Source organism: Erpetoichthys calabaricus, chromosome 9, assembly GCF_900747795.2.
Source record: "Erpetoichthys calabaricus chromosome 9, fErpCal1.3, whole genome shotgun sequence".
In the NCBI taxonomy this organism is placed as follows: Eukaryota; Metazoa; Chordata; class Cladistia; order Polypteriformes; family Polypteridae; genus Erpetoichthys; species Erpetoichthys calabaricus.
This window is the reverse complement of record NC_041402.2, coordinates 6,060,799-6,349,156: the sequence shown is the minus strand read 5'-3', so window position 1 is coordinate 6,349,156 and position 288,358 is coordinate 6,060,799. Positions and strand designations below refer to the sequence as shown.

The 288,358-nt window shown below is 41.2% G+C and overlaps 2 protein-coding genes across 3 annotated transcripts; both read left to right on the top strand.

Annotated features, from left to right (window-relative positions):
* Window positions 1-73,536: 73,536 nt before the first annotated feature.
* On the top strand, window positions 73,537-92,837 carry LOC114657338 (transmembrane protein 250). Of its 2 annotated transcripts, none has more exons than XM_028809105.2 (3): window positions 73,537-73,933; window positions 85,703-85,764; window positions 92,123-92,837. In XM_028809105.2, the coding sequence occupies exon 3, from the start codon at window positions 92,282-92,284 to the stop codon at window positions 92,699-92,701; it is 420 nt and encodes a 139-aa protein (XP_028664938.1). In that variant the 5' UTR covers window positions 73,537-73,933; window positions 85,703-85,764; window positions 92,123-92,281; the 3' UTR covers window positions 92,702-92,837. The 2 variants fall into 2 exon arrangements, with proteins under 2 accessions (XP_028664938.1, XP_028664937.1); XM_028809104.2 differs by having other exon boundaries at window positions 73,537-73,944.
* A 26,211-nt stretch (window positions 92,838-119,048) lies between these two features.
* LOC114657337 (nucleus accumbens-associated protein 2-like) lies at window positions 119,049-272,374 on the top strand. Its single transcript, XM_028809101.2, has 6 exons — window positions 119,049-119,393; window positions 241,989-242,913; window positions 249,700-249,876; window positions 256,788-256,893; window positions 263,136-263,233; window positions 269,524-272,374. The coding sequence occupies exons 2-6, from the start codon at window positions 242,055-242,057 to the stop codon at window positions 270,036-270,038; spliced, it is 1,755 nt and encodes a 584-aa protein (XP_028664934.1). The 5' UTR covers window positions 119,049-119,393; window positions 241,989-242,054; the 3' UTR covers window positions 270,039-272,374.
* The last annotated feature ends 15,984 nt before the right edge of the window (window positions 272,375-288,358 follow it).

Genomic DNA, 288,358 nt, shown 5'->3' with positions numbered 1-288,358 from the left:
CGCATGCCAGGTGTTACGTGGGCGACCCCTTGGCCAGGTCCAGCCACTCGGGTCCCCAACAATGAGGATCTTACAAGCTGGATCACCCTCGGGGAAGTGCGCCACATGGCAGTAGTGCTGTAACTGACGCTCCCTCACAATGCAGGTCATGTGCCTCATTCGGGACTCCATGAGCAACACAAGGATTTTCCGGAGAGACACAGCAGTGAAGGAGTCCAGTCTTCATCTCAGGACACTGGATAGCATCCATGTCTCACAAACAAGGAGCACCAGGACTCTAAAGACTTGGACCTTCGTCCTTTTGCATAGACATCAGGAGTGCCACACATCCTTTTGCTTAGATATCAGGATCGCCACACACTCCTTTCCAGCGACCTCATGACCCCCCATGCTCTCCCAATCCATCTACTGACTTCATAGGAAGAGTCACCAGAGAGATGACCGTCACTGCTGAGGTCAGTAAATCTTAGACTGGCGTACAAAATACACCAGTGTGAGTAGGGAAGGGTTAAACCAAACAGCCAGTCAGCTTTAAGAGCTTCCTACTTGCCTACCGTAGGATTGAAAAATCACAAAAACGATTGCCAGCCACACCAGGTCAACTACCTGAAGCTATAAACACGTTCAGACCTGGCCTGAACTTGGACCAGAGACCATCTAAGAAATAAAAAGCTTAGGTTGCTACTGGAAGAGGTGTTGGTGAGACCATCAGGGGGCGCTTACCCAGTGGTCTGAATGTGGATCCTAATGCCCCAGTGCAGTAATGGGGACACCGTGCTGTGAAAATGTCATCGTTCTTTGAATGAGATGTAAAACTGGAGTCTCCGTGGTCACAAAAGACTCCTGGACATCTTTCGTAAAGAGCAGGGTGGGCTAAATTTCCCATCATGCTCTGGTTCATTCTGCCCTTCCAGTTATCTTCTGTCCATTACTGGTTAACTCGCTTTCTAATAACGAATAAGTGGTGAGCGCACTGGCACAAAATGACTGCCAGCTGGATGCTGCTCATTGGTGGTGGTTGAAGTGACTCCCCCCTAACTGTAAAGTGCTATATACAGTAAATGCAATGTCTTCTTTTTCTTCTGATGTTCTCTTTTCCTCTTACCTGCTAGCAGTGACAGGCAAAAATCTATCAAAGCCGTTTGGCACCTCGGCACCATCCCACCGTGGGCACTGAGTGTTTAGTTTACCACCTTCTCATGGTGACCTCCAGGCACTGAAACTTCTAGAGGCCTTCTTAGTCTTTTAAATTAAGCTGTAATCTCTTGCCCACATTCTGCCCATCCTGTTCTAGCTGGTCATAATTCTTGGCATACCAATGCTTGCACCCCCCCCCCCCCCCACCAACACCTCCCCCTTATTACTGTAACGAGTTAAGTGAGCAGAAGATGAGCTGATCACCAAAAGGCAGAAAGATGACACATTTCTTTAATATTTTAAGCAAAGTCAGGTCAGTTTGGGGAGCAGGCACTGGTACAGCGTGTTGCCACACCCGCCACATGATGAAACAGCTTGGGATCCTAGTTGGCAACCCCCCCCCCCAGGCAGACACGTGGTCTGGTCCCACACTCTGGAAATGACCATCTATCTGTCACAGCCAGGTGTTACATAAGTGCCCCCTTGGCCTGGTCCTGCCACTCAGCAATGAGCTGGATCACCCTCTGGGAATCGTGCCACATGGCTGTAATGCCATAACTGACGCTCCCTCACAATGCAGGTCATGTGCCTCATTTGGGACTCCATGATCAACACAAAGTCACACCAGCGGGACCCAATGATTCTCTGAAGTGACACAGGAGTCCAGTCTTCATCTCAGGTCACTGGATAACATCCATGTCTCACAAACAGGGAGCACCAGGACTCTAAAGACTTAGACCTTCGTCCTTTTGCAGATATTGGGAATGCCACACTCCCCTTTCCAGTGACCTTGTGACACCCCCATGCTCTCCCAATCCGTCTACTGACTTCATAGGAAAAGTCACCAGAGTCATGAATGTCACTGCCAAGGTAAATAAACCTCTCGATGACAAGGTCGACACTCTCTCCACAAACAGACACACTGATGTGCCCACGAAGTCACTAAAGGCCTGGCTCTTGGTTTTTATCAGGACCCTCGTTAGCCCAGACACTCAGACCCCTCACTGAGTCTTTTGAGCTCCCTGATCACAGCATCATCAGCAAAGTCAAGATCAATGAATCTCTCTTCGCCAACAGATGCCCCTCAGCCACTGGACCCCCCTGACCCTGCCCAACACTCAGTCTATACAAGCATTGAACAGAGTACGAGCAGAACAAACAATACATCCATCCATCCATTTTCCAACCTGCTGAATCCGAACACAGGGTCACGGGGGTCTGCTGGAGCCAATCCCAGCCAACACAGGGCACAAGGCAGGAACCAATCCCAGGCAGGGTGCCAACCCACCGCAGGACAATACAATACAATTTATTTTTGTATAGCCCAAAATCACACAAGAAGCACTGCAATGGGCTTTGACAGGCCCTGCCTCTTGACAGCCCCCCAGCCATGACTCTCTAAGAAGACAAGGAAAAACTCCCCAAAAAAAAACCTTGTAGGGAAAAGATGGAAGAAACCTCAGGCAAGACCGTTCAAAGAGAGACCCCTTTCCAGGTAGGTTGGGCGTGCAGTGGGTGTCAAAAGAAGGGGGTCAATACAATACAATACAATACACAGAGCAGAACAAATCCTCAATCTATACTAATAAAAGGCAAAGCCCTCACTGACTGACTGACTGACTCACTCATCACTAATTCTCCAACTTCCCGTGTAGGTAGAAGGCTGAAATTTGGCAGGCTCATTCCTTACAGCTTACTTACAAAAGTTAGGCAGGTTTCATTTCGAAATTCTACGCGTAATGGTCATAACTGGAACCTGTTTTTTGTCCATATACTCTAATGGAGGAGTCGGAATCACGTATCGCATCATCACGTATTACGCCTCCTACGTAATCACGTGAAGTGAAAACAAGGAAGATATTTACAGCACGAGTCAAACCCGGGAACGAAGGTAAATGACATTAATTGTTGAGTGTCTTTTAATACTGTGTAATTGTTGAGTGTCTTTTAATACTTTGTAAGCATACATATTAACAGATGTGCAATTAAACGTGTGCATTTACGGGGTGATTTCTCAGGCTTAAAGCTCGAAGTGATCACTCGAGTGAAGGCAGATCCTTAACAAACTGTTATTGGTATATTTTCCCTCAATTTTAAAAGGTTTTCTTTTCTTCTTAATAAAAATTTAAAAGAAGAACTTCGCCGGTGCGAACCACGGGGATTTGAGCGACTGACACATACAGACATATTCATGAGTGCAGGTACTTTGGAAAGAGAGCACCGTGTAAACCTAAAATTTAAATTAAGTTCATAGACCTACAAAAGGTTGCCATTGATTTGAGGCAAGATTGCTTTTCTCCTGTACAACTAAACGTTGCATTCTCAAGAGTGTGCTTGCACGGCTTGGTCACATTACAACCGGAGTGCTTAACTGACAACGTGATATACAAACAGAACAATCGTAAAAACAGGATTAAATAAAAAGGCTGCTTCCGTTGGCAAAGCAACGATAAAGGAAGACCTTATATGACGTTCGTTTATAAAACAGCGGAGAGGCTGTGTGAAGTCAGTTTCACAAAAAAACAGATCCTTAACAAATTGTTATTAGTATATTTTCACTCAATTTAAAAAGGTTTTCTTCTTAATAAAAATTTAAAAGCAGTACTTCGCCGCTGCAAAGCACGGGGATGTATATATATACTGTAGATAGACAGATAGAGATATATATGTATATATACAGATAGATAGATTGATATATATAGTAATCCCTCCTCCATCGCGGGGGTTGCGTTCCAGAGCCACCCGCGAAATAAGAAAATCCGCGAAGTAGAAACCATATGTTTATATGGTTATTTTTATATTGTCGTGCTTGGGTCACAGATTTGCGCAGAAACACAGGAGGTTGTAGAGAGACAGGAACGTTATTCAAACACTGCAAACAAACATTTGTCTCTTTTTCAAAAGTTTAAACTGTGCTCCATGACAAGACAGAGATGACAGTTCTGTCTCACAATTAAAAGAATGCAAACATATCTTCTTCTTCAAAGGAGTGCGCATCAGGAGCACAGACTGTCAGAAAGAGAGAGGAAAGCAAACAAATCAATAGGGCTGTTTGGCTTTTAAGTATGCGAAGCACCGTGGCACAAAGCTGTTGAAGGCGGCAGCTCACACCCCCTCCGTCAGGAGCAGGGAGAGAGAGAGAGAGAGAGAGAGACACAGAGAAAAACAAACAGTCAAAAATCAATATGTGCCCTTCGAGCTTTTAAGTATGCGAAGCACCGTGCAGCATGTCGCTTCAGGAAGCAGCTGCACAGAAGATAGCAACGTGAAGATAATCTTTCAGCATTTTTAGACGAGCGTCCGTATCGTCTAGGTGTGCGAACAGCCCCCCTGCTCACACCCCCTACGTCAGGATCAGAGAAAGTCAGCGCAAGAGAGAGAGAGAGAGAAGAGTAAGCTGGGTAGCTTCTCAGCCATCTGCCAATAGCGTCCCTTGTATGAAATCAACTGGGCAAACCAACTGAGGAAGCATGTACCAGAAATGAAAAGACCCATTGTCCTCAGAAATCCGCGAACCACCAAAAAATCCGCGATATATATTTAAATATGCTTACATATAAAATCCGCGATACAGTGAAGCCGCGAAAGGCGAAGCGCGATATAGTGAGGGATCACTGTATGTATATAGATAGATAGATAGATAGATAGATAGATAGATAGATAGATAGATAGATAGATAGATAGATAGATGTGTATGTATGTAGATATGTATATATGTGTATATATATGTAGATATGTAAATATGTATATGTATATATATGTGTCTGTATGTGTGTGTATATATATATATATATATATATATATATATATATATATATATATATATATATATATGTGTGTGTATGTATGTATGTGTGTATATGTATATATATGTTGATATATGTATATATATATGTGGATGTGTATATGTATATATATATGTGGATGTGTATATGTATATATATATATATATGTATATATGTAGATATGTGTATATGTAGATATGTATATATAAGTATATATGTTTATGTATATATATGTTTACATAACCTCTTTAACACACTACTTCTCCGCTGCGAAGCGCGGGTATTTTGCTAGTACAGCATAAAAATAAAAGTACGGAGCAGAATTTAACAGTAGATGATATCCCATAATATGATTTGGATTTGTTTAAAATCCTGGAGACCTCAGCCATCAAGCTGCCTCCCCCATTTGGCCATTCCACAGCTGAAACAGAGCTAATCCGATGACAGGACCCCTCTTTCCCACGATTCCTGCAATCCTCCATCAGGGATGACTTTACCCTAGGCAGGCCAAACAACTTGGCAGGTGGGCAGTGGGCACCAAGTGCCATGTTTGAGTACCGAGAAGAGAAACAGAACAGGTGAGGGTTAGTATCCAATTCTAACTATCATGTTACTTATGTTTTAGTGCTAATGACTAACAACAGAGATGCAGTCTGTACAGTTAATCAGCAGCTCTAGTCAGGGTGTGCTAAACTGAAGTAGTGAGTCTTCAGCCGGGATTTGAAAGCTGAGTCCGAAGGGGAATCTCTTATAGTAGCAGGCAGACCATTCCACAGTTTAGGGGCCCTGTAACTAAAAGCTCGACCTCCCACTGTTATTTTATTAATCCTTGGAATCATAAGCAGACCGGCATCTTGAGATCTTAATGTGTGCTCAGGTTTGTAAGTCATGATAAGTTCAGACAAGTAAGCCGGACCTCCGCCATTTAAGGCTTTATATGTTAAAAAAAGGATTTTGAAATCTGCCCTAAACTTAACCGGGAGCCAGTGTAAGGATGTAAGAACTGGTGTTCATATTTTCTTGTTCTTGTAATAATTCTTGCAGCCGCATTTTGGATTAACTGGAGGCTGTATAAAGAAGTTTGAACATCTTGTGAACACCGCATTGCAGTAGTCAATCCTACTAGAAGTAAATGCTGGAATTAATTTCTTAGAATCCTGTTCATTTAGAAAGCACCTTAATTTCCCAACATTTTTAAGATGCATGAAACTTGATTTGGATAACTTTGTAATATGCACTTTAAATGACATGCTAGAGTCAAAGAGAGGGCTGATTCAGTAAAATTAATGGGGATTCCAACTGAGTTAAATGATGATTTAATAAAATATTGTTGTGATCAGCGTCATTCCATCTAACAATTAACATCTCTGTTTTATCGGTGTTTAAACACAAGTAGTTCTCATCCATCCACTTCTTTAATTCACTAACACAACTAATTAAAGACAACATTGGAGAAACTTCATTTGATCTAAATGAAAGGTATAACTGGGTGTCATCTGCATACGAGTGAAAATTAACATTATGTTTCCTAATGAGAAATCCCAGTGGAATGGACCCCCTGACAGACCTCAGAATCAACTGGGAAAAACACAGAGGTTCTGGCTGCACTCTGCACAGCACTCCCAGTCCCAGTGTACAGGCCGGCCATGATAGCCAACAACCTCGAGGGGAATCCGCGAACCCTCAGGATGTCCCACAGGGCAGCTCGATCAACTGAGTCCAACGCTTTACTGACGATAGGAAGAGTCACCAGAGTCATGAATGTCACTGCCAAGGTTACATTTTTATTTCCGTCATTCAGAGGTACAAAATAATAAAAAACGAAAAGAGCCTGAAGCAAAAGTTTGCTCACTTCACTATTCACAGTGTCACGCATGCGCAATTAGGGGACAGTCAAAAGGCTCGATGGCGCGTAGAAAACCTAGAGAGGGGGAACTGGAACGGGGCACTAATGCTTCTCTCTCAGAAAAATGACAGAATTAAAAAGCATTCCTACCCAACATAACGCTCCAGTCCACCAATAAGAAGACTTCTCTTCTGACTCCAAGAAACTATCTCACTTCCGCTCCCCTTCTGATGTCCTCAGTTCTGTCCCTCTGCTACTGACGTCACCTCCGGCCATTACTACCTTCTATTATTTTCATTTCCTGTTTCGTTTCCATATAAGTCAAAGCGTTGATTTTTTGTTTTCTGTCAAATGTTTGAGTTGCTTGACGACCGTTTGACTATACTGGAACCTGAAACCAGTATGCTGGGGAGGCTCCCCAACACTTAACCTGTGTCTCTGTGCTTTTTCTTTATCACAACAGTAACAGACATTTTAAGGAGGGGGGGGAGGCCCAACTGCACGGTGCTTTTAGTAGTTTTCACGTACAGACAAGCAGCCCACGACGGACACGTCAATCGTGTTTGGGCGTATCGCTCTGTTGGGCAGGGTCTCAAAAGGGTTCAAAGCTCTCACACTGTAAAGACTCCACGTTTTTAATCTTTCCTCATCACTCATCTCCTGTAGCCCCTGAGTCAGCCTCGTCGCTTTTTTCTGGGCTTTTTCTAGCGCTGCTATATCAATATTAGAAAGTTAAAAGAGTCTGGACGAGAACAGGCCATTCAGGCTAACAAAGCTCACCAGTCCTGTCCAATCGTATCAAGTCGAGTTTTGCAAGTCCTTAAAGTCTTACTGTCTACCACACTACTCGGTCACTTATTCCAAGTGTCTATCGTTCTTTGTGTAAAGAAAAACTTCCTAATGTTTGTGCGAAATTTCCCCTTGACAAGTTTCCATCTGTGTCCCCGTGTTCTTGATGAACTCATTTTAAAATAACAGTCTCGATCCACTGGACTAATTCCCTTCATAATTTGAAACACTTTAATCATGTAACCTCTTAATTTTCTTTTGTTTTAACTGTAAAGGCTCAGCTCTTTTCATCTTTCCTCATCACTCATCCCCTGTAGCCCTGGAATCAGCCTAGTCGCTCTTCTCTGGACCTTCTCTTGTGCTGCTATGTCCTCTTTGTAGTCTGGAGACCAAAACTGCACACATTACTCCAGATGAGGCCTCACCAGTGCGTTATAAAGACTTGAGCAGAACCTCCTGTGACTTGTACTCCACACATCAACGTGCTATATAACCTGACAGTCTGTTAAAGGCTTCTGAACGCTGTCTGGCAGTTGATCATGTTGAGTCCACCACGACTCCTAAATCTTTCTCATATGGTGGACTCTGAATTTTCAGACCTCCCATTGTGTATTCAAACCTCACATTTTTACTTCCTACATGTAATATTTTACATTTACTTACATTATGCTGTTAAAACTTTCAACTTCTTTCATCTTTCCTCATCACTCATCCCCTGCAGCCCCCCATAAACACCTCTTCTCTGGACCTTTCCTAGTGCTGTTATGTCCTTTTTGTAGACCAAAACTGCACCCAGTACTCCAGATGAGGCCTCACCAGTGTGTTATAAAGACTTGAGCAGAACCTCCTGTGACTTGTACTTCACACATCAAGGCGCTATATAACCTGACATTCTGTTAGCTTTCTTAATGGCTTCTGAACACTGTCGGGAAGTCGACAGCTTAGAGTCCACTATGACTCCTAAATCCTTCTCATAAGGTGGACTCTCGATTTTCCGAGTGCCCATTGTGTATTCAAACCTCACATTTTTACTTCCTATGTGTAATTCTTTACATTTACTGACATTAAATTTCATCTGCCACAAATCTGCCCAAGCCTGTTTGCTATCCAAGTCCTTCTGTGATGATATGATGGATTCTAAATGATCTGCTAATCCACTTATCTTGCTATCATCTGCAAACTTAACCAGCTTGTTACTTATATTCCTTTCTAAATCATTTATAAATATTAAAAATAGCAGTGGCCCTAGCACTAACCCCTGTGGAACACCACTAATATTTTGTATAACAATAAAATGTGAAAAGGCGGCACGGTGGCGCAGTGGGTAGCGCTCGCTTCCTGGGTCCTCCCTGCGTGGAGTTTGCATGTTCTCCCCGTGTCTGCGTGGGTTTCCTCCCACAGTCCAAAGACATGCAGATTAGGTGCATTGGCAATCCTAAATTGTCCCTGGTGTGTGCTTGGTGTGTGTATGTACACACCCTTGCAGTGGGCTGGCACCCTGCCCAGGGTTTGTTTCCTGCCTTGCGCCATGTGTTGACTGGGATTGGCTCCAGCAGACCCTGTAGTTAGGATATAGTGGGTTGGATAATGGATGGATGGATGGATGGATGGATGTTGTCACACACTAGTGCTTGGGTGCCATTTTCAAGGCTCTAAAAAGGTAGACAGTACCACCCCAGACCAGGTGGGGACACCATCATTCATACTTTCTCCTTCCTCATCCACAGTCCAGAGACTGTGACTAGAGGACCCCTGATGTCACTTCTGCTCCATCCAGAACACACGTCTTCTTGTCTACCAACATAAACATGGTGTGCAATAACCTGTTGGTACAAGAGGGAGCACCAACTCTAATAATGCCATCTCTTTTCTCTGCCATATATCCAAGAATTCGCCCAAGGAGGGCACCTCAGCCACGCCCCCACTCAAGTAAGCCACGCTTCTTCTGGTCAGGATGATACAGATATCAGAAAGTGAAGCATAGTCTTTTAAACATTTACATTTACAAAGTTCCTTACCAAAAGATCACAATGTCCACTTCATCTAAGCCAGAACACTAAACTAATTTCACAGTTGGAAGACCAGCAAAAACCAAAAAGGCAAAACACTAAAGCTCAGAACTGACACAGAAAACCAACAAATCTTTGATTAGAATCCGTAATCTCGGACACTTTGACATTAAAGGGCCTTTTTCTGCTCATCAGTGTCGAAAAAGCCAAATCAAATCCACTTGGAATTCAACAATGTCCAACATTAAAATATGAAAACTGCCAAAGGGGTGAATACTTTCTCAATGATTTTTTTCTATCATTTTTTCGGCCAAAATATCAATAGATGTAATGGTCTAAATGGGGAAAAATTAAGTCAGTGCTACATCAAAGAAGCTGATATTAACCACCCATCATTAGCAGAAACGACTTCTTGTGGGTGTTTTGTATAACTGCCCACCTGTCTCTGACCTTGACTTGGTAAAATTTGGGGGTCGTCTCATTATTGCCCCTCTAGTGCACCAAAGCAGCTAACACTGATGAACAAGCCCCTCTGTGAATTTCCCCTTGGGATTAATAAAGTATCTATCTATCTATCTATCTATCTATCTATCTATCTATCTATCTATCTATCTATCTATCTATCTATCTATCTATCTATCTATCTATCTATCTATCTATCTATCTATCTATCTATCTATCTATCTATCTATCTATCTATCTATCTATCTATCTATCTATCTATCTTTCTATCTATCTATCATTTAGTGCCTTTCCTATCTATTATATATTGCGATATGTGGGGGACACGACAGGTACTGTGTGCTGTGGAGGGGGTGAACTGGTGTTCAACTGGGAATAACAAAAAGTAATGGTGGGCATCAACATCATGTAGTTATTATTGTGTGGAGTAGGAGGAGTGTAAAGGGGGAGTAAAGGTGGTCTTTGTGTCATAATGAATTATTAACTGTTAAAGTTCTTATTTATGTGCGGAGTTGGAGGAGTGTAAAGGAGAGTAGTTGGGGTCGGATGTATGGCTCTCTTGTATATTATGACGCTTGGTTTTTTATGTAAATTGAATGTGTATATTGTTTTGTTAATGTTTTTGTCACTGTTTAAAATAAAGGTCATTTTAAAAATTAAATTATCTATCTATCTATCTATCTATCTATCTATCTATCTATCTATCTATCTATCTATCTATCTATCTATCTATCTATCTATCTATCTATCTATCTATCTATCTCTGCTACGTAAGTAACCAGATCAATAGCCCAGAATTTTCATTGACTTGATGCTATACTCATCTGATATTATAATTATATTATTATACTCATCTGATCAGGATGCCTCCTGGACGCCTCCCTGGTGAGGTGTTCCAGGCACGTCTAACCGGGAGGAGGCCCCGGGGAAGACCCAGGACACGCTAGAGGGACTATGTCTCCCGGCTGGCCTGGGAACGCCTCGTAATTCCCCCGGAAGAGCTAGAAGAAGTGGCCGGGAAGAGAGAAGTCTGGGCATTTCTGCTCAAGCTGCTGCCCCCGCGACCCAACCTCGGATAAGCGGAAGAGGATGGATGGATGGATGGATGGATGGATGGATGGATGGATCGATGGATGATGCTATACTCAGATTAAAAATTGCTCCTTTCATTTTTTTGAACAGTTTATATTATTGAGAATATTCATAAAATAATAATGAAGCAAAGTATACGGTATGTGAATATTGGTAACCATACAACCTGATAAATGTTGATGTGTCATTTCAGGCAGCGCACAGTTACTCAGATGTCTCTGGTCAAGTCTTCATTCCTAGTCAGCTTTCTTCAGGATGGGCAGAATGGTGACTCTGAGGCTGGGGATCTGCACTGGTAATCGGAAGGTTGCTGGTTGAAATCCCAAAAACACCAGAAGTGATTCCACTCAGTTGGGCCTCTGAGTAACACGTTAACCTGCAATTGCTCCATCCTGGGTATGATGTTAATCTGCATCCATCCCTGCGTGTAGGTCCTCCAACCTGCAGGGAAAATTAAGGGGAAGGTGGCAGGACTGGCACTCCAGTCACCATAAAAAAACCTCACACTGTTCAGTGTGGTGCTGAGGTGTCACCTGTTGCATGGCTGCACTTGGGTCCTAATCTGGGATCATGAGGTGGTTTGTCATGTGGTGGGTACGGTAATGCGCTGTATCAGTGCGGACTCCTACACCGTCTCTCTCCTCTTTCTTCAGGACAGGCCACATGCCTGCATCAATATGGCTGCCTAGTTGTGCTCCCCATTGTGTTCTCTTCCTGGCCATGGTGTGTGTGAGAGAGAGAGAAGGACCAACTTTATACATTCCTATCTGAATCCATAGACCAATAGGGGGTCGTGATTCTGATTCAAAACCAATCCCAAACAGCCATACTTCCGACCAATGGGTGCACACACTGCCTTTTCACACCCGCCCCCCCAGTAGTGGATACCATTTGTTTAGCTGAAACTTGCCAGCTGGGTTATTTTATGGATGTCTCATAGAATGTCCTGCACAGAATCCCCCTTGCCAAATGGGTTTGAGGCCACCACCACCACCACCATCACTTCCAAACCCTGCAATAAATTTCACATCCTGAGTCAGTCCAGAAGACATGGCGGTTGGTTACTCAGACATGAAAGTACAGCAAGCCTAATGAAACCCTAAAATTACAATTGGTATGTGAAACCTGCAAAAAAGACATACAAAATATTTATCAACTTATAAACAAAACGTCACTCTACCACACCAGCTTGATGAAACAATCAAGCATCTACGAGATGGGGTCCATCCTCCCTGCTTAATGAAACGACTGAGTATCCTTAAGTTGAAATTACTAAGGGGGACAGATGCCCCCCTGCTTAATGAAACAACTCAGTGAGAATCTGCGAGTCGACATTACCAAGGGGGGCCTGTCCTCTCCCCAACTCAATGAAATGACCGAGTATCCATGAGTTGAAATTAGCAAGGGGGATCTAGACCACCTTGCTCAATGAAACAACTGAGTGAGTATCCATCCATCCATTATCCAACCCGCTATATCCTAACTACAGGTTCGCGGGGGTCTGCTGGAACCAATCCCAGCCAGCACAGGGCGCAAGGCAGGAACAAACCCCGGGCAGGGCGCCAGCCCACCGTAGGGCACACACACACCAAGGTTAGGATCGCCAAAGCACCTAACCTGCATGTCTTTGGACTGTGGGAGGAAACCCACGCAAACACGGTGAGAACATGCAAACTCCACGCAGGTCTCCTTACTGCGAGGCAGCAGCGCTACCACTGCGCCACCGTGCCGTACTGAGTGAGTATCTGCGAGTCGAAATTGCCAAGAAGGATGAGCTGAGTTGAGTTGAAATTACCAAGGGGGACTCATCCCTCGATGAAAAGTTCAAGGGTCCATGAATCAAAACAACAAAAGTGTAATCTGGGGGGCTGACCAAGCAAGTGAGACTCAAGCACCGAATTCAAGAGTGAGAAGCGTTGTGGTGCTTTAAATGACGCGCTGCCTTGTGACAAGTACGATCAACTCTCTGTTAAAGAGTTAAGTCACCCAGGGGTCTGGGTTGGTCTCAATCCGGCTTTGTTCCCTCTACCATTAAATTATAAACCGACTGAAAAAGATACGTTAAATTTATAAATTACGAATGCAATACAGGAAGAATGTGTACAGTAGGAGAGAAATGCGTTCAATGTGAGGTGCGTTGGAGGACAAATTGTGTTTAAGAGTCAATTCTGTTCATCCCGTTTCATTTGAAACGATCAATAATTTCTAAATATGACAATTTTACACTTGAGGACAATGACTACATACAAAGAAGAAGTGGGAGGAGTGGGGTGTTTACGGCACATTTGAGTGGACAAAGCCTTAGGGGGGCAGAGGTGGGCAACTAGATGTCAGCTGTGCCTTCTTTTGCTTATTCCGCACTTTAATTGGTCCCTCTCCCCTGTTATTATTTGTAAATTAAACATTTACAGTCATTTTGGACCCAAGGCACAGCCTCATGGGAGCCCCCTACTGCTCACATGGGTATTACCTCTTCTGAGGTTTCTGGTCCTCTTGTGACTGTTTAATTCGGTTAAGTGGGTGCAGACAGTGTGCAGATGGATGCTATCCTGATTCAGCCCCCCCCCCCGTGCCTGCCTGGCCCTTTTACTTCTTTTTGTGGGGGTCTGGGTGACCTTGACTGGGTGCTGGCCATACACCAGCAGCTACAAGAAGCGGGTAATTCAAGAGCTTGCAAATTGCTGCTGATTATCACGAGTCCCCAGGGGGATCCTGGATAACATCGTTACGTGGTCACCTCACATAGCGTTAATTAAACTTCTTTTAATTAAAACCCTTGAGGGTCTTATTAGTCTTCAGTAATTGATTTCATTTACTTTGCCGAGACTTGACTTTTAGTCTCTCGTTTGTTGCGAGCTCTTCTTGATTTACACCTGGAGCCCAGTTAGCTGCCGCTGGTGTCAAAGTGTGCGGCCTCGGAAAGTTCCGGGGTTGGCGCTGTTGTCTTAGAGTCACTGAATTTATGTCACGTCCCTGCAGAGCAAGCTTTCAATTCACACGAAAGGCCGTCCACTTTAATGGTTCCTTTACAGAATGGGCAAAAGGTACCTGATATCCCCCATACTTTACCATGTCCTGCACTTTTATTAATGAATCAACTCACCAACCGCCTATTTTTAAGTCTGATGTACGAGGGCAATCCCAAACGTAAGGTCTCCTATTTTTTTAAGAAATACAAACAACCGTTTATTTTCTATAACGTTTACATCATTTTAAAGGTTAAAGACTTACTTGTTTTTCTACATAATCGCCATTTCGGTCGATGCATTGTTGTAGACGCTGTGGTAGTTTTTGAATGCCCATGTCATACCAGCTCGCCGCCATGTCCTTCAGGAAGCGTGGAACCTCATCTTTCACCTCTTCGTCGGAGCAGAATCGCCTTCCGGACAAATGCTCTTTCAACTTAGGGAACAGGTGGTAGTCACTGGGTGCCAAGTCCGGACTATAGGGTGGGTGGGTGATGAAGTTCAAACCGCCGATCTTTACGCATGTTTTCCTCAACCTTCGCAACTGTCTCGTCGGAAATTGACGGTCTCCTGTGTGAACTTCGCACTTGGCGGTAGCGTTCAAGGGGAGTTCCATTTTCAAGGGCTGCCAAGCCAAGATTGAGCATCCCAGCAAAGCTGCACATGCTTGTTTGGGAGTGGAGGAAGCACCAGTCACAACAGTGTGGCCAACAGCCGTACGAACAGTTTCTCTACATCCCCACCGCTTTGGAGACCTTACTTTTGGGATTGCCCTCGTATATAGGCTGAACAGGACCAGAGAAAATACAGTCCCCTGTGGCGCTCCTGTGCTGCTGACCACAATGTCAGACCTGCAGTTCCCGAGATGCGCATACTGAGGTCTGACTGTAAGATAGTCCACGATCCATGCCACCAGGTATGAATCTACTCCCATCTCTGTCAGCTTGTCCCTGAGGAGCAGAGGTTGGATGGGTTTGAAGGCGCTAGAGAAGTCCAGAAACATAATTCTTACTGCACCACTGCCTCTGTCCAAGTGGGAGAGGGTTTCGGTGTAGCATGTAGATGATGGCATCCTCCACTCCCACCTTCTCCTGGTATGCGAACTACAGAGGGTCGAGGGCATGTTGGACCTGTGGCCTCAGGTAGTGAAGCAGCAGCCGCTCCATGGTCTTTATCACATGTGATGTCAGAGTGACAGGCCGAAAGTCGTTCAGCTCACCAGGACGTGATACCTTTGGGACTGGGGTGATGCAAGATGTTTTCCAAAGCCTCGGGACTCTCCCCTGTTCCAGGGTTAGGTTGAAGATGCGCTGTAGAGGACCCCCCAGCTCCAACGCACAGGCCTTCAGCAGTCGTGGCGATACTCCATCTGGACCCGCTGCTTTAATGGCACGAAGTCTCCTCAGCTCTCTGCTTACCTGGGCTGCTGTACTGTAATTGTGGGTGGGGGGAAACTCTCACCTATGCTGGTATCAGCAGAAGGATGTAGGTGGAGTTGGCTCCGGTGGAGTGCAGCCACACCCCTTTAGAGCTCCGCCCAGTTACAGGCTTGTCTGACTCAAATGATGACGACTGTCGAGTAAGTCAGCTCCACCTACTTGTAGCTCCAGAGTGGAGGCTCCTGGGTGTGTCCATTTCTTTTGCATCTCCATTTACCAGGCATTGAGGAGACGTTTCATGCCTGCTCTACATCCCGCTAACATTGCATTAATATTTCTCACTGCCCACTTTTATGGGATTTAGTGGGTTTTTTTTGTTTTTTTTTACACTGTTAACTGTATTTTTAAATGGCTAACTTTTATTGATTTTTAATCATTTTCATCAACACATATAACAAAGCCTTACCTTCATCTTGGGCCAGCTGTCACCTTGAAAAAGACACATTGTTCTCTAAAACAGCAAATATTAGTTGCATTCGGCAGGCGTTCGGCCGGGGTGACAGCAGAGAGGATTGGGTGGGCACTACAATGAATCAAATTAATTTTCACTTAATCAAGGTCGCAGCAGCGGCCCGGCTCTCCATGTCGGATCCTTCGGTGTCCTTAAGACGCATTTGTTATTGAGAACAGCTTTGTGACAGAAGTTCATTGGATGCAAAGTAATCATCGCCCCTCGGCAGTCCATTCGTCACGTGGTGGCACGTCGATGTCTCTAAATGCTCAATGGACTCACAATAAAGTCTCAACTTTCTTCTGTCCTTAATTTTTTAGCATTCTGCTTGACGTGGCTTTCACCAGTCCCTCCCATATTGAGTAGACTTTGTGGGGGCTCTCGTATTGAAAATTGTAGCATTACAGACTGCTATGAAAAAACGTAACATACTAATTTTTTCAATCAAAAAATTAATGATATTAGAAATAACATAGTATATCTCCCCAACACTAAGGATCCTCCTAAACCCCAGTATTCAGTAATAAACAAATTAAATTCTTTCACTAGGATTGATTTACCTGATTTACATAAAATAATTTCTCAAATGAAACCCTCCACCTGTGCCCTTGACCCAATACCAACAAATTTTTTCAAAGAAGTATCGGGTGTGGTAATTGATAATGTTCTTGACATAGTAAATTCGTCATTAGATACGGGGGTCTTCCCAGACTGTCTTAAGACTGCGGTAGTTAAACCCCTACTTACGAAAAATAATCTCGACCCCTCTGCTCTTGAAAATTTTAGACCCATCTCTAACCTGCCTTTCTTAAGTAAAATTCTAGAGAAGGCAGTCATTATGCAGTTAAATGAGCACCTCAATAAACCTGCTATTCTTGATAAATTTCAGTCAGGTTTTAGAACAAATCACAGCACAGAAACTGCACTCGTTAAAGTAGTAAATGACTTGCGGGTAAATGCAGACAGAGGCCATTTATCTGTTCTCATCCTCTTAGATCTGAGTGCCGCATTTGACACCATTGATCATAATATTCTTAAGAATCGCCTTAGTCAATGGGTGGGCCTCTCTGGCAGCGTCTTAAATTGGTTTGAATCCTACCTGGCAGGGAGAAAATTCTTTGTTAGTTGTGGTAATTACAACTCAAAGACACATGATATCCTATATGGTGTTCCACAAGGCTCTATCCTGGGTCCGTTGCTCTTCTCAATCTACATGCTTCCATTAGGTCAGATTATCTCAGGGCACAACGTGAGCTACCACAGCTATGCTGATGACACACAGCTGTATTTATCAATAGCACCTGATGACCCCAAATCTCTTGATTTGCTAACACAATGTCTAACCTGTATCTCAGAATGGATGAATAGTAACTTTCTCAAATTAAATAAAGAGAAAACCGAAATCTTAGTGATTGGCAATAATGATACAATGAGGCTATTAGAAATAAACTGGATGCATTAGGATTAAAAGTCAAAATGGAGGTAAAAAGCTTAGGGGTAACCGTTGATTGTAATCTGAGTTTTAAATCGCATATTAATCAGATCACTAGGACAGCATTTTTTCACTTAAGAAACATAGCAAAAGTTAGACCTCTTATATCATCAAAAGATGCTGAGAAATTAGTTTACGGGTACTGCTGCTGCCTTGCAGTTGGGAGACCTGGGGGCTGGGTTCGCTTCCTGGGTCCTCCCTGCCTGGAGTTTGCATGTTCTCCCCGTGTCTGCGTAGGTTTCCTCCGGGCGCTCCAGTTTCCTCCTACAGTCCAAAGACATGCAGGTTAGGTGGATTGGCAATTCTAAATTGGTCCTAGTGTGTGCTTGGTGTTTGTGTGTCCTACGGTGGGTTGGCACCCTGCCCGGGATTGGTTCCTGCCTTGAGCCCTGTGTTGGCCAGGATTGGCTCCAGCAGACCCTCGTGACCCTGTGTTCGGATTCAGCGGGTTGGAAAATGGATGGATGGATGGATATTAATCAGATTACTAGGACAGCATTTTTTCACTTAAGAAATATAATAAAAGTTAGACCTCTTATAACATTGCAAGGTGCTGAGAAATGAGTTCATGCTTTTGTTTTCAGTCGGCTAGATTACTGTAACGCACTCCTCTGAGGACTACCCAAAAAAGACATAAATCGTTTGCAACTAGTGCAGAATGCAGCTGCTAGAATCCTTACCAGGAAAAGAAAATCCGAGCACATCACACCAGTCTGAGTGTTACTACACTGGTTACCTGTGTCATTCAGGATTGACTTTAAAATTCTGCTTATGGTTTATAAAGCCTTAAATAATCTCGCCCCGGCTTATATATCGGAATGTCTGACACCTTATATTCCAAATCGTAACCTCAGATCCTCAACTGAATGTCTCCTTAGAATTCCAAGAGCAAAACTTAAAAGAAGTGGTGAGGCGGCTGACCTTCTGCTGTTATGCACCTAAAATCTGGAATAGCTTACCACTAGGAATTCACCAGGCTAATACAGTGGAGCACTTTAAAAAACTGCTGAAAACACATTACTTTAACATGGCCTTCTCATAACTTCACTGTAATTTAATCCAGATACTCTGTATATCCAATTCATTATAATAACTATTCATTCAAAATCTGTACTAACCCCTACTCTCTCTTCTGTTTCCTTTTCCGGTGTCCTTTTGGTGGTGGCGCAACACCATCTACCCAAAGCACCATGATGTTCCAACAATGATGGATGGATTAAAAGCCAGAAGTCTGTATGACCATCGGCATCAAGTGACTCCGTGAGAACCCTAACTACAAAGAGGACTATTTCATTTATGTTAGGTAGAATGCCCAGAGGGGACTGGGTGGTCTCGTGGCCTGGAACCCCTACAGATTTTATTTTTTTCTCCAGCCGTCTGGAGTTTTTTTTTGTTTTTTCTGTCCACCCTGGCCATCGGACCTTACTCCTTTCTATGTTAACTAATGTTGTCTTATTTTAATTTTGTATTTTGTCTTTTATTTTTATTTTCTTCATTATGTAAAGCACTTTGAGCTACTTTTTGTATGAAAATATGCTATAGAAATAAATGTTGTTGTTGTTGTAATGAGAGTTCATATAAAGTGAACAGACTGTCCCTGAATCGATGCAGGGTGGCCCTTCTGGGCAAGCGGGTAGTGGGGAAACAGGGACCGGGGGTACCACGGACATAAACATATCGTGGATGAGCAAAGACACAGAGGTGGGGAAGTCCAAAGTAAAGTTGGGGCGCCAGCAGGGTTGGCCCCTTTTAATCTGTCAGTCATCCAACAAGTGTAGAACTTAAAGAATTCGGCCTTGATGTCTTTGATGCATCCCAGGCCCGGCTGAGCGAATCTTGACTTTGGATCTCTGTTTTTGGGCAAACTTGGCTTACAAAATATTCACCTCCTTTATTTCATTTGAAATGGATAAATCTGCCATGTGGGCCCATCAATCTACACGCGTAGATACTCGCATTTAAGTTCTCCTGCGGATAAGTCGGGGCTTGATTTTACTATATAATTTCCGGTATTTTATAATGTCGGTCATATAAGTTGAATATGGAAAACTCACGCTATTCGTCCAAGAGATAATGATATGTTAATGCCCGCCTGAGAGGGTAACCACGGGGCACATGGCCTTTTGTAACCTACGTGACCACACGGTAATATCCGAACTATTCTGAAGTGACGTTTGCACTGTTTTGTGTTTTTTTGTATCTCACCCCCTCATACACCAGCAAAACCAAGGAGCTGGTGGTGGATTTTAGGAGGTCCAGACACCTCATGGACTCTGTAATCATCAGAGGTGACTGTGTGCAGAGGGTGCAGACCTAAAAATACCTGGGATTGCAGCTGGATGATAAATTGGACTGGACTACCAATACTGATGATCTGTGCAAGAAAGGACAGAGCTGACTATACTTCCTTAGAAGGCTGACGTCCTTCAACATCTGCAATAAGATGCTGCAGATATTCTATCGGACGGTTGTGGCGAGCGCCCTCTTCTACACGGTGGTGTGCTGGGGAGGCAGTATAAAGAAGAGGGACGCCTCACGCCTGGACAAACTGGTGAGGAAGGCAGGCTCTATTGTAGGCACGGAGCTGGACAGCTTGACATCCGTGGCAGAGTGACGGGCGCTGAGCAGACTCCTGTCAATCATGGAGAATCCACTGCATCCACTGAACAGGATCATCTCCAGACAGAGGAGCAGCTTCTATCTATCTATCTATCTATCTATCTATCTATCTATCTATCTATCTATCTATCTATCTATCTATCTATCTATCTATCTATCTATCTATCTATCTATCTATCTATCTATCTATCTATCTATCTATCTATAAGAGCATCCCTTATCTATGATGGAGCGTTCGATCAGAAGAAAATAGGAAGCTGGTTTTAAATTAAAAGTTGTTGAAGTGATGAAAGAAATTGGTAACTGCGCCTTGCAGCAAAATTCGATGCATCTGAGTGTATCCAGCAAGGGGCGCTAGCTCCCTTGTTGGATTAATTTCCTTTGTAATTGCAGCATGTTACATAACCCGAAACTATATAGATAATAATATGATATAATATTATTATATTATAATAATTATCTATACTAATAAAAGGCAAAGCCCTCACTGACTGACTGACTGACTGACTCATCACTAATTCTCCAACTTCCCTTGTAGGTGGAAGGCTGAAATTTGGCAGGCTCATTCCTTACAGCTTACTTACAAAAGTTAGGCAGGTTTCATTTCGAAATTCAAAGCGTAACGGTCATAACTGGAACCTCTTTTTTGTCCATATAATGTAATGGACTGCAGCTCGCTGGCCGTGGGAGGCGGACTTGCGTATCACATCATCACGCCACCCACGTAATCATGTGAACTGACTGTGAACAAAGTACGTACAAAATAAGGAAGAGCCCCAAAGAGTGCTGAAGAAAACATTCATTACACAATTGAGAAGGCAGCGAAACAATAAGAAGCGAGCGAGTGATGCATACAAGCATATTCATAAGTGCAGCTACTGTGGACACAAAGCACGGTGTAAACTGTAAGTTTAAATTAAGTTTATAGAAACGCTCCCGCTACCGTTTGCAATACCATATTTGCGACATATAAGTTTAATGAGAAGACACGATGTATAAACGAGACTTTGCATCACTTTGTAACCGAGTTAAAATTGCTGTAGCGAGAAACTTTTAAGTGCCGGGTCTTAGCTAACATTAAATTAAGCCGTGGACATCGCAACATCACACAAGAGAGCGGCTCACATGAACTGACTGAACTTTGAGGCAAGATTGCTTTTCTCCTGTACAACTATACGTTGCATTCTTAACAGTAAGCTTGCACAGCTTGGTCATATTACAACCGGAGTGCTGAACTGACAATGTGGTATATAAACAGAACTATAACAATCGTAAAAAAAGAAAAAAAAAAACAGCGGAGAACCCGTGGATTAAATAAAAAGGCGGCTTCCTTGGCGAAGCAAGGAAAAAGGAAGACCTTATATGGCGTTCGTTTATAAAACAGCGGAGAAGCTGTGTAAAGACTGCTTCACAAAAAAACAGCAGAGCGCCATATATGAGCAGGCAGTCAGCTAAAGAAGGGAATCAATCAATAACTATAATCTTAATAAACGAACAAAAAATAGCGGAGAATCCACGGACTACATAAAGGAAATGGGTACCTGAACAGAACAGTGAGTCTCAAATAGCTACACAATAACTATAACAATCGTTATAAATGAACAATAAAAGAATACAGAACCGCTAAGCTAGGAGAAAGGATGGCCTTATATGGCGCTCGTTTATAAAACAGCAGAGAGGCTGTGTAAAGGCAGCTTAACAAAAAAACAGATCCTTAACAAATTGTTATTGGTATATTTTCCCTCAATTTAAAAAGGTTTTCTTTTCTTCTTAATAAAAATTTAAAAGCAGTACTTCACCGCTGCGAAGCGCGGAAATTTGGATATATATATAGATATATATATATATATAGATATATATATATATATATATATATATATATGTGAATGTATGTATGTATATATGTATGTCTATATATATATATATATATATATGTAGATATGTATATATATGTGTATATATATATATATGTAGATATGTATATATATATGTGTAGATATGTATATATATATGTAGATATGTAAATATGTATATGTATATATATATATATATGTGTCTGTATGTGTATATATATATATATATATGTGTGTGTGTATGTATGTGTGTATATGTATGTGTATATATATGTTGATATGTGTATATATATATATATGTGGATGTGTATATATATATATATATATGTATGTATGTATATATATGTATATGTAGATATGTGTATATGTAGATATGTATATATATGTTTACATAACCTCTTTAACACACTACTCTGCTGCGAAGCACGGGTATTTTGCTAGTATATATATATATGTGTATATATGTGTATATGTAGATATGTGTATATGTAGATATGTATATATATGTATATATGTATATGTATATATATGTTTATGTGTGTCTGTGTATGTATATATATATATGTATGACAGCAAAACTCATAACAATGACAACACAATTACATTGACAATCATGTTATGTTATTTTTAAAATGTTTCCTTTTCTTTTTCATAACCTCTTTAACATTCTACTTCTCCGCTGCGAAGTGCAGGTATTTTGCTAGTCTATATATATAATTCACTAAGCCGCCAGCGAGTAAGGCACCCATGGCGCACGCAGGACGGAGCCACGCCCACCAACTCTAAGACCATTGGATATGACGACAACTCACAGAGCCACGCCCACCAACTCGGACGCAGCAACTCATCAAAACACGGCGTCATTCGCGTTTGTCTCTGCTACAGTCCACATGCACCTCTGAGTCACGTTGACTTTTCATTATTCTTTTCGGTTACGATGCACGACCGCGTCCACCATCGCAAACTGTTTTACACGCCATGGTCTTAGAGTTGGTGGGCGGGTCTCTGTGAGTTGCTCTTGTGAGCGGGTGCATGACCAGGCGGTGTGTATGCTTCGAGAACGAGGGTGGACGCGGCAGGACCATCTAAGAAGAGGCATGTTTATCGCGGATGTGAATCGCTGTATGCAGCGTGTAAAACATGGGCTATGCACGATAAATAAACTCGCCAATGGTAAGACGATGGGATACGCCGACAACTCACAGAGCTACGCCCACCAACTCTAAGACCATGGGACGAGAACGCCTGCACGCCTGCCTGCCCGCCTGACTGTTACCAGCATGTAAAACCATCGCAGCTTTAAACTCACACACTGCAACAACTCACCAAATAAGGACGCCCTGTCTCTTGAGGCATTCACACTGCCAGAAGACAACCATGGGATACGCAAAAAATAGCCATGTCAGTCAACTCACAAAGCCCATAGATAGATAGATAGATACTTTATTAATCCCAATGGGAAATTCACAAACTCCTGCAGCAGCATACTGAGAAAGAAACAATATTAAATTAAAGAGTGATAACAATGCAGGTATACAGACAGACAATAACTTTGAATAATGTAAATTATTGTAATTAATAATAAATAAATGTAAATAGAATAATACAATAATAATAACTGAACAAGAACTCTTCCGCATGTAAATTGTGCATGTACCAAAACTTATCTGTCTATTATAAAAGAAAATCTTGAGACAAGACTATTACCAAGAGATTTTTTCAAGTCTTGCCCTCCTCTCAACCATTTCTGGTTAACGGCCCACACCTGCAGTCCTCTCACCTCTCATTGGTGTGAATGCTTTTGTCAGACTGTTCCTGCGCTCTCAGCTCTTATAAATCTTTACATTTTCCTCACTTTAAGTTCCCAATAAAAGAAGACTTATTATGTCCAAATTTTATTGAAGAATTTCATTCCGAAGGGATATCAACAGAAGAAATGAGTACACAGGAAATCCTAGCACCGAGAAACGATGAAGTCAAAAGAATTAAGACAAAAATTGTTGATCGGTTACACGGCAAATTGATTAAATGTGTACCAACAGACTCTGCTGAAACAGTTGGTGGTGATGGTGCAGAAGATGAAAACATCAACTTACAATATCATGAAGAATATCTACAACCGTTAACACCGTCTGGTCTTCTACCTGCCGAATTACTGCAGAAAGAAGGATGTATTGTAATGTAATTGCATAATTTATGTCTGAATGTTGGGCTATGCAATAGAACAAGATTAGTTGCATTCAAAATTGGTCAAACAATTCTGACATGTAAAATTTTAACAGGTGACAAGAAAGGTAATGTAGTACATCTTAACATTAGATAGATAGATAGATAGATAGATAGATAGATAGATAGATAGATAGATAGATAGATAGATAGATAGATAGATAGATAGATAGATAGATAGATAGATAGATAGATAGATAGATAGATAGATAGATAGATAGAAGCTGCTCCTCTGTCTGGAGATGATCCTGTTCAGTGGATGCAGTGGATTCTCCATGATTGACAGGAGTCTGCTCAGCGCCCGTCACTCTGCCACGGATGTCAAGCTGTCCAGCTCCGTGCCTACAATAGAGCCTGCCTTCCTCACCAGTTTGTCCAGGCGTGAGGCGTCCTTCTTCTTTATACTGCCTCCCCAGCACACCACCGTGTAGAAGAGGGCGCTCGCCACAACCGTCCGATAGAACATCTGCAGCATCTTATTGCAGATGTTGAAGGACGTCAGCCTTCTAAGGAAGTATAGTCAGCTCTGTCCTTTCTTGCACAGATCATCAGTATTGGTAGTCCAGTCCAATTTATCATCCAGCTGCAATCCCAGGTATTTTTAGGTCTGCACCCTCTGCACACAGTCACCTCTGATGATTACAGAGTCCATGAGGTGTCTGGGCCTCCTAAAATCCACCACCAGCTCCTTGGTTTTGCTGATGTATGAGGGGGTGAGATACAAAAAAACACAAAACAGTGCAAACGTCACTTCAGAATAGTTCGGATATTACCGTGTGGTCACGTAGGTTACAAAAGGCCATGTGCCCCGTGGTTACCCTCTCAGGCGGGCGTTAACATATCGTTATCTCTTGGACGAATAGCGTGAGTTTTCCATATTCACATACTCCAGTAGCAGCATACTGATAAAATCAATATTAATTAAAGAGTGATAAAAACACAGTACAAGGTGGAGAGTATAACAGACAATATCTTTGTTTAATGTTAACGTTCCCCACCCCCCCCAGAGTGGAATTGAAGAGTCACATAGTGTGGCGGAGAAGCGATCTCCTCAGTCTGTCAGTGGAGCAGGACAGTGACAGCAGTCTGTCGCTGAAGCTGCTGCTCTGTCTGGAGATGATCCTGTTCAGTGGATGCAGTGGATTCTCCATGATTGACAGGAGTCTGCTCAGCGCCCGTCACTCTGCCACAGATGTCAAACTGTCCAGCTCTGTGCCTACAATAGAGCCTGCCTTCCTCACCAGTTTGTCCAGGCATGAGGCATCCTTCTTCTTTATGCTGCCTGCCCAGCACACCACCGGGTAGAAGAGGGCGCTCGCCACAACCGTCTGATAGAACATCTGCAGCATCTTATTGCAGATCTTGAAGGACGCCAGCCTTCTAATGAAGTATAGTCAGCTCTGTCCTTTCTTACACAGAGCATCAGTATTGGCAGTCCAGTCCAGTTTATCATCCAGCTGCACTCCCAGGTATTTATAGGTCTGCACCCTCTGCACACAGTCACCTCTGATGATCATGGGGTCCAGGAGGTGCCTGGGTCTCCTAAAATCCACCACCAGCTCATTTCCGGAGGGTGTCTCTGGACCACGTGTCTGCCAGGGGGGTTGACACTAAAGGAGATCTTGATATGCCATTTGTATTAAAACATTTACAGTTTCTCGTTAGAATAGCTTTTGCTGTGACAATTAACAAATCACAGGGACAAATGTTCAAAAAAGTCGATTACAGAGAAAGAAACAATATTACCTGGGTTCGCTTCCCGGGCCCTCCCTGTGTGGAGTTTGCATGTTCTCCCCGTGTCAGCGTGGGTTTCCTCTGGGTGCTCTGGTTTCCCCCCACAGTCCAAAGACATGCAGGTTAGGTGCATTGGCGATCCTAAATTGTCCCTAGTGTGTGCATGTGTGTGTGTGTGTGTGTGCGCGCCCTGCGGTGGGCTGGCGCCCTGCCCGGGGTTTGTTTCCTGCCTTGCGCCCTGTGTTGGCTGGGATTGGCTCCAGCAGACCTCCGTGACCCTGTAGTTAGGATATAATGGGTTGGATAATGGATGGATGGATGGAAATGATATTCACTCACGGGCAGTTATACGTTGTGTTGTTACGATGTAAGTCCTAACACAGAATCAAAATTCAAGGCGATAATGAAGAAACGTTAATTCCAAATATTGTTTTACTGACGTTTTACAGTAAAAGTGTAAGTTTAAAAAGTATTTGCGTGCTAATTTCAAAGCTATCAGAACAAAAACATATAACTCAATGAATACCTCTAACACAACATGAAACATAATTTTCTTTCAATCTATTACGTTTTACTATTTTTTACTCTGGTTAATTACTCACTGTAATGTAAACTAGTTAGTGCTATTATGCACATGTGACAATTCCCAAGAAAATGACAATCTGTTTAAATTGTACATCCCATTCCCCGTACGTGAGTGGCAGAGCTGAGAAATGCCTAGCACGTAGCGCCCACCTGGGGGTTGGCAAGGGAAGTGAGCAGGGGGCAGAGCCCCCAAGTATGGAACAATTAAATAACATAATAGAACCACTTTGGGGCGGCACGGTGGCACAGTGGGTAGCGCTGCTGCCCTCGCAGTTAGGAGACCTGGGTTTGCTTAACGGGTCCTCCCTACGTGCAGTTTGCATGTTCTCCCCGTGTCTGCGTGGGTTTCCTCCCACAGTCCAAAGACATGCAGGTTAGGTGCATTGGCAATTCTAAATTGGCCCTAGTGTGTGTGCTTGGTGTGTGTCCTGTGATGGGTTGGCACCCTGCCCGGGATTGGTTCCTGCCTTGTGCCCTGTGTTGGCTGGGATTGGCTCCAGCAGACCCCCGTGACTCTATGTTTGGATTCAGCTGGATGGATGGATGGATAGAACCACTTTGAATGTAAATAGCTTATTTAACAGACTGTACAAACTTTACACAGAAAAAGGAAGTACAACAAATAAATAATATTAGAAACACGTCACTGGTAAATGGAGGTGCTTAACATTGCAAATGAAAGTCTTTTTTAAGATTGGACACACCTTGACTTTCTTGCAGCAAAATGATTTCTAACCTCATCATATAATCTCCTGTATTCCTAGACACGTCTCTGTTTATGGTCATCATTGCAAAACCGTTGAGATGGTCTTGTGTGTCCACCCCATAATCTCCCCCAGGAGTGTATGGTATGCATTGGTTAAAAATCCCTGGTGCTGCAGTGGTGGCCACAGTGCCCCTGCTGCAGTGCCAGTTCTCCTATCTCCATGACCTCGTGCCCTCAGACTCACTCCCAATCTCATTTTAGTACCCAACCCCTGGACCCAAGGAGCATGCCAAGAGGGGTGGCGGGTAATGACTGGAGGAAGCTTGCCTGGCCTCTGTCACTCATTGGAGTCTGGACTGTATCCAGGTTGGAAGTCACTCATCTTGGGGACCAGGTGGTGATTCCCGATCTTCTGGTCATGGCAGCAGCTGACTGCTAAAGATGAGGCGGCTCAACTTCACTGGCACGCGTGAGGCACACAGGTAGTGGGGAGGCTACACGGTGCACATGATGCCAGGCGCGCTTCCTGCACTACTGTATGAAACAACGCACACAGATTGTGCTGGGCATAGTGCAGACAGTGCAGGCACTGCTGAGGTGCACAGCATAAACGTTTCTTTCCGCTCAGCTTAAATTTTTCTAAACAAAATAAAGATAGGAATCTCTACTGAGGACTGCAGTAATGTGTCTTGACCCCTAGAGGGCATCCTAGACCGGGGTCCAGTCATGGAGGGCTGCAGTGGCTGCAGGTTTTCATTCTCACCCTTTTCTTGCTCTTGAAGACTCAGACCTCTTAATTGTTTCTTTCTCCTTAATTAGCAGCCAAACAATAATGAGATAGGGGCGGCACGGTGGCGCAGTGGGTAGCGCTGCTGCCTCGCAGTTGGGAGACCTGGGGACCTGGGTTTGCTCCTCCCTACGTGGAGTTTGCATGTTCTCCCCGTGTCTGCGTGGGTTTCCTCCGGGTGCTCTGGTTTCCTCCCACAGTCCAAAGACATGCAGGTTAGGTGCATTGGCGATTCTAAATTGGCCCTAGCGTGTGCTTGGTGTGTGGGTGTGTTTGTGTGTGTCCTGCGGTGAGTTGGCACCCTGCCCTGGATTGGTTCCTGCCTTGTGCCCTGTGTTGGCTGGGATTGGCTCCAGCAGACTCCCGTGACCCTGTGTTCAGATTCAGCGGGTTGGAAAATGGATGGACAATAATGAGATACAAAATGAGCCAAAACAGGACCAGCAAACTGCGTCAATCATACAATACCTGAAAATAAAGAAAGGTGAAGGTCTCAGGAATGCTGATCTGCTTAGGTCCACAAAACATTCTACCAGTGCTCTTAGAAAAGAGAAAATCAAAAGTTTGAGAAATGTCTTCTATTCCACAATGAGAGCAGCAACCAGTTAAGTCAAGTTGTGGAGCATGCACTGGTACAGCGCATTGTCGCACCTACTACATGACGAAACAACTCGGGATCCCAGTTTGCAACCAACTCCCCAGGCAGACACGCGGTCCAGTCCCACCCTCCAGAAATGACCCTCTATCTGCCACAGTCAGGTGTTACGTGAGTGACCCCTTGGCCTGGTCCAGCCACTCGGGTCCCCAACAATGAGGATCTTACGAGCCGGATCACCCTCGCGGGAAACGTGCCACATGGCCGTAGTGCCATAACTGACGTTCCCTCACAATGCAGGTCATGTGCCTCATTCGGGACTCCGTCAGCAACATAAAGTCAAACCAATGGCACCCAAGGATTCTCCAAAGAGACACAGTAGCAAAGGAGTCCTGTCTTCGTCTCAGGTCACTGGATAGCGTCCATTTCTCGCAACCATATAGCAAGACATAGACATTATCTATCTATGAGAGCAGCAGCAAGTCATGGAATTAAAGAACGGATTTAATTAACGACAAGACTCGGCGCCTCATTAACAGCTGGTTGGAGGGAAATTGGGTGGAGTTTGGTGCCCTAACTTAGTTGCTCTTCTGTCGGCTCCTTCACTTTACATTTCATTTCTGTTTGGGTGCCATTTAAGGAAAGAAATGAAGCAGAGGAACGATGAAGAAATTCAGGGGGACAAATCTTAAAAAAAAAAACTCAGTTAAAATTAATTCTAAAGAAGTTAATGAGCAGCACTAATTAAGAAAAGGGTTAGAATGAAAACCTGCAGACCCGAGTTGGGGACCCTTGCTTGCACAGCCTATGCACATAAACGCTTGTCACGTCTCCCTGCTGGCAGGAGTAGCAAAATGTGTCACCAGGTCACTGCAGATGATTCGGGACACAGCTGTATATCTTATAATAATTCTTTGCATTTATATAGCGCTTTTCTCACTACTCAAAGTGCCCAGCAATTGCAGGTTAAGGGCCTTGCTCGAGGGCCCAACAGAGCAGAGTCCCTATTGGCATTTACGGGATTTGAACCGGCAACCATCCGATTGCCAGTGCAGATCCCTAGCCTCAGAGCCACCATTCCGCCTTCAACCAGCCGAGATGGCCGCATGTCACCTCCTCTTTTCAGATCACTACAGCAGGACACAATAAGTTCACAAATTAAACTTAAATTAAAATCACATATTAATCAGATTGGGCGGCACGGTGGCGCAGTGGGTACCGCTGCTGCCTTGCAGTTGGGAGACCTGGGGGCTGGGTTCGCTTCCCGGGTCCTCCCTGCGTGGAGTTTGCATGTTCTCCCTGTGTCTGCGTGGGTTTCCTCCGGGCGCTCCAGTTTCCTCCTACCGTCCAAAGACATGCAGGTTAGGTGGATTGGCAATTCTAAATTGGTCCTAGTGTGTGCTTGGTGTTTGTGTGTCCTACGGTGGGTTGGCACCCTGCTCCAGCAGACCCCCGTGACCCTGTGTTCGGGTTCAGCGGGTTGGAAGATGGATGGATGGATGGATATTAATCAGATTACTAGGACAGCATTTTTTCACTTAAGAAATATAATAAAAGTTAGACCTCTTATAACATTGCAAGGTGCTGAGAAATGAGTTCACGCTTTTGTTTTCAGTCGGCTAGATTACTGTAACGCACTCCTCTCAGGACCACCCAAAAAAAGACATCAATCAATTACAACGAGTGCAGAATGCAGCTGCTAGAATCTTAACTAGGAAAAGAAAATCCGACACATCACCCCAGTCCTAGCGTCCCTACACTGGTTACCCGTGTCATTTAGAATTGACTTTTAAAATACTGCTTATAGTTTACAAAGCCCTCAATAATCTTCTCCATCCTATATCTCAGAATGTCTTTCACTTTACACTCCAAATCAAAATAAGGGTCTGCTTATTATCCATCCATCCATTTTCCAACCCGCTATATTCCTAACTACAGGGTCACGGGGGTCTGCTGGAGCCAATCCCAGCCAATACAGGAACCAATCCTGGGCAGGGTGCCAACCCACCGCAGGACACACACACACAAACACACCCACACACCAGGGCCAATTTAGGATCGCCAATCCACCTAACCTGCATGTCTTTGGACTGTGGGAGGAAACTGGAGCTCCCAGAGGAAACCCACGCAGACACGGGGAGAACATGCAAACTCCACGCAGGGAGGACCCGGGAAGCGAACCCAGGTCCCCAGATCTCCCAACTGCGAGGCAGCAGCGCTACCCACTGAGCCACTGTGCCGCCCTCTGCTTATTATTCTGAGAGCTAAACTTAAAAGAAGTAGTGAGGCGGCCTGCTGCTGTTAGGCACCTAAAATCTGAAATAGCTGACCGATAGAAATTCGCCAGGCTGATACGGTGGAGCACATTACAAAACTGCTAAAAACTCATTATTTTAACATGGCTTCCTCATAGCTTCATCTTAGTTTAATCCTGATGCTCTGTATATGCATTTAATCATCATTATCATTCATGGTGACTCCAAAATCCGTACTAACCCCTACTTTCTCTTCTGTTCATTTTCTGGTTTTCTATGATTTTTGCCACCACCACCTAATCAAAGCACCATGATGTTCCTCCATTGATGGATTAAAGGCCAGAAGTCTACATGACCATCATCATCAAGTTCTTCCATGTGAACCCTGAATACCATTAGGACTGACTGTAAGATCATTGATGTTAGGTAGAATGCCTAGAGGGGGCTGGGCGGGTGGTCTCATGGCCTCAGAACCCCTGCAGATTTTATTTTCTTTCTCCAGCTGTCTGGAGTATTTTTTGTTTTTTCTGTCCTCCCTGGCCATCGGACCTTACTTTTATTCTATGTTAATTATCCATCCATTATCCAACCCGATATATTCTAACTACAGGGTCACGGGGGTCTGCTGGAGCCAATCCCAGCCAACACAAGGCGCAAGGCAGAAAACAAACCCCGGGCAGGGTGCCAGCCCACCACAGGGCACACACACACACACACACACACACACCACACACACACTACGGACAATTTAGAATCGCCAATGCACCTAACCTGCATGTCTTTGGACTGTGGGAGGAAACCCACGCAGACACGGGGAGAACATGCAAACTCCACATAGGGAGGACCTCTATGTTAATTAGTGTTCCCTAATTCTATTTTCTTATTTATTTTGTCTTTTTTTTCTCTTCCATCATCCTGTAAAGCACTTTGAGCTCCATCATTTGTATGAAAATGTGCGACAGAAATAAATGCCGCTGTAGTTAAGTGAGACAGGACTAAGTAGTGATGGGTGTGTCACATGGAGATGATATTGAGGGACTCAGCCACTGCATCACAGACGATACAAACTTCTGTGTTGACACTTAGGTTCCCTCAAAGATGGTGCATTGCTTTCCAAACAACAAGACCCCAATTAGTCAGAAGAAGAGAAGACACCCAACATCAACAAAACCAAGGAGTTGCTTATTGACTTTCACCACACCAAAGAGCCTTTATGTCCGGACACTATTCAGGGTGGTCCACTCCTACAAGTACTTTGGGGTCCACATTAATGACAGGTTGGACTGCTCTCAGAAGAATGGGCAGAGCAGACTCTTCTTCTTCAGTAGACTTTATTCCTTTAATGTGGGAAGTGCCATCCTTCACATCTTCTACAACTCTGTGATGGCCAGTGTGGTGTGCTGGGCTGGTAAGATCACGACAAGAGTGGCCCACCGAATCACCAAGCTAATTAAAAAGGCAGGCTCAGTTATGGGATACACTCTGAACCCCCTGGAGGAAAGAATGAAGAAAAAACTGAGTGCCATCATGAACAATGCTGCACACCCTCTCCATGACACATCAATACTGAGGTCCTTCAGCCCACAAATTATTGAACAGAAGTGTGTCAAGAAATGAAACTGGGGGTCCTTTATACCAATGGCCATATGCCTATGAAGCGCTTCACTGGAGCTGGGACTGTCAAGCACACATTAAGTTCAAATCCTTGATGCTTGCCCCATGTTGCAGTCACCCCTAGATATGGAGACGCCTGTGAGGTCCTCTGCTCTTCCTTGACCACTCAGGTCTGCTGTTGTATCAAATCTCCCTCCAGACTCTTATTGGCTGGTGGAATGAGCTGCCCACCTCCATTCAGAATGGTGTTGAAGAAGTGTTTGAAGACCCTCTTGTTATGTGAACGTCCGTCTAACTGATATTACCCGATAGGTTTTAATAACGTAGACGGTGACACTCGCTTGCATTTTTGCTTCAGCTCATGTGACCAATTTTGTAACCTTGTCCTGTGACACTTGTTCAGAAGCAGATAAACGTGAATGGGAATGATGACCAAACAAAAACACGTTTGCAAGAAGGTATGCAAATTTATTCAAATCAAAAACTGGAATCTCTCAATTACAAAAGTATTTGGACCCTTTGCTTTGCCACTCGAATGAGCGGTTGGTCACAGAGTCCCGAATGAGGCACATGACCTGCATTGCGAGGAAGCATCAGTTACGGCACTATGTCCATGTGCCGCGATTACCCGAGGGTGATCCGGATCTATGGACCCTCATTGTTGAACGACTGGACAAGGCTAAGGGGATGCCCTCTGTGAAATGAAGAGCCATCTATATATTGTCCCTGGCTGCAAATGGGTTTTGAAATGGCAGTCATGTCCCTGGCATAGAGTCCTGAACTAAACTGCTGTTAAGTAGGAAAGATGGGTGTTTTAATGGGTCCGGACCAGAAGTGACGCTGTCTTGGCACCGAAACATGAAGTGACATCATTCTTGGAGCAAGTACCAGAAGTGACGTCATCAATGTGGAATCAGACTTGATTTCCCGTGTTTGGTCTGCAGAGATAACAGAATTAGGTTTAGTGTACCCCGCCAGTCACTGGCCTGGTGTAGAATTACCTTCACACGGTCATTTCAGCTCCCATCTAGTTGCGCATGTGCAACACCACATAATACCCAGCTGTGGCAGATAGGTGGTCACTTCTGGAAGGTGGAACTGGACCACATGTCTGCCAGGGGGATTGTCAATCAGGATTCCATCCTGTTTCATCATGTGATGGGTTCTGCAACGTGCTGTACCAGTGCGTACTGTCTGACCTGAGCTGACGCAATTAGTTGGAACCGATGACGATGAAGTGGAGAGCACACGTGAAATTAAAACACACAGGCATGGACAAATCTTTTCGTAACCCCCCCAAACTCAAAAAGAGAACTTCCAATTGTCTCTGAAATCACCCGCCATCATTGTTTACTGTGCATTTAACACAAATCAGACGCTGCTTAAGAGTTTGGATTCAAAAGAATATTTCAAGTAAGAACTCAAATTTAAGTGGTATGTACAACAATGGGGCTAAATGATAGATAGATAGATAGATAGATAGATAGATAGATAGATAGATAGATAGATAGATAGATAGATAGATAGATAGATAGATAGATAGATAGATAGGAAAGGCACAATATAATAGATAGATAGATAGATAGATAGATAGATAGATAGATAGATAGATAGATAGATAGATAGATAGATAGATAGATATGAAAGGCACTATATAATAGATAGATAGATAGATAGATAGATAGATAGATAGATAGATAGATAGATAGATAGATAGATATGAAAGGCACTATATAATAGATAGATAGATAGATAGATAGATAGATAGATAGATAGATAGATAGATAGATAGATAGATAGATAGATATGAAAGGCACTATATAATAGATAGATAGATAGATAGATAGATAGATAGATAGATAGATAGATAGATAGATAGATAGGAAAGGCACAATATAATAGATAGATAGATAGATAGATAGATAGATAGATAGATAGATAGATAGATAGATAGATAGATAGATAGATAGATAGATAGATAGGATAGATATGAAAGGCACTATATAATAGATAGATAGATAGATAGATAGATAGATAGATAGATAGATAGATAGATAGATAGATAGGAAAGGCACAATATAATAGATAGATAGATAGATAGATAGATAGATAGATAGATAGATAGATAGATAGATAGATAGATAGATAGATAGATAGATAGGAAAGGCACTATATAATAGATAGATAGATAGATAGATAGATAGATAGATAGATAGATAGATAGATAGATAGATAGATAGATAGATAGATAGATAGATAGGAAAGGCACAATATAATAGATAGATAGATAGATAGATAGATAGATAGATAGATAGATAGATAGATAGATAGATAGATAGATAGATAGATAGATAGGAAAGGCACAATATAATAGATAGATAGATAGATAGATAGATAGATAGATAGATAGATAGATAGATAGATAGATAGATAGATAGATAGATAGATAGATATGAAAGGCACTATATGATAGATAGATAGATAGATAGATAGATAGATAGATAGATAGATAGATAGATAGATAGATAGATAGATAGATAGATAGATAGATAGATAGATATGAAAGGCACTATATAATAGATAGATAGATAGATAGATAGATAGATAGATAGATAGATAGATAGATAGATAGATAGATAGATAGATAGATAGATATGAAAGGCACTATATAATAGATAGATAGATAGATAGATAGATAGATAGATAGATAGATAGATAGATAGATAGATAGATAGATAGATAGATAGATAGATAGATAGATAGATAGATAGATAGATAGATAGAACCCCTCCCTGGGGGAGATACGTTCCTTCATCCTTATTAATGTTTATATTCCTCTCTCTGCTAATGCAGGCCCAGATCTAATTTTCATTTTTATACTTTATAGACCCCCTTTACTCATCCCTCCCTTTACATTTCAGTTGTTTTTGTTCCTTCTTTTCCAGGGTGGAGGAGTCACTTTGTCACACAGGTCTACCTTTACGGAGTGGCCAGTGAGCTCCATGGGCCTTGGTTTGATTTGTGACCTAATCCCAAGTGCTGTGAAGTTTGCATGGTGCGCCCCTGATCCTCTGTGTGTGATCCCTGGGGACTGGGGAAGGGAGTTGCGGGTTTCCAAGTTTTAATTACGCCTTATATCTTTTCTATAAGAAAGACTTTCCCTAAGTTTTATTTATAACGTTACAACTCAAAGGACATCCTGGCTGCACTGAGGCCCTAGTCCATTTCAGAGCCCCCTCGCTCACTCACTCACACTTCCACACTCACACACACATAAGGCCTGTTTAAGATTACTAATTAATCTCACTAAATTCTTTGGGAAAATAGGATGAGAACAAGGGCACCCTGGGAAAAACCCAAGCAAAGCAAAAAATCCACACAGACTATATGGTCCAGGGTTTGAACCCAAGACACAAGATCTACTGTATGAGGAAGTAGTTATAACCAGTATGCTGCCCAATTATATTTATTTCTAAAATAAAATTGCAAGTAGATGCTTTAAATAGGTTGGTCTTGGCATTTATTACAATGTGAGCTGCTGTCCGCCTGCAGATACCCGCCACACTTCATTTCACAACGTCATTTGTCACTCCACCTCATGAACTGACTTCCACGACACCCACCTTCAGTGTAGCCAAAAAAGCCCACCCTCTCCAACCCGAGACCCGTCTGTCCATCCAGCCGGCCCGCTTTCTCCATCCACCTCATGGCATTGAAGCCAACACCCCGACATTTCTAATCTGCCACCCAATCGCTCAGCTCAGAGTTTAATCTTAATTGCATTCCTGGAAACTGCATCTTCACCACCACAGAAATGGATTCCATCAGTTCTCAGGGGACGGCAGTTTTATTACCGAGTGTCTTCATCTCGGAATTTGTGGGGGTTGGCGGTTGGGGAGGAATTGCCGCTCCAACACTTAATATTCGTAACGTGATTTATAACCTGGGAGTGCTGCTGCAGGAGGAGCTGCAGGTGGCATTACATCCAGAACTGTCCTCACTTCAAGGTCCGGCGGGATGGCGTCATTGGGCGCGGGGGGGGCGGCAGAGTCATGGCTGGAAGGAACTGCATATGGAGTGATGGAGGTGAAGAAATAACATGGCAGAGTCAAACCATCATGATGTCTAATGTAAAAAAATACATGTAAACATACAGCTTTAGGTTGGGGTGGGGGGCACTAATTGTTGGGGTGGGGGCACTAAATGTGGGGGGAATTAATTAGGTTGGGGTGGGGGGGCACTAATTGTTGGGGTGGGGGCACTAATTGAGGGGGCACTAATTGTTGGAGTGGGGGGTACTAAATTTGGGGGGCATTAATTAGGTTGGGGTGGGGGGCACTAATTTTCATTTGTTATAGAAGTGGAATTCAAGGGTCAGCTAATGACTAATGTGGCATTTAAGATACTACTTACTTTACGTCACTTCATTTGTTGTGTTTCTTTATACTTTATGGACTCCCTTTACTCATCCCTCCCTTTGCATTTCATCTCTTTTCATCAACTGTGGTCTGATGGTACTCCACAGCATTAGACAGTTTACTTTTATAGGGCCCATGGTGATGATGGGACATGCAGTTTGTGCAGGGGCTGGCATTCCAACATGGATGGCACAAGGTTCCTTACCAGGTGGGGAGGCCAATTTAATGAAAAGACAGCTGCAGACCAATTGTACAGACTGCTTCCTCCCCTGACACAACAGATGGCTGTCCTTCTGGACTACGGTGCCTGCATGGGTTCCTGCAGGGCAGGATGGGAAGTGTAATCCAGTAGTACAGCCCTGCTTTGCTCCATGGGTGCCACCAGGGGGAGCTGCAGGGATAAATCATCCCCATCTTAAAGGGCCCAGAAGTACCACCTACTTGTGATAGTGTCACACCAGACGTGCTCCAGGGTCCGGCGTAAAAGAACCTGCCCAATCTCATCCAGGTGAGTCAGAGTCAGGTGGATGTGGACAAAGCTTACCTGGAGGAGTAAAAGGAGAAGAAGAAAGGAGACAAGACAGAGAAAAGAAGAGGAATTGTGCTTGTGTGATATTTGTGTATTTCTGTGAAGTTAAATCACTGTTTGAACTGACACTTGTGTTGGTGTTGGCGTGTTGGAGGGACTGGGAGTTCACTGGCACCCGTACAGGTCACAAGCTCTAGAGACCTTAGTGGTGTGAAGTTTCCTCTTGTTTCTATGTGCTTTCTCTTTTCAGTTTCCTCTCAGATTCTAAAGACTTACATTACAATGCAATTTATTTGTTGTATAGCCCAAAATCACACAAGGAGTGCTGCAATGGGCTTTAACAGGCCCTGCCTCTTGACAGCCCCCAGCCTTGACTCTCTAAGAAAACAAGGAAAAACTCCCAAAAAAACCCTTGTAGGGAAAAAATGGAAGAAACCTCGGGAAAGGCAGTTCAAAAAGAGACCCCTGTGCAGGTAGGTTGGGTGTGTAGTGGGTGTCAAAAAGAAATAGGGGGTCAATACAATACAATACACAGAAGAGAACAAATCCTCAATACAGTTTAAAAAATTTACAAGTATGGAGCAGAATTTCATAGTAGATGATATCCCATAATAAGATTTGGATTTGTTTAGAGTCCTGGATACCATGGCCATCAAGCTGCCTCCCCCTATTGGCCATTCCACAGCTGAGATATCACTGGGACAGCAAATCTGATGCAAGGACGCCTTTACCCCACGATTCCTGAGATCCTCCATCAGGGATGACTTTACCTCAGGCAGCAAAACCACTTGACAGTTGGGCCGTGGCACCAAGTGCCACATTTGAGTACCGAGAAGAGAATCAGAACAGGTGAGGGTGAGTAACAAATTATAACTATCATGTTACTTATGTTTTAGTGCTAATGACTGACAACAGAGATGCAGTCTGTATAGCTAATCAGCAGCTCTAGTCAGGGTGGGCTAAACTGAAGTAGTGAGTCTACAGCCAGGATTTAAAGGCTGAGACCGAAGGGGCATCTCTTCTAGTAGCAGGCAGACCAGTCCACAGTTTAGGGGGGTCCTGTAACTAAAAGCTCGACCTCCCACTGTTATTTTATTAATCCTTGGAATCATAAATACACCGGCATCTTGTGATCTTAATGCACACTCAGGTTTGTAAGTCATGATAAGTTCATATAAGTAAGCCGGACCTCCGCCATTTAATGCTTTATATGTTAAAAGTAGGATTTTGAAATCTGCTCTAAACTTAACAGGGAGCCAGTGTAAGGATTTAAGAACTGGAGTTATGTGTTCGTATTTTCTTGTTCTTGTAATAATTCTTGGATTAACTGGAGGCTATAAAAAGAACAGGTTGAACATCCAGTGAACACCGCATTGCAGTAGTCTGTTATTGTCTATTATACCTGCATTGTTATCTATCTATCTATCTATCTATCTATCTATCTATCTATCTATCTATCTATCTATCTATCTATCTATCTATCTATCTATCTATCTATCTATCTATCTATCTATCTATCTATCTATCTATCTATCTATCTATCTATTATATAGTGCCTGTCATATCTATCTATCTATCTATCTATCTATCTATCTATCTATCTATCTATCTATCTATCTATCTATCTATCTATCTATCTATCTATCTATTATATAGTGCCTGTCATATCTATCTATCTATCTATCTATCTATCTATCTATCTATCTATCTATCTATCTATCTATCTATCTATCTATCTATCTATCTATTATATAGTGCCTGTCATATCTATCTATCTATCTATCTATCTATCTATCTATCTATCTATCTATCTATCTATCTATCTATCTATCTATTATATAGTGCCTGTCATATCTATCTATCTATCTATCTATCTATCTATCTATCTATCTATCTATCTATCTATCTATCTATCTATCTATCTATCTATCTATTATATAGTGCCTGTCATATCTATCTATCTATCTATCTATCTATCTATCTATCTATCTATCTATCTATCTATCTATCTATCTATTATATAGTGCCTGTCATATCTATCTATCTATCTATCTATCTATCTATCTATCTATCTATCTATCTATCTATCTATAGCGCCTGTCATATCTATCTATCTATCTATCTATCTATCTATCTATCTATCTATCTATCTATCTATCTATCTATCTATCTATCTATCTATCTATTATATAGTGCCTGTCATATCTATCTATCTATCTATCTATCTATCTATCTATCTATCTATCTATCTATCTATCTATCTATCTATCTATCTATCTATCATATAGTGCCTGTCATATCTATCTATCTATCTATCTATCTATCTATCTATCTATCTATCTATCTATCTATCTATCTATCTATCTATCTATCTATCTATTATATAGTTCCTGTCATATCTATCTATCTATCTATCTATCTATCTATCTATCTATCTATCTATCTATCTATCTATCTATCTATCTATCTATCTATCTATCTATCTATCTATCTATTATATAGTGCCTGTCATATCTATCTATCTATCTATCTATCTATCTATCTATCTATCTATCTATCTATCTATCTATCTATCTATCTATCTATTATATAGTGCCTGTCATATCTATCTATCTATCTATCTATCTATCTATCTATCTATCTATCTATCTATCTATCTATCTATCTATCTATCTATCTATCTATCTATCTATCTATCTATTATATAGTGCCTGTCATATCTATCTATCTATCTATCTATCTATCTATCTATCTATCTATCTATTATATAGTGCCTGTCATATCTATCTATCTATCTATCTATCTATCTATCTATCTATCTATCTATCTATCTATCTATCTATCTATCTATCTATCTATCTATCTATCTATCTATTATATAGTGCCTGTCATATCTATCTATCTATCTATCTATCTATCTATCTATCTATCTATCTATCTATCTATCTATCTATCTATAGCGCCTGTCATATCTATCTATCTATCTATCTATCTATCTATCTATCTATCTATCTATCTATCTATCTATCTATCTATCTATCTATTATATAGTGCCTGTCATATCTATCTATCTATCTATCTATCTATCTATCTATCTATCTATCTATCTATCTATCTATCTATCTATCATATAGTGCCTGTCATATCTATCTATCTATCTATCTATCTATCTATCTATCTATCTATCTATCTATCTATCTATCTATCTATCTATCTATTATATAGTGCCTGTCATATCTATCTATCTATCTATCTATCTATCTATCTATCTATCTATCTATCTATCTATCTATCTATCTATCTATCTATCTATCTATCTATCATATAGCGCCTGTCATATCTATCTATCTATCTATCTATCTATCTATCTATCTATCTATCTATCTATCTATCTATCTATCTATCTATCTATCTATCTATTATATAGCACCTGTCATATCTATCTATCTATCTATCTATCTATCTATCTATCTATCTATCTATCTATCTATCTATCCATCCATCCATCCATTTTCCAACCCGCTGAATCCGAACACAGGGTCACGGGGGTCTGCCGGAGCCAATCCCAGCCAACACAGGGCACAAGGCAAGAAACAATCCTGGGCAGGGTGCCAACCCACCGCAGGACACACACAAACACACCCACACACCAAGCACACACTAGGGCCAATTTACAATCGCCAATCCACCTAACCTGCATGTCTTTGGACTGTGGGAGGAAACCCACGCAGACACGGGGAGAACATGCAAACTCCACGCAGGGAGGACCCGGGAAGCGAACCCAGGTCTCCCAACTGCGAGGCAGCAGCGCTACCCACTGCGCCACCGTGCTGCCCTCTATCTATCTATCTCTAGTCAATCCTACTAGAAATAAATGCATGAATTAATTTCTCAGAATCCCGTTTATTTAGAAAGCACCTTAATTTCCCAACATTTTTAAGATGAAAGAAACACGATTTGGACAACTTTGTAATGTAAGCTTTAAATGACATGCTAGACTGAAAGATAATGCCAAGACTGTAGGCTGATTCAGTAAAATTAATGGGGATTCCAACTGAGTTAAATGATGACAAAATATTGTTACGGTCACCGTTATTCCCTCCAAATAATTAACATCTCTGTTTTAGACTTAGGCTTGCATCCGGGATTCTAAATTGGCTCGGTACGGGTGAGTATGAGCGTGCAACGTGAGCGTGCCCTGCCATCCAGGGCTGGAACCTTCCCAGAGTCTGATGTTGCATATTCAAGTAAGAGATGAATGATGGACTTTGACACAACATGCAATGTTGCCACCTGAGTTTTATGATTAATAACAAGTTGAAATGTCCACTTGTGTGTACTTTTCATGTTCTCCTTATGTTCTTGTCATTTTTGTTTTTTGGGACTCCAGGTTTTCCCTAGAGAGCAAAAATGTGCAGCTAGATTAATGGTTTGTGATTGCGTTGGTTTCTTGTGACAGGCTGACATTCTGTCTAGGACTGAGTAGAAGAGATTGATAAGAAAATGGATGAAAGGATGGATGCATTTTGATAAGGCCATCTTACTGGCATGACCTGGAGTGCTTTACCCACACATCTAATTTAAAATGCTTCAATAAGCAGTACCCTTGCACCCTCTTGTGGCCAGTGCTTGCAAGTGTCAGGACTTTTTTTTTTGAGCTTGACGTTTTATTGAAGTAATGACCTGTAAGAGACCAGTGTCCTGTCCAGAGACAATTCTTGCCTTGTGGCTGAGAGTCTAAGACCCCACAGTCCTGATCAAGCATGTTCTAAAATAAATGGATTCCACCATCCAATATAATTCCTGTGCCATAGTTTGCAGGGGTTTTTTTAACATTAGAACAATCGATAGATAGATAGATAGATAGATAGATAGATAGATAGATAGATAGATAGATAGATAGATAGATAGATAGATAGATAGATAGATAGATAGATAGATAGATAGATAGATAGATAGATAGATGCTTTATTAATCCCAAGGGGAAATTCACACAATCGAGACGAGAACAGGCCATTCAGCCCATCAAGGCTCGCCAGTCCTGTCCACTTATTTCTTCCAAAAAACATCGTCGAGTTTTGAAAGTCCCTAAAGTCTTACTGTCTACCACACTACCTGGTCTCTTATTCCAAGTGTCTGTGGCTCTTTGTGTAAAGAAAAACTTCCTAAAGTTTGTGTGAAATTTCCCCTTAACAAATGTCCCCGTGTTCATGATGAACTCATTTTAAAGTCACTGTCTCGATCCACTGGACTAATTCCCTTCATAATTTTAAACTCCTCTTAATCTTCTTTTGCTTAAACTGTAAAGGCTCAGCTCATTTAATCTTTTCTCATATTTCATCCCCTGTAGCCCTGGAATCAGCCCAGTTGCTCTTCTCTGGACTTTTTCTTGTGCTGCTATGTCCTTTTTGAAGCCTGGAGACCAAAACTACACACAGTACTCCAGATGAGGCCTCACCAGTGTGTTATAAAGCTTGAGCAGAACCTCCTTGGACTTGTACTCCACACATCGTGCTACTTGTTTCAGCTCAAGCATTGTCGTCAGTCTTATTAGCGGGCATCTGAGCAAGGCTGCCCTTGCAGCTAGTATGGTACTGTAGGTGCCGATGGGTTTTGGGCATCCTACATGATTTACTTCCAGCTGGTTCAATCCTGTTTTATCGCCTTGGCCTCCATTAGGTTCGTTGATGTCATTTGAAGTCATCCTCAACTTCACATGCCCATGTTTTCTTAGCCGCATTTCGTTGTACCTTCCAGATTATTGGGTGGTTTCAGCATAGCACTCTATATCAGTTTTCGTCCATTCTGCACGCACATGGCCAAACCAGCGTAGTCTTCTGTTCCAAATTTTCTCAGCTATACTGAATTGTTGGAGGCAGCTGATCCTTAGCGTTTCATTTCATTGGCACTCTTTGAGTGAGATTCAGAGAATTGTTTTTGTTTGTTCATAGATCCGTTCACATTCCAAGCAACTCACTGTATCTTACATTTTCCTTTAAGAGGAGTTCCTGTTGCATTTGGCTCATGGCATCGACTTTTAGTTTGTTGTGTTCAGACTTGAATACTGTCACAAGAATGATGAAAAGACATTATAAAGGGTTGGGGCAGCAACCCGTATAATATATCCTGGCTGCAAAAAGGTATTGTTCCAGAGATTTTTACAAGACAGAGTCCAAAACAGAACTGATTATATGAGGCAAGATGGTGGCTTTAAAGGCCAGGGTAGGGAAGTGACGTCATCGGGGCCAGAAGGGGACGTGACATCATCAGAGGCGGGACCAGAAGTGACGTTGTCAGAGGTGAGCCCCGGCCAGGAAGTGACATCATCGGAGGCACCAGAACGGGAAGTGACTTCAGCGGAGGCACCAGAACGGGAAGTGACTTCAGCGGAGGCACCAGAACCCTGTGGGATTTCCTGAGAATGGTCTGCAAGGGATTGAGAGGGACAGTTAGTGCACCACCCGCCCCCTGGTCGGACGTGGAGTTGCGATTATTCAGGCCCTTTAGTTGACACCTACTCGCACGTGTGTGTGACACCAAGAAAAACTACAGAGACCAGGAAAACGAAGCAAAGTCAAAATCAAAGTGAGAGTCATTACTTGGAAGACAGACAGACCAAAAAAAACGAAAAATGTGAAACAAGCTCGTAATAGACAAGGACATGCAAAACATTTGAAAACCAGAGATTCCGAGATAAAAGAAGTGTGCGTGATTCTTTATTTTGGTAATTTATCCAAATCATGGATAACGAAAGATGCATTACACTGGAATATAATGTGCTGCGTTAGTAACATCATGTGTCAGGGTTTGGCTCCTGCATAAGCCTCAGGACCTTACTGAACCAGAATTGAATAAATGGGCATGGGAAGGTGAATGAAAGAAATAAAGAAATGGGAGTTAATGAATGCTTAACACCAGGTCAGGTCAGATTTGGGTGAATGCATTGGTACAGCGACACCCACCACACGACGAAAAAGCTCAGGATCCTGATTGGCAATCACCTTTACCAGGGCAGATATGTGGTCCAGTCCCACCCTCTGGAAATGACCCTCTATCTTCTGCAGCCAGGTGTTACATGGACACCCCCTTGGCCTGCTCCAGCCATTCAACAATGAGGACCCTGCAAGCGGGATCACCCTCGGGTAATCGCACCACATGGCTGTAGTGACTGACGCTCCCTCACAATGCAGGCCATGTGCCTCATTCAGAACTCCGTGAGCAACACAAAGTCAGACCAGCGGTACCCAAGGATTCTCCAAAGAGACACAGGAGTCCAGTCTTCATCTCAGGTCACTGGAAAGCATCCATGTCTCACAAACAGGAAGCACCAGGACTGTAAAGACTTGGACCTTTGTCCTTTTGCAGAGATATCGGGAACGCCACACATCCCTTTCCAGCCACCTCAACACCCATCAGAGAATTTATTTCTTAGAACAGCTTGTAGTAATTTTGTAGCAGCGCTACTTAAATTTGCCTACAACTTCCAGCAGCCCAGGTTGTGTCACGCTATTGGACAGTTGCAGAGGATGCAGGGGCTGCTGGGAAGAAGGTTAACTAAGCGGACTCTTTACAAAGGAGCCAAAAGACACGGAGAAGAATCGCAATCAGAACAGTCTGCATTTGTCTCTACTCTTAACCTATCATGGATTACAGTTTCTTTTGGATGTACCGCTTGTCATTATGGAATCATCTCAGTTGGCCTCATGTTCATCTGGATTAACACTTCCAATCACTTCAAATCTTCATGCTACAACGGGAACCTGGTAGGACAAAACTTTACATTTCCTTCAGAGGCCTGTTCACAGGGGTTTCACTCCATTCTCAGTTGTTATCTACTTTACTGGACTGTGTTGCACTTTGTTGTTCATGTTTATCGTTTGCCGTGTAGTGTATGCAAATAATTATCACCATTGGGGAATGGGGGGGGGGGGCATTTGCATACGCTTTTTTGTGTATTGTTATTTAGTTTCTCTCCATTATTTCATTAATATATGCCTGTTTTATCGATTGTTTGAGCAACTAATCAGTGTCTTTGTGTGCGATTGTTTGCGTGCCAGGTCAAGGCTGGCTGAGTCCCTGGGGTCGCTGTAATAAAATTAACAAATCACCATCACTTCAGACGATTGCTCTGTTTTACATGCATACTTTTGTGTTATAATTGGCTTTTTGGACAACTATTTGTTTTGATTTGGAAAAGTTAATTGTACACACCATCTTTATGTTCATTGTTTACACAATGCCATTGGTATTGATCATGTGACCATAGTTGACTCTACCGTGATGTCACAGGATGTATGGTGGCACTCATATTCTCTGTTTTCCCTCAGTGGATGAAAAGCCCCTTGGCTCTTGTGCTCGTTAGCTTCATACTCCGGTAGGCCCTGGCGTTAGCGTCATGTTCTGGTTTTAGCCACTCTTCAGAATGTTTTTTTGGATTTCCTTCGTTTCACCTTGACCTTCGCCAGCCTTGGGACCACAATTATCTCACTTTTTTATCATTTCCTACTCGTTCTTTGTTGTAATACAGTTACAGTCCCACATGTCCAGCCACAATACACGGGAGGTGTGGCAGGGAATACAAAACATCACAAACTACAGAGGCTGTGTTGCAACAACAGGAGATCTGAGTGCGCCGCTAGCAGAGAAGCTAAACTGCTTCTTTGCTCGCTTTGAGTCATCACCCTCACCGGGTTCCTGAATCACTCCACTCACTGTAAAGGGGCACAATGTCAGACGGGTGCTCCTGGCAGTGAACCCCAAGAAGGCTGCCAGCCCAGATGGAGTACCTGGTAGGGTGCTCAGAGTGCGTGCCCACCAGCTCACTCTTATCTTCACCAAAATCTTCAACCTCTCCCTAGCCCAGGCAGTCATTCCGTCCAGCCTAAAATCAGCCACAATCATACCAGTGCTGAAGAAGTTTCCCATCGCCAGCCTAAATGATTATTGCCCTGTGGCCCTCACTCTGGTAATCATGAATTGCTTGGAGAGACTGGTTCTCCAGCACATCAAGGACTATCTCCCCCAAGACTTCGATCCCTACCAATTCGCATATCACACGAACAGATCCACAGAAGATGCCATCGCCGTAGCTCTCCACTCTGTGCTGAGCCATCTAAAGCAGCAGCAGAGCTACGTCCGGATGCTCTTTGTGGATTACAGCTCAGCTTTCAATACGATCATTCCTGACATTCTCATCACCAAACTGGTCACTCTTGGCCTCCCCCCATCTCACATGTGTCTGGATAAAAGACTTTCTTACCAACTGGCTCCAGACTGTGAGACTCGGCCCTCACCACTCCTCCATTCGCACACTGAACACCGGTACCCCGCAAGGCTGTGTGCTGAGCCCCCTCCTGTACTGTCTCTACACCCACGACTGCAGTCTGGCCCACAACAACAACCTCATCGTCAAGTTTGCTGACGACACCACAGTGATCGGACTCATCTCAAAGGGAGAGAGGAGGTCCTGAAGTTGTCAGCCTGGTGTTCAAAGAACAATCTGGCTCTGAACACCAGGAAAACCAAGGAGATCATTGTCGACTTCAGGAGGCACAGCCCCCCTTTACATCAACGGCGAGTGTGTGGAGAGGGTCCATACCTTCCGGTTTCTCGGCGTCCTTATCTCCGCTGACATCTCCTGGACAGACAACATCACAGCAGTCATCAAGAAGGCTCAGCAGCAGTTACACTTCCTGAGGGCCCTCAAAAACCACAGCCTGAACTCCAACCTGCTCCAACCTTCTTGGACCTTCTCATCCATCGAGAGCCTGCTGATGTACTGTATCACAGTATGGTACGGCAGCTGCACCATGGCAGACAGGGAGAGGCTTCAGAGAGTAGTAAAGGCAGCACAGAAGATCATTGGCTACCTTCTCCACTCCGTGATGGACATTAACACCTCCCGCTGCCTCAGCAGAGCAAAAAACATCACCAAGGACAGCTGCCACCCTGGCACGGATCTGTTTGACCTGCTGCCCTCAGGGAGGCACTACACGTGCATCACAACAAGGACAAACAGACTCAAGAACAGTTTTTTCCCAAAAGCCATAACCATTCTAAACTCACACATGCACTGACTACACAGTCTAACCCCCCAATCCCTGGACTTCCTTCTATCCATCAACTGTGCAATATCCATCCATCCATCCATCCATTTTCCAACCTGCTGAATCCGAACACAGGGTCACGGGGGTCTGCTGGAGCCAATCCCAGCCAACACAGGGCACAAGGCAGGAACCAATCCCGGGCAGGGTGCCAACCCACCGCAGGACACACATAAGCACACCCACACACCAAGCACACACTAGGGCCAATTTAGAATTGCCAATCCACCTAACCTGCATGTCTTTGGACTGTGGGAGGAAACCGGAGCGCCCGGAGGAAACCCACGCAGACACGGGGAGAACATGCAAACTCCACGCAGGGAGGATCCGGGAAGCGAACCCAGGTCCCCAGGTCTCCCAACTGCGAGGTAGCAGTGCTACCCACTGCGCCGCCGTGCTGCCCCACTGTGCAATATCCAATATCTAAATGGTACTGATAATAACTGGGCAAGATCTGTATACTGTACAATATCATTACTCTCAGGGTCCGACACCCACTACTCACTGCACATGATCATCATTATTGTGCAATAGTTAAATTATGTGCAATAACCCAATAGTGCAATAGTTATTTATTCTTTCCAGTATTTAAATAATGTGCAATAACTCGATTTAGTTATTATTCTTTCCATTTGTATATAGCGTCGCAGAACTTTTTTTTGCAACTTTTTTGGAACTTTTTGTTGTGTTCTACATATATGTCTGCACTGGAGGAGCTGCTTTTAATCTCATTGTACATGTGTATAGTGACAATAAAAGGCATTCTATTCTATTCTATTCTATTCTATTCTATTCTATTCTATTCTACTGGTGTGAAAGAAATAGCTGGATACACAACAGAGATTTGGGGCAGCCACCCGTATAGTTTCCCTCGCTGCAAAAGGCTTAAATTTGCATACAATGTGTACAGGGTAGAGTCCAAAACAGAACTGCTCAAGTATGGAGGTTGGAGGGTTTTTAAGGCGGTCCAAGGGAAGTGATGTCATCGGGGCTGAATCAGATGTGACTTCCTTGGGGCCGGGACAGGAAGTGATGTCGTTGGACCATAATCGGACACAGGCAGAATTTCTCGTGTTAGATCTGCTGATAGAAAAGAGAGAGGTTTAGTGCCACCCGCTGCCCCCTGGCCTGGCGTCGCATTTTCTGGTCCCTTTGATTGACTCCCAAACACAAGTGTGTGACGCTGGTTAAATTCTTGGGCTATTCTATAACATCAAAGACTTCTTGAGGATAAATTTATATAATTTTTACCGAAAGCTACTGTATATTACCAGACGTGGATAGAAGAATTTGTACTGGAATGAGCAAGCATGTGTTTGAACCAAAAACAAGGTGAGTCTTGTCTTTTCAAAAAGTAGAAGAGGAGTCAGAAAAGATGTATACTATCACCGATTGTCCTGCGGTGGACTGGCACCCTCTGCCCAGGGTTTGTCCCTTCCTTGCTTCCTATGCTAGCTGGGGAAAGGCAGACCCCTGTGACCCTGTTCAGGACTTAGGGGTTTAGAAAATGACTGACTGACTATCACTGATACGTTTCAGTCTATACAGTGAATCCATGCTGACTGAGGCATTGGAATGGATAAAGGGTGGTCCCAGTCAGGAGGCCGATATATCAGAATGACCAGGGAAAGAGATGTGCAAAGGAGCGCTAGAGGCAAGCCCCCCTGGGTTGCTGTGGCTCCACAGATTCCAGCAGGGCTTCATGGGAGTTGGAGTTCGGGAGATCCCAGTTGGGTTCCGTGGGGGCCACCAGGGGGAGCTACAGAGCCCTACATTGGGCTTCCACCACACCTGGGAGTGATTCCAGATCTGGCTAATGAGCCATAAAAGGAGCCACTTCACTTCACTCAGGGAGCCAGAGTCGGGAGGAAGAGGGCCAAAGAAGGAGTGGAGGTGGAACGAGGAAGAGAAAGGAAGGAAGAAGGACTGTGTATTGTGTTTCGTGCTTGGAAACTGAGACAGGACAAAAGCGCTTCCCCACAGTAATAAAGTTATGTTGTGTGGCAAGACTTGTGTCTGGGGTTTGGGCGGCTGGAGCACCCTTTGGTGGCCACAAGGGATTTAATATAGGCGGACATAACATAAACCACCTGAGATTTGCAGATGAGACCACCCATTGGGTAGAAAACTTGAATAACCTACAAGAGATGATAGAAGGGATAGTACAAGAGGGACAGAAATATGGAATGGAACTCCTAACCTGAAGGAAAGCAAAGTCATGGTAAACACCAAAGGAGCAGAACACAGCTGTAACCTAATAATACATGGAATACATCAGGAACAGGCAGAGAGTTGCAAGTTTCTTGGAAGATGGTAGATCTGAAAGGAACATGAACACTAGAATTGGAATAGCCTAGGATGCCTTTTGGAGACAAAGAGGAAACATGAATTTGGACTTGACAAAGAGACTTGCAGTGTTCTAAGCTCAATGGAGAACAAAAGTTAGTCCTCCTCTGGCTAAATCTTATCAAATAGTGGGTAACTCCTTCATGACACTGAAGAACAGGCATGGACTCTACTAGCTTGTGGATGGTGGTGACATCAATCTTCATCTGCTCTTCTAGCTCCAAATCTGGCAGTTTGGCCAGATTGGAGACCAACGTTTCACTTGTTGCTCCAACGGGTCCCACTGGCATTCTACAGGATTGAAATCTGGGGATTTTTCAGACCAGTCGACAATGGTTTAGAATGTTTTTCATGCCAGTCACACACACTTCCTACCCTGTGCATGTGACAGTTGTCATCTTAGAAGACAGGAGTAGCCATTTTGCATTCATTCTCTGGATGAAGCACAAAAGTTGACACAGTTTGTTCCAACACAAGCAGGGGGTTTGTAAGTAATCAACAAAAGTTGGGACACCTTCAGGAACTGTTTGCTGTCAGAATGCATGACACATGGTGATGGCCCCCATCTGTGGGCACTTTAAAGTCTTTAAAGTGAAATTCTGGCAGTGGTTAGCAATTGACTGTGATGTACACCACTACTGGAAGACCTATTGGATGGTATGCTTTCATACCACCTGCAAAGCTGGCAGCTTCCTTAACACTATAATATAATTTGCAAATCAATCACATCTATTGTGTGATTCATTTTTCATGACGAGAACCCAACACCCATGGTAAACCATTACTCCTCATCATTCTATGAACCCCATAAAATACGAGACAGCTATCTGTAGGCTGGCATTCATACTGGGATGTACTCTGAAGAATGTGTCACCATTAAACAGGCGCCAATGACTTTTTCATCTGGTGAGCCTTATAGTCTCAAGAATAATTTATGGATGTTAAACATGGACCTACCACTTACTAAGATAACAGCATTCGAACAATGGTTCTACAGGGGTATGTTAAAAGTCAGCTGGCAGCAAAAGGTTATGAAAGTACTGAAGCGGGCATGCATTGATATCTACACTGCTCAAAAAAATGAATTGATCACTTCAACCACACATCGGATCTCGATGAACGAAATATTTAAGTGGAAAATCATTTCCTGATTTGCATGCTCTGACATGCATGGATGACTGCTGGAAAACTCCACGGTGGACCTCTACCACTCACTGAGCATGGAAAAAGTCTGCAGAGTCCACCTATCACATTTGTTGAATCGACGGCATTATCAAAGATGGAGGTCTAAGCCCCTAACGAGTGCTGCAGCAATTGACGCCCCTTGTGGAGAAGTATGAGCAACCGCTAGAGGTCGTCTTTGCTGATTGAAGAGTGGTTGAGAGAGCTTGTTTTTGGATTAGACTTCCAACCTAATGAGACAAGTGGAGGTGCCATTGAGGGGAGAGAGGCGGTGGGCTGATTGTTCATTTCATCAGCCGTTCTTTTTGTTTTTATTTTGGGATTGCCTTTCGGATCATTTACTTTTCCTTGGGAGGAAGAAAGTCATTTGTTTTTGCTTTCCTTTCATTACTGCATCTCGATGTCGTAAGTTAATGTTATTCCTTGTACGTTATGTACTGGGTGATGGTTTTTGAATATGGGGTGTCACACACGTGTGCTTAGGAGGCAGTCAACAAGTCCTAAGGTGAGCGAAGCATCGCGAGATGAAGGGTTTATGGTACTAACGCATCTGTCTCTTTTTTATCAGACCAAAAGAAGAAAAATAATCCAATGTACTTACCATACCAACTTCTGGATTCACAAGATGGCCACCCAACGTCACTTCCACTTCCGGCTCCCGAGGATGAAGCCACTTTCCAGTCTCACGATGATGACGCCACTTCTGTCACAACCACGATGACATCAATTCCAGTCTCCCATTGATGACGTCATTTCCGTCCACCCGTTATGACATCATCTCCTGATACATCACTTCTGTCAGCCATATTTTTCTATATACAGTAATCCCTCACTATATTGTGGCTTCACTCTATCGCGGATTTTATATGTACAGTGGAACCTCAGTTCATGACCATAATTCGTTCCAAAACTCTGGTCGTAACCCGATTTGGTCGTGAACATAAGCAATTTCCCCCATAGGATTGTATGTAAATACAATTAATCCGTTCCAGACCATACAAACTGTATGTAAATATATATATTTTTTTAATTTTTAAGCACAAATATAGTTAATTAAACCATAGAATGCACAGCATAATAGTAAACTAAATGTAAAAACATTGAATAACACTGAGAAAACCTTGAACAACAGAGAAAACTAACACTGCAATAATTTGTGCTATAGCGCTAGGAACCGCTCGCTAAAAACACTTTTTTTAATGAGTTTTAAGCACATGGAAAAAAATGAACATTTGAAAAAATCAGAAATTTATTAAACCACCAAGAAAAGTAACATTGCAACAATGCACACATCGAATTGATCACTGTAAACAGAAGTGAAACAAAATCAAGCCCAGTGCATTCTTTAACTGCCTTCCTACCTTATGCGTCCAACCCTCTCTCTCGCGTGCCTGTGTGTGTGTGTCTCTCTCTCGTGTGTGTGTGTCGCACTCTCTCGCTCTCTCTCTTGCTCGCTGCACAGGAAATGCACAGGGAGAGACTGAACATGTACAAACCGAAAGGGAAACTGTCTTGTTCGTATACCGAGTGTGTGGTTGTGAACAGATGCAAAAGTTTGGCGAACTTTTTGGTCGTAAACCGATTTGTACGTGTTCCGAGACGTTCGTGAACCGAGGTTCCACTGTATATCTAAATATATAACGCTGGTTTCTGCGGACAATGGGTCTTTTTACTTCTGGTACATGCTTCCTTAGTTGGTTTGCTCAGTTGATTTCATACAAGGGATGCTATTGCTGGATGGCTGAGAAGCTACCCAATCAGAGCACGCAGTTAAGTTCCTGTGTGCTGATTGGCTCAGCGACGGTACGCCGAATTCAATTCCGCTGCGTTAACCAGGAAGTCTCGTCTCGCTCATTCAGCATCAACGAGTTTCGCTGTATAAAGAGTTAACTTTTGTGCTCTTTTGTGTTTATCTTTGTGCATGGTCAAGCCCTTCATTATGGCTCCAAAACGATCTGCTCCTGCTACTGCTTCAGGGGCCGTGCCCAAGCGCAAATTGAAGATTGTAACGATTGCCAAAAAGGTAAAAGGTTTGGATATGTTGAAGGAAGGGAACAGCTACACCGCTGTAGGACGCCAAAACGGCATCAATGAGTCCACGATTCTTTTTATTTAAAAAAGGAGGAAAAGAATATAAGATCTACGGCCGCAGTGTCCTTTAACCAGGGAACAAAACGAGTTGTAAGTGGACGTAATAAGGTGGTAAGGTTTATAAGAGTGTGGGAAGGGTTTATAAAGCCTTAAAATATATATAAATAATAAAATAAATATAAGGTCGGATTGACTTTGAGGGATGACTGTATACTGTATACGCCAATTGTCATTTGCTTTTTTGGGCTTTTGATCGTTTTTTCAAATATTTCCTTGCGACGTCCGAAGATCATTATACGGGGACAATCCCCAACTCTTTTTGTTCTGTGGAGAATCTTTACTTTGCGACAGGGGAAACAATTTTGTGGGGTTTTACACTATTTTTCTTTTTATTATTTAGGACAAAGTTTAATTCTTATTTTGTTGTTACCATCTTTTGTTTATGCAAACCAGCAGTTACGTGTCATGTGACCACAAGCTGCTGCTTCAATGATGTGTGCAGAAGCTCCGCTATAAATACGGCCGCTCCATGACACGGCTTCCATCCATCAGTGGAGAAATTCTACCAGAAAACCTTCCAGAATAGGCAATGTATTTCTCAATTACGCCTGGCGCTGAATTTAGTTTCAGCTTTCGACTTCCCTCTCTTCCTGTCTTCAGTTTCGGTTCGCCCTCGTGTTTTGTTTACTGGTCATTACGATCTTTTCAGTTCCGACCTTTGCCTGTCCCTCATCATAAACCTCCCTTACAAGTCATTTACTTGACTGATTTACATCTCACAATAATTTCTTGCGGTGCTTTTTCAACACCATGGAGTGTAAACAGTCATTTGTTTATGCATTTATTGTATTTTTCTTTTTGGGAGTCATGGCTTATTGACAATGACTGAAAAGATTCCAATGGTCTTATTTATAAAGCTTGTGCATGCACAAGAAAGAGGCTCAAAAATGTGAGTATGCAATTTCCCACGTAAATGTTGGGATTTACAAAAGAAAACTTGACTGGGGTATGTGTTGTCACACCTGTGCGCATCGCAGTCAGCTAAAGGGCTCGAATGAGGGTAACTCCACGCCAGACCAGGGGAGGGCAGAGCGTATTAACCCTTTCTCTTTATCTCCTGCAGACCAATCAAGGCCCTGAGCACATCACTTCTGGTTCCAGCCCTGATGACCTCATTTCCTCTGCCTAACTAAAAAACCGCCATTTTGTCACCTATACAGGAGTTCCATCTTGAAGTCAGTTGAATCTCGTTTCTCTTTGCCCGAACAGCAGCAAACCACAATATACGGGGTGGCTACTCCAAACCTTTTTTGGCTCTCTCGTCCTTTTGTACTGACAGGGGGTATAATTACCGAAAATCTGACCCATCCATATGTGACGTTTTAGAGAAACTGGGAAATGGCGACACCCTTGATCAAGTAGGGAAATGCAGCCAAACCAGCTAAGTGATGACTCACATCCATATAATAATTCATATCACTGAGCCATGCTGCGGAGATTCACAATCCCTGCTTTTTTGGAACATCTGTTTGATTCAGAAGTGCTTCCATTGGGCTACGCCCTGGCACCAGAAGTACTCCTGGAATTAAAGTCGGGAAGAAGTAAGGTAACACTGACTGAAGGAGGCTGATTGGCGTCCTTTTATATTGGATTGTGAATCCCCTGACGGCACCTATGAGACCCAGCAGGGCTGACTCATGGCACAACTCCCATCATGCCCTGCAAGTGTCCACATGGTATATTGAGGTCCTGGGATGCTGCCGTCTAGCAGAATGAGAGATTAATTAATTCATTACATTTATATAGCACTTTTCTCAGTACTCAAAGCGCTATCCACACAGGGAGGAACCAGGAAGCGAACCCACAATCTTCCACAGTCTCCTTACTGCAAAGCAGCAGCACTAACACTGTGCCACCAAAATAAAAGCCTCTCCCCATTGCTCCTGTGTTTTGTCCTCCCATCCAAGATGGGTATGGGACCCAGATAACCCTGCCTGGCACTTACAGTGTGTTGATGTGACAAACATATGACATCTGAAAAGTGATGACTGTGATGCAGAGTCTCTTAATTTAGTTCCTTTTAAGAGGGCCAATGCTGCGTATTTGCATTGAAGAACTTTTTTAGTTTGTTGCCAGTTTATATCGGCTACCCGTTGTCACTTCTCTGTGAACTGGCTGACAGGTCAAGAATATCTCAGCCAAGCTTCACTCCATCATGACTGCTGTGCTGGAAGCCATTAGCGGACTGGTGAGGCACTACTTCCAGGTTTCGTATGTGGTACGAGTGCACATACATTATACATAATAGGTTTTGGCTAAAATGGCAATTTGCAGCCATGTCCAGTTCTCCTACCATAATTGGAGCAATTGATGGCACTCATATTGCAGTAAGGGAGTCAAGTGAGGATGAAGCTGCTTTTGTTAACTGTGAACAGTCATCCAAAATGTGACTGGCAACCATCATGTCCCAGTGGCCTGGGTCAACCCGTGATTCATTTATTTTGATGCAAAGTAGCTTTGTTGGACGTGATGGTGTTGTACAGGCGCATCTCAAAAAATTAGAATATCATTGAAAAGTTAATTTATTTCAGTATATCAATTCAAAAAGTGAAACTCATATATTATATAGATTCATTTCACACAGAGTGGTATATTTCCAGTGTTTATTTCTTTTCATTTTGCTGATTAAGGCTTACAGGTAATGAAAACTCAAAATTCAGTACCTCAGAAAATTAGAATAGTACATAAGACCAATAAAAATAAAAGATTTTTAACACAGAAATGTTGGCCTACTGAAAAGTCTGTCCATGTAGGCACTCAATAGTTGGTCGGGGCTCCTTGTGCATGAATTACTGGCATGGAGGCGATCAGCCTTTGGCACTGCTGAGATGTTATGGAAGCCCAGGATGCTTTGATCGCGGCCTTCAGCTCATCTGCATTGTTGGGTCTGGTGTCTCTCATCTTCCTCTTGATAGATTCTCAATGGGGTTTAGGTCAGGTGAGTTTGCTGGCCAATCAATCAAGCACAGTGATACCACGGCCATTAAACCAGGTATTGGTATTTTTGGCAGTGTGGGCAGGTGCCAAGTCCTGCTGGAAAATACAATACAATACAATACAATTTATTTTTTGTATAGCCCAAAATCACACAAGAAGTGCCGTAATGGGCTTTAACAGATCCTGCCTCTTGACAGCCTCCCAGCCTTGACTCTCTAAGAAGACAAAGAAAAACTCCCAAAAATACCCTTGTAGGGAAAAAAATGGAAGAAACCTCAGGAAAGGCCGTTCAAAAAGAGACCCCTTTCCAGGTAGGTTGGGTGTGCAGTGGGTGTCAAAAAAGGGGGGTCAATGCAATACAATACACGGAACAGAACAAATCCTCAATACTGTATAAAAATAAAAATTTACAAGTATGGACCAGAATTTAACAGTAGATGATATCCCATAATATGATTTGGATTTGTTTAGAGTCCAGGAGACATCATCCATCAAGCTGCCTCCCCTAGTTGGCCATTCCACGGCTGAAACAGCGCTGGGCCAGCCAATCCGATGAAAGGACCCCTCTACCCCACGATTCCTGCGATCCTCCATCAGGGATGACTTTACCTTAGGCAGGCAAAACAACTTGGCAGGTGGGCCGTGGCACCAAGTGCCACATTTGAGTACAGAGAAGAGAAACAGAATAGGTGAGGGTGAGTATCCAATTCTAACTATCATGTTACTTATGTTTTAGTGCTAATGACTAACAACAGAGATGCAGTCTGTACAGTTAATCAGCAGCTCTAGTCAGGGTGTGCTAAACTGAAGTAGTGAGTCTTCAGCCGGGATTTAAAAGCTGAGACCGAAGGGGCATCTCTTATAGTAGCAGGCAGACCACTCCACAGTTTATGGGCCCTGTAACTAAAAGCTCGACCTCCCACTGTTATTTTATTAATTCTTGGAAACATAAGCAGACCGGCATCTTGAGATCTTAATGTGCGCTCTGGTTTGTAAGTCATGATAAGTTCAGACAAGTAAGCCGGACCTCGACCATTTAAGGCTTTATATGTTAAAAGGAGGATTTTGAAATCTGCCCTAAACTTAACCGGGAGCCAGTGTAAGGATTTAAGAACTGGAGTTATGTGTTCGTATTTTCTTGTTCTTGTAATAATTCTTGCAGCAGCATTTTGGATTAACTGGAGGCTGTATGAAGAACAGTTTGAACATCCAGTGAGCACCACATTGCGGTAGTCAATCCTACTAGAGATAAATGCATGAATTATTTTCTCATAATCCTGTTTATTTAGAAAGCGCCTTAGTTTCCTAACATTTTTAAGATGGAAGATTGTTGTCCATTTTTTTTTGGACAACTTTGTAATATGCGCTTTAAATGAAAAATCAGCATCTCCGTAAAGCTTGCCAGCAGAGGGAAGCATGAAGTGCTCTAAAATGTCCTGGTAGATGGCTGCACTGACTTTGCGCTGACTTGATAAAACACAGTGGACCAACACCAGCAGATGACATGGCTCCCCAAATCATCACTGACTGTGGAAACTTCACACTGGACCCTCAAGCAACTTGGATTCTGTGCCTCTTTACTCTTCCTCCAGACTTTGGGACCTTGATTTCCAAAATTGACTTCAATCTGAAAAGGGGACTTTGGACCACTGAGCTGTTAACAGTCCAGTAAGTTACCTCCTTAGCCCAGGTAAGACGCTTCTGACGTGGTCTCTGGTTCAGGAGTGGCTTGAGAGAAGAAATGCTGTGACAGTTGTAGCCCACATCCCCGTTATGTCTGTGTGTGGTGGCTCTTGAAGCCCTGACTCCAGCCGCACTCCACTCCTTGTGAATCTCCTCCAAATTCTTCAATGGGCTCTGCTTCATACTTCTCTCAAGTCCGCACTTATCCCTGTTGCTTGTGCACCTTTTTCTGCCCCATTTTTTCCTTCCACTCATCTTTCCATTAATATGCTTGGATATATCACTCTGTGAACAGCCAGCTTCTTTAGCAATGACCTTTGGTGGCTTCTCCTCCTTATGGAGGGTCTCAATGGCTGTCTTCTGGACAACTGTCAAGTCAGCAGTCTGATTGTGTGGCCTAATGTACCAGACGGAGAGACGTTTGCAGGCGTTTTGGGTTAATTAGCTGAGTGGAGTGTCACACCAGGAGTCTACAATATGGAACTTTTTCACAATATTCTAATTTTCTGAGATACTAAATTTTGGGATTTCATTAACTATAAGCCATAATCAGCAAAATGTAAAGAAATAAACACATGAAATATATCACACTGTGTGTAATGAATCTACATGTATATGATATATGAGTTTCACTTTTTGAATTGAATTACTGAAATAAGTTGTATGTGGTGGCTGGCATGCTGGGAAGATAACTGGCTGACCCCAGTACCATTCGTTGTAACAGCAATCACGCCATTACATGTGCCAGATGACAGAGGCTACCCACTCAGGCACTGTCGCTTTAAACATTTTACAGACCCCCCAGAGCACAGAGGAGAGGTGCTATAATGCTGCACATGATCTTGCTCCCTCCATTACAGAATGCAGCATACTATTAAATGCATTGGGCGGGGACTTGACGCGTCAGGTGGGAGAGGCCACTCTGCCAGCCAATGAAGTTTTGCAACATTGTAATTGCATATGTATGAGGCTGATTAGCATACTCCATATATGGATGTTTCAGGGTGGCATTCACATATGATGACTGTGCTTTATAAACAGTAAAATGTGAACAAATGTGCCAATACCCAGCTTTATAAATCAATTTTATTTTTTGGCATAAGCATTTTCCTGTTTTTTTTTTTACATGCACATATTTTCATGCTTCAATCCATGCAAAGTTTTAATAAATGAGGCCCCAGGACACTGAATTTTGATATTTGCTTAATCTCTTACTGCAATGAAAGGACAGCTTAATTCCTGCCGGTGTCCCTCACTTACTACACGATGAACTACATCATGAACTACACGATGCCCATGGTTAAGTCCATGCATGGGCATCATAATGTTATGTTATGCTATGCTTGAGATAATAATAATAATAATAATAATAATAAGGCTGTACAACACTTGCACCTACTGAATATACACACAGACATAATAAAGTAACCAGTTATGTACACTGGGCTATTTGCAAGAATCTAGGGGTACAAATATTACAAACACCAGCCAGGAAAAGTCGTGAACATCAACGATATCACAATCATGTGGGATGTTCCAATAACAACAGATAGAACAATCCTAGTGAATCGTCCTGATCTTGTGCTGCATAATAAGAAAGAGAGAACCTGCCTGTTGATCGATATAGCTATTCCATACGACTTGAACATCATGTTAAAAGAAACCGAGAAGATCAGTAAATACAAGGATTTGGTAATCGAGATCAGCAGGCTGTGGAACTGTAAAACTAGAACTGGGTCAGTTATACTTGGAGCATTAGGTACGTTAAAGAAAGATCATGAGGAAAACTTGAAGATGCTCCCAGGCAATCCATCAGCTAGTGAAGTGCAAAAGATGGGCACTTATGGGCACATCCATAGAAAGGTGTTAGGGGTAAATCAGCTTGGCTTCTTGTTGTAGCCTGGATTCACCAGCTAAAACAGACATCATGCGAGAGGAAACAAACAATGAATAATAATAATAATAATAATAATAATACCTCACAGTTAGGAGACCCGGGTTCGCTTCCCGGGTCCTCCCTGTGTGGAGTCTGCATGTTCTCCCCGTGTCTGCGTGGGTTTCCTCCGGGTGCTCCGGTTTCCTCCCACAGTCCAAAGACGTGCAGGTTAGGTGGATTGGCAGTTCTAAATTTGCCCTAGTGTGTGCTTGGTGTGTAGGTGTGTTTGTGTGTGTCCTGCGGTGGGTTGGCACCCTGCCCAGGATGGGTTCCCTGCCTTGTGCCCTGTGTAGGCTGGGATTGGCTCCGGCAGACCCCCGTGACCCTGTGTTTGGATTCAGCGGGTTGGAAAATGGATGGATGGATAATAATAATAATAATAATGGGTGGCACGGTGGTGCAGTGGGTAGCGCTGCTGCCTCGCAGTAAGGAGACCTGGGTTTGCTTCCCGGGTCCTCCCTGCGTGGAGTTTGCATGTTCTCCCCGTGTCTGCGTGGGTTTCCTCCCGCAGTCCAAAGACATGCAGATCAAGTGCATTGGCGATTCTATATTGTCCCTACTGTGTGCTTGGTGTGTGTGTGCCCTGCTGTAGGCTGGCGCCCTGCCCGGGGTTTGTTCCTGCTTTGCGCCCTGTGTTGGCTGGGATTGGCTCCAGCAGACCCCCATGACCCAGTGTTCGGAATCAGCGGGTTGGAAAATGGATGGATGGATGGATAATAATAATAATAATAATGTTTCATTTAAATAGCACCATCCCCATGATCATCTCATCATGAGATCTTTCAGTCATGTGAAAAAGTAAGTACACCCCATGGAAACTATTGACTTTTTCACCATTTTTTGGAACATTAGATCATCATGCAAAGACGCCCCACACATAATAATAATTCTTTGCATTTATAGAGCGCTTTTCTCACTACTCAAAGCACTCAGCAATTGCAGGTTAAGGGCCTTGCTCAAGGGTAACCAACAGAGCAGAGTCCCTAATGGCATTCCGATTGCCAGTGCAGATCCCTAGCCTCAGAGCCACCACATAAAGGTGATATACAGTACTTGATTAAATGATAAATCAAATTGACATGGTGTATTAATTTTCATAATCTAAATGAACAAAAATGCTGAGTTGTCTTGTGGAACAAAATACACCTCTATTGTATATCAACGACCATTGCATAATAATAATAAGAAGAAGAATTTCAGTTTAAGCAGGAGACATGTTTCAGGAGACATGACTGAAATGTATAAAAATTATCATGGGAATTAGTCCAGTGATTATTTTAAGGTGAGTTCATCAAGAACACGGGGACACTTGTTAAGGGAAAATTTTGCACAAACATTAGGAAGTTTTTCTTTACACAGAGGACCATCGCCATCCCGAGCCATGAATAAAGAATGGGACTAAAAAATCTTCTGAGAGCAACACTTCTCTCAGCCTTCCAAGAACAGTTTGGTGACCAACATGATGGAGCACCAGGCTATAAGGAAAAAGTGAGAACTAATAGCCTCGGGGAACAAGACATTGAAATTTTGGGTCCATGGCCAGGAATCTTCCCAGGCCTTAATCCCATTAAGAAGGCGGGTGGACCAACAAAAACCCACCAATTCTGACAAACTCCAACCATTGATTATGCAAGAATGGGCAGCTGCCATCAGTCAGGTTTTGGCCCAGAAGTTGACTGCCAGCCTGCCAGGGCGAATTGCATAGGTCTCGAAAAAGAAAGAAAGGCCAACACTGCAAATATGGACTCTGTGCATAAACTTATTGTAATTGTCAATGAAAGTCTTTGAAACTCATGAAATGCTTGTAATTCTATTTCAGTATTCCATAGAAACATCTGACACAAAGATCTAAAAACACCGAAGCAGCAAACTCTGTGAAAACCAACACTTGTGTCCATCCTCCAAACTTTTGGCCACAGCTGTATGTCTTTATTTATAAGGCAGACACACCAACTATAATTTTAGTGTTTCGTTAGGCTTGCTGTACTTTCATGTCTGTCTTACCAACCCTGGAGTCTTTAGGACTGACTCAGGATGTAAATTTTATTGCAGGGTTTGGAAGCCGTTTTGGCCTTAAACCGGTTTGGCAAGAGGGATTCTGTGCAGGACATTCTATGAGACATCCCCCTGGGCAGGAAGGCCATAAAACTACCTAGCTGGCAGGCTTCGGCTAAAACAAATGGTATCCAATACTTGAGGACAGGTGTGAAAAGGTGGAGTGTGCCCCCATTGGCCTGAAGTATGGCTGTTTGGAATTGGTTTTGAATCAGAGGCCATTCTGTACCACAATGTCCTATTGGTCAAAGGATTTGAACAGGAATGCACACAGTTGGTTGCTTAACTCCTCCCACTCTCTCTCTCTCTCTCTCTCTCTCCCTCACAAACTCACCATGGCTATGAAGAGAACACAATAAGGAGCACATACTGAGACAGGAATGTGGACTGTCCTGAAGAAAGCTAACTGGAAATGATGACTTGACCAGAGACATTTGAGTAACTGTGTGCTGGCTAAAACGACACATCTAGCATTTCTCAGGTTGTATGGTCGCCAATAGTCACAAGTACTTTGCTTCATTATTTTTATTTTATGAGTCAGGTCAGGTCAGGTTGGGGAGCCTGCACTGGTACAGAACATTGCCATTCCCACCACACAACAAAACAGCTCAGGATCCCAGTTGGCAACCCCCCAGGTAGACACGCGGTTCATTCCAACCATTTGGAAATGACCATCTATCTGCCGCGGCCAGGTGTTACGTGGGCATCCCCTTGGCCTGGTCCAGCCACTTGGCTCCCCAACAATGAGGATCTTACGAGCTGGATCACCCTCGGGGAAACATGCCACATGCCCGTAGTGCCATAACTGACGCTCCCTCACAATGCAGGTCATGTGCCTCATTCGGGACTCCATGAGCAACACAAAGTCAAACCAGCGGTACCCAAGGATTCTCCGAAGAGACACAGTGATGAAGGAGTCCAGGCTTCTTCTCAGGTCACTGGATAGCATCCATGTCTCACAACCATATTTTATGAATATTATCAATAACACATTATTAGACTATGTAACTTAACTTCTGCTTGTCTCCTTATCTATCTTACTAAACCACAGTTAATATATGCACGGTGGACGCACCGAGGTGCATGCGCACTGCAGCCTTGGCACCCGTCCCAGAGTCCAGAGTCAAACGCAGCGGCGTCCCAAAACGTGGCGGCGCCCGTCCCAGAGTCAAACGCAGCAACTTCCCAAAATGCGGCGGCTTCCCAAAGTCAATAGGTGGCTCCCAAATAACACAACGTAATGCGCCATGGCGCCCGCCCCAGAGTCAAACGCAGCGGCTTCCCAAAACGCAACGGCTTCCCAGAGTCAGTAGGTGGCGCCCAAACAACACAACCTGTGAGCTACACTTGCTCTAATCCACTGTGCCAGTAATATAGATCACATAACGGTCACAGACTCTAACCCAGCGGCTTCCCAGACTCAGTGGCTGGCACACGAACACCACAACCTGTACACTAAACTTGCTGTGCTCCACTCTGCCAGCAGTCGGTGTCAGCAAAGGCAACGGAATCACATCTCCACAAAACGAAAGCGCTTTAGTACAGATATGCTTATGTAATTAAATGACATTTCCCCAGATGCACCCACCTTCCATGATATGTCATCCATCCAGATATCGGACAAAACAGAAACTGATTGCCATTCTTGGATTTCCGATTCGCTAGCGAATCGCAGGCTTACTTGTATTTTCTCTAATTGCCTGATGTTATGAATGTAGAAGGGGAGGTGGGGAGAAGCGTTAAAGTACAATACCTTAAAAACTGTGATAGGTCTATGGGATTTGAGGCATTCGGCTAAAGTCCGCACAGTAAGGAGTACAAAAGGGGAAAACAGAGTCAGATACGACTCTACCAAGACAAAACACACGTATTGATACTGTTGTCGAATAAATGATTGAATAGGCAAATTCTCCTTGTGTTTTTATTGTAGTAGATCCCCGTTATCTTTAGGCACAGTTTGCATGAAGATCTGCTCTTTGCCTATTCAAATATGTTTAAAAAGTCAGTAACTTCCATGGGGTGTACTCACGATTTCACATGATTGTTTGATCTGGCCGGCCAAAGCATTTCTGTTCAGACTCTCTGTATTCATAAAAGATCCTTGGGCATTCTTTGTAAAGAGAGTAGGGTGTATCCCGATTGGGTTAGGGTGTAGGGTGTATCCCTTTGTAGGTTATCCCTTTATTCCAGTAGGGTGTATCCTGATGTCCAGGCTAAATTGTCCACCATGGCCTAGTTATGCTAGGGCCCTAATAACCCCCTGTCTCTAACTGGCTGACTGCCTTTCACCCCTTCACCACCTAACAGCTCATGTGTGGTGAGCCTACTGGAGCCATAATGGCTGGTGGTTGAAGTGGCTCCCCACTCACTATGTAGAGTGCTTTAAGTAGTGAGAAAAGCGCTATCTTCTTCTTCTTTCAGCTGCTCCCGTGAGGGGTTGCCACAGCGGATCATCTTCTTCCATATCTTTCTATCCTCGTCATCTTGTTCTGTTACACCCGTCACCTGCATGTCCTCTCTCACCACATCCATAAACCTTCTCTTAGGCCTTCCTCTGTTCCTCTTCCCTGTCAGGTCTATCCTTAACATCCTTCTCCCAATATACTCAGCATCTCTCCTCTGCACATGTCCAAACCCACGCAATCTCGCCTTTCTGACTTTGTCTCCCAACCGTCCAACTTGAGCTGACCCTCTAATGTCCTCATTTCTAACCTTGTCCATCCTCGTCACACCCAATGCAAATCTTAACATCTTTAACTCTGCTACCTCCAGCTCTGTCTCCTGCTATCTGGTCAGTGCCACTGTCTCCAGCCAATATCACATAGCTGGTCTCACTACCGTCCTGTAGACCTTCCCTTTCCCTCTTGTTGATATCTGTCTGTCACAAATCACTCCTGGTCTCCCAACCATCCCACCTGAGTTGACCCTCTAATGTTCTCATTTCTAGTCCTGTCCATCCTTGTCACACCCAATGAAAATCTTAGCATCTTTAACTCTGCCACCTCCAGCTGTATGTCTCCTGTGCCACCGTCTCCGGCCCATAGAACATAGCTGGTCTCACTACCGTCCTGTAGACCTTCCCTTTCCCTCTTGCTGATATCCGTCTGTCACAAATCACTCCTGGTCTCCCAACAGTCCCACCTGAGCTGACCCTCTAATGTCCTCATTTCTAATCCTGTCCATCCTCGTCAAACCCAATGCAAATCTTAGCATCTTTAACTCTGCCACCTCCTGCTCTGTCTCCTGTGCCACCATCTCCAGCCCATAAAACATAGCTGGTCTCACTACCATCCTATAGACTTTCCCTGTCACTCTTGCTGATACCCGTCTGTCACAAATCACTCCTGACACTCTTCTCCACCCACTCCACCCTGCCTGCACTCTTTTCTTCGCCTCTCTTCCACAATCCCCATTACTCTGTACTGTTGATCCCAAGTATTTAAACTCATCCACCTTCGCCAACTCTACTCTCCTCATCCTCACCACTCCACTGACCTCCCTCTCATTCACACACATGTATTCTGTCTTGGTGGTCCTACTGACCTTCATTCCTCTCCTCTCATACCTCCACCTCTCCAGGGTCTCCTCAACCTGCTTCCTTCTATCACTACAGATCACAATTCTTCTTCTTCTTCTTCTTCTTCTTCTTCTTCTTCTTCTTATTAATTAACAAGACATTCAGAAGCAGGTTTTCCACATTGTCCATTGCCATGCCTTCTGCTAGTAATTTTACTAAGGCCGCCTGCTGCCTCTTGCAGTTCTAGTGCTTCTTCCTTTAGGCTGACCTCGCTGGCCTGTCACGCTAAGCCGATACTTCACGCTCTTCTCTCAGCTGTCTGCCTCGTCTTCATTTCGCTCTGCGCCGAAGGCCCTCCCAATTTGTCAAAAAGCAGAAAACAAATTATGGTGGTGTTGATTAAATTAGTAAAAGCAATCGGAATCTGAGAAGAGTTAATTGGGAGAATTTATTTAAGGGCTGTGACAGCTTTACGCATGTTTGATGAAGTGTTATAAGGTTTGTTTTCGGATTTTGCATAATTTACCTTTAAATTTCATGCAGAAGGAGCTGGCGCACATTAACTGCTGCTATAAACTCTTTTAAAACGCCAGTGTTTATGATTTATCTGTCAGTGCAATATCGTCTACGGCACCCCCAACCTACCGACAAATAAGCAAGATGTAATCTCCCGTCCGGCCTATAAATCTGCAAGGATGGTTAGCAATTTCAAGGAAGTCTGGGAGATGAAAGCAAAAATTTTTTTTTTTTTAATTTTCTTCTGGCCAGTTTAGGTTTAGTAAGATGGCACCCTCCTTTTGCACACAGAGACTGGCACATGACAATGCATTCACTTATGAGGAGTTCAGTAGAACGGCAGTAAGAATTGGGTCCGAAAGAATTGTTGGGACACCAGCTGGGTCATCCTGTTTAATTCAACAAATAAACTGAAACAAAAACAAGAGCAAGATGACGCCATATAACAGAAATACGGGTTATAGCCTTCTCCTGTTTCAGAAATGCTGCTGGGCTGAGCGGGTCTGGTCTTTCAGGAGCTCCATCTTCAGGTCTGATCAAAGTGAGACGCTATCCTTCTGGGGAAGCCTGGTTTTATAGAACTTGACCTGGAAGGGGTGGAGTCAGTTGTCCTTACTGGGCTGTGAAGATAGAAGCAGGTGATAAGTTTAGCGACAGCGCCCTCTCTTGTCCTGGAGTGGTATTACATACCTCTAAAGAGCCTGAGGGTGACCTTCTGATGTGTATGAATGACAGGTCAGGTCAGGCAGCATGCACTGGTACAGCACGTTGCTGCACCCACCACATGACAAAACAGCTCAGGATCCTGATCGGCAACCCCAAAGGTAGTGTGGCAGATGACCATGGATCTTGCCTCATTGGGACGCCTGGAAGAAGGATGGAGTGGGAGAGGGGCACTATCTTACCCTGGGCGCAAGAGAGCAGCTCCCATGGGCAGTATCGGGGCCACAATCGTGGAACACCGGAGCTCATGCCTTTTGGGCTCCGTGGCCACTGCCCAGAGGTGCAGAACGATTTAACAAGCCCGTTCGGGCTGTGATGCCGCCACACCTGGAAGTGCAGCCTAATTAGGCTAATTACCACCAAGGACCAAGGACTGCAATAGTGTGTAAATAGTTATTGTAAATAGTGTAATTAAACGTGTGTGTGTTCTGGACATTGGTGTCGTGTCCATCTGTAAGCTAGCTCTTACGGTAGCTATGCAGTTCAGTCTCACCCCCCCAGAAATGACCCTCCATGTGCCACACCCAAGTGTTACACGAGCGTCCCCTTGGCTTGGTCCAGCCACTTGGGTCCACAACAATAAGGATCCTGTGAGTGGGATCACCCTCGGGCAATCGCACCATATGGCTGTAGTGACTGGCGCTCCCTCAAAATGCAGATCATGTGCCTCATTCGGGACCCCCGTGTGCAACACAAAGTCAAACCAGCAGTACCCAAGGATGACACAAATGTCCAGTCTTCATCTCAGGTCACTAGATAGCGTTCATGTCTCACAAACAGGAAGCACCAGGACTCTAAATACTTGGACCTTCATCATTTTTCAGAGATATCAGGACCTCATGACCCCCCCATGCTCTCTCAATCAGTCTACTGACTTCATAGGAAGAAGTTGCAAAGGAAAAAACTGCTTTATAAGGCATTTAAGACTAATGACTGCAAAGTGAATTGTAGAGCGTATGAGAACATGAGGGCAACAATTAAGAAGGATATCAGGGAGGCTAAAAGACAGTTGGAGAGGAACATAGCAGATAAGGCGAAAGACGACTCTAAGAGATTCTTTCAGTATTTTAGTAGTAAAAGAACAGTCAAGGAGGAGGTCAAGTGCATCAGGAATAGTAAAGGGGAATTAAAAGATACAGACAGTGAAATAGCGGATGCCTTAAACTTACATTTTTCTGAGGTGTTTACAAGTGAGCAAGTGGACAACCTCAGAGCAGTAACAGGGACTACTAAGGAGGTACTGAGGGATTTGGAAATTGTAGAGAGAGAAGTACTGCTCAGATTAAATAACCTGAAATCGAACAAATCACCAGGACCAGATAATATTTATCCTTGTGTTCTTAAGGAGGCTAGTGAGTACAGATATAAACCCTTGGTGCATATTTTTAGGAAGTCACTGCGCACTAGAGAGATTCCGAAGGACTGGAAAATGGAAAATATCATCCCATTATATAAAAAGGGTGACAGGGCAGATCCAAGCAACTATAGGCCAGCAAGCTTAACATGCATCACAGGAAAATTAATGGAAGGAATTATTAAGGATAAGATTGAGCAACACTGGCAAGGACAGGAGTTATTCTAAGCAGTCAGCATGGGTTCAGAAGAGGGAGGTCGTGTTTTACTAACATGCTAGAATTCTATGAGGAGGCAAAAAAAGGATATGACCAAAGTGGAGCTTATGATATTATTTATCTGGACTTTCAGAAAGCATTTGATAAGGTGCCACATGAGAGGTTGGGCATCAAATTAAAAGAGGTGGAAGTTCAGGGTGATGTTTGTAGATGGGTGCAGAATTGGCTCAGACACAGGAAGCAGAGGGTGATGGTGTGAGGAACCTCATCAGAACTGGCTGATGTTAAGAGTGGTGACCAGCAGGGGTCAGTGCGAGGGCTGCTGCTATTTTTTATATATATAAATGATTTAGATAGGAATGTAAGTAACAAGCTGGTTAAGTTTGCAGATGATACCAAGATAGGTGGATTAGCAGATAATTTGGAATCCGTTATATCATTACAGAAGGACTTGGATAGCAAACAGGCTTGGGCAGATTTGTGGCTGGTGAAATTTAATGTCAGTAAATGTAAAGTATTACACATTGGAAGTAAAAATGTTAGGTTTGAATACACAATGGGCAGTCGGAAAATCGAGAGTACACCTTATGAGAAGGATTTAGGAGTCATAGTGGACTCTAAGCTATCGATGTCCCGACAGTATTCAGAAGCCATTAAGAAGGCTAACAGAATGTTAGGATATATAGCGCCTTGATGTGTGGAGTACAAGTCACAGGAGGTTATGCTCAACCTTTATAATGCACTGGTGAGGCCTCATCTTGAGTACTGTGTGCAGTTTTGGTCTCCAGGCTACAAAAAGGACATAGCAACACTAGAAAAGGTCCAGAGAAGAGCGACTAGGCTGATTACAGGGGTACAGGGGTTGAGTTATGAGGAAAAATTAAAAGAGCTGAGCCTTTACAGTTTAAGCAAAAGAAGATTAAGAGGTGACATGATTGAAGTGTTTAAAATTATGAAGGGAATTAGTCCAGTGGATCGAGACTGTTATTTTAAAATGAGTTCATCAAGAACACCGGGACACAGTTGGAAACTTGTGAAGGGGAAATTTCACACAAACATTAGTAAGTTTTTCTTTACACAAAGAACGATAGAAACTTGGAATAAGCTACCAAGTAGTGTGGTAAACAGTAAGACGTTAGGGTCTTTCAAAACTCGACTTGATGTTTTCTTGGAAGAAATAAGTGGATAGGACTGGCGAGCTTTGTTGGGCTGAATGGCCTGTTCTCATCTAGAGTGTTCTAATGTCACCAGAGTCACATGAATGTCACTGCTGAGGTAAGTAAACCTCTCGAGGAGGTCGACGCTCTCTCCGCAGACAGACACACTGCTGAATGCTGTGCCCAATCAATTTATAGATGTTTATTTAAAGATCTATCTATCTATCTATCTATCTATCTATCTATCTATCTATCTATCTATCTATCTATCTATCTATCTATCTATCTGTTATATAGTGCCTTATCTATCTATCTAGTGACACAGTGTATCCGGAAAGTATTCCCAGCGCATCACTTTTTCCACATTTTGTTATGTTACAGCCTTATTCCAAAATGGATTAAATTCATTTTTTTCCTCAGAATTCCACACACAACACCCCATAATGACAACGTGAAAAACGTTTACTTGAGGTTTTTGCAAATTTATTAAAAATAAAAAAACTGAGAAATCCCATGTCCATAAGTATTCACAGCCTTTGCTCAATACTTTGTCGATGCCCCTGTGGCAGCAATTCCAGCCTCAAGTCTTGTTGAATATGATGCCACAAGCTTGGCAAACCTATCCTTGGCCAGTTTGGCCCATTCCTCTTTGCAGCACCTCTCAAGCTCCATCAGGTTGGATGGGAAGCGTCGGTGCACAGCCATTTTAAGATCTCTCCAGAGATGTTCAATCGGATTCAAGTCTGGGCTCTGGCTGGGCCACTCAAGGACATTCACAGAGTTGTCCTGAAGCCACTCCTTTGATATCTTGGCTGTGTGCTTAGGGTCGTTGTCCTGCTGAAAGATGAACCATCGCCCCAGTCTGAGGTCAAGAGCGCTCTGGAGCAGGTTTTCATCCAGGATGTCTCTGTACATTGCTGCAGTCATCTTTCCCTTTATCCTGACTAGTCTCCCAGTCCCTGCCGCTGGTAAACATCTCCACAGCATGATGCTGCCAACATCATGCTTCACTGTAGGGATGGTATTGGCCTGGTGATGAGCAGTGCCTGGTTTCCTCCAAACATGACGCCTGGCATTCACACCAAAGAGTTCAATCTTTGTCTCATTAGACCAGAGGATTTTCTTTCTCATGGTCTGAGAGTCCTTCAGGTGCCTTTTGGCAAACTCCAGGCGGGCTGCCATGTGCCTTTTACTAAGGAGTGGCTTCCGTCTGGCCACTCTACTATACAGGCCTGATTGGTGGATTGCTGCAGAGATGGTTGTCCTTCTGGAAGGTTCTCCTCTCTCCTCAGAGGACCTCTGGAGCTCTGACAGAGTGACCATCAGGTTCTTGGTCACCTCCCTGACTAAGGCCCTTCTCCCCCGATCGCTCAGTTTAGATGGCCGGCCAGCTCTAGGAAGAGACCTGGTGGTTTCGAACTTCTTCCACTTATGGATGATGGAGGCCACTGTGCTCATTGGGACCTTCAAAGCAGCAGAAGTTTTTCTGTAACCTTCCCCAGATTTGTGCCTCGAGACAATCCTGTCTCGGTGGTCTACAGACAATTCCTTTGACTTCATGCTTGGTTTGTGCTCTGACATGAACTGTCAACTGTGGGACCTTCTATAGACAGGTGTGTGCCTTTCCAAATCATGTCCAGTCAACTGAATTTACCACAGGTGGACTCCAATGAAGCTGCAGAAACATCTCAAGGATGATCAGGGGAAACAGGAGGCACCTGAGCTCAATTTTGAGCTTCATGGCAAAGGCTGTGAATACTTATGTACATGGGATTTCTCAATTTTTTTATTTTTAATAAATTTGCAAAAATCTCAGCTTCCTTTTAATATCTGACATGCCTTATGGAAACAGTAGTATTTCAGCAGTGACATTAAGTTTATTGGACTAACAGAAAATATGTAATATGCATCATAACAAAATTAGACAGGTACATAAATGTGGGCACCCCAACAGAGATATGACATCAATACTTAGTTGAGCCTCCTTTTCAAATCTAACATCCTCTAGACGCTGTCCTCCTATAGCCTCTGATGAGTTTCTGGATTCTGGATGGAGGTATTGTTGACCATTCTTCATACAAAATCTCTCCAGTTCAGTTCAATTTGATGGACAGCCTGCTTCAAATCATCCCATAGATTTTCGATGATATTCAAGTCAGGGGACTGTGACGGCCATTCCAGAACATTGTACTTCTCCCTCTGCGTGAATGCCTTTGTAGATTTCCAACTGTGTTTTGGGTCATTGTCTCGTTGGAATATCCAACCCCTGCATAACTTCAACTTTGTGACTGATGGTCAAACATTATCCTGAAGAATTTGTTGATATTGGGTTGAATTCATCCGACCCTCAACTTTAACAAGGGCCCCAGTCCCTGAACTGGCCACACAGCCCCACAGCATGATGGAACCGCCACCAAATTTGACAGTAGGTAGCAGGTGTTTTTCTTGGAATGCGGTGTTCTTCTTCCACCATGCAAAGTACTTTTTGTTCTGACCAAATAACTCCATTTGTGTCTCATCAGTCCAAAGCACTTTGTTCCAAAATGAATCTGGCTGGTCTAAATGAGCATTGGCATACAACAAGTGACTTTGTTTGCAGAAAGGGCTTCTTTCTCATCACCCGGCCACACTGATGTTCTTTGTGCAAATTGAGCTAAATTGTAGAACGATGTACAGATACACCATCTGCAGTGAGATGTTCTTGCAGGTCTTTGGAGGTGATCTGTGGTTGTCTGTCACCATTCTCACAATCCTGCTCATATGCCGCTCCTGTATTTTTCTTGGCCTGCCAGACCCGCTGGGTTTAACAGCAACTGTGCCTGTGGCCTTCCATTTCCTGATTCCATTCCTTACAGTTGAAACTGACAGTTTAAACCTCTGAGATGGCTTTTTGTAGCCTTCCCCTAAACCAGGAGACTCAACAATCTTTGTTTTCAGATCTTTGGAGAGTTGCATTGATGATCCCATGCTGTCACTCTTCAGAGGAGAGTCAAAGGGAAGCACAACTTGTAATTGACCACCTTAAATCCCTTTATATGTCATGATTGGACACACCTGTCTATGAAGTTCAAGGCGTAACGAGCTCATCAACCAAGTCATCAGCATTGAGCAGTGACAGTCATTCAAATCAGCACAATGACAAGAGGACCCACATTTCTGCACAGCCAGTTTTTCACATTTGATTTAATTTCATACAACTAAATACTGCTGCACTAAAAATCTTTGTTCAGAAAACACCGCAGTACTCAGATGTTCCTAGGAAATGAAAGACGTACCACTGTTATCTTTATTGTTGAAAGGAGAGTCAATTATTATGCAGGCTGAGAGGAGTTGCCAAACTTTTTCATATGACTGTATAACAACAACATTTATTTCTATAGCACATTTTCATACAACCTGCGGTGGGTTGGCGCCCTGCCCAGGATTGTTTCCTGCCTTGTGCCCTGTGTTGGCTGGGATTGGCTCCAGCAGACCCCCGTGACCCTGTGTTCGGATTCAGCGGGTTGGAAAATGGATGGATGGATGGATTTTCATACAAATGATGGAGCTCAAAGTGTTTTACATGATGAACAAAGAGAAAAAAGACAAAATAAACAAGAAAATAGAATTAGGGAACACTAATTAACATAGAATAAAAGTAAGGTCCAATGGCCAGGGAGGTCACAAAAAAAAACTCCAGACATCTGGAGAAAAAAAATAAAATCTGCAGGGGTATATATCAACAGACAAAAAAAGTGAGGGGCTTAAGCCTCTGAAGTGCCTCCCTCCTGGCACCAGTGGTTCTGGGTTCAACTCCAAGCACCATCAATTTGTGAAGTGGGATCAATTCTGACGGTAAGAAAAATGTTATTACATAGGCTGGAATAAAGAGGCTGCCATGGGTTGGCACCCTGCCCGGGATTGGTTCCTGCCTTGTGCCCTGTGTTGGCTGGGATTGGCTCCAGCAGACCCCCGTGACCCTGTGTTCGGATTCAGCGGGTTGGAAAATGGATGGATGGATGGTTGGATGGTTGGAATAAAGAGGTGGAAAATGGTTCTAATTCTGCTCTATGTCTGGACAGAGGAGATGCAGGAATAAGACACGCCTGAGCTTTGTGAAAGGAGACAGAGCTGCGCAGGGTTCTGTAGGTCAGGACGAGTATTGGAATTGATTCCGGCTTTAAATGTCATAATGCCTACTTATAAGAATTAATAAACGAATGAGAAAATGATACGCTGGCTGCTGAACTTTAACCGGCGTCGCTATGACGACTCCTTGGCGGCCGCCGCCGACTTGTCTGTCTGATGTGCGACATGCCGCAAGTCGGGTTGCTCGGCGACGCTGTGGAAGAGCAGGAAGCGACCGAAAAAAAAAAAAAGTCTAAATGAGATTCATGCGAGCCGACACTTTACGCACGGACTGTGTCGTTTTGAATGGTTTCGAGTTTTCCCTACCGTAAGGATGCAAGATTGTTGACGTTTTTCTATTTTAATTTGTATGGTTTGTCTGTAGGCACCCGGAAAAAAGAACAGAGCAACAGACTAAATAGCGCTGAAGGAAAAAAAAACAACTCCCAAGAAAATAAAAATCGCATAAAAGCTTATAATCAACGGGGATTTCGAGTGACATGAGTTGTTTGGGCTCCTCGCTGTCCTCTTTTGCTGGGATGGTGTCCGATGTCTGCTAAGTACGTGTCTGGTAGGTGAAAATCTAAACGTAACCCTCCTGATTGTTTCCAGGGGGGGGGGGTTGTGAACCATTTGTATTGCTGAGATCAGCTGATCATTGTCATCTTTTTTATTATTGTTTTTTCTGATTGTGATAATCATCTTACAATTCTAATTTAGTTAAAAAAATGCACTAAAGTGCCGATCATAAATCTCTGCTCGGAGGGCAATACATGCGCATCCCAGCGGAGCGCCCCGCACTTTCCTCGCAGTCCTCCGGTGCCTCCGATGGCCTTTGCAGCTTCGCGGCGCCTCAATGGGGTTTTTCTTAGTTTTCTCCTCCGGGGATGACAACTGATCGTGGCCATCACGTGATGCCATAAACCCTTCACCTTGACTTGGCATACGGTGCATTTGACGATTTTGCCCTTTAACACCGTGCCAGCCCAAATGGGTGGCATAGTGGGTAGTGCTGTGGCCTGATGGATCAGGCATCTTCCTTTCGAATAAGGCGCCCGGATGTTGGCCGTGTGGCGGTTACACATTCTGCCCATGCGTGTGTGTACTCATAAAAATCCTGGTTCTGTACTGGGTTGTGTGGTTCTTCAAAGAACCATTGGGTGACCGAGCACCATTTCATTCTAGGAAGGGTTCCATGCATATGAAGTTGGTTCTTTGTGCTTTTCAGAACTTCCTAATATGTACAGAAAAAACTGAAATCTTGTAATGTTTGGTAGTTTACCAAGTGGGACACTAACAGAAGGAAACCTGGACTTTCCCTGTCTTATTATGTGGAGTGAGTATCCTTTTAAAATCAGGAACCCACTCAGGTATTTCATAAATACATGGAACCACAGGAATATTACAGGAGGCAGAGGGTGATGGTGTGAGGAACCTCATCAGAATTGGCCAGTGTTAAGAGTGGTGACCAGCAGGGGGCTGTGCTAGGGTCGCTGCAATTTTTAATATATGTAAATGATCCATCCATCCATCCATCCATCCTCTTCCGCTTATCTGAGGTTGGGTCGCAGGGGCCGCAGCTTGAGCAGAGATGCCCAGACTTCCCTCTCCCCGGCCACTTCTTCTAGCTTCTCTGGGGGAATCCTGAGGCGTTCCCAGGCCAGCCGAGAGACATAGTCACTCCAGCGTGTCCTGGGTCTTCCCTGGGGCCTCCTCCCGGTTGGACATGCCCAAAACACCTCACCAGGGAGGCGTCCAGGAGGCATCCTGATCAGATGCCCGAGCCACCTCATCTGACTCCTCTCGATGCGGAGGAGCAGCGGCTCTTCTCTGAGCTTCTCACCCTATCTTTAAGGGAGAGCCCAGACACCCTACGGAGGAAACTCATTTCAGCCGCTTGTATTCACGATCTCGTTCTTTCGGTCACTACCCATAGCTCATGACCATAGGTGAGGGTAGGAACATAGATCGACTGGTAAATTGAGAGCTTCGCCTTGCGGCTCAGCTCCTTTTTCACCACGACAGACCGATGCAGAGCCCGCATTACTGTGGATGCCGCACCGATCAGCCTATCGATCTCACGGTCCATTCTTCCCTCACTCGTGAACAAGATAGATAGATAGATAGATAGATACTTTATTAATCCCAATGGGAAATTCACACCCCCGAGATACTTGAACTCCTCCACTTGGGGCAGGATCTTGCTACCAACCCTGAGAGGGCACTCCACCCTTTTCCGGCTGAGGACCATGGTCTCGGATTTGGAGGTGCTGATTCCCATCCCAGCCGCTTCACACTCAGCTGTGAACCGATCCAGAGAGAGCTGAAGATCACGGCCTGATGAAGCAAACAGGACAACATCATCTGCAAAAAGCAGTGACCCAATCCTGAGCCCACCAAACCGGACCCCCTCAACACCCTGGCTGAGCCTCGAAATTCTGTCCATAAAAGTTCTGAACAGAATCGGTGACAAAGGGCAGCCCTGGCGGAGTCCAACTCTCACTGGAAACGGGTTCGACTTACTGCCGGCAATGCAGACCAAGCTCTGACACCGGTTGTACAGGGACCGAACAGCCCTTATCAGGGGGTCCGGTACCCCATACTCTCGGAGTACCCCCCACAGGATTCCCCGAGGGACACGGTCGAACACCTTCTCCAAGTCCACAAAACACATGTAGACTGGTTGGGCGAACTCCCATGCACCCTCCAGGATTCTGCTAAGCGTGTAGAGCTGGTCCACTGTTCTGTGACCAGGACGAAAACCACACTGTTCCTCCTGAATCCAAGGTTCGACTATCTGACGGACCCTCTTCTCCAGGATCCCCGAATAGACTTTTCCAGGGAGGCTGAGGAGTGTGATCCCTCTGTAGTTGGAACACACCCTCCGGTCCCCCTTCTTAAAGAGGGGGACCACCACCCCGGTCTGCCAATCCAGAGGCACTGTCCCTGATGTCCATGCGATGTTGCAGAGACGTGTCAACCAAGACAGCCCTACAACATCCAGAGCCTTGAGGAACTCCGGGCGTATCTCATCCACTCCCGGGGCCCTGCCACCAAGGAGTTTTTTGACCACCTCGGTGACCTCAGTCCCAGAGATGGGGGATGTAAATGATTTAGATAGGAATATAAAGAACAAGCTGGTTAAGTTTGCAGATGATACCAAGATAGGTGGAATAGCAGATAATTTGGAATCCGTTATATCATCACAGAAGGACTTGGATAGCAGACAGGCTTGGGGAGATGAAATTTAATGTCAGTAAATGTAAAGAGTTACACATAGGAAGTGAAAATGTTAGGTTTGAATACACAATGGGAGCTCGGAAAAATTGAGAGTACACCTTATGAGAAGGATTTAGGAGTCATAGTGGACTCTAAGCTGTTGAATTCCAGACAGTGTTCAGAAGTCATTAAGAAGGCTAACAGAACGTCAGGTTATATAGTGCCTTGATGTGTGGAGTACAAGTCACAGGAGGTTCTGCTCAACGTTTATAACTCACGGGTGAGGCCTCATCTGGAGTCCTGTGTGCAGTTTCGGTCATCAGGCTACAAAAAGGACATAGCAGCACAAGAGAAGGTCCAGAGAAGAGCGACTGGGCTGATTCAGGGCTACAGGGGTTGAGTTATGAGGAAAGATTAAAAGAGCTGAGCCTTTAATGGAGATGAAGAGGAGACCTAACTGAAGTGTTTAAAATGATGAAGGGAACTGGTCCAGTGGACCGTGACTGTTATTTTAAAATGAGTTCATCAAGAACACGGGGACACAGTTAGAAACTTGTGAAGGGGAAATTTTGCACAAACATTAGGAAGTTTTTCTTTACACAAAGAACGACAGACACTTGGAATAAGCAACCAAGTAGTGTGGTAGACCAGGGGTGTCGAACTCCGGGCCTGGAGGGCCTCAGGGGCTGCATGTTTTCATTCTAACCCTTTTTCTTTTCCCTTCATTTTAATAGCCCTGTTTTTCAGGATTCAGTCCTCTGAATTGATTCTTTTCTTCATTACATGACAAGCCAAACAGAAATGAGACGTGAAACAAGCCAACAGATGACCAGCTAAATTGGGGCTTCAAACTCCAACCAATTTCACTCCAATAAGTTTCTTAATTAGAAGTCGATTCTTGCTGTTATTTAAACCCATTATTTATTTTCATGGCTTGTTGATGCTTTCATTTTACCACAGCAGACATTTCCAAAACTGCTGATTTTCTGTTTTTTTCTAAAGAAAACCCTCAAAATGTTTTGGTGACCTGAGAGATCAACCTTACTGAGGCCTTCACCTTTCTTTATTTTCATATATTTGGTGATGGACACAGGTGAGCTAGTCATATAAATTCTTGTTTTGAGTCTCATTATTGTGTGGCTGCCTAATTAAGGAAAAATAAACAACTAGGGCACCTGAGTCAAATTAATTAAAACTGCCTTTAATCCATCAATGTAGAGACATCACGGTGCTTTGATCAGGTGGTGGTGGTGCAGATCGCCGTCACTGAAAACCGGAAAAAGAACAGAAGAGAAAGTAGAGGTTAGGAAGGATTACAGAGCCACCAGGAATAATAATAATTAATTGAATATACACAGTCCAAAGACATGCAGGTTAGATGGTTGGTGACTCTAAGGTCCAGGGATTGTTCCTGCCGTGCTCCTTGTGCTTGCTGGGTCAGGCTACAGTTCACCTGTGACCCTGTTTTGGATTAGCCGGGCTTGGAAAATTGTATTTTGAAAAGTGAGGTATTCCTGTCTACTAATAATATTAACTTCTGGATGGAAAAAAAAATATATAGATACTTTATTAATCCCAAGGGGAAATTCCCATACTCCAGCAGCAGCATACTGATACAAAAAACAATATTAAATTAAAGAGTGATAACAATGCAGGTATAACAGACAGTAACTTTGTATAATGTTAACGTTTACCCCCCCGGTGGAAATGAAGAGTCACATAGTGTGGTGGAGGAACGATCTCCTCAGTCTGTCAGTGGAGCAGGACGGTGACAGCAGTCTGTCGCTGAAGCTGCTCCTCTGTCTGGAGATGATCCTGTTCAGTGGATGCGGTGGATTCTCCATGATTGACAGGAGTCTGCTCAGTGCCCGTCGCTCTGCCACAGATGTCAAACTGTCCAGCTCCGTGCCTACAATAGAGCTTGCCTTCCTCACCAGTTTGTCCAGGTGTGAGGCTTCCCTCTTCTTTATGCTGCCTCCCCAGCACATCACCGCGTAGAAGAGGGCGCTCGCCACAACCGTCTGGTAGAACATCTGCAGCATCTTATTGCAGATGTTGAAGGACGCCAGCCTTCTAAGGAAGTCTAGTCGACTCTGTCCTCTCTTGCACAGAGCATCAGTATTGGCAGTCCAGTCCAGTTTATCATCCAGCTGCACTCCCAGGTATTTATAGGTCTGCACCCTTTGCACACAGTCACCTCTGATGATCACAGGATCCATGAAGGGCCTGGTCTTCCTAAAATCCACCACCAGCTCCTTGGTTTTGCTGGTGTTCAGTTGTAGGTGGTTTGAGTCGCACCATTTAACAAAGTCCTTGATTAGGTTCCTATACTCCTCCTCCTGTCCACTCCTGATGCAGCCCACGATAGAAGTGTTGTCAGAGAACTTTTGCACGTGGCAGGACTCCGAGTTCCGAAGTCCGATGTATATAGGCTGAACAGGACCGGAGAAAGTACAGTCCCCTGTGGCGCTCCTGTGTTGCTGACCACAATGTCAGACCTGCAGTTCCCGAGACACACATACTGAGGTCTGACTGTAAGATAGTCCACGATCCATGCCACCAGGTATGAATCTACTCCCATCTCTGTCAGCTTGTCCCTAAGGAGCAGAGACTGGATGGTGTTGAAGGCGTTAGAGAAGTCCAGAAACATAATTCTTGCTGCACCACTGCCTCTTTCCAAGTGGGAGAGGGATCAGTGTAGCATGTAGATGATGGCATCCTTCACTCTCACCTTCTCCTGGTATGCGAACTGCAGAGGGTTGAGGGCGTGATGGACCTGTGGCCTCAGGTGGTGAAGCAGCAGCTGCTCCATGGTCTTCATCACATATATATATATGTATGTGTGTGTGTGTGTGTTTACAAAACATACACACACATATTAACTAGTTGTCCCCTGTGGCTCCACCCGTGTAGTAATGAAACAGGACAAACTTAAAAAAAAAAAAAATGTAATCATTTGTATTGAGAAGAATTTATATTGATAGCTGTTGATAGCTTTGGTATCCAAGGGCCTCTTAATATCCAATATTTTTGGTTTTGCTGTCAGGGGTGAGAATGTAGCTGTGATCTCTTTGCCAAAAATGTCAAAAGTTGGCAAGGTATCTCTGGCCAAGTGGAACGTAGGTACACTCCATCGTTAAATGCTGGCACTGTATGTGATCTTGTTCAGCTCTGATGGAAAAGCGGCCCCCGCGTGGGGAGAAGAGCAAGTGGCCATGATATCTCTGGCAATCAGCAGCTACCCTGTAAACCACACGTACTGTAGCTCTGATCTCTCCCTCAAAAACGTCAAACGTTACTCCTTAACAATCTCTAGATGATAATGTCTGCTGAACAAACAGGTATCGCTAGCTAAGCAGAGGCAGAGGTGCGCTCCAACACGCAGCCCGCAGCCTCTCTCGGATTACTTAGCTTAATGAGAGCAGTCGCAACATCAACCGGAATGTTCAAGCAAATTACAGAGAATAAACCCAATCTAAATCCGTTAAGTTGTTCTCTCGTGAAAGCGGACAGACATACAGACAGACACACGGACAGACAGACATTGGATGTTATATATTTTAGAGATGTGTGTGTTCTGTACTCTTTGTATTATTTGGCAGGTTCTGTATCACATATCTATGATCTGCTTCTCGCAACTGAGAGAAGGTAGTGGATGTTTGCCAGCTGGCTGACCAACCACATTTGTTACCACCTAAAGGGCAGAGTGGTGGCTCTGAGGCTAAGAATCTGTGCTGGTACCTAGAAGGTTGCCGGTTTGAATCCCCATTCCTGCCAAAAGAGATCCTACTCTGCTGGGCCCTTGAGTAAAGCCCTTAACCTACAGTTGCTCCAGAGGGTGCTGTACAATGACTGATCCTGCGCTCTGACACCAAGGGGTATGCGAAAACTAACAAATTCCTAATACAGGAAATTGTGTGAGGTGAAATAAAGAACCAAATAATCAGACTGCAATTCAGAATTAAGAATGTAATACTGTACTCCGATCTTCACCCTGTCCTACAAGCGAACCAGCCACCGTGGCACAACGTCAGAGGCACTGGTGTCTGAGGTTTAATCCCTGTAAGGAGATGCAAAAGTGTGTACAACCTGACAAGCCCTAATAAGGGCGAAACGCATGTCTGGTACTCTTTCTATTATTTGGCAGGTACAGTATCATATATATTTATATACTGTATGTATGATATAAACACAGACCAGACATCATGAAAAGGTTTGGGGCAGCCACCTGTATAATATCCCTGGCTACAAAAGGCTTTTGAAAATAACAGAGTTATTCACAAGACTGAGTCCAATACAGAACTGATTCCTTGGTGGTAAGATGGTGGCTTTAAAGGCCCGTATAGGAAGTGACGTCATTGAAGGGGCCAGAACCGGAAGTGACATCTTCTTAACTGGAAGTGACATCATCTAAGGCCCCGAAACCGTAAGTGACATCGTCTGGACTGGAAGTGCAGTCATTGAAGGCGTAGACCTATATAGATGGACACTGCATTCACTGTGTTGCCCAGGCGACACGATACGTCAATGCATCCAGCATATTGCGAGTGGCAAAAGTGCCATTTAAACTAAAACAGGTAGACATGGAAACCGGGTTTTCTGATGAAAAAACAATAACCTTTAAAACAGTCTCGTTTACATACAGCAGATTTTGGCAAATCGTTTAAATGCAATTATTTATATCCATTTATACACTAATAATGGCAATTATTAAATACTAGACAAAGAGCCCATTTCGACAACATAAGATGAAACGGGCACGGGTGGAACAGTAAAATATATAATAAGTATAAGCACCACAAACCTGATATAGGTGTATTGAATGAATGCGTAATTAGGCCTCGAGTTGTAGTCAAAATCGCCTTTCAAGCCTCTAGGGCTTTAATCGAAGTCACCTTTCTCTTTGAATTTTTGCGGCCGAAAATCCGCCGCATGCCGCGATGTCGGTCTCGTAAGGTTTTTCGGGCAGCTGCGCAGAAGGCGACTGCGCATTTGGCTTCGGACATGCACAGAAGGTGACTGCGCATTCGGCTTCAGACGGACGTGAGTGAGTGAGGAGACATATGTATTAAGATTATTATTATTATTATTAAATAATTCCTCCCATATACAGTAAGTAACATTTCTCGGACTGCCTTCTTCCATCTCTGAAACATTTCTGGACTTCGTCCTGCTCTTACGCAACACAGTACTGAAGTATTGGTTAATGCCAGAGTCACCTCACGTATAGATTACTGCAATGCTATTCTATCTGGCATCCCACAAAAACATATCCGTTGCTTACAACTTCTTCAAAATTCTGTTCTAAATCCACTGAACATATCAGACGTATTCTCTCTGAACTTCAGTGGCACCCTGTTCACTACTGAATACAATACAGAATACTGCTCTTAACATTTAAAGCTCTCCACAGTCTTGCTCCCCACTACCTCACTGATCTCCTACAGACTAACACTCCCTCTCGCTCACTCAGATCCTGTAATTTGAGAGTATTCAGTCTGGCAATATGGTGCAGCCTTAGTTTGTGGAAGACAGATACAACTAAAGACATGAGTATAAAATGATGGTTGTCAGTTTCAAACTCTGTTTCCTCAATGTGCTCCTTGAGAAAAAACACATCATCTGAACCAATCTCAGCCCGAACAAACTTATTGATCAAAGATACACTGACAGCTTGTCCTAATGTCGACTGCCGGATAACACGCTCCGCTACTTTGACCACCTTGACTGGACCCTCAGAAGGAATCATCAAACCTCCTTTGTTTTTTAATGTGAGCGAGTGGTAGCTTTGATCATATGATGCCGTTACAGCATCTGTTACCAAACTAACATGGCGCACATCACAGGACAGCTTTCTCAGAATCCCGTCTCAGAGCTTACCTCCCACTGAGGTGGATTTCTTTGGGAAACCTTCAAAGTTTGAGAAATGTTAACAGCTAACAACAATCTACATAGTTAGTGACTAAATACAATTAGCCAAAATGTTGTTTGGAGGCTCACTTGAGCACATAAATGCATAGCTTTGCTAGCTTAGTGTGGCGTAGCTAAAGTTAAGATTATAAAACGGGATTTTCTAATGGCCAAGTGTAACCAAAACAATTGTTCAGCTTTACCTATGAAATGTAATCCCCCCGGGATCTGGTTTGGAGCGTACAGCGATTTGTACAATCCCAAGCAGCACATGCGTGAAGAATCTTTATCCATTACTTCACTCCACAGCAGTGCCACTTGCAATATGGCGGCGACTGGTCATGCGGCATCTAGTAATTCTATGTCTATCATCGAAGGGCCCGTAACAAGAACTGGGATCTTCAGAGGCGCCGGAACCTGGCAGGATTTCTCAGGAAAGGTCTGCAGGCAACTGAGAAAGACAGTCAGTGCACCCCTCCGCCCCCTGGTCGGATGTGGTATTACTGTTACTTAAACCCTTTAGCTGCCTCCTACTTGCACATGTGTGACAATATACATTATATATATATATTCATTGCATTAGTAGTCTGAGTCCCGACCTGATTGTATGGGTGGTTACCTACCAGGTAACTCATGTGGCTGGTCTGCTATTTGGCATACATCCGCCACGGGGCCCTCTTCAGTTGCGAGAAGCAGATAATAATAATAATAATAATTCTTTGCATTTATATAGCGCTTTTCTCACTACTCAAAGCGCTCAGCAATTGCAGGTTAAGGGCCTTGCTTAAGGGCCCAACAGAGCAGAGTCTCTATTGGCATTTACGGGATTCGAACCGGCAACCTTCCGATTGCCAGTGCAGATCCCTATCCTCAGAGCCACCACTCCACTATGGAATGTTGCATAGTTTACTGTCAAATAATGCAAAGAGTACGCAACACGTATTTCGTCCTTATTTGGGCTCATCAGGCGTACACACTCTACTGCTCCCCTTGTGGGGATCGAAACTCGGACATCAGCGTCAGAGAGGAAGTCCCTTTCCATGATCTGCTTCTCGCAACTGAAAGAGGGCCCTGTGGCGGATGTTTGCCGAATGGCAGACCAACCGCATGCGTTACCTGGTAGGTAACCACCCATACAATCAGGTCAGGACTTAGACAACAAATGCAATGAATGTAATTACTCCGATCTACAGGCTGTCAAATAAACGAACTACACGTCGTGGCGCAGCGTAAAGGGACTTCGTCTCTGACACTGATGTCTGAGGTTCGATCCCCGTAAGGGGAGCAGTAGAGTGAATACGCCTGATGAGGGCGAAACACGTGTCGCGTACGCTTTGCCTTATTTGACAGTAAAATATGCAATATATATATATTGTGGAATAGGGCGACCCGGACACAGGCAGGTAGACATGTCTAAGTCCATCACCACACGTTTATTATACATACTATTATATACAAAGTCAATAAGTGCACCAACACTACTCCCCACAGTCCCACAGTCCTGGCTCTCATTAGCCATCTCTCGTCTTCCCAAACTCTTCTCACACACAGGGCCCCCCCCCCCCCTTAGCCCAGACCCGTCGGGTCGGGCATTCTGCACCGAGAAAGGGGGGGTCCCTGTCACACACGTGTTTTTAGGAGACAGCTAAAGGGCTTAAATACAGGTAATTCCATGCCAGACCAGGGGGTGGTGGAGTGCACTAATTTTCCCTCTCGATCTTTTGCAGACCATTCTAGGGAAATCCCACCCGGCTCTGGGGCAGCCACTGACGTCACTTCTGGTTCCGGTATTGATGACATCACTTCCGCTACTGACCTTTAAAGCTGCCATCTTGCTTCATAGTAGTCAGTTCTGGTTTGGACTCTGTTGAATGAGCACAGCTCTGTCTTTCAATCAGTTTTGCAGCCGTAAATGATTAAATGGGTGGCTGCCCCAAACCTTCTCGATGTCTTGTAGTCGTTTTTGTGACTATATATATATATATATATATATATATTCACGGCATTCGTAGTCTGTGTCACAATCTGATTGTATGGGTGGTTACCTACCAGGTAACGCTTGTGGTTGGCCAGCAATCTGCTAACATCCGCCACGGTGCCCTCAGTTTGTGAGGAGCAGATCATAGAATGGTTGAAATAGTACACGACACATGTTTTGCCCTCATATATATATATATATATATATATATATATATATATATATATATATATATATATATATATATATATATATATATATGTGTGTGTGTGTGTGTGTAGACGCACATACATGTGCACACACACTACAGCTAATATATATAAAGAAGAGATTTCCATTTTTCATTTTTAAATTTGTAAACCTTTCTGAAAACAGAATTTCCCTTTTTCTTTATCAGTTATTGTGTGTAAGTTAATGGACAAATATGGCAGATGTTTCCCATTCAAATTAAATTTACAACACACTAAAGTGTGCAGAAAGTGAGGAGGCCTGAATATGTTCTGAATCCATCTATCCATACATTTATAATCCATTTTATTATAGAGCTGCTGATTAATTCCCATTAAAACGTGCGATTAATGTGTGAAACATTTCAAAGATTAAATTTTTTAGCACAACTCTTAAATACATTAATTTAATCTGGTTAATTTGAGTGGTCACCAGCGCTTGATCATATTCTGTGTTGTCTATTGGTAACCATGCACACCACTCCTACACACCAGTAGGGTTGCCACCCTTGCCTTATCACACAGGATCGTCCTGTATTGGAACATAAAAATGTACATTAATTCAATAAGAGACAAGTTATGTAAATCAATAAGCAATGAAGCAATGAGACCCCCCTGAGGTATCATAAACACCTGTGAGGCCAGTTGTCCCAAACATTATGGTTCCTCGAAAGGGGGGGGGGGCAAAATTTATGCAAATCCCTTTAAATGAAAGTCTGCAATTTGTACAGTAATCACAATGTCTGAATTGTTTGGTTTGAAATTTTAAACTGTGGAGCACAGGGGGAAATCAAGAAAAAAGTGTCTTTGTCCCAAACATCATGGAGGGCACTGTAACTGATTCTTCAGCTGGATTTTTTTTGTCTTGTCAAGTTTTCAATATTCTTAGGTTATGTGGCATTTTTAAGTTGCTTTTCTTTACCGTAAACCTTTGCTGTTTATTTTTTTTTTGTTGGTTATTATAATCTGAAGTCACACAATGTCTCTTATTTTAGGCAGATGCCATTGTTGGAACAAAAGAAAAGGAACACATTGCTTATACAAAGTACAAATGCAAGTAAGTATCATGAAGCAGTGCCTTTTATACAAACAGACCATCAAAATTATTAATTGTTCTTCATAAAAATTAATAATATGTGTGAGATTATATATCTTCTTTCTGGGGACTTTGGTGTCTTTTCACAGCCAACAACCCATTGTAAGCAATCCGTGGATGTGCTTGTGCTGGGGGCACATCAGCATGTCTTAGGTGGAGTGGTGGTTCTGAGGCTAAGCATTTGCGCTGGTATCAGGAAGGTTGCCAGTTCAAATCCCATTACTGTCGGCAGTGATCCTACACTGTTGGGCTCATGAGTAAGATCCTTAATCTTAAAATTACAGTGTATGATGACTGATCCTACACTAAAGGTGACACGAAAAGACAGTTTCTGCTCTGGGATTAATAAAGTGTGCCAAAAAAAAATGAGCCCGCTCACTCCAGCACCAGAACAAGTTTCTGCATTGCACCGTTCTCTATTTATCCTGAGAGGTTATTAAATGGATAGAAGACTGAATGGCTGCTTTAGCTTTTTTTTGTCAAGGCTACTTAACACTAGAATCCCTGAAGCCTATGAAAATATTTGTAATGCCCGGCAACCTTAAATTTTCTCGCACCTCGTCAGCAGCGTCTTTGTTTTGTAAATGTGTCAATCAGCACAAGCAGCAGGCAGCCTGCTATCATATTCCTTCCACCAAGGCAGCTGACGTCAGATGTAAAATTCTCAGAGCTGAAGTCTGTGTATCTGGGAGTGAGGTGTCTGGAATCGTATAGGGTAAATAATATATCGTATGTGTTCCTTCTCTACAGTGATCTGTGTAAATGTAGGATGACAGGAAATGCGAGGCAAGAAATGTTGAACACATAACTAAAACAGAAACCTTTTTCATGATATAGCAATAATTGATGAAATGTTGATGTGAAGTGTATAATGTGTGAAGACTGAAGTCCAAATATCAAATAAACTTTCACAAGATATAACAAAACAAGTGAGCTTTTATTCAAGAACTAGACATAAAGCCTGTTACAATAACGGGCGCTAGAACAGTAGTGCATAAACATTAGTAGGAACAGTCTATATTAAATGGCAAGGGACCGTCTATTTTCTGTTACAGTAATACTGGCTTGTATGTGGCTGTAATATGCATCACTGTATTGTGTGCCTTTAATTTTCTCTCGCAGTAATACTGGTTTGTATTTCCGTAAAATGGCTGAAATTTTTCTCTGACAGTAATACTGGCTTTGATGTCCGTAATATGCGTTTAATTTTCTGTCACAACAGTGGGCAATCAGCAGAGTCTCCCCAGCAACTGATGTAATGTGTGGCGTGCAACTGATAATCGTGCCTGTGGCGTCTCTCCAGCAAGTACTGTGCAGTTCCCCAGCAAGTATTTTAATCTGTGCTGGCGTGCAGCTGATTATTGTATGTGTGGCGTCTCCCCAGCAACGGATTTTATGTGCGCGAAAATAAATCTACTTTTAGAAGTCACCCTATTGTAATATCATGAAAATTCGTATATTTAGGAAAACCCTTTCAACGACTGGCACTTTACACTTTACTGGGCCAAGCTTCTTAATCGCAAATCTGACATCCTCAGAGTGAACACTTGCACAACAACAAGCACTAATCCCACCCCTTTGGGGAAGCTGGTCTCCGCGTCTCAGTACCCAATTGGATTTTTCGTGCCTTATGTTTTAGATCTTACCTCATTTTCCGAAATCCGATTGGATCAGCCGCGCGATATTTTATAGGTCCCGCCCTCTCTGTCTTGTGTGACGCTTCAGGCGGCCTTTGAAGCATCGCACCGTGCCCCGCGCATGTGCACTTCACCAGAAGACACGCACACACGGGCACATGGACGCACGCAGGGGTTTTATTAAAGAGGATATAACCAAAGATAAAAAATGTTTTCATTTTACATGTTACTGGCAATGTGTAGAAAGTGAAGCCGAACTCTAAATCGATATGAAGTAGACACATCTGCTTGGCTAGTGCAGTGGTAAGGACTCCTGCCTCCTAATCAAGAGGTTGCAGGTTCAATCCTGGGTCCTCCACACATTTACTGTTTTGAGCAGTAAGCTGCTGTTATTATTGCTGTCTTATATATAAACGTCTATGCATGGAAGTGTGTGTGTGTGTGTGTGTGTGTCTGTCTGTCCAGCCTGGAAGTGTGAGGTAGCCTGGAAGTGCAGGGCTACTGCCTGAAGCTCAAAGAAAGTGACTATGTCACCAAAGTGAAATCGCCGCTGCTAATACACAAGCGAGGTGAGCAGATCGGCAAAACGAGACCTCTGAGGAGAGAAAATCTCGCTTAGTCGCTGATAGACAACGGAGGAGAGCACGTCGGCAAAATGAAACTGCTAATACACATGCAATTGATTGATTGAAATGCCAGAATCCATGGTTTCGAGGAGCCTGTGCTTTTTACAGCATGGGCTTACGCAGCTAGTTACATTATAAAAGTGTACATTTGATTTGAGTCTGAAACAGCCGGTGTAAAGTTTTGCTTCCTATAAAAGATATCGCTGAAGGGATAAAAGCAGACACACAAACGCGGCTCAGTCATTTCTTCTTGGTGTCTTGTTGAACAAACACACACCACAGTGTCTATGGTGGATGTTACTTTTCCTCACACACAGACACTCACATCAACATGTCCTTAGGCTTCATTTTCATAGGCTTCAGGGATCCTAGTGTTAACTCAACTGAAGGTTTCCTATAGCCTATCATAGACATTCATTCTGAACCAGAAAAGGGCTTGTAATGTCTTTACTCAAAACGATGACAAGTGTGTTATCCCGTAGAGCAATAAGCTAATTACAAAACCCGCTCAAGGTACAATGGCTGTCCGACAGTCACTCTTTTTAAAATGGGTTCTGTCAATGAATAATTGTGCTTTATACAGTGTACAACACTGCAAAGAGGAAGTTGTTTTCATTGGTTCTTAAATTCAAAAATGTTTTTTTTTTTTTTTTGGAAAGACATACTTTTTCCCTTGATGGTTTAGCCAACCAAACTATGTGTGCTAAAGACAATAATTAAAATACAAAAGTGCCCATTGCTGTATTCACCACTGGTGCCATCTCACGTACTGTATACCACACAAAATCCTATAGACATCTCTCTCTCTATATATATATCTATATCTCTATATCTATTTCTAATATATATATATATATATATATATATATATATATATATATATATATATATACAGTACATAGCTATACGCAAACACACAGACCCTCACCACAACAGTACCCCATGAATGACACACACACGCTGATTAACCTTTAGCACTTTAAACCATACAAGTGCTTTAGGAATAACACAGCCTGTCACTCAGCACTTCAAGAGACTTACTTGTTATCGTCACGAACAACATACGATGTTTTAATGATATCTCAGACCTAAATATTACTTTTGGTCTACAAGAATACATTTAAACTTACAGACTCCGCACTCTTGACTATAGGCCATTTATCAGCCAAGAATACCTTCTTTTTGTACTGTTCCAACTATTGAGTGGCACCCTCACCCTCAGCCTTAATAAACCTTGCAGCACGGAGGTAATGGCAAATCTCCGGCTGCACCAGGTAGTCAAAGAAATCTAACTTATTACTTCAGTCACTCTATAGACATTAAGACAAAGCATAGAAAGTTAAAAGCAGCATGGTATTTATTACAAGAATAATAATAATAATACCGACGGACCCTCCTCTCCAGAACTCCCGAATAGACTTTTCCAGGGAGGCTGAGGAGTGTGATCCCTCTGTAGTTGGAACACACCCTCCGGTCCCCTTTCTTAAAGAGGGGGACCACCACCCCAGTCTGCCAATCCAGAGGCACTGTCCCTGATGTCCATGCAATGTTGCAGAGACGTGTCAACCAAGACAGCCCTACAACATCCAGAGCCTTGAAGAACTCCGGGCGTATCTCATCCACCCCCGGGGCCCTGCCACCAAGGAGTTTTTTGACCACCTCGGTGACCTCAGTCCCAGAGATGGGGGAGCCCACCTCCCCAGGCTCTGCTTCCTCATTGGAAGGCATGTTAGTGGGATTGAGGAGGTCTTCGAAGTACTCCCCCCACCGACCCACAACGTCCCGAGTCGAGGTCAGTATTTTTGTGGAAAAGTCTATTCGGGGGTTCCGGAGAGGAGGGTCCGTCGGATAGTTGAACCTCGGATTCAGGAGGAACAGTGTGGTTTTCGTCCTGGTCGCGGAACAGTGGACCAGCTCTACACCCTTAGCAGAATCCTGGAGGGTGCATGGGAGTTCGCCCAACCAGTCTACATGTGTTTTGTGGACTTGGAAAAGGCGTTCGACCGTGTCCCTCGGGGAATCCTGGGGGGGGTGCTCCGGGAGTATGGGGTACCGGACCCCCTGATAAGGGCTGTTCGGTCACTGTACAACCGGTGTTAGAGCTTGGTCCGCATTGCCGGCAGTAAGTCGAACCCGTTTCCAGTGAGAGCTGGACTCCGCCAGGGCTGCCCTTTGTCACCGATTCTGTTCAGAACTTTTATGGACAGAATTTCTAGGCTCAGCCAGGGTGTTGAGGGGGTCCAGTTTGGTGGACTCAGGATTGGGTCACTGCTTTTTGCAGATGATGTTGTCCTGTTTGCTTCATCAGGCCGTGATCTTCAGCTCTCTCTGAATCGATTCGCAGCTGAGTGTGAAGCGGCTGGGATGGGAATCAGCACCTCCAAATCCGAGACCATGGTCCTCAGCTGGAAAAGGGTGGAGTGCCCTCTCAGGGTTGGGAGCGAGATCCTGCCCCAAGTGGAGGAGTTCAAGTATCTCGGGGTCTTGTTCACGAGTGAGGGAATATCTCAAGCTGCTGCCCCAGCGACCCGACCTCGGATAAGCGGAAGAGGATAGATGGATGGATGGATGGATGGGTAATAATAATACCACTGGAACAAAGAATAATAGAAAATAGGTACTGATAGGAAAGTCTGAATATATACAATGATCCTTCGCTATATCACGCTTCGACTTTTGCGGCTTCACTCTATCGCGATTTTTTCTCCTACACGTTTATGTCACTACGCATGCGCTTTCTGAGAACTTTTATCTAAGTCCCACGATGGCTCCTAAACGTGTTGCTTTTTCTAAGCCATCTGACAATAAAACTAAGCACCGGAGAAAGATGCTTACCATCCAGGAGAAGGTGAAACTCTTGGATATGATCAAAGATGGCAATACCCTACAAAAGCCTCCTCACGCAAATGAAAAGACAGCGCCAGCAACTGCCTATCAAGATGTTCTTCAGCCGCGCACCCAGACACCCATTGCCTACTCCTAGTACTCCTTCAGCGGAAGAAGACAACGACGCACCTGCTGAAGATACTGCACCACCTGAAGACTCTCCTACTGAGCTCGTGCCTTCATAGGTTAGTGGTTGTGTGTAAGAACTGTGTGTGTGTGTAATTAAATGTACAGTACAATAATAATAATATGATATCTGTAACGTCTAATATGCCTTATTTTCTCTTATTTTGTCTAATATTTTGGGTAATACGAGTGTAATGGTGACTAAAGGGTGTTATTTCATGTCTAGAGGGCTCTAATAATGTTAAAAAACGTATTTAGAAGGTCGTATACTCTAACTGCGAAAATATTCGATTTATAAATAAAGAATCCTACTTTGCGAAAATTCATTTATTGCGGTAGAGTCTGGAACGGATTAACTGTGATAAACGAGGGTTCACTGTACAGTCTTTAGAAAAAGCTTATGAAAAAGTTACAGATGAGAAGGACGAATGTCCCAGGGAGGCATTTGATTCAGCAATCGATGTTCATGCTGCTTTTCTGATGACCAATGACGTCTTCGTCTGTTCCTCTTCTTCTTCTCCTTCTTTACTTTCTTCTCCTCTACTTTCCTCTTCTTCTTCTCCTCTGACATGAGGCATATTTATTATGAAATGTCATGCCGTGGTTTCACAACAAATGCACCTGATTGGTTGGCTATCAATATGATTGATGAATTAATTCACTGTCCGTAAAACCTTTAATGTTCTCTGAGGTGTTGGTAGATCTTCCTTTCCCAGGCTGTAAAATAATTAGGCATGGCTTAGTCTTCCTTTCCCAGGTTATAAAGCAAACGAGCTACCAGCATGTCTTCCTTTCTGTGTTGGAACAGCTGTTTTAAAAGTGAGGTGTAAGGGAAGAAAACCTGCTTTGATTTGTATTCATCTGTTGTCTTGTCTCTAACGAAATATAATGGAAAATTAAACCGAAATGTACAGATTACAGACGTCACACATGTGTCACAGTTCACACATTGCGGTAAATGAATAAAACATGATACTAACCGTATTGCAATGCTGTAGTACTTTATCAAACACATTTTACAGTCCTGTCAATCTTTTGCTTTAGGACTTGCCTTACCCACTAAGAGAATGCTGACTGAGATTGAAGACATCGTCAAGATTAGAACAGACCTCAGCTACCTGACATACAGCAGTGGATGATGCAGGAGTGCACCCTGACGGAAGAAGGGGTCTGTTCCAAGCCTGGGCTTTCTTGTTCCCGCCCATGCCTGTGATCCCCATTCCACGGCGGGTGCGCTCATTTCACGGCCCCCACACCACCTGCCTGCACTCAGCTTGCGGGCCCGTGCGCACCGCGCAGTTGGTACGCACCAAATACAACAACTTTGATCTTTACCTGAAGTCTCGTTGGATGTATGGCTTCATCCGCTTCCTGTTATACTTCAGCTGTAGCCTTTTCACTTCCCTCCTGTGGGTGGGACTCTCTGCCCTTTTCTGCTTGCAGTATGTGGGTATCCGGGTCTTCCTGCGTTTCCAGTACAAGCTCTCTGTCATCCTGCTGCTGCTAGGCCGGCGACGGCTTGACTTCAGCCTTCTGAATGAACTCTTCATTTATGGCATCCATGTAACCATGCTGCTTGTTGGAGGCCTGGGGTGGTGCTTCATGGTCTTTGTGGACATGTAGCTTACGGGTTTGAAAAGACACTAAAAACGATAAATGTTAACATTAATGGTGGACCATTCCATTTTATTTATTTGTGTGGAAAAGCTTTCCAATGCTGCATGTGTGGAGTTGCAATTAAAATTTTAAGTTGTTTTAATGATTGTGTTGTTTCTGTTTTCATTGCGCTCAATCCACATTTACCACATGGCGCAAAATTATTTACATTAGCATGTATGAACTAAGGTTTTGTTTTATTGATGAAAACGTATCAGAAGCCACTTTCCTTTAATTCTGTTGTTTTTTTTTCAGACTGAATATACAGTCATATGAAAAAGTTTGGGAACCCCTCTTAATATTTTGGATTTTTATTTCTCATTGGCTGAGTTTTCAAAGTAGCAACTTGCTTTTAATATCTGACATGCCTTATGGAAACAGTAGTATTTCAGCAGTGACATTACGTTTATTGGATTAACAGAAAATATGCAATATGCATCATAACAAAATTAGACAGATGCATAAATGTGGGCACCCCAACAGAGATATGACATCAATACTTAGTTAAGCAAATCTAACACCTCTAGACGCTGTCCTCCTATAGCCGTTGATGAGTGTCTGATTCTGGATGGAGGTATTGTTGACCATTCTTCATACAAAATCTCTCCAGTTCAGTTCAATTTGATGGACAGCCTGCTTCAAATCATCCCATAGATTTTCGCTGATATTCAAGTCAGAGGACTGTGACGGCCATTGCAGAACATTGTACTTCTCCCTCTGCATGAATGCCTTTGTAGATTTCCAACTGTGTTTTGGGTCATTGTGTTTGGAATATCCAACCCCTGCGTAACTTCAACTTTGTGACTGATGCTTGAACATTATCCTGAAGAATTTGTTGATATTGAGTTGAATTCATCAGACCCTCGACTTTAACAAGGGCCCCAGTCCCTGAACTAGCCACACAGCCCCACAGCATGATGGAACCTCCACTAAATATGACAGTAGGTAGCAGGTGTTTTTCTTGGAATGCGGTGTTCTTCTTCCACCATGCAAAGTGCTTTTTGTTCTTTCCAAATAACTCCATTTTGTGTCTCATCAGTCCAAAGCACTTTGTTCCAAAATGAATCTGGCTTGTCTAAATGAGCACTGGCATACAACAAGCAACTCTGTTTGTGGTGTGAGTGCAGAAAGGGCTTTTTTCTCATCACCCTGCCATACAGACGTTTGAATTGTAGAACGATGTACAGATACACCATCTGCAGCCAGATGTTCTTGCAGGTCTTTGGAGGTGATCTGTGGGTTGTCTGTCACCATTCTCACAATCCTGCTCATATGCCGCTCCTGTATTTTTCTTGGCATGCCAGACCTGCTGGGTTTAACAGCAACTGTGCCTGTGGCCTTCCATTTCCTGATTCCATTCCTTACAGTTACAGAAACTGACAGTTTAAACCTCTGAGATGGCTTTTTGTAGCCTTCCCCTAAACCAGGAGACTGAACAATCTTTGTTTTCAGATCTTTGGAGAGTTGCTTTGAGGATCCCATGCTGTCACTCTTCAGAGGAGAGTCAAAGGGAAGGAAGCACAACTTGTAATTGACCACCTTAAATCCCTTTATATCTCATGATTGGACACGCCTGTCTATGAAGTTCAAGGCTTCACGAGCTCATCACACCAAGTAATCAGCATTGAGCAGTGACAGGCATTCAAATCAGCACAATGACAAGGGGACCCACATTTGTGCACAGCCAGCTTTTCACATTTGATTTAATTTCATACAACTAAATACTGCGTCACTAAAAATCTTTGTTCAGAAAACACCACAGTACTCGGATGTTCCTAGGAAATGAAAGACATACGACTGTTATCTTTATTGTTGAAAGGAGAGTCAATTATTATGCACAAACTTTTTCATATGACTGTACAGGAAAGAAAAACGTTCTGCTTTGCTGAGTTTGTTAGTACCTGGGTCTTGTATTGTAACAATTCTAAAAAGAGACATGATGATTGGAAGAGCAAAACTCTGATGGATGTCAATGTGATTATCCTTTACCAGTAACAGCACACTGCAAGATAGCGTGCAGTGAATCCACTTGACTTGAGCATTCACAGTTTTCATTCTCTTTCTCTGTACGTGTACCATTTGTTTGCTCAGAGGTTGATGCACTTGTTCCTTCCCAAGCAGCTCTTCTTCTCTCCACCCTAGCGGCCCGCTTCTTCTCTTCTTCCGTCGGCATCTTTTTGCGTTAAAACTGATTCAGTCAGTTTTTGTGTTGCAATTGTTTAGTTCGTTTTCTTTCATTGTTCACTTAAGCTGACACTTAAGTCTTCAGTCTGCCTCAATAAGATATGAAGAGGTAGAGGAAGTGATTGTGAAGGTGGTAGGGAATGAGAACGGCGCCCATACGCATATGCCGCCGCATAAGCACCCTGCTGGCCGCTTGATTCTTTAATAAAATAAAAATAAAAAGAGGAATAACCTTGGAAGTCAATCATCACCCCCAAAACGGATAGTAGGCGTCACGTAGTATATGCATACCAAATTTCAGGTCAATACGTCAGACGGTTTGCGAGCGACAGGTGATTTAAAATCCTGGACAGGCAAACAAACAGCCACGGTAGCGTATGATATAAGAAGATTACAAGATGAGCCCAAAATGAAGTACCCCATTTCTCAAGGTCATTGCGCAAGGGAGTGGGGTTGGGGGGTCCTTTGATAGGCGATCCCTTCTAGTTTTTATTCGGCCACATGCCTTGGTCCGGTGCACACTGTGCTTTCATTGTCGAAGCTTTCTTCAAAAACAACGAATCCATCATCACTACGCAATGCTCCTTCCGAATGCACTTCAGCATTCCTCCTAACGGTGACGTCCCAAATCGGAAAACAATTCTAAATTTAGACATATACAGTGCATCCAGAAAGTATTCCCATCACTTTTTCCACATTTTGTTATGTTACAACCTTATTCCAAAATGGATTAAATTCATTTTTTTCCTCAGAATTCTACACACAACACCCCATAATGACAACGTGAAAAAAGTTTACTTGAGGTTTTTGCAAATTTATTAAAAATAAAAAAACTGAGAAATCCCATGTCCATAAGTATTCACAGCCTTTGCTCAATACTTTGTCGATGCCCCTTTGGCAGCAATTCCAGCCTCAAGTCTTGTTGAATATGATGCCACAAGCTTGGCACACCTATCCTTGGCCAGTTTGGCCCATTCCTCTTTGCAGCACCTCTCAAGCTCCATCAGGTTGGATGGGAAGCGTCAGTGCACAGCCATTTTAAGATCTCTCCAGAGATGTTCGATCGGATTTAAGTCTGGGCTCTGGCTGGGCCACTCAAGGACATTCACAGAGTTGTCCTGAAGCCACTCCTTTGATATCTTGGCTGTGTGCTTAGGGTCGTTGTCCTGCTGAAAGATGAACCGTCGCCCCAGTCTGAGGTCAAGAGCGCTCTGGAGCAGGTTTTCATCCAGGATTGTCTCTGTACATTGCTGCAGTCATCTTTCCCTTTATCTTGACTAGTCTCCCAGTCCCTGCTGCTGAAAAACATACCCACAGCATGATGCTGCCACCACCATGCTTCACTGTAGGGATGGTATTGGCCTGGTGATGAGCGGTGCCTGGTTTCCTCCAAACGTGACACCTGGCATTCACACCAAAGAGTTCAATCTTTGTCGCATCAGAACAGAGAATTTTCTTTCTCATGGTCTGAGAGTCCTTCAGGTGCCTTTTGGCAAACTCCAGGTGGGCTGCCATGTGCCTTTTACTAAGGAGTGGCTTTTATTTGGCCACTCTACCATACAGGCCTGATTGGTGGATTGCTGCAGAGATGGTTGTCCTTCTGGAAGGTTCTCCTCTCTCCACAGAGGACCTCTGGAGCTCTGACAGAGTGACCATTGGGTTCTTGGTCACCTCCCTGACTAAGGCCCTTCTCCCCCGATTGCTCAGTTTAGATGGCCGGCCAGCTCTAGGAAGAGTCCTGGTGGTTTCGAACTTCTTCCACTTACGGATGATGGAGGCCACTGTGCTCATTGGGACCTTCAAAGCAGCAGAAATTTTTCTGTAACCTTCTCCAGATTTGTGCCTCGAGACAATCCTGTCTCGGAGGTCTACAGACAATTCCTTTGACTTCATGCTTGGTTTGTGCTCTGACATGAACTGTCAACTGTGGGACCTTATATAGACAGGTGTGTGCCTTTCCAAATCATGTCCAGTCAACTGAATTTACCACAGGTGGACTCCAATGAAGCTGCAGAAACATCTCAAGGATGATCAGGGGAAACAGGATGCACCTGAGCTCAATTTTGAGCTTCATGGCAAAGGCTGTGAATACTTATGTACATGTGCTTTCTCAATTTTAATAAATTTGCAAAAACCTCAAGTAAACTTTTTTCACGTTGTCATTATGGGATGTTGTGTGTAGAATTCTGAGGAAAAAAAATGAATTTAATCCATTTTGGAATAAGGCTGTAACAGAACAAAATGTGGAAAACGTGATGCACTGTGAATACTTTCCGGATGCACTGTAGGTACACAGTATTGAACAGGAAATCTCCAGGCCATCCTCGGACTGTACAAATGCTTGAAAACATCCAAGCTGTAAGGGCGTCAACTTTACAGTCTCCTAGATGTTCAGCACGCTTCTGCCTTAGGCGTTTCCATCACATCTTTGAATTTGCGTGAGAACCTTAATTTCCATTCATACAAAATGATGGTAGTGCAGGAACTCACCAAGAGAGACTGGGAGAGCCGTAGAGAGTTGTGCGCCAACATTCTTCAAACCGTTCATTGAGATGCCATCGTCATGTGCAGTGACGAGGCACATTTCCATATGAATGGTTGTGTAAATAAGCAAAACATTCGCTACTGGGCTGAAACCAATGCTCATGAACTTCATCAGAGACCCCTGTACAGTAAGTGTGTTATAGTTTGATGCACTGTTGCAGAATTTGGCATTGTAGGCCCTTACTTTTTTGAGGAGGGGGTTAGCAGCGGTCACCGTCACTTCAGAACATTACATTGAAATGCTAGAGAATTTTTTGCGGCCCTAACTGGAAGAAATGGACGTGGTAAAGGCCTGGTGTCAACAGCTCATACGGCGCGGAGATCCATGCAAGTTTCCGGGGAAGCTGATCTCCCTACTCGGCGATGTCGAGTGGCCTTCACGTTCGCCTGATCTCACTCCGTGAGATTTCTCCTTGTCAGATGATCTCAATTCGACGGTATACACACTGACCTCAAAACCTTGAAGCCCTCAAGGACGCTATTCGCCTTGAAATGGCCAAAGGAGTCCTGCGAGCGTTCAGAAATCGTCTTGAAGAGTGTATCGCTAATGATGGCCACCACCTTGACGACATCATTTTTAAAACACAGTGAATGAAATCTTTTTTGGTATTTCCCTTTCTTGTGTCGTAATGAAATGTATTTTATCTTGTAGTGTTTTTGTAGAATAAATGTTTGAAATGTGCTACTTCTTTTTGGCTCACCCTGTATTTTAGGGGAAGTACACAATGACAAACACTTATATGGTAAATGCAGAACTGCAGTATGACGACACATTCTTGCACAAAATGTATTTTGAAATAATCTCTAATGTCTTGTAATTTGGAGCCTATTTGCAATTAGATGTTAGTAGAGGTATTCTGGTCAGGGTGGGCTGGCACCCTGCCCGGTGGTTTGTTTTCTGCCTTGCACCCTGTGTTGGCTGGGTTTGGCTCCAGCAGACCCCCCGTGACCCTGTAGTTAGGACATAGCGGGTTGGATAATGGATGGATGGATATTCTGGCCCGTATATTTATTCGAATTTTCATGTACTTGTGTACCATCCAGCAGTACATGGCATCATCACCATTGGAACAGATTTAATACAAATGCCTTATAAGTCTGGTCTAACAGCCAGAAATGCCATCATCACTTTATACCGGGGTGTGCAACTCAAGTCCTGGAGGGCCGCAGTGGCTGCAGGTTTTCATTCTAACCCTTTTCTTAATTTGTTACCAGATTTTGCTGCTTAACTTCTTTTGCCTTAATTTTAATTGACTTGCTATTTAAGACTCAGACACCTTAAATGGAGGGCGGCATGGTGGCGCAGTGGTAGCGCTGCTGGGTTCACACAGCGTAGAGTTTGCATGTTCTCCCCGTGTCTGTGTAGGTTTCCTCCCACAGTCCAAAGACATGAAGGTTAGGTGCATTGGCGATCCTAAATTGTCCCTACTGTGTGCTTGGTGTGTGTGTGCCCTGCGGTGGGATGGCACCCTGCCCGGGGTTTGTTCCTGCCTTGTGCCCTGTGTTGGCTGGGATTGGCTCCAGCAGACCCCCGTGACTCTGTGTTAGGATATAGTGGGTTGGACAATGACTGACTCACTGACCTTCCTGAAGATATATGTCTTGACTTTGTCATAGTGAGTTATAGAGTGTCTGCATGGGTTTCCTCTGGGTGCTCCGATTTCCGCCCACAGTTCAAAGACATGCAGGTTAGGTGCATTGGCGATCCTAAATTGTCCCTAATGTGTGTGTGTGTGGGTACAGTAGGGCAAAAAAGTATTTAGTCAGCCACCAATTGTGCAAGTTCTCCCACTTAAAAAGATGAGAGAGGCCTGTAATTTTCATCATAGGTATACCTCAACTATGAGAGACCAAATGAGAAAAATAATCCAGAAAATCACATTGTCTGATTTGTGAAGAATTTATTTGCAAATTATGGTGGAAAAAAAGTATTTGGTCAATAACAAAAGTTCATCTCAATACTTTGTTATATACCCTTTGCTGGCAATGACAGAGGTCACACGTTTTCTATAAGTCTTCACAAGGTTTTCACACACTGTTGCTGGTATTTTGACCCATTCCTCCATGCAGATCTCCTCTAGAGCAGTGATGTTTTGGGGCTGTCGCTGGGCAACACGGACTTTCAACTCCCTCCAAAGATTTTCTATGGGGTTGAGATCTGGAGACTGGCTATGCCACTCCAGGACCTTGAAATGCTTCTTACGAAGCCACTCCTTTGTTACCCGGGCGGTATGTTTGGGATCATTGTCATGCTGAAAGACCCAGCCATGTTTCATCTTCAATGCCCTTGCTGATGGAAGGAGGTTTTCACTCAAAATCTGACGATACATGGCCCCATTCATTCTTTCCTTTACACAGATCAGTCGTCCTGGTCCCTTTGCAGAAAAACAGCCCCAAAGCATAATGTGTCCACCCCCATGCTTTACAGTAGGTATGGTGTTCTTTGGATGCAACTCAGCATTCTTTCTATGTGACGCTTCAATTTTTATTTTTAATAAATTTACAAAAACCTCAAGTAAACTTTTTTCATGTTGTCATTATGGGGTGTTGTGTGTAGAATTCTGAGGAAAAAAATGAATTGAATCCATTTTGGAATAAGGCTGTAACATAAGATAATGTGGAAAAAGTGATGAAGTGCTGGGAATACTTTCTGGATGCACTGTATATATATATATATATATATATATATATATAGTCACAAACTCGATACAGAGTCATAGAAAGGTTTGGGGCAGCCACCTGTATAATTGGTTTCCTGGCTGCAAAAGTTGTTTAAATGAATACAGCACTGATGTGCACACAACCGAGTCCAAAACAGAACTGAGGGAATAGGGAAAAGGTGCAGGCTTTTAAAGGGGAAGACAGGAAGTGAGATCAAAGGGGTCGGGCTCATGAAGGTCTTCAGCCATTGGTTCGAGCCCGGGTGTGACATCACAGGGGTTGGAGCCGGCAAGGACTCCCTCCATAGGTTTGGTCCCAGAAGTGACGTCAAGAGAGCCAGGTGGAATCTCCCATGAATGGTCTACAGGAAAGGGAGAAAAGAGTCAGTGCATTCTGCCACATCCTGGTATGCCTTGGAACTGCCCTTACTGAAGCCCTTTAGCTGCCTCCCATGCGCATGTGTGTGAGAATATATATATATATATATATATATATATATATATATATATATATACGTGCGGTCAGCAGAGCCTCACCTGTCATCATCAAAATAAAAAAAACTAATAATGATAACATAAAATAAATGTGTCCACTGGTCTGTGTTATAAATTTGTTTTCTGTATGATTCCAGTAATTTTGATCATTTTTATAGTTACAATTGCTGAGTTTGCACATTTCTTGTTCAAATACAAGGGAGAAACACGAGGAGGTTCTCCTCACCTCGGACTGCGCTCTCCCTCAGACACACTGGGTTAATGCCTGTGATTGGCGCGTGCCTGTCGCTATCTCTCTGTATGTCACCAATATAAGGTTTGTAGACACATTTATTACACTCCTTGACTTTCCACAGTCTGGCTAATATCTTTAATGAATGTGCGTGACATATTTAGTCTTGCTGATCTGCAGTGAGAAGGCACAAGGTGAGGCAGACAGTACCATACCGCCCTGAAGGGGGCGCATGTGAGCCCAACAGGCCCCCGTTGCTGCTGTTCTTCTACGCCGAGGCACCAATAAGTTAGCGACATCAGAAAGTCAAGTGCACTGCAGCGGGCCGTTTTTATTTTTATTTTTTATTCCGACGGACTGCCAAAATGGAAGATTAAGAGTTTTAAAACTAAAGGAAAATAAGGAGGACTTTTACAAGAAAGTGACCGATATTTTCGTGGAGAAGGATAGGCGCATGGACTTCATTTACAAATAAAGGTAAGACCATATAAATTAAGGCCAAAATTGAAATCCTTTTTTTTGTACACCACTCTATACTTTCATTTGTATTGAATGAGTGTGAATTGAGGAATTGCAACAGCAAATTTCGAACACATGGAGGGTGAGGAGCAAATGCATTCTCTCTGCTCTCTCTCGCCGCTATAAATGTCACGTTCGTTCTTATCCAAATATACGCCTTACCTGTCTGTGTGTGTGTAAAGAATGCTGATGAGATATGAAACATGACCAGTAGTCAATGTGCATGCTGCCAACTGAACAGTGATTAAGCGACTCTTTTGGGTTCCTATATTTGTAAATCCTACTCGGAAGGAGTCAGTGCCTCACCAGCCATGAATCTCACCGCATGTCACTGATACTTGTAGTCTTATTACACCAAAAAGTGGTGAAATAAAATTTTCAACACAGCAGACTTATGAGTCCTTAGACTCATGTTAACCTATAAAGGAAAGGCAACCCCAGATCCCCATTTTGCTAATTAAGCTAAAGCAAATGTAATGGAAAAATCTGTGCACGTCTGTAGCGTGCGGCTGGGGCTCTTGCCCAGCTGGGATACCTCCACACTGGGAGGACCATGGGAGCAAACGTAGCCAGAGTGCTACCTCCCCCGGGACGCTCGATGGCAACACCCCTGGGTTGCAATGGTGCCACAGAGTCCCGCAGGGCTTCATGGGAGTTGGAGTGTGGTACAGCTCCGTTGGGATCCGCAGGCACCGCCAGGACTGCTGAGCCCTTATGGGCAGTTTTTCCGCCTCACCCAGAAGCGCTACTGGAAACGAGTAATCAAGCACTTGGAGCACTTCTGGGTGCATTATAAAAGGAGCTGGAGTCGGGAGGAGGAGCGACAAAGCTTGACCCGAGGAGTTAAGGAGTAGAAGAAAAAGAGTAAAGGAAAGGATTCATTGTTTGTGCTGTGCTTGCACCGGAACTTTGTTATACTTAATACCTTAACCTCAATGCCTTCCCCGTTCCCCACAAAGAAAAACGAAAAATAAAACCGTGAACTTGTGTCCCACGCGTGTCTGTGTCGGGTTCAGCTGGCGGTGTCAGCCTGGTGGGCCACAACATCATAAACAGGAAACATGTGGCGCAGTGGGTAGAGCTACTGCTTTGCAGTTAGGAGACCTGTGGTTCACTTCCCGGGTCCTCCCTGCGTGGAGTTTGCATGTGCTCCCCGTGTCTGCGTGGGTTTTCTCCCACAGTCCAAAGACATTTAGGTTAGGTGCATTGGCGATCCTAAATTGTGTGTGTGCCCTGCGGTGGGCTGGCGCCCTGCCCGGGGTTTGTTTCCTGCCTTGCGCCCTGTGTTGGCTGGGATTGGCTCCGGCAGACCCCCGTGACCCTGTAGTTAGGATATAGTGGGTTGGAAAATGGATGGATGGATTTTTGAAATGAAGATCCACCTCTATCCCCACATTCATTGGTCAAGAGTCCTCTCCTTAATTAAAAAAACTCCAGTTTCCTGTTTATGACGTCTGTTGGTTTTTCCAGAAACATTTAATTAACAATATTTTAGCAAACAATGCAAGTGTTTTGCGTGTTGTGCGCAAACGACTGGATAACTGACAAGTGTCTTATGTGACATGTATAGGGTGTCCCACTCGGGAGTACAACTTTAAAAATGCGAATTACTCTGCAACGCGTGCATGTATCATCATGCAACAAGGTTCAAAATATTCCTTATTTAATGAAGAATTGATTCTGTGTCATAAAGAGGCGGGCACTATAGTGGGCGCCGCTATGGGGCAACATGACGGGGCAATGTGCCATACCTCTCATGCCAGTATGGAAGAGATCCGATCGTTTTTTGGAGACAGGGTGATCTCAAAAGGTTTGTGGCCACCTCGATCTCCCGATTTAACTCCCCCAGATTTTTTTCTATGGGGATATTTAAAGGGCAAGGTTTATGCAAGCAAACCCAGGACCATCGAACAACTGAAAGCAAACATCAAGCGTGAAATTGTTTCCATCGACAGTGACTTGTTGCAGAGGACATTCTCAAATATGGAGTGTCGCGTTTCCTTGTGCGCGGACATTGGGGGAGGACATTTTCAGCACCTTTTGTAATGTGGACTTGTTTTCCACTAAATACAGGTACGTTCAGTTCTTACAGCTCACCTTTACGTTCACGCGTTCGCGATTAATTCGCATTTTTAAAGTTGTACTCCCGAGTGGGACACCCTGTATTAAAATGAGATTTTTTCTCCCCCATAGACAATTTTAATATTGCTTAGCTTGTATTATATCATAAACTTTTTTTTTTCTTCATTCATGAAAACATGAGTTTTAAAAATGTTTCTCTGTCATTATTACACATGGGGTAAGTGACATATAAAGAAAATATTATTTCTGGGTAGTGTAATCCTTTAATTTTCCATATTCTGTATACGGTGGTCAGAAATGTCTAAACACCAGAAAGTAAAATAAGTTACTAACCTCAAATCTGATTCAACCCATGATATAAACCTACCATTCCTCCCCGCTTCCTTCCTTTATGTCAGGCTAACTCTTGCTTCACCACTTCTAATTATAAACTTTGTGACACCATTCTGTTAGGTGGTGAGGACAGCAGTTTAATTGCACAATAAGATCAATGCTGCACTAAAGCTGACATTAGTCTCCAACTGCCAGAAATCAGACAAATAATGCAATGAAAAATATCCCACTTAATTATTGCCATATTACTCTAATTTATAGTAATTTATCATTTATAATGTAACTAGCGGCGGCACGGTGGCGCAGTGGGTAGTGCTGCTGCCTCGCAGTTAGCTAGTTCGCTTCCCGGTTCCTCCCCGGTTCCTCCTGGTTCCTCCCTGCGTGGAGTTTGCATGTTCTCCCCGTGTCTGCGTGGGTTTCCTCCCACAGTCCAAAGACATGCAGGTTAGGTGGACTGGCGATTCTACATTGTCCCTAGTGTGTGCTTGGTGTGTGTGCCCTGAGGTGGGCTGGCACCCTGCCCAGGGTTTGTCTCCTGCCTTGTGCCCTCTGTTGGCTGGAATTGGCTCCAGCAGACCCCCGTGACCCTGTAGTTAGGATATAGCGGGCTGAATGATGGATGGAATGTAACTAGCAAAATACCTGCACTTTGCAGCGGAGAAGTAATGTGTTAAAGAAGTTAATGTAACATGTTTGTCAATGTAATTGTCGTAGGCTTATTTTAATATTGACAGTGAATTTGATGATTGTAAAGAGTTTCATTTATGATCTTCTCGGTACTCAAATGTGCCACTTGGTGCCACGGCCCACCTGTCAAGTTGTTTTGCCTGCCTAAGGTAAAGTCATCCTTGATGGAGGATCGCAGGAATCATGGGAAAGAGGGGTCCTTTCATCGAATTGTCTGGTCCAGCGCCGTTTCAGCCATGGAATGGCCAAATGGGGGAGGCAGCTTGATGGATGAGGTCTGCAGGACTCTAAATGTACCCAAATCTTCTTATGTGATATCATCTACTGTTAAATTCTGCTCCGTACTTGTAATATTTTTATTTTCATACTGTATTGAGGATTTGTTCTTGTTGTGATGTGAGATTTTACATATAACTTGATGAATATTTTGTATTTGATTTTTAGGCAAAGCAATGTAATTTAGTGTTACTTTGGTGAGAGGCATTCGTGTTTGACCCCCCCACCCCCACCCCACCCTTTTACGACTCAGCCTCTTTGAATTTTACGACAGGATTTGGGGGAAGATGTGCCTTAAACCGGTTTGGTTAGTGTTTCTTTGCTTAATTCATTTCTACTCCCGCAAGAAAGACTTAAAGACATATGGTCTTGGGGGTGGCAGGTATTAAGATGTTCTATTTCCTCCATTGGTCTGAGGTATGGCTGCTTGGAATTGGCTTGTCTCAGAGGCCTTTAAGTACTATGACACCCTATTGGCTGTAGGGGTTGGACAGAAAATCTATATATTTACTTGTTTAACCTCACACTCTCTCTCTTACTAACCAACATCTGAAAGAAGCATCTCTCTTGCTAACCTGTGATGAAGACAACACAATGAAGCGCACAGCTCAGCAGCCATTTTGAACAGACATGTGGCTGTAAGCTGAGCACCAATGATGCCTTAACTAGAGACATTTAAGTAACTACAAGTCTGTGTGCCGCCTGAACTACATATCATCATTTAATGCAGACCTATAAATATCTGGGAGTGCAGCTGGATGATAAATTAGACTGGACTGCCAATACTGATGCTCTGTGCAAGAAAGGACAGAGCCGGCTATACTTCCTTAGAAGGCTGGCGTCCTTCAACATCTGCAATAAGATGCTGCAGATGTTCTATCAGACAGTTGTGGCAAGCGCCCTCTTCTACGCAGTGGTGTGCTGGGGAGGCAGCATTAAGAGGAAAGACGCCTCACGCCTGGACAAACTGGTGAGGAAGGCAGGCTCTATTGTAGGCACGGAGCTGGACAGTTTGACTTCTGTGGCAGAGCGAAGGGCGCTGAGCAGACTCCTGTCAATTATGGAGAATCCACTGCATCCACTAAACAGTATCATCTCCAGACAGAAGAGCAGCTTCAGCGACAGACTGCTGTCACCGTCCTGCTCCACTGACAGATTGAGGAGATCGTTCCTCCCCCAAACTATGCGACTCTTCAATTCCACCCGGGGGTGTAAACGCTAACATTTAACATTATACAAAGTTATTGCCGGTATTTTCACCTGCATTATTATCATTCTTTAATTTAATATTATTTATTGTATCAGTATGCTGCTGCTGGAGAATGTAAATTTCCCATTGGGATTAATAAAGTATCTATCTATCTATCTATCTATCTATCTATCTATCTATCTATCTATCTATCTATCTATCTATCTATCTATCTATCTATCTATCTATCTATCTATCTATCTATCTATCTATCTATCTATCTATCTATCTATCTAATCAGGTTGTATGGTTGCCAATATTCAAATATACTTTGCATTTTGTTATTATCTCTATATATAATCTTCATTTGGATCTTGATCTTTGTTTGCCCGCGAATGAATTAGAAGAAGAAGCACTAGATGGCAGTAGAGAGACAGCTAAAACATAGGCATTGCATTAAGAATCTCCTCCAGGCTCCTCCATACTACTGAAGACTGTAGTACTCCAGTCACACCTCAAAACACAGACATTCAAACTAAACAAATTTCTGTGCTTTAAATTAACTAATCTTTATATATAATCTTCATTTGGATCTTGATCTTTGTTTGTCCGCGAATTCCACGCATGCGTAGACCACCTTCCAGTTTAGTACGTTGTTGTTACTCACGGATGTCAACAATGTGCCGGAATAACCAAAGGGGTGGTGGACAGTGTTATGCTGGTTAGCTCCTGAGGCCTGGTTAGAGAATGAGATTGCCGAAGATAAAAGGTACGTAACATATGAATGAAAGAAAGACAGTGGGTAAAATGAATGACAACGTAACAGCACATTCCGGAAATTATTATTGTTACGTTGTAGCCGGCGAGTGCTGCGCGTCTCACAGTTGTACCGTGGCTTGCTCACATGTCAGTGAAGTGATCCCTATTTATGCTTTAAAGAGCCTGGATACCTATGTGTCCCCCTTTTATAACCATTGCTCCGTGTATATTGTCTTACTCTTTGGATTGCCACAAAGCAACCTGCGAGACTGGAGAAATGTTGAGAAGAGATCGTGAGAGGAAACAACAGCGTCGTGAAAACGAGATGGACTGTGAACACAGAGAAGCAGAAATGCTCCTACACCACCACATAATTACTATTCAGGAAGTGATTCCGAGTAGGCCGTTCCTATCGAATCAATGTCCAAGGGTTTTCTTTTGTAAATTTGATTCCCTTATAAAAAATCATAAAGCGGTGCGACGAAGGGCCCAGTTCAGGACTGGCAGCCGCGTTTAAACAGGGAGCCCTTCACAGACAACTTTAACACGTGCAACGTAGTTGGGCGCACATGGCTAGTATATATATATATATATATATATATATATATATATATATATATATATATGTATACATACAGTATATGCATATGTATATATATATATATATATATATATATATATATATATATATATATATATATATATATATATATATATTGTGGCAGACAGCCAGGTCCCATGCCCGGCAGGGATGCCCCTGCTGCATCTGTTCCGGGGGAGCAACCATGGGCAGCTCAATACCTCCTCCGGGACGCTTGGTGGCAGCCTCCCTGGCAGACGGTGATCCCCCAACCTGTCGCATGGCTCCATGAGAGATGGTGTCCTCCACAGCCTGGTTGGGGGCTCGGATGGCCGCTAGGGGGAGCTGCATGGACGAATCTGCAGCCCCACCCAGAAGTGCAATTAGGACCAGGTGGTCAAGCACCTGGAACGCTTCCGGGTGGGCTATAAAAAGGGCCAGCCACCACCACTCGAGAGCCAGAATCGGGAGAAAGAGGACGAGGTTGCCTGGGAGGAGTGGTGGTGCCAGAGAAAGGGTTGTTGGTGTGTTTATTAAGTGCTTTTTGGACTGTGTTGGGCCTGTGGGACACGGGGAAGGCGTACCCCATGGCTGAAGAGAAAATAAAAAGTCTGTTTATTTTACACGTGCCTCTGCGTCAGTCCATGCCAGGTCGGGCACTATATAGCACCTTTTACAATATATATATGTATATATATATGTATATGTATACTCTTTAATTTAATACTGTTTTTTTGTATCAGAATGCTGCTGCTGGAGTATGTGAATTTCCTCTTGGGATTAATAAAGTATCTATCTGTCTATGTAGAAGAACCTGAGGATTAACTACCCATCGCTGATTGAAAGTCTCCTCACAAATATTCTTGACCTTATTCTACTCTCTAATTTGCAGCAATGGGAAAATGTGTCTACTGTCAGCCCTCCTGAAATTCCTTTTTAATTAAAATGTACTTCAGCAGCGGCTCTCCTTCCTGCGTAGGCTGAGAAAAGCCCATCTTCCACCAGCTACTCTAAGAACATCCTACAGAGGAACCATAGAGAGCATCCAGAGCAACTGCATCACTGTCTGATTTGGAAATTGCACGGTCAGGTGATCGCAAAGCCCTACAACAGATAGTGAAGACAGCTGAGAAGATCATCGGTGTCTCTCTTCCCTCATATCATGGACATTTACACCACACGCTGCATCCGCAAAGCCACCAGCATTGTGAATGAACCAACACACCCTTCACATTCACTGTTTACACTCCTGCCATTGGGAAAAGGGTACCGAAACACCAGAATGTGTAACAGTTTGTTCCCCCACGCAGTCAGACCCCTGAACACTCATGGACCGGACTGATATCTGACATACAGTATGTGTCCTGTTCTGCAGTGTTGCACATGTTTGCACATTTGACTCACATGCATCTTGTTATATATTATATGTCGTGGATTCTTCATTGTCCTGTGTTCTATGTAGCACCATGGTCCTGGAGGAACGTTGTTTCATTTCATTGTATGCTGTACTACTGTAAATGGATGAAATGAGAATAAATACTCTTGAATCATAGGAAAAGCAAAAATCTGCCTGCACTATCAGCTTTAGCTTTAGTGTATCTGAATCATCCATCCATTTTCCAACCTGCTGAATCCAAACACAGGGTCACGGGGGTCTGCTGGAGCCAATCCCAGCCAACACAGGGCACAAGGCAGGAAACAATCCCGGGCAGGGTGTCAACCCACCGCAGGACACACACAAACACACCCACACACCAAGCACACACTAGGGCCAATGTAGAATCGCCAGTCCACCTAACCTGCATGTCTTTGGACTGTGGGAGGAAACTGGAGCACCCGGAGGAAACCCACGCAGACATGGGGAGAACATGCAAACTCCACGCAGGGAGGACCTGGGAAGCAAACCCAGGTCCCCAGGTCTCCCAACTGCGAGGCAGCAGCGCTACCCACTGCGCCTATTCCTATCTAAATCCATCCATCCATCCATTTTCCAACCCGCTGAATCCGAACACAGGGTCACGGGGGTCTGCTGGAGCCAATCCCAGCCAACACAGGGCACAAGGCAGGAACCAATCCCGGGCAGGGTGCCAACCCACCGCAGGACACACACCCACACACCAAGCACACACTAGGGCCAATTTAGAATCGCCAATCCACCTAACCTGCATGTCTTTGGACTGTGGGAGGAAACCCATGCAGACACGGGGAGAACATGCAAACTCCACGCAGGGAGGACCCGGGAAGCGAACCCAGGTCCCCAGGTCTCCCAACTGCAAGGCAGCAGCGCTACCCACTGCGCCACTGTGCCGCCCTATCTGAATCATACAGCTTATCTATCTATCTATCTATCTATCTATCTATCTATCTATCTATCTATCTATCTATCTATCTATCTATCTAAATATATAAACCACTAGCCGTCCCCCGTGGCTCCGCTCACATAGTAGTGAAACAGGACAGCGAGGAGGGTCCTGGCCCGGCTCCCCACTCCTGATGTCACGCTGCCCCCTCCCCTTGGTCTGCAGCCTCTGTCTCGGATTAACATGAATTTATCGCTCCTGCAAGCGAACTATGATTCTTAGCGCGACGAGAGAAGTCGCAAATTCAACCAAAATGTTCAAACCAATTCTCGCAAAAAAACCCGATCTAAATGCATTGTAAGAGATAGCCGGCAGCTCAACCCGGCTGGGACACCCCTGAGATTGAATGAGCGGGGAAGGCAGATTTTCAAGGATACTGCCTCTCCTGAAATGCTAGATGGCAGCTCCCCTGGAGTGTAAGGGCACCCCAGATTCCCGCAGGGCATCTTGGGACTTGGAGTTCAGTTTCTCAGCCCCCGTTGGGTACCGTGGGAGCTGTGAGAGGACCGGAGGAGCCATGCCTCACCCATAACTCAGAAATACTACCATCACAAACTACGACAGGAGCCCTGAAGTACTTCCAGGCTGATTAAAGAACTTTAATTCTCTGTCTGACCTGGAAGTGCTGGCAAGTCACATGGATGGAAGTGTAGAAGCACTTCCGGGTCAAGGACTATTTCATTGGTTCTCAATCTGTGGGGCGGGCCCCCCTAGCGGGGCGCAAAGTAACAAAAAGGGGGGCGCGAAGATGTGAAAAAAAGAAAACAAGAATCAAAAATATGAAAAATACATTTATTGAAACCAAAACAAATGAACTTAAACTACATTCTGATACTAGAAAAATAAATATAGAGTTAGATAAATGTCGATAAAAGTTAAGTAGGTATAATAAAATATGCATCTATGATATATCATTAATTAAAAAAGAACAAATTGGTATTAGTGGCTCCTTTCAAAAAGACGTTAGGGGCAGTGGTGTAGCTAGGGGGAGGTTCGCCGGGGGCGGCATTATTGGCCAAAAGGCTCAGAACACTTCACGTGTAAGCAGCAGGGTTCGGAAAAATATCACTTATGAATGAAAAAAGTCATTCTCTGATTTTCGTCCACAAATGCTTCAAAAATCATTTTCAGACGGTCCTTCTGTGACGGCATCAGACACAGCAGTTGAAATTTATGAGGCGATAACAAAAATAAACAGAAACATTACACCGATAATAATTTCTAGGAAGATAAACAACTAATTCACAATGCATAATTTCGTTTCGTTATCAATCCAAATGCGTTCTTGCTCATCCCCACCTATGACTTGTACACCACACCGGTTCTGGTTTTCGCAGTGTAATTATATTAAACTAATAATCAGAACACGGCTTATCAGTGTGTCTGTACTATATTCTTGTCTAGTTGATGCTTATAAATAATTATATGTGAAAAAAATATTGCTGTCTCTCTATATATAAATAAATCTGTGCAAAATGTATCTTAATTTTTCTCAATACATAATTTTAATTTTCTATTTAAATAAGTTAACATATTCAGATACGTTGGAGGGCGGTAAATTGAAGCCCCGCCCCGTCACGAGTGCCGCAAACTCGAGCTATGCCACTGGTTAGGGGGGCGCGATTAAAACTGTTATGAAAACTCGGGTCGCAAATACTTAAAGGTTGAGAAACGCTGGACTATTTAAAGGACTGTTGGAGACCCAGCAAGTGAAGCCAGAGTTGGGAGGTAGAAGACAGAGCTTGCTGGGAAGATTGATTTTTAGAATTATATATTATTGTGTTTATTTGTTTATTGTGGTGGAGGTGCTTTGTGGACTATGCATTTAAAGAGAAGAAATTAAAACAACGTCTTGGTGCTTTTAAAACATGTTGTCAGTGTCTGTGCATCAGATTAACCGCTGGTATAACACCATCTATGTTACACCGTTAAGTAGTTCTCTCGTTCGCTAGCTAAGCGGATGTAAGTTACGCCCCAAGGATGGAGCATGAGTGAGGATTGAAGGCCCGCTGCACGTCTCTCGGATTCGTGCAAATAAATCGGTACCGCATGCAAACTATAATACATAGCGTGATGAGAGAAGATGCAAAATCAACCAGAATGTTGAAGCAGATTATAGAAAAAAACCCGATCTAAATCCGTTAAGTAGTTCTGTCGTGAAAAGCGGATAGACACACAGACAGATGTTGGATTTTATATATATAGAGAGAGAGATGTAGAAATGCATTCACAGCGCATCACTTTTTCCACATTTTGTTATGTTACAGCCTTTTTGCAAAATGGATTAAATTCATTTTTTTCCTCAGAATTCTACACACAACACCCCATAATGACAACGTGAAAAAAGTTTACTTGAGGTTTTTGCAAATTTATTAAAAATTAAAAAACTGAGAAATCCCATGTACATAAAAGTATTCACAGCCTTTGCTCAATACTTTGTTGATGCACCTTTGGCAGCAATTACAGCCTCAAGTCTTTTTGAATATGATGCCACAAGCTTGGCACACCTATCCTTGGCCAGTGTCGCCCATTCCTCTTTGCAGCACCTCTCAAGCTCCATCAGGTTGGATGGGAAGCGTCGGTGCACAGTCATTTTAAGATCTCTCCGGAGATGTTCAATCGGATTCAAGTGTGGGCTCTGGCTGGGCCACTCAAGGACATTCACAGAGTTGTCCTGAAGCCACTCCTTTGATATCTTGGCTGTGTGCTTAGGGTCGTTGTCCTGCTGGAAGATGAACCGTCGCCCCAGTCTGAGGTTAAGAGCGCTCTGGAGCAGGTTTTCATCCAGGATGTCTCTGTACATTGCTGCAGTCATCTTTCCCTTTATCCTGACTAGTCTCCCAGTCCCTGCCGCTGAAAAACATCCCCACAGCATGATGCTGCCACCGCCATGCTTCACTGTAGGGATGGTATTGGCCTGGTGATGAGCGGTGCCTGGTTTCCTCCAAACGTGACGCCTGGCATTCACACCAAAGAGTTCAATCTTTGTCTCATCAGACCAGAGAATTTTCTCTCTCATGGTCTGAGAGTCCTTCAGGTGCCTTTTGGCAAACTCCAGGTGGGCTGCCATGTGCCTTTTACTAAGGAGTGGCTTCCGTCTGGCCACTCTACCATACAGGCCTGATTAGTGGATTGCTGCAGAGATGATTGTCCTACTGGAAGGTTCTCCTCTCTCCACAGAGGACCTCTGGAGCTCTGACAGAGTGACCATCGGGTTCTTGGTCACCTCCCTGACTAAGGCCCTTCTCCCCCGATCGCTCAGTTTAGATGGCCGGCCAGCTCTAGGAAGAGTCCTGGTGGTTTCGAACTTCTTCCACTTACGGATGATGGAGGCCACTGTGCTCATTGGGACCTTCAAAGCAGCAGAAACTTTTCTGTAACTTTCCCCAGATTTGTGCCTGGAGACAATCCTGTCTCGGAGGTCTACAGACAATTCCTTTGACTTCATGCTTGGTTTGTGCTCTGACATGAACTGTCAACTGTGGGACCTTATATAGACAGGTGTGTGCCTTTCCAAATCATGTCCAGTCAACTGAATTTACCACAGGTGGACTCCAATGAAGCTGCAGAAACATCTCAAGGATGATCAGGGGAAACAGGATGCACCTGAGCTCAGTTTCGAGCTTCATGGCAAAGGCTGTGAATACTTATGTACGTGTGCTTTCTCAATTTTTTTTATTTTTAATAAATTTGCAAAAACCTCAAGTAAACTTTTTTCACGTTGTCATTATGGGGTGTTGTGTGTAGAATTCTGAGGAAAAAAAATGAATTTAATCCAATTTGCAATAAGGCTGTAACATAACAAAATGTGGAAAAAGTGATGCGCTGTGAATACTTTCTGGATGCACTGTATACTATACGGCTTAGCCCTCTACTTGCTTCGCTTGCTCACCCCCTCCCACCCCAGGGTGTGTTACGTGCCAGCCACTTCCCGTCTCTGCCACTCACGTTGTTTTGGGTGAACGCATGCTAAGGAGTTTCGGTCGGATCAGCTGCTGGCTTGCTGCTGTTGAGCTGCGTGTTTTGCTCGTTGCTCTGCGCGTCGATCATTTAAAACCCTGTACAACTGCTGTCCTTTTGTCTCACTGCCTTGTCCCTCGGGATGTTAAAGTGTCTCCGAGAAAATCGTGTATCGTCTCCTTCCAAGCCTTCCAAGATTATTTTATTATTAGGAGCTTCCTGTCTTGCTATATGGTTGCGAGACATGGACGCTATCCTGCAATGAAGACTGGACTCCTTCAGTACTGTGTCTCTTTGGAAGATCCTTGGGTACCGCTGGTTTGACTTTGTGTTGCTCATGGAGTCCCGAATGAGGCACATGACCTGCATTTTGAGGGAGCGTCAGTTATGGTGCTACAGCCATTTGGCGAGGGTGATCCAGCTCACAGTATCCTCATTCATGGGGATCTGAGTGGCTGGACCAGGCCAAGGGCTCACCCACGTAACACCTGGCTTTTGCAGATAGAGAGTCATTTCCAGAGGGTGGGACTGGACCACGTGTTTCCCTGGGGGGGTTGGCAACCAGGATCCTGAGCTGTTTTGTCGTGTGGTGGGTGCGGCAACACGCTGTACCAGTGCATGTTCCCCGACTTGACTTGACTTGACATGGAAATGGGCTAGTCGTATAGCCCAAAGAGAAGATAGAAGATACTGTAGAGTGTCAGACATTTTACAGCGGATTTCCAACAAGAAAAAAACAAGAAGGCATCCAAATGGAAGATGGGCAGGTGAGATAAAAGTGACATTGGATGAGAAAAGATGCTGACTGTAATGTCTGCCATATTACAGGAGACGACTTCGGGGTGGAATAAAGTGCATGTGCAGCTGCTAAATAATTGTGTTTCCCTAATTCAAATTTCCACTAACTAAACCCATTGTGGTGAGCAATTATGCATTATTACCTGTCCCGGGGCACTTCTGTTATAAAGAGCAGGCGCGCTCACTAAATAAAGTTCCCCAAGGGCAACATTTTTGGAATGAGACATAGCCTGTGCAGAGATTGGTTCAATGGTGTAGATTTGCATACCAGCTCTGTATATTAGAACATAATCTCCATATGCATATTACACACAAACGTGCACATACACATTCTATGCTATGCGGTAGAGAGAGAGTACTATAAAGATACAGTGGCGTGCAAAAGTATTCAGTCCCCTTGAGTCTCAGCCTAATTTTCAGTATGACAAAAGATTCATTCAGTATTTTTAATGTGAGCTCTTATTGCTGTAACAATGCATTTCCAAAGTCACAATAAACCATTTTCTGTAGATATTTAAATGAAGGAGAAAAATGTAAAGCTAGTGTTTGCATGAGTATTTACATTTCTGTGCTTTAGAAGCTCCAGGTTTATGCAAATGACAAATGAATCACAAATGACGCAAAAGTCAAAGTCATTTGACAGTCCTAATTAAACGTAATGAGGTCCTACTTGTGAGTCCCTTACATCTCTCTGGATATAAAAATGCCCCCTTTGTAAGGCGATAATCTGCAAAAACGAAGACAAAGGAGGAACAAAGTCATTGAAATGCACAAGGGAAGAAATGGATACCAATAAAAATATCGAAGAGTTTGAATGTCTCATTGCACACTGCTGGATCCATCATCAGAAAGTGGAAGGTTCCTCACAGCACCTGGACTCTTACTAGAACAGGCCGTCCCTCCAAACTAAACATCAGAGCGAGACGTCGACAGGCGAGAGAGGTGACTAAAAATTCAACCCTCACTCTCCGAAGTCTGAAGTGCTCTTTGGCTGAAACAGGTGTGGAGGTTCAGGGGTTCACAATTTGAAGAACTCTCCATAAAACAGGCCTATGTGGGAAGGGAGCAAGAAATAAGCCATTTCTTAAGAAAGTCCACATAAAAGCACGTATGGCCAGGGCTGGATTAAGACAAAATTGGGCCTGATGCTGCAGCGCAAAAAAGGCCTGTTTTTTCTCGCCATTGGTACATTCGACACTCACCGTACATGAGGCATTCAGACCGACCAAGGAGCCTTAATTGCTTGCGACGCAACCAGCCAGCCTTTATTGAACATGAATAATAATAACAATGTAGTATCGTAACAACTTGAGATTAACATCAACATTCAATAGCAATTGTCTGAAAAGTGCACTTAATGCAGAAAACCTAACAATGAAATACACAAAATTTCTCAATTCTCTTACGAAACAGAGTAAGATAAAATGAATTTGCAGAGACATTGGGTCAAAGTGACTCAGTTCAGGCTCTTGAGGGTAAAAATTTGTCCATGATTTAAATTTCATAGTAGACCAGAATCCTGTCGAGGATTTTAAAAATTCTAAACATTCATGCCGGGCCTGCGGGCCGGCTTTTAGTTTTACCTTTACAGATAACCATTTAAATAGCCATTGATTTTTACTGTACAACTAACTTTCAAGGTGAAAAATTTACTACGTGGCACTTACCAAACAATAATAAAGTGGCAAGAATCCCCAAGATGGGGCGGCACAGTGGCGCAGTGGGTAGCGCTGCTGCCTCGCAGTTGGGAGACCTGGGGACCTGGGTTCACTTCCCGGGTCCTCCCTGCGTGGAGTCTGCATGTTCTCCCCGTGTCTGCGTGGGTTTCCTCCGGGCGCTCTGGTTTCCTCCCACAGTCCAAAGACATGCTGGTTAGGTGGATTGGCGATTCTAAATTGGCCCTAGTGTGTTCTTGGTGTGTGGGTGTGTTTGTGTGTGTCCTGCGGTGGGTTGGCACCCTGCCCGGGATTGGTTCCTGCCTTGTGCCCTGTGTTGGCTGGGATTGGCTCCAGCAGACCCCCGTGACCCTGTGTTCGGATTCAGCGGGTTGGAAAATGGATGGAATCCCCAAGATATTGCAAAAAACGCAGCTAAATTACTAAGTAAACTGTTTAACGTAAAATTGATAGCATTAACTTGAAATCTTCGGTTAACAATAAACACAACGATGTTATAGTTACGTCACAGTGCAAAGAACAATAGTAACTGTATAATAAGTAATGCCGTGTCTAGACGTCCGAAAGTCGGACTCCAAATTTCATTCTAAGAATTATTTTGAGGTTAATATAGCAAAGGAAAACTGCTCAGCTTCTGGAAAATTCTCGTCTGTTTTCATTTGGGCCTATTTCAGGAATGGGCCTAATGCTGCAGCATCAATAGCACCCACCCTAATTCGGCCATGTGTATGGCATTTGCTACAACACAGGAGAAAGACCCAGTTAAGATGTGGGAGAAGTTTTCAGAGTCAGATGAGACCAAAACAGAATTTTAGCCAAACTTCAAAGAGGTACTGTATGTGTGGCGTAAAACTAACACTGCCCATGCCCCAAGAAACACCATCCCTATGGAAAAATATGATGATGGCAGCACAGTGCTATGGGGATGCTTATCATGTGCTGGGACTGCTATCTCCTCCATGCTCTTGAGACTGTGCTGGGAGGCACAGCAAATCTTCTGTGCCATCCTGAATCGGCTGTAGGTACCACCTCATGCTACCAGTAGTGACAAGGACACTAGTAAAAGAATCAGCCAGGAAGGATAAGGAGAGAGCAATTTTCTGTGGCCCCCACCTGCAAAACCATTCCTGTTTTAGGGGTTTTTAGGGGTTACACTCCAAATCGTAACCTTAGATCTTCAAATGAGTGTCTGCTTAGAGTTCCAAAAGCTAAACTTAAAAGCAGTGGTGAGGCGGCCTTCTGGTGTTATGCACCTCAAATCTGTAATAGCTTACTGATAGGAATTCGGCAGGCTAATACAGTGGAGCACTTTAAAAAACTGCTGAAAACACATTACTGTAACATGGCTTTCTCATAGCTTCATCTTAGTTTATCTATCTATCTATCTATCTATCTATCTATCTATCTATCTATCTATCTATCTATCTATCTATCTATCTATTATATAGTGCCTTTCATATCTATCTATCTATCTATCTATCTATCTATCTATCTATCTATCTATCTATCTATCTATCTATCATATAGTTGCTTTCACTTCTATCTATCTATCTATCTATCTATCTATCTATCTATCTATCTATCTATCTATCTATCTATCTATCTATCTATTATATAGTGCCTTTCATATCTATCTATCTATCTATCTATCTATCTATCTATCTATCTATCTATCTATCTATCTATCTATTATATAGTGCCTTTCATATCTATCTATCTATCTATCTATCTATCTATCTATCTATCTATCTATCTATCTATCTATCTATCTATCTATCTATCTATCTATCTAAAATAAAAAAACAAACGCATTTGTTAGTGAATCTATTGCTAAAGATATAAATTCAAGCTCCACACAGTTGGATCTGGGAAGCAGCACTGCTATTAATTGTATTTATATTATTATTACTTATTTTTTGGCTGATGACTTTAGTCAAGGTGACCATATATAAATGTAATGAATTATTATTATTATAACATTTCAGATACAATTAATTACATTTCTCTGAATGGAATACAGCCAAATGAAAAGACTTGCTCATGGTCACACAATGTTGATACTCATTCAGGATCTATCTATCTATCTATCTATCTATCTATCTATCTATCTATCTATCTATCTATCTATCTATCTATCTATCTATCTATCTATCTATCTATCTATCTATCTATCTGTCTTTACTTTTTATAGTTCCTTACATATCTATGTAAAGAAAATTGTAAGTGCATTTATAGCTAAGGATATTAACTTAAACTCCACATAGTTGTATCTAAGAGCCAGCACTGTTATTATTATTATTATTATTCAGTTTTTGGCTGATGACTTTAGCCAATGTGATGTACAACATTTGAGATGCAATTTATTACATTTTTCCAAATGGACACTACCAGATGAAGTGACGTGCTCATATTCACATATATGTGTATAAAAAAATGTTTATCTATCTATCTATCTATCTATCTATCTATCTATCTATCTATCTATCTATCTATCTATCTATCTATCATAAAAAAATAAATATAGATTTGTTAGTGCATTTATAGGTAAGCCTGTATTAACTCATACTCCACTCGGTTGAATTCAGAAAGTGGCACTGCTATTACTATTATCGTTACTTATTGTTTGGCTGACGCCTTTATCCAAAGTGACTTACATCTGAGGTACTACCGCTTTCTTTTTTCAGTTAGAACACTGGCAGGTGAAGTGACCTGTTTATGGTCACATAGTGTCAATACCGGGAATTGAAACTATAACCGCATATCCACTACGCTACGCTAATAATAATAATAATAATAATAATAATAATAATAATTTATAACATTGAAGCAGAGCCTGAATTGCCGATCTGACGCTTGCCCGTGGCACGGCGCGACTGGTGGGTTCGCCCCACTTGGGCATTTCGCGCCCGTTTGGCGTGCGCCTCACTCCCTCGCCCCCTCTCTCTCTCTCTCACCCACCCACCCACGTCTGCTGCCTCGTGCCCGTTCCTCTCCCGCCCTTTTCCCCTCATCCTGACAATAGCCGGGTGCGGGCGTCTGTCCCTTTAAATGCCACGATGCTATGATGTCAAGGGGAAAGGAGGGGGGCACTGCAGTTCAAATGCAGTCCATGTGAGTTGCAATTACTTCCTGCAAAAAAAAAAAAAAAAAAAAAAAAAAAAAAACACCAGCCAGCCTGCAAGAGCGAGCGAGCGAGCGAGAGAGAGAGAGAGAGAGAGAGGGGCCTGGACTCCTAGGGACCACGTAAAGTTTGCGTTTGAAGAAAATACTGCAACGCAGACCAGTGGTGGCGTGTCGCCTGGATGGAAGAGTAGAGTTACCGCGGGTAAGCCGTTTTCTTCTTTTCCGCCTAACGTTGACGAGCAAAGCTTATTTTGATATTTTAGGAAATGGCTCGTTTTGTTATAGGGAGTGGACGGTTTCGTCCTGATGAGCGGTTTTGGCTTGTGTAATATGAGCAATAATAATACGTGAACGGGATGAGATTGTGATCGTGTAGTTTTTATGTGTTTGCCCCCGAAGCCATTGCATACATTTTATAGATACGTTAAAAAAGAGAAAGTTGGCAAATGTCAAGTTAGAAGAAGTAAAGACTGCGATCCTGGAAAACAAAACAGAAAGCCTATTTGTGCAGCAGCGCGCCGTTGGTGGTAGCTCTTTTGGAATGCCGTATTTGGACTAGTAAATGTGAACGGCGACCCCGGCGCTGTGTGATTTGGCGTCCCACAAGCTGCCAATTAGTGACGAGGGCAGCAGTGAATGTACCTGTTTGGAATACACCGCCTGGGCTTCATAAGAAGGGGCGTGACACGCTGTCTGGACTTTAGGGGGTCTGAGTCGCAAAGAGTAACCTCATTGGGACTGGGTACAACTTTCCAAAAATAATAATAATAATAAAAAAAAAAAGTAATCTTCAGATTTGTTGACGTAGCGTTTAAATCAGGGCACATCGTGATACCCTTGGGAAGTCTTATGTACATTTACTTGCAACGCATTCATCCATTTTTTTGATTGGCTTTTCAGTTGTGGATTTTAGGGAGTCGGATCATAAATATCTAAGCAGTAAGTAACCCTGGAATGCTCCAAGCTATTTCTGTTGTAGAGCTGATGGCAAAGTGGTGCAGTGCTTAGAGACGCTGCCTCTTGGTTTGAATCCTGTGATCTTCCCTGTAGAACTGCCCCAGTTCACGGGACACAGGACTGCATACATCACATAGGACGACCCAGTGCTACTGAACAATGGTTTGGGGAGAAATGCAGAAAGATGTGTCACTCAAGCTGATTGGCGATTCTAGTTTAACTTGATTTGGGATGAGTTTGCAGATGATGCCAAACTAGGTGGGATGAATGCTGGAATCATTACAGTGGTTAGTTTGTATCTTTGGCGATTTCTACGGTAGTTTTGTTCAACTTCATTACAGAGTAACCATGGAAGAATGGAAGCTTGAGTTTGTGGCAGATCATATTTAAGCTGCTGCCACATTATGCGAGTTGTAGTCATAGGGTACATCAGACTTGCAGACAGTCACAATTTCGGATTGTAAATTTATAGTAATAGGGTGTTGTACCATGTTAGCCATTATGAATGTTGCGACAAGTCGAGCAAAATGACCTCTTTTATTGGCTAACTAAAAAGATTACAATATGCACGCTTTCAAGGCAACTCCGGGCCCTTCTTCAGGCAAGATATAATTGTAAATTTAGAAACTGTGTACAGTTGTACACGCCCCCTTTTTCTGATAGCCAATAGCATGCTGCCAGGCAGAGCCAGCACTGTATGAAGGGTTAACAGGTATGGCGAGTTCAGCTACAGTCTTGGCCTTATTTAAAACACGAGACATCAGACGAGCTTGCATTCTGTTTGTGAGGTCCAAAACAACTATGTTCCTTATTGCTGCATTGTATGCATTGTGCTTCTGGATGAGTGCTTATTCGTTGTTAGCTCTATTGCACACATAGTCCGCTCCTGTGACTAAAGGCAAAATTGAACATATTTGATTTTATAGGAGCGAGTCGCAGAGTGGTTAAGAGTGAGTTGCAGGGTATGTCAGACTAAACGGAAGTGCGCCACTTGCTGCGTCCATTTTGCTACGATTATGTAATTGAAGTCTACTCCAGAAATCTCTGGAAATGTGGTCTGATGTGTCCTGGCCTTTTGTGTAAATAAATGTGAAGTAAAAATGTTGGATTTGAATACAGAATGGTGGGTTTGAAACTTGAATGTTTGCCTGATGAGAAGGACCTAGGAGTTGTACTGGATTTTTTTTTACAGTCCACATCCAGACAGTAGTGAGAAATCATTAAGAAGACTAATAGGATATTGGGCACAATGAAGTTTTTTACACAATGTGTAGAATACAAGTCAAGGGGTGTTCTGTTTATGTTACTGTTAATAATGTATTATCCATTCATTTTCTTTAATCTAATTATTCAGGGCAGGATGGCAGGGCAGCAGCCTCAGCAGGGCCGTGGAGTCGGTAGATAAATCCTTCGACTCCGACTCCTTAGTTTCCGGTACTTCTGACTCTGACTCCTCTGTATTTAATATCCTAATGTATTTTCCATGTTGATTGAAGGAAGGCAACATACACGTCATCATTTAACCACAGAACTACTGGCTAGGAAGCTGACTCTCTACCGTATTGGCCAGTTTGAACCCCTGAACACACATCAGGCCATAGCACACACCTCCGCCTACATCATTACACTTGTTTACACTCAGATGAACTTGTTAAACACATTATATCTGAAATAAAATGAAAACACTTTCTGTAATGTACCGCAATCCAGATTACAATATCTGAGCGTCAGGTTGTATAATAGCTCAGCTGAACTTCACACTTGTAGTAACACAACTATGCACTCGGCTTTATTCTTACATCAGAGAAGTACTTAATTAGGACTCTTGTTTGTGAAATGGAACATTTGAACTTGCTGTATTTTTTTTCATTACAATTTAAATTTATTAGGAGTCGGAGTAGGTACATTTTTTCTGACTCCTTCCCCGACTACAGGTACCCAAAATTCTCTGTGACTCCGACTCCACAGCCCAGGCAGCAGGAGCCTATTGTAATGCACTGCTGAGGCCTAACGTGGAGTACTGTGTGCAGTTTTGGTCATCAATTGTGAACTTCCCCTTGGGATTAATAAAGTATCTATCTATCTATCTATCTATCTATCTATCTATCTATCTATCTATCTATCTATCTATCTATCTATCTATCTATCTATCTATCTATCTATCTATCTATCTATCTATCTATCTATCTATCTATCATGTTGGAAAAAATGCATAGCAGCTCTAGAGAAAGTCCAGAAAAGAGTAACTCAACTGATTATGGGACTGCAACCTAATTAGGAAAGATTCAAGGAGTTGAGCCTGTTTTAGTTTAAGCAAGCACAGATGAAGATGTAACATCATTTAAGTGTTTAATATTATAAAATAATCTAAGGCAGTGGAACAAAACAAGAACACAAGGACACCAGTGGAAACTTCATAACAGTAACTTTCACATAAATGTCAGAAAGTTTTTTTCTTCATACAGAGAAACATAGACACACACACACATACTGAATAAATTATCAAGTAGTGTGGTAGAGAGTAGGCTTTAGGGTCCTTCGAAACACAGATTAGATAGATAGACACTTTATTAATCCGCAAGGGGAAATTCCCATACTCCAGCAGCAGCATACTGGTAAAAAACAATATTGAATTAAAGAGTGATAACAATGCAGGTATAACAGACAATAACTTTGTATAATGTTAACGTTTACCCCCCGGGTGGAATTGAAGAGTCGCATAGTGTGGCGGAGGAGCGATCTCCTCAGTCTGTCAGTGGAGCAGGACGGTGACAGCAGACTTTCGCTGAAGCTGCTCCTCTGTCTGGAGATGATCCTGTTCAGTGGATGCAGTGGATTCTCCATGATTGACAGGAGTCTGCTCAGTGCCCGTCGCTCTGCCACGGATGTAAAACTGTCCAGCTCTGTGCCTACAATAGAGCCTGCCTTCCTCCCCAGTTTGTCCAGGTGTGAGGCGTCCCTCTTCTTTATGCTGCCTCCCCAGCACACCACCACGTAGAAGAGGGCGCTCACCACAACCGTCTGATAGAACATCTGCAGCATCTTATTGCAGATGTTGAAGGACACCAGCCTTCTAAGGAAGTATAGTCGACTCTGTCCTCTCTTGCACAGAGCATCAGTATTGGCAGTCCAGTCCAGTTTATCATCCAGCTGAACTCCCAGGTATTTATAGGTCTGCACCCTCTGCACACAGTCACCTCTGATGATCATGGAGTCCAGGAGGGGCCTGGGTCACCTAAAATCCACCACCAGCTTCTTGGTTTTGCTGGTGTTCAGTTGTAGGTGGTTTGAGTCACACCATTTAACAAAGTCCTTGATTAGGTTTCTATACTCTTCCTGATGCAGCCCACGATAGCAGTGTCGTCAGCAAACTTTTGCACATGGCAGGACTCCGAGTTGTATTGGAAGTCCGATGTATGTTGGCTGAACAGGACCGGAGAAAGTACAGTCCCCCGCGGTGCTCCTGTGCTGCTGACCACAATGTCAGACCTGCAGTTAAACACATTATGTCAGACCTGCAGTTAAACGCATTATATCTGAAATAAAATGAAAACACTTTTTGTAATGTACTGTAATCCAGATTACAATATGTGAACGTCAGGTTGTATAATAGCTCATCTGAACTTCACACTTGTATTAACACAACTATGCCCTCTGGCTTGGTGAATAGGTGTAGCAAGCTTACTGGGCTGAATTTGACTAATGTTCATGTATGAATTGGATAGGGTAGGAAACATCCCTGGAAGGTACGTCCGAGTCCAATTCTACCAGGGCAGGCATTGGGCTTCCAGTGACCCTGAATTGGATAAAAGGAGGTGGTGTGGTGGTGCTGTTTTAATTTGCGTAAATTGTACAGCTAGTAAAATGTTTTTGTATATGTTGGTCATTTCATTTTCCCAATCAGATTGTCTAGTAGGATTTCCCCCTTCTCTGATAAACATCTGCTCTGACAGGCAAATACATTCTAGGAGACTTGTACTCACTCTTATTTAAAATTGGGCAATTTAGTTTTGGCAAAAAAAAACTATGAGAAAGTTGGAATCTCTGGATAAACCCTACAGAAAGGGGACTCCCGCCTGGAATTGAATTGGGGATCCAGTTACAACACTGTGCTGGCTACTGGTAAACCTCACTGCCCTTTACAAATAAAGAGATCCATTATATTATAATTTGTACTAACGGTGATCTGTGGCATTTTCCTTCCTGTGCTTTCAACTACCAAGTTGTGATGTCTAGAGCATTTATTACACGCAAATTGAGATTTTCATCAAAAAAGTCTGCTGACCCATATACGAGCTTGAAATTCAAAATGCAAACCATGCCACGGAGACTGAGCAATCTGTTTAGAAATGAAACAGAGAGAAATAATAAGTGAGATTTGAGCATAAAATCAAGTAACCACATTTCCCATTTTAAGAGTTATTTAGTTTTAAATCCTCAGTTCACCTACTAACATTAGGTGCAGTAAAACTAAAATCACTGTTAAGCGTATAATTAGTGTAGCATGTAGCAGTGCAAACCATTGACTATACGAAGAAGAAAAAAATGAAGGAAAAAGACGTCTCCTTCTGCTTAATTCCATGTTTAGAGCTATCCTGTCTGGAACCTCCTCACTAAGTGGTTAGTCTAGCGAGGTTCCTTTTTACCATTCTAGTTCCAAGTTCAAAGTTTATTGTCATGTGCACAGTAAGGAAACACGTTTCCCTGTACAATGAAATTCTTTCTTTGCTGTCCACACCAAATGACAAAACCAACGTATAAAGATAAACATAAATAATAAGTAACGGAGGCAGCATAAAGTATAAAAACAGAATAGAAATATAAAATGTAATGTGCAGGTAGTAGGTGTGTGATGGACAAGTCCAATACAGTTGTGTGAGGTAGATAGAATGAGATGAACCACAGTTATAAATTCCAGTCGGTTATTTAGGAGTCTAATGGCCTTGGGGTAAGAAAGAGTTCTTTAGCCTGGAAGTCTTGCATTTCATACGTCTATACCTCCTGCCTGAGGGTAGAAGTGTGAACTGTTTGTGTTGGGGGTGGGTGGGGTCCCTGAGAATCGAGGCAGTTCTCCTGCAGACTCTGCAGAGAGGGCAGTGGGGTCCTGGTGATCTTTTCTGCAGTCTGTACCACTCTCTGCAGGCGTTTGTGGTCCATAGCAGGAGTGTTGCCGTACCTCATGGTGATGCAGCTGGTCAAGATGCTCTCAACAATGCAGCTGTAAAAGTTGCCGAAGATCTTAGTCAACATAACAAACTTCCTCAGCCTCCTCAGAAAGTACAGCCGCTGTTGAGCCCTCTTGACCAGCTGGGTGGTGTTAAGTGTCCAAGTGAGGTCCTCACTGATGTAGACGTCCAGGTATTTAGTGCTGCTCACCCTCTCCACTTCAAGCCCTCGGATGAACACTGGCCGGTGAGGTCTCCTCTCCTTCCTCTTGTCCACTATCATCTCCTTTATCTTGTCTGTGTTGAGGGTGAGGTTGTGGTCCTCACACCATGACGCCAGACTGTCCACCTCCCTCCTGTAGGCTGCCTCATCCCCACCAGTGATGCGTCCAATCACTGCGGTGTTGTTTGCGAAATTTACAATGAGATGTTATCTTTGTTGGAGGTGACACAGTCGTGGGTGAACAGGGTGTAGAGGATGGGGCTGAGGACGCATCCCTGTGGGGTGCCTGTGTTTGTGATAATGGTGGCCGAAATCCTATTACCAATCCTAACAGACTGGGGCCTGCCAGTCAGAAAGTCTCACAGAGGGTGGGGTGCAGGCCAAGTGCAGACAGTTTACGGGTGAGTTTATGGGGGATAACCGTGTTAAAGGCGGAGCTGTAGTCAACAAAGAGCATCCTGATGTAGGAGTCTTTGTTCTGCAGATGGGAGAGGGAATAATGTAGTGCGGCCACGATGGCATCTGAGTTGGACCTGCTGGGCCGGTAGGCACAGTACAGGGTGTCAAGAATGTCCGATATGCTGTTCTGTATGTGGGCCAGCACCACACTCTCAAAACACTTCATGATGATTGGAGTGAGTGCTGCCATCCTGTAATCATTCAGGCAGGTGGGTGGGCTTTTTTTAGCAAGGGGGACGATGATCGTAGTCTTAAAGCAGGACAAAACGATGCTCTGACTGAGGGAAAGGTTGAATAGGGATTCTAGCTTGTCTCTTACTTAATTTGGATTAGATGAAAAATCTGTTAACCTCTCTGTTTGCCAATTGTTTAGGGACATTCTGTACAATTTGAAAATATAATACATTTTTTTTTCTTAATGTGTTTAAAGAAGTTAGTTACTCCCTCACAGCTCCAAGACACCGAAATTGAAACCTGACCTTGTTACTATCTATGTAGAGTTTGTGGTCTTCCAGTTTTCATACAGTGTGAACATGTGTATATTAGGTTAGCCCGTGACTTTATATTTGCTCTCATTAGTCAACATTTGTGTGCGCATGAGTGTACAAATAAAATCAACAAATATAGAATACCAGTAACGGCACACTGCACGATAATGTGCAGTGAATACACTTGACGTGATCATTCCTAGTTTTCATCCTCTTTCTCTGTACGTTTATCATTCGTTTGCTCAGAGGTTGATGCGCTTTCTGCTTCCTGAGCGGCTCTTCTTCTCTCCAGCCTGGCGGCCCGCTTCTTCTCTTCTTCCGTCACCATCTTTTCGCGTTAAAACTGATTAAAAGTCAGTGTTTGTGTACTTAGTACGTTTTTCTTAATTTTTCACTTAAGCTGGCACTTAAGTCTTCAATCTGCCTCAAGAATGATTTAAGATATGAAGAGGTAGTGGAAGTGACGGCGAAGGTGGTAGGAATGAGAACTGCGCCCGTACACATGTACTGCACAGCCGCACTGCTGCCCGCTGCCGTGAGTTGATTCTACAATAAAATTAAAATAAAAATAAAAAGAGGAATAACCTTGGAGGTCAATCATCACCCTGAAAGTGGATAGTAGACGTCACGTAGTATATGTGTACCAAATTTCAGGTCAAACAGTGATTTAAAATCCTGGACAGACAGACAAACCGCCATGGTAGCGTATTATATATAAAGATAATTGTGGGATTAGCAGGAAAATACACAATTAATAAGTTCTACAACAAACATGTTACATTTGTGTAAATTTTCAGTCTCCATTAAACATAACGCTCACGTCTTGGAGGTGTGGAAAGAAAACTGGATTGCCAGAATTCCAATCATGAATTGAATTAAATGGGTAAGAAAATTAATGTAAAGATAATTTTTTTGCCAGTCAATCAGACATTCATTATCCAACCCACTATATCCTAACAAAGGGTCGGGGGGGGGGGGGGGGGGGTCTGCTGGAGCCAATCCCAGCCAACACAAATCACCGGGCAGGGTGCCAACCCACCTTAGGGCACATGCACACACACTAGGAACAATATAAGATCGCCAATGCACCTAACCTGCATGTATTTGGACTGTGGGAGGAAACCCACACAGACACGGGGAGAACATGCAAACTCCATGCAGGGAGGAGCTGGGAAGCGAACCCAGGTCTCCTTACTGCGAGGCAGCAGCGCTACCACTGTGTCACCCTCATTTTTTTGTAAATCACTTTACAGAAAGGTAACTGTTAAATAACAATGGTGAGTGAGACATGATTATTATAATGAGAGACATTACAGTACATTCTCTAACCTCCGGCAACACCCAGCAAATCATAGCTGAGAGCAACACAAGTGGATGAAATGTTGTGTTGTGATGTGCATGACCAATCACAAATGGCTTCACCTGTTTTTCAAAATTACTATGCACAATGATCACTGTGTGCGTCTATGCTTTATCGTTCATGAATTCAGATTGTGAGTGCTGAAAATTTGCCTCTGCATGACATATAAACCAGCCTTCAACCATCAATCACTGTGTCAGGAGTTAGTCATTAGAAGGCCTTGCGCTGGCCAGCTGCTCCATTTGAAACAGTGTGGAGCCAAGAAGTTTCATTGATGACTGTAGAAGCTGTCCAACCAAGGCTGACCTTGAAATGATCAGTGCATACAAGATGGTGATTAGAAACATTTGCAATTTTCAGTTTTAAGTCCTCAAAATGTAATAACCATTATACAGTGGAACCTCGGTTTGCAAGTAACTTGGTTTACGAGTGTTTTGCAAGACGAGCTAAAATTTTTTTTAATAAATTTTGACTTGATAAACGAGCGAGTTCTTGCAATACGAATAGTATGTCTACGCTTTGTGTGCTGAGTGTCATGTGATCACAACTGAGGTGATGGTTCTTCTCTCTCTCTCTCTCTCTCTCTCGCTTGCGGGATTGTGGGCAATCGTCTCCTATTCTCCGTCTGAGTCGGCGTGCCTCACTCATATCGTCAACATCCATATGAGCGTATACTGTTTACTACAGCATTGTGACTGTGTGTGTGTGTGTGTGTGTGCGTACGCGCGCGCGTATGCTGTGACGTGCGAGTCCCTGTCTTGCACCCCAAAACACGAAGCTGAGTCTCAGTACTTTAGCAACACCAGCTTTATTCAGCGTGAAACAGGAACAGCACGGTTTTTTTATTGTAGTGGGATCTGCGACTCTCCTATACACAGACACAACAGTCAGGCAGAGTTGTGGCCAAGTAGTACTGTGCCTTGCGCATTTATAATGTTCCTTGTATAATAATAATAATAATTCATTACATTTATATAGTGCTTTTCTCACTACTCAAAGCGCTCTCCACACTTGGAGGACCTGGGAAGCGAACCCACAATCTTCCACAGTCTCCTTACTGCAAAGCAGCAGCACTACCACTGTGCCACCTGTGAGGATAACCCATTGACGGCAGGCACTTATAGCATGTCTGCGATCTTTTCGGATTCGCTTTTACGGCGAACTGCTACAGCGCTGGGAGACTGTGATTGCTTTGGGACGCTCTTCCGCGTCTCGTCCCGTTGGGTGGAATCCCACAAGAGTTTAGAAACTCACTCACACCAGCCATGATTCTTTTCAAAGGTAAAGTGCAGGTTAATTTGTTTTATGTATTTTTACTTTATATTTTGTATTAATCATTTTTATATGAATAGTTTTGGGTTGTGGAACGAATCATCTGCGTTTCCATTATTTCTTATGGGGAAATTCACTTTGATATACGAGTGCTTCGGACTGCGAGCACGTTTCCGGAACGAATTATGCTCGCAAATCGAGGTTCCACTGTATTTTAAATTTGTATAGCCCAGGGGTGGGCAATGTCGGTCCTGGAGAGCCGTGCAGTGGCTACAGGTTTTCATTTCAACCCAATTGCTTAATTATAAACCAATCCTTGCCAATCTCAGACCTTATTTAATTTTATGGCTTGTTAGTCTGCGCAATGTAAGGCTCTTATATCGTAGAATTTTTCCTTTCCAAGGGTATCATCCAAATGATTTGAAGCCCAAAACAGTTCATTTTCAGTCTGTCACATTTTTCTATTAAGTGTTTTATTAGCTCAAACAGTGCATGATGAACACACAGAGATGTAATTAGAAAAAAGGTAGCTGGAGAACCGTTGGCTGCTTTGTCTTTTACATCTTATTGTGAATAAGGAGCCATTAAAACACTGAATGCAGCTGATTAACATTGAAATAAGCAATTAAGGGTGGGGAACCTTAACAAGCGAGACCACTAAAATGAAGCATCAAAATGTCACTTAAGCAATAAGTGCTTCATCAGCAATAATTGACTTCTCATTAAGAAAGTGGACTGGAACAAAAACCTGCAGCCACTGCAGCTCTCCAGGACCGACATTGCCCACCCCTGGTATAGCCCATTTGTCACTATTGTGAAGCTCATCTAGTAAGTGACATGTCTCTCTTGACTCTAGTAGGACTGTGTTGTGTGTTTTCTTAGACTTCATATGTTTTATCATTCTTCTTCTGGAACCTGACTTTATGTGCGTTAATGTCTAAAGTAGTTAGAACATTTTGATTTAACCAAACACCATGCTAAATGTAGTTGGGTTGGAAGACTGTTGGATGAGTTTGTTATTCCTGTAGCGTCTATGTCAAAAAACTGCAATGCTTCAGTTAGTTTTTGGTGTAACGTAATCAATTGATGATAAAGAATAGTTCATATAGTGAATATCTTTCTTTAGATTTCTTGGAATAAAAGATACTGTACTTGGAATTTAACTAGAAATCACAGAGAAATAAATCAGGGGTTTTGTTGGAATTCTCCATCTGGCTTTGTTGACTGTTGTAATTTGGTCATAAATGGCACAAGAACACATTTGACAAAGGCATTGAGTTTTCTGAGGTGTTTTATAGAAACAATTAGAAAGTTGGATTAAAACAAAACGGATCTGAGCTGGCAGGGAGTGAAAAGCTGGAAATGACGTCTTTCTTTGGTGGACGGGGTGACGTCATCAATGGAAGCTGGAATTGAAGTCATTGACGTGGGACCGGAACTGATGAGATCGCTACGGGACTGAGGTGATGTCTTTGATAATGGAACCCAGAAGCAGAGAGATTGTGGAGAGTCGAAAGTACTGAGGTCACGTGTAGGGATGCACCGATACCGAAACAGGTATCTGGTATCGGCCTCGATACCACATTTTCTAAAGTACTCGTACTCGTTAAAAGTCCCCCGATACCGGGGACCGATACCACGGTCTGAGAAATGTCTATGTTTGAGCGGCGTGTAAGGGGTTAATCACAGGCGCCGAGTGCCCGCCCCCAGGCCCCGGCTGCAGCTCAGAGCGGGGAGAAGGCAAGGTGAGGCGAGACATGTCAGCCATGTGGAACTATTTCAAAGTGAATGAAGACGACAAAACAAAGGCGGACTGCAAATTGTGCTCAGCGAAATTGTCCAGAGGAGGCTCAAAAGGTAGCGCATTTAACACAAGTAATTTAATCAAGCACCTAAAATCCCAACACAACAACGAGTACAAAGAGTTTACCCACGCTTCTAAACCAACACAACCCACGCTGCAGCAAACTCTTGCAAGACGAGAGAAAATGTCCAGAGACAATCCACGTGCTGTGAAAATAACACAGGCAATTATCGAGTACATTGCATTGAGTGACCAGCCACTCTCGGAGGTAGAAAATGTGGGATTCCTGCGTCTCCTCCATGTTCTGGAGCCCAGATATGATATCCCAAGCCGCCGCTACATGGCTGACACGGAGCTGCCTAAACTACACGGCTCCGTGAAAAAACATATCCACAGCCTACTGCAAGCCTCCTCTGTGTTTAGTTTCACCACGGATATTTGGACAAGCAGTGTTAGCCCCGTGTCGCTAATTAGCCTAACCTCCCAGTGGATAGATGAGAGTTTCTTGTTTTTTTTGTTAAATTATATGACTAAAGCTGTTACCTGTAAATTTAAATCATGTTTTTATTAAGTACTCGGTATCGGCAAGTACTCGGTATCGGCGAGTACTGAAATGCAAGTACTCGTACTCGTACTCGTTTTCCAAAAAAGTGGTATCGGTGCATCCCTAGTCACGTGGATCCGAGGTACTTTACGGCTGTTCTTCCTTTTTTGGTTGAAGAAAGAGAAAAGACATTAAATGCTTCGTTCCACTCCCCTATCATCTGTAGTTTCGTGCTCGTTTGGGCCCTTTGGCTGTCCCCTAAGCGTGCATGTGTGACACTGTGTATGATTTGACCACCACAAGTAATAGTTTGGGCTAATATATCAGGTCAATAAACTGTATAATAATACTTTGCTGATCCATTATTGGCAGGCATTTCTTAAGAAAACTGTATGGCGCAAGGGTTATGAGTAGTGGCAGGTAGATCAAGGGCTTTGTATTAGGGTCATGATGGACTATTCCAGGAAAATATAACAGCACATGCTTAATGAGCTTCTTGTATTAACCTCCATTTTAACTAAAGTAGTATTAATGGTGCTTAAGCATTTTAAATGTAGAAGGTAATCAAAGTTTTACATGCCTACACCTTTAACATTCAGCTGCATCTCACCAAAATATGAGAGTGTGCTGCATGTGGGTTGTATTGAAATGTCATGCTTTGAAAACATTTCATATAAAATGTAGCAAAGGGGGGCTTGGGGACTCCCTAACCTTGAATAAAAATATAGGCTTAAATATTTAAACCCAAGGGAGGGATAAAAGCACAAGGCAGAATATAAGTAATCCAATAATCAAAAACTCCATTTGCATCTCTAGGCCTCATTTTGCAGATATAAAGGTTCCCATCTACTCAGTGGGATGACTGGTCAGTTGTCAACTGTCCAAAACAGTATGCTCTCAATCTTTCCTACTCTATCTCTCATCTCTGACTGTACTACCCCTCTGCCAGGATAATAGTTTATACCCCAGGCAGTGGGTTATTTCTGTGGCAGACTTTGTAATGACTTCTGGATTCAGGGATATCCCCAATAATTCCTTTGCTTTTTCCCTCCAGAGCAGTCCCCGGCTCATGGGGCATTTTTCTGCACACATCCTTTAGGACAGTGCTTCCCAAACCCCATCCTGGGGACCCACTGTGGCTGCAGGTTTTTGTTCCAACCAGCTTCTGTTTTTAATTGGACTCAAGGGCTAATTAAGTGAACAGTTATTTTCCAATTTCTTTGTTTTGGGTACAATATAGAAATTAGAAAACTAAGTTTAGTTAAAAAAAAAATATATATATGGCCAACCACAAGCGTTACCTGGTAGGTAACCACCCATACAATCAGATTGTGACACAGACTACGAATGCCGTGAATGTAATTACCCCGATCTACATGCTGTCAAATAAACGAACCACACGCTGTGGCGCAACGTTAGAGGCATCGCCTCTGACGCTGACGTCCGAGGTTCGATTCCCGAGAGGGAGTGCAGTGGAGTATGAACACCTGATGAGCCCAGAATGAGGGCGAAACACGTGTCGTGTACTCTTTGCATTTATTTGACAGTAAACTATTTCAACCATTCTATGATCTGCTCCTCACAAACTGAGGGCACCGTGGCGGATGTTAGCAGATTGCTGGCCAACCACAAGCGTTACCTGGTAGGTAACCACCCATACAATCAGATTGTGACACAGACTACGAATGCCGTGAATATATATATATACATATATATATATATATATATATATATATATATATATATATATACATACATACAGTGGACCCTTGACTTACGAGCTCAATTTGTTCACGAGGGCTGGTTGTAACTCAAGTTGATTGTAAGTCAAGACTATTTTTCCCATAAGAAATAATGGAAATACTCATAATGCGTTCCAAACCTCCCACAGTAACACTTACTTAACCTTTTCATAATAAAAAAGGGTTGTATAATGTACATAATTTACCAAAACACCAGTAATTTTTCTAATGTACTAACCAAAAAGTTATAAAAAGTGCCTAGCCTACCAGAGAGAGCAAGTTCATACTGTACTCACCATTTAATTTGACATCTTTGGGTTGCAGGAAGGGAGGAGGAGGAGAATGAAATGGAAGGTGGTTATTGTTTGGAAGGAGCCTCCTTATACAAATCTGTTCTTTGTAAAATTGTCGAGATGGTGGATTTCGACATGCTGTACATATTAGCGAGATTGGTCACACGAACACCACTCTCATATTTCCGCACAATTTCCTTCTTCGTTTCGATTGTGATCGCTTTCTTTACCTTCGTTACCTTCTCTTCCTTCCTTAGCAATTATCGAAATAATTATATAAATCACTGCACTGACCGAAATTATGTCTAAAAATACATGTATCTGGGCTCCGACTGACGCATATGAACGCTCTCGGCTGTTTGTTTACAATCACACAAGCGGATACACGTGACTGCATTCAGGTCGTAATGCAAGACGTTGGTCGTAATTCAAAACAAAAATTTTGGTCGTAAACCAAGTTGTTTGCATGTCAGGCCGGTCGTATATCAAGGGTCGACTGTATATGTACTAGTGCTGGGAGGTATACCGGTTAATACCAAAAACCGTTTTTTATTTTTGCTATGATATGGATTTTTCTTATACCGCAATACCGGTTTAAATAGTCTAAACAACATTTGGAACGTGGCGCAGCGGGAAACTGTTTAAGGGGATACTTTTTTCACTTACACAGCGCTAAACGCGCATGCAACAGAGTACAGGCGTCAGTGGAGGTACTGAGCGGTGAAAATTGACAGAGAAAATTCTGAAACTGAAGCTGTAGCAGACGATAAAGTTGAACATGATGACACAGAAGAACTTTTGCAGAAAAAATGAGCCACATCGGTTGTCTGGAGATTTTGGTTTTAAAAGGTCGGATGTGGACCAAACAACTATTTACTGCAACTGCTGTTGAGCTAAAGTTGTCACTGGAGGCGGTAACACGAGCAATTTGCTGCACCACCTTAGCCGCAAACATGCTTTGGAGTACCATGAATGTATGGAACTAAGATTGGCACCCTCCACGTCCTCAGGTAAAACTGAAAAAGCTGGAGGACACTCGAGTCAGACGTCACTTGTAGACTCATTTGCTAGAGGACTGCTTACGACAAAAAAAGCAAGCGGTGGATCAAGATAACCAACACCATTACAATCCATATAGCTAATGTGTCAGTGGACAGAGATTGTTAACATTAACACAAAGTGTTGTTGGTTTACAAAAAATATTAACTCTTTATTCCTTTTCTAAGACATGTTCAGTGCAGTACTACTTTTGACAAGCACCTCTGGATATTTTACTAAGTCTAAATGCCCGTTTGGATGGTTGAAAATATGTTGTCAAAATTATAGTTTTAAGTTGTTTGCAAAATTTGTTAAATAAAATGGTTCTGTATTTTGACTACAACTGTCATGCAATGTGATTCCTTCTCTTCATTAGTGCCACCCCCCTTGAAAACTATCACTTTATGGGGTGTAGCAGTAGGGGGCGCTAGTGCTCCCCTGAACCCTCAGATACCACTCCAAACACCAGGTAAAACTATAATTATTATTTATTTTATAATAATGTGCACACAGCACCCTCCACTCCACACTATACATACAATAATCAATTCTCTCTCTACACAATACTCTATCCTCCTCTCCCAGACACTTAGCCACCCTTCCTCCCAGCTCAGCTCAGCGTCTGGGCTCTCCCATAGTCCTTTTATACTCTCCGACCCGAAAGTGGCTCTAGCCCAGCAGTCCACGAGTCCTTATCACTTCTGGGTCAGATTAAAAGTCCTTTTCTTCAACCCGGAAACACGTCGTTCCTTCTGGTCATATGATCATGACGTGCTTCTGGGTTATAGGGCATGCATAAGTCCTTGAGCCTCCCTGCAGCGTCCTCTGGTGGGCCCCACCGCGTCCAGCAGGATTGGGTATAAAAACTCCATTGTCCATAATTCCCTGCTGGTCTTTGGGGCACTCCCATGCTACAGGGAGGGCTCCATCTAGCGGCCTGGGGGTGCTGGCCGGGATAAACAGCCGGCCATCTCCCACAGGGGCCATGCAAACCTGTATTAATACTTGTGTGCACATTAAAATATAATTCTCATGACAGTGAAATAGGTTATTCTTAGCCAGTCTACTGAAGTAATTGCAGTGGAAAATGTGGTTAACATCCACTAATGCATGGGGAAAAAAATACAGTTGAATACCGTGATACTGGTATAATTTTGAAAAATACCGTGATATAGAATTTGGGTCATACCGCCCAGCCTTAATATGTACCAAACAGTTATATGTGAATAATGTATTTTTTCTTTTTAATATTTTTTTCTTCTTGATTTTCATTCTGCTTTTCCAGGTGTTTAATCCATTATTTACTAATTAATGGGTCTGACACTAAAGTAGTTGCAGCCTTTGATTATTCAGTGTTGTTTGCCTGGGTGTCTGCTCTGCTCGTTTTTAATTATCATTAATTAGATACAATGACAGGAGCAAACTGCACAGAGAAAGGGCAAAATATAATGAAATCAATTAAAAAGAAGTTAAGCATTTAAATCTATAGCAAAAGCAAAAAATATTTCTAAATGTCTTATAAATGTAAAAATCATGCTGCTGTGCTTTTGTGAATGTAGAATAAGAGAGGAAAAAAATACCAGCTAATGAAATGAGATCAGTCTTATCAGGTGTTGTCACTGATTATGAATCTGGTTGGAACAAAAACCTGCTGCCAAAGTGGGTCTCCAGGACCGAGTTTGGGAAGCACTGCCTTAGGACAACCCTGTGCTGATATGTGATGGTTTGGGGAAATTCTTCCAGGCCCACATAATAACTTTCTGACCTTCCCTTGTAGCATCCTGGGGAAGCACTGCATTCTTGCAGGCAGCACTCTGGTGCTGGTGCCCATGTCTAATGTGCTCCACACTTTATCCATGCTGTTTTTTCTTCCACTTTTTGTAGGTTTTGTTTTTGCTCAACCAGGTTTGGCCAGGTTTCCTGTTTATAACTTTTTATATTTTTTCCTGCTTTGTATCACCTTGCCAACCTAAAGCCTGATCATAATGCATAGGAATGATAGTCACTGGAAAAATTGTATTCTTTCTGGACTTAATTATTGTTGCTTAATATAGGCCATTTGCAAAAAAATGAAAAACTTTATCAGAGCTCTTTTACAACACATTCAATTCATTTTTGTATTTCATGGAATATAGCATTGGTGTCACCTTTTAATAAGAGGAGTATTATCTTGGCAGTTAGTAGTGGCATTGAGGGCTACAGCAGAATATGGAAAAATGTAACAGAAAAGAGGAGGGTCAGGAACAGTTCATGATGATTGCCAGGCTTTTATTTATGTGCAGACGACTAATACACAACATGACATGAAAAGATAATTAGCTTCTCTAATCAGGGTATGCTAGACAAAAACGATGAGTAATTCAGTCTGGATTTAAATACTGGGATATCTCTTATACAGACATAGAGGGGTCGGCATGGTGGCGCAGTCGTAGCGCTGCTGCCTCACAGTTAGGAGACCCAGGTTCGCTTCCCGGGTCTTCCCAACTTCTTTTGCCATAATTTTAATTGACTTGCTAATTAAGACTCAGACCCCTTAAATGGAGGGTGGTGGTGACGCTGCTGCCTCGCAGTTAGGGTTCGCTTCACGGGTCCTCCCTGTGTGGAGTTTGCATGTTCTCTCTGTGCAATTAGATTTTAGTAGAGGTATTCTGGCCAGTATATTTATTCAAATTTTCATGTACTTGTGTACCATTCAGCAGTACATGGCATCATCACTATTGGCACAGATTTAATACAAATGTCTTATAAATCCGGTCTAACAGCCAGAAATGCCATCATCACTTTATACCGCAGTGTGCAACTCAAGTTCTGGAGGGCTGCAGTGGCTGCAGGTTTTCATTCTAACCCTTTTCTTAATTTGTTACCAGATTTTGCTGCTTAACTTCTTTTGCCATAATTTTAATTTACTTGCTATTTAAGACTCCGACCCCTTAAATGGAGGGTGGTGGTAATGCTGCTGCCTCACAGTTTGGGTTTGCTTCCCGGGTCCTCCCTGCGTAGAGTTTGCATGTTCTCCCTGTGTCTGCGTGGGTTTCCTCCCACAGTCCAAAGACATGCAGGTTAGGTGCATTGGCGGTCCTAAATTGTCCCTGGTGTGTCATGGGTGTGTGTGTGCCCTGCGGTGGGCTGGCACCATGCCCGGGGTTTATTCCTGCCTTTTGCCCTGTGCTGGCTGGGATTGGCTCCATCCTGTAGTTAGGATATAGCGGGTTGGATAATGGATGGATGGATGGATGGATACAGACATGTAGATTTGGGCCTTGTAGCTTAAGACTCGGCCTTCCACACTAGTTTTATTTATTTTTGAAATATTTACAAGACCAGTACCCTGAGATCTTAATGTACACTGCGATATTTATGCATTAATAACTTTTGTTAGGGAAAGAAGGGCCAAGCCAACAAATTACAGTATATATCTTTCAGTATTTCTTACTCTGATCTGAAGATCCTCCTGCTAAACAGTACATGGAAGGCCTCTGTCTTTAAACTGACATCTTCCCCTAACTTTGCACTTAATGCAGCCTTTAATTATGAGTGCATTACTGCAGTTAAGGTCAGCAGTCCTATTCGGTGACTAATTCTAGATGAGCCCATGGGCATAATTTATCGCAGACATCCGATTGCTATTGTACAATACCTTGAAGTCAACTCAACAAAGACTTTGGTTCATGGCAATTCTGAAATAATGAATTGATCTTCAAGTAAGAAGTTTCATTTCACAAAAGAGGCCTTAACCTTTGGACACGAGGATGGGGCGATTATAGAACATTACTGCTATAGTAGGCTATGAAAGTTGAAATCTCAAAAAATTTGATTTGTTAATTTAGTTTTATTTTTTATTAAGTAATTTTCCAAGCATGTACTGATCCAAACATAAATCTCACAACAGTAAATGTCATAAATTTGGGAAAGTGAATGAATTGTTGACAAACCTAATTTTACAAAAACACCTTTTTAAAGGGTTTTCTAAATGACATTGTAAATTAAAGTATCCTGAACAACAATATTTATTTCTATAGCACATTTCCGTACATACAATGTAGCTAAAAGTGCTTTACATGATGAAGAAAGGGAAAAAAGACAAAATTAAATAAGAGTTAAAATTAGGGAACATTAGGGGGGGTAAACGTTAACATTTAACATTATACAAAGTTATTGTCTGTTTTTTACCTGCATTATTATCAATCTTTAATATTGTTTATTGTATCAGTATGCTGCTGCTGGAGAATGTGAATTTCCCCTTGGGATTAATAAAGTATCTATCTATCTATCTATCTATCTATCTATCTATCTATCTATCTATCTATCTATCTATCTATCTATCTATCTATCTATCTATCTATCTATCTATCTATCTATCTATCTATCTATCTATCTATCTATCTATCTAATTAACATAGAATAAAAGTAAGGTCAGATGGCCAGGGAGGACAGAAAAAACAAAAAAAAATCTCCAGACGGCTGGAGAAAAAAATAAAATCTGCAGGGGTTCCGAGGCCACCACACCACCCAGCCCCGTCTAGGCATTCTACCTAACATAAATGACCTCAATCAGTTCTCATGGGATTCAGTGTTCTCATGGAAGAACTTGATGATGACGGTCATGTGGACTTCTGGCCTTTAATCCATCAATGGAGGGACATCACGGTGCTTTGATCAGGTGGTGGTGGTGGTGCAGATCGTCACCACAGAAAACTGGAAAAAGAACAGAAGAGAGAGTAGGGGTTAGTTAGTATGGATTTTGGAGCCACCGTGAATAATAATGATAACTAATTGAATATACAGAGCATCAGCATAAAACTAAGATGAAGGTACGAGAAAGTCATGTTAAAGTAATGAGTTTTCAGCAGTGTTTTAATGTGCTCCACCGTATTAGCCCATATTAGCCTGAATTCTCTTTAATATTTTCTATGTCAGACTGTAGTGGAGTTAAATTTTGCCAGTAGGGATTTAATTTATTGGCTTAACAAGATGCTTTAATCCAAAGTGACTTACAAAGGAAGTCAACATAATCAAGTAACATCAGTCTAGGGACTGTTTTGAACAAGTGTAGTAGAACAGGTTACAAAAGTTGAGCATAACTAGCATAACAAAAAAGTATCGGTTGACAATATTACAGATATACAGAACTAAAACATTCATTAATAATTTGACGGACATTCACAGATCAGTAGGGCTCTCAATTGCTTCTTAAGCACACTGAGGGAGTCAGAAGTTTGCATGGAGGTCATTCCATAGGAGCTACACATGAAGAGTCTAGATTGAAACTTGATACCACACAGAGGTGGCATCATCAGCCACTGTTCACTGGCAGACCTGAGTGAGCAAGAAAGAGCATAGAACCTCACTAGTGTCTCTGTATACACAGGTGCTGACCCACTGACTACTTTGTAGGCTTGCGTCAAGGTTTTGAACTTCATGTGTGCTGCTACAGTGACCTGAAGGGAACAATGACATGCGGCCATCTTGGCTGATTAAATGTAAGACAGGCTGCTGATTTTTGGACCATCTGCAGTGACCTGATTGCACGTGTGGATCCTCCTGTTAGTTAGTGAGGTGCAGTAATCCGGATGTGACCAGACCAATGCCTTGACCAGAGGTTGTGCTGCATACTCAGTCAGATAAGGCCTTATTTTGCGAATGTTATACAGAGTGAATCTGCGTGAATGAGAGACAGTCAAGTTTGGTCAGAGAAAGATAGACTTGTCATGGCAGAGAAGAAACACTCAGAGACCCTTGTGAAGTCAAGTTAGATAAAGCTCTTTATTCATAGAGCAATGGAACTGGTTCATGAACATCACAGTGCGCAGCCTTTGTATGTTCTTGTTTCAACCCCCATCCTTAAGTGTGTGGGTGTGTGTGTTTGTGTGTGTAGGCACATTACTCTAGCCAGTCCTTCCTTTTTCCAAAGTGGACAGTTCTTATCACCCACACCCAGACTGTTGGCTTCCTTCACATATTCACTTCATACACAGGACATGCCTAAGGCACTTCCTCTTACTGTTCAGATAGATAGATAGATAGATACTTTATTAATCCCAAGGGGAAATTCACATAGTCTCAATAGTCACAACTATTCTCATAGTTTCATATTATATGTATGCTTATATTTACAATGCATAGAGAAACATATATGTTCCTTTAAGATGGGTAATGCAATAGTTTGCTTGTTAGCTCATAAGATATCCCATATAATTCCCTACTTTGGGACCTGTTGGGACTTGTCAATCACACTACGTAATTAATACTAAAGTCATCAGTATGCCACTTCAGATGCAGCGGGCTTAATAATAATAATAATAATAATACATTTTATTTACATAGCGCCTTTCCCATGCTCAAGGCACTTACAGAATAAATAAAGAACGGCAGAATATACAGTATATAGCATTGTACAAACCAGATAAATAAACAAAGAAGATTAAGACAGTAAATTCTGAAAAAAAAACCAGACAACATAATTGATGGTCTAGCACACACATACTGGTTACATTAGCATCTTGACAGAGAAGTAAACTGAGAGAAAGGTAATAAAGTCAAGTAGAGCTAAAAGCCTTCCTGAACAGATGAGTTTTGAGTTGTTTTTTAAAAGAATTCATGGAGTCAGCTGACCTGATTAATTTTGGTAGGTCATTCCAGAGTCTGGGCGCTATACAGCTGAAGGCCCTGTCACCCATGGAGTGTAGATTAGTGAGGGGCACAACAAGATTACCAGAATCAGAGGACCTTAGTGGGCGGGCAGGCACATAGTGATGGAGAAGGTCACTGATGTAGTTTGGTGCGAGGTTATTTAAAGCTTTGTAGGTTATTAGTAGGATTTTATATTCGATTCTGTAGGACACAGGGAGCCAGTGAAGACGGAGCAGGATGGGTGTGATGTGCTCGCTGCTGCTGGTTCGAGTAAGGACTCTTAGGCTTAGTGTCTAGGAGCAACATTTCCATGGCAATGGTTCGTATTAGAATTGGATATGCACAACATAACAAGACTGCAACCAGAACCAAAGCTAATCCTTCAGGAGCAACAATTTTAAGCAACCAAGCTTTCCAATATGTAAACATGGAGGTCCACTGCCAGAAACCAGCACTGTGACTTGCATTTTCTTTTACCTCTCGGCATAAACTCATAAATGATCCTTCAGGGGCTGTATTATGTGGAATAAATGTACAGTATTGATCCCCAAACATCTGACAAACCCCATCTTTCTCAGCTATTAGGCAGTCTAGGGCTTGTTACTTTTGCCATGTCACGTGTCTGGTGGCATTCACTTGTCCACCTCGCTCTATTATTGCACTGTATCATTAATAAAGCATTGCTGATTATAATAAATATTGTTTATCCACTCTAAATTCTTATTAGGAGTTATATGTACAGTCTCACTTCTGGCCTTGAATTCCTTGGGAATTCCTCTAGGTCAGGGGTCCTCAATCACAGTCCTGGAGGGCCGTAATGGCTGCAGGCTTTTGCTCCAACCCAGTTGATTAATAAGAAGCACTTATTGCTCAAGTAACACTTCTACTTCACTTTAGTTGGCTCGCTCTGCAAGATTTTGAACCCTTATTGCTTATTTAGTCTTAAACAGCTGTATTCTTTGTTTTTAATTGCTCCTAATTAGCGATAACATGCAAATGTGAAAAGAGACCCACATTTCTCCGTTTAGCTTGTTACCATTTACACCTGTGTGTATTTATAGTGCACTATTGGGGTTAATTAAATACTTGGAAGGAATGTGAAGAGAAAAAAGTGAAGGACTGAGAATTACTCATCCATTTTAGCCCTCAAATCATTTGGATGATATCCTTAGAAAGGGGAAGAAAATCTAGGATATGAGAATTACCTGACATAGCAGAGTTAAAGCACTAACAAGCTGTGAAATTAAATTATTGGCAAGAGTTGCTTTCTAATTAAGGAACCGGGTTAGAACAAAAACCTACAGCCACTGCGGCCCTCCAGGACTGTGATTGAGGACCCCTGCTCTAGGTTGATCTGTTGCATCTCAAAGTCAAAGTGAACTTTATTGTCATCTCAACCATATACAAGTATACAGATAGACGAAATTGCAACGCTCAGGGTCCACAGTGTAACAACATGACGTGCAATAAATAAATTAAAAATAGAATTAAAATTTAAAAATGTAAAAATTAAAACACAAACAAGACAAGACATTGTGCAAAGATAGGACAAAGAAGTAGCAGCAATATTGATGTGTAAGATATGTAATATAATAGATAATACAGAAATTATCATTGTATGCTAATAGTTGTTTAAGACATGTGTAAACAATGACAGGTCAGAATGTTTCACAGCAGAAGGATAACAAGAGTGTCAAAATACTTAAAAGTTAGTATGAGATTTTCAGTTCTTCTCTACCTGCACACTCGTCTTCACAGGTCAGTGGCTCTCATGTATAAAAGTTCTGTTTTTAACGGTGGTTGAGGCCATGTGGAAGGTCCCAGGGAGCAGCCTGGTGTTAAGGAGTCTAACAGCTTGGGGGTAAAAACTCTCCTGCATCCTGGCAGATCTGGCTTTGATGCTGCAGTATCTTCTCTTGGATGGCAGAAGTGTGAAAAGTCCATATGAGGGGTGTAAGGGGTCCTGCACAATGCTGCAGGCCTTGCGGACACTGCTAAAGTAAAATATGTCCTGTAGTGAAGGGAGAGGGACCCCAATAATGTTCTCTGCTGTCTTCACTATCCTTTGCGATCGGATATGTTGCAGTTGCCATACCAGACCGTGATGCAGCTGGTCAGAACACTCTTCAATGGTGCCTCTGTAGAACATGATGAGGATGGAAGGGGGAAGACTTGCTCGCTTGAGCCGCTTCAGGAAGTGTAGTCTCTGCTGGGCTTTCTTGATTAGTGATGAGGTGTTATGTGTCCACGTAAGTTCCTCAGTTATGTGCACTCCGAGGAACTTGGTACTCCTAACAGTCTCCAAATCTAAACCGTTGATGCTGAGTGGGATGTGGGCAGGACGTGATTTTCTGAAGTCCACGATTATCTCTTTTGTCTTATCGACATTGAGAGATAAATTGTTCTCTTCACACCATGCAGACAGCAGTTCCACCTCATCTCTGTATGCTGTTTCATCATCCCTGCTTATTAGTCCCAGCACTGTCGTATCATCCGCAAACTTGATGATGTGGTTGGTGTTATCTAATGTAACATTGTGATTTGGCTCATATGCCCTTTTACCTCTATTAAGGTGACTGTACATCCTTAGCTGGCCCAGCAAGTATAAACTGCTGCCTGAGTTGTACCCTGGCACAAATACCATACTAGTCCAAATACCATTGTCAGAGCTAATCTTTTTATTGGAATTCCAAATCTGGGAATAATGTCTCTTGTCAAAAACTTAATCACAGTTCCTGCTCCTTGTTCTTTGGAGGGCAACTGCCTCCACCCATTTGCTAAAACGATAAATCACTACCAGAATATATCTCTTTCCCTGGATTGTTCTTATCATGTCTATGTTATCTATAAACAGGTGTATAAATAGATTCCCAGGCGCTGGAATGTGTCCTGTAGGTGTTACTGTTCCTTTTCTTGCATTATTTTGCACACACTTTTCACATTTACTCAAAGAATTATCCAGCATCCTTTATAAATATGATGACCAAAAACCTTGATTTTTAATGTTCTTTAATACCACCGCTCCTTTCACAATGGTCAGACTATGTGCTTCAGTAATGAGGAACACCAACAGCGATGTAGGAGCAACCAGCATGACCTCAGCAATCGCGCTTTTTCCCCTTTTGGAGCCAGACGTTCTGTTCATAAGGTCCTGCCTGTTGTTGAATTAGAAATAGCTCAGTAGCCGCAAGTAAGGCAAGTATTGGTGTTGTGATGGACGGCCGACAACTCATCCCAGCCAACACATCCAGGCTGCTAGATGGCATCTCCCCTGCAGCACAGAAGTGCCCAGGATTCCCGCAGGGCACCATGGGAGATGGAGTTCGGTTTCACAGCCCTGTTGGGGACCCTGCAGGAAGACAAGGGGATTTTTATTTCCCATATAGCCCGGAAGTACTCCCAAGTCAGGTGGACGGAAGAACTGAAGTACTTCTGGGCTGAAGAAAAATATAACTGTTTATCTGACCCGGAAGTGCTATGGAATCACGTGGACTGAAGGACAGGAGCACTTCCGGGTCAAGGACTATTTATAGGACTGTGGGAAACCCAGCAGGAGAGCCGGAGTTGGAGTGACAGAGCTGCTGGGTGGAGAGGAGGATTATTGTTGATTATTATTGTATTATTATTGTGTATTGTGGAGATGGAAGTGCTTTGTGCACATTATTGTAATAATTAAAAATATTACTGGGACTTTTACCTGGTGTTTGGATGTGTTGTCTGTAGGTTTTACGGGGCAACAGCAACCCCTAGTGTCACAGTGTATGGCAGCCAGAAGCTTTCTTAGCTGCTACATCAGCAGAATTGTTCCCTTTGATTATGTACTCATTTCATTTGTTATGTGTCTGACACTTAACAATGGCAAGTTTAGAAGGTAGGTAGATAGATGGATACTTTATTAATCCCAAGGGGAAATTCACATACTCCAGCAGCAGCATACTGATAAAAAACAATATTAAATTAAAGAGTGATAACAATGCAGGTATACAGACAGACAAAAACTTTGAATAATGTTAACGTTTACCCCACCTGGTGGAATTGTAGGGGTCGCATAGTGTGATGGAGGAGCGATCTCCTCAGTCTGTCAGTGGAGCAGGACGGTGACAGCAATCTGTCTCTGAAGCTGCTCCTCTGTCTGGAGATGATCCTGTTCAGTGGATGCAGTGGATTCTCCATGATTGACAGGAGTCTGCTCAGCGCCCGTCGCTCTGCCACGGATGTCAAACTGTCCAGCTCAGTGCCTACAATAGAGCCTGCCTTCCTCACCAGTTTGTCCAGTCGCGAGGCGTCCGTCTTCTTTATGCTGCCTCCCCAGCACACCACCGCGTAGAAGAGGGCACTCGCCACAACCGTCCTAATAGAACATCTAGGTAGCATCATTGTGTTCATTAATGTAGTAATTTGATTCAAGTGATTGGTGATCCATCAGTTTTCTTAAAGCCCGAGTTTCCATAATTTTCCAAGCAGATGACCGACACCATGAGCATAGGCGTCTGTAAAAATGTTGGCCTGTTGATCTTGAGCCGTCTTACAAGCAGTGGTAAGAGCTTTATTCTGTGCTAGCTGAGCTGAGCAAGGTTCGAGACAATGTTCGACAAAATGGTCCAGCGGATGTTGCTGTACTACAGCAATGCCTGCATGCATTCCTAAGTGATCCCGAAAGCAGGAGCTGTCCACAAAAAGAGAGCTGTACGGGTGAGGTAGTGGAGAGGACTCAAGATCAGGATGCAATTTAGAAAAGATAATATAATCTGCTATACATTCATGTGGGGTACCCTTAAAGCCAAAAGGCATAGTTTCAGCTGCATTCAGGGTAGCAGGGGTAGTATCAGGATATGGCATTAGCACAGAATACTATAAACACTTGGCCTACGTGAGGACAAACCTGCTCTGATCATATAGCTCAACTGTTTTGTGATGTGTATAATGAGCGACAGGCCACCCCATACTAATAGTGGATGGGTTTTCACATGAATCGAAAACAGCAGCTAACCCTTGCTTGTAGTGTTATCCATTTCTCTGATGCAGTCGGGGTGGGTATATGTGAATGCCCTTCACTTGTGCCACTTAAATCATTGTTTTCTCCCACATCCACATTTTCTCTAAACGCTGCAGTACCAGACACTATCAGGTATTGTCCTGCTGAATAAGGCATAGGATCCACTAGTGCAGCGTTTCTTAACTCGGGACGCAAATACTTAAAGGTCTTCATAACAGTTTTAATCGCGCCTCCCTAACGTTTTTTTGAAACCCTACTAAAATGTATTCCTATATTTTTTGCTGCCGATACACCGCTACAAGTTTAAGATTTCCCTATGAATAGCGAAATTACGCCACATATGGCAACATTCGCACCCCTTTTTTGTTACTTCTAGGGGGACGCGCCCCACAGTTTGAGAACCGCTGCACTAGTGCTTTCTTAAATTTATTCTCAGATTTAATCCGTTCTTGGGATACAAATTTCCACAACCTTTTTAATATTGTCAACTGGTGTTAACCCTTGTTTTTAAACATACTCAGTATTTCTTTTTTCCTTTTCACTCTTTGCTTGTCTAAATTTCCCCTTATCTTTTAGGTTTATAATTTTTAATGACAGTCTCCATTTCCTCAGACAGCTATACTTTGAATGTGCCTGCTTCTGGCCATTGCATGCCTAACCTTTTAGTTCTTTCAGTCCATTTATCAGAAATTATTTTTTGCTTAAGGGAAATCATGCCATTAAGTCGCTTTAAATCGCTCTTCCATCTTTTTATCATTCTTTTTATCCATTTCTGCTGTATGGGTCCAATTACACAGTATGTGCTGTGAGATACTGGTCTGAACACCATCAGACTAACACCAGCACTTTATCAAAACACACGTTTATTAACACAATAAAGTCCGCCCAACACACAGTGATCCCAGCACCAATCATCCTGCACATGGGCCTTTCTCTCACTGTCCGTTGGCCGCCTTTTCTCTCCTCATGGGAGCTTCATCCTGCTCCCACTCCCGACTCTAGCTCCCTGATTGGAGTGAGGTGGTCCCTTTTATTTCCACCCGGATGTGCTCCAGGTGCCTGATGATGCTATTCTGGCATGGTGTGGCGGAAGTGTTGCCCTTGCACCCGGAAGCACTCCGGGCGTCCCTGGAAGGTTCTTCCTCCATCTTCCCAGGTGTGGCGGAAGTGCATGTTTCCCGGGCTCCATGACGCTTGTGGTGCCCCCTGGCGGTGGCCACGGGCCCCTATAGGTTTGAGCCTCCTGGCTCGGTCCCCGTGGTCCCCTCCTTATCCAGGGCAGTTGCCCCCTCGTGGCCCGGGGGATGTACACACTGCCTCCCGGTCCTTCCAGGCATCCCAGCTGGGTCTGGCCCCCCAGCCTCCTGCGACAGTGCTTATATACTGGTGTACACTTATTCTATACCGCTGTTTTTTGGCAGCTGGGCTCATACACATTCAGCTAAGTTTTCTACACAGTTGGACTCCTATACATCCTGTTGTTTCAGAAGTTATAACCCTCTTTTTTAGTGTCAAATGCCGCATCCTCTCTACCAGGTCACACTTACGTGATTGTCCAGGACAGATCCGCAAATGTCCCCTTCTTGGAGATTTCCTAAGGCACAAACACACTCTTGTCACTCATTCAATTCATTCACTCCGCCTTTTCTTCTGAGTGCTATTGGGTGTCACCTTTTCTTGGATTCACTTCCTCGACACGGTGAAAAGCCCCAAAGCCTCCCTGACCCGACTGTTCAGATCCCTATTAATACAGTCCATCAACACAATATGGCAATATGGCGAAAACCGCTGTCTTTTAACTTATCTTTATCTTTAAACTTTTACTTTGTAACCCTCACCTTTTCACTGATACACTTCCTCTACACAGCGAAGCAGTTTGTCAGTCAGTTAGTTCCTTTTATTCATCCATCATATTAACCCTAATCTGACCATTGTGTCAGCACTTATCCCCCGAACCCCACAGACATTTAAAACTAATAGCAGAAAACTGCTTAAAGTTTTAGGTGGCCACCGTCTATGAGGCTCAATGAGAGTCCCTTCATTGCTCAGGGTTCAATCCAGTTCCACTACAGTCTTGTTCATGACACCAACAAGCTGTGTTGTGGCGGAGAAGAAACATCAGAGATCCTTGTAAAGTCAAGTAAGACACAGCTCTATATTCATACAGCAATGGAGCTTGCTCATGAAGCTGTCTGATAAACATCATGCTACGTAGTCTTTTTATGTCCTTGTTCCAACCTCCATTTTGTGTAGGTAGGCACAATATTTTAGCCAGTCCTTCCTTTCTCCGAAGTGGACAGTTCTTTTTGCACAAACTCAGACTAGTTCATACACAGGACATGCCTAAGGCTGTTTCTTATTATAATACAGTATTTATAATGCATAGAAAACCATAAACCATTTTTAGCAGTGCTATTTGAAAAGGTACTACATATCCCAGTATAATGCTGTTGGGCAGTTTTGGAGCACAGAGGGGCAGGCCAGCAGGCCCCTTATTAAAAAGAGACGGCGAGGGATTACGATCGTCCATCTGTCCTTTCATATGCTTTTCTCACACATTTGGATTGCCCGTTATTATATTGGATTACTGTTCCTGTCTCGATGTATGGTCTGTCTTGTTCTTGCTTGTTCGTGTGCGTTTGTATAGATTTAATATGTCTTCCTCACTCCCAATTGCCTCATCCCACACTGCCTCATGAAACCAGCAGGACAAACTTTACATTGCTTCTAGTGAACTGTTCACAGGATTTTTCACTCGCCCATCCATTGTCAACTGCCTCTGCTACATCGAACTGTGTTTTGGACATTGTCATTAGTGTTTATTATTTTTTTGTTAGGTGTGTATTATTTACTGAGCTGTGTTACAATTTATTATCGCCATCGTGAATTTGGGGAGGGTTGTCCCATTCATGTTTTTGTTATATTGCATGTTCTTTTTCCTTCATTTGATTAGTATATTTCCTTATTATTTTGTTGTTTCATTGGGTTACTAACTGCATTATTTATTGATTCACTGCGTTACTGTAAATGCATGTGTACACACCGGGTTAAGGCTGGTTGTGTTCATGAAATTCCCCCCATAAAATAAATAAATCACCGTCTTTCTGATGGTATGAATCTTAAGGGCACTGCGGCTGCTACACATTCATTTAAGATGGTTAATGCGATAGCTTGATTATTAGTTCATAAAATAACCTATATGCTCATCGTTCACCACCCCAAGATTGCATACTGACTTGGTAGGTGTTAGTGACAATGTGCCAAGCTGTACAGAGATGGAGAGTTTATCTGGACTTTCTGAAAGCATTTGATAAGGTGCCACATGAGAGGGTGGGCATCAAATTAAAAGAAGTGGGAGTTCAGGGTGATGTTTTTAGATGGGTGCAGAATTGGCTCAGACACAGGAAGTAGAGTGTGATGGTGTGAGGAACCTCATCAGAACTGGCCGATGTTAAGAGTGGTGACAAGCAGGGGGCAGTGCTAGGGCCGCTGCTATTTTTAATATATAGAAATGATTTAGATAGGAATATAAGTAACAAGCTGGTTAAGTTTGCAGATGATACCAAGATAGGTGGATTAGCAGATAATTTGGAATCTGTTATATCATTATAGAAGGTCTAGGATAGCATACAGGCTTGGGCAGATTTGTGGCAGATGAAATTTAATGTCAGTAAATGTAAAGTATTACACATAGGAAGTAAAAATGTGAGGTTTCAATACACAACGGGCGGTCTGAAAATCGAGAGTCCACCTTATGAGAAGGATTTAAGAGTCATAGTGGACTCTAAGCTCTCGACTTCCTGTCAGTGTTCAGAAGCCATTAAGAAGGCTAACAGAATGTCAGGTTATATAGCGCCTTGATGTGTGGAGTACAAGTCATAGGAGATTCTGCTCAAGTCTTTATAACACACTGGTGAGGCCTCCTCTGGAGTCTTGTGTGCAGTTTTGGTCTCCAGGCTACAAAAAGGACATAGCAACACTAGAAAAGGTCCAGAGAAGAGCGACTAGGCTGATTCCAGGGCTACAGGGGTTGAGTTAGGAGGAAAAATTAAAAGAGCCGAGCCTTTACAGTTTAAGCAAAAGAAGATTAAGAGGTGACATGATTGAAGTGTTTAAAATTATGAAGGGAATTAGTCCAGTGGATCGAGACTGTTATTTTAAAATGAGTTCATCAAGAACACGGAGACACAGTTGGAAACTTGTGAAGGGTAAATTTCGCACAAAGATTAGGATGTTTTTCTTTACACAAAGAACGATAGACACTTGGAATAAGCTACCAAGTAGTGTGGTAAACAGTAAGACGTTGGGGCCTTTCAAAACTCGACTTGATCTTTTTTTGGAAGAAATAAGTGGATAGGACTGGCCAGCTTTGTTGGGCTGAATGGCCTGTTCTCGTCTAGAGTGTTCTAATGTTCTAATTGTTGAGACAAGTGAGGGAGAGAGAGCCTGAAGGAGATGTGAGGGGATGGGATCAATTGAACATGTGGGGTGAATGGAGAGGTGGTTGGAGACATCAGTGGCAGACAGTGGACAGAATGTGTAGAATCTGGGTGATTCTTGGGATGAGGCATAATAACTGTCAGTTATGATGACAACTGACTTCTAATAGCAGCCACCCTTTCCTGGAAAAGGGTAGCAAAGTCATCTGCAGCCAGGGAGGATGGAAGAGGAGGAGGTGGAAGAGGGTTAAGAAGACAGGTATAAGTGGAGAACAGAGAGTGTGTGTCTAAAGTGCTGTTAATCCAGGTCTGATAGAAGCTTACCTTAGCATTGTTGGTGACAGAAGAGAAGAATGATACTTATCCAGGTCTGCCTGAGCCTTCGGCTTCTTCTATGCTTAAAAAAGCCAGGGGCAGTATGGTCTTTCATGTGCAGGCCTGGAAGAGAGAGAACAGAGATTGTCAAGACGTGGGGCGGCAAAATCCTATCCCAGCAGTCATTTGGCACAAGGCAGGAACAATCCATGGACACGATGCTAGCCCATCGTAGAGTCAACTCACATACTCAACATATACTAGGGCTAATCTAGCAATGCTAGTTCACCTAACCTGCATGTCTTTGGACTGTGGAATGAAACCCACGTGGGCATGGGGAGACCATGAAGACTCCACAAAAGGAGCATCCAGGACGTGAAGCTCAGTCTCCTTACTAAGAGGCAGCAATGCTGCTATGCCACCCAGCACTTATATGCTGCAAAAAAACTTCCATTAGTCACATGTTAGCAATGGTGCATCAATGCATACAAAAGCATGGCTGCCACTATAAAAAAAAAAACAACACTGAAAATGGTGGCACCCATGGAAAGCAAAATGGTGGTACAAAAATAAATAAAAATGATGGTAAAATAACAGTCAAAACTAGAATTAATCTGCAAAATGTAAGTGGGAATACATTCTACATGGTACAATACCTCAAATTCATGATAGTAAAGAACGTATGATTTAAATGGAAGTACCAGACATTTAAACAACAAAAGCCTTGTTTAATGCTCTCCCAAAATAGAAAAGCGAATGAGGAATGTTGGCCATTTGGGCAACATGTGCGCTTTTAGTTTAGCTTCTATGGCACTTTGCTGTTATCAGGGCTGTTATCGTTTGCATTTCACTATCTGGGTTGAGACATACTAATGTTTCATGTGATGACCCTGGGGCTACTTTTAAATTCAAATGAAAGTGAATGCCTTACATTTTGCATTTTCTTATTTATAGAATATTGATTATTTTATTATTACTGTAGTGGAGTGAATTCAGTGTATGTTCTTCCTTTCTTTTTAATGGACAATCTTCAAGTATACTGCAAAATATCTATACATTCTACCTTGTTGAAAGAGCAGGCTTCTCAATGATTAACTAACAGCCAATGTATTTTCCATCTCGGTAAAACACATTATTTAAAATGAAAAACATGGTATAATCGATTTAAAATAATCAAAAATATTAACCCGCAAAAATTGTCTGTTCATGTAGAAATTCAAAATGATATTCTGTATTATTGGCCAGAGGAACAGAAAGATTTTCTACTTTTATTAGTGTTGCACTCATTGAACCTTTAAGAATATTGAAAATATCTGTTTTTCTGACAGTTATCAAGTTTTCAATACATCCTATTACATTTAAAAAGTCTCTGGCATATGTAATGAAAACATTAATTGATGGTTTAAGGAATACTGTTTAAAAATGTACAAGGTGGACTATAATTCCATTAAAGTCTTATTGTTGTGGAATCTATATCTATACTAATTAATAAAAGGCAAAGCCCTGACTGACTGACTGACTCACTCATTCACTCACTCACTCACTCACTCACTCATCACTAATTCTCCAACTTCCCGTGTAGGTGGAAGGCTGAAATTTGGCAGGCTGATTCCTTACAGCTTACTTACAAAAGTTAGGCAGGTTTCATTTCGAAATTCAACGCGTAATGGTCATAACTGGAACCTCTTTTTTGACAATATACTGTAATGGACGGCAGCTCGATGGCCGTGGGAGGTGGAGTTGAGTGTCACGTCATCACGCCTCCCACGTAATCACGTGAAAAGACTGAACGCAGTAGGGAGAAATGAAGGAAGAGCCTCAAACAGCGAAGAACAAAAAATTCATTAAACAATTGAGAAGGAAGCGAAACAATAAGAAGCGAGCGAGTGAAGCATACAAGCATCTTCATAAGGAAAACAAAGCACGGTGTAAAACGTAAGTTTAAATTAAGTTTATAGAAACGCTCCCGCTGCGGATTGCAATAACATATTCGCGAGATAAAAGTTTAATGAGAAGACACGAGTTATAAACGAACCACACACCGTAGCGCAACGTTAGGGGCTTCACTTCTGGCGCTGACGTTCGAGATTCAATTCCCGAGAGGGGATGCAATGCGTGTGTACGCATGAAGAGCACAGAATTAGGGCGAAACACGTGTCGCGTACTCTTTGCATAATTTGAAAGTAAACAATTTCAACCATTCTATGATCTGCTTCTCGCAACTGAAAGATGGCACATGGCGGATGTTAGCCGACTTGCTGACCGCAACGTTAGGGGCTTCAACTCTGGCGCTGACGATAGAGATTCGATTCCCGAGAGGGGATGCAGTGAGTGTGTACGCCTGATGAGCCCAGAATTAGGGAGAAACACGTGTCGCATACTCTTTGCATTATTTGAAAGTAAACTATTAAAACCATTCTATGATCAGCTTCTGGGAACAGAAAGAGGGCACGTGGCGGACGTAAGGCGACTTGCTGACCAACCACAAGCGTAATCTGGCAGGTAACCACCCATACAATCAGATTGTGATTCAGAAAATGAATGCCATGAATGTAATTACCACGATCTACATACTGTCAAATAAACGAAACACACGTCGTAGCGCAACAGCTGTGTAAAGGGAGGTTCACAAAAAAACAGATCCTTAACAAGTTGTTATTGGTATAGTTTCGATCCGTTTAAAAAGGTTTTCTTTTCTTCTTAATAAAAAATTAAAAGCAGTACTTCGCCGCAACGAAGCGCGAGAATTTGGCTATATATATCTGCTTCTCGCAATTAAAAGAGGGCACGTGGCGGATGTTAGACGACTTGATGACCAAGCATAAGCGTTACCTGCCAGGTAACCACCCATACAATCAGATTGTGATTCAGACTAGGAATGCAATGAATGTAATTACCCCGATCTACATACAAGGCGAAAGTCTTGCAACATTCAAAGATGATGGTTTGGGATAAGTACACCATGGAACATAAAAGAGCTTATGAAGCCTTGAACCGAAAAAAGCAAGATCTCAGAGATCGTAAAAAAAAAAAATAGGAGGTAATGTTGTTTTACTCGCTGTAGATTTTAGTCAAACATTACCAGTTATTCCATGAGGGAGACCAGCAGATGAACTCAATGCGTGCTTAAAATCCATGCTTCTCCCACGGTCGGTTATATGTCGCGTGTTCTCGGGTAGGTACAACAAAAAATGTATACATTTAAGCATGTAATGGGCAAACAAAAAATGAGGCATACCCGAAGGCACTGCAGTAGTACTCAATGTAACTTTACTTCTTAAATGTTAATGTTTTACTGTTTAATAATTTATATGCTTCTTATATGTTGTTCAAATTCTTTTATCAAAATACCAGTAACGGCGCACTGCACGATAACATGCAGTGAATACACCATACGCATCCGCCCACGGCCGCCCTGGTGTGCGCAGATAGGAGTTGATTCTACAATAAAATAAAATAAAGATAAAAAGAGTAATACAATCATCACCCATAAAGCGGATAGTAGACGTGACGTACTATATGTGTGCCAGATTTCAAGTCAATAGGTGAAACGGTTTGCGAGCTACAGGTGATTTAAAATCATGGACAGACAAACGAATAGCCACGGTAGCAAATTATAGAAGAACATTTTACTGTTTAATAATTTATATTTATATGAAATGTGCTTCTTATATTTTACTTCATATTCTCATATGATAATGATGTTAATGTTGTTTATATTGATTTCTATGTTATTGTAAGTGCATGTATGTGTGTATATGTATGTATGTATGTATGTATATAATATGTGTGTATATATATATATACAGTGGAACCTCGAGATACGATCACCTCTGTATACGAGAAATTCAAAATACGAGGAAAGTATGAGTGAAAAATTCAGATCTAAATACGAGCATTGGCTCGCGTAACGAGCCACGAGCCAGGCTGTGGGTATAGCTCGCGGCTTAGCAAGGGGGCGTGGTAGCAGTTGCGAGCCGCGATCTGCGGTGTCTGCGTTTCTCACTTAAGTGCACAGGTGGGAAACTGCCCACATCCATGATTGTTCCTGTGGCTGATGGGCTGCAGCTGCCATGTCCTCCCCGCATATATAGAGAAGCGCGAGCCGGTTAAGGGGGAGAAAAAGTAAAAGAAAAGAGAGAGAGAGAGAGAGAGAAGGCAGGCAGGCAGACAGACAGGCAGGCAGGCGGGCGGGCGGGCGGGCGAGTGCAGGCTCGCGTGTAGCTGAACAGGCGAGCCAAACAGCTGAAGCAGGACGGTGTAGAGAAGGTCAGCTGCATTAAGAGTGTCTCGCCTGTTGCAGAGCCCGCAGGTGAGACGCTAACAGAGAAGAAGCACCGGCGATTGTCATCTGTTTTTTAAAGACGGCATCCTTTTGACGTTTTAACCTCGTGTTAAAGGATTGTTATTCTTGTGTATTTTAAACCTCCACTTCACAACTGTTTTAAGGATTATTTATTTAAAGATTTATTGAATGCTCTACTGCACTTTGGACACCTGTTTTGATTCTTTTAATAATCAGTTATATTATTTACCAGTGTTATTTATTAAAGGTAGACTACAGTATATATAATTTATCAATGTTATTTGTTAGGAAAATTGATTTTTATGTTAATATATTTGGGGTGCAGAACGGATTAACTGGATTTCCATTATTTTCAGTGGGGAAGTTTGTTCTAGATACGAGAAATTCGCTATACAAGCTCAGTTCTGGAACGAATTAAACTCGTATCTAGAGGTTCCACTGTATATATATATATGTGTATGTGTGTATATATATATATATATATAATATATGTTTATTTATATATATATATCTATATATAATATATGTGTATATATATATATATATGACAGCAACACTCATAACAATGACAACACAATTACATTGACAATCATGTTACGTTATTTTTAAAATGTTTCCTTTACTTTTTCATAACCTCTTTAACACACTACTTCTCTGCTGCGAAGCGTGGGTATTTTGCTAGTCTATACTAATAAAAGGCAAAGCCCTCACTGATTCACTCATCACTAATTCTCCAACTTCCCGTGTAGGTAGAAGGCTGAAATTTGGCAGGCTCATTCCTTACAGCTTACTTACAAAAGTTAAGCAGGTTTCATTTCGAAATTCTACGCGTAACAGTCAACAATGTCCGCCATGTTAAACTTTCTTATTTATGGCCCCATCTTCACGAAATTTGGTAGGCGGCTTCCCTGCGCTAACCGAAACCGATGTACGTACTTATTTCGGTGGTATGACGCCACTGTCGGCCGCCATATTGAACTTTTCAACGGTCTTTGTTACTTATGGGCCCATCTTCAAGAAATTTGGTACGCGGGTTCCCAATGCTAACTGAATCCTACTTACGTACATATATACGTCCATAGCCTGCAGCTCGGTCGCCATGTGAGGCGGCGTTGGGTCCCCCATTCCCACGCCTCCCACGTAGTTGGCTGCCTGCCTATATAAGGCCGTCCGTCGCTCTGGGCTCTTCATTCCCTTCCTTGCTTCGCCACGGTATTCACGTCTCCCTGCTGATAACTGCAGCCTTTTTATTTAATCCACGGCTTCTCCGCTGTTTTATTGTTCGTTTATTACGATTATAGTTATTGTGTAGGTATTTTAGACTTAGTTTACATTGTTCAGGTACCCATTTCCTTTATCGTTCCAACCGTACCGCCATTAACATGTCTATCGAGGTGATCACCATCGATCAAACAACTGTCACTTACCGAGTGGTTTCCATGCCCAGAGATGGCAACTGCCTTTTCCATTCTCTGTTACATATTGCACGGCCATATCAAGCTCACTCTTGATATCCGGAGGAACATTGTGTCTTATGTATTGAATGACTGGGACAGGTTCAAGGTGTGGACTGATGACGGTACAGGAGATAATTATACTACACAGGAGCACTAGAAGAGTGAAATGCTTAAGACCTTCACCTATGGTTCTGCATGTGAGTTGATGGCTGCCGCTGAATTGTTCGGTTGTCGCTTTCAAGTGTACCGAAATGGCCAAATATTTTACACCTTTGGACAACCGCCAATGCCTCTTAAACATCTTAGATTCACAGCTGACGATTTGAGTAATGGATACTTTGATGTTTATGAATGTTTAAACTCTCAAAAGCTGGATGCGAAGTTATCGATGAAACCCATTTCAATTCAAATGGCTCCAATTTCCAGTAAGGCTCTGCTTCGCAATGACAATTAATAAGTCTCAGGGACAGACCCTACAAAAGGTTGGCATTGATTTGAGGCAAGATTGCTTTTCACATGGCCAACTATACGTTGCATGCTCAAGAGTAAGCTCAGCGCACAGCTTGGTCATATTACAATCGGAGGGCCGAACTGACAACGTGGTATAAAAAAGAGATCCTTAACAAATAATTATTGGTATATTTTCCCTCAGTTTAAAAAGGTTTACTTTTCTTCTTAATAAAAATTTTAAAGCGGTACTTCGCCGCTGCGAAGTGCGGGCATTTTGCTAGTCTTAAATAATTTCAAGGAGTTAAATATTCCAAAGTAAAAGGTTTATTGGAGCAATAAGATTAGGAGGTAGCTAATACAGGGCTGAAATACCTACTGCTGCTATACAGGTAAACACCCTTTAGGGTGGCCCTGCACTTAACCAATGTGTCATCTCTCCAAGGTTTTTTTTTCCTCTTTAAATCTTTTTTTCTTCTCCTTTCATTTGTGCCCTTGCTCTGACTTGCTTCCTGACTCTTAAGCTCAGAAGAGTAAACCCTAGTGAGGTACTACTTCAGGATGAATCTCTAAATCCTTTTTTTTGTGTCAGAACTGCCTTTTGGAATTTTTAGGGTCATTGTAACAGCACTGAAGCTACCATTCCAATGTGCCCCGTGGTTCTGAGCTATACCTGTAATTAAAAGGGACAAGACGTGCCCAGGTAGCCTGTATACAAGCTCAGTTAAAACTGCACATCTTGGCTTTTAAATGAGCTCTTTACTAATTGAACTTTTATTCATTCTATATATATCGAGATGATCACGTCTCGACCCAAAATTTTTATATATATATATATATTGATATTTGAGTGATTACTTACCAGTTAACAGTTGTGGTTTCTTGTGAGAAGACATAGAGGTAGACATGATATACAGTACCTGCCCCAATTATGATGAAACACATGTTGTGTACTATTTGCATTATTTGGCATGTACTTATAAAATATACTAGCCATCCCCCACATAGTAGTTTAATAGGACAAACTTTAAAAAATCAGCAAACAAACAGGTATCGCTAGCCAAGCAGAGGCAAGGTGCACTCCAAAACATGACCAGAGGTAGACCAATTTGAACGAAGGCTGACGAGTGAGTGAGGAGGGCCTCTCCCAGCTCCGCACTCCTGACGTCACACTTCCCTCTCCCCTCGACCCGCAGCGTTTGTCTCAGATTTGCATGAATATATCACTCCTGCAAGAGAACTGTGTTTCTTAGCATGATGAGAGAAGTCGCAAAATCAACTAGAATGTTCAAGCAAATTATAGAAATAAAACCCGATCTAAATCCATTAAGCAGTTCTCTCATGAAAAGTAGATAGATACTTTATTAATCGCAAGGGGAAACTCACGTACTCCAGCAGCAGCATACTGATAAAGAAAATATTAAATTAAAGAGTGATAACAATGGAGGTATACAGACAGACAATAACTTTGAATAATGTTAACGTTTATCCAACCGGGCGGTATTGAAGAGTCGCATAGTGTGGAGGAGGAACGATCTCCTCAGTCTGTCAGTGGAGCAGGAAAGTGACAACAGTCTGTCACTGAAGCTGCTCCTCTGTCTGGAGATGACACTGTTTAGTGGATGCAGTGGATTCTCCATGATTGACAGGAACCTGCTCTGTGCCTGTCGCTCTGCCACAGATGTCAAACTGTCCAGCTCCGTGCCTACAATAGAGCCTGCCTTCCTCACCAGTTTGTCCAGGCGTGAGGCGTCAGTAGACAGATAGACAGACGTTGGATCTTATATATAATATATAATACCAGTAACGGCACACTGCATGATAACGTGCAGCTGAATACACTTGACTTGAGCATTCCTAGTTTTCCTCCTCTTTTTCTGTCTCTGTTTACCATTCATTTGCTCAGAGGTTGATGCGGTTGCTGCTTTCTGAGCAGCTCTTCTTTTCTCCACCCTAGCGACCCGCTTCTTCTTTCTTTCTTCGGCATCTTTTTGCATTAAAACTGATTAAGTCAGAGTTTGTGTTGCAATTACTTAGTATGTTTTCTTTAATTTATCACTTAAGCTGGCACTTAAATCACTCGTGAGGCAGATTGAAGACTTAAAATATGAAGAGGTAGGGGAAGTGATGGCGAAGGTGGTAGGGATGAGAACAGCGTCCGTACACATGCGCCACACAGCCTCCCTGCTGCGCGCTGCCGAGAGTTGATTCTACAATAAACCAAAATAAAAAGAGGAATAACCTTGGAGGTCAATCATCACCCCGAAAGTGGATAGTAGATGTCATGTAGTATATGTGTGCCAAATGTCAGGTCAATAGTTCAAACGGTTTGTGAGCTACAGGTGATTTAAAATTCTGGACAGACAAACGAACAGCCACGGTAGCATATTATATATAAAGATGTGTGTGTAATATATATATATATAATATATATATATATAAAAATATATTGTAGCAGATAAGGTCCTCAGGTACCACTCCAAACACGATGTAAAAGTACAATACTTCTTTATTTTGTACTCACGTGCACAAAGCACCCTCCACTCCACACTATTCATATAACAAATAAACTCTCAATAATACTCTCCTCCTCGCCCAGACACTTCGCCCTCCTACCTCCCAGCTCAGCTCAATGTACTGGGCTTCCCAGAGTCGTTTTATACACCCTGGCCTGGAGGTGTTCCTGTCCAACAGTCCACAGTTCCTTATTCCTTCCGGGTCAGGGTAAACAGTCCTTTTCTTCAGCCCGGGAGCACGTCGTTTCTTCCTGTCACGTGACCATGATGTACTCCCGGGTTATAGGGCACATAAGAGCCCACGAGCCCTCCTACAGCGACGCCTGGTGGCCCCCAAGGTATCCAGCAGGGCTGTGTGTAGAAACTACAAAGTCCATGAGGCCCTGCTGGAACTCGGGGCACGTTTATGCTGTCTGGAGAGCTCCTCCTGGCGGCCTGGGGGTGAGTGCCGGAGTAAAATGCCAGCAATCCACCACTATATATATATATATATATATATATATATATATATATATATATATATATATATATATATAATAGTTTATTGTCTTAATGTTGCATAAAATCAAGAAATAGACCAAACAATGGCAAATAAAAAAAAAAGGAAGTCAAGGAATCATTACGTGTACTAAATTTAATTAAAATTTTTGATCAATCAAAGTAGCCACTTTTTGCTGATATAACAAGCAGACTGTGGTAACCTTTTTTATTTAGAATTCAGATTCAGAATGACAATCACTCTGTGCAAGTCACCAACTCTGCCTCCATGTTTACACACTGAGGAACTATCCTTTCACCAACATGATGACGTACAAACACCCATGCATGATAAACCGAAGATTTAAAATTTTGATTCAGTTGTCCACAAGACTTTCTTCTAGTCTGCAGTAGTCCACAGCCGGTATTTCAAGGCCCTATTTTGCCCTTTAAAAAATGGCCTTCTTACTGTCACTCGCCCTGTTAAACATGCAGCACAAAGCCTCCTCTTCACAGTACAAACCGATACTTGGTTTTTTCGACCTGCAGTGTTAAGCTGTGCTTGAAGCTTGAACCCTCATAAGCCTGTCTTCTGATTAGCTTGTGACTTTGGCTCAGCCAGATCTCTTCCAAGTTTCCAGTTTCCAATTGCCTTTGGATTGTCTAGGACACCACTGTACTCCCTGACACTTTGATTGTTTTCTGCAATTTCTTGAAATGAAAGACCTATACGTTTGAGGGTAATATCGCTCATTTAATTTGTTTATTGCTGTTTTCTTAACATTATCACTGGAATATTGTCCAAGTAGTACTTCAGAGGCTGTAGTAATACCTTCTGTTCCATCTCTGCCTTAAGATAGACAGAGGGTCTTTAAGTAATCAACAGAAGTTGGGACACCTGTGAAAATTACTTTCATTGCTGCAGAAAACCTGTAGGTTGTAACCTATTAGTTGGTGTATTCTGAAATTTCCTTTTTTCAGTTTTTTGTTAACCTAAACTTTAAATTTAACCTCTGGCAGGTTGCTGCTTACCTTTTCACAATCTTACTATATAAAAGCGGTCGGGATTGTCCTTCCGTCCCGTGAGTGCAAAGCGTAGCGGTATTCCACTTATTACAGACTTACTACTTGTGTTTTGCGGTACGAAGCGACGCGATGTGAGCAGAGTTCTGGTGCTCCCATTGTTCCCCTGCTTTTGTGTGCGATGCGCTGGAAAAATAGACAAAATTATATCTCTGGAAATCCCTGAGTGCGTCCATGTGTCCGTGTGTGTGTGTGTCTTCTGGTGAAGTGCGCATGTGCGGGGCACGGTGCGATGCTTCAAAGGCCGCCTGATGCGTCACACAAGACAGAGATGGGCGGGACCTATAAAATATCGCGCGGCTGATCCAATCGGATTTCGGTAAATGAGGTAAGACCTAAAACATAACGCACGAAAAATCCAATCGGGTACTGAGACACGGAGACTGGCATCCCCAAAGAGGTGGGATTAGCGTTTGTTGTTCACTCTGAGGATGTCAGATTTGCGATTAACAAACTTGGCCCGGTAAAGTGTAAAGTGTTTTTCCTAAATATACGAATTTTCATGATATTACAATAGGATGACTTTTAAAAGTAGATTTATTTTCGCGCACATAAAATCCGTTGCTGGGGAGACGCCATACATACAATAATCAGCTGCACGCCAGCACAGATTAAAATACTTGCTGGAGAGATGTATTACTGTGAGAGAAAATTAAAGGCATACAGTACAGTGATGCATATTACAGCCACATACAAGCCAGTATTACTGTAACAGAAAATAGACGGTCCTTTGCCATTTAATATAGACTGTTCCTACCAATGTTTATGCACTACTATTCTAGCGCCCATTATTGTAACGGGCTTAATGTCTAGTTTTAGATTATTCATTGCATTTCAACTTGTTAAATTGGAAGAAAAACTGGAAAAAATGAGGTGTTCTAAAACTTTTGACCAGGACTGTTTATGAACATATTTATATAGTGTTTTTTTTTTTTAATTCAGATGGACCATCATTGTAACCTACTTCTGCTTACCCATGTACTTATGTCAATTGAAAAAAATGCACTATATTTCAAGGTGTACCATACCATAAATAACACACTGTACAGATATTTAACTATACTTCCATTTTTTCATGGCCCAGTAGCAACAGTTTTCTCTCACTGCCATATGTTTTTCTTCGGCATATTCCAAGTTCCACTGGTAAATATAACTGTAATTTTGCTAAACAGCAATTCATGGCAAGCTGTTTAGTGAAATGATGCTTCAGATTACAGGCTACTTTAAATGCATTTAAATAGATTTAATTCCATGCTGTAGTTCATTGTGCATACCCTTCTGAATTAAGAGTAATTAAACATTGGTAGCAGAAAATACAGGGTGAGCAGGGTGAACAAACAAAATACAGGGTGAGCCAAACTGTGGTACCACATTTCTCAAGGTCCTTGCGCGAGGTAGAGGCAGCCAAGTGGGTTGGGGTGGGGATCCTGTGATAGACAATCCCTTGTAGTTTCCAGTCGGCAAAATGCCTTGGTCTGGTGCGCACTATGCTTTCGGAGTCGAAGCTTTATTCAAAAACAACAAAACTATCCTCCTAATGGTGACGTCCCAAAACGGAAGGCAATTCTTCAGTGGGTGGCTAAATTTAGACAGACTGGTACAACATTGAACAGAAAATCTCCAGGCTGTCCTCGGACTGTACGAACGCCTGAAAATGTCTAAGCTGTAAGGGCATCGATTTTGCAGTCTCCTAGACGTTCAGCGCGCTTCTGCCTTAGGCATTTCCAACACATCTTTGAGGACATTCATTTTCATCCATACAAAATGATGGTAGTGTAGGAATTCACTGGGAGAGACTGGGAGAGCCGTAGAGAGTTGTGCGCCAACATTTTGCAAAACGTTCATAGAAATGCCATTTATCATGTGCAGCGACGAGGCACATTTCCATTTGAATGGTTGCGTAAATTAGCAAAACATTTTCTATTGGCCTGAAACCAACCCTCGTGAACTTCATCAGAGACCCCCGCACAGTGAGTGTGTTACAGTTTGGTGCACCGTTGCAGAATTTGGTATTGTAGGCCCTACTTTTTTGAGGAGGGGGGAGCAACGGTCACCGTTACTTCAGAACGTTACATTGAAATTCTAGAGAACTGGAAGAAATGGATGTGGTGGATGCCTGGTTTCAACAGGATGGAGCAACAGCTCATATGGTGTGGAGATCCATACAAGTTTTGCGGGAGATGTTTCCGGGGAGGCTGATCTCCCTGCGCAGTGATGCCGGGTGGCCTTCATGTTCGCCTGATTTCTGTACATGCGATTTGTTCTTGTGGGGCTCTCAAGTCGAAGCTATACACACACCAACCTCAAAATCTTGAAGCCCTCAAGGACGCTATTTACCTCAGAATTGCTGCTATTCCACTTGAAATGGCCGAATGAGTCATCCAAGTGTTCAAAAATTGTCTTGAAGATGATTTCTTAATGATGACCTCCACTTTGAAGACATCATTTTTAAAACAGAGCAAAAAAAATCTATTTTGTATACCCTTTCTTGTGTCATAATGAATTTATTTTATCTTGTAGAGTTTTTCTAGAATAAACATTTGAAATGTGGTATTTCTTTTTGGCTCACCCTGTATAAAGGATTGTTATGTATATTTTCTGTAGCTAAAACTTTCACCATGATGATATGCACTCAGGGCAGGTGATTTTTTTTTTTTTAAATCAAGAATTGAATTATGTGATTTTTTTGGAAGTTTGTATTAGGGATGCTTTTATCTGTAAGCGATAAAGGAATTCTATCAATCTTGCTTCCAGTTTATGGATCTAATAATTTAACAGATTAGCACATTTTTTTAATATAAAAGTGCAAGTTTCTTTTTGGTCATTGGATCATTAAGTTTATTTTAGCTTGTTTTTATACAGACACCCATTTCATCCCTTTGTTAACCAATGTTTAGCACAAGTAATTTAGAGAATAATAATTACTTATACAGTATATTCTATTTCTTGCATTGAATACAGCTCAGTTTGCTTTATACAAGAATACAATGCCAATTAAACTGAGAGAGTATTAAATTGATACTAGTAAGATTCTACTGAAATAATAATAACATTAAGTAATAATTGTTTGCATTTATTTTGTGCTTTTCTCACTACTCAAAGCACTGAGCAATTGCAGGATAAGGGTTAGGGTTAGGTTTAGGGTTAGGTACCCAATAGAGTACACATAGAGTACCCAATATGTTGTAAAATAAATATATAATAATTTTTACAAGTGATGATGTTATAGGGACATTGTTTTTTTTTTTTTAGCTGTAACTATGGTCAAATGACAGCAGAAAAAATGAAAACAATTCGTCTATAAACATTTACCCATGATATTTCTTTACTGTGTTCACGCAATTGTGTGCAAGTTAGGCAATTTTACCATCCACTCATTGCACTCAATACAGTGAAAAAACAGCTATGGGGATCATTAGCCAGGAGTGAATGTGAAGAGTGTCATCAGTCATGGTAGTGAGCAAAGGAGAATGGTTTTTGGCAAGATTTTAATGCAGGCTTTAATATTAGTTGATTTGGAAGATATTTAGAATTACCTCAGTCTTTAGTAATGCATGGAAAGCCTTAGAGTTACAGTCCTGTTGCTGTGTTGATTATTTTCTTTTATTTTACCGCATCTGTGTCTCCTGTAGTACTCCAGTTGGATTATTATTATTATTATTATATGTAATAGAAGTCTTTTGCTATGCTTTCTTGTAAAGCTCATGAGCAATGTCCAGAAAGTTCATGGCTCCCAACAAAATGATAGAGGAAATGAATGGTTTTCTGCGTTGGGCTGGGATTGGCTCCAGCAGACCCCCGTGACCCTGTAGTTAGGATATAGCAGTTTGGATAATGGATGGATGAATGGTTTTGCATGAGTTCATATGCTAAAGTGGTATAGTGGGGACATAAAATGGGTTTCTTGTAATGACACATCTGTTTTGTAGGCAACCCATAATTCAAATGGATGTGACGTTCATTTTAGTTACACAGATGTGCAGTAACATCTGAAAGAACAAAAAAAATGCAAAGAGCTTCATACAAGCAAAGGGACCATTAATATATTGTGAAATAATATATTAACACTAATGGCACCACTATTTATACACTTATATACATTTTTTGTGGACAATTTATGTGCCACATATGGTACATGATGGCGAACAGGTTGAGACATTCCTGTAAATCATCTTGCATATATGAAGTATGTTTTGTGAATAAATTGTTTCCGCCATTCAAATGTTAACATAATTTTGATTCGTCCTGTATTGACCTGCATGATGCAACTTCTTAAAAAGATTTTGGGGTGTATGTTTAATGTAATGGTATCCTTATGTAGTAAATGTAAAAAAGCAAATAAAATGTGAAGACTATAATTTAAAAACTGTTGAATATAATAAATCAAGGGACATTGCGCTTGTACATTACAATGACATCTGAAGTGCTTTGGCCATCACGCAACAAATAGGACAGAGCAGCTATGCATCTATAGAAGTTGTGCAGAATAAGTGGAATCTTGGACTAAATAGTTTGTAGTACTATAACAGGTTAATAGAATTAAGCATTTTTGTCCTAAAGATCATGTGTGGACCTAATCAGGGTCTTCAATGCCAATAATAAATGAATTAATCCAGCCGAATTCTTCCAGTTAAATTGTGAATTGTGTCCACTTTATGGAGACTAAGGACAACTGCATGTAAGACAGCCAGGAAGCACCTCTTATGAGAAAGGGTCATGGGACTACAGAATCAAATAGATAAACTAGAAATCTTGTCAAAATTTTAAGAATATCTGGATGAGATATTGGGACATTTCTCATCAGGATTGTGTCGTCTCCATTTGTTTTTCAAGTTTATTATTGCCTTGGTATCAATTATTATTTTCTAATTTCTTATGTATTGTTCTTTCCCATAACAGTAAGTGTGTTTTTCTCAAGGAAATTTTGCTTCGTATACCAAGCAAGGATAAAGTCTACTAAAAGGCTGACTTTGCAGCATTAGATATTGAAATGCTTTTTATTTGGTAAAAAGGTATTTTGTAACATGAATGAGCCTTTATATTGCTTTATGTAAGTAATAATTCTTAAGCATGCCCACAAAAAAGTTTTCTCTGTACAGTATTTGTAACATTAGAATGAATTTTAATAGTCTCTAACATTACTGTTTCTTTATGCTATTGATAACAGATGTTTTTGTTTAAAAGGTTCCATGTAGAAAACTGTCTATAAGGATTTCTCTAATCCACTATACTGATTTTCTGCTTATTATCATCACAACTTGGATAATTCCATGTGAACATTTGTATGCAAAGCAAAACCTGATGCAACACTTCTGTCTATCCCTACCTCCCAACATTTTTCACATGTCTTTGAATATTTAACACAAAATGCAAAATAAGGAGTTTCAGAAATGATGGAAGTGAAAGTTGGAAAAGGGTAAAATAAAGTCAAAAATAACTTATTCTACAAGTCTTTGCTTTGATTGTAATGATTGGTGATACGGTATCATGGTGCCAGAGAATGTTTTGCCACTGATGTATGCGTTTTTATTTTTTTCGTACATACTTTTGTTATTTGCAAAATGATTATTGCTTGTGATTTACAAGCCCTGTTAAACATCCGAGCTAGTACTCGGGATTCAAATTTTAGCCTATTAAATATGAAGGTTCCTGGTCTTCACTATATGAAATCAACACATCCAATCAGATTTAACTGGGTATAACAGGAAAGAAAGCTAGAAAATGTTTATGAAGAGGAGACTTCGATGATGAGAACAAAATAAAATGGCAAGCAAACTCCTCTGCCTGGCATTTTTTTCTAGCCAGTGACACCCTTTCTAGATAATAAACCAGATGACATTCTGGCAAGACCTGCTTCACAAAGAGACATTGGAAAATGCTCTGATTGTTTTATTTCTCAGAAACGTGACTCATCACTGAGATTCCAGAAACAGCAATACATCAGATTGGCTTTTTGTTTTTGCCTTTTTGTATTGATCACACTTGGCTGTCAGGTAAAAGTGGATGGAGGACATGGCATGTGGTTATGGTAAATAAAGAATGGTGTACAAATGTTAAAAATGTTTCTAAAAATCATCTATCTGATCTAGAGTATGTATTGATCAAGTCTCTCCTGTTTACCTTCCAAAGCAGTTCTCATGCAGATACTTTCACAGCCTTTGTTGATCATAGTAATTATAAAATGTGCATATACTTAGGGTGCCAAGGGAAAAGGGACATCAAAAAGGCCTTACATCTTGCCTGAAGAAGGGGCCTGAGTTGCCTTTAAAGCTTGCATATTGTAATCTTTTTAGTTAGCCGATAAAAGGTGTCATTTTGCTTGGCTTTTCTCTACATTCATAATGGCTAACACGGTACAACACCCTAGTACTACAAAAGTAGGAGAAAACTTTAAAGTTATAAGGAAGCAACAAGAAGCATTATTTGAATATCTTTTGAAGTATGGATGTTGACATATATACAGGTAGTCCCCAGGTTACGGACATCCGACCTACAATTTACAAACGAGGACGCAGCTGCGACGCATGCGCCTCAGTAACTGCTGCTCTGTCAACTTCGGCCTGGGGATGCTCCAAGCGGTGGCTGTAGGGGGACGATTTCGCTGCTTGCACAGTGTACTGTCCCTCGGGCGGCTCCCAGCGGCATGCTGTGACCCGTGGTCCATAGTCACCGGGGCCACAGATATCGCTTGTGTGCAGGACGATGGTTTGCTGCCCGCCCACTATGCTGCGGCAGCTACTGCTCATGACTGGACGCAGGCTGGATGGAGCGGAGGGAGGCGTTTCACTGCCCGCCCAGCACACACGGCTGGTAATGCTGCAAGCAGTGACCTGGTTGTGGCTGAACGGGGCTAGCATTGTAGTGTGCCTCGGATGGCTGCCTGTTGAATTGGGGCTGGGCGATTCACTACTCGCCTTTGGCTGCACCGTGTTCGTTCTACAGCATACTGTAGTGGAGGTGACTGTGAGGTGGGCTGGTGATGAACTGCCCCTCGCCGCCCCCATTCATTTTCAATTGCAAGCCTGCTTGTACTGTTACGCACACAGCAGGAAGTTGTCTCTTGTCAGTACATCAGACGTGTTGATGACTGGTGCCTTCCTGCTGTGATAGCGTGTACAGTGCTGCGCAGAAGAGCTCATCTTAACCTTTTGTCTTCACCCTTCAAGAATGTCTCTGAAACATAAATCTGATGCAAGTGCTGGTGATACAGTAAAGAAGAGAAAAACCATCACCATTGAAAATAAAGTAGAAATAATAAAAAGGTCAGAGAGAGGTGAAACTCCATCATTCATTGGCAGAGCACTTGGTTACAGTCGGTCAACAATAGCATTTATTAAAATAAAGGACCTGTTCCGACTTACATACAAATTCAACTTAAGTACAAACCTACAGTCCCTATCTCATACGTAACCTGGGGACTGCCTGTATATGATATAATATTTTCAATGTTAGGAAGCAATGGAATTGAACATGTTTTGTGTGGTACAAATTAAGATATTTCTTCATTAGTACCCTAAGTTCTTGTCTATAAGCCGCGGCTTATCTAAGGAAAAAAGTTGTGAAAATGAAAAAATAGAATATCGGCTTATACATAAATCCGGCTTATACAGTAGTCCCTCCTCCATTGCGGGGGTTGCGTTCCACCCGCGAAATAAGAAAATCCGCGAAGTAGAAACCATATGTTTATATGGTTATTTTTATATTGTCATGCTTGGGTCACAGATTTGCGCAGAAACACAGGAGGTTGTAGAGAGACAGGAACGTTATTCAAACACTGCAAACAAACATTTGTCTCTTTTTCAAAAGTTTAAACTGTGCTCCATGACAAGACAGAGATGACAGTTCAGTCTCACAATTAAAAGAATGCAAACATATCTTCCTCTTCAAAGGAGTGCGCGTCAGGAGCAGATAATGTCACAGAGATAGAGAAAAGCAAACAAATCAATAGGGCTGTTTGGCTCTTAAGTATGCGAAGCACCGCCGGTACAAAGCTGTAGCTGTAGCGGCAGCTCACACCCCCTCCGTCAGGAGCAGAGAGAGAGAGAGAGACAGAGAAAAACAAAGTCAAAAATCAATACGTGCCCTTTGAGCTTTTAAGTATGCGAAGCACCGTGCAGCATACTTAAAAGCTGCACACAGAAGGTAGCAACGCGAAGATAATCTTTCAGCATTTTTAGACGAGCGTCCGTATCGTCTAGGTGTGCGAACAGCCCCCCTGCTCACACCCCCCTACGTCAGCGCAAGAGAGAGAGAAAGAAAAGTAAGCCGGGTAGCTTCTCAGCCATCTGCCAATAGCGTCCCTTGTATGAAATCAACTATGCAAACCAACTGAGGAAGCATGTACCAGAAATTAAAAGACCCATTGTCCGCAGAAATCCGCGAACCAGCAAAAAATCCGCGATATATATTTAAATATGCTTACATATAAAATCACAATTTAAATGACCGCTACGCGCGCGTGTTGACTCGGCGACGCCCAGAGCAGAAAGAACGCGCTCCGGCCGCGCCATGCGGGGAGTGAGAGAGACGCCAATATCTCACACTCTCTCCCCCCTTAAAGAAATTAAATGGGTGCGAGTGAGACCACTGACCTCCCTCTCTTCTATTAGTTATAGGTTATAGTACGTTCGGCTTATCCATGAGTCCGGCTTATCTATGATAAGATTTTATTTTAAAAATTCGTATGATTTTTGGTCTCCGGCTTATACACGAGTCCGGCTTATATACAAGAACCTAGGGTATATCTTTTTTTAAAACGCTCTCCACCAACCTCACTTTCTGTATAAAGGAGATTTAGAAAACTGTGAAGTATGTTCTCGAGATCGCTTAATTTCAGTAGTGTGACAAGTGTGAAAACTTTCTTTAGTAGCCTGGATTATAGGGCTTGGTGTGATAGCTCCTGCGCTAGCAGTATTCAGTCAATGAAGATATACGTTTTATTTTGGTTTGCTTTTGAAGTTTTGAAAGGCAATATTAAAGTCTAGTTAGGCTTGCTTGTTTTTGTTCAATGGGAAACTTGAGGAAATAAGAATAATTTTTTTGTATACTTATTTTTTTTATTATCAATATTGTTTAATTGTTTACTGCATAGTCTATACAGTTCATGTGTTTTTCAAAATCCTGTTTTTTAAAGGTATTTGCAATACTTGTTTATTCCTTTTTCATTTCTTCTTATTTTATTATTTTGCACAGCACAAATATTTTGGGGTGGTGCAGTGGTAGTGCTGCTGCCTTGCAGTAAGGAGACCTGGGTTCGCTTCCCGGGTCCTCCCTGCGTGGAGTTTGCATGTTCTCCCCATGTGTGTGTGGGTTTTCTCCCACAGTCCAAAGACATGTAGGTTGGGTGCATTGGCATTTCTAAATTGTCCCTAGTGTGTGCTTGGTGTGTGTGTGTGTGTGTCCAGCGGTGGGCTGGCAGCCTGCCCGGGTTTGTTCCTGCCTTGCACCCTGTGCTGGCTGGGATTGGCTCCAGCAGACCCTTGTGACCCTGTGTTAGGATATAGCGGGTTGGAAAATGACTGACTGACAAATATTTTGGATTTACTTCAGTTGAATAAAAGGGTCCTTATGAAAAGAAATGTTGCAATATAACCACCCACTATTAACCTATATTGGGACAACAGAAGCACCTAAACAGGATTCAGTCTGAAATGTATATGCACATTCATAATACCGTGATATATGCATAACCATGATAAATTTTAATTATATTGTTACATGAATTTTTGGCCATACTTACACAGCACTGAGACAAGAACAAGCAAGAGGTACACAGATCTAGAAAGACAAGTCCAACATTGATGTGGTTGTGACATTGGTGTTAGTTTTTTTTTTTTTTAGTTTTGCTGCAACTCAAATTTACACTTTATACAGTGTCAAAATAGTCTTAAACATTAAGAATTGCTTATTATTTGCCTAGTTGTGTTGAACATATGCAAAAACTGCAGCTCAAACAATTGTTTTTTTTAAAAATGCACCACTTCACAAAATACCTGTCCTCCAGAAACTACATCTGTACTGGCCCTCTCAGAATCCTAAAAATTTCATGTTTGTTAAAGCATTTATAAAACTACTGGTAAGTTCATTGTGCTCTACTTTTACATATCCTGTTATTTTATCTACTTTCTATTAACAAAATTTTTTAAATCGTTGTACATTTTTAATCTTCTGTTTACTCAAGTGTCTGCTAAATATTGACGCATCACTCAATGATTTTTATAATGCCACATTTAATGCAGTCACTCATTCCATTTGTATACCATATTAAGATTCACAATGCAGGAAATCCAGCTATTTTGCGTAGTTGCACAGATTTTGTAAGTCTTCATACCAGTACAAATTAAATGAAACCACTGTGTTATACATTCAATTGTTATTTTTTTTTCCCCTATGAATAAGAATCTTCATACATTTAAATAATATTGGACTGGAGGAATTTGTTCTGACGGCCCTGCTTTCTGAATGGGATCCTAGAATACAGTTTATGCTTATCATGACCTTTGTTAAACATTTATTAGTTTTTCTTTGGGTAATTCTGGGTTCATATCCTATATTGCAGTTCAGTAATGCTTGCTTCTATCTTTTGTAGGTAGAGTTTAGGCTCTGAAGTGGATAAGTAGGTTAAGAAAGTGGAATTTTCTTTTTTAGGTCCATAATGTTCTCCATATTTGCTGCTGGTAATGTAAAATAAAAGTAGAACTTTGCAGGTGCAGTCTTTTTATATCATATCTATATCTTTATTGACCCCAGAGAAGGGGTCATTTGGATGTATGGTGCATGAATTGTTTTTGTTGGAAAGATTGAAAGGTTGGATTGTTTGGTCAATACATTTCTAAGTCCCATCTATTCTAAACGTGTGCATCCATAAGCTTCAAAAATTCAGCACAAATGATCAGAATTCTAACATACTGTTTTCATGTTATACAAGTGTGCATGGTACAGAATTAGCACCAGCATACATAACGGGGCTTTGCTTAGTAACCAAAGTGAGACAGCATATACAATATGTTATGTTTTTAGAAAATCTATTGATTTTTTGTAGGTTCAGAAAATGTATTCACTGCGTTTGCTTAATGAAATGGCAAAATTAGCTCAAAAGTTTTAAGAATAATTGAAAATAGAGTGCATTCATCTGCAGAATTAGTATATGGTTGTCTTTATGCTGCTTATTATTTAGGATGGGTTAATACTGGCTGTTTTAATAATTTTGGTCAGGGGAAGGGCCTAATTCAAAATACATTTGGGATGCCGCATAACTAAAGTATTAGTTATTACTACAGTGTTGGTTCTAGTCATGTGGAATGAAGCACCAGTTTTAAAAATACAAGCAATACTATATTATCTACTCTTGAAAAATATATATATTTTGTTTTTGCTGAAAAACTTTGGGACAGTTTCCGAAGGAGTCCTCTACCTTTTTTATTACTTCTTCCTGCAAACAACTATTGGTTTCTGGCATTGCATTAGCAGAGAGCTGGCCGGTGTTTCCCACTTCCAAAAAGGCTGTCTAGTGTTTTCTTTTTTGGGTACACTGCTCTACTACTCTGAAGGGCTTGTCTTGTTACGGTTTCAATTGGCTACATCAGTTTTTGTTTGACAGTACACCTAATGCATTAGTTCATAACCATCACACTGGTGTGGAAAACTTGCATATTCATAATGAATTAATTTGGAAAAAAATCAAGTGGAGGCTTCCTTTCCCTGTCTAACCCTCATTACACTGCTGTAGCTGTAAATTTCATTAACAGCGTCTTGTACACGTCTATGAACTTTTTCTTGCTATTTTCTTGTTTTCTCTTAGTACTACCGTTTGTCTTTTTAATATTTTTTATATATTTACATTCCAAGAAGTAACAAAGCAGTGTTTGTAACAAGCTGTTCATTTTTGTGATAAAAATACTTCTGATACACACATTAACATTGGGAGTACTGTTAACTGTATGATCAAAATGTTTCATCCCAAGTTAAAAATGGACAAGCCATATAAAATAAAATGTGTACGTTTTAAAAGAAGTTATAGAGCAATATGAGTTGAATGAGCAGCAAGTACAAATGACAGTTATTGCACAGATAATGTTTTATAAGTACAGATGCATATTCCATAAAGTGCAGATGCATGTTCCAGTCAGTATTCAGAGTGTGTGCAGGTACAGTTTGTGTGTGAGTAGTGCAATGTAGATGTTGCCTCTTAAAAGAGATGCTGAGTTTGTAATAGCACGTACGGTATACAATTATGTCTTTGGGGCTAGGATAAAACAACATTTTTGGCTACCTGAAGGAGTATTTGAATGGAAAATGTTCTATTCCTGGCACATCTACACTACTCCTTTCTGTAAAACACATTAGACAGATATTAAGATGAACAAAATTCTGTTTTATGTGCGATTAAGAGCTTAAAATGAACAAAACAGTCCTTTAAAAATATCTTGATCTGTTTCTAGAATTAGATCAACATCTGGGTACATGGGTGTTGTACTGCTTTATATTTAATGTCTTGTTCTAATTTCTATTTGAAGAATTCATACTTCTGTTTTTCAAAATGTACATTTATGTTCTACAGTTTTTCTTGATTACCCTCCTATTTCTATCTTTGTATTCTTATAGCCACAGGAGCTGGTCACTAATATTTGACTTTATTTACAACAAAGTACTTTTCTTTTGGAATGATGTTATTATTCAGAACTTAATTAAGATTCTTTGTTTCTTTTAATATTTATGAGAAAATCTGTAATATCTTTTTTTCATCACCTTCTTGATCCTTCACCTTTAAAAAAATCTTAAAAAAAATCCTTTTACAATATTCCAGTATCTTCATCAGTTCTATTTGCCTTTCAATCCTCATCTTTCATTTTTGTTTGCAATTTCCCATTCCTCTTTCATTTTCTTAAGTATGAACACTAGCCTCTGTCTTTTCAACTACCTCACACTACTTTTAAATTTGACTTTTTCTTCAGTCTCACTCAAAAGGCAGCACTTAATCTTATCAAATACATGTTTTGTTTAAATGATATGCTTGTTCTAACACTTGTTGCATTTGTGAAAAGCTAGGGCCAGAGATATCAAAAAGCTGAAGTCCCAGCTTAGACAAGGTTTGAGTCAAATGAACAACATATAAGATGTGTTTTCTTTTTGATTCAGCATGGTTATGGAGATCTGTACTCTATGGTTGCTGTGGTCCAATTGATGATCATTTCTTGTCTCTGTCTTTTTTTATGTTGGCGAAAAAGCAGAGTTAGCTGGGAGTGGAAATGATGCCAGTTGTCTTAGGGTGGGATTTTCTCTGGTTTAGTAACAGGAATGGATACTGTAAGGAGTGTTATTAACGGTTGCTCCGGTTTTCCTCTAAATCGGTCCTTATAAGACACTCGCTATGCCAGCATGATTAACACCATTCGTTTGTTTTCCATTATTGTTTACATTTTTCTCTTTTTCTTTTTAATTCTACTTGAACACCACTCTGTTAACATGCCCACTTTTTAAATACCCTCCTTAGAGTTCTCAGTTTCTTTATTTTCAATACATTTGTTTGACATTTATTGTGTTTATTGTCTGGGTCCACAGTAAAAATCTTTTGATCTAAAGAAAATATACAGGCTCTTATTGATGTTTTATTTTGGCAGGTAACATTTGTTCTTCTAACTCCATTAGCTCCCTGCCACATAAATCTGTCTTCATTTTTCGTTTTTTTTCCTGTAAGACTCTAATTTTCTTAATTTTTGCCCTTTTTCTTTGGTGGTCAAATTGTCTCTTATTAGAATTACTTCTTAGTTACCTGTAATGCCAAATTATAACCATTTTCCAAGTTTCATGTATTTACTGTATTTGTCAGTTTTACACACATTAATTCCAATCCAGTTTTAGAAGAGACTATCAAAATTTTTACCACATTCAATCTTTTGCATTCTAGCATCAGGACTCTCAACTGATTCACTTACTTCTTCCTTTTTATTCTCATTGTCCCCAAGCAACAACATATTTCTTAATGCCAATTGTTTTTCTACATTATATACTATATTGACGTGTATATTCCTGTGAAAAAAAAATGTTAACTTGGTGGCATTTAAATAAGATAGATTGATAGGACTTTAATCGTGTAGCTGTATGTCATGTTAAAGTGTTTGTTTAAAGAAAATGTTAAAAAAAAAGTCAAGGAAAAGTCAAAGTATTGAGAAGTATGAGAATAATATAGTACAGTTTATAATTTCGTGCATAAAAGGAATATCTACAATATTGGAAACTGTTGTGTAAAATACTCTGTAAATAAAGAAAAGTCTTGAGTCATCGTTATATATGAACTCCAAACTTGGACATCCTCTATTTACATCAGCTGGTGGAGACCCACGTGCTCTTGTTAATGCAAATGACAGACTTACGAAATCTAACAGAAGGTCTCCTTTAATCAGCTAGGTTCATTTAACATATAATGACTACAAAGCATTTCAAACATACCGATCAGCATACAGATAAATGGTATAATCTAGAAAAACACCATTACCCATAACCTCCTGTTGAGGCTCATAATATTTTAATCCAAATTAATTCAAAACTCTGTTCATTTATTCTAACATTATTTTTAAATTTGTGAGAACAATGTATTTTCAGTAATTGCTTTCAAGATTTAAATGGTACCATTTTCAAAGGTAACTACAGACAAAGAAATCCCTTTCACATATAATTTCTTAGGAACAATCATTAAGAGTCATGGGTGAATACCTTGTTAAAAATCATAAGACTTGTTATATGTAAACTGTTATTAGAGAACAAAATAATAAAGTGAATGTTATATATGATCTCATTTTCTAATTACAATATACTGGTACAAATGCCAGGATGTCCTAGTTAAATACCCAGGCAGTTTCAAGTACATTTTTCTTTTACAAAAAGTAAGAATGCAACCGGTTTCTAGACATACTTTGTTATATAAATAAACAGTAAAGAAAATATTGTTATGAGGGTGGCTAATGCAAAATGGCCGACTACCTCCGTCTGGATAGTGTTCCTGCACAAAAATACCTTTTATAGGACATTCACATGCTGATGGGTGAAATTGCTGCACTGTTTGCTGCACTGTGTATAGTAAAGTGGAATTAATGTGACCACAACATCAGAAGCTACTGTATATTACAAGATGGTGTACAAAGAGCTATGGTGATTTGGTGGAATCATAATGCCATAACCTACTAACATTATTTTGTTTTGAATGATCATATTTTGTAAAATTTTCCTCCAGAACAAAGGAGGAATATTAGAGTTTTTAATAAACTAAAGTCAACTAACATAGCTGTAGCAAGTGTGCCAACTTCTGCAATTTGTTAGCCCTTGGCAATGGCTGTATTAGCTATTCTCAAAACTCTGTCTTAAGTTTAGCAGTAATTCTTTTCCAGGCCTTGTTTTTTTATCTGGTTTCTAAATGCTTGTTTGTTGAATAGCACAGAGTTTGCATCTTCTAAAAACAACAACCTCTCAAGCTGCACCTTGTTCAAAAAAATTGCAAACATCCAGTATGCCTTTCCAGTGTGGAATGGTGGGGAAAAATGTGATGGAAGATTCTGCTGGTGGATGTTGTGTGCAATATTTAGTGTCAGTGGAAGGAAAACTTTTCTCTTGCTGTTTCATTGAAAAGCATTGCATTTTTGCTTTGCTGCCAACTGTCTACTGCTAACATTTGAACACAGCAGAAGGCCTACTTAAGAAGCCAGTGATGGTAATCGATTCAGATATGAGTAGGTAGGGCTGGATGATATGGAAAAAATCTGATAACAATATTTGTTTTCATATCAGTCAATATCGATATATATCATGCTGTAAATGAAATCACTATTTCTGTCAAGCTTAAAGGCTCCTTTTTACTCCTGAGTCAGATGCAAAGATATAAGGTTAATTTTAGTTTAAATATTATGTATTTTCTGTCAGAATTTGAACATGATAAATGAACTGCAGAACATTATACAACTGTATTTCAAATAAATAATGTAGGTATATATAATAAATGAAAATATAAAATGAAGCTGACCAGTCAAAAGCTTCTTAATTCTAAAATCTTAAATGTACAACTAAAATCTTAAAGCTTTCATGTTTTACAGGAAAACACAAAGTAAATTTTTGGTCAGTTCCAAACAAATAAAGTAGGTATTAATACAAAATAAAATCTCAAAAAACTACCTCTGTACTGTATTCTTTCTTTTGTATAGATTCAAACTGTTGTAAAGTTTTGGGAAACAAATCCACAAATAAATAGACAAAAACTTTCTGTATATATCCTCAGTACAAATTCAAGCAGCTTTCAAATATAAAGAAAATTGACAAACTCAATTGTGGTCATCTAATGCTGTAAGGCAAAAGAAAAAGAAAGGCACAAAAAATTAGTACAGCACTTGCTTGGGTCTGGGACTGTACAGTCTTGTATTGCGTGTGCACTCTTAAGGATGGCACTGCTTCAGATGGTACAAAAGATTAGCAGTATTGCCTGTCTTTCTGGGAACATGCTGTCAACGCAGTTGGCAGTGCACACTACTCTACTTCTTGTAGAACTTTAAATAATGAAAATATCTCCACACTACTGAATTCCTCTTACCCTTCTTTTCAGCAATATCCTCATCTTTTAAGCTTTGGGCTGTGTTTGTTGGGGTGTATTCCTTGGTAACGCTGATTTTCGAGTTTTTGTTAACATTTTCTGTCATCATTTTCTCTTTTATCTTGCTTCCATTCCTCTATGTGCTAATGTTTGGATTACAGCAGCCATAAACATCAGTACATGTGCTGTTGCTCCTGTGCTCACTGCTGCGTGTGCGTCAACCTCACCCGATGTGGCTGTACCTCTACTCTAGTCACATGATTGGTTCAGCATGGCGCTTTTCTCTTTGTCATTGGCTTCCTGTGTTGTCTGTCAAAACCTGGATATTTTGCCTTTTCTTGCAATAGAATATAAAATATATAAATATAAATAATAACAGCAACTTTAAAACAGTAGTATATTCATCAAGTAGTTTCCCAACCATAATTTAAGTAAACTAGTATTGGCATTCATAAATCAAAAAACACAATGCTTGATTTTTTTTTTTCTTTTAATTTTTTAATGAATTATAGACGTAGGGATTCCACAAATATAACAACAAATGACAGTAATTTTATACTCTTGAGGGAATTTTAGCATAGGGTTTATAAAGGATGATATCATTATGGTCTACCAGATTTATTTTATCATATGCACATTTGAAATTTATTCTGACATTTTCTCTCCAGTAACTGAAAAGCACTGCCTAAAATCAACAGCATCAACAACATTTTACTTATATAGCACGTTTTCATACAAATGATGGAGCTCAAAGTGCTTTACAAGATAAACAAAGAAAAGAAAAAATATAAAAATAAAATTAGGCAATACTAATTAACAAAGAATGAAGTAAGATCCAATGGCCAGGGGGGACAGAAAAAACAACAAAAAAAACTCTGGACAGCTGGATAAAAAAACAAAATCTGCAGGGGTACCGAGACCACAAGACCACCCTGCCCCCACTAGGCATTCTACCTAACATAAATTATCTAAATCAGTCCTCATGATTGTCAGGCTTCACATGGAAGAATTTGATGATGATGGTCATGTGGACCTCTGGCCTTCAATCCATCAATATAGGGACTTCAGGGTGTTTTGATCAGGTATTGGTTTCGCAGATCAGAGCGGATACTAAAAGTAAACATTCAAACATTGTTATATCTTGTGGCGAACGGCTGGAGGTGGTACCCAGTCGGGACGCCCATAAGGACCGAAGTAGGGATTATGCCTTGAAGGGGTGACTGCACTGTGGCTATGGGGACCACGGGAAAGGAGCATGGTCACCACCAGGGGGCGCCCAGATGCCTGAAGAGCCCTGGCCCTCAGCACTTCCGCCACACCCGGAAGTGCTGGGGGGACGAAGACCAGGGACACCCGGAGTGCTTCCAGGTGCACATCCGGCACTTCCGCCACACCAGGGAGTGCCGGCAGAAGCTTGTTGGGAGGCACCTGGAGCACGTCCGGGTGAGGATAAAGGGGGCCGCCTTCCTCCATTCGATGGCTGGAGTCGGTTGGAAGAGGACGTAGCTCAGAGGAGAGGAGTGGAGGTCAAGAAGACTAGAGGCATTTTGAGAGGCCAGGACTGAAGGGTGATTGGTGCAGGGGCACTGGGTTGTGTGTGATACTTTGTATGTAGAAGAATGAATAAAGGTGTGTTGGTTGTTGAACCTTCGGTGTCCTCCTGTCTGTGTCCGGGCCAGTCTCTACAATCTGTACTGTGTGTAATCCAATGTATTTACTTGTGAGTTTTTTATTTGTTTTTTTGCCCTGTGCCCTTATCTCTTTCTGATGACGATGAGTGGCATTAAACAAAACAGACTGTTTGGGCATACAATTGTCCAGGTTTGGGACTTTGAAAATCTGGTTACCCTGTGATTTATAATCAAGAGTGCCATATTCGGCTGGTATAATGGTCAGTCACATGTAATAAAGTTTGCCTTTCATTTCTGTTATTCCCTGATATTTACCATAACTGAATAGCTTTGCAAATCCTGTATAATGAAAATGACAATGACCAGACACGATGAAGCAAAGAAGGAATAAATTACATTTTTTTTAAATGTATTTTATTTAGGTTATGCTACCTGGCAATTTCAAACTCTCATTGTGTGTGAATATGGTATGTGTGTATGTGCATTTGTGAGTGAGGGGGCCCCTGTGGTGAACTGCAGTCCTGTTTTCAGCCTTTTAACCAATCCAGGCAAAATAGCCTTTTGTCCCCGCAACCCTGAAATGGATTGATAACGTTCAACAACTACCTATTGGACTCAGTCCATTGAGATCTACAGTGTCTGCACAGGCCTCAAATGCACCTAAATATTACATCACAAGTACATTGTCTAACTTATTGCATGTAGTTTTTACTCACGGTTTTTTCACATAGTATTACAGGTAGTTGTCGACTTACGACCTATGTGTCTTATGGCCATTTGAATTACGACTGCTAATGCATGTCACGGGCACACAACAGTTTTTGCCATCAGCTCCATATGCCGTGACTTATTCATCTCGATCTTAGTTTATTACCTGCAGTGGTTCTGACTTTGTTCAGTTACATTTGTCTTACAATTACAAGAAAAAAGGCAATTGATCTCAACACAAAAATGAAGGTGATCAAGCCTTATGAGGGAACGAAAGAAAGCAAATGTAACCACATGTGACTTTAACTTATCTTATTGTAGCCATTGTTTGCCACATGTGCTGTACTGCTGCACTTAGGCTTTGAATCCGGTTAACTTCCAAAGTGTCTGTGTTGTGACTCACAATGTGCTACAAAGGGGTGATGAAACCATACTGAACTACTTTATCTCATAATGTTTATTATTAGGCGGCACGGTGGCGCAGTGGGTAGCGCTGCTGCCTCGCAGTTGGGAGACCTGGGGACCCGGGTTCGCTTCCCTGGCCCTCCCTGCGTGGAGTTTGCATGTTCTCCCCGTGTCTGCGTGGGTTTCCTCCGGGCGCTCCGGTTTCCTCCCACAGTCCAAAGACATGCTGGTTAGGTGGATTGGCGATTCTAAATTGGCCCTAGTGTGTGCTTGCTGTGTGGGTGTGTTTGTGTGTGTCCTGCGGTGGGTTGGAACCCTGCCCGGGATTGGTTCCTGCCTTGTGCCCTGTGTTGGCTGGGATTGGCTCCGGCAGACCCCCGTGACCCTGTGTTCGGATTCAGCGGGTTGGAAAATGGATGGATGGATGGATGTTTATTATTAACAGGCCGAAATGTTAAAATAGAAAACATAGGAGTTCTCAAACTCTCCCGGCACAATTCACAGTTAACACAATGAACACAGACAGGCTTATGCTGATGACATAACATAACATAGACAAAGAAACGATTCGTGAAACTGTTAAAAGGTTTGGCACCCATGTGAGCAACACCAATAATGAAACAAAATAATAAAATAAAAAATAATTTACACAAAAAAAATAGGAAATCTACAAAATGTGCTAAGAATGATAATTTTTAAAAAGGAGATGAAACAAACAATATGACTTAAGGGAATTATTATACAGTACTATGCATCTGGTCAGGTTTGAATACATACAGTGGGTATAGAAAACAATCACCCCCCTTCGAAATATTCCCATTTTTTTGCTTTACAGCCTTAAATGAAAACAAACAAACCAATATTTTTTCCAGCTTTACTTGCTCAAGATATCACAGCTACAGTTCAGAAGAATTTTAAAAAATAAAAAACAAGAAATATTGAGATTAATAAAGGATCACCCCCCCAGTGTCAATGTCATTTTGTTGAACCACCTTTTACTTTAATGACAGCCTTGAGTCTGTTGATTCTTCTCTCCCAGCTTTGCACATCTAGATTGAATAATATTTGCCCCCACTCTTCTTTACAGTTTAACTGTTCAAGTTTAGTCAAATTGGATGGTGAGCGTTGGTGGTCTGCTATCTTCATATCTTTCCACAGATTTTCAATGGGATTTAGGTCTGGGCTCTGACTGGGCCACACCAGGACATTCACTTTTTTCTCCTTCAGCCACCGTGTGGTCAGTTTTGCTGTGTTCTTCGGGTCATTGTCGTGTTGAAAGGTGAACATTCTGCCCATCTTCAACTTTCTGGTGGAGGGTAGCAGGTTTTCCTCAAGACGGTATTTTGCCCCATCCATTTTTCCTTCTACCCTAACGAGAGCCCCAGGCCCTGCGGCAGAGAAACGCCTGCACAACAGGATGCTGCCACCTCCATGCTTTACTGTAGGTATGGTATGTTGTGGATGGTGAGCTGCATTGGTGTACCATTTGGTATTGAGGCCAATAGTTTGATTTTGGTCTCATCTCACCATAAGACCTTTTTCCACTTGGCATCACAATCTTCATGGTGCATTCTGGCAAAGCTCAAACAAGCCTTAATGTGGCCTTTCTTGAGAAGTGGCTTTTTCCTTGTGACCCTCCCGAACAAGCCACAATTGTGGAGCACTTGTGAAATTGACCCCCTTCTTTTGACACCCACTGCACGCCCAGCCTACCTGGAAAGGGGTCTCTCTTTGAACTGCCTTTTCCAAGGTTTCTTCCATTTTTTCCCTACAAGGTTTTTTTGGGAGTTTTTCCTTGTCTTCTTAGAGAGTCAAGGCTGGGGGGCTGTCAAGAGGCAGGGCCTGTTAAAGCCCATTGCGGCACTTCCTGTGTGATTTTGGGCTATACAAAAATAAATTGTATTGTATTGTATTGTATGTACACAATGACCACTCTTTGCCATCAAATCCCGTAACTCCTTCAAAGTGGCCGTTGGCCTCTTGGTAGCCTCTCTTACCAGTTTCCTCCTTCCTCTTCCATCCAATTTGTAGGATCCAGGGAGGGTCCTAGTAGTACCAAACACTTCTTTATGATGGACTTTACTGTGCTTCTTGGGATTGATAAAGCCTTTGAGATTTTTTTGTCTCCATCTCCTGCCTTATGTCTGTCCACAACTCTATCCCTGAGATCTTTTGAAAGTGGCTTGCCACCCATAGTCAGTTGTTTACTGCCAGTTACACTGCCAAGGAAGGGAATGAATGCTCCAGGAGCAGCTGTTTTTAGGCTTCACTAATCACACTCATTACAATTAATCACAAGTGGAAGGAAGCCAGTAACCATTGTCTGCAATGGAAATGGTGGGTACTTACACCTGATTGAGTTTAGGAGGGGGGGATCCTTTATTAATCTCAGGATTTCTTGTTTTTGATATTTTATAATTTTTCTGAACTGTAGCTGTGATATCTTTCACTTGGATGTTATAGATTTCATTGAGTAAGTAAAGTTGGAAAAAATATTGGTTTGTGTGTTTTCATTTAAGGCTGTAAAGCAAAAAAAAGGGGATATTTTGAAGGGGGGGGATTCTTTTCTATACCCTCTGTATACCGGTCTGTCTTGCGTCTAAGATTGACTTACGACCACTTTCAGTTCCAATGCACCGGACATAAGTCGACAACTACCTGTAGTGCATTCCAGATAATTTACAGTATGTACTTGTAGTCACACACAAGTACAACACTCTGTACTACTGAAACTGAAAAAAAAACGTTAGCACTGCTACATTATTAGAACTTGACTTAAAACCAAAGCATCAGTTCTTGTGACATCCTTGGATGTGAGTAGCGTAATCTAGAACATTGCACAATTTCTAGGAGAAAAATGTCAATTTAGAGTGATAGGAGAACCTAATCTCCTTATGACTTGGGACTAGAATTTAAAAGTCCCGGAAATGGTTGGATGGTAGAGATTGCATTAGTCCAACACAGGCAGTTTAAAGATTATTAAACATTAGATTGTCCCCACAGGTGGCGCAGTGATAGTGCTGCTGCTTTGCAGTAAGGAGACTGTGGAAGATTGTGGGTTCGCTTCCCGGTTCCTCCCTGTGCGGATAGCGCTCTGAGTACTGAGAAAAGCGCTATATAAATGTAATGAATTATTATTATTATTAGATTGAACTTCCAGCATTAATATATACTATTTCATTTCTTGAAAGAGCATTTATGTTTTAATCATTTTTAAATTTAAAAATCTTTATATCATATTCATGAAATGCTGAGGTATGAAACTATCAGTTACTCATGATCACAAACTTGAGTGCAGAGTTTTGTGCCTGTAAACATTTACGTTATTCTCATTTCTACCTTTTGAGGTAACTCTCTACAACCACTTTTGGGCTTTGTGAACTTGATAAGCAAAGTCATTGCTGTGTAAAACTATTCCTCCCTATAGGTGTAACAAGAAGATTAGTGAGTTCCTTGTTCTTTCTGCATTTTTATGAGATCAGCCAAACTTAGGCGGGTATGAAATTTCTCCTACAGAAATGTTTTTGTCAGAAGGTTTTTTTCCACTGCCCTGTTTTGAACAGCAGCAGCATTGTTCATGAACTGCAGTAAATCGCACTTTTCAATTTTTTTTTTTTTAAACTGCCTTTTTTTTTTATTTACTAAACATATTTCAAATGTATACGTTTAACTGGCTATTAGATTTATAATTACCCTCTTTAACATTTCCAAATGTGAGCTTCTTTGTTTGGTATGTGTACTGCCCTTAGGAACTTCTTGTTACCTTCAGGGGTAAGAACTGTGATGTGTTCTATGAAGGAACACAAACATTTCTCTGCTCCTGTATTTAAAATGTCCCTTACTTGTGTACATTTCATGATCTATTGACTCGATTTTAAAGGCATCTTGCTATTGTTACATTTAGCTCTGCAGACATTTTACTAAAGCGTTTTTCTAAAACTACTCTCATCCTTTTTGCTGCTGTCTTTAATGAATTTGCACATACAGAAGGGCAATAGTTCAAGATAGTTTTTTTTTTTTTTTTCTTTTGGTCCTCACTCACTGGGCCCCAATGCAAACAGCAGAGGTTTAAAAACAAAAAGGCGTTGAGATGGTTGTCAATTTGCCTAGCGCTAGTCAGACATGCTTTGCATAACAAATTGATCTGGATGTCAAATCTTCCCTTAAAGAATTTTCAGGAACAGACTTGATTGCTTTTTCAGTTTTCAAGTAAAAGTAGTACACCATTCTGAAGGAGTTACTAGTGCTATTGTAATTCTGGCATTACTGTTTTATGGTGGCGTCTATCACAAGTTGCTTGCACCTAATTTAAAAGCGGATATTACTTCAAGTTTGCGGTATGCTCATTTTTGTTTCTGATCAGTTTCTCTTTACATTTTTTTTCAATGCAGATATAACTGTGTAAGGTAAGAAGCCGTGCTAGATGGGATACCGGTTCCATCACGGGCACAAACAAATACAAGCAGACAACAGAGACATTTGGGGAAGGAATGTTGTTGGGGACCAAGTGCATTGAGGCAGCAACACTCAGAAGCTGGCCTTTTACCTTCTTTTGTCCTCTTTATTGTAAAGAGAAAGACATAATGATGTGTGTCTTGATTGTTGTTCTTGATTGTGTATTGCTACTTGAGCAAATTCTCTGTTTTCTACACTTATTAAGTAATATCCCAATCAGGAAAAAGTCATTAATCCCTGCTATGTTTCTAAATACCTTTTTTTGCCCATTTGTCTGTGGGGTTACAAATTGTTAGCCATAGCTGCAGTACACTCATTCTGACATACATTGATTGTTACTTTATTTAGATATGGATTCAAAGAACAGCTGAGGCTTGCAGTGCCTTAGCATACTGCAATTGGCTGACCCATGCTATATTCTAAGTGTCCTGAAGGTTGACTAATATGTTCCTGTCTGTGCTGAGTGAAGTTGGACATGTGACTAAGCACAATGCTTTCATTCCTGAGCTGTGCCTTGCCGTGATTTCTTAATTTCCTGTGTAAGTGCAAGGTACTTGAGGTTTTTTGGACATGCTGCCAAGAAACCTTTTTGCTCAGACAAGGGCTGCTTTTCAAATGGAGCTGATCAATGGCATTACTTTTGTGGTAGTATGTAGACGAGTCTGGGGAAAGGATGAGAATGTGGCTGGCTAGTAAAGTGGCTCTGTGCGTTACATTTCAACGTACTGGATCATAGTGGAAACCAAGGTGTGCATGCTGTTTTGTCTAGAAAACAAATTGATCATATTTGACTATTGCTATAATGTACCCATAACTTTGTAGTCTCTTATACTCTTCCATACTAGGGTGATTAACAGTGCCTTTAAAGTCAGAAGCACACACAGTATAAATGAGACAATACCCTGCAAGGGAAGGGAGGGAATAAAATTTGGTTCTGCACTTAAGAAAGTACATACTGTACTCTCAATGAGACATGCTTACTTAAAAAGCAGGCTCCCTTGAGATCCTAGGCTTGGATTAAGTTGAGTTAGAAAATGCATGGATTGGTAGTTTTAAAAGAGGCAGTTTAGTATTATAACCAAGGACATTCAGGTGTCATTTACGATGCTGATACTGATGCTCTGTGCAAGAGAGGAGAAGGCTGGCGTCCTTCAACATCTGCAATAAGATGCTGCAGATGTTCTATCAGACGGTTGTGGCGAGCGCCCTCTTCTACGTGATGGTGTGCTGGGGAGGCAGCATAAAGAAGAGGGGCAAACTGGTGAGGAAGGCAGGCTCTATTGTAGGCACGGAGCTGGACAGTTTGACATCCGTGGCAGAGTGACGGGCGCTGAGCAGGCTCCTGTCAATCATATAGAATCCACTGCATCCACTGAACAGGATCATCTCCAGACAGAGGAGCAGCTTCAGCGACAGACTGCTGTCACCGTCCTGCTCCACTGACAGACTGAGGAGATCGTTCCTCCCCCACATCATGCGACTCTTCAATTCCACCCGGGGGGGTAAACGTTAACATTATACAAAGTTATTGACTGTTATACCTGCCTCACACTCTCCACTTTGCACTTTTTAACTTGCACTGCATTTTTATCACTCTTTTAATTAATATTGTTTTTATCCGTATGCTGCTGCTGGAGTATGTGAATTTCCCCGTGGGGATTAATAAAGTCTATCTATCTATCTATCTATCTATCTATCTATCTATCTATCTATCTATCTATCTATCTATCTATCTATCTATCTATCTATCTATCTATCTATCTATCTATCTATCTATCTATCTATCTATCTATCTATCTATCTATTATATAGTGCCTTTCATGTCTATCTATCTATCTATCTATCTATCTATCTATCTATCTATCTATCTATCTATCTATCTATCTATCTATCTATCTGTCTGTCTGTCTGTCTGTCTGTCTGTCTGTCTGTCTGTCTGTCAGTCATTGAAAATGCATATGATGAAGTACCAGAAATATAGTAATGGCATTTTAAATTTGTTTTAATTTTTGAATAATTATTAAATAAAGCTGTTACCTTATGAATACCTTGTATGTTGTATAAAGTATACATGTTTTTTGATGACTAGGGATATGCATTTTTGAGGTGTGGGACCACAGGGAATTGCAGTGGTTAGTGGCACATTTTGTACTTTTTGGAGGATACAGCAAAACGGAAAGGACATTTTTTGTAGTCTAAAAAGTAGTAAGATCATATCTTCTTTTGCTAGAATTAATGTATTCTTTGTTAAGTGTTGCTACTTGGATAGAATGCTTATGTTCATCGTTGTCATAAAAGATATAAACATGCAAAAGATCTGGCCCCCCCCCAAGTAAGTTCAGTGGTTTGTATCAAATGTATTCCAATTTCAAATACAGGAAGTTTAGTAATGTAGAACCTGCATATATTTGTAACTCAAAAGGCGTGATGTTTTGTCACAACCAGATTTTTAAATGATGAGGTGGATTAGCTTTATTTTTTTACATGTTTCACATTGAACAGAGTTTTAAAATGTATGCATGTTTATTGTTCCGATTAAAAATTTGCTATCATATGTTTCAGTAGTGTCAAACCATTTACAACCTTTGTTTAGAGCAAATGCAGATATGTTCTAAATTAATATGTATTGAAGTTGTTTATTAAACAGAAGACATAAATGCCTAAACTTGGTACTATTTTATCTGTAAATGTACAATAAAAAGTTTTCCATACTGTGTAACTGTGCAACAGAGTAAGACATATGTTTGTGCCAGACTTTTGTTTAGTGGAAGCCAAGCATACGGTTTTCTGATATGAATTTGATTAAGTGGTGAAATCCAACACCATTGCTTCTGCTGACGTTCAGTTTAACAACACTTGCCAGATTCTGCCTGGTTGCACTCATTGTGGTAGCAAAACTGAATCATAATGTTTTCTCATGATAAAGAAGGGAAAGCAATGATTGCCACTGATTTTGTTTTTCTTCTTGAAGGAGCTTTATAAACCTGTGGTAATCTAATGACACTATAGTATGACATTTAGTAAGCTTGTCAGTAGCCAAAGCAAGGGGGTACAAGTACCAGCAAATTAAATTGCACTATGCATTGGTAACATGTAATTACATAGGCTACTGTTACTTTTTTCTTTCATTAGTTCAAAATCATGATCTAATGTGATGACATTATCTGGTAATTACCCCACAGTGATTAATTAATACAGCTTTTGTGTCTCTTTTAAACAGTTCTGTATTTAGCTTGTCCATCTCTCTTGCTCTCTCTTTTTCAGTGTGCGTCTTCTCTTGCCTTAAAGCTGAAAAAATGTTGGTTGCAAACAACCGTTTTTTTATTTTTTTTTTTACTTTAGAACCTGACCAGTGTTTCTGTACTGTTATTTCTTTTTCATGCTCCATAACTGCTATTAGCCATAAAGCGTAGCTACGTTTCTTCCAGCCTCCCCGAATCGAGCAGCTACTGAGTTGGCAAGGTAGGATCCTGCATGAGTCAAACGCATAACAAAGCAAATTTCACAGTTCAATAAAGTTGATTTTAAAAGAGCTTACTGAAAATTTAAAAAAGAACAAATCACAAAAATTCAGAAAAAGCTATTACACAGTGTAAAAGCAAAAAAGGGAAATTATTTTTTCTGTTTCGTTGTAATCTTGGCTTTCTAATATTAAACTTCAGTTACTTTCTATACTTAAAAGTTGTGTTACTTTGTGTGGTGAACGTACATAGGCTTCACTTCAGTACTTTCAGTAAGTGCAGTACGGTTTGAAACGGTTTGCCTTCCATAACTTACCAGCTGTAAGTCAGATCTTAGACAGAACTAGTTTCTAGTTCAGAATGACCAGAAATAATTAGAATATTCCATTTACAAGTTAGCTTCTAGTGGTTTTAATAAAAACTTAACATTAACTGTGAACTAATATATAGGCAAACATTTTAACACGACTAGAGTGAAGTATTTTCCTATTTAACATAACCTACTGTAACTAACTAACAAATGGTTCTTCCACTGCCTCTTGTATCTTTTTGCCATACCCTCTTTTTCACCTACTGTATTTATATTTGCCATACTCATTGCTTGTTTTGTTTTTTTAATGTTACCGTTTTCATTTTTTGTTAACTTCTTTTACTTTGTCATCCTCATTTATTAATGTGGTTGTTTCTGTAGATGTAAGCTAATAATATATTTCTTGGTTCTGCTTTTATGTTTCTTACCATGTGCGCATACATTTTTTTTAGATTCTTTAGTTTTTTTTATCAAAACTTCAATATACATTTGATTTTGTTTTTTTGTGTTAATTGACTAATTATATTGGTCCTGTATGAGTGAGCGAAAGTGTCTAGGCTTATGTGCAAGTGTGTCCTGCCAGAATTCCAAACAAGCCTTGGTGTCACTGGATTCAGTTTTCCCATGACTTAAGTTTTTTATTATTTAGAAATGGATGGATGGATGTTTTTTATATTTACTTTCAGCAGTCAGAAGTACTTGGACTCTGTTCTTACTGCACTTACTGCTTCAGTGTGTAAACATGTTCTTCTCCTCTGTGACTTTTCTCTGTTTGGAGGTTTATAGGCCTTTAACTTTAATAGCATTGCATTCTTCCATTTTATATTGCTCAGTTGAAGTGGGCCAAGTGCAGAAACTTGATCGCCCTGACAAGAAAAAGGTTTTAGGGCACTACTCTGACCTTCAAAGAAAACAGGCCTCATGCAGCAATAGAGCTGCAAACACCTTCAGGTGTGTTAGGTTTCAGTCAATACAGCATATAACTCAGCATTTCATAGAAGGTCATTCATAAAATGGAGGACACTTTTGGTGTTTGGCAAGTTTTCAGGCAGGCAGCAAAAATTTGGTAATGATAGTGACCTCTGACTGAAGTCTTCATCTTCACTTTTGGGCACTGTATTAAAAAATTGCGAAAAGTGGATGCACATTTTATTCTTTTTATATTAAAAGTTTTTGCAGTCTATATTAAACTGAAGAAGCACATAATATTTGTTGTATATATCAAATATAATTTTATTTGGTTTAGAGTTTTGTCCATACCATACCATACCATTTTTATTTGTTAAGCGCTTAAAAACACAGCATTACAACTGACCGAAGCGCTGTACAGTTAAAACAAGCAAGACTAAAAGCAAAATATAAAAAAAAAAAAAAACCAAACATTAAGAGAGAATTAAAACAGAGACACTAAAAACAGGTCAGGGGACCCAATAAAACAGAAATAGCAAAAAGCAAGTGGAAATAAGACAGGTTAAGGATTAAAAGCCAATGTGAAGAAGTGTGTTTTTAGGTGTGATTTGAATGTGGCGACTGAAGCGGCTTGCCTAACCACTAAAGGTAAGGAGTTCCAGAGCCTAGGTGCACAGACGGAAAAAGCCCTTTCACCACGAACTTTAAAACGTCCAGAAACTCATAATCTAGATGCATTTGATACACTATTTTCCCCAATCTCCACCAGTGTCCCATAGTTTGTGTTTTGCTTCTCAGATTAAAAAACGTGGAAGGTTTACTTCTCTATGGAATTTAAAATAATATCCCCCATTATCTTCTCTGAAAATGTAATTGATTCAGTTTTAGTGCCAGAGATTCCCCTTTGGTCATAAATATGTCTGGCTTGTATAATTTTGCAGTTTTACATACTGTATATATACAGTATAAAAAATGTTCATTTTATTTGATTATAAAAGCCTTTTCAAGAATTGACCACCCATTCATGGTATGGTCCTCTCTTATTAAATGAAATCAAATTTTATTTGTTACATACAAAGTGCAATATGTGTACTTTTTCCTTTCCGTGTCACATCGCAATCTTATTATTACCTATTTAAGGTCAACTATTTTTAGTTCATCCTTGTGTTACCTTTCTTGATTAGAGTTTATTCTGCAGAAACATAAATTATTGTATCTAGCCTGAAATATAATTTCATTGCTACCAGTAAATAGATGATGTATCCTTCATATTTTCTGTCTATGCTAGCACCAAAGAAAAATGAAAGTTGTCTTTAAGTATCATTCTAAGTGCAACAAATTGTGAAATTTTTAAATTAATAGTTTTAAATCCTATCCTTAGATTTTCTTAATTGAACTCTTTATTTAATGAAGTGGTGTATTTGTGCAAAAATATAAAAATATAATATAGTTATAGCTCTCAAAATCCTTGCATTTTATTCTGGACAAAAATACAAATTTCTGATCAAGATCAATTTGGACAGAGTCTTTATTTGCCTTTTGTACAGATGTACACAGGAAACCTTTCTTGATCTGTCCAGTCAGGTACATGAAACAGTACAGGCCATCCATGTGTGATACTACAAAAAAAAAGTACAAAAGGAGTACAAATACAGAACAGATGATTTACATTACTAGGGAGGAACATTTTAACATGCTGATGTGAAATAAAAATACATAATGGTCTAATGTAAACCATACAGTTTTATGTTAAATTTAACTTGGCAAATACAGTTTATATATTATTATTACTGTTTTAATTTTCTTGCTTTTTAGTAATTATGGTGTGTGTTCAGACCATAGTGTGAGTGTATGAGATTTATTTTTTTATTTATCTATCTATGTATGTATGCATTATGTATGTATTTATTTATTTATTCAAAGAGCTTCTGTAAAAAGACACATTTTTCCCTGGGGACAGTTTGTTCAATCTTTTCATCTAGATTTACATCTATCTTGCTCTAGATAACCTCATTAGTAATTCATTCAATTCTAGTTCATAGATTATATCTATTTGCTCCCCTGCAATTGCTTTACAATGTATGTTTCTTAATTCATCATATCATTATTGTCCTTTAATTTAATGGTGTATTTACGTGCATTATGGTTTTGTTGTCCACTTTGCCCCTTTTTGAGTTGTCCATTCCTCTGTCCTTTCAAGTTGTATCATGTTTAATCTCAATTGTGTTCCATATGTGCTTCTTCTATTAGGCTATCATTTACTCCCTTTAAATAAAACAAAACATTGTTCCGGCTTGGAAATATGGTGACAGTGTTGTTGATTATTTAGAGGTGGAAGCCTCCACAACTTCTACCTTTTGGCTGTTGGTTTAACAGACACTATAGTCTGTGCAATTTTGGAAAAGGAAAATTTAAACGGGTCAAACATCATTAAAGAATTCCAGAATTCCATTTTTGATCAGTCTCTTTATTATCATGAAGTCATGAGGGGCATTTGTTGGTGAAGAAAGATTCATGGATCTTGACTTTGCTGATGATGCTGTCATCTTCATGGAGTCAATGGAGGCTCTGATCGGGACACTCGAGAGACTGAGTGAGGAGTCTGAGTGTCTGGGCTTGCGAGTGTCCTGGATAAAAACCAAGAGCCAGGACTTTAATGACCTCTTGGGCACGGCCATCAGCAGTGTGTCTGTCTGCAGAGAGAGTGTTGACCTTGTTGAGAGGTTTACTTACCTTGGCAGTGGCATTCATGTCTCTGGTGACTCTTCCTATGAAGTCAGTGGACAGATCTGGAGAGCATGGGGGGTCATGAGGTCGCTGGAGAGGGGTGTGTGGCGCTCCCGATATCTGTGCAAAAAGGACGAAGGTCCAAGTCTTTAGAGTCCTGGTGCTTCCTGTCTTGCTATATGGTTGTGAGACATGGACGCTATCCAGTGACCTGAGACGAAGACTGAGCTCCTTTGGTACTGTGTCTCTCTGGAAAATCCTTGGGTACCGTTAGTTTGACTTTGTGTTGAATGAGTGGTTGCTCATGGAGTCCTGAATGAGGCGCATTACCTACATTGTGAGGGAGCATCAGTTACGGCACTACGGCCATGTGGCGCATTTCCCAGAGGGTGATCCGGCTCATAAGATCCTCATTGTTGGGGACCCGAGTGGTTGGACCAGGCCAAGTGGTCGCCCATGTAACACCTGGCTACAACAGATAGAGGGTCGTTTCCGGAGGGTGGGACTGGACCGCATGTTTGCCTGGGGGGTTGCAAACCAGGATCCAAGTTGTTTCGTCATGTAGTGGGTGCGGCAACGCTCTACCAGTGCATGCTCCCCAACTTGACTTGACATGAGCACTAAGCTTAGCTGAGGCTAGAGAGACCTGCAGTTCTTTAGATGTTCCTCTGGGATCCTGGGTGACCTCTTGAATGAGTCATTGCTATACCCTTGGTATAATTTTGGCAAGACGTACAACTATTCTAACCGTTCTCCAATTGAAGATGATGACTGTCACTCTGGTACAGTGGAGTCCCAGAGCCTTACTAATACATTAGTTACAATGTTTTTCCTGAACTCTTCTGAAATTTCTTTTGCTCATGGCAAATTCTTCTTTTGGAAGTTTTGTGATGGTTATTTCATTGTCACGGTAAAGTTCAATATGTGGTGAGATGTATATTCAGCAGGTCTGACTATGTTCAGGCCACTGAGTCTAATTATCAATTCACGTTGGTCAGTTGTTTGAGTGAGTAACTAAGGAGGCAATTGCCTTTTCACACAAGCAGTACAGTTGTAGGAAAACTTTTTATTACTTAAATATATTCTAAAAATTTTGAAATGATGCTATGAGTTATAGCATTAAGTCTAAATATTTGAAGCAATCCATTGTTATAAATACTATATGCAAACATTAAGAATATCAGGAAGAGGGCAAACACTTTAATACATTTTCACAGCAGGTAGGAAAGAAAGACACTGTCACTATACTGCTGCTTGAAGTCCAGTCTTCTACTTCCACGTGTGGTGCAGGTGTATTATTGTATATTGACCTGTGAAATGGAGTCTTCATAAACTGTGCATCTAGTATAATTTGGACACTTCTTTTGTGAAGTATCTTACAATAACGTTTGCCCTGTAATATTAAATAAATAGCCACCAAGTCCGTGAGATTTCAAGTGTTGTGTATACAATACAAACTGCTTTAAAAATGTCAAATTTGGCTTGCAGAGGGTTGAACATGTTCAACCTGACAAAGTAGCACTTTGCTATGGTTCTGCCATAGTGTTAAGAGTCTGATGTCTTCTCACTTCTGTGGTAGTAATCCTCTAATGGAGGTGTACTTCTTATTGTATACGTTGATGAAAGTGTGCTCATGTTGGGCTGGGAATAACAGGTGGCAGATATGTGATGAAATTGTGACAGATATGTGGTATTATGAATTGTGTAGGACAGTAAAGAGGAAACATTTTATGGACAGATATAGAAAGGGAGAAGTGTGGTTAGTAAAGATTGAGGGCTGGGCACATTACTTTGAATTCAATTGTGGTTACTTTATACAAACTTAGTTAATGGTATGCATGACTTTTACAGTTTCTGGACCTTAGAAAACATTTGTTATTGCTATTTCATAGTTACTCTGAGTAACAGACTGTTGTGTAAGTTTAGGTGTATAATGGGCAGTTTTGAGGTTTTGGAGTGAGAGATTTTGGAAGCAGAACAAACAACAAAAAAGGTATGTGGGTCTATAACTTAATTTATACTTAACACAAGCTTGGCTGGTAGATCCATTGTCATATACAGTATACTTCACACTCTAGTACAGTAGGTGGCATAAATGTACCTTTATTGTGGGATTTGAGGCTGCACAATAAGACAGAAAAAACATGGCTCAAACATTTCTTCTTTCTTTCATTTTGTATATGTTCAGCAAGTTTTTCTTGCTGTTAAGCTTTGCTTCTTTCAGTGTTTTAATGTTTTTCCTTATGCTGTTGTTTAATGGTAGTATCTTTTATGTACTTTTTTTAATTTAAAGATACTTTTATTTGGAATCTTAGCAAGGTTGCTTTCTATAACTGCTTTTGCTAAACATATCTGACATGATCAAAATTTCAACTTTGAGTTTTCAGTTAATTTGCGTGTTTTAGGTATCTATAATTTTATACCACTTTTGGAGTGATGTCTGTCGTTGGGTTGCCTGAGGCTTTGAATGCTATCTGTCTATCATGCAGAGTTAAACTTGCATGTTATTGTTAACATTGTAAAATGCTACAAGACTATTTGATTTTGAGCACATGGTTTGCATTTTTGTACACATTTGTGTCCCAACAGCAGCAAAAATTGAGGAGAAGAAGAACAATATGCATTGAAAATTAAAATTCAGTTACATTCCATGTTATATGTCATTGTCCAGTAATATTTACAGCAAACAAATTAATGCAGAGAAAGTAGAATGTCGGGCAAGTCAGATTTTTTTCTGATTAGTCTAATCTAATCAGTGTTACCCAAACCTTTTCCTATTGACCCTGTACAGGTGTTTGACTATAGTTTATAATTGGACTCCTAGCAGAATTAAAATAAATGCGTGAAGAAACACTTCTGGGGCTCCTTTATACCAACAGCAATACCCCTGCATAATTCTGCACTCTGACTGTGACAGCTGAGTTAGAGGTTTTCTTTCTTTTTAATTTTTGTTTTCTTTTTAGTCATTCTGTTGTGTGTTCAGACCATCGTGTGTGGGTAGCAATCTATCTGTCTGTCTATTAGATAGATAGATAGATACTTATCTATCTATCTATCTATCTATCTATCTATCTATCTATCTATCTATCTATCTATCTATCTATCTATCTATCTATCTATCTATCTATCTATCTATCTATCTATCGAGCTTCTGTAAAACACCAAATTTCTACCTTGTGACAAAGCTCTATCTATATACAGTATTTATAATACCTTAAAATGGGATCAAAACTAAGTGTGGTAGATTTTAATTATAATGTAGCAAACATTAAATTTGAAGATTTTCATTCTCATTTTCCAGCTGTTTTGCTCATTTAATCCACTGTTTACTAATAGGCACATTAGTGGTTCTGACAACAAAATAGTTGTAGCCTTTCAGTATTTAGTGTTGTTTCCTCGGGTGTCTTTTCTGCTTATTGTCAATTGGTATTATTAGGATGCAGTTATATAGAAAATATTCAAGTTACTTTAACAGGAAAACAACAAAACATTGTTAAGGATTAAAAAATACAAAATTTCTAAATGTGTTATAAATGTAAAAATCACACTGCTGTGCTTTTCTGAATGCATTATAAGAGAAGAGGGAAAATAAGGACAGCTACTTAAATGAGAGTAATTAGAGGTACAGTGATTCACTGCTTGTGAAACTGATTAGAACAAAAGCCTGCAGCCACAGGGAGTCTCCAGGACTTAATCTGTGAAACACTCTTCTAGATGAGTTGTTTCTCCTGTAACAGTAATTTTATTAGTGCATTTCACTGATTTGTGAAAGGGTGTGTTTTTTTTTCTTTTCTTGTTCAGAGGAACTTCCCTGTTCCTAAAAAGTTTAAGTACTACATGTTCTATGTTAGATATTTAAAAATGCTCATTACATTTTTTTGACTATTTTTTTAGTGTAAAATTTCCCCCTATCTGCGATGTTTAATTTTAGGTAAGTTCTCAAATTTTTATTGAGATTAATTCAGCAGTAGTCATTACTTAACTGTTCACAAATATTAAATGACTAATATTCCCCAAGAAGGAAGTATTGTTATCGTTTTATTGTATACTTTTTATTCATCTAATTAACTGTGAAAATTAATTATATAATTGATTTTTAATAAACGTTATTTTGGCAGGCCAAGGTGGTCTTATTTGCTTTCATTAAGGTCCAGACAATACTTGTTAATTACTGCTGAGATTACAGAGAGTGGGTTGGGCATGACTCACAGGTCAGTTTAGCAGCAGTCTGTCATATTTATATTCATAATAAGGAAACTGCAGTTGGCTTATTTAAAATTAACAGACAAGACATTGATTAATATTTAGTAATTCAATAATAGGCAAAAATGATAATCCTGAAATGCTCTTCTGCAGGATTGTTCTTAATGCCGATTTATTAAGCAGATAAGACATGCATTTTCTTCTGTATTAAAGCACTTCATTTTTTGATGAGACATGTACTTAAGTTAAGAGCTAAATTATAATCTATCTTTATTCCTGAAAAATCGTGCATTTGTGTGTGTGTGTGTATGTGTGTGTGTGTGAGTTTGTTTGCCTGTGAAGTACTGAGTGTTTTATGTTCTTGATAATGAGGGTAATCTCATCCAATTTTCATTTTTAAAAATTTGCTTTTAACACTCAGCTGTGTTTTATGAAAATGTGTGTGTATATATGTGTCCTCACAGGTGGCGCAGTGGTAGTGCTGCTGCTTTGCAGTAAGGAGACTGTGGAAGATTGTGGGTTTGCTTCCCGGTTCCTCCCTGTGTGGATAGCGCTTTGAGTACTGAGAAAAGCACTATATAAATGTAATGAATTATTATTATTATTATATGTGTATATAATGAATTCATAACTGCTTTATTTTCAAGGAAGAGTAGAATTCTAATGTTATGGGCAGTACATTTGTGTATCTTGTTGTATGATTACCTGTAGATCTGTTTTTGCAGTTTTTGTTGGTGGTGCTAGTTAACAGTTGCAATGTAGTTTAATTATTCAAGCATTTATATATTTCAGGTTGCATTCATATTTTCTTAAGTGTAGGTAGTGGAAACCAGTTGGATATTGGATTTTAAGTCTCTCACTTCTCTTTTCATGTATAATGGTTCTTGCAACACCTTTTTTCCTTTTGTCATGGTGAAATTTCTGGTAAATGACTTGGTCTCCATTTGGCCAGACGCCCAGTTAGATCACGTGACGATGACTGCAGCCAGTTTCTTGCCTGTTCATGTAAACTTAGATAGAAATAACTTTAAAGTCTTTGTTTTTTAACATTCAATTCTAATAATGACTAATGACTCTTCATGCTAGGAATTTGGGTACACTTATAATACATGTTAGCCTGGCACAGTACTTATTTTTGCCATACAGCAGATGTGGATTCCTGCACATTATTTATGTTAAATTGTATTATCCAAAGAACTGTTACCATACTATTTTTGAATCTATAGGTTCACCTGTGAACACGGTTGTATGTATTCTATAGCAGACAGCTGGGTTCTTCATTAAGAGCTCTTGATTTGTGTCTAGGACTTGATTATTTTGTGTCCGTGACCTGCATTCTAAAAGAAACTTTCTGGCACTGAAGGGAAAGATTTTGTGAATGTGCCTTGGCCAATCAATAGTCTGGGGAGACATCCAGGTAAGAATTTAATTGTATTGTTTACATGATATTAAGTTTAAACTGGAAAAAACTGGAAAGAACAGTGATGAGAATGATTATGTGGATGTGTAGGGTGTCACAGTTATAGAAAGATAAAAGTGGATTTGAGAGAAATACTTTGTGAATAGGTGATAGGCATTGTGCTAAGGAAAAAGAGACTAAGGTGGCTTGGGCATATGGAGCAAAATGCAGATGATGACTGGGTGTAAAGCTGATGCACCAAGGTGGTGGTGAAGGGGGTAAAGCCCAGGGGGAGGCTGAAGAAGACATTTTTGAAAGTAATTGTAAGAGCCATTTTCCTAGTTCTATAAGATTCATGAATATTTATTAGATGACAATGCATAAACTATGGGAGGTTCCTATAACCCCCATAAGTAGAATTGTATTAGTATATTTTTGCCATTTCTAACAGCTTGGAGTAAATATTCTTCAGTTAGTTAGTTACAGCCTTGCCATGAGTAAGGTGCGGAAGGCATAAGGTTTTTAACCGTGCCTACGGGCCTTTTGAGTGTGTGAAACAACTTAAACAAGCACTGTATCATATGCTTAATGCGTAACGATTAAGAAATTAAGAACCTTTAAGTAGAGAAAAAGAAGTAAAGAACCTTTAAGTACAGGAATAACTAAAGTTTCTCAAGAAAAGCTAAGTTTAGAGAAGATACATTTTTCACCCTTTTTTGCCTTTTATTCTACGTGTGTAACTATTTTTTTTTATATTCTTATGTGGATTATTTGCTTTTAACTTTCACTAAATATTTTAAAATGAACTTTTGGACTGAGAGATTTCTTTCGGCACGCGTCTTTTCCGTGCTTAACCACATCTTACATTTTCGGCAGCTACAGTAATGTTGGATGATATAAACGGCATGGGTCTAATCCAAAAGAATAATTAGGACTACAGTCACTGAAGAAAACAGATTTAGAGAGCAACTCGCTCACCTGGGCAAATTTGAAAAATGACTGTTAAAATAGTCTTTCTCAAAAACTCTTAATCCAGTTCATCCAAATATTAAAAATAGAGTTTACTTAAATTCTCAAGCCAGGGCAATAAGGATGTAAATAAAATCAGTTTTAAAACTTTAGCTGATTTTTGAAGATGAAAACCGTTTAGAATTAAAAAAAAAAAACCAAAAAAAAAAAAACCAAACCTTTCTCTATGTAAACGTCCAAGAGCCTGTGACAGCTTTTCATATTATTTCAGTACTTACATTTTTATAGAGTATAGTAATCCCTCGCTATATCACGCTTCAACTTTTGCGGCTTCACTGTATCGCGGATTTTATATGTAAGCATATCTAAATATATAACGCAGATTTTTCGCTGCTATGCCGGATTCTGCGGACAATGGGTCTTTTTACTTCTGGTACATGCTTCCTCAGTTGGTTTGCCCAGTTGATTCCATACAAGGGACGCTATTGGCGGAGGGCTGAGAAGCTACCCAATCAGAGCAAGCAGTTAAGTTCCTGTGTGCTGATTGGCTCAGTGATGGTGCGGCGAATTTGATTCCGCTGCGTTAACCAGGAAGTCTTGTCTCGCTCATTCAGTATCAACTTGTTTCGCTGTATAAAGAGTTAACTTTTGTGCTCTTTTGTGTTTATCTTTGTACATAGTCAAGCCCTTCATTATGGCTCCAAAACGATCTGCTCCTGCTACTGCTTCAGGGGCCGTGCCCAAGCGCCAACGGAAGATGCTAACGATTGCCGAAAAGGTAAAAGGTTTGGATATGTTGAAGGAAGGGAACAGCTACACCACTGTAGGACGCCATTATGGCATCAATGAGTCCATGATTCTTTTTATTTAAAAAGGAGGAAAAGAATATAAGATCTACGGCCGCAGTGTCCTTTAACCTGGGAACAAAACGAGTTGTAAGTGGACGTAATAAGGCGGTAGGTTTTTAAGGTGTGGGAAGGGTTTATAAAGCCTTAAAATATATATAAATAATAAAATAAATATAAGGTCGCTACTTCGCGGATTTTCACCTATCGCGGGGGGCTCTGGAACGTAACCCCCGTGATAGTTGAGGGATGATTGTAATTAGAATCCACTCTTTCATATTCTAGTAACTTGATACGATCACCATCGAAAACTTTGTATTCTTTTCCATCTTGTGATGTCACAGCTATTTGAAATACGTTTTATTGTTGCACACAGAGTTTGTGAAGTTCTCTCAGAAGAAGCAAATTCTTTTTGCTGAAGGAGTATTTTCAGTTCATTCCCAAATTATAACTTAGTTTGAAATATGAGTGTATGTTACTTTCCTCTTAAAATGAAACTTAAGAACAGTACTAATGAGAGGGAAATTACCTTACTAAATATAATGGGTTTTGTACAGCAGGTGACTTAGCAATTTAAGAAAAGCATTTTAAGCAAGTATTTTTTTTACATGTTTAGGTTAGGTTTAGAGCAGCGGTTCTCAACCTGTGGGTTGCGACCCCATCAGGGGTCGAATGACGGTTTGCCAGGGGTCACCTAAGACCATTGGAAATATGGGTTTTGTATATTCTAATGTATAAAACTTGTTATTGTACAGATTTTTTCCATTGGTAGTTACTAGTTTTTACTATAATTGTCATTTGAGGATAGATGTTGCAGACAATTGAATCAGAATAATTTCAAACGTTTTAATTGTCGTAACTTTATTATTTTTAACTGTTTACATTACTGTACATCGCGGGGATTTACGCACTTCGTGACGTAATTGAAATCAAATCCGTTTCTAATTAGTAAAGCATAAACAAACGTTTTATAGTCCGTGTTAATTAAGCTATTGTCATATAATATTTTCATTAGCGAACCAACCCATGACAATGGATCGTGTAGAGAAGAACGTTAAGAAAAGAAAATATAGTGACGATTTTTTACAATATGGTTTTACTGCAATAGTTACAGCAGGAATTGAGAAACCGCAATGTGTTATTTGTAATGAAGTTCTATCAACCAAATCTATGAAGCCGAACAAACTGAAATGTCATTTTGATAGCAAGCATCCGAGTTTTGCCGGCATGGATACCCAGTATTTTAGAAGCAAAGCTGATGGAGTCAAGAAAGACAGACTTGACACTGGCGGCAGGTACCACCAACAAAACGTAGCAGTCGTTGAAGCTTCATATTTGGTACATAATACAGTTCAATACACAATGAAGAAAAATAAATAAACGTAAGTCATAAAGACAAAATTTCATTTATTTGTAATTAGAAATAAATATTTCACAATATATAATTACATATTGTTTTTGTTTTTAATCACTATGCTTTAATTATGTTCAATTTGTAACAATGAAAATATATCCTGCATATCAGATATTAACATTACAATTCATAACAGTAGCAAAATTATAGTTATGAAGTAGCAACGAAAATAATTTTACAGTTGGGGTCGCCACAGCATGGGAAATTGTATTAAAGGGTCGCGGCACTAGAAAGGTTGAGAACCGCTGGTTTACAGTTTCATACGTTGACATTCACCGTCTTTTGTGTAATTACCTTTTTATGAGACTGTGTGTTTGGGATCCTGTATTAAATACTGTATGTAAATGGCACATATTGGGACTGTGTAATCTTTCTACCTGTGAATTAGCATTGGAGTGATAAATATTTGTAAATGTATCCTTTCCTTACATTGTACTTCTGGGCATGAGCACACGTATGAGACTAAGAACTGGTGTATTCTACATTATGTAAATAGATCGATCTTAGTTTAATAAAGTTCTCTCCAGGACATTCAAAATCTTTTTTACGTTATCCCCCTTTTCATTAACTGAAATGAGGGAAAAGGGCTAAAAAAAACAAACAAAAATGACTAAAATTGGCCTCTCATTACAAGCCGCTTTATAGTCACCTTCCTATTTCCATCATGGAGATACAGAGAGTAAGTATGAACAGCGAGAATTCAAGAATGGGAAAAAGAGAAAAGCATACAAATTTCAAATACATGCTGCACATCTAAAACCACACTTCCAGTTATTTACATATCAACCATATACTTAAGCATAAAATACAGAACAACTAGCAAATCCTTTCTGCTTTCAGATATTCCTAATGCATGGTGCACTCTATGTGACCTTCAGTGCTCAGCAGAAAATGGATAAATAAGCTGAAAATTACATCTGCCAATATTGAGCTAATGAAATTTGACATGAAGTTCAAAACTCCATGTAAACATCTGCAAGTTTCTGATTCTGTATGTGAAACGTTTTTCCTCTTTCTTGGATTTTAACATCCCTATTCCAGATACCCCAAGCCTTAAAGCAGGGATATTCAATTATAATTTCATTTGGGCCAGATTTTCAAACCAAGAAATGTTGCTGGGCCAGACATTTTCAGCAGCTGGTAAGAAGCAGGAAATGACAAATTTTCAATCATCACAAATGAATGTATTTAAAAACAAGTCATGTTTATTCATTGTTTCCCTTTTACATTTGGTCACATCTGACACAGGCACATCAAAAATGTATAAAAAAAACAAACAACAAAAAAAGCGATAACTGAACAGAATCTGAGGTAGCAGCAATACTTTTTTTCCATTTTTGAAATAATAAAAAAACCAAAACATTTTGCTCACATCTGACCCAGGCACATCTCAAAGTGCATGAAATCAAAAAAGTACACCGTATTAGCAATAACATTTGTTTCTCTTTTGAAATATGAGATCTTCCTCCAATTTATGACATGACAGACAAGGGATTTTTTTTCCCCATAGAACTCATATGACAGAAGTTAAATTTGAGTTCCACAACAAATCCTTTCCTGTTGAAGTTGCTTCCCTGACCCCCCCCCCCCCCCCCAAACCCGAGAAAAACTGCCTGAATAAATATTTAAGTGCAATGCACCACGTATGGCGTGAAGGTGGATTGGTACATTTATTTTAATGATTTGTCTTTAAAATGTCTGTACAGAGTTCTTGGATGTTAAGTAGTGAATTATTAATTACTAGCCCACACCCGCCGTAGCATACGGCAGTGTAAGAGTAGGAACGGAAAACGGTGTGAAAGGAATTCAGAAATCAAGTAGACATATAAACTTCTTGAAAGACGCAGTGTGCATGTAGAATTTCCGGCCAAGTAGTAATTACATGTGAAAGTGATAAATAAATCGGGCTTTCCGAATTTATGTACTATGGCCATGGCATCCTGATAGTTTTTTTGCATGTATCTTGGACTTCCTGGAAATGTGGACGGTAATATGATCATTTTGCCTACACGTACGTTATTTTCAGCGTTTGCTTGCAGTGTGTCTGTATTCAAACATTGTATTGTTCCACGCGCAGATCTTGTTGATGTAATCTGAGATAGTTGAGACGCGCGCCCTCTGTTTTAACATACGCATCTACGAATTACTGTTGGAATAGTTTGCCGCTGGAGTGCAAAATACTAAATGTATTCCTCATTGCTAATCTGTATGCGTAAAATTGGCATTGAGTAAGCCTTATTCGCTTGCCAGTTCTTTTATCGGGAACATGTTGTAAATTCTTTGTGCCAGCCAATGTCTCCGTAAGGGAATAAAAGTGGGTAAACCATAGGATCGCAATTCATATTGAGTGCAGAAATCTGTTTACAGGTGTTGCATATGGGATAGATGCAAATGTCCCTTTCGGCAGGCGTTTCGCCATCTTCTCTGATGAAAATCGCTGCAGTGTCGGGGCATTGTATCAGTAGCTTGCACTGTGTCAAAAACATACAACTGTCCATATCCTGGAGAGGCAGAAGTGTTAGCGTATAGTGGAGAGATTTGATGATAAATTTGCCCGTGTATTTTAAAACAGTATGGTCCGTGGCCAGGAGATTGAGTTATCTGTGCACCCATGGAAGCAAACGCTAGAGAAGAGTTGTATTCTCAAATGTGTTCACGATAATTTTTAGCTTCTGATGTTTGCTGCGTAAGAAGCTGTTGTAAAGACACAGATGGCTCCCGCAAAGGTGGTAAAGCTGCTTTACCTTTGTGGCAGCACCTCGAGTACTTGTTAGATGTATTACGCTCAGCAGGCCAGTATAGTGCATGACATGGAAGACGACAAATAGGAATCGAGAAATGCCATGTTGGCTGTGTGTGGGCGGGACCGGTTTTGAAGTGGAAGCAGGACGAACCAGAAGAGAAATATATATAACAGATAATTCATCCATCCATTTTCCAACCCTGGGTCTGCTGGAGCCAATCCCAGCCAACACAGGGCACAAGGCAGGAACTAATCCTGGGCAGGGTGCCAACCCACCGCAGGACACACACAAACATCGCCAATCCACCTAACCTGCATGTCTGTGGGAGGAAACCGGAGCGCCCGGAGGAAACCCACGCAGACACGGGGAGAACATGCAAACTCCATCCAGGGAGGACCCGGGAAGTGAACCTGGGTCCCCAGGTCTCCCAACTGCGAGGCAGCAGCGCTACCCACTGCGCCACTGTGCCGTCCTAACAGATAATTATTACACATATTCTTTTTACTAAATCTTATTTTCCATGTTTCTTTGCTGATGAATAAGGCGGAAGAAAATTGAAGAATTTATTGGTAACAGAACATATAGTGTCCACGCCAAAACGACTGAAGTAACAACTAACAAAGTGGCATTTTTGATACCATTTTAACAAAGTTTACTATCCAGCATCAATCACAGAGCACCCCAGTAAAACGACAGTAATGCACCTTCAACCCTAAAACGCAGACTTCATCACATTGCTGTTTGTGACAAAACAGTGGGCAGGCGACTGCTCGTACATGTTTACTGACGGACAGGCTGGCATTTTGCATGGAGTATGCGTTAAATCAAAAGAGAAACGGCGTGCAAAGATGTGCAAACACAAGGAGATTGGTGACAATCGCATCTTAGTGTGCCGTGCCAAATCAGAAGGGCACAGATGTTTTCATAACACGTGACCTATATGATGGGCAGATGAATTTCAAATGTTTTGCATGCCTACCTTTTGTTTTGATGACCGGTTGCGTCATATTCAGCTCTTCATTCATTATTCCGGCACAAGTGTAGCCAGCCTCTCGTTGAAATTCATGGCCGTCCCCTCAGCAGCGCCGTGTACATAGAAATACAGTATTTTCCTGTGCGAGTCCTCAAGTCTGATGTCATTTTTGCCACCACTCCCTTGCACCCAGCACAGGGTATAAACCAGCCTTTCTACGGCTCAGGGATATACAAGGGGGGAGCCCATATCTTCACATACGTTAACGCCACATCCGCTTAACAATAAAACAAAAAATGGCCTTTTGCATCTGTTACAATATAATTTGTTTAAAGTTTCAATGATTTCATTCACACCTGGCAAACTAAGTAGAAATGATAATCACCAAAGCCTATTTTTGGTTGCATTTAAGACCATTTTATTTGCAGTTTGAAGCCCTGGGGCGACTATGGGGTGGGCCACTCAGAGGTTGCTTCTGGGCCGCATGTGGCCAGCGAGCCGCCATTTGAAATGGCCTGCCTTAAAGGATAAGTTTGGTATTTTTTTAAGTCAAGGTTGTTTCTTCACAATTGTGATATATATCAATTTGTCACATGAAATTCTGTACTGAAGTAAAGCAATTTTTATAAGTTTCTAAAAATACCTAGTTTGGTCTTGCACTTTAAAATGAAGGTGAAGGGTACAACGTTTCGGCATGAAAACAAAAGGCTTAAAGCTTACCAAATGTCCAATTTAAAGCAACCAAATTTTTAATTTACTACGAAGTGTGCCTTCTGCATTTTTTTTTTGGTATTTCGTATACAGTTTGGTATACTTTATTAATCCCCAAAGGGAACCTTTGGAGTGTCAGGGTGCATGGTCAGCCATTGTACAGCCCCCTGGAGCAATTTTAAGATTAAGGGCCTTGCTCAAGGGCCCAATAGAGTAGGATCCTTCTGGCAGTAACGAGATTTGAACTGCAACCTTCTTACCAGTTACCAGTGTAGATCCTTAGCCTCAGAGCCACCAACTCCGCCTTTTGAAGCGTACTTGTGACAAAATGAAACTGAAGTGATACATTTGATCACAGATTAATTTGCACGGTTTTCGTGAAGTAAGAATATGTTTCTTGTTTGCTTGTCTGTTAGCTGTGGCTACTGTAGGTGGAGGTTTGGCATTTACCCTGGGCATAGCCCTAATAATGGTATACAGAAGCTTATTCCTGACTTCCAAACAAAAATGTATTGCATTATTTCTTTATATTGTCTGCTGCACTTGTGTGTTTCAGTAATGACAGCTATTGAAGGAGAGGCAGAGCACATACATAATGGAACAGACATGGGAATATATTTAGTTTTAATCAGGTTAAAGTTCTGTAAGTTTAGCACAGATGGAGTCTGGGTATTGATATTCTAAAATGCTAAACAGCACTTGGAGACAATTTTTTGAGGTATAATAATAATAATTCTTTGCATTTATATAGCGCTTTTCTCACTACTCAAAGCGCTCAGCAATTGCAGGTTAAGGGCCTTGCTCAAGGGCCCAACAGAGCAGAGTCCCTATTGGCATTTGCGGGATTCGAACTGGCAACCTTCCGATTGCCAGTGCAGATCCCTAGCCTCAGAGCCACCACTCCGCCCGATATAATAATTCTTTACATTTATATAGCGCTTTTCTCACTACTCAAAGCGCTGTCCACACAGGGAGGACCCAGGAAGCGAACCCACAATCTCCTTACTGCAAAGCAGCAGCACCACCACTGTGCCACCTGTGAGGACAACAGTGCAGTATTGCGTTGGTCCGGGTCAACTACTTGAAGGCAGCTATGCTAACCACTATACCACCAACGCCCAGAATAGTGGTATAACCTGGAGGAAACCACATCCCAGGGACAGAAAGGTTGTAGTGAAGGAAGACAGGTAGTGAGGTGAAGTGCACAGTGGTCAAATTTTTAAAATGGCTGAATCTCGCAAAATTGTTTTGGTTTTTGCTTTTTTTTTTTCCTAAACAAATATGGATATGTCATTTAGCAATATGTGTGATATCTCAAGATTTGGGTCAATGCTATTGGCTGGAAAAATGAACATATTCTGTAGGTTTTAATGTGGATTGGCTGTTCTGGTAACAGTATTGCTTCAAAGCAATTATAGAGACATAATAACCAAAAAAATTGCAATAAATAATAAATCTATGCCAAGCTTTTAATTTCAGTGATTATGATGTTTGTTTTTGCTCTCTCTCTCTCTCTCTCTCTGCCTTAGCTGAGATGCTCTCTATGATCAGGTTTTATCAGTGTATGCAGAAGTTTGGAGGATCGAACATTACAGTGGACTGCAGTGGTTGTGGGGCTTCTCAAGAGCGAGCGCATAGTAATGCTATTTATAACTTTAAGGTACTGCGGTGGGCTGGCACCCTGCCCGGGGTTTGTTTCCTGCCTTGCGCCCTGTGTTGGCTGGGATTGGCACTAGCAGACCCCCGTGACCCTGTAGTTAGGATATAGTGGGTTGGATAATGGATAGATGGATGGATTGATAACTTTAAGGTAATACTGTTTTGGTGCAATAAACCAAACAATGTTTAACTACGAGCCCCCTTCCCACCCACTAGAAATTTCTGTAAAAAAGGAATGTTCTAAGTGGGGCAGAGCCCAGAAATAATTTCTTAAAAACTGATGTAGCCTAATAATGAAAACAAAGCTTGATAATGTATAATAAAAAGTCTAAACAAGCAATAAAGCATAGTAGTAAGCAGAAAATAAAATATTGTATATGAAAGAATAACATTTCATATACAGGTTACAGTATGTATATGAGTGAAAAATCTATTAAATACACAGACCATGTTGATGTATTGAATACTGATTGAAGCTTATGGCTGCCTATATAATAACCTTTTTAAAATTGCTTATTTTCAATTCAGACATGTGGGGTACCAGGCCCTGTCCTCAGCAGCAGTTATTGCAAGGTAGCTGTGCATGCCATGGGTCCACTTGCAGACAGGGCCAATTTGGTGTTGCCAGTTAACCTACCCTGCATATATTTGGTGATGTGGGAGGAAAATCGAAGTATGCGCTTACAAACTGAGACAGACACAAGGAGAGCATGCATAATCCACATGGATACCAACTGAGAATGGGATTTGAACCCATGATGCTGGATACATGAGTGGACAGTACTTGATGCTGCCTCACTGTGCTGCCCAAACCTGAGCAGGAAGTAGACTTAATTCTAGAATGTCATTGTTTTTTCCACCTCTTTGTCATCATTTTAAGTTTTTAAAGGTTTTTATTGTATGTTGAATTTCGGGTTGAATTTTTTGGAGTGTACTCTATAAGAGCAACACCTGTACAGAAGTGTGAATATAGAATTAAGGTTTAGTGAGAAAGAAAGGTAATGTTGGGGAGCACACACTGGTACAGCACGTTGCTGCACCCACCACATGACAGAATAGCTTGGGATCCTGTTGGGCAACCCCCCAGGCAGACGCACGCTCCAGTCCCACCCTCCGGAAATTACCATCTATGTGCCGCAGCCGGGTGTTACGTGGATGTCCCCTTGGCCTGGTCCAGTCATTCGGGTCCTCAACGGTGAGTATCCTGAGGTCCGGATCACCCTCAGGTAATCGTGGCTCATGGCCATAGTGCTGTAACTGACGCTTCCACACAATGCAGGTCTTGTGCCACAGTCGGGACTCCATGAGCAACCGTTCATTCGACACAAAGTCGAACCAGTTGTACTTAAGGCTCCTCCGAAGAGAGACAGGTACCAAAGGAGTCTAGTCTTCATCTCGGGTCACTGGATAGTGTCCAGGTCTCACAACCATATAGCAAGACAGGAAGCACTTGGACTCTAAAGACTTGGACCTTCGTGCTTTTGCATAGATATCGGGAGTGTCACACGACCCTTTCCAGCGAAGGAAGAAACTTTAATAGATGAAGAAAAATAGTGTACTAAGAGTCCTGGAATAAGTTTTTAAAAGAGGGCTTGGTGGGTTGCAGCAATTTATATCCAACTAGTCATTTAGCCCGTTACAATAACGGGCGCTAGAACATTAGTGCATAAACATTAGTAGGAACAGTCTATATTAAATGGCAAGGGACTTTGACCTCATTCTTTTTGTTGGTCGTATTTTTCTTTCTTTCAGCCTTTCTTTTGTTGATGTTTACTTGCTGAGCTGACCGTTCTTCGTGGGCTGCCGCTGTGTATTGTGTGTCTTTAATTTTCTGTGACAGTAATACTGTCTTGTACGGCTCTATTCAATAAGGGCGCGTAGATAATTTAGTTCAAATGGCTCTGGAATATGTGAAGAGCAACAGGTGCAGATCTTTATTTAAGCGCGCCTTTATTCGCTGCGCCCAATTGAGGTCGTCCTTTTGAGGCTTGCCTTTTTGTGCGCACCCTTATTGAAGGATGCCTGTGCGCGCCCTTATTGAAGGATACCGTCTTGTACGTCCGCTGGCATGTACGTCCGTAATATACGTCCGTACGTCCATAATATACGTCCGTACGTCCATAATATACCTTTAATTTTCTCTGGCGGTAATACAGGCGTGCGCGTCGGTAATATGCCTTTAATCTCCTCTGACAGTAATACTGGCTTGTATGTGGCTGTAATATGCGTCACTGTATTGTGTACCTTTAATTTCCTCTCGCAGTAATACTGGTTTGTATTTCCGTAAAACGCCTCTAACTTTCTCTGACAGTAATATCGCGCATCGCACCGTGCCCCGCGCATGCGCACTTCACCAGAAGACACACACACACACGGACACCTGGACGCACATAGGGATTTTATATATATATATATATAGATGGAGTTAGTGTTGAGCTGCATCAGCGTGTATCCAGAAAAGCTTAAAAAGATTATTTCCAGACTGAATAAAAGAAAAGAAAGTTACAGACACAATATTTCAGTTGTATAGCCTTCACCGGGTGTGATGTGTTTGTGTCTCTTGACATTTTCTTCTTGAATGGGATTAGACTTTGTTTTTTACTTCCTTTTGCAGGTGCATGCTAGCGCAGTCCTTCACTAACTCCATTTTGTACAATATGTTCCTTCTTTGGTTGATCTCCTTCTAAATAAAGGCTGAACTATAGGATTACAAATCATAATACAAGAATTTTCTCACAAACTGATTCTTAAGACTAATGCTGGTATAAAATGTTCCAGTTAATTTCTGCCCACATTCCTTAGTGGGGCAATGTGGCAGTTAGTAGTGCACTGCCGTAAACCTATATTGCCTGTGGAAAGACAATGCTACAGTTAAACAGTATCCATCCATCCATCAATCCATCCATATTCCTTTTTCAGTTTTTAATGTACTGTTAAAATAGATTTTTAGGCACATCCATACAAAAATAAATATAATTAACAGATTAAAAAAATACATTTGTATGTATTGCGCACTTCCCACTGATCTGCCTCAGAGCACTATATGCATCTATTACATTTTAATATTAAGCACAAACCCCATTAAGTATATAAATAATATATACAGTACACATAGCATGCATTTAGACTTTAATGTGCTCTAAATTTCATGAAGCCTGTGAGCTGGAGGTAATCTAAGTAAATGGTAATTACAGTATAAGACCAAATTGGCAGAAGAGTAGAGGAAAGCACAATTCCAGTATATATGCATTCTGGAAGGCAGACAGCCCACTTTCCAAGTGAGAACTGGAAATTCTTGGTACTCACCTTGTTGGTTTCTCTGTAATCAGCAGTATTTTATAGTGAAAGGTATTATGCATGATTTTGGAGCATTCTTCTTATGGCCTTTTAACATTAATGTCCTTATACACGTGATCTTTATCATATTGGAAAGTGATACTATCATGCACAAAGAAAAGAAAGAGACTAGGAAAGGCTTAGAAACAGATTTTTATAAAGATTAAAACAATTCTAACTGAAAAGAAATTATATAATTAGAATATTCACACCACCAACACAAAGGATTCTATACTGACACTGTTCTGGTCAAGGTTTCATGGACAAAAAATAAAAGTAGCTAGTTTATTATTTAGATAAAAGCAAGTAAAATGCTAGATAGATAGTTCTTTATTTGTTCTAAGGAGAAATTTTAGCTTTTGCAGAAGCTCATAAAATATAGAAATGCAGGGTGAGCCAAAAAGCAGTACCACATTTCAGATGTTTATTCTACAAAAACACTACCATCCATCCTAACTATAGGGTCACGGGGGTCTGCTGGAGCCAATCCCAGCCAACACAGGGCGCAAGGCAGGAAACAAACCCCGGGCAGGGTGCCAGCCCACCGCAGAGCACGTACACACACACACACACACACACACACACCAAGCACACACTAGGGACAATTTATAATTGCCAATGCACCTAACCTGCATGTCTTTGGACTGTGGGAGGAAACCCACGCAGACACTGGGAGAACATGCAAACTCCACAACAGGGAGGACCCGGGAAGTGAACCCAGGTCTCCTAACTGCGAGGCAGCAGCGCTACCCACTGTGTCACCATGCTGCCCCCTACAAAAACACTACAAGATAAAATAAATTTCATTATGACACAAGTAAGGAATATACAAAATAGATTTTTTTCACTGTGTTTTAAAGATGATGTCTTCAAGGTGGTGGCCATCATTAGCGATACAATTTCTGAATGCTCGCACGACTCATTCGGCCATTTCAAGAGGAATAGTGGCAATTTCGTGGCGAATAGTGTCCTTGAGGACTTTAAGGTTTTGAAGTCGGTGTGTATACCTTCGACTTGAGATAGCCCCACAAGAAGAAATCGCATGGAGTGAAATCAGGCGAATGTAAAGGCTACCTGACATCGCTGCGTAGGGAGATCAGCTTCCCTGGAAACATCTCTCACAAAATGTGCATGGATCTCTGCACTGTGTGAGCTGTTGCTCCATCATGTTGAAACCAGACATCCACCGCATTCATTTCTTTCAGTTGGGGCCACAAAAAGTTCTCTAGCATTTCAGTGTAATGTTCTAAAGTGACGGCGATCATTGCTCCCCCCTCCTCAAAAAAGTAAGGGCCTACAATGCCAAATTCTGCAACGACACACCAAACTGTAACCTGCTGACTGTGTAGGGTTCTCTCATAAAGTTCACGAGGGATGGTTTCAGCCCAATAGTGAAAGTTTTGCTTATTTACATAATCATTCAAATGAAAATGTGCCACATCTCTGCACATAATGATGGCATTTCGATGAACGGTTTGCAGAATATTCACGCACAACTCTCTACAGCTCTCCCAGTGAGTTCCAGTACTACCATCATTTTGTTTGGATGGAAATTAAGGTCCTCTTGCAAAATCCTCCTGAAAGATGTGTTGGAAATGCCTAAGGCAGAAGTGCGGCGAACATCTACGAGACTGCAAAATTGATGCCCTTACAGCTTGGATGTTTTCAGGTGTTCGTACAGTCCGAGGACAGCCTGGAGGTTTTCTGTTCAATGTTGTACCCATCTATCTAAATTTAGTCACCCACTGAACAATTGTTTTCCAATTTGGGGCGTCACCGTTAGGAGGAATGCTGAAGTGCGTTTGGAAGGCACGTTGCATAGTGATGATAGATTCGTTGATTCTGAAGAACACTTCGACAGTGGAAGCACAGTGTGCACCGGACCAAGGCATGTGGCCGACTGAAAACTACAAGGGATCGCCTATCAATGGACCCCCAACCCCACTGCCTCGTGCAATGACCTTAAGAAATGGGGTACTTAATTTTGGCTTACCTTGCAGTATAACAAACAGAATAAATAAACTATATTTAAACTTTGTAACAATCTATTGTGATAGATGGCCAGGAACCCTGCCCATGCCGGGACACCTGGAGGAAGGACGCACTGGGATTAAAGGACGCCAGCCTACTAAGGAAGTATAGTCAGCTCTCTTACACAGAGTATCTATCTATCTATCTATCTATCTATCTATCTATCTATCTATCTATCTATCTATCTATCTATCTATCTATCTATCTATCTATCTATCTATCTATCTATCTATCTATCTATCTATCTATCTATCTATCTATCTATCTATCTATCTATCTATCTATCTATCTATCTATCTATCTAAGAAAACAAACTTTAACCCCAGATTTCATTTTGCAAAACTAACGTTCAATTCCATTTTGTAACACACTCTCAAAGGGCCCCTAACCACCAATATGTCTGCTACCCTCTCTGGCAGTGACTGAAGAACAAGTGTGGTACACAGTCAGTTCTGTCTTCAGTTTTCATTTATTCATTGGCTAGCTTTGTCACTAACATACTATTTTCTTTTAATCACCCATCTATCCACTCCTTTTCCTAACCCAATTATTCAGGGCAGAGTCGTGAGGGAGCTGGAGCATATCACAGCAGGCATCGGGCACAAGGCAGGAATAACATCTGGAAGAGGCACACACAACCACACACACACCAGGGCCAATTTAGCTATGGTAATTCGCCAAACCTCCATGTGTTTAGCATGTGGGAGAAAACCACAGAACCCAGAGGAAACCCACACAGCCACCAAGGACAACATGCAAACTGCATGCTGGGAGCACCTGGTGTTCTTACTGTGAGACTACAGTTGTGGCACTGCACTGCCGTGCCTCTCTCTCTTTTAGTCATCTTTGCCTCAAATATGTTGTTATCAAGTTTGAACTTGTGTAAGAAATATATTTGAACAGGTAAAATTAACCATTTGGAAGTCTTTCTTCCAGTCATAATAAAAAATGAACAATGCTCCAAACTTGCAATATCTGTATTAGTTTTCTGTGCCTCTTACTACCCCCTTCTTGTGTTTTCTCTTGTGCTCTTTGTTCTAGTTTTACATTGTGCTGATTCATAAACAAGCAGGCTTGCCTGTACGTCCTTAAAAGGATGTGAGTTGGGAGCTAAAGACTGGGTAGCCGGTGTAGCTTTCACAAATTGTCTTTTTATGGAATAGCTGAATGAATTTAAAGCTACTGTTGATCAGTTCTTCCATGAGTATTTGTACTGTTTTCATCCATGCTGCTCATAAAACAGTGTACCTCTGAGTGAGAGGCACTTAGTGGGCTGAAGCTTCAAGTGGTTAAAAGTCATTTATCTTTCACAGCCTTCCTCCAGATAGTCTCCCTGAGCATGACTTGTTCATTTGAACATTTTCTCCCCTAGCCTTAGCTAATGTTGAGTTTGAAACTGAGTTCCAGCCAAGTCTGATGAATGACCATACTTATGGTAATCTCTGGTGCATTTGTAGTTGATTTAAGGTACTTTTTTCACTTTTTTGATTCCATCTTGCCTGAAGAAGGGGCCTGAGTTGCCTTGAAAGCTTGCATATTGTAATCTTTTTAGTTAGCCAATAAAAGAGGTCATTTTGCTTGGCTTTTCTCTACTTTTTTCAGATAATAGAAGGCATTTCTTTTCATTTACTGAACATTGTGGTTCTGATGAATATTTTTCTTTTAACAGTAATGAAAATTAAAGTAATTATGACAATATAGTGACAGCTTTCTACTGTTTTAGACAAAGGATTTGATGATATTTACATAGTGAACGTTTAAAAAATATAATCATAACCAAAAATTGTGAATTTCACAAAAAGAAGGAGAGTATATTTATTTTTAGAGGTAAAGTAATGCTATGGCCACAGTGGCTGCCTCACAGAACCATCGTCTTCTGTTTGTTTCCCTTGACTATGGACTTTAGATGTTCTCCCTTCCTCTTGTGAAAAACATACCCCCGGACACAGACAGACAGACACCAGAATGTCCAAAACACTCCTTTATTTTCCTTTGAGCACCACAATGCCTTCCTCCAACACTTTCTTCTTTCTCTCTTTCTCTTGCTCTTCTTCTTTTCCTTTGACCTCCACTCCCCTCCTCACATGCTTCATCTCCTTCCTCCCAACTGTGGCTCAGTTTCTGGAGGGAGGCGCGGTCCCTTTTATACTGACCCGGATGAGCTCCAGGTGCTCCCCCTGACGACACTTCCTGGTGTGGCGAAAGTGTCAAGAGAGCCCCTGGAAGCACTCTGGGTGCCCCTGGGAATTCCTCCGGCAACACTTCCTGGTGTGGCGGAAGTGCTGCCATCCAGGACTTCACAACTGTCTGGGCACCCCCTGGCGGTGGCTACGTCCTCCGGTAGGGATAAGCGTCCCAGCTCCAGTCCAGTGGCCCATAAGCAGACCCGGGCGGCTGCCTCCTCGTGGCTCAGGGAGGGTATTATCCATCACGGGGACCATCCAGGCGTCCCGGCTGGGTAGGGTCCCCATCCATCTGGGACACTCTGTATCCATTTTTCTGTAGGCATTCCAGTTTTTCTCCCACGTTTCAAAGATTTGTGTATTTGGTTAATTGGTAACTAAATTGGCAAAGTTTTTTTTTTTTTGTTCTTTATTTCGCTTATACATTTTCTTGTATTAGGAATTTGTTAGTTTTCGCATACCCCTTGGGGTCAGAGCGCAGGGTCAGCCATTGTACAGCGCCCCTGGAGCAATTACAGGTTAAGGGTCTTGCTCAAGGGCCCAGCAGAGTAGGATCTCTTTTGGCAGTGACGGGGATTCGAACCGGCAACCTTCTGGATACCAGCACAGATCCTTACCCTCAGAGTTTGTGCATGTTTGTGCCCGGGTGAGTGAGTGTGTGTGTGTGTGTGTGTGTGTGTGAACCCAGCAGTAGACTGGCACCCTGTCTAGGGCTGATTCCTGGAAAGGCTTTCCTGTGGCCCTGAATGGGATTAGTTGGGTTATGTACCGTACTATGCCATACCATACACTTCCTGGTGGTTTGCAGGTTTTCATACCAGTCAAATCCTTCTCTTTATTTTTCAGTTAAACAGGCTACTACAGAATTTTTTATTTCTTCTTTTATCAATCTAAAAATTCCCAACAGGTTTATCTTTTTTTTTTTTTCTCCCAGAGCTGCACAGTTAATAACAATTAAGCAAGTTTGCTCAGTTTGCATGTCAAGAATCTGTTGTCTTATTTCTTTTGAAATACATTAGTTAGTTATGCATGATAATGAACGTGTAAGGTGAAATAATAGTAAAACAGCTGCTGCTTTTTGTCATTTGTTTCCAGTTTTATCTACTGTGAGAACCTGGGTCCGAACACCACCAGACAAACACCGCTTCTTTATAAAAAGCACACGTTTATTCATTACACACAGTCCCACACAGCACATAGTGCTCCCAGCACTAATCACCCTGCACACGGGCCTTTCTCTCCCTGTCCGTGGGCCGCCATTCCTCTTTTCACGGGAGCTTCGTCCTGCTACCACTCCCGACTCTAGCTCCCTGATTGTAGGGAGGTGGCCCCTTTTTATTTCCACCCGGATGTGCTTCAGGTGCCTGATGATGGTCTTCTGGCAGCACTTCCTGGTGTGGCGGACGTGCTGCCCTTGTACCCAGAAGCACTCCAAGCCTCGCTGGAAGGATCTTCCTCCACCTGGCAGTGGCCACGGGCCCCAGTGGGCTTGAGCCTCCTTGCACCTTTCCCGAGGTCCCCTCCACATCCAGGGCAGTTGCCCCCTTGTAGCCCGGGGGACGTATAAGCCACCTCCCAGTGCTTCCAGGCGTCCCGGCTGGGTCTGTCTGTCCCCCAGCCCCCTGTGACACTGCATTAACTCTTCATCTGTTTATCAGCATTGTTTGTAGATGTCCTGAATTGCAGATCCTCCATCAATTACTTTTCTGAACCTCTTTTTTCTGCTATTGGGTCAAAGTGTAGGAAAACAAGTTGTCATGCATCACATTTGCACACCACACCAGGCTAATTCAGAGTTACCAATTTACACACACATGCACATCTATGTTATGTTTGAGGAAATTGGAGGACCCATGAAAAACCTCAGTAAACTCCTAAAGATTATAAACACTCAACACTGGCATTGACTGCACTGGCTAACTTAAATTCTCAAATTTAGATCAGATTAGATAAACTGTATTAATCCCAGGGGGAAATTCAGATGAATACAGCAGCAGAAACATAAAAAAGGATCCAGACTTGCAGGATAAATAATACAGCCAATCAATCCATTAATGTGATAGATCGATAAATAAATAAATATATATTGTGCATATATTTCAAAATTAATTTAAAGAGTACATCGGGAGGAAGCATTGAATTGCCTGATAACAGTGGGTATATAAGACCCCCCAGAGGTAGAGTAAGCCTTTGGCTAAAAGTGCTACAAGAGAGCACCTCCTGGGGCTGATGGAGGCTTACCCCCAAATCAATTTCCACCTATTAAAACAAATATATATATACACTTCTTGGCAGTTTCAAAGTACATGGGCATTTTGTTTCATATTTGTCTTTTTGAGGTACATTTTATAGCAAACTAAATAGTTGTGTTTTGTTTGATTAAATTTTGCTGGTTTGTGAGAAAAGATTTATAGACTACAGAGATGTCCCAAAAATGCTGTTTCCTGTTACTACATTGGCAAAAAAATTTCTAATGAGTTAAGCAGAGATTTTCATGCTCTTACATAATTTAATATACAGAAATTATCGATTTAAAAAGATTCACATTACTGCATTATCTTTTAATTATTGAGCAGTATAGTCTCTATGAGCAACAGCAGGTCAAATTGGGGTGAAATATTTGTAATAGAATTACTGGAAATCCAATGTAGTACTTGGGCTTCCACCACACAATACAAGTAAATTTTTTGACTTTTATAAATACTTGGGTGGGGGGGGGGGGTGTCACATTGGCGCAGTGAGTAGCGCTGCTGCCTCACAGTAAGGAGACCTGGGTTCGCTTTCAGGGTCCTCCCTGCGTGGAGTTTGCATGTTCTCCCCGTGTCTACGTAAGTTTCCTCCCACAGTCCAAAGACATGCAGGTTAGGTGTATTGGCGATCCTAAATTGTCCCTAGTGTGTGTTTGTTGTGTGCCCTGCGGTGGGCTGGCACCCTGCCCGGGATTTGTTCCTGCCTTGCGCCCTGTGTTGGCTGGGATTGGCTCCAGCAGACCCCCATGACCCTGTAGTTAGGATATAGCGGGTTGGACAATGACTGACTGACTGACTGACTATAAATACACGTCTTATCAATTTGCTTACATCTATATAAGGATATTCTGCGTATCTGATTAGATATTTTACTTCACACTTTTATTTTTATTTAATTTGTTGATGCTTTTATTAAACTTGATTTACAAATCATAGTGTTCTTATTTTTACTGTGTTAATATCGGCATGTCCATCCATCCATCCTCTCTTCCGCTTATCCGAGATCGGGTCATGGGGGCAGCAGCTTGAGCAGAGATGCCCAGACTTCCCTCTCTTCGGCCACTTCTACAAGCTCTTTCAGGGGAATTCTGAGGCGTTCCCAGGCTAGCTAAGAGACATAGTCCCTCCAGCGTGTCCTGGGTCTTCCCTGGGGCCACCTCCTGGTTAAATGTGTCCGGAACACCTCATCAGGGAGGCATCCACAAGGCATCCTGAACAGACGCCCGAGCCACCTCATCTGACTCCTTTCGATGCGGAGGAGCAGTGGCTCTACTCTGAGTCCCTCCTGGATGACTGAGCTTCTCACCCTATCTTTAAGGGAGAGCCCAGAGACCCTGCGGAGGAAACTCATTTCAGCCGCTTGTATTCGCAATCTCGGTCTTTCAGTCACTACCCATAGCTCATGACCATAGGTGAGGTTAGGAACGTAGATTGACTGGTTAATTGAGAGCTTTGCCTTACGGCTCAGCTCCTTTTTCACCACAACAGACCAATGCAGAGCCCGCATCACTGTAGACGCCACACCAATCTGCCTGTTGATCTCACGCTCCATTCTTCCCTCACTCGTGAACAATACCCCGAGATACTTGAACTCTTCCACTTGGGGCAGGATCTCGCTCCCAACCCTGAGAGGGCACTCCACCCTTTTCCAGCTGAGGACCATGGTCTCAGATTTGGAGGTGCTGATTTCCATCCCATTCGCTTCACACTCGGCTGCGAACCGATCCAGAGAGAGCTGAAGATCACGGCCTGATGAAGCAAACAGTACAACATCATCTGCAAAAAGCAGTGACCCAATCCTGAGCTCACCAAACCGGACCCCTTCAACACCCTGGCTGCGCCTAGAAATTCTGTCCATAAAAGTTATGAACAGAATCGGTGACAAAGGGCAGCCCTGGCGGAGTCCAACTCTCACTGGAAACGGGTTCGACTTATTGTCGGCAATGCGGACCAAGCTCTGACACCGGTTGCACAGGGAACGAACAGCCTTTATCAGGGGGTCCGGTACCCCATACTCCCGGAGCATCCCCCACAGGATTCCCCGAGTGACATGGTCGAACACCTTTTCCAAGTCCTGTCAAGGGTGTAGAGCTGGTCCACTGTTCCACGACCAGGACGAAAACCACACTATTTCTCCTGAATCCGAGGTTCGACTATCTGATGGACCCTCCTCTCTAGACCCCCCAAATAGACTTTTCCAGGGAGGCTGAGGAGTGTGATCCCTCTGTAGTTGGAACACACCCTCTGGTCCCCCTTCTTAAAGAGGGGGACCACCAACCCGATCTGCCAATCCAGAGGCACTGTCCCTGATGTCTATGCGATGTTGCAGAGGCGTGTCAACCAAGACAGTCCTACAACATCCAGAACCTTGAGGAACTCCGGGTGTATCTCATCCACCCCCGGGTTTGCCACCAAGGGGTTGTTTGACCACCTCGGTGACCTCAGTCCCAGAGTTGGGAGAGCCCACCTCCGAGTCCCCAGGCTCTTTTTCCTCATTGGAAGACATGTTAGTGGGATTGAGGAGGTCTTTGAAGTACTCCCCCCACCGACCCACAACATCCGAAGTCGAGGTCAGCAGCGCACCATCCCCACCATTTACAGTGTTGACACTGCACTGCTTCCCCCTCCTGAGATGCCGGATGGTGGACCAGAATCTCCTCGAAGCCGTCTGGAAGTCGTTCTCCATGGTCTCCCCAAACTCCTGCCACGCCCAAGTTTTTGCCTCAGCAACCACCGAAGCCGCATTCCGCTTGGCCTCCCGGTACCTGTTAGCCACCTCTGGAGTCCCACAGGACAAAAGGGTCCTGTAGGACTCCTTCTTCAGCTTGACAGCATCCCTCACCGGCAGTGTCCACCAATGGGTATGGGGAATGCCGCCACAACTGGCAGCGACCACTTTTCGACCACTGCTCCGGTCAGCCGCCTCAACAATAGAGGCACGGAACATGGCCCATTCAGACTCAATGTCCCCCACCTCCCTCGGGACGTGGTCAAACTTCTGCCGGAGGTGAGAGTTGAAGCTACTTCTGACAAGGGTTCCCAGATGTTCCTAGCAGACCCTCACAATACGTTTGGGCCTACCAGGCCTGACCGGCATCCTCCCCCACTATCGAAGCCAACTCACCACCAGGTGGTGATCAGTTGACAGCTCTGCCCCTCTCTTTGCCTGAGTATCCAGGACATGTGGCTGCAAGTGCGATGACCTGACCACGAAGTCGGTGCCAGGTGCACATATGGACACCCCTATGCCTGAACATGGTGTTTGTTATGGACAATCCGTGACGAGCACAGAAGTCCAATAACAAAACACCACTCGAGCTCAGATCGGGGGTGCCATTCCTCCCAATCACGCCGTTGCAGGTCTTACTGTCATTGCCCACGTGAGCATTGAAGTCTCCCAGCAGAACAAGGGAGTCCCCAGCAGGTGCTCCATTTAGCGCCCCCATCCGGGCACTTCGAAAAGGGTGGGTACTCCAGACTGCTGTTCGGCGCATACGTGCAAAGAACAGTTAGGACCCGTCCCCCCACCCGAAGGCGGAGGGAGGCTACCTTCTTGTCTAGTGGGGTGAACCCCAATGAACAGGCTCCAAGTCGGGGGGCAGTAAGTATGCCTTCACCCGCTCGGCGCCTGTCACCGGGGCCAACTCCAGAGTGGTAGAGAGTCCAGCCCCTCTCAAGGAGACTGGTTCCAGAGTCCACGCTGTGCTTCGAGGTGAGCCCGACTATATTTAGCCGGAACCTCTCAACCTCGCACAGTAGTTCAGGCTCCTTCCCCTTCAGAGAGGTGACATTCCACGTCCCAAGAGCCAGCTTCTGTAGCCGAGGATCGGACTGCCAAGGTCCCTGCCTTCGGCCACCACCCAACTCACACTGCACCCGACCTCCTTGGCCCCTCCTACAGGTGGTGAACCCATGGGAATGGGGACCCACGTTGCCTCTTCGGGCTGTGCCCGGCCGAGCCCCATTGGTTCAGGCCCAGCCACCGGGCCTGGCTCCAGAGGGGGGCCCCGGTGACCCACGTCCGGGCGAGGGTAAACGCCATCCAATGTTTGTATGCATCATAGGATGTTTTCTGAACCACTCTTGGTCACATCCGTCGCCTAGGACCAGTTTGCCTTGGGTGACCCTACCAGGGGCATAAAGCCCCCAACAACAGAATTCCTAGGATCATTGGGACACGCATATACCTCCACCACGATAAGGTGGCGGCTCGAGGAGGGGAATATCGGCATGTGATGTGACTTATTCAAAATCACAGAGTGAGTCAGAGGTGGAAAAGAACCTGACTGTGCTTTACTGTCTGCAGCCTTAGCCATTAAATCACACTGAATACAAAAACAGAAGCTTCTTAAACTGTTTTTGTTGAGACTTGAAGTGAAGCTCGTTATGAAGCAATGGGAAGTAATCTTCATATGTATTTATTTATGATTTGATTGTCTATTTTTTTCACATTTGTTTTACAGTAATCAATCAATTATGATTATGAGATTGTGTATTGTGGTGCTCCCTATATAAAGTCTACTTGATTCCAATAATGCAAAGTATTCTAGTGTGTTAGGTTTACTGGTGGGACTGATAGGATTACTTTGTTTGAAAGTTGTTTTGCTTTATAAGCAGCCAAGTTGTTTTGACACACTAAGTGAAGAAATACAGAAACTGATGTCCTGGCAGTCACCCATATGCAAAGTTATGGGGGTCTCTCTAAGTGAAGAGAGATTGTCTTCAGCTGAACGAATGGTTACAGTAGACAGAGTAGCTGATAACTTTCTCCTCATATATATGGTGCCTTTTTTCCCCTTCCTGTCTTTTTGTTTAATACATTCTCTTTCACTGTGACCTTAAATAATACTTCACTCTTCTGTCCAGTTTCAGCCTTTTGGCTTATGTCACAGCGGTCCTTTGTTTCAATTGTCTCTCCAACCTCCTCAAAAGGCTGCATTCATCCTGCTCTCAGATATCTAATTGGTATGCACCTATCAGTCTCGGTTAATGCATTTATTTAAATAAAGTAACATTTAGGTACTGTAAAAATACATCTGTTACTCATTTAATCTTATGTAACAAGACCTTAATAAAAGCTTCTTTTGGTCTTCATAACACTTAAAAAAAAACATCATTAAATAGGTTATTCATCTTTGTACAGTGGGGCATATTGAAATGATGGTCAGTTTTCTTGTAAATACTGTCATATGAAAAAGTTTGTGAACTCCTCTCAGCCTGCATAATAATTGACTCTCCTTTCATCAATAAAGATAACAGTGGTACGTCTTTCATTTCCTAGGAACATCTGAGTACTACGGTGTTTTCTGAACAAAGATTTTTAGTGAAGCAGTATTTAGTTGTATGAAATTAAATCAAATGTGAAAAACTGGCTGTGCACAAATGTGGGTCCCCTTGTCATTGTGCTAATTTGAATGCCTGTCACTGCTCAATGGTGATTACTTGGTTGGATGAGCTCGTTAAGTCTTGAACTTCATAGACCGGTGTGTCCAATCATGAGATATAAAGGTATTTAAGGTGGTCAATTGCAAGTTGTGCTTCCTTCCCTTTGACTCTCCTCTGAAGAGTGACAGCATGGGATCCTCAAAGCAACTCTCCAAAGATCTGAAAACAAAGATTGTTGAGTCTCCTGGTTTAGGGGAAGGCTACAAAAAGCCATCTCAGAGGTTTAAACTGTCAGTTTCAACTGTAAGGAATGTAATTAGGAAATGGAAGGCCACAGGCACAGTTGCTGTTAAACCCAGCAGGTCTGGCAGGCCAAGAAAAATACAGGAACGGCATATGAGCAGGATTGTGAGAATGGTGACAGACAACCCACAGATCACTTCCAAAGACCTGCAAGAACATTTTACTGCAGATGGTGTATCTGTACATCGTTCTACAATTCAGCATAATTTGCGCAAAGAACATCTGTATGGCAGAGTGATGAGAAAGAAACCCTTTCTGCACTCACGCCACAAACAGAGTCGCTTGTTGTATGCCAATGCTCATTTAGACAAGCCAGATTAATTTTGGAACAAAGTGCTTTGGACTGATGAGACAAAAATGGAGTTATTTGGTCAGAACAAAAGCGCTTTGCATGGTGGAAGAAGAACACCACATTCCAAAAAAAACCACCTGCTACCTACTGTCAAATTTGGTGGAGGTTCCATCATGCTGTGGGGCTGTGTGGCTAGTTCAGGGACTGGGGCCCTTGTTAAAGTTGAGGATCAGATGAATTCAACTCAATATCAACAAATTCTTCAGGATAATGTTCAAGCATCAGTCACAAAGTTGAAGTTACGCAGGGGTTGGATATTCCAACAAGACAATGACCCAAAACACAGTTGAAAATCTACAAAGGCATTCATGCAGAGGGAGAAGTACAATGTTCTGCAATGGCCGTCAGTCCCCTGACTTGAATATCATCGAAAATCTATGGGATGATTTGAAGCAGGCTGTCCATCAAATTGAACTGAACTGGAGAGATTTTGTATGAAGAATGGTCAACAATACCTCCATCCAGAATCAGACACTCATCAAAGGCTATAGGAGGACAGCGTCTAGAGGCTGTTAGATTTGCAAAAGGATGCTCAACTAAGTATTGATGTCATATCTCTGTTGGGGTGCCCCACATTTATACACCTGTCTAATTTTGTTATGATGCATATTACATATTTTCTGTTAATCCAATAAACTTAATGTCACTGCTGAAATACTACTGTTTCCATAAGGCATGTCAGATATTAAAAGGAAGTTGCTACTTTGAAAACTCAGCCAATGATAAACAAAAATCCAAAGAATTAAGAGGGGATCCCAAACTTTTTCATATGACTGTGTGAAGGATTCATAAACATGTAATGTTAAGAGAAATGTGTCTCAGTTAAGACATCTCAGACCACTCCAAAGTGACATTTTGTTAGTAGGCCACACTGCAGAGATAAATAAACACTTTATTGATGCTTTGTAAATGTTATGATGACCCAAAGAAGATGTGTGTTAAGGCCTTGTTACATAATAGTAAATAAGTAATAAGTGACCTAAAGTGTTATCAAATGAATAAGTAAATAAAAGAAAGTGTGGTTGTATTGGAAAATGTACAGTTGCCGTCTCTGCCGTGAAACTGCAAGTAAAGAGTTTAATTGTAGGGTGATTGATGAATAGTGAAGCAGTAAGGTGAAAAGTATTTGGAGTTGCAATTTAAAATTGTACTCAAAACAAAATGGAAAATAAGTTTTTTATTTTTAATTTTTAATTTAATAAACCAAGTAATATTGAAGGGTTATGCTTAAGAGTATCTATTCTATTAGTGTTACTATTTGTATAGTATCCACATTTTGATTTGTACCAAATTTTTATTTGTATCAGCACTACAAATTCTGATAATCTCTTAACAAAGACTTTGACATCAGAGTTAACATTTTAATATGTCATTATTTGTTGCAATTTCAGATATGTTATTTGCCAATTATTTTCCTGCTGTAAAAGGACATGCTTTTATAAATGATTATAACAGTGTTGTCTAATCCTAAAGTAGGAGATAATTCTTTTTATGTCTGCAGACAATGTGGGCTTGCATGCTTTGTGAAATTTACCCTTACAATTTAGTTCTTCTGTACAGTTTGAAAGAACAGCTTTACTCATCAGATGCTAGAACCACCACCATACCGACATAGCAATCGACCCCAGACATGCTGTTCTCTCCAGTGTACTTGTGGAGCCCTCATACAGTGCTAATGGAGTGTCCTTTAGCAACTTGGATGGCTCCTAAACCATTACTTGTAGTTCATCATTGCTTTCCCTTAGCTCAGTCTTGTACTACCCAGCTCATGTCTGGTTGCACCTCCTGTAGGGCCTCTACCCAAAATTCCATTCCTACTTTGCACTTAAAAACATGAGACTTCACTAAGAGTCTTTTCAAATTTCATATAAAAGGAATTGCCTGTATTACCATTAATTTCAAAGCTTTATATATGTGATTTAAGTTTTTGCAAACAGAGTAATTATGTAGTCATTTTAATACTTTTTTTGAAAATGCATGGTGCAAAAATAAAGGCTGTTGAGACATGTCTGACTTTATCGTTGTTAATTTACTTTTGTTTAGTTTTATACTATTGATTGTATACTATGATGCAAAATGTGTTTACAGTTTGAAAGACTCTGGTATTGTCGTCTTCTATCGGCTACTCTCATTAGGGGTTGCCACAGCGGATCATCTTCTTCCATATCTTTCTGTCCTCTGCATCTTGTTCTGTTACACCAATCACCTGCATGTCCTCTCTCACCACATCCATAAATCTCCTCTTAGGCCTTCTTCTCCCACTCCCCAAGGGTAGCTCTATCCTTAGCATCCTTCTTCCAAAATACTCAGCATCTCTTATCTGCACATGTCAAAACCAACACAATCTCGCCTCTCTGACTTTGTCTCCCAACCTGAGTTACCCCTCTAATGTACTCATTTCTAATCCTATCCATCCTTGTCACACCCAGTGCAAATTTTAGCATCTTTATCTGTGCTACCTCCAGCTCTGTCTCCTGCTTTCTGGTCAGTCCCACTGTGTACAACCCATATAACATAGCTGGTCTCACTATCGTCTTGTAGACCTTCCCTTTCACTCTTGCTGATACCCGTCTGTCACAAATCACTCCTGACACTCTTCTCCACCCATTCCACCCTGCCTGCACTCTCTTCCACAATCCCCATTACTCTGTATTGATGATCTCAAGTATTTAAACTCATCCACCTTCACCAACTCTACTCCCTCATCCTCACCATTCCACTGACCTCCCTGTCATTCACACACATGTATTCTGTGTTGTTCCTACTGACCTTAATTCCTCTCCTCTCTAGAGCATATCTCCACCTCTCCAGGGTCTCCTCAACCTGCTCCCTACTCTCCCTACAGATCACAATGTCATCAGCAAACATCACAGTCCACGGGGACTCCTGTCTAATCTCGGCTGTCAACCTGTCCATCACCATTGCAAATAAGAAAAGGCTCAGAGCTGATCCCTGATGTAATCCCACCTCCATCACTCCTACCTCACCACTGTCACACTTCCTTCGTACATATCCTGTACTACTCTTACATACTTCTCTGCCACTCACAACTTCCTCATACAATACCACAGCTCCTCTCTTGTCACCCCATCATATGCTTTCTCCAGGTCCACAAAAACACAATTCAACTCCTTCTGGCCTTTTCTAAACTTCTCCATCAACACCCTCAGAGCAAACATCACATCTGTGGTGCTCTTTCCTGGCATGAAACCACACTGCTGCTCACTAATCATCACCTCACTTCTTAACTGAGCTTCCTCTACTCTTTCCCTTAACTTCATGTTGTGGCTCATCAATTTTATTCCCCTGTAGTTACTGCAGTCCTGAACATCCCCTTTATTCTTAAATATCAGCACCAGTACACTTCTCCACTCCTCAGGCATCCTGTCACTTTCCAAGATTCCATTAAACAATCAGGTTAAAAACCCCACTGCCATCTCTCCTAAACACCTCCATGCTTCCACAGTTATGTCATCTGGACCAACGGCCTTTCCATTCTTCATCCTCTTCATTGCTGTCCTAACTTCCTCCTTGCTAATCTGTTGCACTTCCTGATTCACTATCTCCACATCATCCAACCTCTTCTCTCTCTCTCATTCTCTTCATTCATCAGCCTCTTAGAGTATGAAAGACTCTGGTATACTCGGCTAAAACATTGCATATTAAAATTTGTCAAGGATGAAAGGGAGATACAGCACACTTTGATCTGAAATCACAGAAGGTCTTTTTAATGTGCTACAACACTTTCGCCTAAGACTATGAACTGCAGAGAATATCTCAGACTATGCAAACTAGCCATTACAACAGCTGAGTATCATCATACTGCCCAAGACTTCTGCATGCCTCAAAAAGCCCACCATAGTACCACTGTCGAGGAAGATCAAATCGCACGTCTAACTTACCAATTATTAGCTAATAAAATATTGAGATTAATGATACTATGCTACATTGGAATGACCTCCGGTCCAGAGTGATTTTTTACTTTTTTGCCATTTCCGGTGAGATAGGCTGTGACCTTGTGATGGTGATTTTGAAATAAACAGGTTTGAGAATGTATTATGGCAGTTGGGCAGGTAGAAACCTATTTGTTACCTTTGCTAATGTCCCCCGGGCCTCTTGAGTGCAATTGGGGTTAGATTTGCAAGTGTACTGGGGAGGACATACAACCTGGCAGGCCCCAGTCATTCCCTGTGGTATGAGAAATCTTCATGGAAATGTAATGCTTCAAAGCAGGGCTCCTCAAGGGCACTTTGAGTGCTAGCTGGGTAACCCAGAAACATTTGTGAAGGCTTACCCAGAAGGATTTTCTGATCTTGGATTAAAAGGCTCCTGCAGTCAGTAAACAGGGGGGTATTAGAGTTGGGAGGAAGTCATTGTTAAATGGTTGGGCAAGTAAAGGAGACTAGAGGCGAACTAGTGATTAAGGGGTAATTTGAAGGGCCAGAAGGCCTAGGTTATTGTTATTTTGAAGACCCTATGTGTTTATGGGATAACTGTTTTGACCGTTCACCTGCTTTAGTAATAAAACCCTTCTTTTGTTACTTTTGTTCTTTTTGGTCATCATTTGGGGATGAAGTAGAAGCACCACCTGCCATCCACAGGATGTATCATGACCTTATTTCTGTAGACCTGCTCTAGTTTGTCTTCTAGATATCTGTAATTAAATATGCTCCTTATTAAGAGAATTATTAAGCTTGAGAGACTGAGTGAGGAGTCCGAGTGTCTGGGCTTGCGAGTGTCCTGGATAAAAACCAAGATCCAGGCCTTTATGGTCCTCTTGGGCACAGCCATCAGCATTGTGTCTGTTTGCGGAGAGAGTGTTGATGTTGTTGAGAGGTTTACTTACCTCGGCAGTGACATTCATGTCTCTGGTGACTCTTCCTGTGAAGTCAGTAGACGGATTGGGAGAGCATGGGGGGTCATGAGGTCGCTGGCGCTCCCGATATCTATGCATAAGGACGAAGGTCATAGTCTTTAGAGTCCTGGTGCTTCCTGTCTTACTATATGGTTGTGAGACATGGACGCTATCCAGTGACCTGAGATGAAGACTGGACTCCTTCATGTGTGTCTCTCCGGAAAATCCTTGGGTACCATTGGTTTGACTTTGTGTCAAATGAGCGGTTGCTCATGGAGTCCTGAATGAGGCACATTGCCTGCATTGTGAAGGAGCGTCAGATACGGCACTACGGCCATGTGGCGCGTTTCCCCAAGGGTGATCCGGCTTATAAGATCCTCATTGTTGGGGACCTGAGTGGCTGGACCAGGCCAAGGGGTCGCTGGAGGGTAGGACTGGACTGTGTGTCTGCCTGGGGGGTTGCCAACCGGGATCCCGAGCTGTTTTGACGTGTTCTTTATCAGTATGCTGCTGCTGGAGTATGTGAATTTCCCCTTGGGATTAAGAAAGTGTGTGTGTGTGTCTGTGTGTCTGTCTGTCTGTCTGTCTATCTGTCTGTCTGTCTGTCTGTCTGTCTGTCTGGTGTGGCAACGCACTGTACCAGTGCATGCTCCCCAACTTCACTTGACTTACTGTATTAAGACAGCTATGTTTCAAAATGTATTACTATTCTTTGAGCACAGGTATTCCCAATAAGAAGACCTTGAAATTTGAAACAAAATGTAGTATTATGTACTGGACAGACAGTAGCTGATAAAGAGAGAACAAAGCTGCATTCATGTTGATATTTTTCATACTGGAGCTTATACTGGCAGCCACTTTTCATTCATGGATGTACAAATATAGTAACCACATTCTCAATTTTTCTGTTGAAACAATAGGAACTGAAGTGAGAAACAGTAATGAAAACATTACTTGCAGGAATGAGATGGCAGATCTGAAATGATGGTGGTTTTGCAAGAATAAATTGAATGTTGCCATGACAAAGCTCATTATGACCAGTGTTGCTGAAGCATAAGGAAGATCTTCTGGCTTGTTCAGCTCTCCAACCATTTTACTTTAACCAGTGCATCACTGAGAATGAGATACAAAATGAAACAGAGCAGTCTAACTTTCTCACGTTCCAAAAGAAATAACAAACAAGTAAGAAGATACTTGGGGAATTTTAAGCTCCAAATTATGTGGAGTGTTTTGTCAAGTGGTATCGTCACACAGCACTGACTAGCTACTCAAGAGTGTTATCACATTTGTATAAATAGGATCTAAATTACCTTCACTTGTGGAGATCTTCCATGCAATAATAAACTTGTTTTTGTCTTATCTGCAGCCTTTCAGATTATACCACAGCAAGAAAGCATAAGCCAGATGTTTCAGAAATGACATTTACTCTTTAGTTATATGTGTTTTGCATAGCTATATACCCCCAGTTGTCTTTCTTCTAACGACTATTATTTTGAATTTTTGCATTGTGTACTACACATTAAGTACTGCAGGGCAATGTGCATCTTTTATATTTTTGGTACTTGTACCAAGAGAACAATCAAAGGTGATAATTCCAATACATAAAACATAAATTTTAATAAGGACAATCCACAACTAAAATATGGAACAAAATGTGAACCAGCGTTTACACCAAATTTATATGATGACAATCAAAGACTAAATAAATTGTCAAAACATTTCAAAATGATTTACTATAATTGTTTTTATGTTTATGCAACACAATTATCCTCTAGGCAATGTTCAAACACAGTCGAAGGTAGTCCCAAAGTAAACAGCTGTATTGCTGCAGCAAATGAATACAAATTAGGAGTGTAATTTACTGGTGAGATTACGTTTGTGCTATTCTCTTACCTAAACGGCACATCTTTATCTAAAATGTTAAGCAAAGTGAACCTCAGTAGATGTGACCTAATAAAGTTTATCTATCTATCTATCTATCTATCTATCTATCTATCTATCTATCTATCTATCTATCTATCTATCTATCTATCTATCTATCTATCTATCTATCTATCTATCTATCTATCTATCTATCTATCTATCTGTCACCTTTAATGTCCGTCTATCTATCTATCTATCTATCTATCTATCTATCTATCTATCTATCTATCTATCTATCTATCTATCTATCTATCTATCTATCTATCTATCTATCTATCTATCTATCTATCTATCTATCTATCTATCTATCTATCTATCTATCTATCTATCTAATAGACCTACTTTACATCCTTAGAATTGAAAGGTAATATAAATACTGAAGCATGTATTTGTATCCAGCAAGGGGTGCTGTTGATTCAGAATGTGTTTCTTTTTAGGTATAGTCAGCAAGAAAAATTGCAAAGCAGAAAAAAACAATAAAGGAAGGGTTGCATGTAGGTTGAAGTCTTTTATTGTTGATCTCTTAAATCTTCCAGTAAGAGCAGCTGATAGTAGCACGTTTTAAAAATGGATGATTTTAGCTAGGTTGCTTGGGTCTGTTTTCTTTGCTTGATTTTAAAAAGAGGAGTGGAGTGGAGTGAGATACAATGAAGATGTCTTTGTAAATTGATTTTCATTTCTTGACTTTTCCTTTAGTAGTCTTGTATCATTTTGGGTTTTTATATCTTTAAATTCCTGTATCCTAGATTGAACTAGGGTTGTCGCATGTAATCAAGTTAACTACATAACCCAATTAAGAAATCTTAGTTTAAAATTTATCACCTGGAATAATTTGCAAAATATAAGAAGCAAGCAAACAATAGATGAGGGTCTCGACAGAAAGCATCAGAAAGTGTCAGTTGTTTGAAAGCATATCACATAAAAGAAAATACAGTTATCTGCTGACACCGTAACACTAAATTAGCGTAGCAGCATCTGATAGATGGCAACTCGGTTTTAGCTACAACAACATTTGTTTTGTGTAGCACAATTTCATACAAAGAATGTAGTTCAAAATGCTTTACAAGATGACAAAGAAAAAATAACAAGAAAAGAAAAACATATAAAAAGAATAATTAAAACATTACAGTGGTCTACAAAAAAATTTTTTTGTTTGCTTCTGGGAACTTAAGAGCATCTCTCTATTAAGTTTTTTACACTGATTTCATATATGAAATCGGAATTAAGCTAGCACATCAGGTTTTTGAAATACACATCATTGATGTTTTGACACTTTTGAATATCAATATAATATATGAACACGATATCTAGCGTTTGGACTCTGTCCCACCAAAATTGTTTTGATGTGTTTATTCTGAAAACAAACCAGAAGACAATACCAGAGACACGTTAAAGCATATTTATGTTAATTTACCTCAATATAAAAGTGAGGTCAGCGTGCCCAAAAATGTTGGAGGCCCTCGCTTTTTAGCTTGTACTGCAAATCAGTCTGTCCTGCAAGAACCAACAGTAGTCACCCATCATGCTCAGAGTGAATTTTTCCCCGATATCAGTTTTCCATCACCTTTATATCTTGATGAAATCTTTCCCCATGCTCATCTCTGACATCGCTTAGATTTGGTGGAAAAAAGTCGAGATGAGAATGTAAAAAATGACGTCTTCAGTGACATTCTGGCTCCCGTAAGCTAATATACTTTCAGCATATTCTCCACAAGCTCAGTATAATTCTTTGCTCTGTGACTGTCAAGAAAATTTTGGACAACCTGCACGAATGAGGGTGCTGATTCAGTGGGCTTCAGTTTCCTTTCGGACTCCTCGTCAAGCATCAGTTCACGGATTTCAGGGCCAACAGAAACACTTTCCTTAATTTTGGCTTCACTTTTCTCGAGACCAAACTTATTTCTTAAATGCTGAAATGCATCGCCTTTACTGTCCAGTCACCCCAGTTGTCCAAGACCTGAAACATCATAACTAAAAAATGGAACGTGCTGCTGGACGAAAATGGTTTTCAGATTTGGAGTGGTCAAGTGAAATTTGTTAAAGTACAGGTGAAAGAATCCCAATAGCAAAATGCTTGTTGACCAGTGATATATACCAAAAGATTATTTGATAAGAATAAGTTAGTACATAGATAACTAACATAGATAAACAAGTAGCAGAAAAAAATAGTCCTTATTTCATTTTTACAGTAAGTCTCTAAAAGTAAGGCCTGTGATATAGTCAGATGGCTGTGGAGGACAGAAAAAGCAAAACAGGTGCTCTGTGGCTAACTGTGGAGTATTGGCTTTGTCAGCTTACATACACTGTGGATCTGATAGGTCTCGATGTTTCCTACTGTCTGTGTTTCATTCCCCTTGTTTAAATATTGTGACAAATGTATTTTTACACTGCAAGCTCCAAATTGGATTTGGTTATTAATGCTAGAACGAACCTTATGAACATTCTCAACAGAACTCTGAAATTTCTTTTGGCACGTAAACACAGCTTAATTACTTCCCTAACTTACAAATATCTGGTTGTAACTCTGTAACTCCAAAAAAACAGATCTGTCTAATTGGGTTTCTGACAGAACTACACAAGTGGGCAAGGGGAATTATTTTTTTAACGTTTTGTCACTAAAAAAAAAAAAACTATAAACTGTGTACATTTTTTTCCAACTTCAGTAATAAACAAAAGTGCAGCATATCTGCTTATCATTGCTGTATAATCAGTACTTTGAAAATACAAATGAATTGAATCGAATTCCTTTATTATCATTGTGCACAGTACAAAAGATTCAATGTGCAACTCCTCCACAGAAAAAGGAGGAGAAAAATGACAAAAATAGCACAATAAAACAATAAAAATATACAAGATGATGAAAACATAGGTACAATGTACGTATACATAGTGCAAAGTGCTCTACCGGGAGCATTTAATGGACTGATTGAGTGTGTTTATAGCTGTTAGGATGAAACTGTCACTGAGCTAGGGCTGGGCGGTATGACCCAAATTCTATATCACGGTATTTTTCAAAATTATACCAGCATCACGGTATTCAACTGTATTTTTTTCCCCATGCATGAGTGGATGTTAACCACATTTTCCACTGCAATTACTGTAGTAGACTGGCTAAGAATAACCTATTCCACTGTCATGAGAATTGTACATTGTACAAAAAATGTGCACACAAGTATTAATCCAGGTTTGCATGGCCCCATAAAGTGATAGTTTTCAAGGGGGTGGCACTAATGAAGAGAAGGAATCACATTGCAGGACAGTTGCAGTCAAAATTTATTGAACAAATTTTGCAAACAACTTAAACTATAATTTTGACAACAAATTTTTAACAATCCAAAGAGGCATTTAGACTTAGTAAAATATTCAGAGGTGCTTGTCAAAAGTTGTATTGCACGGAACATTTCTTAGAAAAAGAATAAAGAGTAAATATTTTTTGTAAACCAACTACACTTTCTGTTAACGTTATCAATCTCTGTCCACTGACACGTTAGCTATATGGATTGTAATGGTGTTGATTATCTCGATCCACTGCTTGCTTTTTTTTGTCGGAGGCAGTACCTCTAGCAAACGTGTCTACAAGTGACATCTGACTCGAGTGTCCTCTCGTCTTTTTCAGTTTTACCTGAGGACGTGGAGGGTGCCAATCTTAGTTCTATACATTCATGGTACTCCAAAGCATGTTTGCGGTTAAAGTGGTGCAGCAAATTGCTCGTGTTTGCAGTAAATAGTTGTTTGGTCCACATCTGACCTTTTAAAACCAAAATCTCCAGACAACAGATGTGGCTCTTTTTTTCAGCAAACATTCTTCTGTGACGATCACTTTATCGTCTGCTACAGCTTCAGTTTCAGAATGTTCTCTGTCAATTTTCACCGCTCAATACCTCCACTAATGCTTGTACTCTGTTGCATGCGTGTTTAACGGTGTAGCAGTGAAAAAGGTCTCCCCTTAAACAGTTTCCCGCTGCGCCATGTTCCGAACGTTGTTTAGGTGGTTTAAACCGGTATTGCGGTATAAGAAAAATTCATATCATAACAAAAATAAAAAAACGGTTTTCGGTATGAACCGATATACCTCCCAGCACTACCCTGAGCCTCAAGGTCCATGCAGGAAAAGCTTTGTAGTGTTTACCAGATAGAAGTTGAAATAGACTATAGCATAGGTGAGTGGAATCCAAACAGATGCTGGTGAATTTCCTGAAGCAGCATGTGCCTCCAGGGATGGAAGCTGCACCCCAACAGTCCTGTGCACTCTCGACACAACCCGCTGACCGTCATCTTCAAGTTCTTCCATGAGAACCCTGAATACAATGAGGACTGATTGATGTCATTTATGTCAGGTAGAATGCCTAGAGGGGGCTGGGCGGTCTCATGCAGTGGCGTAGTTGGGGGGGGGGGGGGCAAGGGGGGGACATCTGTCCCCGGGCGCAGCATCGAGGGGGCACCGAATTGATGTTCCCCATTGCATTTTGGCAAACAGGAGGGGGTGCGAAATCTTCAGTTGTCCCCGGGCGCTGAAAACCCTAGCTATGCCTCTGGTCTCATGGCCTGGACCCCCTGCAGATTTTATTTTTTCTCCAGCCGTCTGTTTTTTTTTTGTTTTTTCTGTCCTCCTTGGCTATCGGACCTTACTTTTATTCTATGTTAATTAGTGTTGTCTTATTTTAATTCTTACTTTGTCAATTTTTTCCTCTTTTCTTCATCATGTAAAGCACTTTGAGCTACATTATTTGTATGAAAATGTGCTATATAAATAAAAGTTGTTGTTGTTGTTGCAGCAGAGATACCACACACAAATACAATGGGTCAAAATACTTGCAGTCTTATCAGGTCAGCAGCACATGTCAATGGGGGGCCAGCTTTTTTCAACATTCTTAAGATAAACAACCATTGCTATGCATTCTTCAGCCATGCCGTGGTGTTAGCTGTTCATGAAAGGTCCCTGGTGATATATATCCACCAGAACTTAAAGCTTGATACACATATCCTGTTTCGATGGATATCTTGTTCACTGAGCACCATTTCACCAGATTTTTCACCTCCACTCTGTATGCCGATTAGTCATTATTGAAAATGATCCTAATCACTGCTGTGTCATCTGCGAATTTTGTGATGGTATTGGTGGAATATGTAGGTACACAATTGTGAGTGAAGAGGGAGTAGAGGATGGGGCTCAGTATACAGCCTTGTGGTGTGCCCATATTCAGGGTTATGGTGAAGGGGAAATGGGGGGCCCAGCCATATCACCTGATGATGCTCCGACAGAAAGCTGAAAATCCAGTTACATAGTGGTATGCTGAGGCCCAACTGGTAAAGTGTATGGATGAGATGTGAGGGGACAACAGTATTGAAAGCAGAGCTATATTCTACAAATAGCATCCTCACATATGTGCTCTGTCCCTCTAGATGAGTCAGGGTTGTGTGCAGAGCTAGAGAAATGGCATCCTTTGTAGATCTTTTTGCACTGTCCATCTACTGACAGTTTAGACCAAGGGTCCTCAATCACAGTCCTGGAGGGCCGCAGTGGCTGCATGTTTTTGCTCCAGCCGAACTGCTTAATAAGAAGCACTTATTGCTCAAGTAACACTTCTGTTTCACTTTAGTTGTCTTGCTCGTTAAGATTTTGAACTCTTATTGCTTATTTTAGTCTTAAACAGCTGTATTCTTGGTTTTTAATTGCTCCTAATTAGCAATAACATGCAAATGACAAAGAGACCAGCATTTCTCCATTTAGCTTGTTACCATTTACACCTGTGTGTAATCATGCACTATTGGGTTAAATTAAATACTTGGAAGGAAATTGAAGAAGAAAAAGTGAAGGAATAAGAATTACTCATCCATTTTAGCCTTCAAATCATTTGGATGATATCCTTAGAAAGGGAAAGAAAATCCAGGATATAAGAATTACCTGACATAACAGAGTTACAGCACTAACAAGCCATGAAATTAAATTATTGGCAAGATTTGCTTTCTAATTAAGCAACCAGGTTAAGCACTGCGGCCCTCCAGGACTGTGATTGAGGACCCCTGGTTTAGACTATCGGCAACAAAGAAGATTCCTTATTTGTATTTGGACTCTTTCAAAAGCTGATAGGTTGAGGTTGGATTTGAGAGATTTGATTGGAAAATGACACCCATCACTTTGCATTGAAGAGAGTCTGTGAACTGCTAAAGCTGGCCTGCTCCAAATCACAATGGAAGAACCCTTTCAAGTAATCACAACATCAAAAAAGTCATTTTACCCAACACTTTTTTTTTTTTTTGTGGATAAAAGTTTGTCTGTTATCCAGTAGAAACTCCAGCTCTCCTTCCTGCCTGTGTGGCAGCCATTTTGGCAAGCCAAAAAGAAGCCCATAGAACAGCATGGGAATATGCCATTTTAAGTAGAAAATCTTGTACATCAAGTTTAATAGTACATAAGTGAATGATTTTATGCAGTGTACTCAATGGCAACATCAGGTCAACGCAGCGGAGCGGAGAGGGTACAATTATCATTTGAAGAGCTTAAAATGATGCAGATATTTATATACATTTTAGAGAGACTTTGAATAGCTTAAAATATCAATGCTTCTTAGTTTCTTCTTCCATTAAAAAATTCTGGGTACAATTTACCTAGTTTATTTAGTTGTGACAATTTTAATGTGTAGCTCTGTACAATTAGTTGATTACCAGTACAGTCAGTAGTGGCAGCTCTAGGCCCAGACTGTCAGGCATGTGTTGTTTTTCTTCTTGATAACAGTTTCTTAATAACACTCTCTTTTGCCTATGTTCTTCATGGGTTTACTAGAAGCGCCTAGCATGCTTCAGTCTGTTAGAATTTTAGGCATCTGTTCAGCAATAACATATTAGGCCACCAGCTGCTACAACATCTACAAAGTTACTTTAAACACAGTAATACATCCACACATTGATTGCTGCAGCACCCACAAAATGATTATGTTACTGTGATTTGTGAATAGGATCGCAACACTTTTAACTCTGACCATACCAACGGAAAAGGCAATGCTCCCTGAGAAAAGCAAAAGGGCTTGCTGTTCATGATGGAAACCAGATAGTATTTCTTTGCATAAATTAGTGTGGGAGTCCTGAAGTATGAGCCATGTGTTTGTGTTGTTTTTTGTACTGATTTATTTCTTGTCATTTTCAAAGTCTTCTTATGTTTTTTGCTCACATATAGTGTGACACAACTAAAGTGTTAAATGCTGACATTTTTTTATTTCAAAACTGTAATTCAAGTCAATTCTAATTTAAATTTAAATCAATTCATCATTCATCCATCCACACTCTTCAAATTCACTCCTGGCTTGCAATAATGTTTCCCATAGTTGTTATTTAACTGTATTGAGTGTAATGAGTGGATGATAAAATTGCCTAACTGTCACACAATTGCGTGAACACAATAAAGAAACATCATGGGTAAATGTTTATAGATGATTTGTGTTAATTTTTTCTGCTGTCATTTGGCCATAGTTACAGCTAAAAAAAAAAAACTAAAGTCCCTATAACATCTTCACTTGTAAAATAAATATATAATAATCTTTAAAACATATTGGGTACTCTATGTGTACTCTATTGGGTACCTAACCCTAACCCTTAACCTGCAATTGCTGAGCGCTTTGAGTAGTGAGAAAAGCGCAATATAAATGCAAACAATTATTACTTAATGTTTTTATTATTTCAGTAGAATCTTACTAGTATCAATTTAATATTTAATTCTCTCTCAGCCATTGTATTCTTGTGCAAAGCAAACTGAGCTGTATTCAATGCAAGAAATAGAATATATAAGTAATTATCATCCATCCATTATCCAACCCGCTATATCCTAACTACAGGGTCACGGGGGGTCTGCTGGAGCCAATCCCAGCCAACACAGGGCGCAAGGCAGGAAACCAACCCCGGGTAGGGCGCCAGCCCACCGCAGTTAATTCATCATTGCAAACTTAAAATACTGTACCATATCTTTTTATCAACGCAGGAGCAGAAAATTCAGCCTTGAATGATAAAAGAACATTTGTGTTGAAAATAGTACTACAGTAAAGTTACAAAAGAGTATATTGAGGGTTTAATGAAGAAGTATTATTAAAACAGTACAAGAAGTGAACTTATTGGATAAAATTAACAATTTTTAGTTAGTTTATTCAAAAGTCATTGTAAAAAAAATATATATTTTTTTTACTTGAAAATATCTAAATATCAAGGGCCAAATGTACCCTGTATGTTTTGTGCTCTTTGTCTGATGAGGTGGAAAGTTGCACTTTTTAATTAGATTATATTAGTTACACAATTTTAGTCCAATGGGGAAATTCAAATGCATACAGCAGCAGAATGCTAGAAAACAAGGATACAATCTCACAGGACAAATAATACAATTAATCAATCAATGAAAATAAACTTAACGACTACATCAGAAACATTGAATTGCCTGAAAGCAGTGGGCACGCTGTGGTGGAATGATCCTGTGGCTTAAAGTGGTCCAAGAGGGCAGCTCCTGGAGGGGATTTCTCATGATGGCAACCAAGTTCGCCATCTTCCTATTTTCTCCAACAACTTCAGTATATCCAGGGTTTGTCCTGTGATAGTGCAGACTTTCCTGATAATTTTGTTCAGGCATTGTGATTTGCATTTTTTGAAATTGCATTTGTGACTATAATTACCTTTTGGCAGAATATTTCTGGGTATTGCAGTTTCTTCCAGTATTGTAGTAATGTACATGTTAGCTTGATCTGCAAAAGCCCTAGTATGAGCAGTTGTGAAATTTTGTAAGTGTGTGTGCTGTGTGGCTTACTGTCTTCCAAACCTTTCTTTCTTTCTTTCTTTCTTTCTTTCTTTCTTTCTTTCTTTCTTTCTTTCTTTCTTTCTTTCTTTCTTTCTTTCTTTCTTTCTTTCTTTCTTTCTTTCTTTCTTTCCGTGCTCACTGCCACCTTTCAACAGGTTACACAGGTTGGGAGCATGAGCTGACAACCTTAAACTATAAATGCAGGTTCAGGAAATATATGGTTGGATGTTAACTTTGTTAAAAAATCAAATACCGGTAAGTAATTTGATATTTTTGAAACATTTATATTCAGAAAGTTTAACTTTAATTAATCCATCATTTAATTTTATCGTACCCATTTAATCCGTTAACAATGAATCCGTTCTTTCAAGAACCTCTTGTGAACAGTATGCCAGGCTATCTAAGGGCATACATGCTCACAGTGCCAAAATTTCCAACCCATTTAAATATATCAAAAGGGTAAAAAATTAACACAGTAGGATGTGGTAATACATTTCACTACATTATCCTGCCTTTTTCATTAGTAAATTAATAGTTAGACTTAAATGGGATCTCGGATTACTTTCAAATGTTTATAGTTAAGTAAGCACAATCCTCAGGGAGGAAGAAGGAAAGACATAAAGAGAAATAAAAGACAAATTAGAGCTGGGTTACAGAGTTTTTTCCCCTCAATGAATATATCTAAAGAGTAATGAGTACATCTTACATTGTGTTAATCAATGTAAAGTTCACTGGTTTATGAATACATATTTATAAAATACATAAAGACAAGGGGGTGTGAGTCCATGTATTTCTAATACAGTAAATGAAACAAAAATAATACAGAACCTGTATTTTCATTTGCATCCTAAAGCGAACAACAAGTTCTAAAATGACCATTAAAGTATGTAAATATACACATAAGGGCACGTGCATAGGCACTAGATGTTTTAAAAAAGAGGGTACAGTTCTTTAAAAATGAGAACTAAGACCTGATTACTCAGCTGTTTAGTGGCCATCCTTGAACTGTTTCTACCTAGAGCAAAAAAAATGTCAGTTTTTTCAAACATAAATTCATGAGAATGAGAGAACGTAGGCTATCCAGACAGCAGTGTGTTCACATACAGTAGTGCAACAAATTACTACTGCAAGGACATATTCAGACTTCTGGTAAAATTGGGATTGGGATAGAAATGGGAAATAAAAAAAGAGGAATAATTCTGATCATCATGTATTAATTTCCAATTGTTATGCTTATTCAATCATAAAATTAACTTGTTCATTACTTTTAGCGTAAACCTTGTAGATCATAATGGGATGTCCAGCTTGCAGTTGTATGCAAAGACAGGGACGTGTACTACAGGGGACTGGACAAGGGAGTAGCCATTTACAACAACAACAACAGCATTTATTTCTATAGAACGTTTTCATACTAATGAAAGAAAAAATACAAAAATAAAATTAGGCAATACTAATTAACAAAGAATAAAGTAAGGTCCGATGGCCAGGGAGGACAAAAAAAAAAAAAAAGAAAAAACTCAAGAGGGCTGTAGAAAAAAAAAACAAAATCTGCAGGGGTTCTAAGGCCACGAGACCACCCAGCCTCCACTAGGTATTCTACCTAACATAAATGATCTAAATTAGTCCTTGTGGTTTTCAGGCTTCACGTGGAAGAATTACATGATGATGATCAATAGGACCTTCAAGCCATAAATCCATTTAGACAGAGGGCAACCCATTCCAGATGAATAATCATGATGTAATAATTGCACTTACTGCAAGTGGGTGACCTGGATGATGTAGAAGTCTGGGCGAACTAGGATGATTGTCAGTGAAATGCTAGGCTGTAGCTACAGCATAAGCTTAGGAAAGATGAATTTGTGCCTTACGTGAAAGAAAACAGCCAGCCCAGAGGTTGCAATAGGTGTTAATCCTCTATAAATTGAAAACTGGGCTGAGTTGTCTAGGTTTACCCAGAGAACAATATGTTCTACTGGCCTGGAACCCAAATGCAAGTGCTGAAATTTCCTAGAAATAACTCTAGATTTAAGCTTCCAATGAGCCCATTAACCTTGATTCAAGATGTGATTTGAGGAGGCAGAATTGTGAGGCACAGATAGTCAGGCCCTCACCATTTAGCCAAAGGCACATTACAGCCTTGAATAGGAGGGTTTGTTATACAATTTGTGATTTTTCATGTAATTTTCTCTGAGACCTTGCTTATTTAATGTATGCACCACTATGAATGTTTGGAATCCCTACACTATGTTGCCCATTCCATTTTGAGCTCACCAGCTGCCATCAACAGAGTTAGCAATTCTACGAGGGATGCTCAAAAAAGTTTCCTCACTTTTTTTTTTTTTTATTCTGTTAAGAATTTCAAAAACAAATTACCGTATATACTCAAGTATAAGCCGACCCGAATATAAGCCGAGGTACCTAATTTTACCTACAAAAACTGGAAAAACTTATTGACTCGAGTATAAGCCTAGGGTGGGAAATGCAGCAGCTACTAGTAAGATTCAATAATCAAAATAAATACCAATAAAATTACAGTACATTAATTGAGTCATCTCTCTCTCGCGCGTGTGTGTCTCCCTCTCTTGTGTGCGTGTGTGTGTGTGTATGTGTGCGTGTGCGTGTGTGTGTGTGTGTGTGTGTCTCTCTCTCGCTGCACATGTGCGGAAGTCATCGACGCGCACAAACCGTAAGGGAAACTGGCTTGTTCGTATACTGGGGGGGGCAGCAGGACCTGACTCAAATATAAGCCGAGGGTGACGTTTTTCAGCACAATTTGGGTGCTGAAAAACTCAGCTTATATTCAAGTATATACGGTACATCACTTTTCTACAATTGCGATGCAATTTTCCCAGCGTCGTACCAACTTTTTAATGCCCAATTACTACTCCTCCCACCTTTGCCGTTTCCAAAGAAAATACGAAAGTGCGGAAACTTTTTGAACGTCCCTCGTATTTGCTTCAGTATTGACAGCATTCCGTAGCACATTTTTTTAAATTGATACCATTGAAGGGCAATAACTCAGGGCATTTCCTACAAATACTGGCCTTACTGACCCCTCTGTATCCAAGGTTGCCACTATCCATGGTCTCTGATGGAGTTGTAGCTGGTCAATATAGCAATGGCACCAAGTATCATAGGCAGGACATCAAGAATATATATCATTATGGTCTTTGTATGTAAAATTTAATTTCATTTTAAATATGAGATACATTTTTTATTCAAGGTACATTTATACTGTATAGAGCATGTTTCTCATTGAACAAAATTTGTAATCCTTTTTTTTTACTTTTATACTTCCAGATGTCTTCTCAGTTGGATATCTAAGAACACCCTGAGGACCTACGGAATCTCTTATCATCCCACATCATGTCACAGCTACTTCATATGGAGATCCCAAATTTTGGGAGCAGGGTACTGGGCTGTCTCAACGAGCAGCGACTGCTTGGCCAATACTGTGATGTGTCCATCTTGGTAAATGGTCAGGCCTTCAAAGCTCATCGAGCTGTTCTGGCAGCCAGTAGCTTATACTTCCGTGATCTTTTCAATGGTAGCTCCAAAAGCCTTTTTGAATTGCCATCCACTGTCCCACCTGCTTGCTTCCAACAAATCCTAACTTTCTGTTACACAGGCAAGCTGACAATGGCTGCTAGTGAGCAGTTAATCATTATGTACACAGCAGGGTACCTTCAGATACAGCACATTGTAGAGCGTGGCATGGACCTCATGTTCAAAGCTAATTCTCCTCATTGTGACTCCCAGACTGCTACTATGGAAGATCCAGGATCTGAGCCACAGAGTCCATGCAATAACAACCATGGTTCTGGCCAAGCCACCCCATTGCCCACTTCTGGTTGGTCTTGCACATTGCCACTACCACTGCGTGGCCGTATTAAACAAGAAGGGATAGAAGGCCCTTTGTCTCTTCAAGGGCTTTTCCAAAAGAGAGGCCAACCAGAACAGGTAGTTCTAAGTGGCAAACTTCAACGTACCGCCTCTCTGTACTATACAAGCAGCAGCGCTGGTCTGGCAGCAGCTCTTTCTGGAGTCCAAACATATCCTGCTACTACAGGAGAACGCTCTAGCCCTGGAGCCTCAAGTTTGCCTACTACCGATAGCCCCACTTCCTATCAGAATGATGAAGAAGAGTTTGATGATGATGTTTATGACAGTATCCCTGAAGAGACCTATGGACAGATGTTTGGCAGAGTGCATCCTGGGTATTCTGGTATGTTTTTACAGTACTATTTGAATTCAAATCATAAAATGTTAACATGTTCTTGTCCGTTTTAGTCACTTGTTTAGATTGGATTACCTCTTATGAAACACCACTTTGTCTAATGTTAGGTATGTTAAAGTCATATACAGTGGAACCTCGGTTTGCGAGCATAATTTGTTCCGGAAACGTGCTCGCAGTCCAAAGCACTCGTATATCAAAGTGAATTTCCCCATAAAACATAATGGAGACTCAGATGATTCATTCCTCAACCCAAAACTATTCATATAAAAATGATTAATACAAAATATAAAGTAAAAATACATAAAACAAATTAACCTGCACTTTACCTCTGAAAAGAATCATGGCAGGTGTGAGTGAGGTTCTAAACTCTTGTGGGAATCCACCCAATGGGATGACATGCAGAAGAACGTCCCAAAGCAATCACAGTCTCCCAGCACTGTAGCAGTTTGCCGTAAAAGCGAATCCGAAAAGATCACGGACATGCTATAAGCGCCTGCCATCGATGGGTTATACAAGGAACAAGGAGCATTATAAATGCACAGGGCACAGTACTACTTGGCCATGATTCTGCCCGACTGCTGTGTCTGTATATAGGAGAGTGGCAGATCCCACTACAATAAATAACCGCACTGTTGCTGTTTCAAGCTGAATAAAGCTGGTGTTGCTAAAGTACTGAGACTCAGCCTCGTGTTTTGGGGCGCATGACAGGGACTCGCATGTCACAGCACACACACACACACACACACACACACACAATGCTGTAGTAAACAGTATACACTCGTACGGATGTTGACTGTATGAGTGAGGAACGCCGACTCAGACGGAGAATAGGAGATGATTGCCCACAATCCCGCAGCGAGAGAGAAGAACCGTCAGCTCAGTTGTGATCACATGACACTCAGCAGACAAAGCGTATACATACTACTCGTATTGCAAGACCTCGCTCGTTTATCAAGTCAAAATTTATTACAAATTTTAGCTCGTCTTGCAAACACTCGTAAACCAAGTTACTCGCAAACCGAGGTTCCACTGTAATTGTAACAAAAACCTTGACAATTTTTAAAAAGTATTGTCAAGCTTGGGTCACAAAGTTGCACAGGAGAGCACCGAAGGTTTTCCAAGGAGTAGAAACTTTATTGCTGTTCAGGCAGATACAAACACAAGTCTCTTTCAGAGGCGATCGGGCCTTGTAAGGAACAGCTGTCAAACTTGATGCATCGGCCCCAATTCCTGCTCAAAAGAACACAAAATCTTCATAAAGGGGGTACAGCGGCCCGGAAGCAGTGGTTGGAACAGAGAGAGTCTGGGGGAAGTGAGACAGGAGAGTGAGAAAATAGGATGGCCATGGCTCAGTCTTTTAAATGTTTGAAGCACCGCGTGAGGAGCACGTTGTGTGGCAAGCCAGCATGCCAGCAGCTGATCGTGCAAAGAGGAGCTGAGGAGTGTGTTTGTTTCCTAATTGAAAAACTGTATAAGAGGGGGTATCCCCCTGCAGCAGCTGTTACAGTATCTAATTGGCTCACTGGGACAGTGTACATAGCAGCTAAAAAAACAAGTGTGATCCATGAATGGTCTCCTCTTGTTTGTGAAACTCAAGTTCTTATAGCTCACAGTAACAAATACCACTGGCCATCTTAAAATATTGGCATATGACAGTATGTGTATTACTCATGGTCCTAATTTAACTTGTTCTAACAGTTAGTTTCAAAATTATACCCTGATGAACTATGAGAAGAGAATATGAATCGAAACAGCATACAGACAGAATGTCTTCAAAAAAAAAAGAGAAATAAACCATTAATCACACTCTGAAACTTATCTGTCAGGAGTTCAAGTAAATGAATGTCATGATGGGGAAAAAGAATCCATTTGGTTTGCAGTCAGCAAAATCTTTTGTGACACAAAGTGTTCTATATTTAGCATTACAGAAAAATGAACTCCTTGTAAAATGTACAGAAATCGCAGAAAAAATTCTCAAGAATGGAATAAGCAAGGGACACAAAAGTCTTAAAGGATAAATATTACTCATGTGAGCATCAAGATGCACCACATGACCCAGAATACCACGCTAAATCTTCTTAAATGCTTGTTATTAGTTACATCTTATTGCAGGGTGACCAGCTTCCTGAAACATCTGTGCCCATGAACTTGGTACAGAAAGAAGATTTTCAAGTTTTATATTTTAAACACAAAGGCTCCCTAAATAAAAAAAGAAAACTGGTGCGGCAATGGTGTTTATTGATTAGGTGATTGTAGTATGTTTGGGTATTCCCTCAGTAAAGATCTGTAAGAAATCACTAAACTGGCTAAAACAGATTACATGTCTTGGTAATCTCTAAATCATTTTTATAATTTGCAAAAATTACTATTTTTGTAGACACTGAATGCTACAGATGAGCTTGTTATGCTCTGAAGCTAGTGTCTCCATTCCACAAATTAATTTTTATTCATTTTATTGCCAACAGATGTTGCAGAGAAAACGCTACGTGTAATTTTTAGGAAAGCACTGGATTTTTATAATAGCGTTGTCTCATCGCTAATATCATTGGTCAATATTTATCTTGAACAGAAGAGATGGTTAAAAATATCTTGATGGAAAATCCTAACCAAATACCCTACAGAATGAATATCAAGCTTCAAAAATAAAAAGTAAAAAAATATTTTCTTTTCAACTTATTCAGCAATAATAATCAATGTTTCTAATAAACAGTCTATAATAATTAGCAAAATGAATTGTAGTTGTCTCACAGACATTTTTCCTGGCCAAGTCTTAACTGTTTTCATCTTGCTAACATTCTTGAAAATACTATTTGTGACTTTTTTCATTTTAAATCTAAGGAAGATAGATGATCAGACATGATGCTTACTTTTTTAGATTTCCAAAAAGGTTTATTTTTAACAGACATATGGCTTCTCAGAAATGCAGTATATGATCATAAACATGTATTTATAGAAAACAATATCTGTCTCTCGTTGTCTTTGTGTATATGAAACAAATCGTTTGACAGCAGTTCATATGTTGATAGATTTATAACAAACTGTTTTAAGTAGATTTTTAATTATCGTTTCTGGAAGAAGCTTATTATGCTCATTATGTATTTGCATTGATTATTTCTTTTAAACAATGCAAAAATCCATGCTTGCTTTTGAGGTAAATTCTACAGAAATTGTGCACAATATGTCTGCATATTGCATACAGAACATATAAAATTTTTCCTGGGAGTGCTTGACAATCTGACAGGACTACTGAAACTAAATAAGCATTGCTTGTGTATTTGTTTTCTTTCATTTGACCTATTCATAAGTTCTTAGGTTTATTCTCTTTTCCTGAAGCAGTACATCTTCTGTCCAGCGACTGTACTTTGACTTAGTCAGATTAGTCAAGCTTGACCTTCTGTTATAACTTAAAGCATATCTGCTTATTTTCTCACAGTGTTCTTGAAATCATTGGCATATCTATATTACTTTGTTAATTATATGAGTATCTATCCTTAGACATTCCAGTTAATTTTTTGGAAGTACTAAGGGGCTTTGCCCCCTGCCTGCTTTGCTCGCCATCCCCCGTGCTTGCGTTATGCGCTAGCCTGTTTGCAGTTCTGCCGCTTGCATATGGGGATGCGGATGTTCAGTTTACTAACTATTTTACATTACAGCGAGTAATTAACCATATTAAAAAATAGCCAAACGTAATAATTTGAAACTATGTTTCATGTGGTGTTAGAGTTATTTGTTGCGTAATACGATTTTGTTCTGTTTGGCTTTGAAATTAACACACAAAAACTTTTTAAACTTACACTTTTACTGTAAAACTTAAGTAAAAACAAGTTTTTGAGTTACATTTTCGTCAATATTGCATTGAATTGTGATTCTGTGTTTGGACTTTCATTGTGACAATGCAACGTATAACTGCCCATGATTGAATTTCGTTTCTTTCACTCTATTAAATAAAACAACTTTTTCAAATGTTTGGCTCCGAGATTTGTAAATTGTCTTTGCAAAAGCTATTCTATAACAGGAAACTGTTAACGTTTTAATACGAATGGCATATCAAGATCTCATTTGGTGTCTAATGTTATCCCCTGAAGATGTACTACATTACCTTGGATACATCCATCTTTCTACAGTAATTCGTGCGCATGAAGACCGGACGGTGTTAACGGTTGTAGATATTCTTTGGGATATTGTAAGTTGATGTTTTCATCTTCCACTCGATCACCACCAACTGTTTCAGCATAGCCTATCGATACACTTTTAACCAATTTGCAGTGAAACCGATCGACATGTTTGCCGTTAATTCATTTGATTTCGTTTCTCAGTGCTAGGATTACCCTAGTACTCATTTTTCCTGTTGATAACCCTTCGTGATGAAATTCTTCAATAACATTTGGACATAATATGTCTTCTTTAATTGGGAACTTAAAATGAGGAAAATGTTAAAACTTATAAGAACTGCGTCTGTCAAAACAATTCACATGAATGAGAGGTGAGAGGACCGAATGTGTGGTTTTTTTATGGTTGAGAGGATGGCGGGACTTGGAAAAATATTTTTTTATATAATAGAGAGACATTGACATAATTTTCTGTCATTATCTAAACTTTTAAATTGTATGGACTATTTTTTCACCTTTTCCGGTGAATTAAAAACACTAATTGATACTACTTTAAAAAACCTCATCATTGTGCACTGTAAAAAAAAAATGTTAAATTTACGGTAAAATACTGGCAGCTGAGGTCACCAGAATTTTACCATAAAAAAGAAGGTGACAATATTTTTTGGTCTACGGTACACTTTAAAAAACAATGTTAAATTTACGGTAAAATACTGGCAGCTGGGGTCGCCAGAATTTTACTGTAATAAATAAGGTGACAATATTTTTAGGTCTACAGTATAATTTTGTAGTAAAAACTATTTGTTCTTTGTAACAAATTCCAACAGAAGGGAATGTTTAACCATAACCAGAAATTCATGTTGTGTAATAAATATGGCAATCAATAAACAATATGTATTGTCAGGGTCAAGCCCCAGTACACAGTTTGCATCAGTAAAGTAACACTAATCAATAGCAAGCATGTACCATTTAATTATACACATTGAAAACAATTCAATGTTAAAGAAAGTTATGGCACGTTGTCTGATGGGGAAGTAAAGTTTGCTTTTGTGGTGTATGGTGTCCTACTTATTGAATACAACCCACCATAAATCAGCTTCCATAACCTCAAAAAACCTTCAGCACGCAGGGAAAAAATAAGTCTGCTAACTAAGTTTAAGTTTTTTCCCTACTATTCAAAGGTATGCGGATCACCAGGAACAATATGGTAAAAGGGGGCGTGTCCTTGTGCAAATATTGTAACTGGTTTTACTGAAACAGCGATTTACCATTTTACATTTTACATTTGTTTACCTTCGCTATTTTACAGTTTTACACTGTAAAATTAACAGATTTTTTCAGTGTAACTGTAATACAACTGTGAATTCCCCCTTGGGATTAATAAAGTATCTATCTATCTATCTATCTATCTAAACGGTATTTAGCATATTTTGAAGGTAGAAAAATATCGATTTTAAAGAACTTGGCTGTAAAAAATAATGAAATATATTGTTTAAGAGATACAGGTAATTTTCAGTAGAACATAAGGTAACTTTCCTTTTTTTCAGAAAAGGTCTTTTACTTTCACCATTTACAGTATTTTTACCGTTAAATTTACTGACATTTTTTACAGTGTGGATGGCAAGGAAAAAGGGATATCAGACGCAGGATATTTCAGTCTGCAATGGGCACTAAAGTCTCGAATGTCTGGTTAGAGCATTTTATTTAATATATTGTGACTTTCCAAGCAACCCCTAAATATAAGCTATTATAACTACCATACATTTTGGTGATATGTTATTGAACAGAAAGGGGATATTTTAGGCTTTACATCATAACATTATTTTATAATGTCATTTCACCGTCTCCAGTAGTCATGTGGCTTCAGAAGCACTTCCTTGCCCTGTTTAGCAAACAGCCCGTGTGTTAATGTGAGCTGCTTTTGCCAAAAAAGAAGCTATTGTTTGCTGCATGACTTTTATTTATTTCATTTAACTGGACAGCATGAATTGCAGCTGTTGTATTTGTCCTGCAGCCTCATTAGAATTACTGGTCAATGGCATAGATTTGCTTCAGGATTTGGAGAGATTCTGTATGCAGCATCTCTAAAAACTTCTTCCTTTAATAACTATTAATACATACATCTATTTAGAGCATACAGTACGTACTAGATTACCAAAAAGTCCCTTTTCTCACGTGTCAGAGTTTGTCCCTCTTCAGTCTTGGTATTAAAGTTTGAAAAGTGCTTACTTCTATAGGGGTGAAAGAGAACTGAAAAATAAACTTTCTGTACCTTTTTGGTATTGAGTAAGCAAAAGACAAAACCAGGGAGTCAAAACAATGGTCATTTGGAGCAGTCTGGGGAAGAAGGACTGTTTCCTTTTTGTAACTAACTTGTGAAAAAGTTTGTTTTTATTTTAAGAACACCACAAAGTGATCATTTTTTGTTTATTTGGGTTGAGAAGTACTCAGGCTGGGGGTGATCTTCTTTTAGTTTCCCATACTTCTTGCTCTTGTCTTTTTTGTTTTTTTTATCATGGATTTTAGTGTACACTTTCAGGTAGAGTCCCAAAAAATATAGTGATCATCTTAATAATGATTCAGGTAATTTGATCATGGTTTTGAATGAATCGTAATAATATCTTAATAGAAATTATATTCTGTCTGTCTTTTCATTGTTTTTTAGTCCAAGATAAATCTGATGTCTCAGCCATGCCCATTTCCTTGGAAAACCGTTCATGTGTACTCATTCGTAGAGACCTAGTGGCCTTGCCAGCAAGTCTCATCAGCCAAATTGGCTATAGGTGTCATCCCAAACTCTATTCTGAAGGAGATCCGGGTGAGAAGCTAGAGCTAGTAGCAGGTAATACTGTTCATATTTTGTTGTCTTCTTAAAGTAATCACATCTAATTGTAATCTTGACTTTACCTTGTATTTTTAATTTGTTTTAGTTTATGAACACAATACTGTGCTATATTTCATTGCCTGCTATGTCAGTGTTTATATTACCCTATGATCATGAGCATGTATTAGTTACCATTGTATAAAGTTAAAGGTAAAGTTTAACTTATCTGAATTATTGGCATATGCATATCACCATTTCTGATACTTACAGGCAGTGTTAAGTTTTTGTATGAAACACACTCTAAGCAAAAATTAATATAAGCAATAAAATTACACATAGGGACTTGCAATGGATTTTAAAATGGAAATTAGCTGAATTGACTATTCTTCTTCTTTCAGTTTCTCCCGTTAGGGGTCACCACAGCGGATCATCTTCTTCCATATCTTTCTGTCCTCTGCATCTTGTTCTGTTGCCCCCATCACCTGCATGTCCTCTCTCACTGCATCCATAAACCTTCTCTTAGACCTTCCTCTTTTCCTATTGCCTGGCAGCTCTATCCTTAACAGTCTTCTCCCTATATACCCAGCATTTCTCCTTTCCACATGTCCAAACCAACGCAATCTCTGGCTTTGTCTTCCTACCGTCCAACCTGAGCTGACCCTCTAATGTACTGATGTCTAATCCTGTCCATCCTCGTCACACCCAATGCAAATCTTAGCATCTTTAACTCTGCCACCTGCTTTCTGGTCAGCACCACCGTCTCCACCCTATATAACATAGCTGGTCTCACTACAGTCCTGTAGACCCTCCCTTTTACTCTTGCTGATACCCGTCGGTCACAAATCACTCCTGACACTCTTCTCCACTCTTCTTCACCATTCCACTCTTTTCCACTTCTCTTCTACAAGAGAATTCTACAATCCCCATTACTCTGTACTGTTGATTCTAAGTATTTAAACTCATCCACCTCAGCCCTACATCCACACCATACCACTGACTTCCCTCTCATTTACACACATGTATTCTGTTTTGTTCCTACTGACCTTCATTCCTTTCCTCTCTAGAGCATACTGTATCTCCACCTCTCCAGGGTCTCTTCAACCTGCTCCCTACTCTCTCTGTACAGATCAATATGTCAATCAGCAAACATCACAGTCCACAGGGACTCCTGTCTAATCTCATCTGTCAACCTGTCCATCATCATTGAAAATAAGAAAGGGCTCAGAGCCGATTACTGATGTAATCCAACCTCCATATTGAATGCATCCGTCACTCCTCCTGCAGACCTCACCACTGTCACACTTCCCTCGTACATATCCTGTACAACTCTTACGTACTTCTCTGCCACTCCCAACTTCCTCATACAATACCACAACTCCTCTCGATGCACCCTGTGATATTCTTTCTCCAGGTCCACAAAGACGCAATGCAACTCCTTCTGGCCTTCTCTATACTTCTCCATCAACACCCTCAGAGCAAACATCGCATCTGTGGTGCTCTTTCCTGGCATGAAACCATCCTGCTGCTCACTAATCATCACCCCCCTTCTTAACATAGCTTCTACTACTCTTTCCCATAACTTCATGCTGTGGCTCATCAATTTTATCCCCCTGTAGTTACTACAGTTCTGCACACCCCCCTTATTCTTAAATATCTGCACCAATACACTTCTTCTCCACTCCTCAGGCATCCTCTCACTTTCCAGGATTCCATTAAACAATCTGGTTAAAAACTCCACTGCCATGTCTCCTAAACACCTCCATGCTTCCACAGATATGTCATCTTGATCAACGGCCTTTCCATTCTTCATCCTCTACATACAGTAGCTGTCCTTACTTCCTCTTTGCTAATCCATTGCATTTCCTGATTCACTATCTCCACATCATCCAACCTTCTTTCTCTTTCTTATTCTCTTCATTCATCAGCCTCTCAAAGTACTCTTTCCATCTGCTCAGTTTACCCTCTTCACTTGTGAGTATGTTTCCATCTTTATCCTTTATCACCCTAACCTGCTGCACGTCTTTCCCAGCTCGGTCTCTCTGTCTAGCCAATCGGTACTGGTCCTTTTCTCCTTCTTTAGAGTCCAGCCTCTCATACAACTCATCATACGCCTTTTCTTTAGCCTTCGCCACCTCTCACTTCACCTTACGCCTTATCTCCTTGTACTCTTGTCTACTTTCTGCATCTCTCTGACGATCCCACTTCCTCTTTGCCATCCTCTTCCTCTGTATACTCTTCTGTACTTCTCCATTCCTCCACAAAGTTTCCTTATCCTCCTTCCTCTGTCCAGATGTCACACCAAGCACCCTTCTAGCGGTCTCCTGTACCACTTCTGCTGTAGTTGCCCAGCTGTCTCGTAACTCTTCACTGCTACCCAGTGCCTGTCTCACCTCTTCCCTAAACTCAACCTTGCAGTCTTCCTTTTTCAACTTCCACCATTTGATCCATGGCTCTGCCCTCACCCTCCTCCTCTTCTTTTTCATCTCCAACTTCTTCCTACAGACCACCATCCTATGCTGCCTAACTACACTTTCCCCTGCCGGCACTTTGCAGTCTTCAGACTCCTTCATATTGACTCTTCTGCATAGGATATAATCTACCTGTGTGTATCTTCCTCCACTCTTGTACATCACCCTTTTCTTCCTCCCACTTCTTAAAATACGTATTCACCACAGCCATGTACATCCTTTTTGCAAAATCCACTATCATCTGACCTTCTTCATTTCTCTTCTTGACATCATACCTACCTATCACCTCCTCGTCTCCTCTGTTCCCTTGACCAGCATGTCTGTTGAAATCTGCTTCAATCACCACTTTCTGTCCTTTGGGTACACTGTCCATCACTTCATCCAACTCACTCCAGAAATCATATGCACTAACAACATTCATCATCACACCCCCAATCTCCATCTTCATAATCATTACTCTGTCTGACACACTTTTCACTCTTTCCAAAACACTATTGATATACTGTTCCTTCAGAATAACCCCTACCCCATTTCTCCTCCCATCCACACCATGATAGAACAATTTGAATCCACCTCTGATCCACCTGGCCTTACTTCCCTTCCATTTAGTCTTTTGCACACACAATATATCAACCTTCCTTCTGTCCATCATATTGCCTAACTCTCTCCGCTTACCAGTCATACTGCCAACCTTTAAAGTTCCTACCCTCAGTTCCACTCTCTTTAACTTCCTCCTCTCCTCCTGCCTCCGAACACGTCTCCCACCTCTTCTTCTCCATCTTCGACTAACAGTAGCCCAATTTCCGCCGGTACCCTGTTGGCTAACAGTACTGGTGGCGGTTGTTGTTAACTTGCGCCTTGACCAATCTGGTATTGAAATTTGTATTGTTGTCCGTATATTGATCTGGCAAAACCTTACACAGGATGCCCTTCCTGACGTAACCTTCCCCATTTATCTGGCCTTGGGAGCGGCATGAAGAAACACATTGGATTGTGCATCCTCTGTGGCTATACAGCTCAATTATGAAGAACGAAGTTATTAGAAAAAAAAAAAAAAACTTAGAACAGTACTACAGTTTATAAGTGAAATCAAAATAAACAGCTGATTATAAGATTCTCATTAAATGTTTATGGATGAACTTCCAACAAGACAAACAGCACAAAGTCATTCTGTTTAAAATGGACTATTATAATAATTTTGTCAGAGTTTGAAAGCCTAAAGAAACGGTGTTGTAAGAATTGCTGCCATTAAATTTTAAGAATGAGTACATATTTAAAGAGTTTTTTACTTTCTCTGAATTTAAAGTTTTTTTTCTGTCCTCTAAAGTTGGTCTTGTAGTTCCACTTATTGCTTAATCGTCTACTTCTGGATGATTCCTTTAAGTGAAATATCTATATTTAACCTCTGAAATGCCTCCAATGGCTTTTTCACAATTTTGTTGTTTTTAAGTAAAATTTTAAATATTTTCAATTAGGATCTGCAGTTAAGCAATGCTGAAGACTGTCAGTGTCCACTATAAGAAAAGAATAACTATGGTATATTCTTAAATGTGTGTGTGTTATAGTCTTAAATATAACTTAAAAAATAATTGATTTTGTATTAACTACAATATAGCCACAAGACTTGTTAAGGTAAGAGCCTACTACCTTTATACATCTCAATGCTTAACTTTGTACTCATTGTTTTTGTAAATCTGAACACGAATAGTTGCTGAACATCAACTAAAAACTCCTGATAGATATATTTAATTGGATTTTAATGCAGGCTTTGACTGACACTTCCCAGAACATCACCTATTCTTCTATTCTTTGGTTCTAAGACTTTCTAGCATTGTTTTTACTGTACTGTAAAATTAGACCTGGTCTAGACTGAGACAGCAACATATTACAGATTATTCAGAACAGGAGGTGATACATTAGACACCACAGCAGGAACATCTTCGCCATTACATTGTTTAACAATGAAAATTAGTCCAAAAGTAGATATTCAAAGGGCATTAAAGAATGGAAGCACAGAGTTAGGACTCCAAATTGTAGTCCTCTAGCCCAGTAGCTGGCAGCAAGGGAACTCATTAGAACTTGTAGGGTCTGCTGTTACATATTATATTAGACAAACATTTTTAAGGTTATGTGGTATTTTAGGTATGGGTCAAGTTTCAGAACTGTAGTAACACCTGGGAGGAGCTCAGGAATTCTAGAGGGCATTGCTGATCCTGAGCCTCTTTACTGGTGAGTTGCTCATGCAGCTGTGCCACAGTTTATAGGATCGCAACTGCTGAACATTTCTTTAGCACTCATTACTGTATATGCTTCCACATACTCCCCTGAGTACGCCAGTGTTAACATGTATTGTAGTAGGTAGCATCTGGGTAAAAGTGATCTTCACACAAGGTAATCTCTGAAGACTTGAGTAGTTGTGGAAAGACTATATTATTGGTTGTGACGTTTTTAACAGACAGTTTACTGTGCCATATTTGCTCAGACTTGATTGTAGTATTTTATTGTGCTATTCCTGGTGTCATTCATTTCTTTTGCTTGCAGGAGCCAGCTGTTCAATAGACCTTTGTAGGTGAATCAGACTCTTTTATGCTGTGGACTATGGTCTTGTTTAAGAATTAAATAAGAAGTTGCTGGGATTCTACACCACAGTTTTTTTTTTGAGTTAAACATTTTCGTTACTCGCTTTAAGTGATTCTGCCAGCCCGTTGTATGGTTGTGAATTTCCCCTTGGGATTAATAAAGTGTCTATCTATCTGTCTGTCCGTCCGTCTGTCTGTCTGTCTGTCTGTCTTCACTAAGGTGCTGGAGTATGACAGGAAGACTGGGACACTTACTTTGTCTGAATAATGGCCCTAGTTTGGATTCCTGTAATTGAATAACCAGGATCTGGCAAAAGCCCCATGTTCTCAAGGGCCATTCTGCTGTGTAGCAATAGTGCAGGCTTGTACAGATAGTATAGTTATGTGTGCCACTGAAACTTAGGGGTCATTGGCATAGGGAGTTTTTAAATTAAATATAAAAAGCAGCTCAGGCTCCATGGGTGTGCATTGTCAGGCATCCCTGGGGTATTTAATGGGGAGATTGGGCTATTCACAATTAGGTTTGAGTTTCCTCATTGACTCTCCATGGGTCATAATTAGGATGCTGTGCTTACTGGAGTATAAAGGAGCCTGGGGTAGGTTAGAAAGGGGAAAAAAGAATACAAAGGGCAAGACGGAATGAAAGCATTGAGAGAATGAGTAAGCCAGCCAGCATGGTAGAGAAGAGGCAGAATGATCAGTGGCCTCACAAGGAAGAGAGGAATGCCACTCCAGGAGTATTTCACTCCCATTGAGCACAACAGAGAACTGGAGAGCAATCAAGTACTCCGGAGATCCTGCCAGACCAATGACAGGTGGCATGACAATAAAGGTTTGGCCCCAAGCATCTGAAGAATAGAGGGCAGGATTAGAGCCAGAGAGAGGGACCACAACTGTTGACTTAGCCTGGATGCAAGGCCCAATGGAGGAGCTCGGGGGAAGGAGAGAGTAAGACAAGCATGGCTATTAGGAGAATAAAGAGAAATTGATGTTCGACTGTTTTATTCGTGGATTTTAACTTGTTTGAAATTTAGTTATGAATGGCTTCTATCCTCACTAATGCACTCTTTTTTATGGACTATTTATTATGGATGAAACTGCACTGCACTGTTTGCACCTGGACATTGTTTGGAGAGTAAAAGCACAAAGCAGTTTTACACCAACTGTTGTCTGTCTGTTCTCATTGACCAGTCCATCTACAGATCATGATTGTTGATGTCCTGGATCCAATGGGAGTATGCCAGCTACAAGCATTCCAGGTTTCACTCTAGCTATACTACTCATTGGGTTGAAATCTAAGTAATCAACATAGACCTCAGCATTAATGTTTGCAGTTCAGCCAATGCATATGTCTACGTTATATGCCATTTGACATGGGATTTGTAAAAGCATGGTTAATGTTTGTGATATACCATCTTTTGGAATGATAGAGACATAACAACTGGTCAGACACACAGACAGACCCACAGACACTGATCCTTTTGTTAAGGTGGATATTCTTTTCCTTCAAATGATTTAATCAAAGGTTGAATGGTAAAAGATACCAAAAACAATGCATTTGGGTTTTTTTTGTTTCTTTGGTCCGGTTGTCCAATATAATATTTTTTTCTCTCTGTAAAAGATGCCTCATGATTTTAATCACTTTTGATTTAAATATGCAGTTTCAGAATTCAAATATAGGCAACTGTTTCTGATAATAGTGTACATACGTAGTTTTAAGTAATCCACAGTTGTTTCATTGGCTGCATCTGATTAGTTTCTAGTGTGGCTTGACTTATTTTTCCCCAGGCTACAAGAAAGAATTTTGTTAAGATTTTAATGTGAAATAATGTTATCTGGTCACAATAATTATTATTTTTTTTATTACTATTTTATGCTATAGGTACAGCAGTGTACATTACTCGTGGCCAGCTCATGAATTGTCACTTGTGTGCTGGAGTCAAGCATAAAGTTCTCTTGCGTAGACTTCTTGCTACATTCTTTGACAGGTAAGGCATTCTTTTAACTCCAGAATGAGCATGTTCAGTTACTAAAATGTCCATCCATCCATCCATTTTCCAACCCGCTGAATCCGAACACAGGGTAACGGGGGTCTGCTGGAGCCAATCCCAGCCAACACAGGGCACAAGGCAGGGAACCAATCCCGGGCAGGGTGCCAACCCACCGCAGGACACACACAAACCCACCCACACACCAAGCACACACTAGGGCCAATTTAGAATCACCAATCCACCTAACCTGCATGTCTTTGGACTGTGGGAGGAAACCGGAGCGCCCGGAGGAAACCCACGCAGACACGGGGAGAACATGCAAACTCCATGCAGGGTGGACCCAGGAAGCGAACCCGGGTCTCCTAACTGCGAGGCAGCAGCACTACCACTGCGCCACCGGTTACTGAAATGTGAAAATGGGTAATAGAGGTTTGAAAAATTTGAATGAAACCTCAGACAAATAAAATGTAATTTTTATGTGGCATTTAATTTTTATAAGTTAAATGTAAATAGTACATTTTTGTACATCTTCCAAATTCCTTGATGTATTTTTGACAGTGTTGCACCTAAATCCTTCTCCAGTTATGTTTTTTTTCTTCAGAACTTCAGTTTCTTTGGTTACTGATACTTCCACTTACTTATTATATTACAACTATTTTACACTGAATTGTATTGAACATACTATATAACAAGCAAATGTGATGTTACATAATGTGAATATAAGAGCTCCCTATTTTATGGGTATTTTTCCATCTTGTTTGGAGACAAAATTAAGATGACCATTTTATTAGAAAAAAAAGAGTAAAAATCAATTCAGTCTAGAACAACATTTATTCATATTGCACATTTTCATACAAACAGTGTAGCTCAAAATACGTTACAAGAAGAAGAAGAAAAAATGAAGTTATTTTTCACAAATTGAATGTAGAAACTGAATCTTTGGTTTAAAATGTGCCTCATCCTAAGCTTGTTACAAAAGTGGTAGGATTTACCAAAGAAAAACTATGCAATTTCATCCATCCATCCATCCATTTTCCAGCCTGCTGAATCTGAACACAGGGTCACGGGTCTGCTGGAGCCAATCCCAGCCAACACAGGGCGCAAACCCACCGCAGGACACACACACACTCCAAGCACACACTAGTGACAATTTAGAATCGCCAATGCACTTAACCTGCATGTCTTTGGACTGTGGGAGGAAACCCACACAGATATGGGGAGAACATGCAAACTCCATGCAGGGAGGACCCGGGAAGCGAACTCCATACTGTGAGGCAGCAGCGCTACCCACTGTGCCACCGTGCCGTCACCATGCAATTTTCCAGTGAAAATTGTTGCATTTAAAAAGGGACCGTTTTTTGAAATCATCATCTGTACATTTATTTTTCAAATCTGTTTTTCTCCAATTTATTGAGAAGCCAAAGACTATTCTAGCAATAATAAATATAAAGGTGATAGTCTACCACATGGCATATTAATGTATTTTAATCTAAAATATTTCTTAAAGCTGCTGTGGGTTGGCACCCTGCCCAGGATTGGTTCCTGCCTTGTGCCCTGTGTTGGCTGGGATTGGCTCCAGCAGACCCCCGTGACCCTGTGTTCGGATTCAGCGGGTTGGAAAATGGACGGATATTTCTTAAAGTCAACTAATGGAACACAAGCCTTTATTTTCAGAATTTCTCTCAGCATTGTATGATGTACATTACAAAGCTGATAAATGTATAGGTCCACTCTTTATATATTAATGCTTATGCAGGGACCTGCCTTTTTTACATATTTTTGACTCTCTGCAACACTGAATATTTAGATAGAGGTATCTGAAACAAGGCAAATAAACGAACAACATACATGCCTCTTCTGGTTACACTGCAAGACTTTGTACTGATGGCCTGAGATGCATCATAAATCTAAAGTGATTACAAATTGTGAAAAGCACATGGCCATGTTTCCTTTCCCAGATCAGTTGTGGCCTTCTTACACCTGTGATGGAACCAGGGGTGTCAACGAGCCCCAGACCCCCAAACACAAACACACAATGAGTCCTGGATTCAAATAATGGAAAGTTTATTAAACCATGTCTTCCATAAAGTTGCAAAAAGCACAAAGGCACAAGTTTTCTCTCTTCATAATACCTTTATTTCACTATCACTACCACACAGCCCTCCTCCAACTGAGTGTTGCTGCACGTCCTCCCAGCTCTGACTCGCCTGGAAAAGGGATTGTGGTCCCTTTTGTTATGTACCCAGGAGTACTTCCGGTGCCAGGCGATTGCCCAATGTAAGCACTTCCCGGTCACGTGGAAGTCCATTATAACAGTGAGCTTGTCTCCGTGCAGTGCCCACTTGCAGCACCCACTGACCCCAGCAGGGCTGCTCTGCCGGACTGCATCTCTCGGCATGTCTGCTGGCTTCCCACTGGGCCCTGATATCGTAGGCAACTGCCATCTAGCGTGCGGGGGGAGATTAAAACCCCCAGTGAAATCTTCTCTTTTCAGTGGGCTGTCCATCCATTTCTTCTGGTCTTTCCTTCCGGGTCTGATCCCCTTCTCCTCCCAGGCCAGGATTCCTATCTGCCTGTTAAGAGCTTCCTGTCCGGGTAAGGAACCATCCCCTCTTCTGGCTGGGATGCCCATCCAGCCCATGTGGTATCTACACATCATATCCCTGGTTGCAAAATGGACAGATCTTTTTGAGATGGATGTTACCTCAGTTACGGAAGCTGAGAGAGGATAAACAATATTTTGTTTTCATTGTTTTCTCAACGTAACTTTATAATTTTCTGAAGGAAGTGCAATATCATTAGTTTTTGTTGTTTTTGTTTGCTGCGGTGGGTTGGCACCCTGCCCAGGATTGGCTCCTGCCTTGTGCCCTGTGTTGGCTGGGATTGGTTCCGGCAGACCCCCGTGACCCTGTGTTCGGATTCAGCGGGTTGGAAAATGGATGGATGGATGGATGGATGTTTTTGTTTGTTTTTTTTTTTTTTAAGTTATTTTCTTGAGATCTTAAGAAAACAAAACTTAACCTTTGCATGACAACAACTGATAACAGTAACAGCAACTGATGAAAACTTGTGCGATAAGTACACAAATGTAAGGTCATTTGCATCATTTGTGTCAAACTGCCAGGACTAACATAGACTCGATTTCACTGCCGAGACCTGATCTGATTATTTTTGCACAAACCCAAGCCCCTTCCCCAATTGTGACTTTATTATAACTGTCTTTATGCCAAATGTAATGTGGTCCCCTTCTTCAGTGTCTCCTGCGTCATATTTGCAGAATGCCCTATTAGTCCAAACATACAGAAATTGTACTTCACACACAAGCTCTTTAGTGACAGATTCCCAAAAGCTAAGCATTAGATAGATAGATATGAACGGCACTATATAATAGATAGATAGATATGAAAGGCACTATATAATAGATAGATAGATAGATAGATACTTTATTAATCCCAAGGGGAAATTCACATACTCCAGCAGCAGCATACTGATAAAGAAACAAATTATTAAAGAGTGATAACAATGCAGGTATAACAGACAATAACTTTGTATAATGTTAACGTTTACCCCCCCAGGTGGAATGAAGAGTCGCATAGGGTGGTGGAGGAACAATCTCCTCAGTCTATCAGTGGAGCAGGACAGTGACAGCAGTCTGTCGCTGAAGCTGCTCCTCTGTCTGGAGATGACACTGTTTAGTGGATGCAGTGGATTCTCCATGATTGACAGGAGTCTGCTCAGCGCCCGTCGCTCTGCCACGGATGTCAAACTGTCCAGCTCCGTGCCTACAATAGAGCCTGGCTTCCTCACCAGTTTGTTCAGGCATGAGGCGTCCCTCTTCTTTATGCTGCCTCCCCAGCACACCACTGCGTAGAAGAGGGTGCTCGCCACAAACGTGTGATAGAACATCTGCAGCATCTTATTGCAGATGTTGAAGAATGCCAGCCTTCTAAGGAAGTATAGTTGGCTCTGTCCTCTCTTGCACAGAGAATCAGTATTGGCAGTCCAGTCCAGTTTATCATCCAGCTGCACTCCCAGGTATTTATAGGTCTGCACACAGTCACCTCTGATGATCACGAGGTCCATGAGGGGTCTGGTCCTCCTAAAATCCACCACCAGCTGTTTGGTTTTGCTGGTGTTCAGGTGTAGGTGGTTCGAGTCGCACCATTTAACAAAGTCCTTGATTAGGTTCCTATACTCCTTCTCCTGCCCACTCCATTAGGCTATATGCTTAGGAAAACATTCTGTTTTCTCGAGAAAACAATAAAGAAAAGAAATGATACTGCACATTCTCAGTATTTACAGTATTTGTGACATTGCCACTGGCTCATGCAAAACTTGTAAAGACTTACTCAGCTTTCTGTGTTGTTTAAAAAACGAGTACCTTATTATATGTCATCTATAGCTCTATTCAGATCAGATTAGTTTAATACCAGGAAATGGGATAAGGTAATTATTACTAGTGGATCTTAGTTCTGTCTGAATTGCTCTTGTGCTTATTTACATCTAAATAAAGGTTACAAAGGTTTTTACCTTTTTTAAAAAGGTTGTTAAAAAAAATAACCCCAGGGTAAACTAGTCATATGTCAATCGACATGTCAGTAAAACTGTCATTTGAGCAATTCATCCATCCATTACACAGGGTCACGGGGGTCTGCTGGAGCCAATCCCAGCCAACACAGGGCACAAGGCAGGAACAAACCCTGGGCAGGGTGCCAGTCCACCGCAGGGCACACACCAAACAGACACTAGGGACAATTTTAGAGTCGCCAATGCACCTAACCTGCATGTCTTTGGACTGTGGGGGGAAACCCACACAGACACGGGGAGAACATGCAAACTCTATGCAGGGAGGACCCGGGAAACAAACCCAGGTCTCCTTACTGCGAGGCAGCAGCGCTACCCACTGCGCCACCGTGCCGCCCTTGAGCAATTCAGATACGACTAAAATTACAGAAGTCTCCTGGTAATAATTACTTTATCCAGTGCCAAAAGTGAGGAAAAAAAAGAACTGCCGGTACTCCTTTTTGTGCATGCTAAATAATGGAGGACGGGTTATTTGTTCAGAGTCTGAAGGTAGATAGACAGATAGATAGATATGAAAGGCACTATATAATAGATAGATAGATACTTTATTAATCCCAAGGGGAAATTCACAAGGTATGCTGATGTGCAAAAGTTATACCAAAACTTTGAGGGATAATGTGGTTTGTGAAGTGGGGCTTGTACTTGGAAGTGCAAACTGACATATTGCTCTTATAAATAAGGGTTGCTAATGTGTTGTGAACTGACGGGACACTTCAGTACGCATACATTAACTACTGATACTCATAAGGTAACTGGGTATATGCTGGCATGGAGTACCAGTGCATACTGGCCCACTTCAAGCACTGACATTGCCCTACCTTTTGATGTAAAACTAATTATTTCTGATTTTCTATTCTGATTTTTAATCTGTCCATTTCTATAACCCCTTGTTTCTTCGCTATTTTACACCCAAATATAGTGACTTGATGCCTTTTAGGGTAATGAGCTGTAAATTAAATGTACTTATCATTTGCACTTCCACTGACAGGTTAGCTTTCACCATACAGATACAATTAGAACAAAGACCGTAGCCAGTCACACTTGACTTTACAGCTTTGCAGACGTGACAAAGGATAGTGACAGGATGAAAAGAGTACAGAGTGAAAAAGAAATGAAATAATGAACATACACAAGCAATGATTTTTTTTTTGATTGTCTCTTCATAAAATGCTTCATCTAAATTATCACTTCTGCTGTTACCTCCTTGCTAATGAGGTCATGCATCTTTATTTTATTCATCACAAGCATCAGTAAATGTTTTTATAGTCACATAAAGAGACATAGTACATCCTTAGACTCTGAAATCTCTAAACAACTGTTATTCAAATGATAATTAGGTGATACTTGGGATTAATAAAGTATCTATCTATCTATCTATCTATCTATCTATCTATCTATCTATCTATCTATCTATCTATCTATCTATCTATCTATCTATCTATCTATCTATCTATCTATCTATCTATCTATCTATCTATCTATCTAAGGAAGGTCCCATTTTACTGCCTTTGCATCATTTTTGAGAAAGAAAAAAGTCTTAAAGAAAATGCTTTAATTTTATGTGTACTGCCCCTCCCTACATATATGCTTAGAATTTCATTTTCAAACCTCAGTACTCTCCCAACCCGCTGTAATAAGTTGGCTGTACTTTTCAGGAACACTCTGGCTAACAGTTGTGGAACTGGAATACGCTCATCAACTAGTGACCCTAGCAGGAAGCCATTGGACAGTCGTGTTCTCAATGCTGTAAAGCGTGAGTTGCATTTACTTAACATTTTAACTTACAGTTAAGTTGAAGTGTCAGACTTCATCTAATGAAATAAGAGTGTTTAAATATATTTTACTGTACTTTGTACTCCCATGCATGACATATGCTTCACTCCTGGAGAGATTATAAGTGGATGCAACAAAAAATCCATCTTTGTAGGAACTTTAAACAAATCTTCATTTTATTTTGCCACCTTGTAGTATTCTAACTAGTTAGTAAACAATTTATTGATATTTAAAATAAACCAATTTTGATTCTTTACTGAAACATTAATTGGCCCATAAGTGGCCCTTGTGATCATTGTTGTTCCTACATACCCAAACACAGGGTTTGTTTTATTATGTAGAGAAGAGTGATTTAGGAATTATAAAAACTATTATATATAAAAAATTATAAAAACATGGCAAAACATCTAAGTAAAGTCATTTTTGCATGTTGGTTTACTGACACCACAACAAGGTTCAGAGACTGTATGATTTTTGTGCTGTTAAAAATATTATGTAAAAGTGATTTTTTTTATTTTTTTCAGTGGAAGAAGATTAGAGACAGAGCATTTTGACTTTATAATCCAAGGAACCAAAAATGTGCATTTAACCAACTTTGATATTTTATTTATTTTTTTTAAGTGCAGGAATAACCTTAACTTTTGAGTCTTTTTTTTTGCTTTTGCAGATACTCACTTATAGTTTTTCCTGTTAGAAATATTGTTTAAATGTCAATTTCATGTTAGTAATTGTAAAGGCTTGCCATAATGATGTTGGTTGCATGGAATTTGATTTATTTAAGCTTTGTGGAAGATGACCTGGACACAGACAGGCGGACACGTTCAAATCACCCAACACACGTTTATTTATACTACTCATATTTACATAAGTGCACCTCAAACCCCTAAAGTCCAAGCCCTTAAACAATTCCTCTTCTTCCTTCAGGCCGCCTTCCTTGCCTCCTCCAAGACTTTGTCCTTCCTTCTCTCCTGACTCCATCCCCTGAATGGAGGAAGGCGGCCCCTTTTATAATCACCCGGATGTGTTCCAGGTGCCTCCTGACAATCTTCTGCCGGCACTCCCCAGTGTGGCGGAACTGCCGGCTGCGCACCTGGAAGCACTCCGGGTGTCCCCGATACTTTTTCCCTCCAGCACTTCCAGGTGTGGCGGAAGTGCTGAGGTCCAGGGCTCCAAAGGCATTGGGGCACCGCCTGGTGGTGACCATGGGCCCTTACAGGGTTGAGCTTCAAAGCTCTGCACCTGTGGTCCCCATAGCCACCAGGGTGGTCGCCCCCACGTGGTCTGGTGGAGGCGTAAGCCCTCCTCCGGGGCATCCCGGCTGGGTAGCGGAAACCCCCCCGAACCCATTCCCACCCCCCCGCCACTTGTGACAGCTTTTACAAATTAAACATCAGTATAAACATACCACATAATGACAACAGTAATCATCCTTCTGCAACAGTTTATAAAGAATTGTTTAACTACGAACACCCTTATATTCATCAAATTTCAGACACCACTTAAAGGAAGAGTTTGGTAGTTTTGAAGTCAGTTATGTTTTCAGAATTGTGGCATAAATTCATTTGTACTACAATAGGTTAAATTAAGTTGTATGTGTAAACAAAAAAAAAGATCTTCCCCCACCAGCTTATATTTGTGGGCCTTTGGACTGCTACCTGAAATAAAGTTAAAGCTTTAAAAACTGAGTCAATTTCAAAATAGCTTTGACTTTAAAAATATCACATTCATCATTTTAGGGTCAAGATATTCATGTATCTATGTGGGGTTAGCCTCTAAGCTGTTCATTGAGCTGTTGATTCATATATTCTTTTACAGTATATGTATTAGTATGGGTTGTGGTTGCTGGCTCGGACACAGACAGGCGGACACTGTAGGTTTACCACCACACACGCCTTTATTAAACATTACTATCATTTATCATTTACAATGCAGATAGCACACAACCCAGTGCCCCAGCACCAATCACCCTCAAGTCCAGGCTTTACAAAATGCCTCTCTTCACCGCCTCCACTCCTCTCCTCCAGGCTTCGTCCTCTTCCACCTGACTCCAGCTATTGAATGAAGGGAGGCGGCCCCTTTTATATTCATCTGGACATGCTCCAGGTGCCTCCCAGTGAGCAAGTGCTAAGGACCAGGGCTCTTCAGGCATCTGGGCGCCCCCTGGCGGTGACCACGGGCCCCTACAGGGTTGAGCTTCAATGCTCCTTTCCAATGGTCCCCATAGCCACCAGGACGGTCACCCCCTCATGGTCCGGAGGAGGCGTAATCCCTCCTTCGGTCCTTCCGGGCGTCCCGGCTGGGTACCGCCCCCAGCCGCTCGCCACAGGGTGAAACAGTGACACAGAGGTAGTGCTACTTCTTCACAACAAGGAGACTGGGGTTCATGTCCTGGGTGCTCACTGTGTGAACTTTGCATGTTCTTCCTATGTCCACGTTGGTTTCATCTGGGTGCTCCAGCTCCCTTCCACAGTCCAAAGACATACAAGTTGGGTGAACTGGCATTATTTATTAGCCCTTGTGTGTGTGTGCGTAAGTGTTTTCACTCTGCAGTGGACTGGTTCCCCGTCCAGAGATTGTTCCTGTACTTGTTAGGATAGGGTCCATCTTCTCTGCCACCCTAGATCAGTGGGTTAGAAAAATGGATAGTGTAGAAGGTGTAGATAGAGGTGTTCAGGATCAAGATATTAACACTAGTGGCAACAGCAACATTGCCATCAGGTTATCTGCTGGCCTATGATAAACAGGGCCTGGGCTTGTATGATGAAGTGTATTCTCCTAATTCTGAAGGCCTATACCTTCCACAACATATCTCTCAGTGTGTTCCATAATGTTATTTAGGATAAAACATGCATACCAGTGTCACTTTGACCTTTTTGTTAGGTTTTGAGTTGTTTCTTGCCTGTTTTTCACTTTGTCAAGGTTGGTTTCAGTTTGGGCAAATGCCTGCTAAGCATTTGCATAAAAAATATTCACAATAGATAGATACATAGATAGATAGAACTTTATTTGTCCCCCAGTCTTTAAATAAATAGACACTATATATATATATATATATATATATATATATATATATATATATATATATATATATATAATAATATATTTGCAGCTGGAGATCCACAAAGGGAGAAAATGAATCGCGTATCATAAAGTAGTTTTTATTCCTGAGCGTTCAGCCCCTTCATCAGAGGATAATGCTTAGACTTACAAGAATCAAAGGCAATAAATAGCAATAGTTACATGGGAGGTGGTGGGGGGGAGCTAAGTCAGTGTGAACGGGGTGGGGGGGGGTTATTGGTTGTAAAGATTTTATTTATTATGAGCGTGTTCTTCTTAAGTTTGCATATGCTGGGTTTATGTCCAAATGTCTGTTGATGGCGTTCTCATTTGGTAGCCAAGATTCAGCCAGCTCTCTGGCACTTTTAGTACTGGCCTTAAATCTTACTTGTACATTGTCCCTGTTGATTTAGAATGCGTGTAGATCAGTGATCGTGAGTCCTTCTTCTGACGGCATTGCGATGTCCGTGTATTCGTGTTGCGATTCTTTTTGTAGTTTGTCCTATGTATACCGCTGGACAAGAACTGCATGGAATGCTATAAACTGCGTTTCATGTTTCTGCTGTCGATTTCGCTATATATTGCCTTTGATTCTTGTAAGTCTAAGCATTATCCTCTGATGAAGGCTCCTGTTAGGGACTGAAAGCTCAGGAATAGAAACTACTTTATGATATGTGATTCATTTTCTCGCTTTGTGGATCTCCAGCTGCAAATATGCAAACCGCATCACAGACCTTCTCTTCCATATATATATATCCATCCATCCATCCATTGTCTCCCGCTTATCCGAGGTCAGGTCGCGGGGGCAGCAGCTTGAGCAGAGATGCCCAGACTTCCCTCTCCCCGGCCACTTCTTCTAGTTCTTCTGGGAGAATCCCAAGGCGTTCCCAGGCCAGTCGAGAGACATAGTCCCTCCAGCGTGTCCTGGGTCTTCCCCCGGGGCCTCCTCCCGGTTAGACGTGCCCGGAACACCTCACCAGGGAGGCGTCCAGGAGGCATCCTGATCAGATGCCCGAGCCACCTCATCTGACTCCTCTCAATGCGGAGGAGCAGCGGCTCTACTCTGAGCCCCTCCCGGATGACTGAGCTTCTCACCCTATCTTTAAGGGAAAGCCCAGACACCCTACGGAGGAAACTCATTTCAGCCGCTTGTATCGCGACCTTGTTCTTTTGGTCAGTACCCATAGTTCATGACCATAGGTGAGGGTAGGAACATAGATCGACTGATAAATTGAGAGCTTCGCCTTGCAGCTCAGCTCCTTTTTCACCACGACAGACCAATGCAGCGCCCGCATTACTGCGGATGCCGCACCGATCCACCTGTCGATCTCACGCTCCATTCTTCCCTCACTCGTGAACAAGACCCCGAGATACTTGAACTCCTCCACTTGGGGCAGGATCTCGCTCCCAACCCTGAGAGGGCACTCCACCCTTTTCCGGCTGAGGACCATGGTCTCGGAATATATATATATATATATATATATATATATATATATATATATATATATATATATATATATATTATATTGTGATAGCCAACCCAGACACAGACAGGCAGGAGACAGGTTTACCAACCAACACATGGTTTATTTAAAGGATCAAGAGCACATATCGCCAGCACCATAACACAACAGTCCCTTCTCTGCTGCCAGTCCATTCGCCTCCACTCCTGTTCAGGCTTTGTCCTCTTCCTCCCGACTCTGGCTATTGAATGGTGATTACTGGCTCCCTTTATATGGCACCCGGAAGGACTCCAGGTGTCCAATGAGCTTCTTCCAGCCACACTTCTGGGTGTGGCGATGTGTGGCCAAATAGGGCCCAGGAAATGTCCAAGCGCCACGGGCACTGCCCTCAGTCAGCCCAGGAGAAAAACTGTCCTGAAAATATTCTCTCCCCTGGTCCTTCCACACTCGGGGAAAAAAAAAAGAAAGGATACTTAAGGCTTGGATGTCTGGGAAGGAGCTTGGGCCACTATAAAGGCATATTGCTGTTAGTATAAATGGTGCTCAGTAGCATTTCCTGGCACACACGTGCTGCATAATTTGTTGACTGACAGTCGTCAGTGTTAGTATGTTAGAGAGAGGATGTACAGCATTGTTTATAATGGCACTCAAGCTTGTTTTAATTCTCTGCTTTGCTACGGCCTCCAGGGGGTCCAGAGGGCATCCCATAACTGAGCCTGACCTTTTAATTAGCTTGTTTTATTTTGGAGGGCCTCTCTTGAAGTAACGTTACTAGCCCAGCACACCACAAAATAGAAAATCGCACTGGCCATCACAGAGTTGTAGAAGATGTGAAGAGTTTCATTACCCACATTAAAGGAATGCAGTCTCCAAAGAAAAAATAGCCTGCTCTGTCCTTTCTTATATATTTGTTCTGTGTTACGAGACCATATATGAAACAATAAGAGTAGTACATATTTTTAGGGACAGTGACTGTTGTACAGAAGTAAGTCATTATCTTGAACTTAATTAAATTTGGACTGAACAAGCAAACTCTGTAGTGTGTCAGTAGGTCTGTCCTGTGTACTACAATGTTATACCCCTGAATTAAACCATAACATGCATTAATGCGGTCATGAGAGGACAACATTATAATAATCATAATAATACATTTTATTGATGTAGCGCCTTTCCCATGCTCAAGGTACTTAAAGAGCCTAACCTAGCATAACAATAAGCGGCCCTGGAAAGGGCACCAGTCCATCACACACCTCATACTTGAATTGGGACCAATTTGAACCCTCAGTTAGTCTAACTTGCGTGTTTATGGGAGGAAAACCCACTGAAACAATGGAAGAATGTCAAAACACCACACAGACAGTGACCAAGGATGTGATTTAAACCCCACGACCTTAGATCTGTGAGCCAACAACTTTTCCACCATGCTATTATAAATAAAACTATTAAAATGAAATTCTGTGATTTGAACCACAGTATTCAATTACTTACTGGCTAATACGTTTTATTTTGAAGTCCTACACACTAGATGTACTATATATGAATAAAAGGTGCATGCGAGTCTGCAGGCATTCAAATCAATGCAAGAAATGTTAAAAGGAATGGAATTTATCAAACTGATATGTACAGTATTAGATGAATATTTTCAAAGTTGTATCAAGTAAGATCTATTGGTTTGTGGATTAAACATGACACTTTTTTTCTCAGTGTAGAAAATTACAGGTATATATTTTCTTTTTTTTTTCCTGTTCAGTTTACTGTCAGAACTTTGCACCTAATTTCAAGGAAAGCGAGATGAATGTGATTGCCGCTGACATGTGCACCAATGCACGGCGTGTCCGCAAGAGATGGTTGCCCAAGATTAAATCCATGCTGCCAGAAGGGATGGAAGTGTATAGAGGTGCAACACAAGGGAGTGCTGGCATGCCCTTTGAATCCGATTTCCCAGTGCTGACAGGTGCCGGTCTTGGTTTTGAGCAACGCATCTATACTGAGCGCAAGGAACCAATCAGAACTCATCCAGCGCCTGGCCTTGAGGCCGAGTGCAGCTCTGAGCAGCCCTTTGAACACAGGGCTACAGATGTGCAGGAGCCAGAGGTTGCAGGTGGAGAGGAGGAAGAGGAAGAGGAAGAAGAGGAACAGGAAGAAGAGATACTTGAAGGTGCAGATGGCCCAGAGGCGCCAACTTCTCACAACCCCAGAGATGATGTCGCAAGCCTTCCTCACCCTCCGGTAGGACAGCAGGAGGAGTTTACGGAGCAGCTGTAAAAGAAGAATGTACTAAGGGTGCAAAATAATAATTTCTATAATTGGCCTGGAGAAATACACACTCAGACACCTTAATTTGTTTTGCAGAGATGTTGGCATCTGTGCAGGCTTATAAGCAGTTGGTATTAGTGGAGAGATAAGCCACTTCCCAGTATTTTTTATGAATATGTGATATTAGGTAAATGCACTTAAACCAGAGTATAAATTGGTGGAGAATTGCCCCCCCCCCCCCCAAACCCTCCAGAAGTACTTTTGTAGAGTTTGATTTTTCATTGCTATTTTCCATTATATTTGAGGTGACTTTTGTTTTTGTTTCCCCATTTTAAATTTCCATAATCTGTGAGATGTATATCTAGGCTAAATTTTAATTTCTAACAGAGCTTTCCGAGTGTGATTTTTTTTTTTTTTTTTCGTCAGCCAAATGGACCCCAAACTATGCAGTTTTCTAATCAGGTGTACAACTGGTCCATTCAAAAGTAATTTTGCATCAAGTAAAGCTCTTGATAATTCTGTACTTTTCTCTGAACTCTCCATTTTGTTTTGGACATTTTTGTCCCACAAGAGCAGACATTTCTCTGTTGTATATGGGTCAACTGTGTCACACCCTAAATAGAAAGCAGCTGAAATTCTGAACCTACGTATTACTTTCCTTTTTCAAAAAAAATCTCTTTCATTACTAAGTCTGCTACCCTGCTGGCTGAATCTTTAAGCAGAAATAGCTAGAATCGAAAAATGATTTATTCATATAAAAAAATAATATACTTTAAAAAGCAGAGCTTAGACTCTGATTTCATGATAATATTATAAGGGTAAGGCCCTTTGCTCCATTTTCTTTGGAGTTTCATGCCTAAGCAGATTCTTTTTGTGTTACGGTCCAACTGTGGCACCTTTTGCTTTTGTAATTCATTTCATAATTTATTTCAGAAAAATGTGTTAAATCTCACTACGTCAAGGTCACAACATTTAATTGTACTGGCCGGTTTCCTTTAATGTAAAGCACTTTAGTGTTCTGAATATAAAAAGTGACGCTCTTTTAATTTTACAGCGTGTAAGAAGTATAATGTACAGTTTACGGATAGTTTAAACTGGGGGAAACCCTTTCATATTTTGGCAGAAGTTACTTTTTTAACAGGAGATATAGCCATTTAGCTGCAAAAAAAAAATCTTCTACATTTAGTAGTTACCCTGCTGACGGGTGAGCTAACAAAATAATTAAAAAAAGCAAGATAATTAATAGCTGTCTTTATGACCTAGGGTATGAGCCAAACAGGTATTCAGGGGTGTCTTCTCCTGGGGCAGCATTTGGCTAAAGTGAGACCCTTACGTATAGGAGGAAAAATGTTCTGTATTTTGTAGGGTTGATGCTTATAGAAGTCTATGTAGGTGAAACACTCTGGTTAATCTAGTAAACGTTTTTCTGGCATTTGCTGCAGCTTCCAGAGGAAATACAACCCATGGGTGTCATGAACGTGCTTCCTAGGCCTATTTGTCAAACTTGGGTGGCCTGCTTATACAGTGGCATGCTTTCTCGTAGGACTTTTGAGAACCTTCTTACAGTACGCATTGTTTTTGTCTCTATGTGTTGATTGGTTTCTCTTGTTAATTGGCCTTTTTTTAGAGGTCAACTTTTTATGGTAGGACAAACCTTTGAGCATCTAGAGCAGACAGTCTCTGTATGTGCCACTATAAAAAAAATAAATTGTAGGATGCTTGTGACAGGTATCGATCAAATGGGGCCCACATGCACTCTTGTCTTGTGGATGCATGCGCAAAAATCTCTAGCATTTAAAAAAAAAAAAGAAAAAGAAAAACACTTATTTGCTTTTGCTGCCAAGCTCAAAAATGTAAAAGTGGCAGCAGTTCAGCTCACGCATGCACATGTCCTTAAAAAGTGCTTGCATGTGTAATTAATCGCCAATTAAATTTTGAGCCACTAACCTGCAATGCTGCTGTAGTTGCCTAAATATATGATAATATTTGAACTGCTATAGGGGAAACTAGAACAATCTTGACTAGTGAAGAGAAAGTTACAAAGACTAAGTTGACTAACTTATAAAAAAAAGAAAAAAAAACTATAGAAAGGCTGCAGTGCAGTTTTAAGATTTTTTTTTTTTTTAATGTTTAATAAAAATAATCTTTTTTGGATTTTGTGGAAGAACTGGGAAGGAGCTTGCCACTGGAGAAGCTTTAATGGGGTTAACATGAATGTGCAGTAAATGCCGGGGGAACCATATGTTTGGCCTTTTTCTGGCTGCAACTTCATTTTTGTGTTTCTTGCTTTCTGGCAACAAAGCCTTTTCAAGATGGATTAACAAAACAAACAAACAAAAAAACACCCAAGGTTCTGCTGGTTTTGCACACAAGCCATCTGTCTTCCTGATTGGATGGGTAAGGGGATCTATGGGATTTGAAGTGTTTCTTGCCAGTCTGGAACTGGCAAATTTTGGGCCTAAATATTTTCTTTCATTTTTTTTTTTATTTTCTATTCTGTATAAATAATATGCTAAATTACCATTTGATTTAAAAAATATGATGGGCTTATGTTATTTTCCAGTTCTTTCTGAAAATTGTTTTGATTTCATATCTTTTTCTGTTTCATTTGTGATTGTATTCCAGTTCTGTTATTAATGCTTGCTTGAAGCAAACTTGATACATACTATTGTTTGTGGCACCTCATTTATTTTGTTTTTAAACATCAGCTATAGGCCTTCTGATGTATAACTGCTGTGTACTTTGTCAGGAGATTGGTGAGACAAGCCAGTGTGTGAACTATGGCTTTGAATCATCTATCTCGGAGGATTAGATTTTATTGCACTAAGACATTCTGCTTAGTTTACACGAGTGTTTAAAAATTATAACTACAGAATGGGAAAATACGAGTGAGTGTGGTACAGTGTGTGTGGATAAATAAATGGAAAGTGCCTTTGCAAGCTCAAATTAGCAATTCTGAGTGGGTTCTGAAATGGGAAGCCGTGCACTTCAGATTATATTTAAAAAAGAGGAGACTTGTGCTATTCATCACATTTTTATATCAAAGCAAGAAACTGGGTCAAGAAACTTGTGAAAATTAAACTAGTTTTAATGTGTGCTTGAAACACACCAACATACTGTATCTAGGCTTAAGAGTAAACTGGAGTGATTGTGGTGAATAACACAATTAAATAATGTACATACAATAATGTTGGATAGAATTTGGCCATCTCATTTCTTTCATTAATAGCAGGGTCATGCATTGCATTACTACAGAATATCATTTTTGAATGTTCATTATATATTTAAGGACATTATCGTGAACATAATATCTTCCCAAAACATGAAAAGGCTTGTGGATTACACACAACAATCTTTTAAAATTATTTCAGCTTTAAAAAACAAATGTTTCCGTATTCTGGTGAGAAAGATAAATGTAATTTCTAAACCCTCCACATTTCTTCTTTCTGTGGATGATGCTGTTTAGTTTATTTTACATTTCATATACTTACTTTCTGTAAAGCATATTTGGTAAGTGTTGTAATTTACATCAAGTCAAAAAAGGTCCATGTGTTGCATTATTTATAAAAATATATAACACTATAATTATCGAAAAATATGAATACATGTGTTTATCACAAGGGCCTTACCAAATACACAAGCATTTTTGTGAATTTCATATTTACAATATACTATAGTCACATATTACTGCTGAGTTCCTAGCTGTACGTAAAGTGTGGGTCATTTTGGAAAACTTAGCTCATCTTGAGAACTGAGTAGGAGAATGTGCACACCGAGGTCTAGAACTGAAATGGATGTGACTGTCATCACAGCAAATGGAGCGCAGCTTTACAAGTATGATATTCTAACATAACATACTCAAGCTTGCCTTATCCAATTCGGAGCTGCAGGGGCTGCACACCAGTCCGTGACCCACACCCATACTCACATCGACACAGGGCCAATTCAGAATTCTGCACCAGTTAACCTAACACGTACAGAATACATCTGGGGAGGACATGCAGACTCCAAACAGACAACAATCATGTATGAGATTTGAATGAATCGTGAACAGTCGGTCCTTGAGACAGCAATACTAAGCTCTGCACCACTATTACACACTGTATGGATCTGTGCATAAATTTGAGTGTTTTTTTTTTTTGTGCACAAAACGATAAATTAATAGCAGTACAGTTTGAATTAAGAAATGTAGACATGCTTCTTAGTGGGAACATAGCTTTTAATCCAAGCAAAAATAGGATTGCTGCAATTTTGTTGTACTAAGTGCAGTGACAATAAAAGGAATCTGAATTACTAAGCATGTTTCATAATCAGCAATTTCAATAGAAAAGAAATGTGTTTACCTTGTCTGCTGGCAACATTTTCATAGTTTCATAGGCTGTAACAGGATTTGATGTGCCATAAATTTGTTAGAACTTCCATATATCACAAGAAAAACATATTGCATTCAACAAAGTAGAATAAATTGAGCTAATGTGCAGAAGCTTTGCCTTACATTTATTACTTTAAACACAGTTAATGCAGGAAAATGATATTCAGAGCACAATTTGTGAAACATCTCCTAAGATTTACATTTAATTTTATGATGCTACATTTGATTGGCCATATTGATGTTTTTCTTTTGTTGGTCATTTTACTATCAGTAGCTTTGAACTGACATTTAATCTGATTGGAACAGCCACCAGCCAGCTTCCGCTCTGCATCATTTGCTCGGTTAAAAAAAGAAATGTACTAATTTTATGTTCTTAAAAGCTTGGTTTAGATTGAAGAAACCTGTTCTCTCACATTTTATGTTGTACCGAGTGCTTAAATTGGGCCAGTACATTTTTACTTATAATGGTAAAGTGTTATAATAATTGATCAGGCATCATTTTTTCAGACTATCACATACCTACATGCATATTGCAGTCTTACGATTGTGTACATTTTGGACATAAAAAAGTGATGCTGCATCAGATAACTGCAAAGAGAGTACTGCATCCAAAATACAAAATGTTAATGTCTCATCAGGAAATGTAAACACTTTACTTCATGGATTCTTAAAATACCACCATGGATTATTAATAAAGGTGGTTCTATAAAAAGCCCTCCATGTAAGGTTTTTGAGTGGTAATGTTGTAAATGCACAAAGCAACATGCCACCATGTTGCTAACACAGAAACCTACATTCTTCTTCTGTTGCTTCCTGAAAGAAGGGACAAGACAGGAGGACAATAAGATAGACATCTTACATTTCCAGAAGAAAAATATTCAGTTTTCATTTATAAAGTTTTGGAAATGGCAAAACTGAACAGTATTTCAGTCCTTAAACGCAGGAGATGTCACACACCCATACAACAGCCATAACACCGAGCTGATGCAGGAGTTTACTAGCACAGTTTTTATTCTTACAGAGATTCTGGTAATGCAAAAAAGGTCATCAGTTTAAATATGCGGAAATGTACAAAATCCAGTACTTGTGCACAACACCTCTTCTGCCCCTTGTACAAATAACCATTTTGTTGCTGTTTGAGATCTGTCTAACATTCACAATTAGCACTAACATTGTCATCTTTGCAGTATAATCCATTTTTAAAACACAGAAACAAGATGACATTTCTGAGTGTATGCACCTTGTTTACAAGAAATAATATTTTGTCTGTCTTCTTTGTGGCATGGATACAGCCTTGTGAACGCTCCTTAATGCTTCCCAAAAACACCAACTGACATGTCAAAGCTTGCAAAATGACGTTTTGTCTGCCGAGCTGAGATTGGCAAATCCTTCAACCTTGGTTAGTCTTAGGGAATGCGCTTTTATTAACACATTTTTTTATTTTTAATGAGTGAGAAAAAAAGCCATTTTATTTTTTTAAAAGAAGTTAAGAGTAAAGTTGTTAATGACAATATGCAAAGCACGTCTTGATGATTCCTTACTGCAAAATAAAAATTTTACTGAAACACTTTTCCTCTTGCCGAGGTGCTTAACAGAAACTACTGAACTGGGTAATGTGGCACACAAATGTGATTTCCATCAGGATTGGTGTGGCCGCTTTGGCAGAAGTGTGTTTAAAAAATTAATTACTTTTGCTTGCTGTTCAGCTGCTAGTCAATGTAGCCACTTTAAGAAACAGTGGAGGAAATGGTCACAAATAAAATTGTCTTCAATTGACAAATCTTTGTTGCATTATTTGGTTTTATGTGAGGAAGGTGAAATGTATGTGGTGCTGAGGGGGAAAACTGGTCCAGTACACATTGTACTGTAGCATGTCCTAGGAAGAGTACCCATGATGCTTTGCTAGAATCCCAAGCTGCATCTGGGTGTTCACTAAACTCGGAGAAGGTTGAATTAACATGAATATACTTTGGGCTACCCTACCCCCAATCCACAAAGTCATGCAAACCCCCTCACACATCAAGTGACGGTGTCAATTTCAGAAATATCCGACTTAGAGTGAAGTGCCATTGTATTCTTTAGATAGATAGATAGATAGATAGATAGATAGATAGATACTTTATTAATCCCAAGGGGAAATTCACAAGTGCTAGGCACACTTTCTCTTTCTCTTGTGATTCATGCTGTAACAGAATCCAGTTAGATGGCATGACAGGTAAGTAGCTGCAACATATATTAATACTGTACCTTTACTTTCATTTAGTTTTGCATTTTGTGGTAATATGTTGAATTTGTTGCAAATAGATTTTGGAGGAAAAATGATTTAGAACTGCCTTAGATGGCCACAGTGCCTTGTTTAATGAAGCTGTCAAACCGTGTAAGCTGTGTAGACTGCCATTAGTTTGACAGTATTTTAAAAATTAGTTATGTGGTTTATATTACATACGTTTTACAGATATATTTTATCTTTCTGTGATGAGGCATATTTATCTTTCTGTGATGAGGCCTGAAATTTTAATCTTTATAATGTGTCATTCATGGCAAATACAATTGCAAAAAAGTTGAATATGCTGTGCAATACAGGATGATTTCCTGAGAGGCACATGTTTATGGGGGATAAGTGTCTTTCTCTGGTCTTTATGGTGATTCAGTGGGGGGCACTTAACCCTTCAGCCTTATGGTCTTACATTTGTTTAATGTTGTTGTTTTGCTTATAAAAAGTTACTTAAGTTGTGTTGACCTCTTGTGTTCTTGTATCTGCATATACTTCTGAAAACTCAATGTGTTTTGAATATTCATAACATAATACATTTGAATAATTTAATATTTTAATGAGCTTGTTGCTTTCCAGTTCCAAAAAAGATTATTAATTTTGTTGCAGATTATAATATCCATTACAATAGCCAGAGTCCTGTGCTCTCCAGCTCAAGTCTTGTATTTCTTATCATTTTTTCAACAGACAGTTAACTTTATCCTGTTCTTTCTTTTAGTAGATGAATAGAGTCATGCAGATGACACTAACATATCCCAACACATGAAAGTCAGAGTGGTTGAATGTCTAAGCAGGTAGACACAAGGTTGTCATTTCATGTCCCGCCTTTGACACTGCATGACCCTGAGTGAATCACTTGACCTGTCAGTGCATAAGTTATGAAAATATGTAAAATATACTTATGATCTATAACCTGCTTAAACATGTTGACTAAATCACTCCTACTTTTTTTCTTTTTAATTATGCAATACCATTTTAGCTTATGTGTTCCCATGATGACAACTATTAGTAGATTGGTAATATTTTTTTTGACACTGTCCTTAAAATGTTGACAAAAACAGAAGGAGCTGCAGAATTTGAATGCAATATACCTGTCTGGAATTTCAGGTGATTATAGTATAAATGCAACTGTATATGGGAGATCCAACTTGTAGTGAGTCAGTGTCATGACCTGTCCCATACAATGAAGACAAAGGAGTATTTCACACAACTTTTTTTTTGTTCTTTATTTCACCTTAACAAATTCCTAATACAAGAAATTGTATAGTTTTCGCATACCCCTTGGGGTCAGAGCGCAGGGTCAGCCATTGTACAGCACCACTTGAGCAATTACAGGTTAAGGGTCTTGCTCAAGGGCCCAGCAGAGTAGGATCTCTTTTGGCAGTGACGGGGATTCAAACTGGCAACCTTCTGGATACCAGCGCAGATCCTTAGCCTCATAGCCACTATTCCGCAACTCCATAAAAACGTGACGAAAAAGCACAATTTAGAGGATGGAGACAAGAAAATATCCAAGTCACTGACTATCCAGTTGAATCAATCATTAAGAAATGGAAAGTGTACAGCACAACTGTAAATTTGCCAAGAGCAGGCCTACCACAAAAACTGAAGAAGACAAGTAAGGGATGCCACGAAGAGACCTGTGGGAACTCTGAAGAGTTTACAAGCTACAATGGGTAAGGTTTTAGAGATTGTGCAGAAAACAACTGTTGACAGAGTGCTTCACCAGTCACAGTTTTATGGGAGAGAGGAAAAAAAGAGAAGAATTACACAGGACATCTTGGCGAGAGTTTGTCAGGCACATGGAAGATTCTGAAGTCGCTTAAAAGAAGGTTCTGTGATCTGATAAGACCAAAGTGGAGCTTTTTGGCCATCACAGTAAACACCATGTTACACTGCACATGACCAAAAACAACCCAGGCCCACTGTGAAGCATGGTGGTGGCAGCATCATACTGTGGGGATATTTCTCTTCAGCAGGCCCTGGAGAGCTTTTGAGGAAAAATTGAATTCAGCAAAATACAGGGAAATCCTAGAGGAAAACCTGATTCGTTTTGCAAGAAACCGGCACCTATCAAGAAGATTTGTTTTCCAACAAGATTATTTTTTGTCTTTAATATTTGTAGAGGGCGGCACGGTGGCGCAGTGGTAGCGCTGCTGCCTCGCAGTAAGGAGACCTGGGTTCGCTTCCCGGGTCCTCCCTGCGTGGAGTTTGCATGTTCTCCCTGTGTCTGTGTGGGTTTCCTCCAGGTGCTCCGGTTTCCTCCCACAGTCCAAAGACATGCAGGTTAGGTGCATTGGCGATTCTAAATTGTCCTTGGTGTGTGCGCCCTTCGGTGGGCTGGCGCCCTGCCCAGGGTTTGTTTCCTGCCTTGTGCCCTGTGTTGGCAGGGATTGGCTCCAGCAGATCCCGTGACCCTGTAGTTAGGATATAGTGGGTTGGAAAATGAATGAATGGATGGATATTTATAGTTAATTTAGACCACTTGAAAGGGATCTGTTTTCTTGTCGACATGAGACACTTGTTTTCTGTTGGTCAGTGTCAAAAAAGGCAAATTAAATCTTCTGTAATTCAATATTGTATAATAATAATAATATGTGATCACTTCCAAAGGGGTCATAGGCATTGTAATTTGCAGTGTTTGTTGACATCTAACAGGTAAAACCAAACAGTTCACTGTAGATTACTTTTGTTGACATTTAGAAACAGTTTTAGACTTCTAATCCATTGGGCTTGATTTTTATAGACTTCCTGCTTTTAAAGAGTTTTAAAGAAGCCAATGACTTTTCCACAGTACCCTAAAATGTATGTATTTTAAAGTAATTGAGTACTTATTTAGAAAGCAACGCCTCATGAACCATAAAACTTGTAAATGTACTAAACTGAGATGGAGTAGCAATCCTAGATAATCCTGGATACTGGCAGCAATCTTGCATTGTTGCCAGTGTGCCAGGCCTCAACAAATTTGTGATTAGGAAGCATCTGAAGGTGCAAAACAACTTGTGGCTACAGCAGGAACTTATGTGTGTCCAGTCCTTGGCATTTCACATTAATCCACTCTGTTGTTTTATAAAAACAAATAACATTTATTTTCCACGTTCTATATTTCCATGAATCTCAAGACAGACACGCACAAGTTCCTGCTGCAGCCACAAGTTGTTTTGCACTTTCATTAGTAAGAAAACCGTGTGTTTCCAAAGCCCTATTAATCCATGCACAAACTTACAATAACTTCCTAGTTCCCATAACTCCTGCTACCCAGCCCCCCTTCTTAATGTAACAAAACCCCATTAGAACTAAATGATTATATAGCCCTATTCTTAATATATCTCTATAAACTAATCTTGAACTACAAATACATTTATTTTCAAATTTACTGAACATAAAAACGTTAATGCAGAACTTGGCTCATACAGCATCTATTTAAGAGATACACATCATAAAATCAGAAATGTTCCCTCACAAGTCAATGTAACCAGCGATCCTAACACACTTTAAATAGAAATTTCTTACTTGAAGCTATTTCACAACCAGCTTTTGAATAGCGCAGGTTGAGTGCACATGATGTGAGACGCTGACTCTGGACACCTGGAATGCAAATTGCTTCATAAAGTCCAAGAGCCTACTAAAGAAGAATACCAGCATAGAGGAAGAAGCACACACACATGTATGAGGATGAAGAGCACAAATTTATTTACATCATGTGTTGATCTTTTCAAAAATAAGAAGACAACAGTGATTAGAACTAAATCCATAAATACAGAAAAGCATCTACCTTGCCTTTGACCTTCAACTAAAGACAATTTAAGCATGTATTCAATTCCCATTTTACAGAATCCACATAAAATACTTTGTTGTGATGCTGGGAGGACAAAAACTAAACAAAATAGCATTATGTTATAAAAATACATTCTAAACTGTGTTATTTTTAAAATATTTTTAAATCAAATTTAAAAAAAACTCTGAATGAACATAAGTCGCCCTAATTCGAAGAAATGTAATTATTTACTTCATAAGGTAGAAGCACATAATGAACAAAAATAGTTGCATCAAATATTATAAATATTAAAATGTATGTTTCAGTTTCAGTGTTTAAAGTCTAAGTATTCTTGATAGATACTTTATTAATCCCAAGGAGAAATTCACAATTGTAATAGAAGTTTGTCATTTTTCACCCTCTGATAGATGTCCAGAGAATGCTAGCAAAGGATCAAACATCACATCATATCTGAAATGATACTCCACATGCTTGTGTTTGAAATTTGTCATTTTTAACCTGGGAATGGCTTTTAGAGGGCAAGGACCACTGCTGAAGAATTAAGTGTCAAAAATATTGTCATACTAGCATAGGTAAAGGACAGTTAATTAAAACAGGCATAATGTTTAATCTGTCTATATCAATCACGTCATATGTTTAGGAACCTCAGTTCATCAGACATTTTAGACTTTTCATACATTTTCTTTTTGTGTTTTTGTTGCCTTTGTTCATCATTGCAGCCCTCTAGACACAGAGTGCAGAAGTTTTATCATTTTTATATAAAGTATGTAGATTCATTATCAGCAACATCAAAAAAGCACACTCCACATGCCTTTTTTTAAAGTTTTGTGAAAAGGAGTAATTTTGACCCCTCATATTCCGTTAGGTTGTGAACCCCTGGAGTCCCTTGATGTGGCAGGCACAACTTCGAGTCCTACCAATCATTTGTTCTTCATAGGATGCAAAGCCATTATCTGTGTACAAACCTCTAAATAATTTAATATCGTACATTTTCCAAAATTAAAAGCTGTGTAAGTTAGAGATGGTAGAAAAAGGTGGTTATCATGTAGACGTGCTAAAGATAAAAGCTTCCTACATTGGTTCCATATTCTCAGTAAATGAAGGACAATTGGGTTGTTAGAATATTGATAACTTGTATTTTCTGCGATACAAAGCAAGGAATTTAAGGAAATACTGCAGGATTTATTTTTATTGTGGACCAAACTTGTGTGTGTTCATCAATTTGTGTCAATGTCCAGTAACAAAACTGAAAATTAGGTAGTGCCATGCCACTTTCTGCTTTAGGTTTTTGTAGGGTTGCCCTTTGGATACATGGGTGTTTCGAATTCCAAACAAATGAGGTTATGATTAAATCTAATTTCTTTAAAAATGATTTAATGAATGTGGGAATGCTTTGAAATAGAAAAATAAGCTTGGGAAGGATATTCATCTTGATAGTGATTCTCCCTACTAAAGTGAGATGGAGGGTAGACCATCTATGCACATCTTAAGTATTGTGTGCTAGAGAGTTCACTGGAAAAAGCACACTATTATTAAAATTAATTTTGAGTCCAGATATCTTTTTGAAATTCTGCTAGTGCTATAAGGACTGCTGACACGGACTTTTATGGCTCTGACATATACAGTACCATGTCATCTGCATATAGTGATACGTCCTTCTCTGTTAATCCCCTTTGTCTCAGAAGCATTTTGAAAGTGAACAGCCAATGGCTCAGTGGTGATTGCAAAGAGCAGTGATAATAGGGGGAATCCTTGTCTAGTACCATGTGCTAGTTTGACGTAGTATGAAATAATGTTGTTATTTCAATAATACAAATAATTCAACCATATCAAATGCTTTCTCTGCATCCAAAGATGATAAGATCTCCAGGGTGTTAGACTTTACGGGTGAATATATTACATTAAACAGGCATCGAAGATTGGAAGCTAAGTTTCTGCCTTTAATAAATCTGGCTTGGTCTTGTGATATTACTGAAGGAAGCACTTTCTCAGTCCTTACAGCTAGAACTTTGGAGAGTATCTTAATATTGTTATTCAAAAGTGAGATTGGTCTGTATGATGCACATTGTAGTAAGTATTTTTCTTAGGAAAGACAGTAAGTAATGCTTGGCAAAAAGTTAATATTACTAATAATAGGGGAGCTAACTTAATTGAAATTTTTTTTAATAAAATCCATCAGGGCCTGCTGCTTTCCCACTCTGAAATGAGTTTGTAGGGTCTAGTAATTCTGAGAGTGTCAGAGGTTCATCCAGTTCCTCTGCACTGAGAGTAACTAGCTGTGGTATCTGTAATCATCAAAAAACGCATTAGATTGTATCTTGTTTTCTTTAAACTGACTAGAATATGAGGACTTATAGTACACTCTAAATGTGTGAATTATATTTTCATAGTCCATGATTTTATTTTCGTCTGTGTTGGTAATTACTGATATTGCATTGCGAACTGATAATTTTTTCTGAAGACACCTATTGGTATATTCTTTATCGTAAGGGTGTAATTTCCTGCACAAAACATAGTCCAAAAATAGGCAAAAAAATTAGGTATTTTCAGGTTTAGAGGGCAAAAAATAGGCAGTTTTGTAAACGTAGACATCAAGACTCTTCTAATTGTATATCGTATGTGGGATTTTTTCACATACTGGTGAGTAACAAGGTGCCGAACAAAAGAAAAAAAAACTGAAGTGATTTTATAGCATTCAGAAGTTATTCTTGTGAACACAATAAAGCAAAACTTAAAATTTTACATTATATTTGTATTGGACATGAAATACATAAAATTCACCCCCCCCAAAGTCACACACACATGCAATCAAACAACCAACAGTAGTGCATCCAGTCATGTCAGAGGTCAGTCTGCCATTTTTTCAGATTGGAAATGGGGTTAACTCGAGAGTTAATTTGCATTTAATGAAATGAACACATGTAACTTTAAAGGACTTTTTAATCAATTTGATTTCAAGGCGACCTTTTCTAAGAATCATACTTATCTACCCACCTCTTTCAGTAAAACAGAGACAAACACTGGAAAATCCACTGAGCTCTCCATTCGGCAGTTGTCAGACACTAAAATAAAATAAAGAGCACTGAGGTAACAAAGACAGAAATTTTGAGGTCAGATACTTCTAATTAATCCTGGTGTTGGAAAGTGGCAACCAAGTTCTCATCGTACATTTAGATTGTGATTTTCAAATGATTCTTTGTCCTTTTCCAAATAAATAAATGGAAGACAGAATATTGATTTGCATTAGAATAAAGATGCATCTGCCTAGTATATGTTTTCTAAGGTGCCTTTCATGGTGTGTACTGTCTCAAGGGGATCTACAGCACCATTAATAAAACTTCATTTTCCCAAATGTAGTTTAAACCCAAGTAAGGTTAGTGACGTGAATTAGTCGTAGACTGGGCCCAGCACACCTTGAACTTCACAGTCCTGCTTAAACCTGTGTAAACTCTAAAGAAAAACACTTGACAGTACACATTTACTCATGTAAAATATTTACAGGTCCAAGCCTTTCCAGGTCATTTACTAATAAAAATGAACGTGTAACACAAATACAAAAGAAATAATGAAGAAGCATTATGATATTAGAAATGCAATCCGGGAGGATAAACCAGTGGAGGAAACTCTGTGGAAGCTGTAATTGGCAAACATTCATATAAAAAAAGTAAAATAAGCAAGTGATATAATCATAAACAATAAAATGTATAAGTCTTCAAATAATTTATCATGCCGCAAAACAATATAATGGAATACAGCAGAGAACAAAAACATAAAGGAAAGTAAGCCCTTGTAGATTCATTTCTGATGCCTCTGCTCTTTGCTGAGCTAAATATTTTGCCAGATTATAAAATTGTCCCATCAGGCTTCACAGGGCAGCCAAAGAGTTCCCCCATCCAAGTAGTTAGGCACTTTTCTGTCTTCTGAAGAATTCATCACGTGTGGGACGACATCTCCACGCACACTTTGGTTTCTTTTGATTTGGTTCTACAACACAGAAAAAAATAAAGGTTTTATAGTATATACGTAAACAATCTGTAGTTGTTAAATCATTGACCTTTATGCTTTAATTGGTTTTCCTTTTTTCTGTTTATTTATATGTGTCGATCAGCAGATTTCGTCAAACATTATTCACAGCAAATTTGCTGTGTTCACGTTTGCCCTTGTTCATTGAAATATTTACTGATAATTCAGCCGGTTTTGGAGAATTTTATTTACTTTACTTTTTTTTTTTTTTTAAATACCAGCGCCTCATAATGCTTTGTGAGGCAGTGCGACGTCTTTCGGGGCTGTAACAACCAACATTGATGGGGCTGCCCCTGGGTTTATAATGCTGATCATTAGCATTACAGACTCTGTGGGACCAGTTATATGTGCTTGTAACCAAATGTGCAAGTCGAACTTTGGGTTCCCCATCAACATAAGAGAAGGAGGCGCATGCCCAATGCATGCATAATAATTAGCCATGTGACGCTGAAAGAGTGAAAACAAACCTTGAAGGAACCTGACACCCTTCCCCAAACACGGAAGACTCTGTGAAATAATAATAATAACAAAAGGTTTATTAGTATTTACAACACGTTTCTATCTTTTTGATAGAAGGAAAAGTGCAAAGCACCAGCACAGACAGTTTGGTGAGACTTCAGCGTGACTTCAAAAAATAGAACGAGTCAGCAGCTTCAATCATGACATGCCAGTTTGAATTTTCTACCTTAAAAAAAACCTACATATTTTTTTTCTGACCTTCAACTACAATTTAGGCATTTCCACTTTGTTTTGACAAAATCTATGATTGCTCATCTCTGACTGCGTAAATTCTTCTTTGATATCACAGAGGCATGGTGTTGCAGTGGTTGGTACTGCTGCCGCACAGCTCATGTTACCTTTTTGGCCACAATAATCGGTCCAGTATAGTTGTCAGATGTTTCCCTAACCCTCTGGGACACTTTAAAGATGAGTGCACCATTATAATCCAGTCATATCTAGTTCGTTTAGTCCTGCCCCATTGACTTTAATGCAGTTTGCCAAGTTTGAGGAATATCGCAAACATTTCTGTGATTTCCGGAAACTCATGGTGAAGTGAACTCGGCAATGTTTGCTCATCACTATTGTTAATATTTACACATACAAGATTTAGCTTGCACTTACCCACGTACTGTATTTGAAAGTATTTTTATTTATATGAGCAATATTAGATGTTATGAGTTGTAAGATATGGTCTCTTTTTACTGCAGTGGGCTGGCGCTCTGCCTGGGGTTCGTTTCCTGCCTTGCACCCTGTGTTGGCTGGGATCGGCTCTGGCAGACCCCCGTGACCCTGTAGTTAGGATGTAGCGGATTAGATAATGGATGGGTGTGTCTCTTTTTAATTTTTACTCCACCCAAAAATATTTTTTTAAATAATACTTATTCCATGTAGTTTACATTGATGGTCAAAGATTTTAATCTCATGTTTTCATGCAAAACAACGATTAAAAAAAAAGTTTTCAAAAGATCAGGCAGCTATCAAGATCAAAGTCGGACAAAAGCAAATAATTATGGTTGAACGGAAGTGAGAATCGAGTCTAAAAGAAATGCTAGGGCACCAACCCGGCCATCACTTTCAATTCCAGAAACAAAACAAAACAAATGCACAATGGTGCTAAATAACAGAAATATAGGCTATATCCTTCCTTTAATTCAGTAATGCTGCTTGATGGAGTGAATATTGTTCTTTTGGAGCTCTGTCCTTTATAGGACCTGGCACAGAAGCGTCGAGTCTGTTGCCCTCACTGTGTTTTCTCGGAGCTCTGGAGGTCGAAATAGGTGAAAATGTTAGCAACAATGCCCTCTCTCGTTACAGTGTGGTATTACATACCTCAGCTGAGCCCATGCATGCATAACACGATATAAAAAAAGTCTGTGAAAAAAACTTAATAATCAACATGTCACCTAATCCAGTTGTATGCTCAGAATGTGCAACATGCATGTATTGTTACTAAAATATTGTTAAATAAACGCTGTCATGAATGAAAATGGAACATACTCAGACGCAAATAAGCATTTAAATTGAAGACCTTTCTTCCCCCCTCATTCCGTTCATTGGTCATTAGCAGCTTATTCATTGGCTTACATTACTCTTCACATGACATCAACATTTCAAAATGCACTGGGAGACAAGCACAGCTAAATTTGAAGAAAAGCAAGTGAAAGCAGCATCAGGAAAAGGATCTGCCTCGTACTTAAACAAGCAGAAGATCAGCTCACCCATACAGTTTCACATGCTGCCGGTAAATAATCCAGAGGCCTCCAGTTTGGTAAAAGAACATACTGTAACTCTTAATTGTGCGTAGATTTAAACCAAGAGTTTATATAAATGTAGGCACAGGGCAAGAAGTGGTGACAAGCAAGCGATTTAGCTCAAGAGTGACATTATACTGCTGGGGACAGCCGTGGGATGGGGGAGCAGATGCAGGTGAATAAGGACAAATATTTGAGGGGCCTGTGACAAAGATAAACTTTAGAAAAGGATTTTACTAGATTTGTTTTTCACTTGAACCATCAGATAAACAACTTGAGGGAGATAAAATTTTATACATTGAATTGTGGGATGCAAATAAACATACTAATGCAGAGAATTCAGCGAAATATGCAAATGTATAGCTAACCTCAGAAAGAAATTTTGTTTATGTTCAAGCTCAGATAACGTAACCAGTGTTATATGCTTGTAAGGAAACATTAAATGCGGGCTTAAAGCGTAAAGTAATTTATGGTTGACAGAAGAGCAAGGGTAAATGCTTAATCGTCCATTTTTTTGGCTAATGTCAGTTACTAAAATTAGTAATAAAACCAAGGTATAACAGAAAGCACCTATTAGTTTGATGTAGAGGATTATGTTCACAGATGTGAAGTAGACAACATGCCTGCCTTCAAAATGGAGGAATGAAGTGGGTTTTTAAACCTGAGAACACCACGCTCACTATGAAAAGGTGAATATTATGAAGACGCACATGAAAATGACGTGCTCTCAAAGGAGGAAAGCGCAGCACCAGCTACAAAATGAAAATGCAGGCAGACCAAACATGCTTCATTATGGCACATCCTTTTAAGGAGCACCGTAGTTGGACTAAGAAGAATGGACTCTTTTAAATTACAAGGACATCTCTGTCTGGTTTATACTGAGGCAAAGCCTGCTGTTTCAGACATTGATTTCAATCTTTCAGGTTGTTTGTTTTCTTCTACTTTTGACTTCTAGTATTTAGTGCTTGTGTCTCTGCAAATAAACATAAGTAATGTTTTATATTAAATTTCCTTATTAATATCATCTGCCCCAGTGTGCTTGTTTAAATGATTCATAATTTGTTTAGCTCTTTCAAAAGTAGCTATCTGGCCTTGTTGGAGAGTATCTTTTATGTTGGTTATGGCACAAGCCTTGCTTGTTCTGTTAGAATTGTGCAGCCCTTTCAGCTTCTAGCCACTGCTCAGGTACAGTGAGATCCATAAATATTTGGACAGAGACAACTTTTTTCTAATTTTGGTTCTGTACATTACCACAATGAATTTTAAATGAAACAACTCCGATGTAGTTGAAGTGCAGACTTTCAGCTTTAATTCAGAGGGGTGAACAAAACGATTGCATAAAAATGTGAGGCAACTAAAGCATTTTTTTTAACACAATCCCTTCATTTCAGGGGCTCAAAAGTGATTGGACAAATTAAATAACTGGAAATCAAATGTTCATTTCTAATACTTGGTTGAAAACCCTTTGCTGGCAATGACAGCCTGAAATCTTGAACTCATGGACATCACCAGATGCTGGGTTTCCTCCTTTTTAATGCTCTGCCAGGCTTTTACTGCAGCGGCTTTCATTTGCTGTTTGTTTGTGGGCCTTTCTGTCTGAAGTTTAGTCTTCAACAAGTGAAATGCCTGCTC

Coding starts and splice junctions, on each gene's coding strand:
- LOC114657337 (XM_028809101.2), top strand. CDS start 242,055: ATGTCACAGCTACTTCATATGGAGATCCCAAATTTTGGGAGCAGGGTA. Junction 242,914..249,699: donor AGTGCATCCTGGGTATTCTG/GTATGTTTTTAC, acceptor ATTGTTTTTTAG/TCCAAGATAAATCTGATGTC. Junction 249,877..256,787: donor GAAGCTAGAGCTAGTAGCAG/GTAATACTGTTC, acceptor TTTATGCTATAG/GTACAGCAGTGTACATTACT.
- LOC114657338 (XM_028809105.2), top strand. CDS start 92,282: ATGCCTGTGATCCCCATTCCACGGCGGGTGCGCTCATTTCACGGCCCC.